Consider the following 288,358-nt stretch of genomic DNA (forward strand, 5'->3'; position numbering starts at 1 on the left):
ACGCCCTCTGTCCGTTCTACGGTTGTACAAATCAGGACACAATGAAAGTCATCTGGGCTTTTGCCAGGTTCTAAAATCTTTTAAATCTAACCTCATGTGAGCAAAAACCCACAACAGAGTTAATGATGCGTCATGATTCAGTGGCTCAGAATGAACATAAAGTAGTAATTTTCAGTACAACTTGATCAGACTCCATATCAATTTAGAGCAAATTGGGCCAGATTTTATTTACATTGCTCCAGGTCATTGGCGTTTTAACCTTTTTCTTAATTATTCTTTTTAAATACACATTACAAGATCTCAGTCTGCTTAAGTCATATATGTAAAACCCTTGAATTAAAAGGATTTATTTATTTTAACTACAGTAAAGTATATGTGTGTGTTTGTGTGTGTGAGCTGAAAAACTTTGCTTCATCATACATGTTTGGAGAATTTTCCTCAATGATAATCGCCTGTTTCTCTTGTTTTGATGGAGCTGAGTTTTGAAAAAGCAGATGAAGACCTCCCAGTGCATTTCCATTTCTTCAGCTTCCTTACCCTTCTTGTAAGATTGTTTCCTCCAGTCATCTTCCAGACTTCCTCCACTCCATTTCCATTTTCCGTTTCTCATCAGGATGAGTGCTAATCCTGCAGATACATCTTTGTTTTTGCAGAATGTTTTTCTTTTGACCCTTTTTAGCTTGAAGCCTTTAAATAACAGCAAGACTCAAACAGTTGGTTGGGATATGAGATAGTGGATCTGATCTACTGATCTACTTATGTTTGTGTTTTGAGCTTATGAGCAAATGAGTTAAAACACGCATTTAACAGAACTTTATATTCAGGGTTTTTTTCTCGGTAACATTTCACTGAGTCATATGTTGTATAGAAATTACATCCTGTTGTGTTTGCCTTCAGCCAATCAAAGCTTTTCTGCCATACTGGCTCTAATCTTATTTATCTTAGACAAGGGAAGCAGCTTTCAGTTCACTCATACAACAAAACAAACTGAGGAATGGAAACAAGTTGGTTCTGCTGAGAAATCACAAAATATTCACTGTAGATGATGCACTATTCACTGGTAGCAAAACTGAATACAAATGTAAAATCCAGACGGGCTAAAAACCAAAACAACAAAATTTATTGGTGTAATGATTTTGTGTTTAACACATTTTAGTGGCGTTTAGTGGAGCTAAACTTTAAAGAGAACTGCCTTGAGCTTTGAAGCTCAATTAATACATTATGAAAGAGAACATTTTAGTCCTCAGGGTAACTTCATGTCAGTGTCAGAATGAATATCTTCAAACACTCTTTTGATCAGAGTGATACATTGAGTTGGATTTATTGTGTTCATAGCAGTTTGAAGTCCAAAACAAAAAAAACCTTTTCTTTAGCACAAATCCCATCCGTGCTAATGGGATCAGCAGCGGTTCTCAGAATAACGGAAAATGAAATGTATTATCTCAGATTTTTGACATGTGTGCGCCGACCTCCTCGACTGCATATTCATTAAAAAAAAGAGACATTTTTTCAAGGTACAACCTACAGATGAGTTAGTTTCTCATCGAATCCGCAATGAGTGACCCCAACATGTCACTTTTCTGCTAGAGGTAAGTAACAGGAGACTTTTATGCACTCCCTTAACATCCTCTTCTCTCTTGATGTTGGCAACACATATTTGAGGTTTTCCTCTCACAGTTCACGTTATTTAAGGTTTTGAATTAGTAATTTAACTGTAGATGAATGGCATGTTTTTTTCCCCCCGTTTTGTAAGCTAAAAAGAAAAAAGAAAGTCAAGTTTTACCAGTGAAAAAATATGAGTATAAAAATATGTGAGAATTTATTCAAATGTGTATTCTTTTCAGGAAAAATAATAAAGCAGTTCCTGTCAGAAAAAAAAAACTGTCAGGATCAAATTGCAACTAATTGGCCCACATCTTCAGTGAGTCATTAATTTAAATGAACCTGTAATCGAAAAGATGCCATCATGCTTTCATGTCATGCTGATCGCTCAAATTGTTATTCATGCTCATTCTTGTAATCTTTCCAGTGAATATCAGATGATTTTCTGTCAGCAACTGAGCTAAATAATCCTAAATAATCTCTATGACTCAGTGTGACTCACACTTTCATCACTTTGCACAGACACATATTCACAAAGCCTCTGAGGTGTCCCCAGGGCAAAAGTGACAGCTGCTCTCATATTCACGTATTGCATTTTGGCAAAGAAATATCAAATTTATTCAAAGCTACATGCACACACGTGCTCTTCTGAGCAAACTACGCTATTATGAAGCAGCTAAAAAAAGCAGCCAAATTAAAAGAAAACGAGCAAGCTCCAGTTTATTCCCTCATAGAAACACAAATGTTCACAGATCTCATCACGTTCAGAAAACAACTCTCCATCTTCCTGTTTCTCACTCTGACCTTTCGCTACATCACCTTTCTTTCTGTGTTCTTATGCAACCGTAGCTCACAAATACAAAATGGATGTGTCACTCAGTTATTGTATTCATAGATGGAATAGACAACAGGCTTGAGAGCGTCCTTCCATTAACCTGCATGACTCATCCAGTCCATCTGCACAGGTGCTTAATGCCACAGCATTTCTGTTCTTTTAATAGTTTGTTTAGTAGCTTAAAAATCAATAGACGCAATCTCTGTTCTCCCTCTGAAAACTGAAACCATTCCACAGTCAGGCTTGAGCAAATATGCCCAAAGTTTAGGACACAAAAGGTGAGAGCGGAAGGACGGAGAGCTGGGAACGGATGCCAAAGGAGGCTGGCATCCGTTCATTTTCCAAAAAGGAAAGCGACGGTTTGACTCAATGTTTTCCTAACATATTTGCTTGAGCATGCAAAAAAAAAAAATGGAGGGAGAAGCGGAGACTCTTCAGACAGCTCCATCCACATGTTTGGTGTGTTTTTGTTGTTTTAGCTGCTGCTGGAGCCACATCAGTCCCAATCCATTATCTCTTCCTGCTTGGTTCAGTTGGCCTGATCCTTAGCCAGGTGGTTCCTGTCTTCTACCTACCAGACTCAGGCTGTGGAGCTCCCACAGAGTCAGCAAGCCTTTCTATAGCACATTAATTGTTTGCGGTTAGATTTTTATTAACAACTATAACTTTTTTTTTTTTGCTGAGGACTTTCTGCTTAGCTGCTTTTCTGGCTGCTTTTTGCATTTTTTGGCTGGTTTTACCAAGCACTGTGCTCTGTCCCAGGCTTTTAATTAATCCCAGCAGTTTTATTGACACAGTTTACAGAAATGTAAATCCCCACTGAGCTCAGTTATCAAAACCAGAAATGTGAAAGTGAAAACCAAGCAAACAACACATGTTAAGCAATGTAAAATCACATTTTTTACCACTGTGATTTAGAAGTATTTTCAACAAACTGATGATACTTGCAGGAATGTTTTAATTATGCAGTTTGGTTTCCATAAGTGTTACGGCCAGTGGCCTTTTCTGTGTTTGTTTGTTGTTGTCAGTGCCTAATCAGATTGACTCCACCTGGAAGTGGGTGCTGCCCTGCTTGTCCTGTGCCACATCCTGAGGCCTACCGTGATTGGGTCATCAATTGCCGGCTCCACCAATCACTGTTGAGGCCTCCCTTTAAGAACCAAGGACATCCTGGGAGAAGGTGTGGCTGTTTCTTTGTTCGTGTACAGCTTGCAACTTTGTTAGGTGTTTGTTTGACTGTCAAAACCTTAACATCTAGGTTCATTTAATGTTACTTCCCTTTCCCCTGCCTGAGCCGGGCTGTAACAATAAGCAACAACACTGTGACCTTTAATCAGCATTTTTTTACAGTGCATTTGTCACGAGCAGCTTCACACAAATATGGGTCAATAAATTAGCCTGGTGTGTTGATAGTCGCCAGTTCTCCAACAGTGAACATTTTGACACGTACTCACTTCCCTTATCAACCACCTCACTGGTGTGTGGTCACATGATAAACTTCTCCCAGCTGTTTTATCCTTGCAAATTATTGATTTGACTGTAGATTGATGCTAGTTTTTATCTTTTTTATTCAGTCCTGGCATTTTTTTGTTGGTCAATGCAAATCTGGTTTATTTAAATTGCATGTTCTCTTGTCTTTCCCATTTTGAAGAGTGACTGATAAAAATAGACCTTTTGTCATGTTTAAACAACAGGAAACTAGAATTTAGAAGCTCGATACTCTGATCAATAAAAGAACATGAGTACAAAGTACTGTACTCATAATGTACATTGTTAATGTGTTATCCTTTTTTTTTTCCAAGGTATTTTTGTGATTTTATAGTGCTATGTTGTAGCTTATTGATTTATTTGACATGTCAACTTTACCCAATGGGTGGGACATGAAGTGATAACATGATTGGTCTGCAGTTGAATTGTTGTGGGTGTTAACCAAACAGAAGTTGGGATGCATTTGATGAATCTTTGAAGGATTATTTTCTAGTGGAATGAACCACAGAAAATGGCAAATAATTTAATAATTATATAATCTTAAGATTTAAACACACAATAAATGCAACTTTTTAAAGTGGAATTCATGGTCTTTATTAATTTGTATCTGTAAACATGAATGTTTTTTGATTTTTTTTAAATGTATGTATTACATTTATTATAATCTTATAATATTCGTACATATAAACTTTTATTTTCTTCTTAACAGTCAATAACAAGCCAGCAGTTTGTAAAAAAAAAAGTTATTTCTTTGGATTGGATGTTTGTCCCCAAATTAAAAGTTGGATTTTTCAGGAACAAAACAAAAACATTCAACAGAAGGTTATGCTACTACAATGACATTTTAAATGGTTTTACACACACACAACCTTGGGTGCCAATGATTGTGTGAGGAGCTGTAAAATAGAGGATTTCAACTATGTGCTCTTAGGATTTTTCCAGGCCAGGGAACAGCACTGTAATCCTTTCAGCGTGGGATTCAGGCTCATTAAAGCACACCGACCCTCTCACCCTGAGAGGATCCATCACCAGCTGAACTGTGACCTATTTTTTGGGTGTGACTCTTTCTTTTTCAGAGACTTGGTTCCACAGTCTATTATTCAACATCCTGGGAACAAAACCTAAAATTCTGCACTTATCCCAAGTGCCAGCCAGGTCAGTTTGAAAGCGCTCCAACTCACAGATTCCCATTCTTCTAAACATCTTATGAGTAAAACCACTTATCCTTTTTTTTCCAGGGTCAGTGGGGGAGCTGGAGCATGTCCCAGTTTACATTAGAGGTGAGACAGTGTATCCTGGATTATCCCAGCGCTTTGTGTGAGTTTTTCCTCACCAAGAAGGAAACTAAGTGTCTGATGTGTTTTGTTTATTTTTGGCTGTCTCCTAGCAATACAATCCAGCAGGTTGAACTACGTAAACATTGGTGGAAAGGTGGAAAGAACCAATATAATGTGCCGTGAAGCCCCCAAGACTTTCATTATAGTTGAGAAGTAAAACATCTGCCAACAGCAGTTTACTTTAATACTGACTAAAAAAGAAACAGAAAACACCCTGGAGCGGTCCTGAATTATACTTTTAGTTAACAAGAAAAAAAGTGACGTATAGTTGTAGAGAATATAATATGGTGTCTTGCAAAACTTTTCATATGGCTTGAAGTTTTTAAAGGGGCAGTATTATGTTTTCCAGGCAGCCACATAGTATCAGTTTGTACCTCAATCAAGAAATCACCTTCAATTGTTATAAAAATGCAGTATATATCAAAATGACTTAAAAGGAATCTGACTTTATAATTTAACACCTTGAAATTGGGCCGGTCTCTTTAAGAAAGTTCTGCTCTTTCTGGCACGCCGCCTTCAGGATGTCCTTTATTAAACCTTTAGCAATGTTTTTACCAGCTTTTCACTGATAAGTAGCTTGTATAATGAGCTCAGCAGATGCTCACTTCCACAAGGTGTTTACTAATTGCTGCTGGCTAGTCTAAAGGAGCTGAGTGAGGGAGCTGCATCTTGAAGGCTGCTGTTGGTTCCTCCAAGCGTTTTGCACAGCTGAATGGTTGCCAGGTGAGATTAAAGGGTTTTTCAAACATGCATGAAAGAATCAAAGGAGCACTCCAGGTCTGTTTTTGATGGAGAAATTATACCATAATGTAAAGCTCAAAATAGTTGATTTTACACATTTTGCCAGTGTATTTAATTGGGATTTTGTGTGACAGACTATTACAAAGGAATGCATAATTACATATTGGAAGTAAAATTGCACTTGCTTTTTTGAATTTCTTGCAATTAAAATTAGAAAAAAAATGTATTTTTTCTTTATACATGTTCTCTGCATTCATGTAGTATGTAAGCACCTTTGTTTTTCTTGGTTTGATCCAATTCACCTCATAGCAGCTCTGGCTGTCTGTTTGGAGACGTTGTCTGCCCATCTTTCCATCTTTGACTCCAATCTGCTGAAGAAACGCATCCCTCAGCTAGACACTGCCACAAACAGAGACCCTGTTTGACTCAAGCTTCACTGCTACATGTGGCAAACCTACAACAGGATTTCTTATGGTTTTATTTCAGCAGGACATGTATAAAGTCCATTTTTGTTGCATCTCTACATCTCGCCCAGCAACCCCATGGAAATGCAAGGACAAGTGAGTATATAGGGGTGAATGGTCTCAGAAAAATAAACAGTTAATTTAATATATTCATGCCACACATTTTCTTGGAAATGCTTCTTCTTGTACTTTCCAATCATGCACTTTTAGTTGATGTAAATTTCTTTTTGCTGCTAAATACTTTTTTGTTGTCCACCATTTCTGTATGTAACAGTAACTTTCACCGATTTTTGTTTTCCCACATGAGACATAAGAAAAGTTAGAATAATTACAGAGTCTCATCTGTGTGGTATCGAGTTTCAGTCTTCCTAAAACCGGAAGCTCCACACAATCTGCCATTCTTTCTAGAGAGCACTGGTTGATCCTCCTCCCCCATAGACGAGCCCTACTCTCCAGCTCTCACTCTCTTTATGCTGCGACACCTCCCCCTTGTGTTCCTGTTAGGTACTGCGCCCAGACTGAGCGGCCTTCTGGATTTGATGGGAGGGTCTGAGGGTGGAGCTTCTCTTTTGGCTGTTCTGCAAACAGCTCAGACACAGGTACATGCTTTGAAATGCTGTAATCCAGACTGTGCAAAGTAAGTACAAGCTGCGTGGAAGTTACCATTGAGAGGAATGCTATGCAGAGCCGGCACTGTGCAGTTAATGGAGCGTGCATTCAAGCAGCCAGATGTTGCTCTCATCTGAATTGATAATAATAACCTGACCAACAATGGGAAGTTTTTTGGCTGATCTGCTAATACTTCTGATTTCCATAGGACACGTTTATGCAGGTAAGGTGCTGCAGAAAAAATGTACTCCTACAAAACACGCAACTGGTAGCAGAAATGTGGAAAAAACTAGGTTGGTACTTACTAAATTCATCACATAACTATATAATTGAATAAACCATAAATATTTTCTCAAAGATAATTCATGTTTACACTGTATCTGTTAGTGTTTTGTCGTTTAATCTAGTCTGTTATTGTGAATTGGTAATCCAGTAAACTGGATTATATTTGACGGGATGTGAGGACTTACTTGTTTGACAGTAAAATGTTTGACTTAACTTATAAAATGCTCCCTTGGACCATATCATGCACAAAACAGTATATCAGGAGGATGCAGCACAGAGCATAAATTGATTTAATTTGCTTTTAAATAGGAACATTACGTGTGGCCTTGAATTTTGCCTCAAATAGTTGCTCACAGCCCTTGAAAGGCACACATCCTCATTCAAGGTGTCTGCGTCTGTAGGAAGATTACTAATAATCCAGAGTGTGCTGTATCATAGAAGCAGATTAGGCTGCACATTGGTTATGGGTTATACTGACAGTGGGTTTATAGGCTTTATGCAGAGCTGCATGCTGGGCCAGCCTGCTGACAGGGTGCTTCTCACTGAGACCAGTCTTATTGCCCATAATAAGTGCTTTGCTAACAAATTTCAGTAGTTGCAGATCCAACTTATTTTCCAAGAACAAATTAGGGGATTTTTTCTCGGTTTTCAAGATTTATTTGTGTAAATAAGGTGCTTTGGAAACCATACTGAACATTGCCTTCAATGGCTGGGGATTTCCTGTACAGAATAGTCTGCTTTTTCCAATACAAAACCAAAAATTAAATAAGAACTTTCTTTCATAGATTACATTGGTGTTTATTTTTGGGGCTTTCAAGGGTTATTGTTGTCTCCGATAAACACCAGCATACGTCTCTGACCTCCATTCAATGTACGCTGTGGGATGTTTTCACAAATTGATTATCGTTTTGAGAGCTCCATTACTGCCATTTTTTATAGGTCAAATCATTGAAAGCAAAGATAGCTTTACTTTTTTTAATATTCACACATTTCATGGAAGGCGAAATCCCCCTCATCTTCTGTGAAGATGTTAAGAGACTTTTTAAAATAAAATCAATAAATAAGCAGCGACACAAAAATCAAGGAACACAGCAGAAAAGATGAAGTTACAAACTAATTTAAAGTTCAATTACATCATAAAACAACATCTTTGAACATGTCACAGAGCAATGCTCAGTTCACCATCTAAAAATAGAGCATGGCACAACTGAATCAAATAGATGTTTTAATTTTTTAATATGGATTTCCTATCAAAATATCACTACGTGTGTTACAAAAAGAAAAACAAACCCCAGATGATGTTTTAAGGTGCCAATTACAACAAAATGTTCAGCAGAGTTTTTACAATGAGTGGAAAAGATTATAATCTTTGAATAAGCACCACAACAGATTTGTTTGACTGATTTTGATTCAAATTGACCTCATTTCACTAAGATGTTGTCAGTCATACCCAGTGAACATTAGCTTGTAAGCATGTTAACATATCTTAAAATCTTAAAAAGAGTGCAAGCCAAATGTGCTGTGCAAAAGAAGAGTATAATGTCAAAACCACAATTAAACTGCAGGTTGGGATCAATTAAACATCTTTGTTTATATTTTGAAGCTGTGAGATTCCTATATAAGTTTCACAAAATGTAAATTGCAAAAAAAAACCAAAATCATCCATCTAATGTTGTCGTTGCATTCTGGGTGGCTAAAGGGTCAATTTGTGTCATCTAGGTCAATAGAGAAGTTCAATTAGCATCAGACCATTTCATTAGCAGCTGTTTCTAAATGCATTAACTATCATTAACTAAGTCAGATCGAAGCTACAAAGTGCAGAATAGACGCCAAATTGACTAACAAGTCCGCTAGCGTCAATGAAAGAGTTAAGTCTAAACTTTTAGGCTATTAGGACCACCCAAATCAACACTTAACAAAACATTTACATTCCAGTGAACTATTTTTATTTCCATAAGATCAAAATCACTTTTCTTTCTTTAGCTTATGGCTAAACAAAGCAAAACTGTATGAGTAAGAAATGAACAGAAAGAGTTTTATTGCTCCTGTTTCTCATCTATTTCCATCTTCCTTGTTGCAGTTTCCTTTTATGGCAATGGCTACATTCACCTGCAAGCAATAGAAAAGTCCATTCAGACGTTAATCCATGTACGATTTTATACCTCAAGTCAGTCTGGGCTACTGATTTTGGCAGCAGGACAGAGAGACTTTTTACTTCTTGAGCTGATTTCTGGACGCCTGCAGGTAAGCCCTAGGTGAAATACAATAGAAGAAGCGACCAGCTACAGCTGAAAATTGTTGTCTTTGTTTCAGACGCCAAGAATATTGTGAAAAGACAAGCAATAGTTTGTAGTTCACCATCATCTAAAGTTGATCTAAAGTGAAGAGCAACTAGACCTCCCAGGATACATAGAACTGGAGAGATTCACACTTTTAAAGAAAGGGAAACTACCTTAGCATATTGCAGTAAAACATTTTAGCAGATATATGCTGGGTTTTACTATACAAAGAAGAGTCAGCAAGAAAACATCTAATTTAATGTCAGAATGTTGAAGCTGAGACAAAAATAAACCCTCTGGCTCTGGTTTTATGTCAGAACATGTTCCTTCATGAATGAGGCTGGAGAAGAAAACCATAACTGTGCTTAGTTGCTGCCCTTATCAAGTCTCAAAACCTTGGTTGATTTTAGAGCATGTAACTACAGCAGGACAGTAAGATAGTAATGTTTCATCGCTCTCTCTTTGCTTCTCATCTCCTACCTCTCCCTTCAGGTACGTCTGAACCTGGGCTCAGGTGAGCGGTTGCTACGTTCAGAAAGGGGTATCCATCTTAACGATCTGGCCTGGCACACAGTGGATCTCAACCATACACACCACAACATCAACATGATTGTGGATCGAAGTTCTCACACTACTCTCCGAATGCCAGGACCAGATTTGGAGCTCAGCATTGAGGATGGGCTCTTTGTTGGTGGGACAGCTGGACTAAACCATCCTTACCTTCTGAACAACTCAACTGGATTTAGGGGTTGCTTGGATGAGGCTGTCTTCAATGAATACAACCTACTGTCCAGCCTTCAGCCATATTCTGGGTACAAAAGCATCCACGAGGTATCCCTGGGTTGTAGTCCACAGTTTTTAGCAACAGAAGAAGATCCTGTGAGGTTTTCCAGCTCTAAAGCCTTTATCTCTTTCCCACAATGGGAGATCCTGCAAGAGGGGACATTTGAGTGTGAACTTCACCCTTCCTGGACAGATGAAAATGGACTTGTGTTGTACAGCTCTGGGAGTGACGGAGGGTTTGTCTCTATTGAGATCAGAGACGGTCACCTTGTGGCCTCAATAGGAAATGGAAAGGGTAGTAAAACTGAGCTGCATTCACTGACACATGTCTACAGCAAGCACACCTGGTACCCCATCCAGCTGCTCCTGCAACCTGATAGCATCCAACTGAAGGTAGGCAAGGAGTTAGTGAAGGCCAGCCTGAGTCAGGAACTTCAGGCCATCCAGCCCAAAGGACCTCTTGTCCTTGGAGGACTGGATGATGTCGCTGTAGGAAAAGCAAGAAGTGCTGGATTAGCTTCTGTTCCTTTTGGAGAAGAAGGAGGGGGAAGATCATTTAAAGGCTGCCTCCAAAAAATTAGAGTGAACGCTCAAAAAACTGGCTTGCCTCATGCCATGGTCACCAAAGACATTACTGTGGGCTGCAATATAGGTCAGGCTCCAAAGGTAGTGATAATTTCCAATCCAACAGATCTCCCTGACTTTGATGTTACCACAACACAAATGATCAGCAACAAGAGGACAACAAACCTATTGGTGCTTCGAACCCTGGAGGTAGCTGAAGGAGGCCAGGCACTACTTGAACCCAAACATGTGAGGGTAGGACATTTTCTGTCCTGGTAGTATCTCACGAATATTTTCTGTACTGTTTGACAAATTTACATGCGTTTCCATTTGCACATTCTGCCAGGTGAATATTGATTTTCGCAAACTGGGGATCCATCCATCAGAGCTGATGTGTCGCATTGTTGACCCTCCTGTTCATGGTCAGCTACATTTGAACCCCAATCCAGATCCAGATGGGTTGCCTGAGGAAACTCAGGAGAGAATTATAGGGATAGGAGCAAAGGAGAAGGACCGATCTTTCAGCATGCTGGACCTGTGGCGAGGTCGGGTTATGTACGTTCACAGTGGCTCAGAGGACCAGAATGACTTCTTCATGATTTCAGTGTTCTCTAACAATAAGAAGCCACTGCCTGTACTTCTGGAAGACAACCATGTGCACCGATTTAATATCAGCATCACTCCAGTTAATGATCCTCCTGTTCTCAGCTTACCACAAGGAAACCTTTTCACTCTGCCGGAGAAGTCCAAACGACAGGTGGGCACATCAGAATGCCTTGATATATAACACCTTGAATTATTCCAAGTTAAGACAATCAAATGAATGTGTTCTTCATGACAGCTGACAACAGATATGCTGAGAGTCTCAGATCCTGACAACAGTCCTGAGGATCTTGTTTTTAACTCAATGGGGAACCTCAATTCTGAAGCTGGTTACCTCGAGAACCTAGATTACCCTGGCAGGTTAGTCTCACGGGATGTTCCCACAATGCCTTACAAACCTTTTTAGACCATTTAACCCCTTAACTGTCACCCTAAAATGTTTACATGTCATCAAATGTGTTCACGAGGACACCAAATTCCTCATAACACTCAGGGGTTTAGCATCTATATATGGGTTGTAGATGTAATTTCCAAGAACTCTTTAAAATTAAGCCTGCAAGCACTCATTTGATAAATGAGTGAATAACATGACAATGATGCTCTTCCAGGGCCATCAACTTGTTCTCTCTGAGTGATCTGGAGGAGGGTAAGATCAGCTTCGTGCATACAGGAGTTTCTGCCTCCAGGTTGGTCCTCAGAGCCAGTGATGGGCATAGAGTAAGTAAACATATGGTTACTTTGCTAAATTCTAACTAGCTAAGAAAAACTATTTGTCAGTGCTTTGGTTAATTATCCTTTTACAGTGCATCCTGCAGTTTAGAGGTACATCCTTCTCTTGTGGCAGAGAACATCTTAGCAAAAATGAATAAAGATATTGTAGATATGACGTGATTCTTCCATGAATTTTTCAAATTTTTTTTCCTTTCATATTTACAGGTCAGCAACGCTGTAGTTTTACGGATCATGGCAGTGACTCTTGAGTACAAACTAGTGAATAAAACTGGACTGGAGGTGAATCAGGGAGAATCGGCCATCATCAGCACCAGACACCTTGCGGTGCGGGTCAATGTGGCTGATAGTTCAGTGGACGTGTGGTATGATGTGACAGACTTACCACAGTTTGGTGAGCTCCAGAGGTTACACTCAAGTGGTGAATGGAAATCCACTACCTTTTTCTCACAGAGAATTCTGGAAAAAGAAAGGATTCGATATATTAGCACCTATCGTGGAATTCAGACTCAGAGCAACATTACAGACCAATTCAAATGCAAGATAGTAATCAATTCAGTCGCCAAAGAGGAGGTTGTTTTCCCCATAGAGATCCGCTGGATTCAGTTCAAGGTAACAAGGAGCAAGATGGAAGTGACCGGCCTTGAGAGTGCTGTTCTCACACCTGAAGATCTTCATGTGATTTCTAAAGGTGTTAAAATCAGTGAGAGTGACCTTTTCTATAGAGTTTTGACAGTTCCAAAGAAAGGGCGATTGTTCCTCAACCAAATGGTTCTGCAAAAGAATTCAACCTTTAGCCAAGAGAATATCACACAGGGTTTGGTTAAGTATGAGCTTTTTAACAGGCTGCATGATGACACAAGAGATGTCTTCAGTTTTCAGGTGTTCTCTGCTCATGCTGCTTCAACACCTTATGACTTCAGAATCAACATTAAAGCCGAGTCAAGTGCCGTAGCCGTCATAAATAAAGGCCTTTTAATCCTTGAAGGAGCAAGTAAAGTAATTACGAAAGATATTTTGTTCACTCACACAGCAAGCAACCGGGAGGTTCATTATAACGTAACGGTGAGCCCCAGGCATGGCCAGTTAAGGAAGATCAATCTCTCCAACTCAACTTCCATTAATGACAACATACTGACGTTCAGCAATCAGGACATCACAGAGGAGCGAATCATGTACGTTCATGATGACAGCGAGACCAAACAGGATTACTTCACGTTTCAAATAGCTGTTTACAAACCGCACAAAAACACAAACAAGAAGGAAGACAGAAACACGGAGGAGCACACCTTTAACATCTCTGTGCAACTCGTCAATGATCAGAGACCCGTCAGGGTTGTCGATGAGGTCTTTCACGTTGCCCGGGATGGACAGAGGTTAGTGACACTGAAAGACTTGCGGTACCGAGACGATGACTCGGATTTTGAGGACAGCTGGCTGGTATACACTCGGAGGGGGATTCCAATGGGGGAGCTGGTGCTGGCCAGTGATCCCAGTCACAGGCTGTATGAGTTCACACAACGGGACCTTGAGCAGGTTAGCATCTATTTCTAAATGGATTTGATGTAGGGGTGTAACAGCATCATTATGTAAAAGCTTTTATACTGAGAGAAGCTTAAACATTTTTGGAAAAGTCTGCACTTCCTGGTTTGTTTGCTCAAGCAGAAAGTTGGAAATTTTAGAATAATATTTATAGTAAATCTAGTAGTGCTTTAAGAAGTCTAAAAAAATCTAAAATCATAAGAATTCAATGGTAAAAAATGGAAAATGCTCTGCGTCTTCTAACTGCTTCTTTGATTAGGACATGAAATGAGTTATTTGTTTAAATATTGTATCCTTTCTAAGCCATATTCAATGCCATACATTTTGTAACTAACTGATTATTGTGTTTCTTTCCTCAGAATAAAGTGTTGTTTATCCACAGTGGGGTCAGTTTTGGCCGCTTTGTGCTTTTTGTAACAGATGGAAAACATTATGTTTCAGCTCTGCTGGAGGTGAATATATATTTTTGCTTGGCATCTTATTCTTTTACTGTAAAGATAGTTGTATACTTAACAGTGAACAATACATTATGTTCTCTAATTTGTTTTTTTTCCTGTAAAGTGTCAAATTATTGGCTTATATGTCAAAGATTTCAACTGTGTGCACAGCCACCTAATTAGGTACAGCTGATTTGGTGTAAAAGAGAGAACCAAAGAGAGAATAGCGATTTTAACAATCTGTTTAAGTCAAATTGGTCTTGAGACTTTTAAAGTGGCCACATGTTCTCATAAATTCCAAAAGTGGTTTTGATCATTTTTCCAGAAGAACTATACAAGTGTCCTGTTAACATTGACTCTTTTGATTTTGGTTGGGATTCATGTAGTTGGATTTATGTTGATATTTTAATCCTTAAAACAGTCATAATGTAATTATCTTATATATTTGAACAATTTCCTATGTGTTTATTTGGTGTAGGTGATGGCGCAGGATCCATACCTGCAGGTGGAGAACAACACAGGCCTCATGGTCCAGCAGGGTGGGATTGCAGCCCTGACTTCTGTCAACCTCAGCGTCATCAGCAACCTCGACATTCGGGATCCTCAGGAAGTGACTTTCGAGGTCTACGTTCCACCTAAACATGGCGTTCTCTGCTTCAACGATGGGCAGAAGGAGGTGATCATAGGAACTGATGCCATTTCAGTTTTCACCCAGAGAGATCTGGTGGCACGGCGTCTGGCATATCACCACAGCGGAGGTCACGAGTTGTTGGATGTTTTCAATGTGACGGCAAGAGCAAGGGAAAGAAGCACTGAGAGGCGGACTGAAAGAGGGAAGAGGGAGGTGCATCTAGACATTGGAGTGCCGGTGAAGATATACTTAGAGAGTCATCACAGACCTCCGACTATCAAAACCAACCGTCCAGTTGTGGTGGCCGAGGGACAGAACACCTCCATTAGCAGAGAAGATGTAGAGGTGAGAGATTCATCATTCCCAGCCCACCACGTATATGTGTCAATGCTATTATTATTCTGTCAACAATTTCCTTTTCGTGTGTTTTTACACCAGGTTGTCCATGAGGACAGTTTACCCTCAGATATAGTCTTCACTGTCCAAGAACCTCCTACAGTGGGCATCATTTATAGAGTGTCAGGCAGCAACAATCTGGAAAATGTTCATGGAGAAAAACAGGACCTTGAAAAGGTGTGTTCACTGTTGGTCCAGCTGGACACTAATTGTTCCATATAATCAGCAATAAATTGTGTCCTATCATGACAACATACTATTTACTATTAGACATATTGATTGTCTAAACTTACAAGCTATGAGAATTAGAAAAATAAAACCTATGTAGTTGTGAAACCTCATTTTGTATTTGACTTCTTTACCTTCCATCGATGTGACTGACAGCCATGTGTAAATGTAACTTTTTTATCTTGCATAATAACAAAACACATATTAGCTGGGGTTTTTTTTTTATTTGTACTCAATTGCTGTTTGGTAAGTGGCCACATGGTGGTGCTTTACTGACAGTTATCTGACGCACACATCAACAGTCTTGGTTTAACAAGATTCAAAAGTGAGTACATTTACTCCTTAAATATTGATAATGTAATAAATGTTTTGTTTATTTGGGTTTTTTTTTTCATCTCATTATGAAGTTGGCCCAGGCAAGTTTATCTCAATTATTTACCTAGAAACTGTGTTTTAATATGGTTTGGCTCTGTGCTTCTGTCCAGGGTTTCAAGGAACAGATTGGGATTTCCTTTACCCAAGAGGATGTCAACCAGAGATCAATCATGTATCAGCAGCAGGCTGTAGGAAGCATCAATGACTCTATTGTCTTGGAAGCAACAAATGGGGTGACAAAGGTTGGACCTATCAGGGTGGTGATTGACATCATACCTATCCTGCTTCCACTGCAGGTAGCAAACTTGTCCGAAAAGTAGGATGAACAAATGTCTAAAACCTATTAATGGAGCTCTGTTTACAAATCTAACTGCAGTATTTTTGTCCTTCTTGAATCTTCAGGTGTTGAACTTGACCCTGGATGAAGGGTCGTCCCTGCCACTCACATCCCGCATAATCAAGGTTGCCAGTCATCACTTTGCAGGGCTGAATTTCCTGTACCAGGTTATTGCTCCACCAAGGTTTGGACACTTAGAGCACAGCCGTATCCCAGGGATGCCTATCAATGCTTTCACTCACACAGAGGTACGATTAAACACATTCATAAAGATAAATTAATCCCTGAAAACGGACTTCATTCCTTGTTTTCAGAGATAGCTGCAGCATACCCTTTTATTATAATACATAAATAGCCTAACCGTCGCTGTAAGTCTTTTATCTAGATTAATTAACACACAGATTTCATTTCAGTTTAAATCCTTTCTTTCATTTAACACAGAAAAAAAAAATTCTTCTATCTGAACTGGGCCTTGTTGGAATTTAAATATCTGCGTCTAGGTGGAGCTTGAGTACATCTCCTATGTCCATGATGGCAGTGAAACACTAAAGGACAACTTCACAATTGTAGCCAATCAAACTGAGATGAAAAAGCACAGCTTGCCATGCACCGTTTACATCACAGTCACACCTGTCAATGACGAGACCCCTACTGTGACCACCAACCGTGGCCTAAAGGTAGGAAATTCTATGAATTGTTGAAGAAAAGTTATGTGTGCCTCATGAAGCTAAAACAAGCTAAAATGTTGCATTGTCTGCTGCATCCCGGACAAGCCCCCTAAAGTTGTTTGGATGGAATTCAACACAGAGAAAGCTTGACTGATTTTAAGTATTTTAAAAGGGTATAACAGTATAGCTCTCTCTCTCTTATGTTGGTTTTTACAAATGGTTCACAAAACACAAACTGTGTTTAAATAAAATTAAAAATCAGTGTAGAATAATTCAGTCCATGTTTGACAAGTCCATATGATGCGGTTTTTATACTTATCACTATTCAGCGTAAAATTACTCAGTTCAAGTTTGCTTTAAGTTTTCAACCAATGATGTTCAAGCCAAAGGGATGCACTGAACCAGATGCTAAACTCATTTTCAGTGGGTAGCAATTAGCCTGTCATAATCCCACAGTGCTCACAAATGGTTTGCATTTCTTCTTTATTTCTCGCGGCCACATTGCAAGAGTCAAAAGTGCTACCACATCAAAGATCTTAAAGCGGTTGAGACTTTCACGATGCTTGTTTTACTGTCTTTGTTGCCCAGCGTCATCAGCACAACAAAGCACCCTAAGAAAAATGTACTTTCTTGCTTTAAAGTAAGTCTAAACCTAAATAATGCAGGGAATCAAACTTATGTCAAGTGTTGTCTTTCATACTCATGGCCTACAATAATAGCTTGCTCTTGCTTATCCAGAAGTTGCATGCCATGTAAATGAATACCTTGTGGGAGTAAAAGTAGTTCTTGTTTTTCTAATAACAGGTAATGCAGGCGTCAAATAGTTGGATTTGTCATAGAATATAGAATAGATATTATTGTGTTAGTTTATTAAGAAATGTCCTTTCTGTTTTGCCTTTGTGATGCTGCAGGTTTGGGTGGGTTCTGTAACAGAAATAAGTACAAATGAACTCAGTGCAGATGATGTGGATACTCCACCCGAGGGCCTGGAGTTTGTCGTCACCCCACCGAGCAACGGTCACTTGGCTCTGAAGAGCGCCCCCTCCAGACACATCCTGAACTTTACCCAAAATCACATCCAGAGCAGGATGCTGGTGTTTGTGCACAGTGGTAAACACACATTTGTAGCTATTTGTAGTGTCAGTGTCCAAACGGGGTTCAGGTGTAAAGATTGGTTTGTTTAAACTGTCTTGTCCCCCCTGCAGGTGCATTATCAGGGGGCTTCCACTTTCAGGTGAATGATGGAGTTAATTTTGCTCCTCGGCAGATCTTCAGCACAACAGCCCATGATCTGGTTCTTACCTTACAGAAGAACCACCCTATGGAGGTGTACCCAGGTATAGCTCACTCGTCAGTCCGTACAAATGACATTTCTTCTTAACTACTAGTATGATTTGAATATAACGGGGCTGAAATGTCTCACAAACACAAAAAATTATCACTAAGGTAACTGGAAAAGTGTGCATACTAAGGCTTGCTACCCTCCACTGTAATATCCAAAACTGACTCTAGGTGGCAATGCTACTTTTGGAATATATTTAAGCAAATGTAGCAGTGCATCTTTTAAAATTAAGCAAAAGTGGTTTCATTCGCACTCTTGTTTATCTTGGTAATGTGCCTAAATTAGTTATTGTAATATTGTCAAGAGTGGGGCGACACATTATGTTTGCCATATTTCATATTTATTTGCCATTTCTGGTGTGCAGATTTTTTTTCAATGATTAGGTGTTTGGAAAACGTACGCAGAATGATTAAGATGAAAGAATATACTTTATTTTCTTTTTAACTGATGTGGGCCTGGTTGCTTTTCTATAATTAAGTAAGCTGTCTCGAATGTGTTAAGAGCTCGTTGTTGCTTCTTTATTCAGAACACAACTGTCACTTGCAGAAACTGAAGACCAGAACTCACGTAAAATATACAGCATTGCTACTAAAATACTTAGTAGCCAGTCAAACATTGTTCTGTCTTCTTTTTTGTTCCTCTTGAAGGCTCTGTGACACCAATCTCAGAACAGGAGCTTCAGGTTGTTACCAACAACATCAGTGACATTGGAAGGAACCAGTCTGTGGTTTTTGCTGTGACTGCACCTCCCAAATTTGGACGTCTGGTCCTACGAATGCCTGATAATTCTTTCAGAAACATTTCTACATTTACACAGAGCATGGTAGGAATGCCTGATTTTTTTTTCTTCTGTTTCTGCACTTCAAAAGATTGAAATAGTCTGCGAACAGAAAAAAAAAGTTACATAACCACATAAGATTTGGAAATTTATTCATTTACTCATATTTACTAATGGAATATTGACAACTAATAATAATAGATTTCCTGATATTGTTGACAAATTGCAAAAAATGATTTTATGAGACAAATATTATTCAACCCCAAAAAAATTTCAATTATAACATTTTAAAAGATCCCTTTATTTCCTTGGGAATATTTTTATTCAAATATTGATAAAAGGAAGCCTCTCCCTCCTGACCGGATCATCTCTCTCCCTCTCAGGTGAATGACGGGTTGATTCTGTACGACCAGAACCAGCCGGAGTCGGTTGGGTGGTCAGCTGCAGACTCCTTTTCTTTCACCGTTTCCTCTCCTCCAGCTTTTCTTCCTCAGCACACCTTCACTATTTTAATCTCCTACCAAGCCAATGAACACCTGGGCAACCCCCAGCACAAGACTAGACTACTAAACAATGCAGGTACCGCCTCTCTTCCAGCTGGACACGATTCTCAGAAAAGAGTTTGAGAAGGAGGAATTTTCCATCTGTTTGTGTTTGCAAGGTGCCGTGGTGGCCGAAGGAGGTAGAGTGACCATTGACCGCTCTAAGCTCGATGCCTCTAACCTGCTGGGAAACCTCCCAGAGTCGCACAGAAAGGACCACCACATCATGTACCGAGTGATTTCTCTGCCCAGACACGGAGCGCTGATCATACAGGGACACAATCTCACCAGGTGAGATCCTGCAGAAGTTGTAGATTTTATCTTTAAATTTAGCATGTAACAACCGAGGTGGCCTAATTGCAAATGTTGAAGTAAATTTGGAGAAACATTTCATTTAATTTTAATTAAGTCTTCCTTGGGTTTTTGATGTGTTTTTCACAGCAGACAGTCAGATTTCTCTCAGGCCACCCTAAACAAGTTTGGCATCATGTATCTCCACGACGACTCAGAGACGACGAAGGACAGCTTCACTTTTCGAGCCTGGGTGGCACCTTTGCATCTTCCCTCTTCCTCCTCTTTGTTATCTCTGTCTGCCTTTTCCTCTGATTCCTCTTCCACCTCTTACTCTCCTCTCTACTCTCCTTCGTCATCCTCCTTTCCTGCACTGGGCACAGCCTCTCATCGCCGCCCTGCGGTGGATAGCGTGGCGGTGACAGAGATGTTCAACATCACTGTGACTCCAGTTAATGACCATCCGCCGCTAATCAGGAGCAGAGCTCCGAGCATGAAGGTTGTGGTTGGGGAGAGAGTCATTCTTGGACCTGACAACCTTCAGGTGAGCCAGTGTTTTATGATTGTTCTCATTTTTACAAGTTTAATTTTCCAGCTGTTGGACCCTGAGAAAAAAAGTAAGTGCAATCTGTGATATTTTCTAAGGAATCACTAATTAAAAATCTGTTATTTCTTGTATGATATATTATTTCAGACAAAGAAAGATCAGCTCTCAAATATATTTTTCTAAATTACAGCTAGACTTGAAGCTAAGGGCACTGGGCTTTCCAAGACCAGCACTTTTTGCAGCTTGCAAAGTTGAATGAAATATTTGTAGTTTCTGGAATTTGAATTGATGTAGATCCAGCTTTTGTTGAAGGAACATCATGTTATACAGATTTGCTATAAATTTGATCAAATCCAACAGACCTGGACATTTTAGGACCCTCGGGCCTCATCTGGTCCTTTAGTTGTCAACTGGCCCGCATGAAATCAAAAATAAATTAACCCGTTATTTTGTTTGCTAATTCAAATAAGCTGCTTCTATTTTGAAAAATCTGTTTTTATTGAATACATCTCTACATACATTTTGCAAAGTCCAGGAGTGTCCCATTGTTAGAGTCCTTTGCATGAATAAAGAGAGAATGACGCAGGTTACATCAAGAAATCTTTAGTCCATGCAAGTAAGAAAGAAAGACCGATACAGAATGCAGTTTTTAATCAAAAATAGAGGCTTTGCAGCAGCAGTGCACTAAAAACATCCACATGACTCATTTAATTAGAAATAACATTCTGGATGGATGTAGTCATCTGTTTTCCTTAAAGTCTTGTCTGGACCTGGCTTTGCAGAACCTCCCGTTTGTCCTGCTCTTGCCAAGAAAAGACAAGTAAAAAAAGAAGTGAGAATAATTTGGTTCTTATCCAGACAGTGCATGCAAAAAATGTGGAAAAACTAATTGAAAAAATTAATTGTAAATATATCGCAATTAGTCATTTAGATCCGCGCATGCCTCTCCAATTCTGAATTTTGTTTACTACATGTTTTACAAATAGCTAGGTTCTCTGTCATATTTTGAACGCAATCTCCTGAGCAAAATGAACCAATTCCACTCAATAATGTGTTCATACTACTTGTTAAAAAGGTTGTTGTGCTTTGATTTTGCACTTGGTGAATTTCTCTCTTGCTAAACATTTTTTTCTGAGTCTTTTCTGTTGACTGTCTTATTTTTTTTTTTTAAGGTTGAGGATCATGACACGCCACCAGAAGAGCTGCACTACCTTGTGATCAGTAAGCCCAACAATGGCTACCTGACTTTGGGAGAAAGACCTGAGATAGTGACCTCTTTCACCCAGTATGACGTCAACCACGGTCGACTACATTTTACACAGCAGGTGAAACGGACTAATCTCAATTCTTATTAAAACTGTGGAACAGTTTTAATTTCAATTTGGGTTTTCATTTACTATCATTGCTGTGATTTTTTTTCCACAGGGTGAGGTTTCAACTGGAGTTTTCTACTTCAATGTCACCGACGGCCACCACCGTCCGCTCTACAAGCTGTTTAGCATGGAGGTGGTTAAACCGTCGGTATCCCTGGTCAACAACACCGGCCTGTCGTTGGTTCAAGGTCGCACGGCGGTGGTGCTGACAACCAACCAGCTGGCGGCTCAAACCAATGGTCAGCGACAGGCCAATATCTCCTACACAGTCACCAAGCACCCACGCCACGGACGCATCGCCATCAACGACCAGGAGGTCACCACCTTCCGGCATGAGGACCTCCAGCTTGGGCGGGTGGTCTATCACATGACTGACCTCAGCGAATCAGAAGACAGCTTCCAGGTGTCAGTGTCAGCCTGGTCTGCTGGTGTTGACTATGGGAGAGTGACAGGTCAGACGGTGAACGTTACGGTGCGTCCTCTGATCTACCTCAGAGAGCCAGTCAGAGTACCGAGTGGCATCGCAGTGAAACTGGGTAAAGCCATGATTGATGCCTCCGAACTGGCCAGAATCAGCAGAGTCGATCCGGTCTTTGAGGTTCTTTCTCCACCGAAACATGGAAAATTGGTCAAGGTAAATCCATTTGATATGATCTTGTGGACTATCAGTTTGTAATTAAGCTGCTAAGAGCACTTTTTATTTAATGAATATTCATTCAGGTCTAAAGCTTTTCTGAAAGATGTTATCCATCCATTAATGCAAAATCTTCCATATCCTCTGCAATGATTGACATCCTAATAAAAGAACATAAATTGATAAATCCTGGAACACAGGACTTTAACAAGAGTATATTTTTTCCAAGTTGTAAATTGCTGTAAAATCATTATAAAGTGCTTTTACAGCATTGTAAAAGTTTTGATTGGGAATACATGACATTCTGTTTCTATGACACATATGATGTGACACAGAGGACAGCTTCTCCGAGCTTCTCTTCAAAATGGGAAATATAAGAAATTCAAGTAAAGCAGATATATGTTAAGCTTTCATAAGTCTGTAAATTGCTGCCAGAAAATTGTTGCTCCTTAAGTTTGATCACATCTACAGTCTGAGCAACAATTAAAAGGCTTAAGCATCTAGAACTGAAACAAGGCTGGATAAAGACCCAAGATCTCTCTTTATATGCTGCATATTTTTGAAATGTAATAAAATATCAGTAAGCATAGTCAAGTTAAGTTTATTTGAATTGCACATTTCAGCAATAAAGCAGTTCAAAATGCTTTACACTATAAAAATATATTACAGTAACCATGAAACAATAAAAAGCATTACATTTGATCAAACGGCATCATCAAAACCTTTCTCGAAGTTTGTTCTCACTAGCAAAGGGAAGGTGTAAAATATGTTTAAGTTGGTAACATTTTTATTTTAATAAATAAATCTGACATTGTACTACTCCCTACTGCCATAAAACATTAGTTTAGTTCAAGTTTTTAAAAATACGTCCAGAGGGATGCAAGTTAGTAATGGAAATTATTTCAAAATTGAAGCTCTTAACTTAATTGTTTTCTTCCCACATATGCAGATTACCTACGACCCAAACCACGCGTTAGAGGCACTGAAGTCATTTACATTCAGGGATGTCGTTCAGGGTCGAGTTGCCATAGAAGAGACTCTCAGTGACGCCGACAACCAGATTCACAATAACGAATCCTCACTCACAAAAGCGAGAGGCCACACTCCAGCCACACCCCTCAACGATTCCTTCACCTTCCTGCTGAAGGCCGGGAACGTCCAGCCAGCAAAGGGCGAGCTTCACTTCACCATCTTCCCCCACCACCAGATGCGCCACGGCACAAGAGGTGTCCACAAAGCGCACGGTGCGAGCCACGAGCACACGACCCCCCACTTGGGAGCCCACAACAGAACGACTCTGGGAGCCGGACACAGAGACTCTGTGGCACACAGTGCGACTGCCGAGAGCTCGCACCCTCACATTTTGTCAAACAAAAACCACAACAAGACTCAGCGGAAGGCGAAACCCCACAGCCGCTGGGGGAACCGAACGCGCAGTCATGGAGGACGATCAGGGAGCATCCCAGAGGTAGCAGTGGAAGAAGGCCACACTCATGCCCCTCAACCCCACACTCCTCCGGTACCAGAAATGCCAGTTCCAATAAGCCCTCCGATCCCTGACCTGGTCCAAGTCGAGATCCTCCCCCGTCCCGCCTCTGATCCCCTCCTAATTATCCTTCCTCTGCTGGCCTGTTTGCTTCTCATCATTATCCTCGTGGTTCTGATTCTGGTTTTCCGGCATCGCAAAGAGAAACAAGCTCGGCAGAGACTGATGCATGAACTGGCTGCGGTGCAGCTGCCCACCGAGGACAGCCCATACCTGGGCCAGCCAGAGAGAAGCGTAGCCATGCCCAACGTGCTGGTCACCCAACTCGGATCCGCAAGCTGCCCCACCTCCCCCAGGGTCCCCATGAGCCCAAGGAGGAGTCTGGCTCCAGGAATGACCTTCTGGGGGCCGTTTGAATCCAACTTAGCAGGCAGGGGTGGAAACATCAGAGGTCGTAACAACAGCGAAAGAGATTCTGGTGATATGCCCAAAGTTTCTCCTGCAGGATTTAAAACCTCGTGGAGATCCCAGTCCCCAACTCTTAAAGACAGCCAGTATTGGGTTTGAAGGCAAGTTCTTCATACATAAACTGTGCCTTATAAAGGTGTATTAGTAGGTATGTTTGCTTTCTATGCGTCATGTGTGGCATTTCAGGCTGATCTAACGTATATAGAATATACATCTTCCATCTAAGTGGTTTAGTTTCACATGAATTGTTTTGCTAAACTTTGCTCTGATGATGGAAAATGTCAATGTAAAGTGACTTCTGTTGTCTTAAGGGCAGGAGTTCCCTGGGTTACAGTTAAGCAAATATTTAATGAGGAAGGTTGCTAATATTTTTTTAAATTTGTTCCCAGACAGCTAAGTTAAACATTATAAACAAACACATTACTGTAAATGGCTAACGTACGTCTCAGTGAGGTAGTAAGTTATTAAAGAGCCTCTTTCCTTAAATTTGATGTTACTTCCTCTAACTTCCATATGTCAGCTGTTAGATTGTATTTTACTATGTGTGCCCCTTCAAGTACTGTGAGTTCTATGTATGCAACAAAGAAAGCATTGCAAAAGAATTCAGACCCCATGATTTTTTTTCTATACCTACAACTTTCAATGTGTTTTATTGGGATTTTATGTAATATACCAACACAAGGTTATTGTACATGTTTCATTGTGTGTTTAATGTATTTTTAATCTTGCTGTCCTTTTGGAATACAGACCTCCACACATCATGCTCCACAAGCTGTTCAACTTGATAAAATTATCAATACCGTTGGCATATATTACATTAAGCACAAATATAAAGATTGAAAAGTCAATAGTTTTTAATGTTTTGTCCTGGTTTGCTTTGAAATTCTTGGAAAAAAAGATAAAGTGCATACAAAAATAAATACGAGTATGTAGGAGCATAAATGCTTGTGCAACATTGTTTTGCTTTTTGAACTCTCATGTTCATTGGTCAAGGTTTGTAACCGTTTAAGGCGATGAACCGATGCAGCAGTTATTGTTTTATGAACAATCACCTGTGAAATGTACGTGAATGATGTAGACTGTTTCTTCTTAATATGCTACATTTTTTGTCATTTTGAACCTCTCCATTGTGTGCTTTATTAACCTGTGTTGTTTACTGTTCAAATGTAAAATTGTTTTTAATAAAATATGTTTCTTAAAAATTACTGTTGGTGTAAGATAATAAACTTGAAATAAAAAAATAAATTAATTAAAAAAAAACTCATTTTTTTATTTAGGTAAACCATCTGCCTGTCTTTTGACGGCAAAGTTGCAGATTTTAAATATATAAACTCTTAGTTTCCCTTTAAGATACATAGCTTGTAGATTTGATGCATTTTGATTTCTAAAAGTGAATAAATACTCTACTTTTAAAACTTCAAGTTTAAAATAAGTATTAAGTGATAAAAGGTGTAAAATGGAGAGTGAGTAAAGAAGGAAAGGTGGCAGTTCTAAATAATAAAGGGCCTGCGGCTAAGGTAAACTGATCTTAACTTTGTGATTGTGGTGTCGGGTATCAGGGATGTTACCGCCTGCACTGGAAAAACTTGTTTTAAAACTCCCTTCCAAGGCATGCATTTTATCTGAGGACTTCCAATATATGCAATTCATTATTTACTCAATATCTAGATGGATGAAGTGGCCTCTGACATCTTTAAAGTGAACTGAATGCATATTATCGTGCATTTAGAGTTGTGTTTTTTTTTTTTAAGGATTTCTAAGAAAAAAAAAGTGGACTAAATATAACTCGCAATGCTGAGGAAAGAGAGCAGAGTGCTTTAAGGCATACATGTAAATCACCTGCTAAAATGTGACATTGACGACAGGACGCAGGTCCAGAGTTATGCTCTGAAAAACATTAAAAATCTGAACACTGAAATCTTGTCAAAGTCAAGTTTCAGTTTTATTCAAATATTTGAAGGACACGGTTAAATAGAAGAGTGAGGATTGTGAAGTCCCAGGAAAACTAATGTGAAGTCTGACCTGCAAGAACCATGTTTAGCAAAACTGCAGTGTTTAATTGTAAAACTGACGACAGTAGCTGTTAAAAACCGTAGCAGTGATAGGAAACTCGTCTGATCATGACGTCAAACTAAGTCTGGACCCGTATGAGATTCTAGTACAACCTTCAGCAGAATTACCACAATTTTATGTTGTTATGATATATAAAAAAAGATTTAAGACAAATATAAAAAAAAACTATACAATCATATGCATGTTGTTTTTTATTCTGCAGATACAATATCAGATAAAAGTTATTTTTAAATCTATATTAATATTTGTGTGTTTCTCTGAGAAAACTGGAAGTAGGCGTCAGCTAAAACACCCAAGAAGCAGCCGTTTGATTTTTTTTAATTAACAGATGTGAAAAGCGGTAAAAGAAAACCTCAAAAAAATACAAAGTAAAAGTTAGAGATATAGTTCTGAGGTATCCGTGCCTATTGAACAGACTCATTATTTCTGCAATTTATAAGGAAAATAGTGGCTTGTTAGTTCAGTCAAAGGTTGTATATTACTGATTACTTACTACTAATGTTTATTGAAGAAAAAATCAACTTAAAAATCTCAGATTGTGTCCCTCCTCTGGTAGCTAACATTTTTGCAACAGGAAAAAAATCCACACAATTTATGTATTTTCAGATCAGGCCTTTTGACATCCTCAATGAAGTAACCTGTGGTGCCTCAAGGCTCCTTTCTTGGACCTCTCCTGTTTTCTTTGTAAATGTTACTCCTTTTACAAGCCGACTGTACATTTCCTTTAACCCAAATGGAATATTTTAAACTGAACACACATCATTACCGCATCCCAGATATCAAATGCAAATGGATAGTACGTAACTCCCTGCAGCTAAACATGTACAAAACTTGGGTCATCTTTTTTGACTCAGATGTATCTGACTCACTAGTACACGCCTGAACTCCACGCCTGTAAAAACCTTGTATTTTTAGCTGTTACTTCACCTTCAAGGCACATCAGTTATGCTGCTCAAACATTTTTCATGTAGCTTCAGAGACTCAGCAAGGTCACTTTGAAAGAGTTTCAGATATAATCATTCATGCTGCGTCTGTAGTACATTTCGATTTTGCAATACAAACTTGTCTGATCCTGCAAAAGTTGCGTAAATTACACATCACACAAAGTGCAGCAGCCAGATTAATTATTTAAGGCAAAAATGGAGAATATATCACTTCACAGTGTGTCTTTCTGATCTGCCAATAAGCAAAGTTCTGTTGGTCGTACCAGAACCTGGACTTAAAACTAAGGGTGAAGGAGCTTTTTGGGTTTATTCTGTGAAACGCCTATGTGGCTCAGACTAGCATTCTCATCCTTTACATTGCTTTATGCAAATCTACAGTATATTTATAGGCTGGTTGTTTCTTGTGTTACTAATTTTAGTTTTATTTGTGTTTGTCAGATATGCATTTATTTATTACAGTTTAAATGTGTTGTGTTATCTTGTATTTAATTGCTTACTTTATTCTCTGGTATTTATTTTTTAATCGCAATATTTTTGCCTTTTTCTTAAATGTGTTCTTTCATCTCATGTGCAGTCCTACTTGTGTTTTATTCATCAAATGTACTGCGTTTAAGATCATCATTATTATTATATCTTACTCTACATCATCTGGAATCACAATGAGATCAGACCTGGTTCCTGCTGCTGTGAAATTAATTTATATTAGACTGTTGGTTCCGCAAAATTAAACTGACCCATATCCAGTCCTGTGAAAGAGCATTTGCCCATTAACAGATTTCTTCTGTTTTTGGGGGTTTTGTTACATTTAACTGTCTCAGTTTGTAACTAATGTCAATATATGTAAAAGACAACCACAGTAAATACAAAATACAATAATGCAAACATTTTTTTTAAATGATTTACTTTATTAGAGTAAAAAAAAAAAAACCAACCAACCTGGTCTTAGGTCTATTGCAGCCTGGTGAAGAAAGACATTTAGCCTTTAATTAAGTTCAATATTTTTTAGCTACAGGGAGGTGAACATTTGTGCCTCAGTTTATCATCTGACCCAAGTGAACTTAATCTTTAGGTCACAAACTGAACATTCCTCTTTCTGCCAGAAAGCAGAATTTAAGGATGCATGAATTACAGCAAGTAGTCAAGATCCAGAAGAGGTAAAACAGCCCCAGATCCTCATGCTGCCACCATGTTCCAAGGTTAGTGTGATTTTCTCTTTTTGAAATGCTGTTAGTTTTATGTTAACTGCAAAAAGACACACAACTTCCAAAATGTACCATTTTTACACAGGCTGTCCACAGAACACTTTCCAAAAGGTCTGGAGGATTACAATTAGCTTTTTTTTTTTGCAAATGTGTTATGAGCTTTTGTGTTCTTATTGGCCAACAACGGTTTTTACTTTTGGGACTCTGACGCCATTTTGCAAACTCTTTTTGTAATTGTCAAATCCTTAAGCATGTTGGGCCTGCAGAGTTTTAGATGTTGTTCTTGGTTTTTTGCGACTTCCTGAATGAGTTGCACAAAACACTCCAGCTAAAGGCTAGCCTATCCAAAGCTAACAGCAGCCTATCCATGCTAATAGACAGCAAAACAGCAAAAGGAAATCGGCGATTCAGCGGGTGACCAGCCTCAGCATGCTAATCACTAGCGCAAGGGACTAGTCACTATCTCAGTTACCAGTACTGGCTCATTATTAATCAGATCAGAACCTGGCTTCGGGTTAGATAACCTCCTGCGGCATGGAAGTAAGAACCACAGGCTGCACAATAATCTTAATTTTGACTCTAGTACACCAAAGGTATTATCTAAACCTGTTTTTGGGTGAGGAGTGTGAAAGGGGATAACCTTAAACTCCAGGCAGAAACTGGAATTTTCTTCTTGCTGCAAGGCAACAATGCTATCAACTACACCAGCCTTTAGTCTGATTTCAGAGTTAGTTCAACGATTTGACACTTTTAAATGCAACAAAGGCAGAAAAAAAAGAGCAGAACTCTGTAAGGGGGCAAATACTTTTTCACAGCACAGTAAATAAGAAGGGAATGCAGAATAGATTGTAAAACTTTGAAACTATTGCAATATCTGAATTGTCCAAGAGATAATATTTTTTTATTTTTTTTATTTTTACAAAATGGTTTGAATTTCTCCAAACTGCACAGTCCAACAATACTGAGCGGGTTATTCAAGTAAAACCTACACATGGGATAATGATTACAAACGTTAACTTAGATTTCCACATAGGCTGTTTGGGAAGTCTTTTGTCCGTGTTTTATGTTGATTTAGACCCACATCCCTTCAGGAAGAAACAGGAGACAGTGAGATGACCCAGAAAGCATGATTCAAACAGCAGGCTCCGGCACACCGAGAGCCGCTTTAAATGTTGCATGGAGTGTTCACAAAATCCCTGGAACTGGTACACTCATCAGAGCTCTCCAGATTATCCCACAAGTTGTCCTGTGGCTATTTTTGCAGATGCACACCTTCCAGAATGCCAGATGGAAAATCCATCACATCTTCAAGGTTTTTTTTTGTTTCCTTTTTCTTTTAAATGCTAAGATGTTGATCATCAATCCTTTGATTTTGTGCTGAAGTTTCATTCGATCTCCATCAGGCTAGCGCTCTCAGCCTCTTTCCTTGCTCTCAACCTCTGTCCTATTGGTCGTTGTCGTATTTGTGCAAGGCATCCTCTAGCTTGGCGGTGATCTTCTGGAAGAAGCTGATCTGCTGGCGCAGGTGATGCTGCATCTGCATCCGGAAGTCCCGCACACGCGTGCGGTGGAAGTGCTGGATTTCTGCTAGTGTGGCACAGGAAATGATGTTGCAGCGATCGTGGAGCTCGCCCTCCTTCTTTGGACAATCTTTCACCTTGGTCAGCGCACCTGGTAAACAGCAGAAAGATTCAATGAAAGTTGTTTCCTCCTTGATATATAAACTTGGCAACGTACCAGGAGATTGACGAGATTGAAGTTGTGTCATTTTTGTTTTGATTGGTTCTAATTGGTGATCAAACGTAGAAAACTGAAATGTATTTTTCCTATTTATTAAGTGCAAAACAGAGTTTTATTAATTTACTCAGTAAAGCAAACGAGAGAGAGTTATGGAGTTGACATTTCAAACCAGCTCAGCACCTTATATTAGCAATTAGCACAATTAGATTTGTTAATCTCTTAGATGTACAAATAGATGCCAACATTTCCGAACCTAACTGGTACAATGACATGAACCAGGACTTAACCCCCTGGTTCCTGGGATTAAGTCCTGGGGAGCTTAACCCCAGGAAGTAGGGTTAAGTTCCTGGTTCCAGAAACCAGGAACTTAACCCTACTTCCTGGTTTCTGATCAAGAACAATTTCCTATTAAATAGCTTCTTACTCCTTTGTGCTTTCTCTGACTTGATCTGACTTCACTGATCTAATTTTATTTATCCACCACTGGAGACAAATCTCACGCCTAAGAATGTCTTAGTTAATGATATGAATTTGTGCGTAGGTACCTTACAGTCAGAGTTTCCTCGGTCAGACGCAAACTTGGTTTGTTAAGTTCAAAGTCAGATGATTCTGGTCACCAGCTGATGTTACTAAATTTAGAAGATGATTTAGTCTCGTAGGCAGCACTCTACATTCTACCAGTTTCCAGCAGAGATCTTCTCATTGCCATCACAGCTGCTGGACCTGCAAACCCTTTCGGACGGGGCAAAAGGTCACATTCGGAAGAAGCTGACAAAGATCACAGCTTCCATGAAAAGCAGAAATGAGATTCTGAGTTTCCCAAACCAGCCAACCTCTTGATCTCAAGCTAAGCATTAAAATTCTCAGAAACAACTTTTTTTTGTGCATGCTGCTTCTGCAGTCAGTCTTTTAAAAAGCTTTTTAGTTTTGTAGATAAAGTTCCTATTTGCAGCCATGTTTCATCACAATCCCAAATTTTAGACCTCAGAGACTTGAAACTTTAACAGAGATGAAGATCATTTTGAGTGTCAATTTCAGTTGACACTGTAGGATTTTTGTTTATATTTATTTTGCACAGATTTGTGAGCTGGTTTTGTCCATCGTTGTGTTTTATTGTTGCTGTATGTACAGAACCTTTGGAAGACGAGGCAAGTTTGTAAATGTTCTCCATAAATACATTTGGCATTACTGCTTGAAAAAGGTGCTAACCTCATGTCTGTTAGACACATTTCCTGCTCTATATTTATACCGTCTCCACTGAAATAGCTTTTCATGATTCACCCAAGCTCGCTTTTGGCACAAAATCTGAACTCTAGTAGTCTTTTTAGTCAGAGCATCAACCCGCATTCACAGTGACAACATCAGTTTGACTTTTTGGGTTTGAGTTTTCCTTATTTCTTTTAAAACGCACTAAAAATGATCCGACTGTTTTTTTCCGTGCTTCTTTGGCATTACCCAACTCCCGAGACACGTCTCAGTGTTTAATATGACTCAACTTTTAGTGCGGAAGCGGTCTCAGCAGACCTGACTAATAAAAACAGGGATGGAGAGGAACTAGGAGTGAAGCCCTGACATGGCAGCAGGAAAAGAATTTCTTTCCTTTTGTTTCTCAGAAACAAACAAACAAACAAAAAAAAAAAACAATCTGCCCTCGCACAATCATAAAAGCGAGAAGGACTTTGCTCTCGCCCACAGCCGAGGCGATTACAGCGCTGTAATTTGAACTTGTGTACCGCGGGCCTGGTGGGAAACATCTACCAGAAAGAAGAAAGGGGGGGGAAAAAAAGTGGGGACAGAAAAAGAGGAGGAGGGGAAGCTAATCTAATCCCAAAGCTGCTCTGTTGCTGCATTCCTGCAGTCCAGGGGCAACATGGAACAAGAAGCCATGGAATCTCCTCCGTTCATTTGAATCAGATGTAAACCTTTTGCTCTTTCCTCGCAGAGCTATGACTGACAAAACTGGAAAGAAGAAAGCTTGCCATTCAGTTGGATTGTTTTGTTGCACCTCAGTGCCACAAGTTTCAAAGCACAGCTGCAGGACAAATAAATGGTTTGACCAACTATAATGCCGTCAGATTAAACTTGTATATAAAACTGTACAATAATAATTCTCTTTCAGTCTATATGAATCTGTAGGTGAGTTTTGCCTGTATAAGGTATAGACGGAGGGACTAGGAATTAAATTTTTGGCTGAAAAGACTAATTCCACCATCCTGACAGCAGACTAAGCTATGCATTAGGGCAATGAGGTCACAGCAGTTCTTCTGCTGACACATGCAGAAAGCATGGCAGCAGCAGTCTGCACTAACTCAACACTCAATTGTTATCTTGGGGGAATTCCTGCTCTCCCCATTCATTAGGTGAATCAACGCTGTAAATTTTTTTGTGGCATGTAAACAAGCTAACGTGTAGATCATTCACCTCGAACAAGAAATCTGAAGCATTTTTTTTTATTCTTTTATGGACTTTTGCTTCATTCATTTGTTGAATTTAGTAAAGTTTGAATACATGAATGCATTTATAGAAAGACAATCAAAATGGGCAGGACAGACCTAAAAGAATATCAACTGGAAAAAGCCTGAACGGTAAATTTTTTCTTGCAACATCTTTTTTTTTCTGCTACTCAGTTTCTTTTCAGTGATGCTGAAACATCATTAAAAAGTCAGGACCAGGACATTTCCCCGTCAGGCAACCATAACAGCAATGTTGACCTTAACGTCTCATTACAACTTTAAATCTGCTTTAATCTTTCCGGTGAGTATAAAAAAAAAAAAGTGTTTTTCCAAGTCAAAAAGGTGATGTCATGTCAGTCACAGGGACATTTTCAATTGGGGCTGCTTCAATAGCTCAGGGCTGACATTGTATCAGGAGAACGGAGCTCAGTGGACTAAAAGAATCGGTGCCTCCAAGTTTGGCAAATGTCTGGCGTTTGCATGCCAGCAGCAACTCCCTCCTCCCAACCTGCAAGGAACTAACAAGCTAACTCCTCTGGAAATGCTTTGTGAAGGTCTATGTGTGTGTATGTGTGTGTGTGTGTTCTTACATTGAGGCTCTGTACTTGTGTTACAATGACCCACTGGTTTCAGTTTTCAACCCAGATTTACTCAGCAGTCGGGTAAATGAAAACAGATGTCCTCCTTGGTATGGAAACACTCTGAATCTCTGCATATTTTCTCCAGTCGTATTTGACGTTATTAATGGAGAAATTAAAACCCGGATGAACTTTAAACACCGCTATTTTTTTTCCCCCTTTAGACAGGAAAATACAGAGTCCTGTTTAAAACTGCAGTTCTGTAGTGTGGAAAGGGCGAGCCAGTGGCCTCTGGTTGCTTAACACGGACACAACCGTGTCTTTTTCCCCCCGTTCTCACATCTGCATGTAACTTCTGATGCATACTTCTGTCATTACTCACCACAATATTCTGAAAGCAGTGTGAAGTTACAATGTTAAAGACAATAAATTTGAAGAAACACAAAAAAGTTGCAGAAACATATGAAAAGGTTTTGTTTTTTTTCACTCTTGCTGATGAAAATGATTTCACACACACAGAGTGCAAAGACGATTCCCCACCTTTCTGCACGTGGATGATGTCAGGGAAATTGGACAGATGTCCTCTGTAGAGGTCCAGCAGATCAGAAATGGGTTCCAGGTCCTGCCGCGGCTGCTCTGCAAAATACTCCCCTATGGCCTCGTAGGCCTCTCCGGTGTAGGAGATGGCTTTGTTCAGGCCTGCCGAGTAGACCTGCTGATCCAGCTCAAACGCCTGCGCCAGGTGCTTGAAGGACTGCCCGACCTTCTGGTACTCCTTTTTGAAGCCCGTTATCTGCTTGCGGGCAAACTCGTTGATGGACGTGTTCACCACAACAATGTTCTCGTCCATCTTCTTGGTGAAGCTCTTAAAGCCCTCGATCTTGCTCTCGACTTCCTGGAGGTCCAGGGGGACGACTGGCGTGCTGAGACCAAAAAACAAGCAGGGCGGACAGCGGCGTTAGCCTGTGCGAGCTGGTTTTGAATCCCCGTCCATTAAAATCCGATCAGTCTCGTTGTTTACTTACTGAGTTAGCAAAACACTCTGGTGGTGTTGGTCATTGGCATATGGTTCTTGTTAGCGAGATATTTTTTAAAAACTAAGCTAGGGTGTGACAGTTTGATGGATTATGGAGAAGAAAACTGTGTGTACCAGAGAGGAGTTTAGAAATGATTGTTGTTGTTTTTTTTAAAACATAAATTTTTTTTATGTGTTGTTAGGCTTGGAAAGAGAGACTACTCAGTGCACTCTGTGTACTCTCTGTTTTTCTTGTCCTATTCATGGTATGAAGGGTTTAATTGTGTCTCTTTCCTGGATGAAGCCCTTGTCAGAATTATTTCTATCAATGACTCTGTTCCCCCTCTTTGCTTTTCTTTTCTAAGTAAGTACTCCTGGCTCAGGGATTGTTTGCTTAGCTATGCTTCTATGTTGTTTGAGTTACTGTAGGAGCTATTGCTATGTTTTCTTTCCCATGGAAAGTATTCCTGTTCTGATGCTTTCATATTTAATTGTTTTTTTTTCTTCCTGAACACTGTCAAACTCTCTTTGATTTTCTTATCAATAGAAAGTCTTCAGCGCTTCCTGTCCTCTCAACCCCCAGTCGATCACGCCGGTCTGCAACAAACCCTTCGTCCATTAACAGGGTTTCTACTGCAATGCATCTAACAATAGCAAATGTTACCAACTTAGAACATCTGGCTGCAGACTCACAGTGTCCTATTTCCCTTTCTGAAATCTATCAGACGACCCTGCACATTAAAAATTAAACCATAGCCACTCGAGATGTGCATTGCTTTCCAAGGATCAGAGGGCATTTAAACATGTAAATTACTCCCACGGCGCTTCTGTGACGCATTTTTATGGGACCCAGACTGGGTCAGAGCCAGCAACAAAATAAACAAATAACTGTGTGTACTACAGCAGTGGTATCTTTAAATATCTGACCAATTGTTTTTATGAACTGAGTTTTTTTTTTTTTAAGAAACAACACACCCAACTTTAGATTGACTGACTCATTGAGTAATTTAGTGCTGTACTTCAGTTTATAGTCCAAACATTAACTGGAGTTTTAAAGGAAAGGAAAACTGACAACTCTTGAAAACCAAGTATCCACGCAAAGTCCAATAAAACAATATAAAAGATCAAAAGGGCATTCACTACTTTCATAAAAACTGACTTCCTTTAAGTTGTTCTGGATTGTCATGAAATCCTTATTAGGGTGTAACCGGTTCTCCTCTTTGTACCATAACTGTGTATGTGCGATGACAATGATCAGGATTAGAAACCATCTTCAGAGAATAACCTAGAATTCCAGACAGTGTGAGCTACAAGGACAAGTGTAATATTTTTTTAATAACAAAGCAATGTAAATATGCTAAGAATCTGACATGTTTGATCGTTGCAGTCCTACTATAATTGTATATCCCTTAAAATTAACAAGGAATGACATTTAGAATCAATACATTTACAAACCTCAGTAATCTCAGACTCCAGCTCCCATCTTCTGTAGGGATGAACTTCTTACCTGATCGTTAGGAAGAAGTTTGCGCCGACCAAGTCGTCCCTCTCTGCCTTTCTCTTGCCCATTTTCCAGGCCTTCTCGTCGGCCCCGCAGGTCAGGAAGTGCTGGAAGACGTCACAGTGGGCCAGGACGGGGTGACTTGTCATGTGGTTCATCCACCAGATGAGACCCTTCCTCCTCTTAGAGATAAAGTCCTCCTCAAAGCGGCCCGTGGCCTGCTTCTCTGGCAGGTGGGGTACCGAGATCACAGGGAAGCGCTCGACGAGCCGAGCGTAGAGCCAGTCGAAATGTTTATACCTGCAGTGAGATAAGTTTGAGAATCAAATGGGAAAGCTTGGATGGATGGAAAAGGAGACTGCACAAACTGAATACCTGCGGTTAACTTGTACATTAGTGTGCGTTGGGGTGAGGCCATAAGACATGTAGCTCTTCATGCCTTTGAACTTGGTCTGCTTCGTGGGGTCGTCAATGGTGCATGTGAATGGGTAAGGGTCCTCCTGCCACTCTGGTCCATACTTCCCCATCACCACACAGATCCTGTCCCCGTCTTTGACAAAAGCAGACGCCTCCCCGAGCAAGAAGGCCTCTCCGCCAGACTTGACGAAGGTGGAGAACCTGTTGAGGTTCCTCCCAACTGTAGCAGAGCTCTTGGCCTGCTGTTGCTGCTGCTGCTGGCCGGCCCCCCGACCCGGCAGCGAGGTGGTGACCGGGTACAAGGGAGGGGTGGTGCCTAAACCCTGAGGCTCATACTGAGCAGGAGAGCCGTCATCCCAGTCGTCGTCCCAGTCATCGTCGCTGCCCTGGCTGGTGTTGAAGCTGCTCCCTCCACCGCTGCCGACCTTAAACCTCCTCTGGGAGCTGTGGCTGGGGGACGGGGTTATGGTTTTGGGCGAGGAATAGCCGTTGTTGCTTGCACTGGAGGTGATTTGGTCCCTGATGATGTCAACATAAGAGGCAGGAAAGAGGCCAACCTCCCCTTTGCTGTTCTCCCCCTCCAGCCAGCCCTCCAACTCCTCCTCACTGAACAGAGTCACCAACTCTTTCTCTGCTATGGAAATCTCTCCTGGGTTTTCAGCGTGAAAATCATACAATACTTTGGCTTTCAATGCCATTGTCTCACATTGACTAATGCTATCTTCAGATCTAAGCTTGTGTAAAGTTTCCTTAAGTACTCTCTGGTCAAAGTTAAAAGATCGTCCTTAAAATGTTCATGAGATTTTAAAAATGTTTATTAACGGCTTTATTAACTATAATCCAAACAAAACAACGCTGCATAAAACAAGAAGAACGGAAGACAAACAGCCTTGTATCCAACACCCACCTCCTCTCTCTCCGCTGCTTTTGGTGGGTTCAAATATCATCCGTTTCCACGCAGATATCAGACCTCATTAAAGATAAAACGTGTATCTTCTGCGAGCGGAAAACAATCGTTTGAGGTCGAAAGTTGACAAACCTGCGTCGGCTGAGAAAGCGGCTTGTTTCCTTCACATAAAAAGCCAGGACAAAGTTCCTCTGGGATGCTGGCTGGTTAAAGGCTCCAAGCTCAACACGTAGTTGACTGAGTAACGGAGGGTGGAGCCAGCTGCAAATTCAGTCAAGCCGCCTTCAGTTCGGTCATGGAAAAAACAGCGACTGTCCATGAGAGAGAAATCCACATATACACACAAAAAACGTTTGTGAAATAAGATGTGATGTCATCAGTGCGTCAACGAGCAAAACGCTTCTTGAACAGTCAGAGAAATTTTGGGATTTGGAAACCAGCTTCAGGTTTTATGGTTTGTAAGAGTTCAGTTTTGAAGAGCATAGTTTTATGTAAAACGATAAGATGGATGTAAGTATTAACTTAATTCAATAACCAAGTTTCTTGTTTAGTTGAAAATTATTTATGTAAGGAAAACGTAAGTATTACAATTATTAATTTATATATTTTATAATCGCATATAGTTTGAGTTTTTTTTGTAACTTGAAAATATTTTGTTTAAATCAGTTTCGGCGTTTTCGTAAAAAAAAATCGTGTGATTTTAAAAGCACTTTACATTTATTTAAGGTCGTAATATATTCAAGTACATTTCATAAGTTTACTTAGAAAAAGTATTCTTTGCTTCAAAAGATATCTTCAAAAATACAATTTAAGTTGCAAGAATAGCACATCTGTATTATTATTAAGATAGTTAATATTGCACACCTCTGATTTCTGTACAATTTTTTTATTTTTCATATATTGTGAAAAGTCTGATGTTTTTATTAGAAAATACCTATGCACATTATGCACTTTTTTTAAGTGCCCCTACACATTTGCACATCCCTTACCGGAGTACGCTACTTCTGATAACTGCATAGTATTTCAGTCTTGTCCTTAATGTACAAGTAGTTTTTTATCTGACCACTAGAAGGCACTGTTACAGCATGTACTGCAACGTTCCTTTCAGCTGACGTTAAAAGGGTGCTAAGAACTAGGTAATGTAAAATAAACTAAATAGTGAAATAATTGAATAATAATGCTTTTTATTAGTAGTAGTATATTATTATTATAGTGCATTTTCCTTATTGTCCACTAGAGGGTGGTGTTACTGCAGGCACTTTAATCTTCCATTTAGCTGACTATATAGCTTTAAAAGGATGTTAAGATGATGTAAAACAGGTATTGGGGACTATAAAGTTAAATAGATCAATCTAATTATATGCTCTTGTTTAAAATTCGCTGTTGTAATGGTGTTAAATACAAATATTTGCAGGTATCACCCCCCCCCCTCCCCCCAATGTTGCAGATAGTTTGGCTTAACTCCAACATGTGTTCCAGTTAGTTTATCCTAGTTGCACCATAAATCGTCCATCACATTATGAGTACGTCATCATACTGTTTTTTATATTTTTTTTTAATTATTATTGTTAAAAAGTTAAAGAAAACAAAATAAAAACGAACAAAAATGTTTGGTTGAAAGAATAATTATTTTATTGTCCAGAATTTTTCACAAAACACAAATTTAAAAACTCTGCAGAATGTGCCTCGAGTTGTGCCGTGACAGAAAAGCTGAACCATGTCTGCGTTGTGTGTCTGTTTGCCATCTCCGGGGAGCACAACAGGATGTCTGATTGTCATTTCCCAATGTGAAGAATGTACGACAGACTCTCCAGATAACATAATTGAGTCTAACTTCACCAGACTCAATTAAAAACAAAGGGAACAATAGTGTGTTCATGCTGTTTCAGAGGTGCTGCAGGAGGATGGTGGACCAGGACGTCAAATGTCACGACTGCGGCTCCAGACGAGGAAGGACAGGGAGGATGAGGTTCCCGAATGAGGAGTCCTGAGTGATGAAGAAGCCTGAAGAATGCGCGTGAGCATGCTGCGAAGAAAACAAACAAACAAAAAGAATAATAATAATAATAATTTAAAAAAAAAAAGCTTTAAGACTGAATCCATCAGGCTGCAGTTTTGGTTCGGTTTGGTTCCTCACCTGTAATGCAGCTCTCTGCTGAGCAGCGATGTGCTGCAGCTCTGCGCTGTCTCTGAACTCCTTCATGTTTGGTCTGGACAGTGGGATGCTACGGGATGAGAGGATGACCGCAGCAAAAACATTTACAACGTTCACATGGCAGCTCTCTCTCGTCAATCTTTGCTCCAAAAAGTCTCAAGTTGGAAACATTTAAGAAGTGTCAGTTTTAAGATTAGGCTTTAATTTTGTTAGTAACTGTTAGTAATGTGGAAAAGGTGTGAGTACTTTGTCACTGTTAAAACGTAGACGTTTTTTCAAAGGATTAGATCTCTACCTGGCTCCTGGAACGTTCATGGACTGATTCTCCCTGAGTCGCCTCTTCTCCTTCTCCAGCTCAGCCAGGATTGCTACCCGTGCTTTACTTGGGATGGCTGAATGACAGAAACCGGACCAGATAGACACAAACACAGAATGAAAACTTATGAAATATCAGGCAAGAATAAGTGAAAACAGAAGGGATGCATTGCAAAACAAGCTAAGCAAAGTTCTAATTTTGGGTAACCCGACATCAAAAATATAAAATCTCCTCTATAGGAAAGATTGTGATGCGATTTGTCAAGTCGACTACTTTACTGTAAGTTCTGTGCTCATATGAAAAAGGAAGTTTCACAGATCATCTAGATAAGGCTTAAAAGAGAAAATAAAATATGCCCACAGTACTTCCTTCAGAGAAATAACCCTTCACATTCACAAAGAGGTGATGGTTGTATAAAATATTCCACTTCTACAAAAAAAAGAAAACATAGTTTATAATTATTTTGCAATTAAAGTTATATATTATGGGTCATCAACATTTTATTATTAAATAGCTTCACCACCAAAATAATGAATAATAATTCAACAATACATGAATCCTCTTAATAATAACAACTTACACATTTATTTAATTAATTCATTCAAAAAGTTTGTACAATTCAGAATGGAAGTTGTAATATACTGAGTTTAAAAATTGAGTATTTTTAAACTCAATTTTAAAATACCTTTTTAAAAGACATTTAAAAAGGTCATTGGAGACCTTTTTAAATGTCCTAGTCTGAGGTTAAAGGGGGCCGGAAAGCAGGAAGATTTCACCACCAGGTCTCTAAAGGTTATAGCTCCGCCCCTGCAGTAAACAGAAACTTTAAATAGCTAAAAGCGGTTTTAAAGCATTACCTTGTCCCGGTGGATTAGCAGCCATGTACTTGAAAGGCAGGAACCAAAAGTTTGGAATGAGCAGCGACTAGAAATAATAGAAATGATTTTAAATTTGTTTGACGTTCGTTTCTTTTGCCCTCCAGCCTGCTAATGTTGCAACACGAAGGAACGTTAAATGTGGCCTGCTTTTTAACAGCAAAGATACACAAAAGTCGAACGAATGAAAAATTCCGCTATATTTGTTTAGTAACACCTGTAACAGTAAAGCTGGGTGTTTAAAATAACCACAAAGCTGTGGTTGTGAAATGTTTGGAGATGAGTCGAATTTTACTTCTGTGTTTTACCCGGTTTGTAGTTTAGATGGAGGCAAAAAAATAGGAGGTCTCACTTTGATTATATTTCGGGTATTTAGAAAGTTAGCATAACTGGTGTGGATTAGCTCGGAGGAAACATGTATGACATACGTAAATTTAATCCCTTTAAAATAAATAAATAAATAAATTTTAAAAAAAGTTAGAAAACAATAAATGTTCAAATTGTGATATATTGTTTAGAATTTATGGACTTTTGATTCCCGCTTGGTTATTAAAATACTTAATGCTTTCAAACGTGAACTACGCTGTTTTAATGAAATCAAAATGATCTTTTTATGTTGTAAAACACTTTGAACTGCCTGTTGCTGAAATGTGCTATACAAATAAACTAGATTGAATGATTTTACACTGACAGATTATATGAAATTCTCTGTGACTTCCAAGAGCCATCAGTGTGTGAAAATAATAAACCTAAAATTTAAATTTCTTCCTAGTGAAATGTGACATTGTATGTTTTGAAATGAATGTAAAATGCCAGGAACATATGAAATTGTGGAGGAAACATGGGCTCAACACCGCATGGCTTTCTGAGGTCAATATTTTTAACCATAATTTAGCTAAAAACTCCAACTATAAAGTTACAATTGCTTCAAATCTCGCTAATTCTGGCTAGCCATTAGCATTAGTTCAAGGCGGTTTATGGCTAATTTGCTAGTAAAATAGCATCTATTTCAACGATCAGTTTACTCCTCTTCTTAATAGACGATCTTTGGATTGTCAGCCGTTGACGTGTTTACAACCGGGGTCTTTTAGATGAACATCCGGAGCTGGGCAGTGTGGGTCAGCTGACTGTTGTAATCAACTAGCGGCTGTTGTTAACATCTCATCTGAAGAGGAGCCTGAGGTAGAAAAACCATCTCCTCTGTCTGCCCAAACGCACCGAGCCGCTCGCCAGCCGCTAAGCCCGACAACCGGCCACGTCTTCCCGCCCTCAGCAGGGATGAGTGTCGGCGCTCCGAGAGGCCTGGCCAGCTCGGGGCAGAAGCTCATCACGGAGATCCTCCACCCGCTGTCCGCCGCCGAGGAGCCCCTGTCCCCGGGGCCAGATGTCACCATCAGCGCAGAGAAAGATAAGGTGAGGGTGGGCTAGGAGCTAGCTGTGAGCTTATCGGAAAACACGGAAAGAAAAGAGAAGTGTACACCAAACTTAACTCTGTGGAGCGAACATATGGAAATTCTAACTTGTATGCTTCCAACATCGTAAGTAGGTTGGAGCTTGATTTTTAGAGATTAAACTCAAGATTTGCTTTTGAACTGAATCAAATCTCGTAAATCAAAACTAAAATAACTTTTTTTTAAGCTCATGCAGCTCACAGTGCAGCACTCAGTACACATTTTGTCAAGTTGAAACTAAAATCTGTAATGATTTTCTGTGACGGATCAACACAATGTCGTGCATTATTGAGACCACAAGGGTTTTTTTTCCAATAAAGACTGAAATCTGTGCCCACTTTTCTTTCTAAAATAGCTCAAGCTTAGACAGAGAGAATGTCTACACGTCAATATCAAGCCTTATCAAATTCTTAATTGGATTAAAGTCTGGGCTTTGTTTAAGATTGTTGTCCTGCTTGGAGGTTGAAACTCTGTTCCTGCTTTTGCAGCTCTGAACATTTTGCAGATTTCCCCAAAACATGATGCTGCCACTATGTTCCAAAGGGTGTGACTTTTACAGCTCTGTTGTGTTTATATTGACAATAAATTGCACACAGGGTGAACTCTACATGCTCACTCTGTTTTCATGACAGCTGTTGTCTTAATTTTCAGATTACTATCTGTTAGAAAATCCACAGATCAAGAACGCTAACAGAAAGATTTGTGTGTTCTTGTATTTTCACCTCTTACATATTTGTTGCTTGACACTGACTCAACTTCATCCGTTTTCAGCCTAGAAAGCACAAACTCGGCACACACAATGCATAAGTGGGGTAGAGGATAAATGGCCTCCTTGACAACCTCTGAGTGCTGTGTCAACATAGATGGAGCATGCAAGCAGGTCACAGAGCTTTTTTTTTTTTTTTTTTTTTTTTTACTCATCTTGGAGCTGCGACTGTAGCACCCGTCTCAAATCAGCGGTTAATCATTGCCAGTAAGGGCACCCGAAATTTGCTCGTCATGGTTACTTGCTCTGAGTGTTGTTGCTGCTCTCGTCCGTCTGCTCTCTCTTCCTGTTAAATGCAGGACAGTGAGGTCCCTGTAATCGACTTAACTGGAGAAATACAACAGAGGAGACGGTTAAAGCAGGGTTGGGTTATAAAACAATATTTAAAGCTTTAAACATCACATGGACCACAGTTCAGTCCACCATCTTAACAACGGAAAAAGCCTGACACAACTACATACCTGTCCATCAGCAGCTAAGGACCAGAATGACACTTGAAGTATAATATTTTTTATTTAAATATTTCTTGTCATTATATTGAAAATTATTTTCTTAAAATATCATTTCCCAATTTTCTTTTTGCATAAATTTTTATTTTTTAAACCTAAACATAGTTAAGTCGTAGTTCTACATTTGATACGTCTCCGACATTATACTTTTTTCTTTTTTTCAAAAAGTAATGTAACATTCGTGGCTCTGAACAGGTTTTATGTAGCTGAGCTGAGGATAAGAATGTTTGTTTGGGTTGTAAAACTTGCAGACTGCTGCCCCAAACAAAGATGGCGGTGGCAGCATCGTAGTTTGGGATGCTCCTCTTCAATACAAGGTGAAGAAACTGTCACGGTTCTCCAAAAGATGCGAGTCTCCTGAATAACCTTAAATATTGAGCCAATGAAATGTGCTACATCAAAGTATATTTGTATTCAGATCCAGACCTGAATCTCTTAACAATTTGATAAGCTGTAGTAAGATGAGAATATAGATTTTTATGGCTTTTAACCAATCTAAAACCTGGTAGAGACAAACCCCCAAAGACCTGTAATTGCACGAGGAAGTGGTTGTTGGAGGTGGCAAATTACAAGCTACAATAGCTTGTTATATTACAAGCTATTGTAATACAACACAGGAAATGATTTGTTCTTTCAGTAACTTCTTCTCTTTCTGGACCCAACAGAGAAGTGTCAGTTGCTTAATAGTAAAAAAAAAAAAAAAAAGCAAACAGAAAAAAGCAGTTTCACAGTTTTATTTCCAGCATTCGCTGTTTGCAGCTTTGCTTGCCTGGTTGTTCATTCACAGTAATGTCCTGATGCAGTGTAATTATCTGAGCTGTGATTACCAGAGCAGGTCAGCAGTCCAGAGGTAGATTTCCTGTGTCAGCAGCCTGTTGATGTGTGTTTTCTATCTGCCAGCGGTGGATGTAATGTGTTTGTGTGTGCATGTGAAGTGGACAGAGGAAAGGAAGACAGAAGGGCAGCTCTCCTCTCCTCTCCTCTCCTCTCCTCTCCTCTCCTCTCCTCTCCTCTCCTCTCCTCTCCTCTCCTCTCCTCTCCTCTCCTCTCCTCTCCTCTCCTCTCCTCTCCTCTCCTCTCCTCTCCTCTCCTCTCCTCTCCTCTCCTCTCCTCTCCTCTCCACGCTGCCTGAATTTGACACGTTGCACACGTATCCTCTTTAAAAGAAAAAAAAGAGATTTAGCTGAAGCACTGATTTTCCTCACTTCCTGTGGTGCACTTCACTCCATTTCTAGGTGAAAGTTCTGCATATGAGTCAGTATGCATTGTTACTGGGTCTGTTGGGAAAGTTTTGCAGCTTCCTCTGAGACTGCAAAAAAAACAAAAACAAAAAAAGAAGCCCTGAATTCTTCCTGTTCTGTTATGAATCAGAAAGCTGATCTGGGTTGCGCATCGTGTTCACGCTGTCCCGACAACGCGCCATTGACGATGAAAAACAGCTTTGTCAGCGTTACGGTCGTTCCATCAGGGAGCTCTTTGTCCTCCAGCCTCCCCTGTAAGAGCGCCACCGTGACGTCGCTGTCGTGTTCCTCGTTTTCCCGGCAGGAGCCGGGCCTGACCAACGGCACGCCGGTGGAGATTTCCAGCCCCGCCTCTGCGTCGGTGCTGCTCAGCAGGCTGCAGCTGGACGGCGACCCGGAGGCCGACGCTCACGACCCGTTTGGCTCCGGAGAACCCCGCGACCTCTTCGTCACCGTCGATGACCCCAAGAAGCACGTCTCCACCATGGAGACGTACATCACCTACAGAGTCTCCACTAAGGTTGGTTCTCAGCTCATGACGGCGCTCTGCCTGGTTTTAAACCGGGTCTAGCTGTATTTGACTAATCCTTTAACAAGCTTCAAAAAAAAAAGAGAAAAACTCCACCATGTTAAAGCTCCAGTATGCAACTTTTATTGAAAAAAATAGATTTTTTTACATATTTGTTTAAAACATGAGAGAGATCATTTGTGAAAAAAATCAAGCTCCTGCAACTCCTCCCTGCAGAAATGCAGTGCTCGTTCAGAAGCAACCTCTCTACGAGGCTATAGCTAGTTCACCATGCCAGAGCTAGTTGTGAATGCTAAAGCTAATTAGCATGAATAAATAGCTTTTATGTCACTGTAAGTTGTTTCTCTGCAATTGGCAGCAACGGGGCTTTCTGCACCAGCACGGAGAGCCTCTCCTCTCCACAGCTCTCCAGATACCACAGCCACTGTATTCACAATTTAGCAGCGCGTTCACGAGAATGATCGACAGTGCTAAGACATGCCTCCTGACTCTGCTTAGCTGTTTTTGGTCGGGAGCGGCGCGTTTCTTCAGATAGTAGCTCAGGAGGAGGACATGAATCTTTTTCACAAATTATCTGTCTCATACTGTCACATCATGGTGATAGATTTAACAAATATGTAAAACATGTTTTTAATAAAAGTTATATACTGCAGCTTTAAAGTGTTTTTTTTTCTCCTGGTCATGAATAGGTCTACTCAATTTAAAGGTTGGATTTTTCAAAAAAAAGAAAAAAAAACTCAGTCTAGAAATGACATAATGAGCTTAAAAGCAGAGTCCTTTAATCCTAAAGCTTCAGACATAAAGTTGAAATTACCTTCACTGAAGCCTGGAGGAAAACCTGAATCTCACTTTGGAAAGAAATGCGTCAGGAACAACAAAGCGCTTTTCAATCGCAGCGCTGCCATGAACTGAAAGTCGCTGCAGCCAGGTTTCCGTAATTGGAACCGGGAGAGAAAAAAAAAAAACTTGGCTTCAAAACTGACACCTCTGTGATAGTGACTTCCAAACATATGGCAAGAAGTGCTTACATTATTGAGTATGGAAAGGCTTCTCTGAGGTCCTGACCTCAATGCTGTTTAAATTAGAGGGAATGAGTCAGAAAAAAAGGAGAAAAAGTTTGTTTGACTTTACTAATTCTGTTATTTTAAGGCCTTCAACAATCCAAACTGAAAACACACAGAGGAGAGCCAGAAAACGACCCGCGGCTCCTTCAGAATGTCATTCCGACGGTTGTGATGAAGGGAAGTTTGTCAGAAGGTTTTGCTTCTATATTTAACAGCTATAAAAAGTCTGCGCTTACTTGTTATTATGGCAGTAATCCACTAAATCTCCGGACTACATGGCGACGGTTGCTACGAGCAACAAGGCGCTTGGCTTCTGTGCCTGCACACAGCAGTGCCTCAGCCAAATAAGAGCACAAAGTGTTAATGGGGACCGTGTGTGTGTGTGTGTGTGTGTGTGTGTGTGTGTGTGTGTGTGTGTGTAAAATGTGTTTATTTCTTTCTTTTCCCCTCAGACAACACGGATAGAGTTTGACCTCCCAGAGTACAGCGTGCGGCGGCGCTACCAGGACTTCGACTGGCTGAGGATAAAACTAGAAGACAGCCAGCCGACCCACCTCGTCCCCGTACGTCCCACAAGCTTCCCCCTCTTTGCGCTGCGTTCCCGTCGAGACGCGCTCCTTGTTCACATTCCCTCCCTCCTCTCTCCTCTGTCTCCAGCCGCTGCCAGAGAAGTTTGTGATGAAGGGCGTGGTGGACCGCTTCTCCGAGGAGTTTGTGGATACGAGGATGAAGGCTCTGGACAAGTTCCTGAAGCGAGTCGCAGACCACCCAGTTCTGTCTTTTAACCCACATCTTAATGCCTTCCTGACTGCCAAGGTAAGGCAGTGCCGGATTCAGACTCTAATAAATCATCTCAAGTGTGCCAGGGAAGGAAAACAGACCTGCAGAGATATGAGTGTAGAGCACAGTAGAGGATCTTTCACAGCGCTCTCTTTAAATAAATCCATCCACAATATCCTACTTTGAAAATATATTTTTTTATATACAAAATCACTGGAAATAATGCTCAGCCAAGTCCTAAAATAAAATAAAGTAACTTTAACCAACTTTTAAAAAAAAATAAATAAATAATGTACGTAAGGATGTAAATACCAGTTATTCCTTATTTTCCATTGTGATATGGCAGAGGTCTGCAGCCGGTGGCTCTTTGGATCCTTCTCAGCGTCTTTTAAACTGGCTAAAAATAGTAAAGAACCAAGGAATGTTGATAAAGACGGATAAAACAAATGCAGGTTTTCCAGATTTTTTTCTTAACTGCCAGTCATTTGTGAAATAATTGTAATAATTCCCACAACCAAAAGCTTAAAGTACCAGGAATGATCAGTTTTTGGGTCCTTTCTTTCCTTTTCTTTTTTTTTTAATCATACATCCATAGAATAAAATGCACCCATTCTCTTTTTTTCTGTACAGTAAAACCTAAAAATATGCTGGTTCTTTTAAAAATAACACATTTAGAAATGTATATATAAAAAAAAAAATTCTTTGCTTTTTTTTTTTTTTTTTCCAAGGCCATTTAACATTTTGCAGCTCTAAATTGATGAGACAAAACTTTTTAGCGGCTAAAGGTTCCTGACCCCTTGATCTGTGGTGTAAATATGATGACACCCAGTTACTCAGGATGTGACTATGCAAGTATAGTTACTCACCAAAACATGCTCATGTTTATGGTAGCATCAGTCAGTTAAAAGTTTAGAAGAACTTGAACTGCTATAAACAAGTCTGTAGGTAAACCGGATGTTGTTTACCACACTGTTAAGAGAGAAGAAGAAGTCCCCAAAGTTCACAGTCGTTATAAAAAGTGGCACCAGGTTTCCATAAAGACGCCGTCTGCTGCACATGTTAATAAATAGGGCCTCTTTTGTTTTTTTGTTTTTTTAACCTTACTGGTTACCCTGACGACGCACGTCTTTGCAGGACCTGAACAAGCGTCAGGGTCTGGCCCTGCTGACCAAAGTGGGCGAATCTGTGAAGAACGTGGCCGGAGGCTACAAGCTGCGGGCGCGGCCGGCGGAGTTCTGCGCCATGGGAGAGTATCTGGACACGTTCAGCCAAAAACTGGGAACCATCGATCGCATCGCTCAGAGGATCCTCCGAGAGCAGTCGGGTATAATCAGAGAGCCTGCTGGACAGCACACACACACACACACACACACACACACACACACACACACAGCAGTTCACTGCAAAAACACACCATTTCGGCAAATATGTCTGGTCTGGTTTCTAGCGCAAACATCTTTGTGCACTTGAAATAAGACAAAAGTAACTTTTCAGCAAGAATTTGGAATTTGTTTTGGTCAATAATTCCTTAATATTGATGGAAAAAGTACCAGGTCCTTTGGGAGATTTTTTTTTCTACCCATATCCAGGACTTCTTCATAAATATTAAGGAATTATTGATTAACACAAGCTCCTGTATCTTCTTGGAAAATTGCTTTTTTTTTTTTTTTTTTTTTTTAGTTTTGTCTTATTTTAAGTATACTAAGATATTTCCACTAGATTTTGTGTTTGCAGTGTTTTAACGTTGACTGCAATTTTTACATCCGTTCTAGCAATAAACATGCAGGTGACATTAATCTGAATGATAGTTTGAACCTTTTCCATCATAAATCCAGACAAACAGGTCGTCTAAAATAAGCTGTATGTGTGAAAGAGAAACTGTTCCTGCACTCAGCAGTGAGGAAAGAGAGGAAGAGCTGCTGCTGACCCCCTGCTCTCCTGACTCGCGCACGATGTGTGTTGCTGTAAATGCCTGCCGTGCGAAATGTTCCCCGTCACCATCTGTTGGGGCTGTTGACGTTCGGCGTCAGACACAACCATGTTCCCAGATAAGACGGGGACTATTTAAAAGTAATCGTTTTGCAGAGGGCGTGCCGGACTGTTTAGTCCCAGTTTCTTCTGCAGCGAAGCAACGAGAACGATTCGCTCTCTGGATGAGAACACCTCGCTCAACTTAACCCTGCTGTCTTTTTTTTTGCTACCAGAGTACCTGACGGAGCTGCGCGAGTACGGCACCGTCTACTCCACCTGGGCTGGGTCAGAGGAGCAGCTGCAGCGCCCCCTGGAGGGCGTGGCCGGCTGCGTGACGACGAGCTGCGGCGCTCTGGAGGATCTGAGCGACAACATGAGCCAGGACTTCCTTCCTGTTCTCAGAGAATACATTCTCTACATTGAGTCTATGAAGGTAAGATCAATGTTATCATAACTGTTATTGGGAATGCAACAATATGAACATTTGGACCGATATTATATACATTTCTCTACCGTTTTGATGGGTTTTTGGGGAATAAAACCGAACTCGTATCATCTTCAGAGTCATTGTCGTGCCCACAGTCGATGCTTTCCAGCAGCAGTCAGTCTTGCCACAAATCTGAAGAGGCCTCTGACTGAAGACTGTTGCAGTATGAATGTTTCATCAGTATCATGAAGAAACATAACTGACTTCATTATATTTTTTGTGAAATATAATGAAGAAAGAAGAAAGTTTCTTCCACTGCCTTTCAAACCCAGAGCTGCATCCCTTTTGGTCCCAAATTAGAAAAGGTTCCGCCTGTGTTTTTTTTTTTTTTTTTGCATGCATCATGTCCTGTCCAGCTCAAGACTCAGCAGAACTGTCTGCGTCTCGCATTCGTCACATGCTTGTTTCTCTGAGGCTGCGCTGTGTTCCTACTAACGTGGAACGCTTTCTGTCTGATAACAGAACGTTTTGAGGAAGCGAGACCAAGTCCAAGCTGAGTACGAGGGCCGCCTGGAAGCGGCCGTGTTGCGCAAACAAGAAGATCGGACGCCCGTAAGCAACAACCTTCCTCTAGTTTGATTGAATTTCACAATTGTCTATTAGGGTTGTTTGCTTCTCAGCCGGTTCTAGTGAACCGTCGCCGTGTCTGTTGCACGTCTAGACAGTAAAAGTGTGTCTCGATTCTTTCCCCACCCTCCACGCTGCAGTTCGTAGCGTTGAGCCCGGTCCCCGCTAGCTCTAGTTTTGTCTGCTCTGCTGCAGATTCCTGTGGAAGTGGAGAAGTGCCAGGACAAGGTGGAGTGTTTCAACGCTGACCTGAAAGCAGACTGGGAACGCTGGCAGCGGAACAAGAGGCAAGACTTCAAACAGCTCCTCACGGGCATGGCCGACAAAAACATCAGCTACTATGAGAAGGTACGGGGGCCGAGGTCAACCCGGAAGCAACCCGGCTCTCCGCCGTGTGATGTCACAGTTTTTGTTTAATGGCACGACCCCAAACTTTTGTGTTGCCTTGAGATTTTATGCGATTTTGCACAATCAGGATGTCCACGAAAAAGTCTTAGATTTCTGTATCTAAAAATAAAACATGTAAACTGGCCTTAAATAATCTTAAAGTCATTGACACTCGGGGCGAGTCCAGCACACACACGACGCGACGGCAACAAAAGTTGAACATTTTTCAATTTTCTCCTCAAATTTGCGTGTCATTATGCGAGTTCCATTGGACATGAATGCAGAGTGAGAGACGTCACTTTCTGTAAATCGAGTTATACAGAAGAATCTCCCAACCCTCACATAGATTTATTGCTCTTTGTGTCTTAAATTTCATTCAGTTGGCATTAATAAGGTCTTAAAAAGTCTTACTGAAACCTGTAGGTACCCAGAGAGTTCCTAAGTGGATAGATGGTAAAGGATAAATTGGTTTTACAAATTATTTCAAATGAAAAACATGAAATGTGGTATACATTTGTATGCACCCTCACCGCTCTTTATCCTAATACCCCTAAATAAAATCAATGCAACTAACAGCTATTTTTTAATAGCCATTATTTTCTGTCTCCCCTGTAAAAATGGCCGACCTGTTCTGCACCGTTCTTGGGCCCGTTTCAGTTGTAGGTCCAGTTAAGGCGGAGCAACACGGCTCAGAAAAACGCCACTGTTTAGCCCCGCCTGCCCAGTGAGAGTCCAACGCTCTCCTGAATGCAGCAGAGCATAAAAGCAGCATCAGCAGCATGTGGACTAATTTTTTCATCTCTGTAAACACCGTTTGATCCATGGTGACATTTACGAATTAAAATATGCTTCACTTTTACTGTTTTGTTTGTTTCTGAAGATAATCTGGAGAGGTAGGAATTGTAATTCCAAATGAATCTCCCCTCTATGCAGAGCCAGGCAGCGTGGGAGTCCCTCATAACGCTCCTCCAGGAAAAACAGACTGAGGACAAAACGAGCGAGACAAACTGAACAGAACTGAACTGAACTGAACGCGTACTTGAACGTCACACTCAGCCAAGCCAAGGAAAACCAGCGACGGGTCAGCAGGTTCTAACCGCCAGCGGTCTGCCTCCTGCTGCCCTGAGACGAACGATGACGGTGACACAGAGAGCGGCCGCCTTACACGCCGATTCGGCCTGGGAAGAAAGGTAATGAGTGGTGTGTTTGAGGTCAGCTGGGACAGTAGAGAATCTTCTGTACAGATCCGTCTTTTTTCCTTTCCTTTTTTTCTACTTTTATGGACTTTTTCTACCTAATATTTCAGATTAACGGTCTTTTTTTGTGTGTGTTATTTTTGTTGTTGTTGCCAATGCTGCTTGTGTTTATTTAACTACATTTGTGGAGAGAGGCGTTTTTCGTCCGCTCTCTCCATTTTCACACTGAGCCAAATGGGTATCGAGGACCGTAAATGCCGCAGTTCAATATATCAATAAGTTGGTAAATAAATATTTATATATGCGATAATTCAATTAAAGTTGTAAAGGAATTAACACATTTAGTGATTATTATTTATTAAAAACTTTATTATAAAGAATAACGAAATGAGAAAATAGATTTTTTTTGTTTTTGATCTAAAACCAGTCATGATGATTTTTTTTTTTTAAATTTACTTAACACTTTCATCTGCTTGTTTTGTTAGAATTGGTAATGGAAGTGTTTGGGCGGGGCTAGCTTTGCTACAGACAAGAGGATTGGTGTGCAGCTTAACCAATTAGATTCGATAATTTTAATAATTTCTTTCTCAAATGCAGCTCAGAACATATGACAAAATTTACTTAGTTGTAAGTAATGTGATAAATTGACAAATTTTTCATTAATAAATTGGTAATTATTTTTTAATTATTAGCTAAATTTATAGGTTTGTTTATTTGATGTGATACAATTTTATGTGGATTAAAATTTATATATATATATGTGTATATATAAATGTTTATTTACCAAATTTATTGGATTGTGGCTTTTTGTTTTACTCTTGATGAATGGGAATAACTTCAAAAAAGTTTGGTTTGATTATTATTATTATTTTTTGCTTCTATTAGAAGGTGAAACTCTGAAATTGTTACAATTTGACTAAATCATTTTTCGGCTGAAGCATAATTATGTTTTTTTTTCTTTTTTTTCAAAAATCATCACAGAATATCAACCTTGAAGCCCTCTAGTGGCTGTTTAACAAAATTTTTATAAATATTGTCCCACATTTTCTATTTTCTTCCAGCACCAGTTAAATCAACGATAATAAATGTCATGATAAAACTAAACCAGGAAATATCCTAGTTTTACATCCTGGGCTCTATTGATAAGTGCGTAACAGCACCACCTAGTGGCAAAGCTTTGTTCTACTTCTGCTGAATTCGGTTGTAACGATCTTTTAAAGTCACGGTATTTCAATAGTCCAGCCTTCCTCGACATGCTATAAACTTGGGGAATGTTGAGGAGTGTGGAATATGGCCTTGGAATAAGTTTGAGGAAAAAGTGAGTGCTTTAATGCAAAAAAAAAAAAAAATTAAGCTGGAAATGGTGAATCATTCAACCCTGATGCAACTTAAAACCGCCCAGTAAAAATATGATTTTGCTTCAGAATGACAACCTGTTGCAGGATCTACATCCAAGGTGATTCCATTGATTCCACTTTAATATATTCAGTTGCTTATCAAACAGAAACTGCATGAAGCTGGTTGACGGAGCAAATCCTTTCCAGTATACAGTGGTTCAGCTTGCTAACAGTATTGACTTTGTGCTCTCATCTGCAGAGCCTGTGACTCAATTGGAAAATATTAGAAAACACGGAGGCAGCCTGCCGAAAACATCCTTTTTTTTTTCTTATATTCTTTACTTGATATCACCTTTAAAGAGGAAAAGAATCACTTTGCTGCCCTTGGATCAAACGGTGCTCCTTTGATGGCTCTCAACCACAGGAGGAAGATGAAACCTGCTGAAAATGCCATCATTTATTCCCTCTCCTCAGCTGTGTGTGCTCGAGTCGGTGTGACTTGGCGTTAAGTAGCAAAATGTGACCAATGACTTCAGGGCGAGCTCAGCTACGTGACATTAACCCAACACCACGTTAACGTTTAGCTTTTGTTCATTTTTGCACAGATGTAGCCTCAGACAGTATTATCTGTCTGGTAAGAGAAGAGATTTTTGAAATAAAGGTACGTTTTTTTTTGTTTGTTTGTTTTTTGAAGCTGATGCCACATTACCGGACCTGCCCTCTCTACAACCAAACACGAAGGCTGATTTAGTGTCTGCAACTTGTAGATGTTGTCAGCTTCGTTGTTTTTTTTGTTCCTCATTCTTATTTGTCTATCTTGACCTTTAACCTTTTACAGCAGCTACTTCTTTATCTGTTCTATCAGATGTGAAAAAAGGATAAAAATGAAGGAAATAAAATGCTTTTTTTTTTTTTTTTTTTTTTTTGGGCCATGTGAGGTCCGGATTGAGATCACGGTTACAGGTAGCTATGACGACCGGAGGCAGCTGTAACGGAGGTTCAAACTAAAAATATCAAAATATGACGACACACTAAAGAGGGGAGCAGAAGAGATCCAAATACCTGTTGCTGTTTTTTTTGTAGCTATGATACTGCTGTACTAAAACAAACTATTGTTTTAATATTACATTGAATACTTGCTTAAAAACAGTGACTTTTACAATTATTGGCACGTCTGGTAAAGATGTTTGAAGAGTCTTAAACTAAGCCAATCCTTGTCAGCAGTCTAATCTCAACATAAATAAGCTGTGGCTAACGTAGCGAGCCACTAGTGACGCTGTGGGAGTGAAACAGGCCCACAGCATCACACGTCCTCCCCCATACTTACCAGTGTGAATTATACATCCTGTTTGTGTCCGAGTAAACTCACCTGGAGTGTTTTCTCATCGAGCTTTGACGATTGTATTATTTATTTATTTTTTTTCCTGTGTGTGTATGGAGGCGACATAAATTTGGGTACATTATGTGTTTAGTTGACTTGAGTGGCAAGTTTTCCTGTCTTTCCCATTTTGAAATGATTAGGAGAAATTGTCCTCCTTCTGTAAAGTCATATTTTTACCTCCATTGAAACAAACGCCATCAGTTGCTAATTTAAAGTTTCTTGATATTCTGATGAATCTAAAATAAAAAGTATAATCTGTTACATTTGTTTTATAGAAATTGTTACGGTGCCAATAATTAACTTTATTTAAAAACAAGTTTCCTATCCTTAGTTTTCTTGCTGACTAAAAAGACGTAGACTTTCAGTAGGAGATCATGCTTCTCCAGAAAGCTGAATTTATTTATTTTTTCTTTTACTTTGTTTTACCAGGAGTGCTGATAATTGTAGAGGGCGCCGTTATAAAATAATTAATTGGAAACCTCTACATTGGTACTCAGAGGTCCTGACCTCTAACAGTGGCAAGAATATAAATGTTGGTGACCAGTTTAAATGGATCCCGGTAATCGTAATTAAAAGTGAAACAAAGGGAAGAGCTTCAATGTCAAGCTTACAGGACTCAACTTAGCTTGAAATTTCCACGTCTACTTTTTGCTTAATTTGCTTTAAACGCACCCCGAGTGAGAAGTATCGTTTTGTTTTTAAAATTATAAACAGGTACGAGCGCATCAAAGGACCTCATTCTGGGGAAAAAAACAAAAAAAAAACCTTTTCTTTGGTTAGTAAAAGTGTTTCTCTTGCATTAAGGGAGATGTATTGTGTTTTTCTTTATTTTTTTTATCGTCCACTTGCATCCCAACGGCCGCCATTTGACTCGCTAGCGGACCGTCTGAACGGGTGTTTAAGTCGGGGACGTTATTTATTTTTTTTCTTTAAAGCTCTTAAGCCAAATGTCCACTTCTCTTTCCTGTGTAACTTCACACGTTTAATTAGATCTATTTTTGTTTTTCTCTGTTCCACCCCAGTGTGCTCTGTTTACGTCCCTGATTGTACATTCGAATGTTAATAACAATTTGTTGTAATTATAAATAAGCTTGTATACTGATGTTTTGATGCAATTTATCTTTAACACATTTTTTTGGATATACTGGACCAATAATAAAGAGGATAAATGACGACCCGTTTGATTTGACTTGAGCGCAACGAGAAAAGCTGATGATGTCAGAAGATGCAGCAAAACATAACGAGACTAATATGGTTTAGTTTTAAGTCTTCAAAACTTTATTTTCATTTAAATGGTTGCATGAACAGTAAAAACACCCCGTAGTGCATCAACACTACAATAAGAACATTTCAAGACAGAGAAATTACTTTAAGCTGCAGCAATAAGTCTAATGTAATTATAAAAAAAGCATTTTAAATTGTGTAGTTTTACTTTTACAGAGACTAAATAATGCCTTTTTCATGGTTTGAGTGCAAATGCAGACTTCAGTGATCAAGTATAAAAAGTGACGGCGAAAAATAAGAATCGTGTAAAAAAATGACATGTAAAAGAATATTTACACTGCTTAATAGGAATTAGTCTCCTAGACAGAATAATTTTTAACTTAATTTTGGGTAAACAGCTGAAACAGTAAAACGTGTTAATGTGACCAAATATACAATCGCGAGTCCCACAATAATTTACATTTTAAGTGTACAAAACCAAACACCACTGATTCCACCATGTCATTATTTACTACACAAATATAAAGTCAAAATGAAGTAAAAAGAAACAACAAAGTACTCTTAAATACTGTAGATAAAACAACAGTCACAAATTATTAATTCCCCCAGCTATGTAGGCTTAAAATAATACATTGGTTTTCCCAAAACATTTCTCCTGACGAAATAATACTAATCAAACATAGTTTATGTTATGGCACATTTCAGAAACAATGCAGTTCAAAGTGCTTTACATCATGAAAACGTAAAAACATTCAGTCACCAGTGACCCAGCCGAGCTTTGACCTGAACCCAACAGGAAATCCAAGGATGTTTTGAATTTAAAATAAAAAAAACAAGGATAAAGTAGACCTTTTTTAAATTTTAGATGACTTGGTCAACAAGTCTCACAATAGCATTTCTGAACTGGTACCAAGCTGACAAAAAAAAAATGGCTTCAAGTGAATAAATCTCCAGTGTGCAACCTGAGTGAGCCAAACATTACCCCGACTTACGCAACGTTCTCAGTTCAGATTCACCCCCTAAATCTCCAAAGTGTCGAAATTTTGCGTGCGTCATTTTCAAAATGACTTCTCCTTTTCTAGCAGAAGCCATAAACATAAACCTCTGATAAAGCAATCTGGACGATGACGTTTTCCTGTAACCTTTGACATGATTTCAAAAACTTAAAAACGTTTTTTTTTTTTTTTTTTTTGTCCAGTGGGTTTTGCATATTTGTCAGATAAAGTACCATCCATCACACCACAATGGAAAATTATGGTAGGCAAATATATTTCAAAAATTCTGCGCTGGCAGCTTTGAGGAAGTGGCATGTTTATGTTCTAAACACTTAAGTCTCATTTCCCAGTTTGCTTGTAATGAAAAGAGCTCACTGCTCATGTCGGTGGTGCTTCTTCAGTCTCCCTGAATCCTCACGTACTGTTGCCTCTGAGCCGACCTGCAACCGACGATGCTGGAGGAAAGACACACACACAGAGAACGAAAATGAGACGGAGTGCACCAGGAAGGGTTCTCTCAGCAGCTTTCTGTGTGTCGTACCTGATGGGTATCATGGAAATGACAGTGATGACGCTGGAAATCATAAAGACTAGCCCCGGGAACCAGGTCAGACTGTTCTGATAGATCTTTGTGAAAGCAGGAATGTAAACGATGCCGGCCACCTTCAGAGTCATCTGCAGACAGGTCAGAGCGATACCTGACAAAAAAAAAAAAACATCCAAAGAAAGTGTTAAGGATAAAATACAAGAAAAAAAAAATCATAAAATAAAAGCTGTGTTAAAGGACCACTTACAATTTTTATTTAGTTTGAAAGATTTCAACTGTGATCTACAAGGATTGGTGAACAAAGAGAGACTGGATGAACCAGCTGTACAGGACATGTCTGGTTTCTAGTAAATGACTCTGCAACTTCATTTCTGCACAGACTATTTAACGTAAAAAAAACCCGGGGCGATAGATATCTCTGAGGTCATTTTTTTAAAAAAAGGTCCACAATGACTTATCTGGTTTGTATCCAGTTAAGTGAAATATCTAAAAACAGTTCATTGTTTTTTTGTGTGTGTGTGTGCTTTGATCGAACTGTGCTAAAAAGGACAAACAGAGACTTTCATAAAGGATAAAATCATATGTCTTTTTCTATAGGCAAATATTGTGTTTTCAATACTGTGTTCTGCTACCGTCACACATAGACCCGGATCAGGAACTCACCACATCGCGACGCAGGAACCTGCTGAGAAACCAGGGCCCTGATTGTCGGCATTGGGATGAGCGCAAAGAGGTTTAATAAACGGGCTGTGGAGAAAAAGTTGAATTAATTATTACTTTTCTTCTTCCAGGAAATACCACCAAAAAGTGTTATGCAAGCATAGTCTATTATACTTGTATAAAAAAAAAGCAAGGGCCAAATAATTTCCAGTTGTTGTTCTTGTTTGCACACGTTAGTGTTATCAATGCAGCACAGCTAGCTAATATAGGAAATCAGAAAAGTAGAACTTCAAAACCAATAAGCTACCATAATAAAGCATAAAGTTATGTTTTGTTGCAATTCTGTATTTCACTTAATTATATCCCAGTCACTTTTCTTTTACCCTGGAGATTTGGTAGATACTACACAGTACTATAAAAGGCACTCTGCTATTGTGAGTACGAAATGTATGTTATTGTACAGCTGTAAGCATTCAGCACTGTCTGAAAACCTAAGAATAGGAAGACTTTATGGCTTCGGATCGTTCACACTTCCTCTTTCTTGTTCCTGTGTTTTCAATAACTTAAATTTTATACAAGGCAGACTGGATGGATGAAATTGCACAGCTTGACTTTAACAGCCCAGAAATAGAACAACATCAACACCGACTGGTGTCTACAGTGCCATTAGATGTTATATTAGACAACAGTTTGTGGAAATGATGCATCTTGATGCAGTTCTGAATCAACCAACGCGCTCCGACTCACCAACGTAGAAAAGGGAGGTCGTAGTGACGAAGGACATGACGTAGATCCCCACAGCGAACGACAGCATGCCGATCAGGATCATGGTTTCGTCACCGACGCATTTTCGGAACATGATGACGCCAAGGAAGCTGGTGACGAAAATCCCGCAGCCCGCCGCATTTCCGTATCCCACCTCGAGAGAGAACAAAGAAACTCGTTTAAAGCACAGTTGAAGGATACTGTGCTTTACATGTGTTTGAAAGCACAGTATCCAAAAGCACTTAGCTAACAATTACAAACGTGACGTTACTTGTGTGGCAGTCCAGCTGAGCGGCGATTTCAGCATAAAGGAGCCCAGGACTTCTATGGCTCCGCCCACAGCAAAGTCATAGAGAAAGGCCGCCGCAAACAGGAGAACCATGTTCACCATGTTTATCCCAGTAAAACACCCGGCGAGACGAGTGTAACGGGAGGCGTGGGAGAGGAGGTGGTAGCTTTCCTCTGGGTCCTCGCTGTTCGCTCGTTTCACCTGTTATTGTGAAGGAAATTTGCAAAATGTGCTTTCAGTGGGAGCGTCGCAGAAAATCAGAAACCTGATTTTGCCATATTACAGCCACAAACGGAAATGCTGTAGTAGTTTCATTTTTCTCCTTTATTTAACCAGATTAAACCCCACTTAGATCTATATCTCATTTTGCAAGAGGAACCAGGGCAGAAAATCTGCAACACACAACAACCTGGTAACGTTATTGATTTTATCTGACGCTAACACAAAGCGGCTCATATTTGCAAGGAAAATGATGCAGTTTTCTGTGCTGTTAAAGCCTAAGCGGTTTGAGACAACCTGTTGCCAGGACAGGTTCTACAAATCTGGTGTTCTGGTATTGTGGTAAGAGAAGCTACAGGAAGTCTTTGCAGTTTGCCATAAGACATGTAGAGGAAGCGGCAAACGTGTGGACGAACAGAACAAATTGTAGCAGAAAACTTACAATTAGCATCATCGTACGTTTCATTCTGCTACTTTGTTTTGATCTGTCACGCTAGAAAAAACATTTGAGTTTGTGGTGGAAACATGAGAAAATGTGAAAAAGCTTATAGGATCTAAACTTTTGCATTGTATTTTTTTTTTTACCTAAAGCCAACCATGAAGCTGGCAAATGTAACAGCAAGGTTTCCCCCAGAAAACTTGCTAAACCCGGTGGTTGGGTGCTGGGGCAGTCATTCATCCAGCGGCCGTCGTGTTTTTGAGTTAAATTTTTTTTTTTAAAGTCGACAGGAAATGTAAAAATATCACTTGATAATTATTATTATTATTATTGAAATATTGATAAATTTATACCTGAACACCATCTATAAAGTCTTAAAAAAAATGCAAACAGTTTAAAAAGACATAAATGAATAAGCAATGCCTAGCCTGGTGGTGGCACAAGTGAAACCTGGAGGCCCGCCAGGCTTATAATACACTGGAGGAAACTCTGAACCGTCACTGTGAGGTATGACGAAGGGAGTGCACTGACCTGCAGCAGGGCTACAGCGAATATGAGGCAGAGCAGGTTGAGGAGCGTGCTCACAGAGAGCAGGACGGTTCCGTTTCCCAGACTGGAGCTGTAAAGCAGGAACAGATGACCCGACACCAAGCTGCCCACCACTCCGGTCACCCCGTACACCAGCTCCACTCTCATCATCACCTGCGCGGCAAAAGAACAGGAAGTGATTCCTCTGAAAGAGCAAACGAACGATAACTGAAAAACGCAGCTTCCATGCCGGGGAGCCACTTGCCACACTCCAAAACCTGAAGCTGCACTACAATGTAACAAACAGCTACTACTGGAAAACAGTCACATGATTCAATCTGACTCATACAGGAAAATGAGAAATCCAAAAAAAAAAGTCTCAAATGTTGCAACAAAAGCAAATATCTGAGAACAGTGAAAGCTAATCTAAACCACTCCTTTCACATGCAACCATGTGACCATGTCTGTCTTTGCATTAAGACGGGAGAGGAAGCTGTAAAGTGGCTGAAGATAAAGGCTGATAGGTGAAATAAAAATAAAGGTAAATAGAATCACAGATTATTAAGGAGAAATCATGTTTTAGTCACACCTGGTTTATAACAGCCAAAGAATACAACTGCATCTCAATGACAGGATGCCACTGAAAAGTTAACTTACTTCACTCATTTAGCTATAAAAACAACATATCAACTCATCCTATACAGATTTAGGGTGAAATATGTCATATTTTTATTTACTTATTTTATTTTTGATGATTATGATAATAATAATTTTTAAAAAATCAGTTTTTCAATGTTAAAGAAGCCGATTGTTCACTGAATGATGTATCCAAACAGAAAGTTCAGCGTAAGGAAAAACTGGAAAAAGGCAGATAACATGGATAACTGCAGTCTGGAGAGGAAAATGTGTTCAAAGATTACATGCCACCAGGTCGAAAAACTTTACGAATCTTCTTACCACGATGCTACCGTATGCAGCAGTGCTGGAATACTGCAATATGTAAACTACAGCGGTAGTCTTTGTTTCCCCAGCACACAGGACCTGGGGAACAACGGCCCATGAGTTTAGTCACCTGAGGCAGTGATAACATCTGCAGCGGATTACAGTATAGTTTTGTGTGCCAACGTCCTCTTTTCAGGTTAAAACCGATTTTGGAATTCATATAAAAATTAAGATCCTGCTGCTTTTGTTACAGGGTTGTTCCTTTTTTTTAATGTTTTTTTAGTGCACTTCCCTCTGCACACAAGCTTTATGGAGATATTGATTCCACTTTCCAGCAGGACTTGGCAACTGACCATGCTGCCCAGTGGACCACTACACAGTTTAATGATTGTGGTAATGCAAACCCACCAGCTCTTAACCCTACAGAGAATCTAAGAGAGTTTTCAATAAGAAGAAGAGAAACAGGAGACCTGAATCTGGCTATTGATTCAGCTACAAGCTCATGTGTTCCTGCCACCCGACTCTGACGCAGCAATTTACTCTTCATAAAGTTCAGATATTTTGTTTTGTGCATTGGGTTTTACTTCGCAATTCTCTCGTGGTTGTGGATATTCCTGTCGCATGAAGCATGAACACATTTTGTCCTTCCACTAAACTTTCCAATGATGACTTAGCTCTGTGTGGACAGGCTGCTTCTTTATCAATGTCCATTTATGGCTTACCGACTTTGTGGAGGCCGATAATGACTGTAACTACAAGTGTGCAGTCTTTTAAATGGGTGTGTACCATAGTATTAACATTGGTCTTATACGACAATAAATAATTTATACATATGAATGAGATATGCTAATGTTGAACCGACTTATGTCCGAAAATATACTTTTAAATTTAGAGATGCGCCTTTAGTTATTTCTTCACGTTTTTAACGACATTTTACCCAATAATAGTAATTAAACTATTCAAGTTTTTGTTTTTATGACGGTGGGAATAAATAACCTTTCAAATCAAAACTCACTTTACGTGCTAAACCACCAACCTTGGAGCGATCAGCCGCCGTGGACCCGAGCGACGCCAGAGTCATGATGCCGGGCCAGTAGGCGCTGAAGCCCCCGGACAGCCCGAAAACCACCGCGGCTGCAAACATCAGCTTGAGCGGAAGACCGAAAATGACCACCAGGAGCAAGCCGAGCCTGGACAGCAGGTACCCGCTCAGGGGCACCACGATGGGCGCCTTCCTCCAGCCGCGGTCGCTGAGGCTGGCCAGGACCAGCGCGGGTATGATGGGCGTTAACTTGATGATGAGGTTATAGGTCATGTAGAAGTTGGTGATGGCTGTCTGCTGGCTCTCCTCGCTGGAGTGACCGGGGTCGGTGATGTTGGCGGTCCTGTCCCTCACCACCATCTGCAGAGCGGTGTCGAAGAGAGTGCTGCCCAGCTGCTCCAGCACGATGATCGGCTCAATCTGCCGAAACACCGCGAAGGCTGCTTGGCACAAACTCGGCGTCGCCATGACTTTGGGTGTTGGACCAGCTGGTCACTGCTGCTGTTGTTGCTTTTCTATGAAAATCACAAGAATGAGTCGCAGGAGTGAACTGCCTCCGACTGGGAGGGACTCTGCCGGTGTTCATTTCCTCATCTGTTCGGTGCGATCTGTGAGTGCTTCATCCGATGTTCCCTAAAATGCAGGAACCTAACTGATTAGTCATCAGTTGAAGTGTTGGTGATCAGTGCCAAAAAAACAAAAACCTTTTAGGATTTTTCCCAGCATTTTCTGAACCTTTTTATTCATGTATTGTTTCCTGAAGGTCCTCAGGGTGAAAGTTGCGACTGACAACAAAAGTAAAAAGCTTATTTCTCACGAATCACTAAATGTTCATTGCTACTTTCACAGGGTGACCCTCTGCAAAAATAGAATCTATAAACTTTCTCTAAAGTTTCACTGATATTTTCACCTTTTGACAAATGTTTTTACCTTGGGGGTAAAAAAAAAAAAAAAGACTGGTTTTATTGATTCTTCATTAAGGTTCCTGCCAGTTACCTACTGTCCAAAACCAACTAACAATATGTTTTAAAACAGGTTTTAATTGAATTTAGAGCCTTTATGAGAATACATCTACAAGAAACCACTTATCTAACTATTTCTATTATGAAAAAGATGAACGTTTTTACACTATAAAAGTCAGTGGCACGACTTTAAGACATGTGCCACTGGTTTTATTAACTGACATTAACACAGTATTTCGATCTTGTTGAAGTTCTGTCTGTTAGGATATAAACGATTCTGAAAGTGTGTTCATATCATCACTGCTCTAACCACAGGTTACATTCAAAGCTGGGTGTAAACCACTGACTGAACTGTTATGTTCAACAAACGGCACCGTTTACTCTCGGTTTCTGTTTCAGTTTTTAAATGGGAGGCAGTTTAATAAACTTTCATTTGGTTAAAACACATAAATGAACCACTCCGACACCACGCAGGTCCAGGTTTTACTTTTAATGAGAAAATATCCATAATATGTGTAGGAGGAGTATACTGTGAGCCTTACATGTGCTATAAAATAACCAAGCAGATTATGAGCATACAAGTGGTTAACATGGGAACAGAGGTTATGTCGTATATTTAGCAAAATATTACTGGTTTAATCTCACACACACACACACACAGACAGCGTGGGTCACACACTGACGCCTCTTGAGCTTCTAAAAGGAGAAAACTGAGCTACCAGCATTTAAAATGACAACTAAAACCATCTCTACACCTTGAGTTCAAACATATAAAGCGTCATAATAATAATAATAATATATAAATCACACAGTGCAACAACGCCTCTGTGTGTGCATGGGACTGATTGTGAGAATAATCACTGAAATTTGGGAGTTGATTGAAGATGATCGGAAAAAGTTCTTGCATGTCTGCAAATATTTGTCCTCGTTTACCTACATGTGAATTATTAAAGCTTAAAATGCTGCGCTGAAATGTTTATTTTATAATTATGTACTGCATATTGCTATAAAGGAAGTAAAGCAAAGGATTTACTTGTAAGTAGTTGCAGCAACTGATATCACGAGGGCTGGAGAACAGGTTTTACCTGTTGTTGTTTTTTTTCCCTCCTACTTGTCCTCCAGATTCTTTTCAACACCGCACTACAATTTATCTAACATCTCAGTTTGTGGGAAAAGGGACACAATTCCTTCCAAACAAAAAAAAAAAGTAAAAGTGAAACATTAATAACATTAACTGAAGATGAAATGAACCGTTCAGGTTGCTACTGGCACTTTGATTCCACAGCAACAGCAGCTTTTTTACCTCACCCACTACAAGAGTTAATACAATCAGATGGTGGTGTGTGTGCGTGCGTGCGTGCATGTGTGTGTCCTTCAGCTCATGTTCTCTAAAGCTCTCCTTGGAGAAGGTGACGGGTGTTTAAGTGTGTTTGGGGACACAGAGGTTTAGTCCCATGTTGAAAGACACTTGTGAGGGACAAAGTGTGACCTTTGGTTTAAAGAGGTCATTTATCCTCATGCCTGCAACGTGGCAGAGAAAAGAACCTCACAGGTTACCTGGAAATAGAAATCTGACATTTTTTTAAAAAAATGTAAAAATTAAAGATTATCTTGGCCTAATAATTAAGCATGTTCTCACAACACCACTGCAAAACTACCTACTATTTAAAGTCAATCACTGCAAAAACACAAAATCCTATCAAGTATTTTTGGTCTTTGCACAAGAACCTAGCTTAGCTTGCTACACTTGAAGTGAGAAAACTACTTTTCAGCATGATTACATAGTCCTTAATATTTATTTAAGAAGTACTAGTTCCACTGATTTTTACACTTAAAACAATACATTTTTCTCATGTATTAAGTGTACAAATCTGACACTAGAGCTTGTACTTTTTCATCTGTATTAAGAAACTGCTGACTTAAAACAAGCTATTATATCTTGCTTTAAAAGTTACGTGTAAGTTAGTTTCGTCACATTTCAAGTGTGAGAAAATATTTCCTACGATGCTGTGTTTTTGCAGTGAAGTTAAGCGATAAGTGCCTGGAGTTTTCTCCAGCTTTACGGACCGTAGAGTAACGGAGCACCTCCCTCCCCCACTAATTGCTGCACATTTCCAGTCAGCTGGCTAAAAGTGTGTTTTTAGCCACAGCTCGTTCTACTTACAAATTATAAAGACCGTAAGCGGAAAAACAAGACGAGCAGGGTGCAGGCTGAGGAGAAACGTAGTCGCTTAACATCAGTTCCTGCCGCTGCTCTGTGCTTGTTTCAGTTTGGGGGAAAAGAGTGCAAATCCATGCACACAATCAACACTTCTTAAATTGATTTAAGAGCTTCCCCCCCCCCCCCTCAAAATAAAAATTTGTTTTGGTATAACAACCTTTTTTTTTTTATACAAAACCTTTTCAGTATTCCAAGTCAAATTGTATCCTCAGCCACATGTTCACACATTAGAAACACTTCTCTGTAATACATGAAACAACCTCTTACATCTGAAAGCACAGGTCAACGAAGCCAACTAAATTGAAGTAAGTGATCTTCAGAATATAAAACAAACACTTAAGTCTACCTTAAATCTTAAAAAATCTGTTACAGACAAACTTTCAGTCTGATGTGGTTCCATCGTCTCTCTAGGTCCTACTGAAGGTGAAGTGATACATATAGAAGAGAATCAAATACGTCATACGCAGCAACTACTGACAGTCTAAGGCAGAGTTAGTTTTTTCTATTTTTTTTTTTGTGTGGCAGATTTACTTACCAGCATTTAACAATCCAGGGATGCTGTCGATCCGGCACTTTAAATTTAATAAAGATGCTTAAACAAGTGTAGAAGTTCCCACCAACATTTGACAAAATGTGTACACATCCTAAAACAACGTGGGTTTGAGAGTCAGTGGTGCCCTTTGGTTGAGTTCCTCAAAGACACTGTGGTCCTTCTGCAGCGTTGTAAAAGGTTCAAAAATGTCGGAAATGTCAAAAGTGTGTTCATGCTTTCTCTTGGCTTCGTCTTTCTTTCCACAAAAACACACGCACACACGCACACACACACACACACCTGGTTCTCTTCCTGTTGAGACTTCAGGGTTTTCTAAAACAACCGCAAGTCCATTCAGAAACTCTCTGGAAACAATCTTTACATCTTAGCTCTTAGTTCAATCATTAAACTGCAAATAGATTTAAAAAAAAAAAAAAGACTGAAGTCACTCAGCGTCTACCAGGTTGCGGAAACCTCATCATCAAACCTCCGTAAAAACCCTTCTAACATGTCAGCTATCAACTATCAACCTCACCGTTACACCTTCAGTTCTCAGGTCCCCAAACTGATGCGTCTCACCTGGCATCATGTGATCATCAGGATACAGTTAAGCATAATAAATACTGGTTAATTCTCCATTCTTTTGCCCCCGTCATCCTCATCATCCCACTCTGTCTCCTTCTTCACAGTCCCTGAAAAGAGTTGTTCACTCTTCTTCCTCCTCCTCTTCTTCCTCCTCCTCCTCCTCCTCCTCTCCTTCCTCGTTGGCATAGATACCGGCTTCCCACTTCAGCGCCATGTTGCTCTTCCTCCTGGTCATCCGTGTTGCCTCCAGAACCTGAAGTAGATACAATGTCCAATCAGAGTCGAGCTTGGTCTGAACCAAGCTGTGAACAAGCTTTTACTCCAGCAAGGAGCAGCAAAGTCTTAAAATCTCACCACAGGGATTAAATTCTGACATGCAAGTTTTAAGCTAAACTCTGGGTAACGACTCTTTCTGCATCAATAATCTCCCAAAAAGGAACTTTAAATCACATCCATTCAAATAAATTTCATCGAAGCGACTTGAAAAGTATTTAACAACAATAAGTTTCTTGGAGAGAATGTTTGCTTAATTTTAACAGCTGAAGTCAATTATGTGTTCCTGTTTAAACTGTGGCCATTATCTGATGACATGCGAAGCTGTCGTTTCCAAGTAAACAATGAAATAAAAGTCAATAAAAGTTTGCATGCTTCCTCTCTGTTTTGATATCACTTGTTGATAACTCAGGAACGCTGTTACTGTTGACTTTACAAGAAGACAGCTATCAAAACACTATTCTTCCGCTACATTAACGCAGAATCGTGCTTTTGGTGTCATAAAATTTAATAGCTATGGTTTCAGTGTACCCGCTAAACTGAAAGCTGTCCAGGGAGATCTGAGGGAAGCGGCTCACACTACACACAGAGAGTGACAGGAAGCAGCGGCAGGCTCCTGTACTCCATTGCACAAGGTAAAAAATACCCAAATTCTAAATATTTTTTTTTGATGCACAAAATAAGGCACATGGAGAAAATGACAGTTTTGAGAGATGTGCACACAATAAAATAGATATTTTTAAAACCTCGCTGCTCAAATTATAGCACGATGTACTAACAGTATAGTCTATTTACGGACTGAATAATTATTTAAAATGCCATCATGGGGGAAACTAGTTGGGCACTTGAGACTGTATCAGGTAACATAAAGTGCTTTGATGCATCCTTGTTATTGGAGACTGCACAAGTGGCTTACAAAAGGCAAAATGTGGATGAGGACACATGCAGAACCAACACAACAAAACCGAACAATGCAGTAAGGCAACAAGCAGACCTGGGATCAGATTTACACCCATGTATAAAATACATGTATAAAATACATTGTTTTCTTAGTTGGAGGGACATGCCTGCAGTTATAAGTATCAAGACATTCAGCGGTTGTCTAACTGTTAATAACCAAATACCTCTATAGTTCAAAGACGAACAGGAGTGTGTGAGTTTTTCTGACCCAGGTCTGTTTGTAAGGGCGGTTAAGGGAGCGGCGAGATGTCGGGGCGTATTGAATACCTCAGTGGTTACTTCATTAGCCCGCAACAAATGTGCATACTGAGCGACCAGCAGGAGAGAAGCAACAGGACAGAAAAGTCAACACATGATGTCATCATGAATAAAAGAATCGCAATTCATCATGTAGTCAAGACGAATTCAGGTTAAGGAATGTAAAGAGGTGTTGCAGTTTGCAAACTGTTACTTTTGTGTGTCTTTTGTGGCGTATCTGCATCATGTTGGGTAGTAAAATGAAAGGAATCCCCTTTATTTTGCCTCATGCGAGATCTCAAGCTGAATAATATGTGGCAACAGAAAGCCCCAACTTCAGTGACTTACTTTCACTTTGATTTTCACGCTTCAGACGGGGAATTTCCCCTTTTCTGTTAACCAGTCTAAGCTCATGCCAGCTGCTGACTTCATTAAGCACAACATGTGATGTCTGAGGCACTTTCTGTAAATATCTAGAGGTTTCACAGAAGAGCTAAAGGCTCATTTATTCAAGGAAAAAACAAAGGAGGATGGGTGAAAGAGATTTACACCCTCCATTCTGTAGTGTTGTGTTTGCTTATTTAAATCCTAAATGTTGAAATACTTACACTGTTGTCCTCCATCTTCTCTTTTCTCTTCACCTTGTGCGTTTCGTAATCTTCCAGAAGCGTCTGCATCAAGTTTTTGGGTCGTGATCCTCCCGAATCCTCGCTGCCGGCATCAGACAGAGCCCCTTCTGAGGGGGACGGGGAGACCGGCGGTGCGGGCCGAACTTTCTCAATTTTCCCTGAAAACCACAAATCAAAGTGACCTTACGTAATCAACGAGCTGCTTCCTTTTCAGAAAATTTGTTTACAGACCTAGTGTGCTGGAAAAATAGCCATGTCCCTTAAATTCTTTTGACACTATGTTAGGTAACAACAACAAGCATCAGCTGGAATTTCACATCACAGACATACAAAGTTGTGCATAATTGTGCAATGAAAGAAAAACAATTTATAGTTATAAAAATAATATGCTAATGTAGATCTGAAAAGTCTGTTATGCCTTTGTAGTCAGTTAAATAATGGCAGAAGAACATCTGCTGCAACTGCAACTGCAAGTGTTTTGGGGGATTTCTACCAAAGTTGTGTAACCACAGACATAAACTGTGTCAATTTCTATTCCAAAACAGTTCATTCTCACTCAGAGTGGATGGAAAGCACCTGGTAACATTAGTTTTTAAATATTGCAACAGATCCTCAATTAGATTTGGATTTGAACTTTGATTGGGCCAATTAAACGCAAACATGTTTTGACATCTCCATTGTGCTGTACTTATGGTTGCCATCTGGTAAAACATGCAGCTCCGTTTTTCTTTGTGTTGATCCATCATAAAATCATATGGAACAATCCGAATGTTGTGCTTTTAATGTGACAAGATGTCAACAACTTAAAGGAGTGTGATTTGCCAGGTTCAAATTCTGTAAAAAAAAAAAAAACAACAAACAAAAAATGTCCTACTAAGCACCTTACTTGTTTCATCAAAAAAAAAAAAAAAAAAATCAATAGACAATTCCTACACTGTATTACTTGTTGCTACAAATGATCATTCATACACAAAAGGACATTTTAGGCAAAAATATTTATGTTCTTATTTAAAAAACAGGAGTTGAATTATTATTATTATTCTAACACTGCATAAAAAATGCACAGTTAAATAAGAAATCTGCAGAATGCGCCAATTTCTTTATCCGATTAATTGTCACAATAATCGATACAATAGTTGATTCCCAAAACATCCAGCCCTAGTATGAACCAACCTGGCGCTGTCCGTGCTGTCAAGGTGAGTCTAGCTGGCAGGCTGTTGCTCTTCACCTTGTCTGCGGGTGTAATGGTGCCATGTCTCACTCCCGTCCTCACTGGTCCGTGACTGTTGCTGGGCGCGCCGCTGGGCCGGAAGACGACGGCAGGCTGCGTCTCCCGCTGCTTCTTCAGCTCTTCCTCCCTCTGCTGAGCGGCTCGGATCTCCTCCTCGATCATGGACAAAGTTTTCTGCTTTTTAGAGCGCAGGCGGAACGGGCCTTGAGCCGCCACTTCCACCTCGGGGCCTTTAGACGCCGCCGCTGTGCTGCGGAGCTCAGCCGCCTCAGAGTACTTACTGAAGTAGCTGAACTCTGGCTTCTCCGGGCTCGGAGGAGATGGGGGGCGGTAGACGGGGGTCGGCCTGGGGACGTGAGCCGGAACAGGAGCGGGAGCGGGGGTCGGAGCTGGAGCCGAGGAGGCAAGCGCCCGCGTGTAGGATGACTGGATTTTGATCCGTGGGCCTCCGTTTCTGGGCCTCTGCGGTGGGGAAACGGGCTGGGAAGGCGGAGGAGAAGGAGTCTGGAGCTGGGAAAGTCGGGATGAGGTGGAGGACTCCGACGCCACTCTTTCACCAGACTGTGTGTCCGGCTGCGGGGACGGGATGGACGGCGCGGGACTGGAAGACGCAGGCGACTGGAAGCTGGGAGCTCCAGTAGAAGACACAGGTGAGGATGAGACTGGCACTGGGCTGCTTGTGGAGGCAGAGGATGGAGACACCGGTCCGCTAAGTTGGGAGGAGTTCAGCTCACCTCCATTCTGAGCGGCGAGAGCGCTCTGGATGGCGTTTTGGACCAGGACCCCGGCGTGGAACTCCAACTCGTCTTCGTTTGGGCTGCCGCCGGCGCTCTGCCCGTTGACCGGAGTTGTGGGCTGAGGGGTTGGCGGCGATACTGGGGTGAGTGGTAATGGAGTCGGGGGTAGAGACGCCCCGCTGTCTGAAACATTATCCAAACTGAAGAGAGTCGTGTCCTGAGAGCGGACGGACAGCTCATCCAACCCAGAGTCAAACTCTTCTGGGTGGAACGGTTGGCTGAGATCTTTTCCTTCGTCCTGCTCCGGCAGGATCGTCATCACGGCTCGGGCGCAGGTAAATTCTTCTGCCAGCCCCTCGTCAGACCACGTCACGTGAGTCTCTCCGGTTTCTGCAACAAAGTCGCTGATGCCTGGGCTGCTCCTGGTTCCTGATTTACAGAAAGGTTTGGCAGAGTACAATTGAGGAGTTATGCTCTTCTTGGCAGCGTCTCCCTGCAGAAACTGCTTCCTGGCAGATGAGAAATCAATCTGCTCCTCCAGAATGTCCTCCTTCCTGGTTACATCAGGATCAAAGGTCACCATCGTTGGGGGACCGGACATGTGGGGCTGCGAGAAGACATTAGAAACATGGCAGCGAAAATGAGATGAAAACTAAAGCCATCACAAGCCATCAGCTTTTTTCATACTACAACACATTACAGCTGGAAACTATGGAGAGAAATTTGTTCTAATATTATTGCAAGCAAATTAATTTACAAACTGAAATTTGGAAAAGAAAGCATTTCAAAAATAAAACTTTGAAAATTTGCAATGTGTGTACAATAGTTGAACCTACATTAATGCAGTTTCCTGTTTTGTCAGATTTTTTTTATAATAATTTTATTTTTGAAAAAAATAGTTGAGCCTACATGAGTGGAGTTTGCTGTTTTTCTCAGATTTTATTTTTTCAAATTATTTTCTGCATGTTGTGTGTGTGTGTGTGTCTGTGTGTGTGTTACCTGAGCATATGGATAGGGATGATTTTGTTTCCGCTGCTTTCTCTCCTGATATTTCTTTAGAGATTCCAACTGGTCTCCGTCCAGCTGCTCTTCCAAAGGCACCTTAAATGATTAAACAGCCCGACAACTGATAAATCAACCTGTCAGGGGGTCAGAGGTCATAGAAAACCAAAGACAGAGGGCTGCAGTCTACCTCCTGAGGAGGATTCCACCAGCGCTGTGCAATCCCAGGGTTCTTCTTGACTGCCTGGTCTTTGATCAGCTCCTGGCGCTCGCGCTCCAGTTCCTGAACCTGGACAAGAAGTGCAGTTTTTGAAAAAAGTGTGTGAATATAAACACATTAAGTTGTAATGATTTTAATTCATGATTGGAAAAGGAAAAAGTGTTCTACTCAAAGAAAAATGTATCAGAGAAAAACCCAAACAGCACACCGGACTGTATTTTAGCTGTGGTAGTGGATCAACTACACACGACACACATTACCTCCTCTGACGGTCGCCTCCTCGTCACCCTGACCTGCTGCTCCTCTCCCGGTGTGAAGAGTTTTGCTGGTCGTCTCTCCTCCTGAAACGCTCGCAACTCAAACTTGACCGCGCCGTGCCCCGACTCATCTCCCTGGACGTGACCGTTGGTTCTTACGGCGGACTCCCCGTGGGGGGACGTGCTCGACCTTTGCTCCTCCACAGTGATTGATTGGCGATTGTCAGAGACACACACAGAAGAAGATGTTCCGTTGATACTGATTGGTTTTTTATGCTCTGACAGGGAGGGGTTTCCATTGGTGGGAGTCTCTGAAGCTGCGTCCAGCACCTGGTCCAGGTAGCAGATCTCCTGTGAACACATAAAGTGAAGAAAATTATATTTCACAGGCAGAAATGGGAAAGTAGACATTTTGATGCAGAATACAGCATATCTTAAATTGTACAAATATGTATCTTTTAGTCATATTATTTCAAATAATTTGGACACAAAAAAATGCATTTAAATTGAAAAAATAAATTGAACAAAACTAAGACATGAAATAAAAATGAAGAAATATTCCAGGAATATTTTCTTAAATCAATCAGCATTTTAACAAAATGAAAAGTAAAAATTCAAAACATTTGACTATAGAACTCTGGAATTTCGAAATACTTATTTTACACCAGCAATCATCCAGCAATCGTGGATGATGGTTTTTACAAAATAGATGAAATAAAAGCAGCATACTTGCACCACCTCGCTGTCTGGCGTCTCCGCTTCCACAACTACACTCTGGCCTTGGTTGCTGGGGCTTCTGAGGCAGCCATGTTGGATCTGCTGGCTCTCCAGCTCCATGTTTGCAGGCCTGTCAGTGATAACGCTGACTGATTCCTGGAAACTGACACTCTTCACGGCTCGCTCTCTTGGTGAAGCGTCAGTGGCATCCTCGGCTGCCCACCACGGGTTCTGTGTTGGCAAACAAACAGCATGTGCTTCAGAAGGTAGCTTAGTCACAACAATTCAGGCTCAAAGACAACAGTCAAATCCACTTAGCAAGAAGATTAACTTCTGACTTTTCCCTGGACCCTCTGAGAAAATACACACACACACACACTTCCTGTGTGTGTCAATCTGCATTGCAGCAGGAAAGTGTTTAATCCTCTGCTATCCTATAGTGCATTGACTGGCACCGACCACTAGAGGGCACCAATCACACGCTGATGCATCAACTGTCTCAATCAAAAAGGCATTTCTAAACTGGTATAAAACAACTTGGGAAAATGATGTGTAACATTTTCCTAAATCTAACAAAAGTCTTAGAAAACTTGGACAAATGCGAGAGACAATAATGATGCTTATCCCTAGAAGTGACTCATGTTTTCAGTGCCTCTTGGTATTATTGTGCTACAACAACAAACATTGATGTATTTTACTGGAATTTTATATAACACAGCAAAAAAAAAGTTAAAATAAAAGAAAAATATGACATACTTTTTAAGTTTTCTTTCACAGATAATCTGAAAAACATTTCAGGGTGGACATTTGTATTCAGAAAAAGCTTTACGCATGTACAACCTGAAATTTTGGACCATTTTTCTTTGCAAAACACCTGATTGTTGAGATTGACTGGACATAATCTGTTAATAGCAAATAAGTCCCACCACAGAATACTAATTCAACTTAGGGTGCATTCACACCCGCCCTGTTAAGTCTGCTTTAGTCCGACTCCAGTTTAGACTAAAACTGATTCATTTGGGGAATATGTGAATGCATAATCAAACTCTGATGTCGACCAAAAAGAGCTAAGTCTGATTCACCAAAACCAGAGGTACTGATTCCCTTAAGTGAACTGTGTCAACGTTCAAATGCACATATGAATGCAAGCGGACCAGAGACAGCTCCAAAAGCAGGAAGTGAACTGTAGCACAGGGCATTCTGGGTCAATATAGAAAAAAAACAAACACGAGAGTCTAGACCTAGAAGAAGAAATGGCTTGTGGTCTTTTGGCAAAAACTAAAGAGAAATCCTACAATCTGAAGCCACTACATTTTTGTTTACATTTTGCGAAGAAGGAAGTTGCGCTCATGTCTTCTTCTGAGGTTTTCGTCTCGTGTCCTTCAGTGTTTTTTGGTGCAGTGCGACCACAGGTGATGTGAAAGTGGACCACACCAACTGAAAATGTAACAAATGTTGCCCTTTTGGTCTCCAATCAAATCGACTCTACCAGACTATCAGGTGTGAAAACATCCTTAGTTCTCAACTTTGACTCCAAACCTCCCATTGAGTTTAAAGTTTTTGTGCATCCCCACATCATAATGCTGAAACCACCATGCTTCACCATGATGATGGTGTCTCCATGGTGATGTCCTGCGTAAGGTTCCCATCACATGTTTGCTCCTATGTCCACAGACCATCTTCTTGGCTTTCTTTCCACAATTGCAAAATATTAAGATGTGTGACTCATTTTTAAATCGCTGTATTATGTGTAGCTAATGTTTCACTTTCACTGAGATTTTCCAGGAAAGTAAGCCGCCCCGGAATCAGAGCTCCTGGTTCAGTGACCCATCCATACCAAACATTCCTGCCCTGCTGTTCAACAGCAGCTACATTTACACACTCCTGTGTTTATGACCCGTCTCTTTGTTCTTCTGAGGGTCTCTGACAAATAATCTATTGCCCTCTGCTTTTTAAAGGTCTTTGCACCAACTGCTTCTTCCATAAGCTTGTGTCTATCTCAAAGAGAAGCTGTTAACCTTTGTGTTTCCAACTTTTGAAAGTGTGTGTGGAGATTAATGAGGGTCACTTGAGTAAATTGGCTCACCCTTCAGTTAAAGCATGCAGCGGCATAGGAAAGTGGTGTTTGCAGCTATTTGAGCCTCTAATAGAACCAGTGACAGAGTGGACTGGGACTTATCATCAACCAGAGGGGTAAATCTAGGTCATTTTCATTATGTAGCCCTTCTCTGCCCGCCTGAATCCCCTCAATCCTCTTTTTGCATCTTTTCCTTCCTCTTGTGCTTCCTCTTGCCACAGAAACAGACACAGCAGCCAAGGAGTCACATGGTGGATTATGGCAGCCTGCTTGCTGAAAAGGACTTCTTGTCTATCTCATAATCAGGCAAAGATTTTTTTCTACACTTCGGTGTGGTCTTCTCCACCCTCCCCTGAGAAAAAATGTGGGTTTGAGAGTATTTTGCTCACTTATTTAGCTCAGTCCCATAAAAAAAAAAATACTTATTTGGTCCTTTTGAGATAAATACACCAGCACATTGTGTCTATTTTCCATTAGACTTAACAAACTTACAAAGATATCCAACAAATCATTGTCTCTTATCTTTTACAGGATGGCTTGAATTTCAGTCTAAAGTGAGCTTGGACGCTCCATGGCATTTGAAAAATTTGCCTCTATAATTGTAATAATTGATTCTCTGCAGATATCAGTGAATCTTCAAGTTATAGCACACTCTCATATCTCTGAATGAAGTGCTGCAGATTACTGAACAGTTTTTTTAAAAAAGCATATGAAATGCATATGCTATCTGGAGCTAGCAGAAACATCAATGAGTCCTATCAAAAGAGAGAGTAAGCACGCTAGCATTAGCCCAGCACTTCAGGAAATGTCACAGCATAAAAACATCCAAAGGAGCAATTTATTGAAGACTGTAGCTAGCTGTGTGTGTTGAGTAAGATTCCTTTATAAACACATTTTTTACGGTAACATTACGGTAGATTTGTCAAGTGAGTTAACCTCTTGTTGGAGAATTGTATGGCTCTTTTCAATGTTTTGAGTATTTTTAGAACCACAACACACTTGAACAATTACTACATTGCTTTTAGTAAAGGGTCAAAATATGACACAAATACAGAAACAGCCAAACACTCGACTAAAATCACCAAGTAGGGGAACACAGCTTTAAAAGTCAATACCATAGCATAATGACTCGCTGTGGACAAGGTAGCAAGGAGAGTTGCAGTAATTCACAATGCAAATCCTGGATGTATGCAGACACAAATGGGGAGCAAGGAGAATTTTGGGTGAACCAAGGAGTTTAAATACTTGATTACTGGATGCAACACAGGTGAGTAAACGAGTAGATGGGAAGCATCTGTACAGAAGGAGGAAGCTGAGCCACTAGTGATATAAAAAGCAACACCAGTGACTAACAACAGCGCAGCAAAATGAAACATATCTGGAACATCTCAACCAAAACAATCAAACTAAACTCAAAGTCCAATTGATATCTTCGAGTTTTAATAAGCTTTTAGCAACATTTTAGAGAAACAGCTGTCAGATTAAAGCTGAAAACTAGGAATACATGAAATTTTTTTACTATTCCCAGTTTCTTTGTCTTCAAGTCTCTCAGTTTTGCCTTTAAACAAGTCAAATAATTTTTCACTGTTAATTATGTCATTGATCATATGAGGACCAGATGTAGTCTCTAATTTCACACTCCCATCGAGCTCGCCGTATATGCGACACATGCATGTGTGTCCACGCAGGAATGTGTGTGTTTGTGCAAGTGTAGGAGTGTGTGTCCAGCAGACAGAACAGAGGGGGAGGATATCCTTTTACTGCCTCAGGAAAACAGAACTAAAGTACAGGAATGTCTCCTATGCAACACAATTCTGCTTCAAATGCAAGACTGAAAAAAGGGTGGATGTGACTGCACAGCGGTGCATCCACATCAGTGTGTGTACTTATACATGAGGTGTGTGTTGGTATGGTTTTTGCTTCACACTGAGGTGAACACACATTCCAAGCATAGCTTGCTGTCCTCAAGGCCCAGACTTTAATTCTTGTAATGAAGGACAATGTTAACCCTTCTTGTCCAAGGAAAGTTATCAAAGCGCATTTCTGAGTGTGAGGATGGGTACAAAAGAAAGTAAGTGCAAGTAAAAGTAAAACCGATCCTCTGCAGAGCTGTTATCAGGGAGGACTGTCATTGGTATAAAAAAGGGTGGAACTGGGTGAATTATGTGAAAACACATACCAAGCACTGTTAGTCAATCGTGGATGTTTCTGAGCCTGCTGAGCTCTACAAGTTGCCTCCATTCAGAACATCTGGAAATGCTTACACTCTGGCCGTCATGCACAAAAAACCCCGGCAAACACACAGACACATAAACACAATGTCAAAACATACGCGCTAAGCTGCATACTTAGAGAAGACATCCAAATCCACCCTGACTAGAAATAAAAGTCACATAATAACTTAAAGCAGAGATTGTGGGTTTCTCTATAAAACTTTCACTCCAATAAGATTTTTTTTTAGATACCACAAACAGTCTTCTATATTAGCTTAAATCTGACGATTTGGATTTTAAAACTCTGACTTCAGAATAATCACTCCTGTGTGTCAAGCAAGTACAGTTGGTTCCTGGCTCTGTTTCTTGGATAAATACGATCCTGTGGAGTAACTGGACCTGTCTGCAGGTTTGGCCTCCCCTTCTCAGATTCAAACAGCCTGGACTGTGAACTCTGAGCAAACACAACTATCCTGTGCGTATTCATGACATCAATGAGTATAACCTAGAATCAGTTTTTTCATACAATATTTAAGTTCAGTGACATTTTAGCATCAAGATCAAATATACTGTAGATTGCATGTATTGCACATTAGTCCTCTTCAATAAATATTGTCAAAATAGTGCCAAAAAATAAATAAATAAAAGATTAATCCTCACCTGTTGCTCTCAAAAACACCAACAGATTCATCTATTTCAACAAAGTCAGCTTTGGATCCATGCTACAGCAGAACAATAATTTCTACCATTAGTGTGTCTTCTTCTCGTAATCGTTATCCGTTTTCCTATTCGGTTCTGTCCACTTGGGTCCAGCCCTGATCCGTCCTGTTCCAGATTGCGGGAGCACTGGACTTTTCCGCGGCCAAGCCTTTTCCTCTCCTTCTTCCCCTCCTTTTCCTCCCCTCCCGTCTCTTTCCTCTCCTCCACAAAGCCTCTCCTTTCTGAGCGGCATTCCTGTCGGCTGCGTGGAGAGTCGTGATGTCATGGGCTAAATGTGTGCATACGCCCGTAAGCGTGCGTGTTTCTCCAGATGCCCACATGCACAAAGCTACCTACTGTGCAAGGCCTTACACACACACACACACACACACACGCACACATGCACGCACACACCCAGGCCTGAAAAAGCATCCACACTGCGCTTCCTCTTCACACACCCAGGTTCCCTTTAGCCCTCCAGCTTCTATCAGAATTGGGGGAAAAAGCAGAAAGAAGCAGGTGGGGCTGCTATGATGAAGAGACGATGACTGATTGGGGTGCTGGTATTTTCTTCTGTCATCATCTGCATAAAACTTGTGATTCAGTATCTTGTGAGGGTTAGACAGACTTAGTGGCTGCAGTCACAATTTAATGAAAACAATGAAACCTGCTGCCATATTCTAACGTGAAGCCTCCAAGCTTCAAAGTGTTTTATTAAAAGACAAATTACGGGCAAATAAATACTTATCTGAGAGTTTTGAGATTATATGAGCATAAAGTCCAAATCCTACTGTAAATTAGTTCAGCAGTATGGGAAAATATTCTAAATGAAAATGTCCACATTTTGTAACATTATTATGTATTTAACTGGAGTTTTAGTGCGTAGTTGTAAAGCAGAAGAAAAATAAAATGTTTTAATTTTTTTTATTATGAATAAATACGTGACATATTTACAGGGGCATCCCCAGCATTTTTCAAGGGGGTCATAGCCCCCCGAGAGAGTTATGTTTATGTCAGAGAAAGGCATACATAAGTGTTAAACACAATAAATAATTATATAATAAATATACAATCTAGTTCCTATCTGATCAGATGGACCGGCCAGATGGAAATCCAATGTCTATGTTGGTCTGTAACATAAAAACTCAATAAAATATAAAGCTTCTGGTTTCTAGATCAAATACTGGTGTAGTGGTTTAAAAGTACTTTACAAGGTACTTTAAATCCTGTGAACTTTCTGCCAGAAAGAACGTCAAAATCCTAAAGCTGTGTGTCTGCGGGTGTTTAGTGTGATCAGATACACGTTGGGACATAGGATCTGTGAAACCAGAGCTGACCTGAGTCATGGTTCACTTTCTCCGCTCACAAACACCACGGCAAGACGTAAAGGAGCTGGAAACACTTTCCTCAAATTTACAAGAGCCATTACAGGCTGCTGCAAACAAGCAACACAGGTCAGGATGTATGGCAAAACCTAGTGAGAAGGTGAAGATGTGGTTCTGGGCTGATTTACTACATTTATTCCAGTAAACAGTTTGAGGAAACTGAAGCAGACCATTTAGTTTTTTGCTGATTATTTTTCTTTCTAGCCACTCTGTTTAAACTAACCTCCAAACGTAACTATTTTGAAATGAAACGTACTTCAAAGCATGAGGTATTTTCTTGGTGGACTTGTCTTTCATCAGCCCAGACCTCTAAACAGTTGCAATTAGACTTTCAGTTTAATGGGTATACTAATTTTGATCCCAAACTGATGGAAATCAGAAGAGTGTGTGGAAAGCAGCAGGGTGGTCCATAAGTCAGGGGACCATTCTAATGTGAGTGAAACAGAGGCCTCAACAACAGCATTTATGGGCCCCGTTAACAATTTTACATGTCATCAGAATAAAACAAGTGGTGCCTAACCAATGGAACGAGTCTCAGCCTCATAAAAGAAACATAATGAAAGTAAACATGAGCAAAACACGTATTATTTTGAAATGACAATGCACAAGCTGTGGTCTCAAGCTAAAGGAAATATAATGAAACCTAATCAGTCACACAAAACTGGGGCACTAACCCAATTATGGCCCCTTGTGCACCGGGGAACTCACGTCCAGGCTGATTTTCTTGCAACGTGGTCATCACCGCATGTCAGTGCTAGTGATCTATAAAGAGATTAGCTAATTACAGGGAGTCCAGGCGACGAACAAACTGGAAGCTAATAGCAGAAAAACAGACTAGGTCAGGAGGAGGATAGTTTATTTACGTGCTTTTGTGTGTGTGTAATGACTCGCATCTGGGTCAGCTTTATGAAACCCATAAACTGTATCGCCCAGAGCAATCTTAAGCACAGGAAGTGGGCTGTGATTGATCCAAAAGGTAAATAATGAAATAATAAACTGTAAGAGCATATTGTAGTATTTAGGAAACAATGGTTTACACATTATTGAACTCCAGGCAGCCTTCTGTGCTACAGATAAAATATACATTTATATTGTGTTGAGGATTGCTATTCAATATAATGCAACAACCCTAATTTTTAACCAAATGTAAACTTTAGTACATAAAACATTAATTGGGCCTGAGGGTGTTTGGACTCTATATGGTGGCAGGACATTTTCCTTCAGGATTTTGTTGTTGAGAACCAAAGCAACACCACCACCCCCATATTTAACTGGCAGCATAATGCTTTAGTTCTGAAATGCTGAGTTTGTTTCACGCCAAAGTTCTACTTTTGTCCTGTCAGCCAGATGAATATTTTCCCAAAAGTTTTGGGGATAACAGAATGTTTTTGGGGGTTTTTCTGGGTCAACAATGGTTGTAACCTTGGACACCATGAATACCATTTGTGTCCAATCTCTTTCTTAAGGTCTAAGCATAAACACCAACCTTAACTGAGGCAAGACTTGAAGTCTGTGCTTTTTATGTTAGACTCCATTCTATATCACAAATTAATATTTGTGGTAGCAACACTTCAAAATATGCACATCATAAAAAAGAGTTTGGACTACAATCTTAAGCACGATATATATTTGGAGAGACTTGTTTAATGCAGCATAAAATGTTCAGACAGTAAAGAGGCTGTGCATGATAAGTCATGTTCAGTTAAATAGAAAAATAAATTGAAGAGTTTGGTGGACAGTTAAGGGGCCTTTTCAGAGCAGGAAGGAGTGTTTGAACGTATGTTTGAACTTCAGAACATAATTTATCTGTACTTTACAGGAACTGACAGTGTTTATCTCAAGAGTAAGTCCTTCCAGGTTATACCATCTTCCCAAAAGCATTCCCTTCCACTTATGGAGAAGCCTTGTTCAACATCCTGATACTATAGTAGAAATTTACATGATAAGATTTTTTAAGTAAAAGATGAGGAGTACATAGTTTTTAACCTAAAAGTGAGACTAGATGTAACATCCTGGATAAAAGCCTATCACAACTCACAGGTCATTTCAACAGAAAATCAGGACATTGTGCACAGTTGTATCTGTGGAAACAGCAATCAACACAGGAAATAAAACACAAATCCGAGCCTATAGCACAATAAACAAACAGACGTTCATTTCAGGCAGCAGAAGTGATAAAAAATGGAACAACTTGGCTCTGATGACTGATTGCTATTAGTGACTCTGAAACAACATCTGTTAGCCAAACAAAATGGCAGGAACAGCTAAAATACAAGCTGTTTCTAGGCAGAACTAGTACATTATAAAAGCTGCTGAATGTGTGTCTTCATGCGGTTACTCAGCCCTTCAACCTGGCAGAGTAACGTCAAATTGCAGGGCTAATGAATATTAATAAAGGCAGTTCTCACCTACCCGTTGCCACAGAGCATAAAACAAGAAGACTGAAATCATATGAAGGTCCCTTCAGGTTTGAGTGCTGAAAAAGAATGTGCAACATGTCTGGACCCATAGCAAGCTATTTGTGTCCCTGTCCAAACGTCTCACGCCACCACTCACACACATCTCCGACCCCCACAGACCCCTTCCCGGAGCAGCAACAAAGGGCCCCGCAGGAGCTTCGGTGCCATTCTCCAGACAGAATACTAATGCTGCACTCCACAGCAGCGCCTCCCCACACATACGGCCATGCACACCGACATGCTCACAGACGAGAGCCCTTCAGGAGGAAGGTCTGTAGCCAGAGAGTGCGGTGAGTTGTGTGCAAGGTCTTTAAACGCAAGACAGGCAGACCGATTAACGCTCCCAACAGATGTACTGGGCAAACTGGGATAAACATGATCCGAGGGTGACAGAGAAGTAGTGCTGTATTATTTTCTCCTTAGACTAAAGGTTATGGCATTGCTTTGGTGTGCAATTATGTTTTTATAATAATAGCCCCCGCTTTGTAATAAAAACACTATTTATTTGGGCTGGCTGTCCGCTGAGTGGTTCACTGTGCGTCTGTGTGTCAGATAATGTATACTCACAGAGTTCAGTAAACAGTGTTAGAGTACAGATTGACCTGATCTATCTGAACTAATAACACAGTCATTTGTTTCTGCTTCTATCATCCAGCTGTGTCAAATGTAAACATTGGCCAGTTTTATGTCACAAGGTATATCCGATTTAAAAAATAATAATAATGTAACCCGTTATCATATAGTTCTTATTGTTTAATGTCCTTTAATAAAATGTCAGAGAAAATTTCATCCGGCTGTATGGAGTAGTGCCACAGTCTTAACTGTTTCAGCTCATTAGTATCACACATGGTTGTTGTTTATAAGAAAGAAAACTGGCTGTTTGGAAAATCATGATGTAAAAACTAAAAGAGAGTCGGTCATTAAGAATGTCATGTTAAACAACAGAGTGCAGGCCAGTTAAAGATTTCAACTAAATTCAACTAATATTAACTCCATATCTTGCTTTACTTTTCCAACTCTGTGTACATCTGGTGTAAATATTTTCCAACTACTGCTTTGGCTGAAATAGACTTTAAATTTATCTCTCTACTTCTAATTTAAGTAGAATTTAGTCTTTTAATTTTCTAAATAGTTAAAGTAAACTTTTTAAATCATTGTTATAAGAACATTAAACCTCTGATTCTGATTTTAAACAACAGGGACTAAAGCTTGTATAATAAGAAATAGCTAATAAAAACTGAATATCTTAACTATTATGCCATTTTAGCCTAAATAATGCAATAAGATTTAAAACAACATATTTTTTTGTGATAATTACATGAAGCTGTGAAACTGTAGCATATTTACTCAAAGTTATTATATTATGAGAATCTCATGGCTGCTAACTGGATAATGTGATTACTAAAGAGGTAAAACATTTGAAACCATTTTCTTAGGTTAGGTTTTGGACCAATGAGAACTGCAGTATGGTTTCTTGTAAAAAAAAAAAAAGAAAGATCTAAAGCAATCAACTGTATTCAAGTTAAAATACAGCAGATTTGACAAAATAATCGCAAATGAAAAACTAAATGTTTGTTGCCACAATTTAAGGAGTTGTACAAATAGAGACGTCATAAAGACATCAAGTATTTAAAAAAATATTCTACACACATGAACCAAAACAAACCCAAACCGTGAAGGTTGTTTATGACAAACTATGTTTAACTGAGCCAATTCCATATTAATAATAAGAATATGTGTTACTACAGATACACTCAATACATTCAGAAACACTTCAGTGTGACCAGTGTGCTCCCTAAAGAGCAATAGTTTTGGTTGTTCATGATGGAAGGAAGTAAGCAATAAACTTAAAGAAACAAACGTTGCTGTCCGTCAGTGTGGGAGGTTTGAATCACTTTTCCAAGTCCATCACATTACAGGGACACAGATTATACACCAGAAAAGAACGTTACCACTACAGTCACCAAGCTTCCCGAGAGTGAACGCCCCGGCTAATTCAACACAGGATCAGTGTGTGTAACACAGCGAATGTGCAAAAACCCAAACACTCCACCTATTGCCAATAGAGCAAACATATGACTCATTTGAGGTTAAGGATGAGGCACCTCTTTCACAACAAAATGGAAGCATGACTCAGGTTTGCAAAAACTGTGTCTGAAAGAACCTCAAAACTTTTTGCACAATGTCTTACTTTTTATTATTGTTATAAACCCAATACTATGAGCAATGAGATGAATAAATGTTGATCCGTGCTGTTTGGAAGATTTTTTTTTTTTGTAAATAAACTTGTAAGTTTAAGGTTAAGGTTGTTGTTGTTTTTTCTCAGCTGAACCTTCCAGCAGCCACTCAATCAGTAAATGTCTGTCACTGAGGATATCAACATTTCAATTCACTATTCGACAGTTCAATTCACCCTGCAGTCCGCTGAGCAGATTGCTTTGTTTCATATCAAATTGTCACATCACAAACACACAACGGGACACCAACAATGCATTGCAGTGATTTGTTCTCCTTCATTCATTGCTGAACCGTTTTAAATGCTTAGCCATAAAAGGGAGGAAGAGGTAACAGAGCTGCCAAGAAGGCTTTTTTTTTTTTTTTTTTTTACTTTAAACTCATGACTGAATGAAAACCTGAAGGTTGGGAAGTTTGACCAAACACAAAGGGAGAAACTGGCAGTGAAGAATGGTTGAATTGTGATTTGGGGCCTTTATGTGGCTATATGTATGAATGAGGAGAAAAGGCCACAAAAATATAGCTCTAATCCTCTCCCAGTATGAATCAAAATACTGTGGTATTTTCTCCTCAGGACACAGAGTGCGTAGACCACACAGAGAGGCTAAATGCTAACAGACCATTTAGCAGCTTTCTTTTTTTCAATGAACATGACGTAATTTTTTGGGAGAGGCAAACAGATGAGTGCACTTGCGGATTTTAAGTAAAGCTTCAGTAAATTTTGTTAGTTTTAGATTTAGGCATACTTTAAAACTTGCATAAGCACTGTCATACAAAAAAAATCAAGTTCACATCAAAAATAAAGACTGAAGTTATTAGAGCTGTAAAATAAACAAATGTTTCAAAAAGACCAAAGTTTTCAAGGTGTTTGTGTCTACAATAAAAAAGTTCTGCATCTCCATGGTGCTGCAAGGTGTTAATTCCAAACCATGACACAAAGCATGTTAACATGTTTGTGTGTTGTCAGGACAGAGTGAATCTTCTCACTGTGAATGTTCGCACTAGCTTGTAGCATTAACCTGCCCTGCAGTGTGTGACCCTGAGAGGAGCACCGGGCTCATCAGTGGACTATTTCTGGAAACTAGCTCATTAGCCTCAAGTATTTAGACAAAGAAAAGAGGCTTCACACTGGACTAAAACAGCCCACGATAAACAAGTCTGGGCTTGAGATTAGCAGTGTTGGCCAATTATTTGAATGAGACTGTCTTAATTATTTTTATTTTTTCTAACAAAGGAAAGATTAATTTTTCTATAAAAAAAACTCAAAACAAAATATTTACATTGTTGAATGTGAATATATATGATTGGATATACAATTAGTTTCTCTGTACTTAAATGTTGTATATCTATAGAGAATAATTATAACCTTTCAAGTGTTTAGTGGCTAATATTAGCTAACTAGCACTCATCTATTTCTGGCTTTTTTTCCCCCTTTTGATGTCAACAACCTAAGAGAAAATAACATTCATGCTAAAACAGTCTAGTGTAGGTTGGGATCTCGCAATAAGCTGCAAAAAGTCTGCTGTTCAGTATTTGCCCTCCAGGCTTATTAAAAGTCACAACATCTACAGCAAAGACCATTTGCTACAGCTTCATGACTCCTCCATGACTTCTTCCAAAATCTAACTGCGCTGCACATTATAAAATACCAATCTGGACTGGTTCTGACTAAGAGTCCATATAAGGCAACTTGAGGAAGAATGAGCCAGACAGACTTTTATTAAACTGGCAATGGGAGAAAAGAGTCAATCTGACGCAACAATAAGGAAATTTGGGATGATATCGATAGTAGCAACAGCTGAAATGCAAAAACATCCTTGAGGTTTTATTACTCAATAAGGCTTTGAGGTTACAGTTTCATACAGAAAAGTAGGCCCCCCTTTCTCATGAGCAAGCTCTAAGATAGAAGGGTTTGGCATTAGTTCACCTTGAAAATGATATTCCAAATTAAAAACAACCAACCAACCATGAAATGTTAATCTGTATCTCACCTGGCGTAACTGTTTTAGCACTTATATTACATTGTGTGGAGTTCTTTAAACAGCTCAATTCTCTCCTTTTTTCTGTCATGGCGCAGTATCTTCCAAATAAAAGCGGTAATAGCTTATGAAAGATGTGTTTTTCATCTAACTGCATTTACCCAAAACTGACATCTAATACAACTATTCACATCATCACAAGTGACAAGTGAATTTTCACAGATACAAGAAAGTGGTTTGTGTTAAACTTCCCTTTAAATCATTTTTCACCACACAAGGAATTTTTCTCAAGGTTTCTAACCATATGAACATTCTTCTGTTGTTTAGGTCTAAAAATGAAACTAGATGACAACCGAAATTGGAGGAAGCAACTTTGACCCTGGAAGTCAACACTTTCCTGGATTCCCAGAGCAAAAGATAAAACTCTTTTTACTTTCATTTAAATGTAGCTGAGAGTGGCAGAAGTGCAATTTTTTTTCTCCAAATGCTGAACCAGTTTCCTTCGTTTTTTGCTCTTCATTCTTATCATCTGTGTGTCTCAGTGTGTTTGTGTAAACAGTGTTTGTGTTAGCAGGTATTTTGTGCACTGCTTTGTGTTCAATGAATGGTTTGTGCTGCATAGTACAACAATAATCGGTGGATGTTGTGGACAATAGTGGGCAATGGAGGTTGTGTAACTGAAGCCATTATATGGCCGAGTCGCATTGTTGTGTTTCCTGAATCTTTCAAATTCTCTTCCTGTCTGGGACACAAATATAATCATGGTGGGCATAACGCATTTCTAATATGGATGCTCTAAAAAAGTATATTATTTAGCTTAGAAAAGAAGCATTAAAGCAGAGCCTTTTAAAAATATTTAAATTGTGACAAAATCTGAATCGCTAAGTGGTGGGAGAAAAAAAAAATCTGCTTTTTGATGCTTAGAGCTGCATTTTATCCTTATAAGCTTTGATTATTCGATTGCACAAGCCGGAACTCTGAAGTGCAGTAAGTCTGTCACCTGGACAGTCTATGGGGAGACTGTCCAGGTGACAGTCAAAGAGAAAATCAAAGAGAAAATCACTTGGACAAAATATGCAGGATGTGTGAAACTGAAAGCAAATATTCTGAAACAAGAAGACATGACCCAAAAATGTAAGTAAAAAACAACACTGTTAACCCGGAACCTATGAAACTAGCAAAAATACCCCCTAACTCAGAAAAGATGTTAAAAAGTTCATTCCTATTATTACGGTGAAGGATGTCCGACCATTAAGAGCTGCTGAGAGTCAGGCCTTTTCTCTAACGAAGCGGTCTTTGGATAGAAAATTCTACCTTGAATATATTTCCCTGAAATGCTAAACTGCACCCACTGCAACCAGAGTAAAACAAAGTGATGTGATCGCAACAGCTCTATTCCCTATTCCCACGGTATCCTATGTCACCATAACTGTGCAGCTGCTAGCCTGTTGTGTTTGGAGTCATGAATGTCTAGCAGGGAAACCCCAAATTGCTAAGAAGGACTCAGTTTTTGTTACAGGTGAAGTGAAAAATGGGTATGGAGGCATGATGAATGGGGTCAGAGGTCAATGTTAGGTCATTAATTGATTTATAATCCCATCTTAAGACTTTTAAATTGTAATCAAATCTATTGGCAAAGTGCCTAAAGATTCCCACCCCTACAATATATTAACAAGGTATCTACACAGGTCACAAGTCAAATTTAAGACTTTAAAGACCTTTTTAATGCTAGTAAATAACTAAAGCAACATAGATATTTGGTCACACTTTGCTTGTACAAATAAGCCGGACAAATTTGAAATTTTATCTACCAAACACATGGGTTGTGTTTTTAAAAACTACAACTCTTAAATATATTTTCAAATTGCAGTAAAGAGCGACAACTCGGGGCATCAAGTCTTTATGAGAACTATTAGATTCTATTTACATGTCAACCGGTTCTTATCCCAAAAGTAAACGTTTGGAATTTGCTAAATGTTACTTGGATTGCAACTGGAATCCTTTGATCAGATGAGACTTTGGTTAGGTCAAAACACTCCAGGTGGGTCAAGTGACAAACTATGGATAGATTTATGAAAAGGTTCCCCATGTGCACTGTTACGTATGGTGGAGTACCTGTGATGCTGTGGGGCAGTTAGTCTTCTAGAGTCCATATGTTAATGTTTGGAATGCATCATGAACTTATTATTCTCATGGTCACAGTTGGGAGGCAAAATGTTTGGGAACCACTGATCAAGAGAAAATGTGCAATGTCCCTTGAAGCTCCAGCCTTGTAAAGTGTTGTTCTACAGGCACAAAATGTATTTTTATGTGTTTTAAAAGGGTTCTGCAAGTGGTATGAGCAAAGAGAACTGTGTCACTTTGTCATATATTCCCAGAGGGCTAACAAAAATAGCCACAAAGTGTCATTCACAGCCTAGAGACCTACATAAAGCTGCACAAGCATAAGAAAACGTTGTTTAAAAAGTGGGAAAATTATTTTTATTGCTCAGTCTGAGAGCTGGCCAGAGGGACGTTCACATGACTTCTTCTTCATGATGAACACCCAAGATACATATTTGACGTTCTTTTCCAAGTTATCCACTCACTATCAGCTGATGCATGTAACTCATGAACAAAGAGGTGACAGTAAATATGCCATGACACAAGCTAGTGTATAATTAGTCTGCTTCCTCTGCTATCTTCTCTTATCCGTTTTTTTTTCTATCTCCACAATGCCTTGTTCCTATTTCTATCTCGGCAAACTTCACCAGCATCACAGAGCTGTTATATAATCTGTGATTATGTGTTTCAGTGTGCGGGGTCGGCTTTCTGGGAAGAGGGTGAGGTCTGAAGGAAGAAGACATCAGTGATAACTTTATTGTTCCTGCATGTGTTCTCACAAACTCTGCTTTGCCAAAACGGGCGGAGGTGGAAAATGTGCTTCCCTCAGACACGCACTGCACAAAAAAATAATCTGGATGCTACTCTAACAGATACCGACCGTCCCAGTGGGAAAAGAAGCATGCCGAAGGTCCCTCTGGACAGACGCTAGAGTCGGCTGTGATCTTTTCTGTCACAGAACCAAGCAGAGGTATTGGCAGGCACACTGCCTGAATTGGCAGCTTGCCGATTGGCTTCATTATTTCCACAATCAGCAACCAATTTCAAATGATGACCACATAAAACAGCAAAGGCAGATTGAGAGCTACTTTAAATGGAGTCAGGACCAAAAAAAATATTTATCCACCACTAACACAACCTTTGTGGCTCATAAATTTTGAACATTATAGAACAAATCTGACAAGACGCCATTGATTAATTGGTGCGTTTCATTAAGGATAAAGTTCTACTGCATCTACATTGCCTCGCAAAAGTATTGACCTTTAGTGTATTTTATAAGAATTTTATGTCATAACCAAAACAGTAAAAAAAAAAAAAAAAAGCATTTATGCTTTCCACAATCTTTTACAAAACGCTCTAAAAATTATGTCATCCATTTATAAATGGAAACAGCATGGCAAAACCACAAACCTATGCAGACCTGGTCGTCCACTTGATAAGAGTACCAACCAAAGAAGCTGTACAGAGGTTCATGGCTATTCTGAAGTAGAAATCCACAACTCGGCTATTCATAGGACAACTTTAAGTGCACTCAACAAATCTGGCCTTTATGGAACAGTGGAAAGCCAAGTCTTATTTCCAATGCCACAAGCTGTCTAGGGGACACAGCCAACATGTGGAAATAGATAGTGTGGTCAGAGCTGTTGAATGTTACAAAAGACTTCGGTCTAAGACGGAGATTCAACTTCCAGAAGAAAAATGAATGTAAACATACACCCAAATCTTAAAACGAATGGTTTAGAATAAATCATAGCGTTTTGAAGTGTTAAAATGGAAATCTGACTTAATTTGAGCAAAGAAGTGGCAATACAATTGCTGGGTCAAAATTCAGGGGCTGAATCTTTTGAAAGTTGCATTTGAAATTCTATTAAGTAACAGCAATGCGACAAAGGCTCTTCCAAACCCAGCCCACAAATCTGTCATCCTTCCCGGATTCAAATGATGGGTCTGGTCCTTCCCAACCCATCCTGTCCCAACATTTATTAAGGACAAATGAGAGATTTGTGACTTTGAAGCGACAGATAAAGTGGGAGACGAGTACAGTTTTAAATGTAAGCATATCAAAAACTGGTAGTGCAAAAGTTAAAACCAGTGGTGTGGTTAGGCTTTTGTCATTTACATAGAATTTTTTTTTTCTAGATAATTTATTTATTAATCATCTCAACATATACATATTTAGAAGTAAGTTTAATTACTTATTAAATAAGTAATTAAACAAAAAAAACTCAGTAAGATTCAAAGATACATTTTTACCAGTGAAAGTTCATTATATAAAATACCATTAAAATACATGGAGGTTTGTGGCTCTAACTAAATCTGAAAAAGTTCAAGGGTGGATGAGACTTTCAAAAGTTTTTTTTTTACTGATTGCTTTTCCCTGCTTCTTTTCAGCAGATGGCTGTGTTTGCAAGGCTTTGCAATGTACACTTCAGCATGAAAAACAAACATAAGCTGTCAAAAATAAGAAAGCCTTTCAAATGCAAGTCAGACTGTGAGAATATTCACCAAGACAAACCACTGAAACGTCCGTCATTCCTGTGTCAATAAACGGGTCTGCTGCCCTCTGGTAAAATGTCATTAACTCCACTGTAAAATCAATCAATCAGTCAAGTAAAACTAATCAGCAAGACTAAAGGCAATGAGACAAGGTCAAACTCTTCAAGCTGGGAGCTGAAACAGCAAGACTGCATGTTCTTATTTAAAACAGCCAGAGGATGGGTTTCTCTGGACATTAAAACAAGCATACTTAAAATCATCAAACATGCATTGGAACTGATAACACTCACACCCATCATCAGCAAGATAACACAACCCTTCAGTGATCACTAGCAGTCTCAAAGTCTCTAATGAAAGACCTGCAAGTTGCTTGGCAACAGCAAAAAAAAAAAAAAAAAGAATATAAAAAGTTCAACATGAAACTAAAAAAATCAGTTGCAAACAAAGTCAGATTTTGTCCTTTTTTTCTGCATACTAACCACATTTTCACATCTTTGGTATCATCTTCAACCACTTATAGACATAATTCAGGGTCAGTTTTTGATACAGGCAATATGGCTCACTACTCAGAGTGGCATCTTGATGAAATAACACAAAGAGCAAGGACAACTGATATACAGAATCAAAAGTAGTTTATTTAAGCAACTTGCCAACAGTTAAGAGAAAAATTTGATTTGACCTGAGATATTTCAAAACAGCTCATCTTCCCTTTTCTGCATAAAAGAGTACCACACTTCTTTTAACCAGGTTAAAGTCGCTATGCTAGCGACTTTCTATATTTAGCTATTTTTCTGACAAGAAAAAATCAGAATCGGCAGGCCAGTTTTTTTTTTTTTTTTAAAGATCTCTGACCAGCCAGAATACTACAATCGGTGCAGTCCTTCTTTTTCTATCGAAGTGCTGTAGCAGAAATTTAAGCACTTTTCAAACCATCCATCCATCATATACTCACTTGTCCTTGCACAGCCACACTTTGTGTGTGTGTGTGTGTGTGTGTGTGCGTGTGCGTGTGTGTGTGTATGTGTTGGAGGCATGACATAATTCATGCCTGAACTGCCACTTACTTTTACCCTCATCTTTTCAAAATGGCTACATATGAGTGTTATGATATTTTTTGACAGTGGACAGAGCTAAAGCTGTCTGTACAGCAACCATAACCACAGAGATTTATAGTCTGACTGAGGAACACAGAAGTCTGCCAAGTGAATGGTTAGCGATTCAATCCTGTCTTCTCCACACCAAATGTCAAAGTATCCTTTGGCAAGACATATGCCCAAACTGGCCCAAATCTTAAAATTGCTGTGTTTCTACTTTAGAGCAAGAAAAAGCAATGGATAGCCTGTAGGGGCTGAACTGCTGTATAAATGAATGTACGTGGCTAACAGTGTAAAAGTGTAGTTTAATCCACAATATTAGATCAAAACCAACAGTGTAGAAAAATAAAGCATAGTATTTTTGTGAGAAATAGTACAAGAAGCAGCCCTAACAATGCTGTTGCTATCTTTCCACCGTGTTAGTCAGTCTGTGGGGGATGAAAAGCAGGTTAAGGTCATTCCAATATGTAGGTTATAGTGATGCAGAGGAGGACAGGGAGACTGCTGCAGCAAACAGTCTGGTCCACTGACCTCCTTTGGTCGTCTCTCTTTCTGCAGTATTATGTGTCCTCCGCACTTTAAAGCTAATCAAACTGATTGTTTCTGCTATCCACACACACAATGACCCCCGTCGGACACACACACGGGCCTACACCTTTCACTTAAGCTAATGTTACACTTTCGCTGTACGGCCGGGCACTTAAAATGTCTCAGAGTAATATTTCAAAGCTACTTCTGACTCATTTCAGTATAGTTTTGTTGTTAATTTATTTTACCTGTGTGATGACTGCTGATGATGAAACAGCGCTGATTTCTTTTGCTTCCCTGCTGCCGACTAATTAAGGGATAATAACCGGGATTAGTTTTTTTTCCTCTTAAAGAAAGAACAAATACTTAACTGACCGGCGTACGACAGAGCTACTCCTTTGCCTTAGCACCCGACGACCGGCCAAACGAAGCGGGGAGGCAGCGGAACCGATCCTCCTCGTGCGGTCCCAGCAGCAGTTGTAACGGTAACGGCTGCTGCCTCAACTGGGATGGCACTGAGCTCCTCTCATACGCCAGCTTTTCCAACCGGCCGTTCTCTCCTCCCCCTTCTCCTCCGCTATTTTTCCTCTCCAGGCTTTCTCTTCTTCTCCTCTTTTATTTTCTCCGAGGCACGCGTGATGAATAATGAAAGGCTCGCGAGGTCCCAGGAGTGTTTTCTGTCCCGTTTTTTTTTTCTTTCAGAGCGCGAGCCGAACACAATGAGGCCGACCCGCGTGGATCAAGTTACCACCGTCCTGCCTTTCATTCATTCATTTATTCAGCCGCTAAGCAATCTGACTGCAGCCCTGCCGGCTTCCCCCTCACCCTGTCCAGCTTCACCTCCCTCTCTTCTTCTTGCAAATGCGCTTAGGTTGCGTTTTCAAGAGACCCAAACCAAACAAATTATTCCTTATCTCTAGCTATGTCGCTTTCAAGTAGACTTCCTTAATTAGTTTCCTTAAGTTTTCTTTCAAGTTTTTCCTTAAGCTTTGGTCAACTTCGTTATTTATTTTTTTTAACTTTATTTTAGAATACAAATCAGCTAATAATTGTCTAATAGAAATAAATGAGACATGGTATAATTTTATTTACAAATGAAAATCTGGAAAGTGTGGCGTGCATTTGTGTCCAGCAACTGCAACCTCCAGTCTCCTTATGAATCTCTACCAGTTTACCAATTTATGAGAATTAAATGTTTTCCCTTTCTTCTTGGAAAAAAACAAAAACATTTCATGGTTCATTTAGAGTCATTTATTAACAGTCTCAATGAATGGAGAGCATCTGCACTTCACGATTATGTGTTACCCTGTGATGGTCTGTCTTATCCCAACAAAATTTTAATATAGAATATGCAAGTGGTACAGATTGAGTTTTTTTTTTTAATTTTTATATTATGGTTATTATTATGTCCGACTGCCCCAGCTCTTTTGTTTAGGAGAACAGTCTGGTCTGCAGGCCAGCTTGTTTTGCTTCTGGTCTCTTTTACTACAAAGTGAAACTGCAGTGCTATGTGGAGTATGTAGTTTGTCTTTGTCTTTCTAAAACAGACAAAGCTTTACCTGATAAAAGAAGCAGTTAGGATGGCTGCATATTTTTGTTCCAAAGGCTGCAGCTTCACCATGACCTTTCCACTAATACATCCTCTGTGTCCAAAGATGGAACACTCTGCTTTTCAAAGACCATTGAATGCAGTTTATTTATTAATTTTTGACATTTGATCTTTAAAAGAGAAGCAGCCGACTAGATTTTTTTTCTCTTTTGTCTTCCATGTGTGAAGTGTCTTGATCAACACAGTTTTTCCAACACAAAAGAAGCGCACAGAGTTCATTCACTCTACAAATAGATTTCATCTTACATGTGCAACTTTCGCTATACACTGAAATATATGAAAAGGTAAAAATAACTACTTTTCTTTCTCCAACATGTTCTGTATTCAGTCAGCTATCAGCAGGAGAAGCTGAAAACTCGTCGTGTCACACATTTTTCTAGCTGCAAAGAACTTGCAGTCTTGTCATTGTCACAGCACTGTGGTTGTCTTGTCTTTCATGTCTTTGCTAAACTTTAATCTGGAAAATATTTTGCTTTGAGCACCAGATTGTGACAGACAGTTGTTTTTTTTCTGTCTTTAGAGTTGGTGTGAAACCAAAGTTTGTGACAAAATTTTAAACATATAATGTAAAAAAAAAAAAAAATGTTTCAGGACTCACATAAACCATAAAAGAGTTGAATCTGAATTGGTAAACATTCATTACTCACCATGGCAGTTTGGTGGTCTATCCTTGGAAAAGGAGCTTCAAAGCCATTTGCTGTCTTTATGGTGGCCTCTTGGTTGTAGCCTGCAGAGTGAAATTTGAGTTATTGTTTGTGTTTTCGTAGTTTTACTTGTTATATATGACCACGTTTGAGAATTTTGATTGTGTTACAAGCAGTTCCTTCTGATTTAACCACAAAGGCATAAATGTCCTCACTACACAGAGAATATGTCAGATGTGTTAGCATGTAAACCCTGAAGTAGTGAATAGAGTCCAGAACACCAAATCACCTTCCACCAAGACAACAACCCTAAACAACCAGAAATATTTGCAATGAAAGGTTTAGATCAAAGCATTTATGTCTGGGTGGCCTATGTGAAAATCTCCTTGGAAATCTGTGGCAAAACTTGATGACTCCTACTCACAGATTCTTCTCCATCCAACCTGACTGAGATTTTTCTGTGTAGAAATGGGTAAGACTTTCAGTCTCCGGGTGTAAAAAACTGGTAGAGGACGGGAAGCTATAATGACTGTAACACTAAATAGGAAAATGCAACAAAAATAATTTTTTCTCATCATGCACATAGAAATGTTTAAAAGATGAACACTTTTGTGATTTTATGCAGATTTTAATTCTAATGGATCATTCTTGGTAATATTCATCTTTTCATTCTGAGAATCCAACTTCTTTCGCCACTTGCCGTACTAGTTTAACAGTTTCTGCTGGATGGACGTAAACTAATTTTGTGTAGCCTGCATATTATGTGTTCCCACAGGATATGTGCAGTGGTATTAAAGGAATCTTTCACTAATACTGAGAGTGATACTGAAAGAGAACATCTATTTTTATTCTGCATCCTGTGTCCTGTCACTTATACTTGCAACAACATAAACCTTCCACCCTGCTAAAGTTAAACCTGCCAGGATTGAGAAATTATAGTGCAGTCAGGGTATTTCTGCTTCATTTACATACTCTGTGATGTATGCCTTTTGAGACTACATGCAGTATGTCACATTGATTTGGGGCTTTCAAAGATTTCATCTGGAATAATTCTGACTGGATATTTGATCACTTTTCTTGGCAGAATTCAAAGCGTTAGTTTAAGTTGGAGAAGGTGAGGCCATTATAGAACTTAATGTTAGCCTACTTTATCCATTTAAAACTATGGGTAACACTTTATTTGAAGGGGTGTGCATAATACTGACATGACACTAGGGCTGTGTAATAATATCGATTTTGCGATATATATCAATATTTTCTTTCCTAGAAAAAAATTATATTCATCCGCAAGTATCGTAACATCCAACTGTCACCTTGCTCACTCACTGCTTGCTTTACCAGGAGTGATTAGGTCATCAGGCTTAGAGTGATTCCTTCAGATGTTAAGTGTCAAGGTTAAAAAGGTATCAAACTATTCAGAGCAGGGTACTTGGTGCACTTTATTTACTTTACAAATGCATGTAAGCTACAGTTTGTACTGTTTCAATTAAAAGAAACATGTTTTCTCACCACTTCTTTGATTCATTTTGTCCAGCTGTCGACTTTAAGTCTGTGTCCATGTCCAACCAGAGCCAGGTATTGTGTAGTTGGTGCTTTTAATCAGTTTTCAGTCAAATTAATTCAATCCAACTCTATAACAGTCACAAAATGTCACCAAAATCACTCTGTCCCTCTAAAACACATATGTCAGAGTCAAGGCCCGCGGGCCACATCCGGCCCGCGAGAAGGTTTTTTGCGGCCCCTGGGATGATCTTGATTTATTATTAGAACCGGCCCGCAGACCGCAGCAAGCCGGTGTTACGTCAATCCGCGTTTCCCCATCAGATACGGTTCCCCCTTCGTCTTCTTGCCGCTCCGCCCCGCCCACGCGGCAAAATAGGCGCGTGCTCGTGATGAGCACTGAGAAAGCACGCGCGTGGCAAGCACGCGCTTGTTCGGCGCGCTTGTCTGAGGAACTACGGACACCGTGAAAGCTCAAACAACATGTTTCGGCAAACTTGTCACACTTTCTTCACGTTTTTGCGGGAAACTAATAGTAATAATACTAATAATTATAATAAATATAATAAATATATATGTTATACATATTATGATTATAATAAATAATATATATTTTATACATATATTATAATTATAATACATAATATATATATATATATTATAATTATAATACATAATATATGTTATAGTTATAATTATAATATATATATGTTGTATATATTATAATTATAATATGTTGTATATATTATAATTATAATAGATAGATAGATAGCATAATGCTATATGAATTAAAAACAGGGCAATGCAATTTAATGCTCAATATTACCCATCAGATACCGTTTTCCCTGTTTTACAGTGGGGGAACGCTATCTGATGGCCATAAATCTCCCTTCAGATACCGTTTCCTCTGTCTTAAAGTGGGGGAACGCTATCTGATGGCCATATTTCACCCATCAGATACCGTTTCCCCTGTTTTAAAGTGGGGGAACGCTATCTGATGGCCATAAATCTCCCATCAGATACCGTTTCCCCTGTTTTACAGTGGGGGAACGGTATCTGATGGGCATAAATTTCACATCAGATAACGTTCCCCCTGTTTTACAGTGGGGGAACGGTATCTGATGGAGACATTTCACCCATCAGATAGCGTTCCCCCTGTTTTACAGTGGGGGAACGCTATCTGATGGAGACATTTCACCCATCAGATAGCGTTCCCCCTGTTTTACAGTGGGGGAACGCTATCTGATGGAGACATTTCACCCATCAGATACCGTTCCCCCTATGTTAAAATCACCCATCAGATAGTGTTCACCCTGTTTTACAGTGGGGGAACACTATCTGATGGAGACATTTCACCCATCAGATAGCGTTCCCCCTGTTTTACAGTGGGGGAACGCTATCTGATGGGTGAAATGTCTCCATCAGATACCGTTCCCCCACTGTAAAACAGGGGAAACGGTATCGGATGGGAGATTTATGGCCATCAGATAGCGTTCCCCCACTTTAAAACAGGGAAACGGTATGTGATGGGAGATTTATGGCCATCAGATAGCGTTCCCCCACTTTAAAACAGGGGAAACGGTATGTGATGGGAGATTTATGGCCATCAGATAGCGTTCCCCCACTGTAAAACAGGGGGAACGCTATCTGATGGGTGATTTTAACATAGGGGGAACGCTATCTGATGGGTGAAATGTCTCCATCAGATACCGTTCCCCCATTGTAAAACAGGGGGAACGCTATCTGATGGGTGATTTTAACATAGGGGGAACGCTATCTGATGGGTGAAATGTCTCCATCAGATACCGTTCCCCCATTGTAAAACAGGGGGAACGTTATCTGATGTGAAATTTATGGCCATCAGATACCGTTCCCCCACTTTAAAACAGGGGAAACGGTATCTGATGGGTAATATTGAGCATTAAATTGCATTGCCCTGTTTTTAATTCATATAGCATTATGCTATCTATCTATCTATTATAATTATAATATATACAACATATTATAATTATAATATATACAACATATATATATTATAATTATAACTATAACATATATTATGTATTATAATTATAATATATATATATATATATATATATATATATATATATATATATATATATATATATATATATAAAACATATATTATGTATTATAATTATAATATATGTATAAAATATATATTATTTATTATAATCATAATATGTATAACATATATATTTATTATATTTATTATAATTATTAGTATTATTACTATTAGTTTCCCGCAAAAACGTGAAGAAAGTGTGACAAGTTTGCCGAAACATGTTGTTTGAGCTTTCACGGTGTCCGTAGTTCCTCAGACAAGCGCGCCGAACAAGCGCGTGCTTGCCACGCGCGTGCTTTCTCAGTGCTCATCACGAGCACGCGCCTATTTTGCCGCGTGGGCGGGGCGGAGCGGCAAGAAGACGAAGGGGGAACCGTATCTGATGGGGAAACGCGGATTGACGTAACACCGGCACCCCGTCTGAAAAAAAATATCTTCCTTATTTGAACTGTAAGTAGTTCTTTAAATGTTCTGTGAGATGATGTACTTACCCATGTATCCATAACAACCGGAACTTTCAATATCCACCAAGTTATTGCCGAAATATGCCGTCTATTAAACGAGTGCCCCCCGGATTAATTACATTCTCTGCAGCTGCAGCTGCGAAGTTACCGTATTAACCCGATACTTGCTGGAAAGTGCAACGTCTCCCCTTTCAGAAACCGTTGGAATTTTTCCACTTAGCGCTACGTGTGGCGGAATTACGGTACTGCAAATTTAGATGTGTCGCCGGCGACACATCTAAATTTGCAGTACCGTAATTCGCCGGCGACACATCTAAATGCCTTGACTCTGACATATGTGGATTAATAGATTTTTGCACTTTATTTTATTGTATTTCAATCCAATTATATTTTAAAAATATTTCAGTTGTGTCTGTTGAAAATTAAAGATTACTGACAGAACCATAAGAAAATATTGCTTTATTTATCTGATCATATTGGAATATACTTGTTAGGTTTTCAGTAGGTTCAATTAGGTTCACTAGACTATATGCGTCATTTAAAAAAATTTCAATGAACATTCGATCAGTCCGGCCCTCGGCTTGTAGCTAAATTTTTTATTTGGCCCTCCGTCCATTTGACTTTGACACCCCTGCTCTAAAATCTTTCAGAAAATCGCAAAAGTGTATTGAATTGTATCGTTTGCTGAATATCGCAATATATATATATATATATATATATATATATATATATATATATATATATATATATATATATATATATATATATATATATATATATATCGTATCGTGAGCAGAATATTGTGTATTGTATCATATTGTGAGGTTATTGTATCACTACAGCCCCACATGACACTGTCATAAACATGACATAACACCTGTCATGAACATGAACAAGTCTTTATGAATGTCTATGACTGTTGTCATGAAGTGTCATTCAGTAAATAATTACACTTTAATGCAAAGTTGCTTTAAAAGTTGCATTGAAAGTCCATTAAAAATGCCAATTTTGCATTTAATTATCATAATTTACAAAATCATGCAAAGTTGGCACTTTTAACTCTTAAGAGGTGGGTGGATCGATCCAAAATATCACCAATATTGTTACTGGATCGATACTATACTTTAGATTCATATTTCCTCTTGAAATTTATTTAATTTTTGCACTTCAGTTTCTCAGCCCCACCTGAAAGAATCTTGTTTTGATTTGCTCCCAAACTAAACATTTCTGCACTTTGTTTATTTAGGAAAAATGCACACAAATTTGTTTTGTTTTTCTATTCTTTCTGTCTATCATGGTGTTTGGTAGGCACTTACCAACTTTGCACAAATTCTATTCTAGGTTTTAACAGAAATAATTAAAAGAAAAAATGATGATATGTCAAACTTAAATAATAAAACCTGTCCGTATCAGTATTGGTGATACTGGCCCAGTATTTACCTGGTATCTTATCAATAACAAAATACGCCCTGTTTACATATCACACACCTCTACTAAATACTATATAGGTGGGGGTAGATATTTAAGCCTGTCTGTTTGATTTTGACCGTGAGTTAACTTGAGTTAGACTTAAAACAAGGTCATAATAACAGGATTGAATGTTTTTGTGTAATTAATTCAGATATTTTGTTCCCTCTATCAATGTGACAAAAAAACAACAAAAAAACATGCTGTTCAAATGTTCTAAGCATAATGCCAAAAAAATTATGTTATGTAAAATCTGAACCCTAACAAAATATGCGTGCTTTGTTAGTGGCAGTGGACATTATGATAGCTGGGTGCAGTAAGGACAGCTTGTGATCTCTTGTCAGCAGCCAAAGAAAAAAAGTGAATGTTAGAGACAGATGGAAAGAACAACAAGCAGGAGACAGCAGGGGGTTCACTGGAGAAACTCAGCTTTATTGACAGAGGATAGAGAGAGAGGTTACAGATGTCAGAGCAGAGAGAGAGAGAGTGGAATAGAGGACGTGACAGAGTGATAGGGAAGTACAGAGAGAGGTGTGAACAATAGAAAATGGCTCCTTAATTTTTGTTTCAACAGTCCAAACAACCGTGAGGGTAGAGAGACAGGAAAAGGGAGACTCCTACAGATTCACAGGAGTACTGCAGGCTTGGCAGTGGGGCTGGTAAACTGAGTTTCCAATGCGTTTGTCCTCACTTTACATCCCAACAAGCAGAAACCAAATCGGGGAAGCTGCATTGGTCTTCCTACAGTCCCAAACTGTGAAAATGTTTTCTAATGAAGTTTTTTATTTATTTTTTTGTCCACTACCTTGTTCAATACTGGGAAAACAAGAAAATAATTTAAAAAAACAAACTCTTTCCAGCATGCACACTTCTGGATACTTTTCTCAGCGATAAAACCAAAGTAGGATGAGGCATGTTTTATCCAACCCAGGTGAGCAAAGAAGGATTGTTATTCTCATTGTCCTCAGCCTTGAGAGCCATTCGGTTTGCTTGGTGTAAATAAAATATCTCATATCGCAAGAGTTTTGAAACAACAGTTGCAAACAAACGGGGGAAGAGTTATGTGTGGTTAATGGTGAGATCACACACGGCAAAGCAGTGGGTTGAGTGGAAATATAAAGATCTTAATTGTGCGCTCAAATAGTGACTAAAAAGGCATTGCAGAATATTTCTAATACCATAATTTGAACTATTCTCTGTACCTACAAACATGTGGTAAATAAATGCATCAGTAAATAAAATATAGAGGGTATTTACATTCTTTTTCAACATAGGACGCCAGATTCTAGCATACCTGTTCAGTATCTAATCCAATAGCTTGCTGGATTTACTGACATTTGCTGTAGCCGGTCAAATTAAAGCATATTTTTCGTTTTGAAGAGTAAAATGCAATCCCATAGTGGGAGCTCAGTGTGTGATTTGTGGACAGAATCACCTACAAAAAACATATTCATGAGACCACTTAAGGCTGGAATTGTTGTGGTTTCCACCAGAGTTAGCAGCCAGAGCAGGTGGGGAAGTTAGGTTCTTTAGCAGAAGATCAGGGTCAGTAAACAAGTCGATAAATAACTGTGGAGAAGTATTAATGTTGTGTTTAATCTTGTGTCTAAAAATCAGAGTGCAGAGGCACATATCTGGTAAGATCTTGAAATTCTCGCACTATTTTAAATATATATATATATATATATATATATATATATATATATATATATATAGACAGATTAAATCTGGATATTTACTTTACACCTTTTTAAAGATTTTTTAAAAAAAACACTGCTTTTGGGTTTTGAAATTATTATTTTATATGTGAAAACACACAAAATATTGTGTTTTTGTTTTCCCAAAAAATATTTCTGAAATCTCATCTCTGTCCTGAACTTGATTTTTTTTTTTTTTTAATTTCATCTCATTTAGTTTAGATGGATGTTTCATCACATTGCTTATTCCTGATAGTGGTCAGCTGCACAGGAATCTAATACCACTAATAGTCTGATTTAAAACTGGAACACGCCCGACTGGTGAGTGAGTCATGTCAAGATCAGAGAACATGCATTAAGCAAGTTAGGTGAGTTTCCTGATTTATTTTTTCTTATGGCAAACTGGACTTACAAACTCCTTCACAAATCCTTGAGAATTTTTAGCATCCTTCTAGCCAAAGGCTGTGCTGACTGTAGAAAGAGCTGGCAGTGCTTTTAGTCTTTTTGTTTTTGTAAAAAGTGTAGTATTTGTTTAGTTTTCCACATCAATTAAGTGATGCTACAAAAAAATACATGTAACTTTTATTTTTCCAATAAAAGCTCATAAGAGCACATGTCCCAACGTAACTTCTATGATAGTAGTTGTAAATTATTTTATGTTTAACTGTTTAAATATGCATTCTCACGCTGCAGAGTGTATTTGTTTTCAGCTGCCTGTGCTTCTAATAATTAGACACACTGGAAAAGTTGGCTGTTTTGATCCTACTGGCTGCCAAATGGTGATCCGGACCTTCCTATTGGCTTGTGAGTTAGGAAGAACAAGAATGAGAGGAAATGACCTCAGCAGTGGAGCTGCTGGAGTTAGTGGTGGAAGCAGCAGAGGGAGAAGAGAGAGAAAACAAAAGGTTTCTCGCGGAAATGCGCATCGTTGGATTTTTGAGGTTCAAGACAAAACATCGTGTGGTTGCATAAGAGAAGCAAAGAAATAAAAGTCTAATAGAAACATCTATTTATCTCTATATTTTGTTAGAACTATCTTTGTTGGTAGAATGAACAGGCACGTAAAGAAACCAAGGCAACAAATGCCCACCTCTCCTGTCTCTGGAGAGAGACTCTGTACAAGGAAAAGTGTGGGCTGGTTCAGTTCGTACATTTCTCTGTGTGATTGTTTTTGTTGGCATGTGTCGAACAGGAGGCTGAGGGTTAACAGAGGAGGATGTGGCCTAACAGAAAGAGTTAATGAGAAACAAGTGGTGCTTTGTTTGAACGCTTAATCAGCTGTAACTCCAGGGGAGATGATTTGGTTGGTTGATGTGCGACTGATTGTCTGTAAAGCCCTGTTTACAGAAAGCTGATGCAGCCTATTGTTTTTCTTCACCTTTGCCCGGACTGACTTTTCTGTAATCATAGTTTTTTTTGGCACAGATATTCTCATCCCTTAAGCTATTCCAGTTTTTGTCACCTCAAAATCACAAACTTCTCTATTTTATTGGGATTTTACCTCATAGACCAAAGAAATTGGTGCATAATTGTAGAGCGGAAGGGACATGATATATGGTTTTCACCTTCTTTAATAAAAAGAAATCTTAAATGTGCGGCATGTGCATGTGTCTACCTCCCCTCACCGCTATTATAGCTGCAAGTCTTTTGACGAGTAACTCTCTATCATCTCATCTAGACACTGAAATCAATGCCCAGTCTGTTTTGACAGGACAGAGAGTTTTCTGAACGTGAACTTTTAGACTTGCCACAGTTTCTCAATTGGATACAAGTCTAACCTTTGACTAGGCATGAATAATACTAACATTAATAGATTTTGGAAGGTGAATCCAAGTCTTTTGTTGCCCCTAGCAAGTTTTCTTTCTGGGATTTCTCTTTCTTAAGCATAATCAAACTTGACATCGACTTTGACTGGCTTCCACGTCCCTCTTGGAGAAAAGCATCCCCACGTCATGACACTGCCACCAGTGTATTTCACGATGGAGATGGTGTTCTACGTCATGTTCAGTGTCAGGTCTCTGCTATACACATATGTTTGCTCTCACCCTATTAAAGTCCCTTCTTCCACACGTTTGCTATGTCCCCTCAAATGACTTCCTGGAAGAATTAAACAAATATTAACAACTTTCTTTCAAAGGTGTTTTTCCTTCCTGCCACTTTTCCGTAAAGGCTGGGTTTATCTCGTCTTTGTTCACTTGAGCTGTTTTCTATTTATGATTATTTTTTGAAAACCGTTGGTTATTTTTCTGTCATTTCACCATTATATGAAACTTTCTGTTGGTCTAGCAAATAAAATCCCAATAAAATCACACACAACATGCATAACAGCTCAATGGGGTAGGAATATTCTTATCAACAGCTTATTTCCTGCATCTTTTTTGATGATCTGAAGTCACAAATTACCGCATTGTCTGATAAGACAGCAGATGGAAGTGTTACAGTGGTAATGAGAGAGCAAAAATGACCAGGTGGCTGAGTAGAAAGTCAAAAGTGAGACAAGAAATGGAGCGTGTTTGTGCATGTTGTGCCAGTCATTCAGAGTCCAGAGGAGGAAGCCAGAGCTTCTGTTAGTAATCATCCAAACACAGCGCAGAGGAAGGTGATAATAAAAGGTTGGAAGAGGGAGAAGACTCAGTCACATGAGGATGCAGCACTGGCACCGTTTCCTCTTGTCCGTACCTGTGGCGGGGGTGAGGCCGGGCGGCGGGGCTATGTTTGCTTCTGGGTTTGCAGGGGGTGAGGACGCGCTGTCCGGTTCGCGCCCGTCAGACGACAGTTCCGTGCTGACGGCCTCGGACGTGGCCGGCCGTCCCGACACCAGGTCGGCGGCGGTGCCGTCGATGATGGAGATGTCGGTGACCGTCTTCTCCCTCAGGGATTTCTCGTCGTCTTCGTCGATGAGCACGACCTCGGCCTTGACCGCACCGTCAAAGCCGAGCAGCCTCCTGCTCTCACTTGTGTCCTCAACGTCCTGGTAGCCCAGGAACACCATGGTGATGGGGTGCTCCGTGCTGGCTTGGGGCATGGGGCTGAGCTCATTGCTCTGATTGGCTGATGAACCTGGTTGGGTTGTAATGGGAGCAGAGGAAGGGGGCATCATGCCCAGCCGGGTTTCCCTTTGGAGGGTGACCTGGGCTGGTGGACTGGAAGGAATGGATGGTGGGGCACAGGAGGGTGGCGACAGATCGTCAACATCAGCAGGAGAAACGTAAGCTTGACGCGGAACCGGGGTCACCGTCACCTGACCCCTCCCGCTGTCTCCTCCTCCTGCATGTGAAGGCCTGGCAGCTCGCTGGACTAACTCATCGACCTGTGCAGAGCTCCAGCCGTTCTCCACGGTGCTGGTGGAGACGCCCCCAGAGGACGTGACCTCGTAGACGACTTTCCTGCCATCGTCGTAGACCTTGACCCCCCGCGAAGCCGCCTCCAACGGGCTGACGCGATTGGCCGACAGGATGCGCTGCTCGCCGGTCTTCGGGTCGTGCTGAACGTTGATCTCCATGGCGAACATTGCTGTTAGAACAGGAGGTGTGGGGCGGGAGGGAGGCGAGAGTGGGTTCGAAGGAGGAGTTAAGGAGTGGGTTGAGGGAAGTGAAAAGGGGGGGTGGGGACAAAAAGGTGAGGGGATGAAGTGGGAGGATCCAAAAACAGTTTCTTAAAAAACGTGATAATTAAAATCATATCTGTTAAGCTGTTAGTAAATTATCAATTTATCCAGAATATTAGGGAATCTAATCAGTATAGGAAACCAAAATATTTTACTGTCAACATGTTGATACCAAGTCAGGATAAATAGGCAATGGAAAACTTGTCACCCCTTATAGTTTTGTATTCAACTATCCTTTTTAAATTAATCAGTGCCTAAAAATTTTAATTAATGACTTCTGACTTTCTATTTTTTTCAGTGTATTAACGTGGTATGAAATGAAAGCCCACTCCCAAAAAGCCACTCTTCAAAACTGGAAAGACAAAAGAACAGGCTTTTCCAGTGAAGTGATGGAAAAAAAAAAAATCAACTGGACCGAACTTTGTCAAGTCAAGAAAGAGCAAGAGTTAAAGAGGATAAAATAATGGTAATGGAGAATTGGGTCAAAGACTGGCATGTTGGGGTCACCGAATCTTCATACCATCCAGAAGATGCCATGTATGTGACGGCTGATTGTTTGGGTGGTGCAAATAAAATTGCTTTTTCTATCCCACCATCACGGGTCCCACTTATTGGAAAAAGAAGGTTGTACAAAAGTATTAACACTGACATTATAAAAAAAAAAAAAAAACACAGTTGTTTTGCTCCAATATCTCATGCTCTATTGGATAAATGTAATTTTTTTCAGTGTGGGCTCATGCTGCTGCAATAACTTTGCAGATCATTATAGAAGTGCCAATAAGCATGAAGGTCGCTGTACAAACTCGGCTCCCACTGTGACTGCCGCAACTGCACTGCTGCTAAAGTTGAGCTTTTGTTTTTCAGGGCTCACTGCACAGTCAGCAGCCCTTTATAGTATGTAATGAATTGAGCATGCAAGATAAAGAACCCATACTTTTATGAACTGTGTCATTATTTCTCGGATACAGTATGCATTTCTGTACTAAATGTAGTTCAGATCTGCTTTTTCCGGTGATAATACTAGTAAATACACGGGTTTAATGAAAAAGTAACTGAAAGCATTATCTTCCATCTTTGATATTCAATAGCTTTCATTTATGTGGATATTTAGTGGAATAACTTATCCTGGGTAACTTTCTGAGAACTTCAGAGTTGAAAATTGGCACAGATGTGCGTATATATAACTCGTCTGTTCTTCTAGTGAGGTCATACCGGTCATAATCCCTCTTGGCTCAGACCCAAAACATTTCTATCCTCTCTTCCCTCCCTCCCTCCCTCTTTTTCTCCTCTCTTGTTCTTACCGGGTCTTGACGTGGTGTGCTCTCCAGAGGCGGGTCGGCCGCTCCGGAGATAAGCGGCCAGGTCTAGGTAGTTGGGATCGGGATCCGAGTAGTCCGAGACGGGGGCGGACATTCTGCCAGCAGCATCTAGTGAGCGGGAGCGCAGGAGGAGAAATGGCACATGGTCAGTGAGATGAGAGAGAATCACACTCGACTCTAACTCTGGGCTGTTGGAGATCCGTAAACACGAGCACGCTGGGGACACTCACACACACATGCACACACACACACCTCAGTGATGTAAAGCCACACCCGTGCGAAAATAATACACACACGCACAGAGCCCTGCCTCTCTACAGGAAAACTAACCCCACCCCTGCGCGACCATGACCACCCCATCCACATAAACACCGTCCCACTCTCCCTCTCGGTTTCTGTGTTAGTGCCAACACTGGTACCCCTGACGTACAGTGCTTATGCAGCAGAAGTGTGTGCAAGTCCATGATTGTGTATTTGTCTGTCCGTATGCGTGTCTATACGTGTGTGTGTCTGCAGGAACAATGCATCAGGGGCTTACGAGGCTTGTTGGTGAACAGTGGGGGAGATAAAGGCAGCGACTAGAAGGTGCAGAGTCATGGCCTTGTGTGTATGTGTGAGCTTCAATAGTCTCGCTGAGCTTCATTGTGTGTGTGCGTGTGTGTGTGAGGTACTTTTGGTTCGGTGCATGTATATTTATGTCTATGTGGATGCGTGTGCGTGGGTCTGGCTGGCCGGCTGTGTGTTTGGGGGATTCAGGAGCGAGCTCTGGCTTCCATCTCTCCTGCCTCAGCGAGACTATTATTCACACACCCGCCACGCAGATACACACAAACACGGTTCAGGGTCAAGTTATTGCACTTTCAATGTATGCGTGCGTGCATGCGGGTGTGTGTGAGTGTACATTTGTTCCGTTTTCTCATTACTGCAGCCTTAAATTGTGCAGTTTCATTAATGCAGTACAATGTCCAAAATACACAAGCAAACAAGCCTTTATAATGAACCACCAAAGTCAGCAAAAGTAGATGATAAAAAAAATAAAAATCAAAAGCTTGGGGAGTTTCTGCACCTTCATCATCAGTTTCAGTCTACAGGTTCATCAGCTTAACCAGCAGCATAGGAGGCTGCAGTTTATTTGATTTCCTGTCCAGAGTGCTGCAGATTGCTAAGAGTGATGACCTGTGCTAAAATTTCAAACCAGGGAAGTGCACCGTGGATTTATCTTGGCGAGTGCTTATACACACATATATATATATATGTATGTATATTCTAAAAGAAAAAAAAATTAGGTACTAGTGATCTGGTTGCGTCCTTTCTGTGCCTCAGAAAACCTCCCCAACAGCTTGTAAAGATCATCAACGGTTATTTTTAATGCCAGGATGCAATTTTAGTTCAGTGTAAAAACAAAAGAGGCATCGTGTGAGTATTACAGGAGACCTGGCCTCATGTTATGTGAGCATTTTCGCGTGTGTATTTTTCATTTGTCTTACCTTTATCCTGGGTCATCAGACTCTGCAAAGAGACGAGACAAAACCTATTCAAGCTGTTGCAGCAGAGCAGGCCAACAGAATATGAATCTAGTCTGTTTTGATCTCTAACTGATCTCCAGCTGTTTATTAATGTGACTGATATCTTATAGCTATTCACACTATTTGTGCGTTCAGGTTAATGAGGTTGCTTCATTGTTTTGATGAGCATTAGTATTTCAAATTAGCCAATGGAGCACAACAGATTAAATATGAAAAAAAAACAAGAAGCGCTTAGGTTGAAACCTTTCTCAGAGAAACCACATTGTCAGCAAAAATACCAAAAAACAGATTTAGAAAAAACTAAAAACTATAATTTGTGGGCAGCTGACATTTATTTTAATGCCAGAGTACAGCACTAGTCAGGTAATTTCATTGTTTTCAGACCTTTCAATTAAATGTCACAAGTTACTACATTTTTAAGGCTTTACGGATTTATTTTTTATTTATTTATTTTACCTTTTGCAGGTCTTCTATGGAGCGCTCCGTCTCTTTCAGACGCTCGCGAAGAACTTGCTCTTTGGCAGAAATTTGAGACTCTTCACTCTCAAGTGCACCAATCTCCGACTCCAACCTGCAAGCAGACAAAAATCCCACGAAAAGGTTGATGTCTGTACAGGTGAAAATTAGATAACAGTGACATGTACATCAGAAAACATCTCTCAAACTGTAATGTAGCCGAGGACTGAGCTACAATATCACTGTTCTGACTTCAAGAAGAATCAGTTTCCTGGCCTTTTTTTTTTGTTTGTTTTTTTACCCCCTAAACCTTGACGATTTTTACACATCTTCACAATTCTCCAAACTGCATCATAAACAAGGCTGTGTTCATACCAAAGCATGCCCACTCCATGCTCTGAGATTTTTAAGAGATGGATGTAACAACAATACTAGGAAGTTCTCTGGGAGGAGGACCACGGCTTGTTCCCTTGCTTCAGATTATGTCCCTCGGGGGAAATGCGGTATTTGTGAGGTCAGAGTGTGTGAGAATGTGTGTATGCGAAAGGTAAAAAGGTTCAAGACAATTCCACAGTAAGAGGCAGTCCTTCTATAGAGTTCAAGTGGAGCTCACTCTTAATTTAGAGAATCTATGAGGATGAAGAAGAGAGTGTTTGGGGTTATGACAGCTCTGATTTATCAGAGAGACATTTTACCCAAAACACATCGCTAAAATTATTAAACTTACGGTAATAAGCTGACCTTGTTCAAGTCTGAACTTCGGTGGGAATTCAAAAAGTTATCTGGGGAGCGGTGAGGATGACGATGTTCTGTTAGATTTGTGGATGTTCCTATGAAATTACACAGGAACCAATTATCCTGTTACATTTGTGCTCATGGTCAATATACTTCAACTCGTGTACCAGGCATGCACATGAGAAAACTGCATACGTCATTGTGGCAGCAGCGACGCTTTCAAGATGTAATGTCAAATTTCCATTGGATGCAAATAAGTTTTTTTTTTCTCTCTACTTACACAGAATTGCTCTGAACCAAAAAATATCTCTTTGCCTCTTTAAAGTATTGTTTGAAGAAGAACAATTAGTTTATTGTAGGGTGGCTCAGGGTCATCTAAAATGAGAAATTTAAGGATCCGTCTAAACAAAAGGCACTTTAAATTGTCCTTGCTTACTGAAAGGACTTTAACAAACATATCATTGAACAAGACAGCAACCATAACTCTGAAGATTATTAGCTGTGTTCTGACCTGCGGGGGTCGGATGCTTTATCATTTATTCCCACATGTGGATTTTGTTCTGAATAGAAGAACTTATAGAAGTATTCATGTCTCTTCAAGCTTTCTTTTTGGTCACATTTCAGCCACAGATTTCACGCATTTCTAGAAACTTTGGGGGTCTAACTAAAAGATATTTCAGATATTTCTCTTTAAAAACTTTTGAAAAATGCTTTTCTACAAAAATACATTGAAGTCTTTTGTTCTGTTATGGCAAAAATATTTAAAAGTGGCTGAACGATTTGCGGGGTGTGTCCAAATTCCCCCTTGTGTGTTTAGATGCTCAGAGCTTGTGGATTTCACACAATATAAATTGCCTTAAATTGGATGCAGAGGTCCAATTGAAATCTCTGTAAATGCATTTACAATGAGTTATTCTTCTGCCAAATAATTAATGCACATCACTCCCTCTGCTATGTGCACAATTTCTTCCCAATTCTCCCATTTGTTTAAAAAAAAACAAAACAAAAAAACAGTAACTGCCTCATCAAACACACATTTTTGTTTATTTAATATGACTGCAAAACTCTTTTGCTGATGCACTCAGTCTCACTGCCTGTGGGACCTAATGTGTTTATAACATAAAAAAAAATGAATTAGAATTGAATTTTAACTGTCAGCTGGAAGGAACAGTTAAAATCTAAAGCCAAGAACATTTATCTCAATAATCCATCTGACTATTAGATTATATTAAATGTGTTTATGTTATTTAAGTCTCATCTTTCAGTAACATCTTTAAATTATTTTGTCTACAGTCAGAGACTCGTTGGAATTCCTGAGGCGCTGATTTGGCGCCATCTAGTGTTTAGAACCGTAAACGGAGACCCCATTTCCACGAGGCTTCCTAATAATCCAGAAAGAGACCACACTTGCCGCCGTACCCGCCCTGTTTCCGAACTACAGCCCACCCAGCTGCCATGTTTACGCCTGAGAAGCCAGCAGCCGCTTTCTATGTCGTACATCTGGTTTCATGTGTGTGTGTGTGTGTGTGTGTCCACAGGGTGAGACAGCGATACAACGAGATAAACAAGTAATACATGATACAGTTATTAATTATATTCTCTGTGGTGCGGGTCCTTTATTCTTTTTTTCAAATTTGTGCAATTCACCGTACGATGCCACCAGCATTTTGTTTGACAGTTCTTGGGTTTGAAAGTTCACCGTCTCAATGTGGCCACATACCTCAGTCTTTACCTCACCAGAGCGTTCAGCTTTTCTCCAGAAGACATTTGGCTTGCCCGTATGAGTGACTGCAAAATTTGTTTTTAAACAGCTGCATCCTTTTATCCGAGTTTAGATCTGACGTGACAGTAAGCCTAAACAGAAAGAAAAAACTGTTTTTTGAATGAATAAATCAGCCTAACAGTTTCTGGGAGACTGTTCTTTTTTAATTTTTTTTTTAAAGTTAGCATCATGGCCTTACATTCACACACAAAGCTTTCTCTCCCCGTCTACAGACTTTATCCATCCCATTGTTTAACGTTCAAAGGATCCAGAGGAGGAAGGACAGGACTTTAAAAATAATACACAATGCATTCTGAAATTGGGTCAATGAAAGTGCTTTCTCAAAATGTTTCCTTAAGAAGATGAGTACAGTTGATTTATTCCTTTCAACAACTCGGTGTCAGACTGTGTTTAATTAAAAATGTAAAAATGTAAATGTAATGCAACACAGCTGAAAAGACAATTTCAAACAAATATTATGCTAGTAGATGTTAAACAAATCCCTGCACAGCGCAAAATATGGGAATGCTGCAAACAAGAGCAATTTTCTCAAACGTCGTTTCATCCTCTGCATCTTTCATGGGAAAATGAATCTAGATTTAATTATTTCTCTATTTATAAACAGAAGAAAAAAAAAATCAAGTATACCATAAACAACAAGAGTTTAGTTTAATGATGAAAAGAATTTGAAACCAGGATGTTTATAATGGATTTTATACTGCTCTAAAAAGGGTCCCTTCATTTTGGTGGGAGACTTTTAAGTTGAAACGATGCAGCATTCAGAAATTGATCTTTGGCTTCAAAATATTCTCTCACAGAGTGTTTGGCATGAGTTGCTTTCAGGTGGTATCAGTAGGATGTAAAGCTAAAACTAAAAACCATCTTGAGAAAGTTTTATTTGTGTAAACAAAACAAATAATTTCAGTGTTTTCTTGTCATTGGGAGCGCCTTCTATAGACAAGCTTAAAAATGAAAACTTTAACATAAAGACTAGTCTCACCAGGACTGTTTTATTCTGCACCAATTAGAGATTTAAAAAAAAAAAAAGGTTTGACACATATTTGACACTTTTTCTTTGTTTGTGTAAACAAAAAATACTAAGGGTCCTCAAACGTAGGTCTAGAAATCTATGAGAAAAATCTGCTCATGTAAATTTACCCAAATCTTCAGACTGGGCAATAAATCAAAAGCTAAAAAAAAAAAAAAAAAAAAAGTAGAGATGCAGAAAAAAAATCAAGGCTGGATGAGGACAAAAGATCATCAGCGAGGTAGCAAAAATAAAAAAGTAAAAATATCCACAGTAAATTTTTCATAATAAGATTATGCTTTTGTGATAAAAGAGCAATTCATTTTAAGGCTTTTTTAAATTTTTGATTTATTTAGTTACCAAAGGTGCAATTGCCCATAGAGGGCGTTGTAGCTTTAGTAAAAAATTGATCTCATCTTCCATAGAGGCACGAATTCAGGTTAGGAAAGTAAACCAACAAAAGCAAATATTTACCAAGCGGCAGTGTGGAATAAAAGTGGACTGCCTGGATTGGGGGAACATTTTCTAAAAGCACACACACATACATTTATCAGTTCAATCAGTGACTTTGCAGACCTCTAGGTTTTTAAAGGTCTGCAAGGTCTTCGTCTCCTGTTCGCAAGAAGGTCACCTCCTTAGGCTTGATTAAAAAGCAGCAACAACAAAAAACACCCTAACGTGATTACAGTAGCTCGTTGGTACATGTTGAGGATAAACAGTATTGCGTAGTGAAATACTGGCAACAGCAGCAAAATGAGTAGGCACATTCCGTCTGCTCAGAGCTCAGAGCTGGACCTCTGTGCAGGCATCCAAAATGCATCACACTTTCCCACACCTGGAAAAACTACAGCTACCTTTCTGAAGCAAAAAAGAAAATTCTGCAAGGATTATGTAACAGGGCATCTCACTGAGCTTGCTGCAATGTGTGTGTGAAGCTTGCTTGCACAAAGATCTCCTGTGTTTAGTTCAGAACTAAAAGGTTTTCTGGTCTGGTAATTTATTGATAGCTGCAACAAGATAAGATGCAACAGCATTGATCTGCAATGAGAGGAGGCCAGGGGTTCACTGGGGAACGTCAGGATGACTATGATTACACATATAAACAATAATGTTTGGTTACGCAACTATATTAAACACGGATGAAAGCGTGTGAAAAGTGGGTCAGGGTGTATTAATTACATACCGCAGACCCACAGTTAATTTTGATACGTGCACCGTCGGTGTAAATAAGCACACAAAGGCCTCCCCTTGCCGCATTGCTCTTGCTTTAAATAGAGCGGTAAAATATAACCGGACCATCTGAGGCAGATGCGTGCACGGAACGGAAACCACACCGATCCCTCACAATGATGGCGACATCTGCACAAAGCCGTCTACTGCGACATAAAACGAGCCATAATCCAAAAGTGGCACGGTGTGGGCAGGCATGGGTCAGTGCCACCCTGTGAAAAGACCTTCCTCTGCTAAATATCCCTCTCTGTGTTTACTTATCCCAGTCTGTAAAACCACAACGGCTGCAGCTACACGCTTTTATTCAGACCCTTTGTGCGTCTCTGCAGAGTTGGAGTCGTCTTCTCCACACATTGAAATGTCTTCTGTTATCTCTCTGTCTGTGCTCGTCGTCTCCCTGTCAGTTTCAGTAGTTAAGTACAGTGCTTTGCCAAAGTATCCACCTCCTTCAACTGTATAGCTAGGATAAAGAGGACAGAGCACAGATACGTGCACATTTCAGATTTTTATTCATAAAACAAGTAAAAACGTTTTCCTTTTACCCTACATTTGTGCACTACTTTGTGTCAGTATGTCAAAAAAATAAAAATAAAAATCTCAAAAAGACACAAAGAACTTTGTGGCTACATACAAAAGGTTGAAAAGTTCAAGGAATTTAAATACCTTTGCAAGGGATTGTATGAAAAAAGGATAATATTTCTTAATGTGATTTGTAGTTTAAGGCTGACGGCGCATAAAGCCGTCGTTGTTCTCCAGATGTTTTGGAGGGATTTTTTTTGTTTAACAACATGTTTTTCATTAAGTTTTTACATTCCAGCGAATATTCTGAAGGGACGTTTGTTCACTTCTAGCTCAGTAGCTCAGTTGCTCTCTGAAGACACACACAGCTGTTCCACTTCGAAAACTAGAAAAAAAAAAAAAAAAAAACTACAAGGCATCCATAAAACCCAACTCCGCTGTCTTTGTCTCTTGCATTCTAACTGAAGTGTCCACCGGTGCATGTTGCAATAGAACAGAGCCAGCAAGGATGAACAGGGCGTCTGGACTGAGACCGTATTTCAGAAACTTTTCTTTGATGTAGGGGAATGGAAGTGTGTGTGCTTTTCATCACAGAAATCCAGGCTTTAAACTTGATCACACCATATTTATCTCTCTCTCTCTCTCGTGCTCCAGCGTGTTGAGATAATTCACTAGTGAGCCCCAACAGTTCACCTCTGTCCCTCTCAGCAGTGGAAAGACTCCAGATCCCCCTCTTGCAGGATATTCTGGGACGGTGTCCCACAGCGAGTAAATATAGACGACACACCCTCCGTTTAAAATGTGCATACACATACACACACTCACATGCTAACACGTGCTCGCCTCCCTCTATCCTCTCCTGTTCAAACATATACACAGAAATATGTCCCACCTTCACACAAAGTCATCAGACTAATGACAAAGTGTCGAATTTCTCAGCATTCTTTTCCCACCTGAGGTGAAGGCAGTAAATTACAGATACTCAAGAATCAAAAATCCTTCAGTTCTTCTTTGCACTTCATCTAATCGCCTTTTTTGTCCTGTTCTGAGTTTCCTTACCTTGTCCTTTGATACTTTTTTAAAATATATAATGTCGTCTCCGAATCTAAATCCTAAAGAAATGAACGAGGGGAAGCTTTCAAATTAACAGAACACCTTCTGCTCTTTTTGCTAAGTAATTCCACTAATTTTTTATCTAGGCACAAGAAATTGGGATATTATTTCAACTTCTTAACGGATTGTCATTATTGCAAAGGGGTCACACGTTCAAGTAGCAAATAAAAAACTCTTTAGACTTCCACACAAGTTTTCTGTGATCTTTAGTGGATGAATAATTTTAACCTCACACATCCGAATAAGGGATCCAGGTTATGGATTAATGACTTAAGCTAAAGTTAATTGATCTATTCAATTGGCTAATGCTAAGCAGCCATTTTCTTAAAAACCTGAGATCTCTTGAATGAAAAGTTCAGAATATGTTGAATTAAAAAAAAAAAAACAACATTCCTTTGTGTCCGCTGTATTAAGTATTGACTGAATAAACAGAATTGGGTGGTTTTCTCATATTATTAAACTTAGATATATTTATAAAACATAACAAAACAGGAACCTCTATTCTGCAACTTATTCTTAAGTTGCTGAATAGAAAGATAAAAGATGAACCTCAAGAAGCTTTTTGAGGGTTTCAAAAGAGATCTGCATTAAAGTGACGTTTCTCCTTCCCGTTCTGGTCAAGTAGTCCGCAAGCCAACTGGCTCCTCTTAAAGACGACCAGCGGCGCCCTCTTCTGGATGGCGGCCAAACTACAACTAAGTGGACGTTTTTACTTAATTGGTTGGAACTCCTTAGCTAAAAACAAACCAAGTAAATGTAAGTCGCTTCATTGTTTGCATCCCTAATCTGAACTCGTCTTTCTAACAAAATCGGTTATCCTGGTTCACGAAAAAACCAAGATGTCTGGAAATCTGACATTACAAGACCTGGACTGAATGCTGTATCTAGATTCGGTCAAAACTCACTGCTGTCTGGTGAAAGCAGTACAGTCAGGATTTATTCTGGCGCCTCATACTGGGGTTTGAAACTGACTCCAGTCCCTTTTTTGAAGCTTGTTCAGGCTGAAATCACAGTTGTTTTATTGCAGTGTCACTGTTATTTCTGTCCTCTTTCAGTGTGTCTCAGGCCTGCTGCAGAAACTAAAACTAAAAATAAAACAAGCTGTGCGATTAAAAGCTTAATTGGCTTTTGCAAAGTAATTACAACCAGCAAGAGCAATATGTTTAAAAGGGTGTCAGAAAGCGGTTCTGTCCGACAGCAGCTGAACGAAGTGATTCATATGAACAACTGCACTGGAGCGCCACAATGCTCGCTCTTTGACCATTCTCTGCTGTGCTGTTTACACCAGATCGACTATTGGCTCCGTGTCCCTGACAGCGTCTTATGTTGATGTTATTGCAGAGCAAGTGATAATCCACAGCAGTCAACAGAGTCTCTTTCATGCACTGAAGTGACAGATGAGGAGTTGGAGTTGGAGTGTGAGCCAATGATGGCAGACTGGTCCAGAACATCTGGGTCTGCTCTAATCTCACCATTCATTCTTCTTCTACTGTAAAAAGCCGCTGTGATTCCATCAGGAGTTGCTTTACTCCTGATGACATTGAGGCTATAGCTGGTTAGATCTATGTCATGTTAAAACTGTTAGGCATTTACACAAGTTTGGGTTTACCGATTTTATTTGCTTCACTCAGAAACATGGGATTTTTTTTTAAAGATTACTCAGTGAATTTCACAAAGATTTGAAAAAAAAAGTTTCTTATCAAAATCACTTCAAGGCAACATATGCACCTGAATTCAAAGAGGATTTTAATTCGATATTTATTTTTAAAGAATAAATATCCTTAAAATATAAGGATATAAATGGAGCTGTGAAAAAATACTGAAAAAGGGTATATGGTAATTTTTTAATAAGTTTAAGTATAAGATTTGGTGAAAAAAAATCCTCTATTTTTACTAAAACTTTATTTTCTGTTTATAAAAGCTGCAAGCTCCACAAAAAACCCCATCTGATTTCAGAGAATATAACTGCAGACTCTTTTCTTTTAAATCAGTCTGCCTCTGCTTCAGCACAATCTAAATCTCAAACCTAGTGTGGTGCTGGCACGTTATTCATAGCATGATCTCATGCCATAAACCTCCCCAGGGAATAAGTGACTGTCTTGCAGCAATGCTAAGTGGGAATCAGGAAGCTCCTCCCAAAGTCACAAACAAGGGAAATTCATGCAGGATCACATCACTCATTCCCTTTTTTTTTTCTATTTTATTTTTCAGTCCTCTCGGTATCTGTCATGCCTCCCTTTCAGAGCTACACCCTGCTTTTCAGCTGCTCTCCTTATAATTTTCCATCGACATTCCACATGTTCTCGCTCGCGTCAATAATGAGCATCAGGTAAGACGGATGCTGCAGTTGATGTTTTGTCTTTGACAGATAACCTATTTTGGTTAGAACATGAATAAAATGTAAAAAAATAAAATAAAATAAAATAAAACTAACAAACAATAAACTACAAAGTCACAAAGGGAATCCAAATAGATTATGTGATCTGCATGAATCTATAATAAATCGGTCAAAAGCTTTTGTTACAGAGCAACAGCATGTTTAGCAGATGTGGCAGCTTTAATTTACCGGTACAAACATCCGTTCAGAGTCAGATTGTCTTGAAGTGTGACAACGTTCTCGCTGCAAACCTGCAACAGTCTATTCTGTGATGAAGTGTAACTTTTGAACGAGCCAAGACGAGCATGAGGGAAAAAAAAACAACCCAAATCCAAACAGCAACAGCGCGTTACCTTTGTATCATGTCTTCGAGCTTCTTCCCTTGTTCTTCGTCGTGTTCCAGCTGTTTCCGCCGTGCCGCCTCTTCCTCTGCGCCCATCCCCTGGAGAAGCCATCGCTCCCGCATTGCTTTGGACTGCAGACGACGCAGAAATAAACAGTAAAATAAGGGAGATTTAGGTGTCAACACAAAACCAGTTGTATTAGCTCTCTGTTATGAATTTTAAACGAATGACATGAAGCTATGACTTTGTCACAGAGGTTACTTTCTGAAACATAATTGAAATCACAGTAGACTGCAAGGATACCATTTAACAGACAAAAGGTGAAATGTCACGCCCCAAAAGAGGAACCTGTGGTTTTTTTGGGGGGGGGCGGGGGGGTCAATTTCCATTGTTTTTATTTGCAAACCTGAACTAAAACACATAAAACATGACAGAATTACCTCTAACACCCCTTAGCATTTATAGGTAGCTCTGTGTAAATAACATTTCAAATCATTTTGGTGTGACCTTCCAAATAAATTACTATGAAACCACTAGAAAATTGCAATCTTCGGCATAAGAAAGTGAGCGTGAATGTTGGGTGTGAAAACCAAAACTTTAGCTGTTTAAATTGTAAAATGCCGCAGATGACGGCAGCAAAATGTTGGGAATGTTAAACCTGTGGAAATGCACATGCCATCCACAGAGCTCCACCCCGAAGCTTCAGGGAAGTCTCAAAATGCATATAGATTTTTTTGGGGATAAATAACTATTAGTATCCGTTTTGGCGCCGGTTCCTGCAATGGAAATAACAGAGTTAAAATAATGATGGCAGAAAATTCCCTTGAAGAAAAAAAAAAAAGTTTTCCATTAAGGTTTACCGTACTTAAATGTAAAATCTGTTTACAGCTTTATCTGTTCCCTGTTTCCGTCCACCTCTGCAGTGTTTAAATTAATAAGATTTACTATGTTAATTAGGCATTACAGTAAATCGTAGAACAAAGTTTGTTTGGTTCATGGAGCATTTAATATACAAAGACCACAGAGTTGAGTTGCCAGTCTTCTCACCCACAGAGGTTGGTGGGGGTCCTTTATAGGAGCCTCTGAAGCTGTGTTTATGTGACTAACGTCTCCATCTGCCTGTACGGCTTCGTTTGTTGCCACAACAGAGTCGAGCGTGAACACTCTGCTTCACCTTTGGCTGTTTACGCTCAGTCCGTTGCTTGACTGTAGATCTGGGAGCTTAACGTTAAAAGTGCGAGGAGCTGCACAAACACTTAGAAAGCATTTAACCATCTGCCACCAGAATGCGGCTGCTCACGTCGGCACGTTGCATGAGTCGCTCATCGGAAACCTGAAATCCATTCTAATTATTTGAGGTTTTGAGGATCTATGCGCATGGTTCTCACCAAAATGTATTTAGAATGTGTATAATGAGATATATCTTTCAGGAGAAATCCAGTAAGTAGTGAACTTTAAGGATCATGTCAAGCTGACTTGCAGGAAACTTTACACTCTGGATAATTGGGCTATCTTCAGATATTAAGAAGACATTAAGACGTTATCTTCGGTGAAAATACCGTGAGATCTAAATTCATGTGCGGACTTCACACACAAGACGTGTGTGAAATCTACAGTGTTTGATGGGAACCCAGTCTTAAAGTGCTGGTTGTGGTTAAACTTTGCTTTGGAATTAGTAATATGTTTACACAGTCCAAGACTCAGATCAACGCCTCCTTTCTGAAGGATTTGGAGCGTGCAGCCTTGAGGTCCTTATCAAACTCTCTGGGCTCCAGTTTCCATTTCCTCTCCCAGGCCCACTGCGTCTCTGGAGAACGCCCAACAAAGCCTTCTTCATGGTGCCTGGCCGTGTGGCACTCAGGGGTAATGGCCATAAAATGCGACTGTGTTACCAGATGTTGATTACATCGGGAGTTCACGCACATTGAGGCAGTAAGTAAGATTTCTAAAAAGAGCAGGACAGTGGCTTTGGTCATTAGAGGTCGGAGTGCTTTGGTAGAGCAAATCCAGTTTCCTTTTTCTAAATTTTAAACTTTCATCAAAAAGTATTTAAGCTTGAAATGTGTAAAATTCTGATTTAGGCTAAGCATTTCGTCATCATTTTGCAAACTGCAGTTTACAAAATGTCCTCACCGATCCTGACTTACTATGATGTTCCTGATCTATGAGATTGGAGTCAAAACCACATCTATTTGGAAATCCTACACTGCTTGTACTTCAGTTTACTCATCAGTTATTTTATCCAATAGCATTTTTACAGGCCTGTCTATTTAAGATCACCAGAAAATATAATCAAAACTTCCTTTTTCTGCACCTTCCAAGCCTGGCAGGGCAGTGCTTACGTCCAGTGGCTAATCAGGGATCAATAGACAAAAGACAGGGGGACACCCTGGGAAGGTCTCCAGTCACCGACTATTCCACACAGAGACTTTCAGACATACACAGATGCAATTTAGCATAGCCGATTACAAGATGATAAAAAATAAGGAATGAAACTCTTATGTTTGGATTACCTGTCACAACACATTTCAGTATGTTGCTTCTAATGTGAGCTTAAAATGCCAATTGACACACACGAGTTGATAAGTCACACCGTTGTGTTTCAATTTAAACTGCTACTCTTCTAGTTTCTTGTTTTGTCTTGCTGTGCTGCAATGCTAATACTAGCTTGCGCATAGACAAGAGATGGAGATACAGTTTAATCTGATATTTTTATTTACGTCAAGGTGTAACAACAAGTCCTAATGACATTGTCGTAGAGTAAAAAGCTGAAGTAATTTAGGAGATTGGACAAGTAATGCATCTTTCAGAAGCGCTTATTTCTAAACATACTGAAATATCCATCCATCCATTTTCTGTACACCCTTGTCCCGTTCCAGGCGAGAGGCGGGGTACATCCTGGACAGGTCGCCAGTCTGTCGCAGGGCAACACAGAGACAAACAACCATGCACACACACACACACACCTAGGGAGAATTTAGAGAGGCCAATTAACCTGACAGTCATGTTTTTGGAATGTGGGAGGAAGCCGGAGTACCCGGAGAGAACCCACCATGCACAGGGAGAACATGCAGTAGACTGACTGCTGCTTGACTAACTTTTATGAAGGGAGCAGGAAAACAACATCACTGTTTCAAGAAGACTTTGAAGTATCAGAGAAAACGTGTTTTCCAGCACTACTTGTTAGAGAAACATTGCTCTGTAGCAGCCTGTTTTCTCTTGATGAACTTCTTGACCTTTTCCGTCATCCACAAGCAGCAGAATAAAGCCTCTCATTTCAGCTGATTCTGCTCTGCCATCAGAGTTTCTCCACAGTTGTTTATCTTTCGAGTTTGCTCTTTGAACTGTTTTTCCTGCTTTGACCTTTGAGAGTTTTCCGTAAGGGTTCTCAAACTTCTGAAAGGTTTTTTTATTTTTTATTTTTTTTTATCAACCTAAAGAGACATTTCTCTTTTATCTGATAGGACAAAAGTTACCTGACACTGTTTTCTTCAAGAACAGCTCGACTGTTAGCAAAATTACTTGTTAGAATCTCAATTCGCACGGCTTTAATCAATGTGTCTCTCCTTCCCATAACCCTTAAATGGGTGTTAAATTCTTGAAAAATCCCAGTGTGTGGATTCAAACCTGTTCAACAAAGGATCCATTGATGCAAAATTTGTTTTATCACTCTAATTTGTGATTGGATTGTGTTTTTATTGCAAATATTAAAGCTGGCTACTATGGATGTTTTCAGAATAATGAGAAACCACACATATGCTCTTAACCACCCAGTGAGTCTACAGCTGCAAAGCCTCCAGGATTTTCCAAATAAGTCTTTTTGGAAAAACAAACAACTACATTGCAGCAGGGCAGCACAAGAAAATGAAACCCAGCAGATTTGTGAAACATATTTTATCATTACTTACATCTGCCTTTTGACTGTTAGTATTTATTCTCTTAGTGCCAAATGAGTTTAGTTTGATTCTCTCTGATAAGGCTTACGCTGCCTTTTTTTAGGTTTACGAGTAAAATCCAGCCATTTACCCTTTGTTTAAAGAAAGAGATTTAAAGAACACCACATAATTAAATCATTAAACGTATTTTTTCTACTTTTTTTTCCTCCACTGATGAACTCTTAAATGCCTTTTACTTGTTCACTGAATCAAAAGCAAAGGCTGGGTCACCAGTTGTGGTTGGCAGTAAGTGTTAGAAGTTTTATTTGTGGGTGTGCTCGGATTTAAAAGGTTTCTCTTCAAATAAGAAAACAACCTTCGCTGTTTTATGCCTGCACACAAGCCAAATTGAGTGTTGGGCATTTGGATGGAACTGGTACAAGTTACTGAAGAAGTTATTTGTCCAGCCAACATGTGGAGCTGGGCACCACATGGGTTTTGCTAGGACTCAGATGGGCAAACGCAGTTGAAAACCCCATTTAAGTCTTAGTTAGCATTGAGTTTATCCATTGAACTCCGTTAACACGTGTGTGACCCACACTGGTTGGTTTGCTGGATTAAATGTGAGCAAATACAGTCAATCCTATGCAGGTTTATGCTGCGAGTCCGAAGTGGACAAAGGTCTGGTAATGGGTATGAGCAATCAAAACTGGAAACACATGTGGGACCCATCTGGCCGAACCATATGGGTTACACGTGGTCAAACATAAGCCAAATATTTTAAACATGTGAAGCCCACGTGTAGTTTATTGGGTTAAAATGCTAAAGGTAAAGGGCAAAAACAGGCTGGTTTTGTATGTCTTAATACAGTCAGTTGCTATGAGGCCATTATGTGACGTATTGAGCAATTCAATAAGCTGTGCCATTCTATATTATGACTTAATTAGCTGGTGTGGACCGTATTTCATCAACCAAGGTGACTTAATTCTGCGCGGCATGAATGAAGTCAGCTTATCAACCACGTAGCACATTTTGTAGCTTCTGAGGTCCATGAACAGACCTACCAACCTTAACATGCTGAAGCTGTAGCACCAGTTCGTCAAGCTGACTTCTTTTGTCATCAATTTCAGTTTGTCGTTTCCGCTTCTCCTGAAAGGTAAGAAAGAAAAAAAAAACAATATGAAAGATTATTTATTTACATGGAATGTTAAATATTTGACAAGGTGAATGTACTTATATTCAATTGTAACATTTAAAAATGATTTCTGTTTCAGGCTGCTGGCATTACTAAACTGGTTCAGGATATTTGGCGCGTATTTATTTTAACCTTGAGAGAGAACTGTGAGAAACTGAGACGATAATGAGATGGGACTGTTCGCACAGAGGAAGCAATACGTCGAAATAGCTGGAGGTCAGAGTTTATCTAACTTTGAGAGGGGGTTAAGGCGCAGACCAATGCAGGGATGATGGATTAGACCCTGATGCCGAACCTAAACTTGAAGAGAGAAAACGATCCTCGACTTTGGAGAGAAATGAATGAGGCTGATGTACAAACTGCCTGCACAGGGAAAACATGGAAACATAAACACAAGTCATTCCAGGATAACCCTTCTTGGGGCATGAGTACATACGATACTAAGCATGTGAACAGAGCTCTCTCACTCTCTTTCTGTGGGAGTGAAACAAGGATTTCTAGGACATTTCCTGTCGGCTAAATATAACTTTCAGGGAAAGCCCCCAAATGTGAATAAACGTTAGAGCATGGCTAAAACAAAGCAGAGGCATAGTGAATTTAGAAGAAAGAGTAGAATGGACTTTGGAGATGGAAAATAGAGGAAAAAGTGGCATGGAAAACCCCATATTAAGTTGGAAAAAATAAAAACGGCAGCAAATTTGAGGAGTGACTACGACTACACCATGATAGACATCTTCTTTTCTGCTTTCTTAGCCATTAACAATTCTTGTAGATCTAGCTTGAGCCTTGTCTCAACTCAGTGTTACCCTGAATTTTCACCCTTTTTATCGTCTTATTATATTTATGTTTTATTCTTCTTGTTGCTATGCAGGAACCATTAGGTATCAGAATATATTAAAGGTGAAAACTTCAAAAAATGAGTTGATCTTATTATATCCACAAAAGATCAGTTCAAAAATACATCTTAAATGTGGAACAGAAAATGCTAAATGGTTTTTTAGGAAATATATATAAAGCATTTAAAATTGGTCCAGTTGTGTAAGGAGTGAAATCTTAGAGGCAGGTAAGCATTGCAACAGCTTGAGGCAGTCAGTGATGGTTGAGAGATTAGTGTGCTTGTTTTGTTCCACAGAATTAGCAAACAGGCCTCAGGAGGAGCAAATATGAGCTGCAGTGATCATTTTCTACACGTCTACAAACATGGAGAAAAACTCAGCAGCTACAGTTTGAGAGCTTTAGTGCAAGCTGGAAAAATATCTGCAGCAAGACTGAGGTAATTTTTGTCTTTCTGTCTCTCTTGCACACACGCACACACACACACACACACACACACACACACACACACACACACACACACACACACACACACACACACACATGCATGCACACACACCACAAGAGCCTACAAAGCACCAGTTCCCATGGTTGGTAAAGTACAGTCATAGCCTCAGCGGTATGGCTGACAGATGTCAGGGGACTGTTGAGAACATGTGGTTGGTTGAGGATTGAGCTAAACATACAAATGCAGACACACACGCATATTTCCTTTAGTTTTTTGCTATCCTTCTAATAGTCCAAAATCTTTAGATACCAAATTACTATCACATGCTAAAAATGAGCGCCAGCTGGATCTAAAGCTCACTACATCGGCAAAGTAACAATGAGCTATTATAAGACCAAGTTAAGAGCTAAAGGACGGTAGAAAATTAGAATTAACCATCTTGTAGTCAAACAGCTGACTAGCATACAACAATGCCGCTCTGCGTTGAACAAAAACATGTAAGAGGCAAGAAAACTAGTAAAGTCACTAGAAAAATTTAATGAATGAAAGTAAGAAGTGTTGCAGCTTCTTCTGGACAAACTGGACAAATGGGCTACTTCCACCCACACATTCTTGTAATGTGGAGTAAAACTGCATAATGAAGCTGGCTTTGTTGATATGAATGGGTGATAACAGCCTGTAGGCAGAACGGACTTCTTCTGAAGTGAAAAATGAGCAGCACAACTTAAATTTAAATGACACCTTGATTTAAAAAAGGATAAATGATTGACTATCAGAAAAAAAAAAAAAAAAAAAAAAAAAAATATATATATATATATATATATATATATATCTGCAGTACAGTTGTAGCTGGGAACTTTCACTGCTCTTTGTGTTCAAATAACTATCACTGTCTTGGATCATAAACAGATTAATTATCAGGCAGATTAAAAGGTGTCAAAAGTCAAATTGAGGAAGCAGGAAAAAGACCCTCAACACTGATCTGTTCACTGTTTGCTCCCGCCAAACAAAGACATCCTCCTCTTCCGAAAAATATGTTGACATTCTCGGTGACACGCTCACGACTTCCCACATTCTGACTCACAGTGTTTTGTCCCCACTTGGCCTGCTGCTGCTGCTGCTGCTGCATGGGCCCTTGAACAGAAGTCACCACTTTTCCCACAAGGGTTGACACAATGTGAAAGAATGATGGACACGCTCAAACAGAAGGTCATGATGAGTTATTTAAGTGTTTAATCTCTAATTCTAACTCCTGTTTTGTAACACTGTTTCTCTAAAACTTTACACCAGCTTTAGCACATTTTTTAGCATCATGTTCGGAAAGACAAAAAAATATTGAGACGAGATGAGGTCAAAGCCTTGCTTGTAGACTTTTCTGTAAATTTAAATATAGTTGAGTGAAGACATATTGGCCTGAGTTCGATTGGCTCCTGTAGTAGAACTGTGAAAGGTTTTGGTTCCTAAAAGTTCCCCAAAATATAGAACAGCAACAACAAAAATATGTAACCAAAGTTATATATGCACAAGAAATAGGCTTTTAGTGCACCTGGTGTCACAGGTATGTGTGTGTGTGTGTGTGTGTGTGTGTGTGTGTGTGTGTGTGTGTGTGTGTGTATGCGTGTATGCGTGGGGGTGTGTGTGTGTGTGTGTGTGTTTCAGCAATCTTCATGACACTGTTAAATTTTTCTATTGTGTTTTCAAACCGTTCTATAACAAGTCAAACCAACACACGAACATCCAACCAACCAACGCAGCAAAAAACAAGCCATACAAACCAAGCATTCGAAACAACTAGTTAGTCACAACAAACCAAACAGCCACTCATCTAAACAAACCAACCAAGCGAACAAAACCAACTAGGTTAAACAAATCAATTTAACCAAACAAACTAACTAAGCAAACTGCTCAATTAAACAATCCAAATGAAAAAGTACCAAACCAACCAACATTTCATGAAACCAACTAAACAAGTAACAAACAACTAAGTCAACAAAACAAATCAATTAAAACCAGTTAATTAAACCAGCCAACACCCCGGCAAACCAACCAAAGAAGAAAAGCAAACCAGCAATAACACCAACGAAAAGAAATCAAATTGGTTAAACAATTTAATTGACCAAAACAAAAAGAGTTCATCCAGACTAACCAACACACACCCCACCAAACCAACTAAACAAGAGAAACAAACCAACCTAAAAGAAGAAGCAAACTAAACAAATGAGTTAAACCAACCAACCAAGAAACAAAAATAATTAACCAAGGCGATTAAATCAAACAAACCGAACCAACGAAACAACCCAACTTAACAAACCCAACCAAACAACATTACAGATACATTTAGAAGGAATCATTTCTAACACACTTTAAAAACTTAAAAAAAATAAAAATAAAAAATCAACCCAAAAAATGAACCCAAAATACAAAGAGTAAAGGCTGTAACAAAGAGAGGTTTCTGGTGGTGAACCATCTTGGACCGATTAAAATGGTGTTCCAAACAAGAATGCTGCTAAACTTATAAGTTTAATTTCACACATGCCAAGTTTTAACTGAAAAAGACCCACATTTTATTCTTTTAATAGCACCTTTTGTTTTAAATTATCGAAGCTTTCTTTTTTCCATGTTGGAAATCTCTTGCTTAATAAGTGAAACAATGTGTGTGGTTTCATGCACTTGCCTTTCGATTTCAGAAAGACTATTTAAAAACCTTTTTTAGCCATGGTTGTTAAATAAGGAATGTTTTCATTTCTGGAGCCTGAAATCTCAGGTCAAAAAGTTATATTTGCACAAGGAACTGGCTTTTTGTGCACATAATGTCTCAGGTGGTATGTTTGTGTGTGTGTGTGTGTGTGTGTGTGTGTCTTTTTTTTTAATATAATTTTTATATTATAAAATTATATAATATGAAAATTATTATTATATAATTAAAACATAATTAAAATGAGTGTTTTAATAGAACACTAATTGAGTTAGTGTTCAATTAAAACACAATTTTGTTTGTTTTTTTAAAGAGTGCTTTATATATATATATATACCGTATTTTCCGCACTATAAGGCGCACCGGATTATAAGGCGCACCTTCAATGAATGGCCTATTTTAGGACTTTTTTCATACATTAGGCGCACCGCATTATAAGGCGCATAGAATAGACGCTTCATACTCTATTATTACACATCCACATTAATAAAGAAATGGTCCCCGAGTACTTTATATAGTAGGCTGGCCCAGTCGTTGTTTCACTCACGGTGTTGGTGTTGCGATATTATGCCCAACTGCTTTCTGGGTAACACAGACCAACCGACACGCTGCCGCTGCAGTCTCTGTCTCTCTTCCCCTGCCCCTCCCCCCCTTTAAATGTATTATCAAACTTTATTAACAAACCAGTGTTCTGACAACTATCCCAGCATGCACCGCGCACTACTTCTTCTACGGGGGAAAAAGAAGTTGGCGGCTGCTTACCGTAGTGGACCAACTACGTAAGCAGCCTACTGCATGTCGGTGTAAACATGAAGTCTTTCATTTCGATCTGAGTTAATTAGCGTAGCATTTCTGCCGGATTTTCACAACATATCAGCCACGACAATGGACAGGGGAACCAACAAGTTCATGTCATCTTTTTTGGACGACATCAAGGTGTTTGAGCCACTGGATGCCTCCAACATTGTGCGCGTCACAGCTAAAAGCTACCGATAGATGAGGAAAACAGCAGATCCTCACACCCTCAGCATAAATATAGCTGTGGACAAGATCACTGATGCCTATTGTTCTTGCAAGGCTGGGTAAGTCGGCATTCATGGTTTTGAATGTACATTAGCATATGTTTACTACTGTAGCTTGTGTTTGTGAGACGGTCACGCACGTGGTAGCTGCACTGTGACCTAAAATGGGCATTAGCCAATGAAACGCGGCCCCTGTGGTAAGGTCCGTTGCTGGACCTGTTGTGGCTCAATATTGGTCCATATATAAGGCGCACCGGATTATAAGGGGCACTGTCGGCTTTTGAGGAAATTGAAGGTTTTTATGTGCGTCTTATAGTGCGGAAAATACGGTATATATATATATATATATATATATATATATATATATATATATATATAAAAGAGCTGAGAACACATACTTTATTCTTGCTCCTACTCTTTTCTCTGTCCCTTGGTAATTAATCCAAGTTCCCTTTAAATTCTTGCACAGAGAAACGGAGCAGAAGCTGATAAATCATCAGTTTTTGCATGTGACTTTCACATAAACACTTTGTAACAATACTGTATATCCACATGCATTAGGCAAACATCAGCATTTTTTATGCTTCATCAGGAAGAAGGGGATTATAAGACCAAATGTAATCCATCAGAACAGGTCAACAGGACAAAACAGGATTTTTCTCTTGTATTTGTTTTTGTGACATTTTTAAGCTTAAAATAAGTTCATGTGAATCTCTAGATTTTCTTTCCCCACTGTAAACTCCAAGTGAACAGTTTTGTTCATTTTTCCTTGAAACTTGATCATGCACCAATTGTGTAATGTTAATGCATAACATTTTTATTTTTTAACATAATACTTACGTCATGTCAAAGCTAATAATGTGCCTCATTCTCACTGGAATCCACACATTGATTCTTACACACTCTCACACACTATTCAAATATCTAAATGTAAGATGCTATCAGGCTTTTGGCTTTTTAACAGAACCTCCCCTAAAAATCAGACTTCAAAGTCAAAGTATGGTTCCGAATCTGATTCTGAAAAACATAAAACTCCAGCCAACACATTGCCAATCTGAAACCATGCAGAAAAGTATTATTTTGAGTGGTTTTGCACTCTTTATTTGAAATAAGCAAAACAAAACAAACAAAAAAAAAAGTTAATGAAGGGAGATGAAAGTAAAACAAATGTTCTCAGATCACACATTAAAGCAAATACTGATTCACAGTGTTTATGGGGCGGGAAACGGAATGCTAAGCTGCAGAAACTCGTCTTTATGAGCTGGTGAAAATGTTTTTGTCCTTAAAACCAGCGGAGCTCAGAGAGAGCATGTTTTGATCTTGCACATCCAGGATTAGATCAGACCGATTGCTAATCAACGTTCTGCTGATGTTGGAGTTGTGAAGAGGGCAGGGCGGCAGATCAGATTGGTTACATTCTGTACATGCCAACACACCCAGCAGAGAAATCTAACTGGGAATATCGTCTTCCGTTCTGTGGACAGCCATACCTGAGAGCTTAGAGAACACCAACTGAAATGGATGGGAGCTTCACGTGTCGCTGGTGTGACCACACGCTTAGAAGATCTTTGCATTTTATAATTATATCACCACTACTATTTCTTAATTAATAAATCTGTTCAATTAAAAGAAGCAAAAAAAAAACAAAAAAAACTTTTAAATGTTTCCATGTTGCAAAAAAATGTGTTTTCATACTCTACTGTGAATGTTTCGCCACTCTTGATGGATGCAAATATTTGCCGCAAATGCAAACACCTCCTTCCTCACAAAATTTTTACTCATTACATGTGAACAACAGCATGCTAATTTGGTACCTCCTCAGCTAACAGTCGTATCAATAAATGCCAAGTCAGCACATCGCTGAAATGCACCGCGTGCTGATGTTACACGACGACAGCAGCAGGTGGTCGTTATGTGAAAATAATCTGTGTGCTCCTTGAAATGCACATACGAACGACATAAAAAAAAAAAACATTTTAAAATGTTACATGTGGCTGTAATGAATGATGTTTTGCTCAGAACTTGCTACTTTTCAAGCTTCTTAGTTGCAGTTCTGTCAATATTCTGCTTGCATTGTGCAGCACCTTAAACAAAAGTTACCACGCCCCTTTGACTTTCCCACATAATTTCATTTCATAACTACAAACCTCAACACACTCAATTGTGATTCTGAGGAAACAATGTTCTTACAGTCTTTTGTGGCATCCACTTTATTTACTTTGGTACACGTAATAAAACCCCACACAACTCCCTGCAGAAGTTGCCTAAATTGTAAATTTAGTCCAGCTTTAGATGAGACCAAACTTTATCCTATACATGCAAATTGCTATGTGGCAGAAAAAAACAAAACCTACACAGCACATGGAGAGGCATCATTGTGCTGCAGAAATACTTTTTTTTTTTTTACCATAAGGACAGAGAATCTGGTCAGAGCTGATAGGGAAAATGGAGGTAAATGCAAGAAAATCCCTGTTAGGTGTTGCAAAATATTTAAGATTGGGTAAGGGTTTACTTTCTACCATGACAGCAACACTGAAAAGATACAATTTAATGTCATTTCAGACCTAAAGTCGACTGAGAATTTGAAAATTGCAGCTTCTAGATTCTTTCCAACTTAACTTAAGGGGTCTGAATGCTAACCACATTTTTCAGATCTTTATTTGAAAACATTTCTGAAAATGAATCCATGGAACCCTTTCTCTTTGCAGTCATATGCATCTTTCTGTTGATCCATCATTTGAAATTCCAGTCAAATGCGTCGACATTTTTGGCCGTATCACTGAAACACGTGAAAAAGTTCGAGAAGTTTAAATACTTTTGCAAGGCGTTGCATATTATTCAAACAAGACGAGCGTGACAAGAAATAAAGAAATCCATTCTAGCCTCTCGTGCCTCACGTCTCTGCAAAACTCCCACTGATACACACACAGAAGTTATGCCACTAGTAACATACAAACACACACTCACAAACCCAAAAGACCAGTAGGTCCAGGACAGCTGCTGCTAATTTTAGAGGGCTTGTAACTCCTGCTGTGCCCGAGACCCCTTGCTCCCCAACACGACACACCCCTTCTTCCTTTTTCTAAATGACTTTACCCCAAGCACAATCCCCCTCCTCTATAAAATAAAGTCAATAAACTAGGTTTTCTTTAGCGCCCTGGAATCCTGTTTGCTCAGTCGGTAATAGTCTGCCTCTACTCTGCCAAATATTCACAACCTATGACACGATTTTGGGGAAGCTGTTTAAACAGATCTGATTTTGTAAGAAAAACCTCAGAAATACAAGAACCTGAATTTGCTCTTCAGTGTCTCTACTGGCTGTGAACAGCCAATAATTAATGATAAATGAATAAAGAAGGTAGAAATAATATTTTTTACGTATCAGACAGAAAAGTAGGAATGTCTTTTTTGATTGTTTCATCGTGGAGAGTATGTTCTGTACCTTTCCTTGGGAAAAAAATATTATTACTAAGTGACTTTTTACACATTTTCACCAGAGCAGCTCATAATTTAATCCAACATATGTTACATATTACAGTTTTGGAGCATTTAATTTGACTTTACAGTTGAGTTTGGGCCTTTATGGGAAACTGCTATGTTATGTCCTTTGTACAACAAGGAACTGTGGTTAATAATTGCATTTATTTATTTTTTACAGAAGCACAGTTAAACACAGCTTATTGAAAAATTATTCTACAAAGTTAAGAGACTCGATGTGAACTAAAAATGTGGTAATGTATGATTTTAACCAGTGGTGACTAAACCTTTTGCCAAGAGGCCAAAATTGTAAAGCTAAAAAAAACAAAAAGAAAACAAGTAAATATTCTGATCATTGATAATTACCTCACATCACTGCTTTTTGAAAAGACAATGATATTATTTTGTTTTTCTTTTTGGGTTGGATTGCTTTCCTTAATTGGCATTAAAAAAAGTAAAAATCTTTCCATAGCAACAAGAACAGGACATGGGTCAATGCTGGCGATACTTAGTTAAGTTAAATCATTCATGATTGATTTTTTTCTCTAAAAAAGTGCTGATAGTAAAAACATTATTATTAAAACAGAAATACTTTGTGTTGTACCTAATTATGTTTAACATTTGAAATTTCTGAAATTGTCTGACAAATTACTCAGAGGATGTTTTGGCAGCAGTTACTGTGATGTAAATGACATAAATGAAGCCTCATGTTGATCATTTCATTACAATTTCTTTAAAATTATTTTTCATAAATGAAATATAGCTCGAGGTGTTCTCAATAAAACTACGCTTGATGTAATGTGAACTCCAACAGAATATTCACCAATAACGTGGAGAAAAATTGGTAACAGCAGCAACAGCAGCAGCAACAGCAGCAGCAGCAACAGCAGCAGCAGCAACAGCAGCAGCAGCAACAGCAGCAGCAGCAGCAGCAGCAGCAGCAGCAGGAGCAGCAGCAGCAACAGCAGCAGCAGCAACAGCAGCAGCAGCAACAGCAACAGCAGCAGCAGCAGCAGCAGCAGCAGCAGCTCACTCTCACCCTGCCCTAATCACCACCACCTCACTAAATACACACTAGGATTTCTCCATTTTCTAAAAACCTGCAGAGATCTCTTCCTCACTTCCATTCAAATAAACCTAATATGTGGTTTGTAGCGGTTTGTGAGCAAAAGTCTATTAGTCTTGCATGTAAGAGTCCTGGGGCATCAACATAGATATAGCACACTTTGAAGTGCAGAGAGATTATGATTTTAAAGATGATGCAAAAAAAAAAAAAAGACATATTTGTGCTAAACATCAGTTTACGTGGGAGATATCATTTTTGCTTTGTTTTGTACTTGGAGTCAGACAATTTGGGGTCTTTTGTACACTGTGTGTGTGCGTGTGTGTGTGTGCGCGCGTGTGTGTGTGTGTGTGTGTGTGTGGGTGTGTGTATGTGTTTCAGGGGGCTAAGTTAGAGTCCAGAGTGCTGAGGTCATCTATATAAACATAACAACACAACAGAGGAGTCAGTGAATGAGTGCATGCAGAAACCCAGACTCTTGTATGTATGCTGTCATACTGCTTGTGGCTGAAAGGCTATATGGGTAATGGTTAATTAGAGCGAAGAGTCGCTCACCATTCACTGGCTGATGCTGAAACCACATGCAAGGTTTCTGGTGAACGAGCACCTATTTGCAGATGCGCTTAAAGTATTTTGGCCAACCCTGACCAGAAAGTACTCCAGATCGCTTCCAAAATTACATGGTAATAACAAACTAATTGTGGGTCTGAATTTAACAAGAAGACATCGATGCTGTTTTCTAATCTGGCCAATTAGTGTTCACAGAAAAGAGCTATGTTCATAAGCACAGTGAGAGTTTTGACTTTTTGGCTGACACGTAACATTAATTTTGATTTCTTCTCTCAAAAAGAAAAAAAAAAAAACTATTTTCCCTGAACGAAGAGGGAAAAGAAATTACAGCTCACTGCCTGGTTAAGTTGCTTCAGCGTTTAACCAGAACCAAACCACACTGAAAGAATGAATGGTCTACAGTTACAAATAAAAGCACAATAACTGTTTTCAGATGAATTATGATGATGATCATATCCAGTGAGTTTTGCCAGGACCGACTGTGAACATAATCGACCTCAACTTACCACGCCTCCCCAGAAAATCTATCTTTTTCCAGTCACAATATGAAAACAAAAAAACTTCTGAACAGGAAATGTTTTTAATTTTGATATTTTCAGGGAAATGTTTAATTGCAGCAAGCTTAGCAGTGAGCAAATGTCGGAGGGAGGTTACGGTCACAGTGGACCCTGACCTGTTCCTGGTTCAGAAATCAAACTTTTCTGTGGAATATGACTCCAAATTATCTTCAGAAAACCTGCCTACTCATGCATTTTTTTTTTTTTGGTTCCTAACCTCAAACCCACACAAATATCACACTGTCATTTAATACAGTGTTCATTTGGAGACACATTTATTTGGTCATTATTATGAAGCTGCAGCTAGCATGAGCAGACTGTTAAGGGCCATTAGCAGCCCATAATCCACCAACTGGAGCATTTTTCTCACAGTAAAACATGAGCGCAGACATTGTATGTGTGGGGATAAAAAAAAAAAAAAGTTCAAAATATTCTCATTGAGAGTAATGCAGATAGAACAGAAATCTCAATTTACTATAGTTTTAAAAATAAGTAACGTATATACAAATGTAATGATTCAATTTTTAAGACTTTAACTGTATAATTAGAGCCATGAGGACCATGATTTATGAATGATGCAGGCCGATCATTGCAGCAAGTGAACATTATAATGACTTCTGTCTTATAACTATTATTAATGTCAATACTTTAGCATCCAGCATGGTAGAAAGTTCAATCTTTGATTTATTGCACTACAGGCCAGTTTATGTTGTACTGCTGTCATGTTTGAAAAGGATTCACAAACATTTGAGTATTCTTTTAAAGCTTCCTACTTGGCTCAAGTTCTTCTGAAGTATTAATGAGGACAGAAATTGATGGTGATGACAAGGAGATCTCAGGGGAGTGATCAAATATTGATGAAATCCTTAGTCACAGACAGGAGCTGCTTGTGTACATTGTGCATCTATTCAAAGGGTTTCATCACAGCTGGTCATGAGGTAGTGATCAGGAACAAGATTTTAGGAGAATACGGACTCAAAACTGCTGGTTTTCCTTCATAGTGCTTCTATGTTTGGATTCAGTGAGATAAAGAGAAAGTGGCAGATTAGCCAGTGGTTTTTCCCACATTGAAAGGAGCACAGACTGACACTCTAGGAAAACATGGGTCTTCCAGAAACTAAGGCAGAGACACTTCTACTGATTATTCAATAATTCTATTAAATTGTCTGTAGTCAGAATCAGGGTTTTGCAAAGGGCACTAAATTCATTTTCTTTCCCTTAAACGACTGATTTGAGGATATGTTTATGGTTGCTTCACATCTGGAAGACCAATTTCCACCAAAGCGTTTGAAACGTTGCTCCAGTATTTCCACACAATATTCTCTCCTCATACATTTTGGGAAGTATGCCAGTCTCTCCTGCAGCAAAACAAGCCTACGACATGATGCTGCCACTTCACAGATGGGATGGTGTTCTCAGCCTCACAAGCTCCCTGCTTTTTTTTTCCTCCAAATGCACCATTGGCTTCTTCCTGTCCGAGTGGCCTTTCAGTCCTTGTGCACGACTCACTCTTTGCTTTTGTTTTGTGTTTAATGATGTAAAGCACTTTGAAATGCCTTGCTGCTGAAATGTGCTATACAGATAAAGTTTGATTGATTTGTTTTAGGGATAAAATGCCCATCTTCAATCAAAACAGAAGCGGTAAAAATATTTCTTATTTTGCAGTTTTAAATAAAAGCAATTTGTTCACGTTATAAAAGTTTGTTTTGCATGCGAGTCAGTGTCTAGATAGAGTGGTACTTTTTTGCAAGGCTACCACGAGAATCTCATACTATCCCCTGCCTAACGAACAGCATGAACCGTCTTCAAATTATATAATATAATTATTTTCCTTGCAGCTCAACTGACAAAGAACCAACAAACTCTCTGTAAGGACGAAACACGCGTGTTTTCTTTTCCTCAGACTGTGAGAACTTTCCACTCTGTTCCTCTTTAGATGTTATGTGGAGGCTGGTATGGCTGCCATCTTTCAACGTGGCCAAAATAGTTTCTCCATCTGCAGCTCCAACAACTCTGCCCCCCGCCCCATACATCCACAGAAACAAGCGCACACACGCATACACACTTCTCGGTTTGCGTGTGTGTGTGAGGTATGCTGTGGTTCCTATTCGGTGCCAAATTTAGTCGTGAGCAATGAACTCTGGTGCAACCGTTGCTTCTGAGTCGTATTAGCACAAAGGCAATCATTAGCACTTATTTCAACGTTACACGTGACGGTAAGTATCCAAATGTGTTACTGAGAGACCACCTCAACAGGGGGAGTCGATGTAACTGAAAATTTCAAGCATCTGGCCAAACCAAAAACTGAAAAGCTGATTTTTCCGCCAATCTCTCCATTACTTAACTCTCCTCCTATAAAATAAGACGTAGAAAAACCAAAACGGACACAAATATCAGGACAAATGGAGCAGGATTACGAGACAGAAGGCTGGCGAGGGAGTAAAGAACATTACAACTGGTGCAACAGGAACGGACTTTGTTCAACGTGAGGAAAACGTGTAGGAGACCCTGACGTCATCCTGAAAGGTTTCCAGCTTGCATCACTTTGAGTTTTCGGCTCAGGATCCGTCCCGAGTGCAAGGCAGCGGCACAGTTTTGCAGACAAATATGACTCCGTCTTTCACAACAGATTAAGATCTGGGTGAATATAGGTGGAACTTAGAAAGATACAAAGCAGACAAAAGTCGCAAGTTAGTTCTGTAGCCAGGATTTCAGTAAAGTATCAAATTAAACAGTCTCACACTCAGTGGCCAGTAGTACACATTCATACAGAAATCTCCTGAGTCTGCGTCATTCACTTTTTTTAGGTCAACATTTGAACTTTTGAACAAATAAACAAGCAAGAAACAAAAGGAAAAGATTTTTTTCGGTTATTTTGCAAGACAGATTATATAATAGAACAGAAGCACAGAAGCTGAAAGGACCGCGTGAACTCTGAGGTGAGACACCGAAAGAACCTGGATGCAATGTCCAGCAACCCCGGAGTCCCTTCGGTTTTCACAGATAGACGGTAAAACAAACAGACTGGAGGTCAACGAAAGACAGCAAAAAAAATAAAAATAAAAAATGAGCAGAATGACGTGAAAAGTGAGAGTTTCAAAGACTCACCGCCAGGGCCTGCAGCCTCTCTTTGTGGAGCTGAGCCTCCTCACACGACATCCTGAGGGGGAAGCAGGGGAGAGGGAGGTGAAAGAAGAACAAGAGGTGAGATTCTCAAAGAGTCCCTCAACTCGGAGATCAGAGACGCCGAAGGGAGGGAAGTGGAGGAGTGAGGAAGGAGAGGTAGAGCAGGAGAAGCAGGAGGAGGAGGAAGAGGAGTATCCAGATGATTTCTTTCCTCAGTTATAATCCAAGCAGAATGAAAGACCTCTCACTCGGTGGCCATGTGCCTCACACTCAGCCCACTGCTCACATTCTCTCTCTGTCTTTCTGTCTGTCACCCACTCTTTCTTCGGCTCTCTTCGTCTCTCCTCCCATTTGTCCCCCTTTCCCCTCTCCCTCCCCCCCTTCTTTAGGCATGAGCCATGTGTGATTAAACAGCTGGGAGGAGCAGCTGAGAAAGGGATGGAGCAAGAGAGGGAGAGAGAGAGAGAGAGAGAGAAAGAGAACGATGGGGTTAAAGAAACCCAGGGAATTGGGGAGAGGATGAAGGAAGTTGCAGATGTAAGGAAAACTGTGGGAGACAAGCGATTTTTCATATTAGAAAGGTGAAGGAAGGTGCTTGAGATGCTGAATAAAAGATGAAGAGGTAAGAAAAAGAGCTGCTGTAGAGACTCCTACAGCCCTCACTGTGTGCAAAGTTTTTTATTTTCATTTTATGGAGGGGAAGCTACTTCCATTTGGTTTTTAAAACCACCTATTTTTTATGTGACGAACAAAAAGAGGACAACGGTGTGTTAATAAACACCCATGACGAACACGGTGACCACAAAATACCTGCCATGCTGTTGTTGGACTGTTTAGATGATTTGTGGTTTTGTACATTGTGCATAATATTGGAGCTCTTTCTTAATCTTATATGTGAACTGTCTGCAATCTGTTTCTGACATAAGTATGAATAACACGCAAGCCATCGATCCCTGGTCCGGGTAAGTACGTTTTCAAAAAGTTATTACTTGCAGGAGACAAATCTGAAATTTAAAATATCCAAAAACTAAAATGTAAAATGAATTTAAAAGCTCAAATCATTTGGAGTCCAATCTAAAACAATAGCAAGTCCATTACCCATCCAATAAGACCAAGACTTGTTAAAGTCGCTTAATCGAACGAAATCGAAATATCAAAAATAGATAAATGACAACTGACAAAAGTTGTTAAAGTTCAACTAAAAGCCTTAATGAGGTCCACCTCAGCCGCGATAGCAGCAGTCTACTGTACATTTACCAACTGAAATAATAAAATGGGCCACAATAACCTGCCTTCCATTTTTTTATTCCTCTACATTTTAACTTGTTGACCTGAGTTTCACCCATCCCTCTTCTCTTTCCAAACCCTTACTTCATGACATCTTTATCTTATTTCACAATCCTGTTCTCATTCCCTCTCATGCACCTGTCTTCTTCCAATCAGTCGCCAGCTTTCTGTTCCTCTTCCCTCAGTTTTACCTCCACGTCTCCTTCCACAGACAGGCATCCTTATAAGGAGAAACAGCAGCTGTAGACATTGCTTACCCATTTGGGAATACAGAAGCATGTAACACACACACACACACGTTGGAACAGAAACACTTTAAAATATAGCAGCCATGGACTGACTCCGAGGGAGAGAAAACAGCACAAAAATAAAAAAAAAAGGATGAAGATGGAACAATACAATGCAGTTAAACAAAAAGACGAAACACATTCTTGCATAAACTACGATTTTCACATTTACACATGAAATAGAAAATATTAAATATTCCTTATAATTCAAGATAGGAAAAAAAGGTAACTAAGTCTGAGTTAAGAGCCAAAGTGGTCATTTAAACCAATGCCAGATATTCTGGTTGTCTAACAGATAGTTGATTTAATTAGAAAAGCATTTTTGGCATGATTTTTTGATTGTTTTAATGTTTGTAAAAGCACTGAGTTCCATTTGGATGAAAAGTGTTACATAAATAAATAAAGATGGATGGATGGATGGATGGATGGATGGATGGATGGATGGATGGATGGATGGATGGATGGATGGATGGATGGATGGATGAGAATAACCTAGAGAATAAGTTGTTGGCCAACTGGGTTGAACCAAGTTTTAGATGAAAGACATTTGCTGAACAGTGTCTAACAAAAGTATGAAAGTGTTATTCAGTTTTTTAGTTGTTTGGAACTACATCTTGAACAGATTCAGAAAACAAAAAAAGATTATGCATGGTGTAAAATATGTAAACTATAAGGTATATGCAAAAGAATTGGACAGGGTGGATCAACTTTACACTATAGTTGTCGTAAAAGCACAACTTTTTCTTGCAATTAAAAATTCTTCACATTGCATTATCAAAGTTTTCTTTTTTTTTTTTTTCTGAGGTGTTGTTCCCCTTAGCTTGCGCCAATCCCCTAAATCTTCATCCACTGAAATGTGGTCACCTTTCCTCCCGCTTCATTCTGGGGTGAGCTACGCCGGCGCGTCGTCACTGGAGACAACGGCATCATTGTTCCTGAGCGTCGCCACAACGAGGCGATGACCTCACTGCGCAGCCAGCCCAACGCACCCACTCTCTCCCCCTGCCCGCCTCAACCAATCCCAGCCCAGAGGTAATGACCTCCAGATGTGGAACTAGAAGCAGGAAAACGCACACATTAACTCTCACACACAAACAGAAAAGTGTAACAATATGCAAAGCGCGAGTAGGAGGCAGAGGCAAAGAGCCAATGCGGACAAAGAAAGCAAGTCAGAAAAATTGTGTATTTGCGTGTTGCGTTCTGTGTGATTCTCATCAGTTCAGTACTCCTACATTTCAGTTTACTACTCTTTACTAGAGATTTGATTTTTTTATTTCAACATAACCGTCTACTGTACGGTACAGTATGTGTATAAAAATAACTCCTTTCAAGCAGACCTAAATCTGTTCACACTACGCTGCAAGTGCCACTTAATATTCTTTATGAAAATGAAAATAAATCCCCCATGTGTCAGTTATTACACTTTGAAGGCCTGTCGTGAAGGTTCGGAGGAGGTTAGGTTCGTTTAGGGTAGGGAAAGTAGCAGTTGAGGGTTAGAGAGCAAAAAGAGAGAGAAAAGAGGAGAATTAAAACAACTCCAGCAGACATGTTTCTAAGGCAAAAGACTGCCAGACCTTGATCTCATTCATACTTTATACATTACTGATGGAAGTTGAGCTATGTCTGGATGTCTTTAAGTACTTCACAATAAAACCTTTTTTGTTTATTGTTTTCTCTTCTTCATTTGGAACATACTTATTCTTACATTTTTTCATTTTCTGGTGCACAGCTTCACATTAAGCTTTGAGAATCAACAAACAAGGGGAAAAAAATTAATGTTTTCCTTTTTCAAGTCAGTTATTTTTGCGTCCTGAGATCTCATGATATTCAAACTCTGCAAATCGGCTGAGGCAACACATTGAGCAAATAAACACACCTCTATCTTTACAAATGTATGAAGTCTAATCATATACCACTACTGCCACCAACTGTTTTGGAGGGGAACTACTTGTTCCGGCGGCATACTCTACTGGTGAGTTACCTCCTCTTGGCCCTGGTCAAACCTAAACTGAAATATACATCCCTAAAAGGGATACAGGAACAATCATTTTGGAAACAGAAATAAAAACACTTTCAAGTCTTTTTTTTTTTTTTTTTTTTGCATTTGAATCGCTTTAGAATTTGATACTCATTAATTCACAGCAAAGACTGGTTATACCGGAAAACTTAATTGCAGAGTCTTAGCCATGCAGATTTGTGTAACATTTACTTACACGGTTCTCAAACATGGTGATATTCTGAAGACCACCATGTCCATTAAACTACAGCATACATCTTTTTACAAGAGATTCTACATAAGTGCCTGAATTTCAGTGAACACATATGTGAAAAACATCCACACGTCCAGAAAACATTCTTGAAAGTAGATGAGTTGCATACAGATAAGAGGCCGGCGTCCCCAGCCATCACAGTTGTCACAACCTCAGCACTTTCTTTAGCATCAAAATGTCTTTTTGATATGCATATGTTTTCATGACCCTGCATATTTACTTTTAGGATTTGGGGATTGGCTTAGCCCTTGCCTTTTACTGCATCAGTGTTTCGGTTTGTAAATGTGTTGCTTTGTATGTGATTGTTCAATGAAAGGAAAACAATGAAATGTAAGATGCTGCTAATGTTTTCCTTTTCTTCTGCCTGTCTTCAGCAGGGATCCTGTGAGCTCCGATATGCATTATTTATCTCATTAGAACCCCTTCGATACTTGCTTGTTTAATAAATAGCATCAGCGAATGGGTCTTCTGTGGCCTCTGCAGTCCACTTTACCACAAACGTGATCTCATCTTTCTGCTGAATAAACCGTGAACCGTGTTTGTGGGACTTAAAAGAAGCATCTCAGAAGAAAAGAGACAAAGCGAAGGAACAATAGGATGGGTCCCACTTGAGTCCCTTTTTCACAATTAAGACATTAACTATTGATGCACCAGTAAAGTCTGTCGGTTTCACGCCTCAGTGCACTTTTCTTGCCTGCCTCATGGGTGTGGTTCTCAAAGAATGTGCAAAGAAAAGTCAATGATTTGTCAGTGAAAGAGCTCACCGACACCTGGTCGAAACTTGGTTGTGAGTGAGCAGAAAAATATTTCAGGGTTTGTCATTCAAGTTCAATAACTCCTCAGCATCTGCTGACCATAAAAAGCTTTGCAAACGGTTGAAGTTGAGACGCAGACTATGAAATCGGCATAAATCATTTGTCTTAAAAAAAAAATCTGGTATATCCTGGTCAGGGAATTTTTAGCTTGATCAACCCCGGCCAAAGACTGAAACTCAAAAAGCTTTTTCCCGTCACTAAATGATGATTCCAAGAGCAACTAATTGTCTTACAGCAACAATATTTTCATGCAGATGCGTCAGTGGAAGAAGATCGAAGTTGGTTAATTTCCATAGCAGTTAGGCATTTTAAAAATGACATCAGAGGAACCGTGGAGACATAAGAAATGGGAGTGATTTGGACCCCACAAGTTTTTCACTCTGTGCGCGATCTGGCAGATGTCGCACTGGTCCAGCAGGCATTTTTACCAGGATATTTGCTTTGCGTGGTTTCGGAAGCCAACAGCCTGATGTGACAACCACCTATTTCCCTACTGTCTGACTGTGACGTGTTGGGCTCCTCCTTAGCATTGTGCTAAGGCCTCAGGAGGGTTAAAAGGAAACAGTGAAAAAAAGAAAATCAGAAATAAAATTCTGACGGCTGCATTTCTAGTTTGTGGGCTTTATGCTGCATTACTTATGCTTAGCAAAGTTACCAGAGAGCAATATGCAGATTTGTGATGTGATTCTTAGCCACAAAATCCAAAGGTTTTATAAACCACTTACATGAGCTACACTATTCTTTTTTTGTTTTGTTTTCTCAGTGCTGTTTTAAAAAGGCAGACATCTTCTTAGGAACAGATTTCATTTTGACCAATCCTTAGATTGACCGGCTGTCAAAACGGAGCTAATCTCCGTTTCTGCAGCCTGAAGCCATGCAGTTCAGAGTGTTATCTACTGAAGTGAAGCTATTGATGACTCATAAGCTCTCTTCAGAATCCCACTTTAAAAAAGCTGAACTATTCACTCACTTCCAGGCATCTGGGGAGTCAACAGTATACATATGTCATGAATTTCCATACTGTATAAAAGGAAATATTAAAACGATATTTCGGACTGAGGCCAGACGTCCATGTCTATAAACAGCTCAACGCTGGCATAAGAACACAGAACATTACAGGCTTTAAGCTTTGAATGTTAAACTCCCACCGTCTTTGTCTTACTACTGCACTGCTGTCATTACTTAACTTCTATTCAATTCACAAGCCGGCTGTGGGCAGCTAAGGCAGTTTGAGTGGGAAACATATTGACAACTGGAGGAGTCTGCTTTTTTAATCTGAAGAATGAAAAGGCGATGGAGAGATTCCCTTAGCTTGTTGCTCTGGATTTACTTGTGAAAAATCATCAAAATTATACTAAGGCGATAAAATAAACATAACAATGCTTTTTAAAAGCATGTTTTTACTGCTTTTAAAAAAGTTTAAAAGCAGTAAAAACATGTTACATCACATGTTTGTAGTAACATACACAATAAAATAAGAAAAAAATGCCAAACAGGGGAGCAAATGCATCCCCCATAAAAAAATAAAATAAAATAAAATGTGATTTAAAAAAAAAGAAAAAAGATATACTTTAGTTATTCAGGTAAACTAACTGGCTAATGTCTCATTAAGATTAAAAGTTTTGTTTATCATACTTTATATATATATATTATAAATTTCATCTATTTATTAATGTCACATACTGTTTTTATTTCTTCTTTAATTATGTAAAGCAACTTGAAATGCCTTGATGCTGAAATGTGCTATACAAATAAAATTAGATTGATTCAGATATATATATATATATATATATATATATATATATATATATATATATATATATATATATATATATATATATATATATATATATATATATATATATCTCCCACATGGAGGGAGACTGGAATGGTGGACTGCAGCATAGCGGATTGTTCATGCCTGTAGCTTCCCTATTGAAAGTGCTAAAGCGTACCGCATATATATATATATATATATATATATATATATATATATATATATATATATATATATATATATATATATAGTTAGCAGCTTGTATAGATTTCCATTGGGAAGCAAAAGTGCATGAAGGGCTGATGTTGCAAAAGAATAATCAGGTCCCACTCTAGAGAGAGAAAGTGATGCAAAAGCAAACAATAGCTCCAGAGTGGCCTCAGAGTGTTGGTGAGCAGCGAGGTGAGATGTTTCCAGGGGGAGCTGTGAGGGCGACTGAGGGGGGGGAAAAAAAAGAAAGAGGGATGCAGTAAGAAGAGGGAGGAGTGTACAGGGTGTACCGCGTGTCCCCGCTCCAGTCATGACTGAGCTGCAGCCTCACCATGACGGAGCTCCCGTTCCCATGACAACTCAGCCTGTCAGATGGAGGGATGCGGGCAGGGAGAGGAGTGATGGCGGGGAGCAGACAGAGATGGAAAGATAAAGAAGAAGATCTACTCACGGGGCTTTGGCAGAGCCGTTCCTTTGCAAAGGTGCGTCTGACATGTCTGCAGCAACCTGCCTCCCTCTGCTGTCCTCCCTTTCTCCTTGTCCTCTTCTTGTACTTCTGTCCCCTGGTGTCCTTTTGACAGAGTTGTGTCCTCCTCTTCCTCCTCCCTTTCCACCTTCTTACCTCCTCCTTCTCCTCCTTTCCTCCTGCCTTTTCGGTGTATGGTGGTTATGGATGTGACAGAGCAGCAGCTGCTGCTGTGCCTGCATCACCCCGCTCCACTAGGAGGAAGAAATGGGTGGAAGCATGTTACTGTGTGTGCACATGTGTGTGTGTGAGAGAGAGCGAGAGAGAAAGAGTGAGTGAGTGAGAGAAAGGGAAGAGAAGAAAAAAAGAGAGAAGAAGAGGAAACAAAATATGAATATATAAAATGAGATGAGGTTTTGCAAAAAAAAAGGAAAAAGAGATAACAATGGAAATGCAGGAGAGCAGAGAAGGAGGGATCAAACAGATGACGAGAGAGAGTGGACAGAAAGAGAAAATGGCCAAAATGCAGCAGAGAATCAGAAGGAAAGAGAGGCTTCAGGGAGTTGCTCTGTAATGAAAGGAGTGGCCAACCTGCTTACTGGAGAACAACCTTTCCCCTCTGAGGTGGAGGGAGTTTCTTTTAAAGAGGAAGAGAAGAGAAATCACCTTTTAATAAAAATTGAAAAAGATTAACTTCACAATGAAATCTCCAGATCTAAAAGTGGTCAGAAAATAACTACACAGATAGAACTGAGCTTATGTAAGACCTACTATTTTTTCCTTATTGTTAAACATGAACTTTTGTCATAATTTAAGATTACCAAAATTATTTCTGTTGTCTAAATACCAGAATATTAAGAAGGATGTTTTTAGGGCTTATGAATGACTGCTTTCTTCAAAATAAGCTTACAAACCATAGTTACTATGCCTTTAAGCAATTTGGGAAACCCCAAACGGTGGCATGATTTTTTTTCACAAGCATCTGATTGGTTAATTCACAGCATCAGAATTCATTTCAAATGTGTATAAATGTGTTTTAAATGCATCAGCCTGTAAATACTCTTTAAATTAAAGTGCAAAATCATGGAAAAATCTAATCAGCTAAGGTACTGTGAAGAAAAGTGACAATCTCATCAAGTCTGGTTCATGCTTGGTCACAATTTCCAGAAACCTGATGGTATTTTACGTGCAATTTTGTTTCATATGTTTCAGGAAAGAGACGGGTGCTGTGTGAGTATTTTTTTTATGTGCGCGCGCGTGTGTGCGTGTGTGTGTGTTTGTGAAATCTCTCAAACACAGAAGCAAAGCAAAAGGCATTGTGAAGACGCCGGCTGAAGCAGGTAAAAGAGCGTCATTATCCTGCAAGTGTCTCCAGAAGGGAAAAATCTGCAAAAGCAACAAAAACCCGGATTATAGTTTGGAAATATCTGGGCCAGAGAAGATACACTTTAGATGATCAGTATATCAAAGTCATTAAGAAGCAAAAACAAGTCCCAACACTAGGGGATCCAGTTCCCATTTTTGAAGGTTAAGCTCTTTTGATAACTTGGTTATCAGAGAATATGAAGCAGGCTTGACCCCTTTGGCCTCTTACTAAGGTCAACCTCATCCCACCAGTACGACACTGGTCTAAGTAACCAAATTTATGGTAACCTCTGTCACCATGGCAGCTGTTTGCTTAGGGTCCCAGTCACTCATCTGGCTGCAATAAGGATATCAGCAAGAAGCTATAAAATATCTCTCTATTATGAATACTGGACAAATATGCAATGGTCCCTCTAGAACAGAGCTCTTAAATGGGGCAAATGTGCTCACATCTCCAAATTGCACATAGGGGTCATGGCTGGCTGTCCCTCCATCCAGAACTTGGGCCTGGAAAAGAGCAGCTACAATCTCAGCAGACCCCACATATCCTGGATACAAACAGTTTAGACTCTGGCCTTAAAGTTAGCTCTACAGATGCTATTTGAAGCCACCTCAGAGGAAGTATATTTTTAAAAATGTGTTTACTGAGTGCTTAACCAAAGTCAAATTGTTTTTGTACACAGACTTGGCAAATAAAGCTGATTTTGATTCAAATAACTTCCTCCACAGTTAAGGTGGAGGTGCAGAAACCTCCCAAATGAGGAGTGAAATGTCAAATATCATTCCCATTAGGGTAGTGTCACTGGGTGGACAGAAATGCAGCAGCGATAAGCTGGGTAAAGTACCAAGAACACAAAGTAGAGAGTAGAGAGTACTAGAGATTTTTTTTTCTTCTAAATTTGCAGCAAACTGATGTTATTTGGATAGTCTAAGAGATTCTGGAGACTGCATGCTCTCTAAATCTGATGTGCATGAGGCTAATCACTACTAGTTTCCACCATTCCTATTTAAGAAGGACCACAAAAAAACAAGAACTTTAAATAAAAATCTTGGATGTATCCAAATATAATTATGGTTTGAGCAGTTAGAAGTGACTTTCATGGAGGCTCAGAGAAAATGTGGATAAAATCATGGTTATATTATCTCTTGTCATTATTTCTAACCTCGGAATGTTGTACTATGAGGTTTTGATGGGAGTGCAAGCTTTCTGTAAACAAACAAGACTTGTTATAATGTCTTTTAAAATGAGGTTATAGTAAAAACAAAAGCCTGCAGCTCATGAAGCTAAAGGCTTCAGGCATGTTATCTATTTTCTTTAATAAATTCCAGCAAGACTCCAGTCGCTACTGAAAGTGAGACCTGCTGAAAGCTGTTTAGTCTTTGGGATCTGGCTCCAGATAGTTGTCCAAACAAGAAGCTCAGCAGTGTTTTTATGGGGACTGTAACCTGCTGCCGGAGTGCTTAGCTGCACTGATTGAAGGGTGGAGGGAAAGGCGAAGACCGTCTGTAAGTTTTTTCCTTTTTATTATGACTTCCAGAACCTACTTTTTTTTTTTTTTTTTAAACACGCACATCTATCAGTTTAGCTTCTTGTCTTTATCGATGCTTTCTGCAACAGTTGCTCTTTCCTGTTGTCTCATCTCAAGTCACATGGCAGAGGCCACTTCTCATAAAAGTCCCAAGATGTTCCACATTCCTCACTGTCTCACATTTATGTTTACACTTTTAACAAGCTCTCCTCAACATGTCTGTCCCCTGCGTGTGGCCTCTTGTCTATCTCCGTTTCCTTTCTTGACAGTCCGAGTTGAGCTGGTTATCATGTTGCCTGGTATGCCAGTTATTCAGAGGCTGCTCCACAAGTTTTGGTAGTGACCTTAAATGGGCATCACACAGGCACCCTTCACATATTCTGTCACACACACACGCACACACACACTCGTTCTGACTCTGCAGGTTGAGTGTTACAAGACCGCCAGAAGCCGATTAGTCATTTGAAGTGCATTACAAACCCTTTGTGAGCTGTAATTTAATATAACGTTATTGTAGGAATTTCCACACACAAACCCGCCAGCATGTGGGAGAGTTGGCCAATTTTTTCTTTGAGCTCAAAAAGGAAATGAATATTGTTACTGATTCACTGAATTATGTTTTTCTTATAATAATAATAATAAACTTCAGTTATGCTAAATATTGTTTTAATCCATGACTGACTTTGTGTAGTTGGTTCAACTTTATACAGCAATTTGAGTTTCCCCACACATGACTGTCTACCAATATTTTAAGACTTGTTCAGAGAGGGGGGAAAAAATCCCTCATTGAAATGTTTTTAACAGAATCAAGCAACCTTTAACGATACCCATAAAATAAATGAGAAACTATTCTCACATCTCTACAGTTCTTTTTAAGTTCAGTGTCAAGGAACGTTTAATTCACTACCTTCTGTTTCTTTGGGGTTTAAATATACCCTGAAGTGGAAACTCTGAGAAATCCAAAAGTTGCTGGAGCTTTAACTGGAGCCATGTCCTTTGCTTAGTACAAAATATTTACTCTGACCAGCTTGAAGAGCTTCGTCTGCAGGATCCACAAATTACCACTAAACACAATTCACATCTTTCTCATTGGTACCAGGTCTTAGTCCAGCAATGTATTACAATCTGTGAATTTTTAAGTTGGAGTATCCTGTAATAAATCTTCAAAGCAAAGTTTGTGAACTTTGGTATTTAAATCTTAAAATTGTGGGAAAAAAAGTCTGAATAAAATATTTCAATTAAATTTGATTTGGGGTATCAATAACTCACATTCTTCTATCTCCTGGGAGTTTTTTTTTCCGTTTTCTGTTTCTGTGTGGCTCCCAATTACAATCAATCATTAGCTACACAGAGCTTCAGAAATTGCTTGAGCAAAGAATAAAACTTTGGAAATGCAAGACTTGCCTAAGTTGGATCATTTATTTGAACTAGTAAGGAGATCTCTCTGGCTGCAAACAGCTTATTTGAGATGCCTCAGGAATCTGCACCAAAGGTAGAAACTTTAAAAAAAATTTGATTAGAAGCATATTTAGAAAATCTCAAGAATATTTGCGCTTTAAGCCAAGTTCACCGTCTTTGTTTGTTCAAGATATGAGATGGGTTCTGCTTTTTCTCTGCACTATCACTTCCCTGACAGTAGAGCAGCTTACTCAGAGCTCACATAAAGAGACATGACAACTATCTGGCAGAAAGACGGGTGACAAACCTGGCAGAGAAACCTCTCTGACGGAAATGATGAATGAGGTGTCAAATATACCAGCTGAATGAACTGATATCCCCTTTCTGGACACTTACTATTAGAAGCAGCGCAGTAAAGTTAGAATAATCCTGCTTTAGAAGGTGCTGACAGTGTAGCACAGAGTGGATGGTTGCAAATGGGACACGTAAATTCAACCGACTCCTGCCATCTTGTGGGCATAAAACGCCATCACTAAGAGATCCAACACTGCGGCGTCAACATGGAGATGCTGTTGCATCATGTAGTTATTAATAGAAGTGGTGAAATGATCAGCAGCACGTATGTAGCATCTCGGTGCTGAGCCATGACACCTTTGGGATGTAAATTACGTTGGACTGAAATGCTTACTGGAGCACTTTGACTGGAGAACCACAGGAGGCCGTGTACAAAGGTGTGGGGATATTTTAGCATTAAATGTACTGTCAATTTATTTTCAAAATCTATGCAAGGTTGAAAAATGCGCTACATTTTGCACAGTGCTTGTCAATTTGTCTAATTTGTTTGTTCTACACATGTTGTTGCTGTGTTAAATATGATAAAAAATTTTTTGTGTAAATTAATTACCTCCATCTTGTAGCAATATAGTCATAAATCCTTGTTTAATTGCAGACAAAATTACTTGAACTTGCAATGACAGCAGGAATCCAGTAGAGGTCGCTGCTTTTCAAAATTTAAAACTAAATCAATTAGCAAGTAAACGTTTATGCTTTCAAGAAAAAAAAATCTAAGAAAAATAAATATGTCCTTTAACAATATCAGGCATTCTCATGTTACTTTATACAGTAAATTATATTTGATGGCAGATAAAGGCAAACATAACAGTAAACTACAGTACAGAGGTTCATAAAAATGGATCACTTCAAAAACATTTTTATTTCATTAGTATTGCTGAATATTTAATTGTGTCCAAAGTAAATAATATGACAAAACTTCTATAACATATCTTGCTTATTAAATATACAGTACTGTTTATTTAGAGCAGGGAAGGTGGTATATAGATATATATATATAGATACATATCTATATATATCTATACATATGAAAATAGTGTTTCAGTTTAATACCAGTGTTTGCCGTCAACAGGAAGAAAACAGCACAACAATAAAATTTTCATGAGGCCAACAAAATAAAAAAAGAAATACAACTGTATGACCCACTTCAGCTGTGGAAATAAGTTTGTTTACCACAGTGATGATGAACAATTCATGAACATCCTGGTCGGGAACCGAGTAACAATGAAGGATGCTGACATCCTAACTGGGAATATAAGTGATTAAGAGAAATAAAATATTCAACAAAAGAACTTGGTTTCTCTTTCAGTGCAGGTGCACAAACAAGTCACGGTGATTTCCATTATAGCACTCACAGTGACATCAACATGAGATGAGGCTTAGAGATATCTCAGAGTTTAAAGTTTGTTATGATAATTTATAACATGCAAATATATCAGCTCAGTATGGAGTTGCTTAATATTTCTGGAAATAGTAAATACTATTTATATACATGAGAAATGTATATATCTATGAGAAATGTGCAGATTATTTACCGTTTACAAAAGGTCATCATTTTAATTTATTTAAATCAATGTTTTTCCCCAGAACAAAAGAATAGAAAAAATCTGTTAAAATTTCAAAGCAAGAATTTGATTATGAATTCTACATGAAAGTACAAATATTTGCATGTGCTCCGACCAATACATCAGTGAAGTAGAGCAGGCGTCTCAAACTCCAGTCCTTGAAGGTTGAGGAACAGCTTTAATATTTACTTCTGTTTAATAACAGCTATGTCAAATAATTAGGTTATTATAAACATAAAACCGATGAAGAAAGTTGCAGGATGCTGGCTGAAGAGAACTAGAGTTGGAGTTTACCTCTAAAGTCGAGGCTCCATTCAGCCCCACCAGAAGCGTAACTCCTTGCCAGTAAAAATGCACAGGCCTACAATAAAAAATGGCCGACATGTGGGCCAACAGCTGGACTTTGCATCTGCTGCGCTGTCCTCAGACACTCGGCAGTCATTCAGCGCTCACCTCGAAGGAAAGTGCTGTTAAATGACATGAGGCTGACTTGGGCTGACTATATTTTTCTCCTATAAGCAGAATAATTAATGTCAAAGTTCTCAAAAAATGTCAGCTTCACTTCATTGATGGACAGACAGGAAGACAGATGACAAAGAAACAGCAGTCACCTCATAATCAAGATGTTTTTTTAACCCCCTAAAAAAATCTGTTCAACAATGCTGGGAAACCCTTCAAGCTCTGGGAAATCCAGCAGCTTGGAGGAGGAGAAAGAAAATTGAGTGGAGACCTCTCTGCTCAGATGGTGAGGAGGAGGCATTACAGCGACATTGTGTGTATACAGTAAATCCACAAAACAAATGTTGGTTTTGTGGGTTTAATGTATTCATAACAGCATGCTTTTACAGGTTAGTGTAGTAGATATGTGTGTGTGTGTGTGTGTGTAAAACTATGGCACTCAAAATGAAGGCCAGGGCCCCCGAGACAAACGTGTCCGCTTACCGGCTTGGTTACCATGACGACAGGGGGATGGGAAAGGCTCTGTTGGAATTGCCATTAAAATGGAGAGTGGTGAGCCACTGCATGCCTGCACATGTACACAACACATTCTCATGAGGACAAGGCACTTGTACAACACCCATGGATCTGACCACAGTGAGCATGCAACTATTACATCTATCAACATGCTAATACTGCGGTAATGGCTGATAAAACAAGCGGGTTGTCGTAATGTGCAATCCTCCCCAGTCCTTTGCCACAACTACGTAACACAACCATAGTGCTGGGAAAAATGACTTCTCCCCTATAAAGCTTATTACAGATGATCAAACAAATTTTAATAACCTGACTAAATTAAAAACTCAGTTTTTAAATGATTTCATTCATTAAAGACGAAAAAGTTATTATGAACTAATTCGGCAAGATCTCAGGAACCCCGAGGAAACATGAACGTGAATGAAAACGGAAAAGTCGGAGATTCTAACAGATACTTGGTGTTACAACTTTAGTTATCAATAAACAGTGCAGACTTTAACCATCCTAACTGTTTTTTAACAAAATCATGATGAGTGGCTGCACTGAAAGTTCCAAGAGAACCTGAAGAAAATGCTGCATTTTTTTTTTTTAAAGGCCTCAAATGATTAAGCGGATGTGTTTTCCTGATGGTCTTAGTTTTCTAAGTTGATGTCCACTTTGTTCCCTCACAGACCCTGTTTCATGCTGGATTAATTACACAGCTGCTTTACTGAAAAATATTTGTAGCATAGAATCATACTTAATATTTTTTTCAGATTAAGATTCTTTAGCTTTTATCCTTTTTTTTTTTAAGTTTCTATCTTTCTAATTTAAGTTGCTCCTTCCACCTACCCTCACCACAATCTCCGCTAGTAAGCTTTCTTTTACTTCATATTTATTTTTAATAGGCTGCCAGATCAAATGCTGGATATCCAACCTTATGTTAAACCATGCCATTGTATTTAACCAAACAGAGATGCTTTTGCTCATTCCATCAGAATGATCAGGAAAAACACCCATCACATTTCTTGCACAGTCACACTAATCCGTGTTGTTCTCCCATTGCACATGTGTTTATAGTCATGTGACATCATGCTGAATCAAGTACCTCTTTGATGTGTTCGTCGCTGGAGAAAGCATTAGCATATCGTCGTTCTGTTGTGCAGTTCATCTTCAAAGGGAATACAAAGACAAACATATTTTGCATTAATAAAAAATTAAATATAGAAAACAAGAGCTGATGCTTAAAATAGATCAGCATCAGGGTATCTGAGCTGACACTATTAGATAACTGAAACGGAAGTGCAGAATCAGGGAAGAAGATCCACAAGATTTTAGACAAGAGCAGCATTAATTTAAGCATACAGGTAGTGTTTCACTAGATTGATTTACTTCAAAGTAAATCTAGCTGTAGGGATGGTCCAGTCAAAGTCCAGACCTAAATCTAACTGAGAATTTGTGGCCAGATTTGAAAACTAATGTGGCTATCCAATTGGACTGAATTTAATAGGCCTAAGAGACTCCCAGCAATTAAAGGTGATTTTAGACTATATTGAGACACATGATGAGGGAGTCGATCGGGTCTAAGAACAAAGTCGCAAATTTGCCTGATTTTTATTTGCAAAAAAGTTTTTGAAAACAAACCATTTTTCTTCTACTTCACAATGATGCATAAGTTTGTGTCCATCATATGAAATCCCATAAAATACATTGAAGTTTGTTGTTGTAACGTGACAATGAGAAACAGCTCAGTACTTTTCAAGAGCATCATTCCATTGTGCAACTCATGAGTGTGAATACTTTTGCAAGACACAGCAAAAGTGTTTGTGCATTTTCACAATAATATCAAATAAGTAAAATGAAATGGCAACTTCACGAAGCACATAGATTCAAGCACATAGAGTTATTAAGTACGGTCATATTAATAAAACACGGCTCGCATATGAACATAGTCCTGAGCAAAGAGCTGGTTGGAGGTAGAAAAATATGCTGCCATCCTAATCACAATTTGTTACGAGAAATAAACAAAAAACTGGTAGAATGGTATAGTCAGTTTTAAAAAAAAATCATTTCAAACAGCCATGTTTTGTAACAATATTTTAGCAGTTTCTTAAATCCAGCTTCAGAAGTGAAAAACAGCAAGAAGCCATCCTTTATATCAACGGGAATTATTTCCCACTAATGTGATTGTTTCTGAGTTCTTGCAGCAGATTGAGTCAGAACACTGGCAACAACAGAATCGTGATTTCACACCACCGTTGGGCTCTTTCAGCATGCAAATATTCAGGTCATGCAAATATCTCCCTGATGATATGTGTAAAGGCAGAAGCTTCTCTAAATAACATGGCACCAATAATTAACTGCTGCAGTCAAACTTTATGTTCATGTCAATTTTGTGGCTTTACGACAACTGGCTCTGGACCGTGACCTTTACTTTAAAGGCTCTGTGTCCTCCACACTGACACGTGAATCTTTGCAGCATTCGATGTGTGGCCGTTGGATGTGCGTCTCATTTGAGCTTGCACTGTGCTCACTGACCCGCACGTCTCCGAGAAGTAACAAAACGCGAGGAAAGCATTGGAAGGAAAGATTTTAAATAGTTAGGATAGAGCAATGATTGTGCATTCTATTATTTATTTGCTGCAGATATGAGTCTGCATTATTCATCCACGTAAGAAGGACATATACGACCCGCTCTGCAATAAGTTAGCTTTTTGGTGTGGATGTTTTTCTCTTTCAAAGTGTAGGTAAACTTCTTTAAAATATATGACATTCAGATGCTTGAATAAAATAACATTTTAATATTATGCTGAACCCCTCACTGCCTTGGGCAGACTCCATTACTAATGCTTTTTCTTTCCTTCTCCTAGTCTGTGCATGTTTGTTTGAGTTGAGTCATATCGTAGGCTTTCAGGACTCTGAATTGAATAGGACAGAATGCTGCATCTTTTATCTAACACATATGATTTAATCACATAAATAGGTAGCCCAGCTCACCTTTTTGGGTCTGAACTGAATGAACGTAGATACGAGTTTGTATTTTCCTCTGGCGTTAGACCAGAAGGTTCAGGGTATCTGAAAGTCCAGCCTAAGGCCTGGGTATGAAATCGCATTGGAGGATGTGATGGTTTGTGTGTTTTTTGTATTAATTTATTTTATTTCAACAGTTATGAAGAGCTAAAGAGAAACATAAATGTATTATTTCTGCTTTGACAGATATTTTCTGTTTTTGCCTTTTTGCCACAATTCATAACATGCAAAGACATTAAGAGTAAATACTAGAAACAGTTTAGAAATGGTTATTTCCTTTATTGAAGGAAGAAGAAAAAAGACGATCTAAACCGACCTGCCACAACTGAAAAAGGCAGTTTTATCAGTTGCTCCGAGGCTTGCCTGACTAAAACTCCTCAATGTGGCCTAAATAAAGCAATTCTGCAAAAAAAGAGTTCACCTCAAAGACTCAATAGCAGTTGTCCTGCAAACAATAGCACAATCATCTGGGAATACACTTTTGCTCTTCATGCCTTTTTCCCTCAATAATCAAACTCAACATTTTCAAATTGCTTTTTGCATTTACTCTGGCTATTTGTTAAAATTAGTTTGACAACCTGAAACAAATGTGACAAAAAAAAAAAAAAAAGCAACAACAGGAAAAATACTTAAAGCAGCAAATACTTTTTTGCAGCGCTTCATATCTTCTGCGTTTTGAATGAGACGTTTTCTGGGTCAGCCTCTCGGTTTTCAGCTGAGATTAAAATTACAGTTACTTAGCCCCAAGAAGCTTAAACTGTGTGCGATCTCACTTTATTAGGATACAATGCTGCTGCAGATTTAGGTTTCTTATATAAATGTGAATAAATTATTCATTTTCAGCCAGTTCTCAAAAGCTGTGCATATGTGTGTGTGTGTATTTTTATCTTTAAAAAGTGCACAGCTTAATTAGTGTTGCCACAGGGATCGTTTTTGGCCCACCCTCTGCTGACATCATAACCCTGTTTGTTCATCTCACGAACATCTGTTCCCAGTCAGTGCAAACAATTCACCTCGAGAAATGTAACCCTCTTCACAGTTCAGACATGCAGTTTGGAGCACCATCTTTGAAAAAAAATTAAAAAATAAAACAAAAACACTTATTGCAGTGAGCATAAATCATCTATAAGCAATTCACTGCACAAGGGACATTAAAAAAAATCTGATTATCACATCGCTATGCTACTAAAAAGCATAATCATGACAAGGCCTAACAGGTAAAAATCATATCTTTCTTTTGAACATGATAAGACATAGTGACTCAACACATATAGTTTTCCAGTCTCATACAAAACAAAGTTGAATGCATCGTGTACGCTAATAATTTTGTTTCACAAGCAGCACTGTTTCCTGTGATCACTTTTAATAGACTGATGAATTCAAACAAGAAACACCCTGAAAGAGCAGCTTTTTTTTTTTCTACTTTCAACTTGTTTAAATGTTTTCATCTAAATATGTTGCTGTCCTAACTTTGCTTCACTCAGTATCCCGGGTTTGTTTGTGGTAGCATTACGTTGCGGTTTACATTCATGCATTTTTTTCAAAAGCTAGTACTACCAAACTATTAGATAAATATAAATATTTCTTTTCTTACACGGTGCATTTTTTGGTAAATTATTTGTTCGTTTATACTCACTATTCTTTGACCCTTTAGGTCACACCGGCCCAGCATTTCCTGTGAGTTACGTCACTAATTGCATCAGCGGGCACAACCAAACGGAGGATTTTCTTATTTGTATTATCTGTTTTCTTTGAGTTGCCCTATATTAAATGTTTTATTTTGCACTTATATTTATACAGTATTTTTGCAGTTTAGTTATGTAGATGAGTTTGTAAATTAGATTAATAATTACATTTGATTCTGTTGTTTGGTTTGACCTTTTCTCATGTAAAGGTGTTGCCAGTTCTGTAAAAAAATCAGTAAGATTTTGACTACTCAAGAGGAATGTCAGAAAAACAAAGACGTTAATAAAATCAAGGGTCATTGACAGTGCTAAGATCATCTTCCTGATTTTTATTTACTATGTAGACATATTGATAATTTTAACAAATACGAAAAAATGGCATATTTTTAAAGAAAAGTTGCACACCCATCTTTAATTGACTGAATTCTGCATTTTTAAATGTTGAAAGTAGAAGAATTTATTTATTAAGAAAATTACTGTTCATTTTATGTTTGCAGGCAGGCTTTAGGTGAGCCTAGCTGAATTGTCGCCTCAGTTTCCTGTTCTTAGCTTACAGAAGTGGCATCTCACATAACTCCTCTGAGCTCTGACAGCAAGAAATTTTCATCCATGCAACAACTGCTCACTGGACATATTTCTTCCTCAGATCATCCTCTGTAAACTGAGGGATGATTGTGCATAAAAAAACTTGGTGACTCATCTGAATTACTCAGATCAGCCCATCTGTACTCAACAACGATGCCAGTGTTAAGCTTCCTTAACGCCCCTTCTTACACATTCAAATGGTCAGTTTGGACTTTAATGAGTTGTCTTCACTCATTCTAGATGCCTAAATGCATTGACTTGCTCCAATGGCGATAACATTGGTAAATATTACAATGACGATAACTCTTGTGATATGTGTCCGTTTTCATCTTTCTTCTCTTTCTCATCTGTACATCCACGCTCTGCTGTCATGGAACTCTATCCAACTACATAAGAGCCGTGTGCAATATGCACATTGCATGTAGAAACACAAGAGACTATTGTGTTTTTGTGTTTGACCAGCTCCTGTTTGGACATATCTTTGTACATAGAATTGATGTACAACTCACTTTTTTTTTTCCTTATCAAGAGAGATACAAGGTTAAAGTGCCTCTGGCAGCAAAATGCATTTTGTATTGAGGTCAAACGAGGGCAGAGCCCACTGAGAAAAACTCACATCCTTATGCTGTGCTGAGTACCCGAGTTAAAATCTTGAAGCAGAAATAGTCAAAAATACCGGAGCCCAACGATTGTTGGTTAACATTGAAAATACACACACACATGCACACACGCACGCATACATGGAGGGAGCTTGGCACAATCTGGGAAAACTCTGGATGTATTTTACACTGTATATATTGCTTTCGCTGCTCCTGCTGCTAACCTTTTAGCAGGTCTTAAAGCTACTAGCAAAAGTCTATGAAACTGCAGAGGTGAGGTTGTGAAAATGTTCTGCTTCGAATGAGAATGGCAAACAGAAATGAGCTAATCCTACGAGGGTAAATAAATAAACATAATGGGGAGTTTTTCAAGTTACGCTTTTTGAAGATCCAGCAAAACGAAGAAGGAAAAAGCTGAAAGGGTGTGATGATTCGTGACTGATGGAAACGAAAAGCTCCACCTCACTCTGTATCCCAGGCCTTTTGTCTTGCCTCACTAATCCTTCTCACACCCCGGCCTCTCTTCTCCCATAAGCCCACATCCCCGTCAACCCTCTCCCAATCCTTCCTGCGCACGTATCTCCTCATTTCACGTCAAACATAATTCAGCTGCCTCCTGGTTCTGCTGCTCACTCCTCTTTGACCTTCTCACTTATTTTATCACCTCCTTCTCCCCTGCCTCCCCTTCTCCTGCATCAATCCTGCCCTCTGGAAGCTCTGGCTTCCCAGCTGTGACCCATGCACGCTTCTCTTCCCTGTGATCCTGTTAAAGCTTCATGTCAGCATTAATGTCTCTCTGCACATATTAAAGCAGACAGGCATTGTGAGGGCCTGAAAGCTGGAGGCTTAGTCTAGGTCTGCAGAGGCTTGTCTCCTTTATTGTAGTTTGTGTGATACAGACTGTCTCTTTCTCCTGTCCTCCTTTGCCAGGGACACTTCATGATTATTTGCAGGCTTGTCCGGCGTCAGTACTGTCCTCGTCTACAGTCAAGCCTGTTACAATGCATGGATGGAAGAAAATGTTATTTTGAAGGTAATGTGTATTGATCAAAAAAACGAAAAAAAAAATCTGCTTTCTGAATTAATGCTGCTGTCAAGGAGGTTTAATTGATCTTTGCCCAGGGCGCAGATACTATCTTTTGAGAAGAGACGGGTCTTTTCATCTTCAGTGTCAGGATTAAGATTCAGGGTTATTTCCTGACAAAACACATTTCTATGATAAAATGACCCATTTTGTAATTTTAGGACACCTGAATGAGGTGAAACTTTCCTTTCCTAGAAAAGTCCCCCATGAAATTTGTTTATGTAGCATAATAATATAGCACTTAATACATTACTAAAATGTATTAGCCTTTCCCCACAAAGGGACACCGGATTCTCTCTACGATGAAGCAAAAATAAATACTTTTTTTTCACGCCTTTATTCCCTCAAACATTTCCTCAGTATTCTCTTAAATCATGTTATTTCGTCACTATTTGTCCACTCTACAGACTTCAAAGAGACTCTTATTATATTTCCTTTCAGATTTTAGGTTTTTCTTCAACTTTTCAAAGTTCCTTTGCAGCTTTTTGTTCTCACTGCTTATCCCCACAATGACTTTATTATTTTTTTTCCTAAGCAACTGAACGTTCCCATCCTGGTATCAGTTTGTTGGTTGCCAAGACAACCTACCGAGCTAAGTTATTTATAGCAGCAGATCAGCATGAATCCCACCCAGTACAGGCGTGTTATTTTTTCATGAATTTGTTCCTGTGCGAGGCCGTTTTATCAGAGAAAAAAACTAATTCTGCAGTTGGTAACCTGTCTGAGATTTCAGCGAATGAAGTTACAGTTCATATAATTCATTATAATTTGGAGCTGCACATGCATAATCTAATGTTGCAAATGTATGTAATTAAGCAGACAAGTTCACAGGCCCCAACATCAGTGCAGAAATTTCACACTCACACATTCATGGGTTCCACAACATCTGAACTCTGCAGCAGCTCTCGGAGCCACATTTCTGTATGTGGAGGCAACTTTCAGAAGGAATGCATTGCTCTTACATTGTTCATTAATGATATTGTGAGACTGAACCTCAACACAAACCTGCTAGACACAGACTGTGAGCTGTCTCAGACAGCCCAGAGTTGCTATATGAGGAGATTTGATATATCTAGTAGCCTCCCAGCTGAAAGCACAAGCTGGCTCTCAGGGGGCCATCCTTCAATGAGCTGTATGCTTTTGCTGACTCCACCACTGACAGGACCACCAGTGATGTAAAAACTTGGGATTTTCAATGGTTCTGCAGGTGGAAAGTTGCCTAACAAGAGGGTTTGTGTAAATGTACACCCTAAACATATATATTTTAGTTTTTGCAAACCAAGCTAAAGAGCCTATAGAAATATATTTGTTGAATTTCTAGGCTTTTGGTTATTATTGGCAGAGGTAGCTATGGATGTTTAACTCAATGAAAATCTAAACCTCATGCCATTATGAAAAGGATGCTTGAATTCAGTTTAATTTTTCACATATTTGAAATACTTATATGAAAAGGATGCAAATTGTTATCTGGTTTACAGATATTTAGAATTATTAACAGACTTTTATAGAACCTGGACAAACAAGGGTTAGTTTGAGCTTAGATGTCTAAATGTCTTCGCTATTTTTCAAATTATAAATGTGTTAAATTTTTTTCTTTCAAGTTTAACCCAGCTCGTAGTTCATAGCTCGTCAACTATCATGAAGTCTGTTTGATGGATCCAAGAGCTTACAAAAAGAATAGGGGTAAAATAAAAATGCAGGACAAGAGAGAAAGCCACAAACAACATATAGTGTGGATGTGAAAAGGAGAAAAAAATGACTTTGCTTGTTTTTGTTTGTTCAAATTAGATTAGGTAAAATCTGGTGCAAAAGCAGGAACAAAATTACCGGTTGGTGCTTGTTTGCCATATTAAGGTCACACACATTTACACCTTACTCTCACAGAGTGCTGCAGTGTGCAGAAGGCTGACATTGATTACAGACCAAATTAGGCGGAAACACAAAGCATAGGAGAACAAACTCAAGCTGTGGGAGAGCTTCTGTCCAGCAGCCAATTCAGCAAGTTTGTTGGTATCTTTGTACAAACTTTAAAAACAGGGAAATTAATCTCTATTCCTCATAAGCACAACTTGAATTCAGTATTGGAAATTATTGTCTGTTTTTGCTGGTTGTAAGGTGGAATTAACGGAATTGTTAATAGAAAACCAAACTGTAAGCTAAAAAAAGAACAGTTTAGCATGTTTAGTCTAGAAGTAGTTGAATTTTGTCCAATGTTTTTATTGCTGAGTGTCCAATAATTAGAAATCATTTAGGTTTATGACTTTTGCAATTATTTTTTTTTAATGTCTCCATCCTGCCAAAGACTACAGATGAAAATTCTGTGTTAGATTGAGGTATCAATGTTGAATAAGATGAGCTCTTAAAGTTAAATAGATAAAATAACAATTTTAATAAGTTGCTGAGTCTGATGCTCCCGACTGTAAAGTGGTACTTTATGACTATACATTACTGGGTTTCTGTGGAAACAAATGGCTATAGATTGAAAACCTTTTTATTGTTTGTCTTCCTCCAGTGTGTGTGTGTGTGTGTGTGTGTGTGTGTGTGTGTGTGTGTGTGTGCATTTAGCTGTCTCTCGTCTACATCGATTGCAACCAAGGCCGTAACTCCTGTTACGTTACCATGGAAACGAGCCTATCGCTTGGGAGCCACCGAGAAACTAAACACCCTCTGATCAATAAGAGTCTTTAATAATATGTCCGACAGAGACACACACACACACATGCAAAATGGAGACACACTAACCCAGACTCAGTAAGTACTGTTGCGTTGAAGGAGCCTTTTATTGAGATGGTACAGTGTAGGATGAGCAGAAAATAGCCGGACTCTTTTGAAGCCGACTGAGACATTTAACTGAGTGCTGCAGGGAGAAGTCATGGCAGTTGGCAAACTGCTGAAGACGGAAATCTGGAGTGTTACCACTATTAGTCTCACAAAATGTCTTGAAAAGAGGAGAGGCTCAAAATGACACTTCTCATTGTGAATTTTTATAACAGAACACTAATATATTATAGTAATATATAATAAATATTACTAAAATATATATAAAAAGTTGTGTAAACTAAAACTGAAATTTTAAACATTAAAAGAACAGTGGATGCATGTTACATAGAGAGGCTAATAGTGATTACATTGTGGCACACATAGTGAAGAAATTAGACAAAGATAACGTAAGTAAATACAAAAAGTGGTATGGTATGACTTGAATTTATGTATGAAATTCAAACCAATAGTTTTGTTAGTCTATCACCTAAAGGCCATGTAAAATATATTTAAGTTCATGAAAAAATTTGAAAAATTTCAAGCCAAATCGGTGTATTTTAGAAGCAATTATATAATATATGTGTAGCATAACAAATATTTAGACGGTCTATATAGTTTTGTCGTGCATCATTAGCACACTGTAGAAACTCTATAGTGTTGCTGAATCTGTGCAAAACTTTTTTGCCAAACAGGGAGAGTAACAGGAGGCATACAGTAAATGAGATGACAAGCATACTCTCAATAAAAGCTGTTATGTGTGTGTGTGTGTGTGTGTGTGTGTGTGTGTGTGTGTGTACTCCACTCCTGCACAGGGCTCTATAGCCCAGCCCAGTTAATCAAGTGACTGCAAAATAAGCTGGCAGGACATGTCATAAATAATGAATGTGAAAAAAATAAAAAATAAACAATTCAATAAATCAAGGTGCTTTACGGTATGCGATTCCATATTTTGGACTTTGTTCTGTTGTGTTTCTTCTGCTTCTTACATTCAAAGCTGTTAACAGTTTCTGAGTTTCTTGTTGGTGTTTTCCTGTTTTATTTTGGTAAGTCAGGTCAGTTCTCTTTACTTCCTGTTTCCAGCCTCATGTTTAGCAGTGTTGTGTTGGTGTTCTGTTTACAAGTTTCTGATCCATGTGATAAAGTTTTATTTTAGTTTATAAAAACCCAACAGCTTACAGTATTTCACTGTATTGTTTTTAGAATCTAAATTTCTTTCCCCAATAAAGTATGTTGTTCCAACTAATTTTGGATCACTTTAAGCGTCTATGGTATTTATTACTATGCTAGTTGCCAAAAAAAATATTTTTATCATTTTGCAATAAACTAAATAAAAATAATAGCAGTAAGCAAAAATAGTCCTTCTTTTAAGCCTCACTTAATGCCAAAAATAAGTAAAATATTTAATAGCTTCAATAAGTTATAATGCTTGGTTTTCAAGGCTAGAAATGCTAGCTGTGAAAGATAATCTTGAAGAGGATCTTCTTATACTAATTTTGAATGTGGAAAACCCCATTGAAATTACTGTCATAGCTGTTTTATATACTTTCCTCTTAGAATATAATCAAAACGACAACAGCCAGTTTAAACACAATACTAGAGTCAAATTCCAGCATTTAATTGTCCCTTCTTTATTTCAGTACATTTGACCTGTCAGTGTCCATTATGTTGCTATTATTTGCAGTGTTGCTTCTCAGTATTTATGGGACTATATTAAGCTGTGTGTGAAAGAATGATACATTAACATCCCTTATTCCACAGACTTTTCTTCCCTCCCTAAATAGGCCGATCATCACCACCTGGTGCTGACACACATGTGGAGGAAACAATGGAGACATAGAGCCACCGTCCCTCATAGCAACCAACTATGGTCTGCAAAATATAGTAAACATGAGGCTACTGGTCACTAGTGATGAAACAACGCAAATTCAAATCATTTCAGAACCACGGATAGGATCGGATCATTTTTGACACTTGATCAATTTCAACTCAGAGCCTGGAGCAGCTAGCTACTGATGAAGCTAGGTTTATTGTTGACGCGTTGAACCGAGCACGCAGCAGCGCGCGTTGAAACGGATACGCAGAAGCTCGGCACGGACCGCATGCGCAGCGCGTCACAGCACCTCGTGCACCTCTGGGTCTTTGTCTCGACGCGGATCGCGCGCGCCGCCGTTCACACAAACTGGACGATGCTCTCCCAGGAGGCTCTAATGTAAACCTTAATAACTATAAACGCCTATACGCCTATATGCCTTCAGTCCCTGACATCACCGCTGAACCACTGAGAAAAAAGGGGATGTAAGCTAGGCGGCTGGGCTGATACAACTTACAATCAGTCTACAGTTAACTCACACTTTGTGAATAATGTCAGAGTTGCTACCTGTAACTAGCCTGGCTCCGTCACTGGGCTGGCAGTTTTGGCGGGTTTGAATCGCTGCCAAAAAAAAGTCCGGTTCATCTCCAAGATAATATGCGTCCAGTTTGTGGCTTTTCTTTCCTCTCTTTTTTCCATCCTTTTCCACTTTGCCGCGCTCCACTCATGTTAACTTAGTCCGTAAAACAGCTCTAGCTAGTTTACCATCTGTTACCAAGTGACTGATGATGACGTTGGTGGACGGCTGATGACAAGTTTTACCCAGAATACACTTGGAGACAATATTGGCTATCCTCTTGTAATTTTACGTGTCATCAAGTTAAATTTAAGAGTAAAAGTAAAGCCAGTCATGTAGCACAATATTTTATTCAATATTTTACACCCACTATGTCCCTAAAATCAGTCGGTCTTGTAGTTTGTAGCAATCATGAGTCAACAATGACAGGGGCAACCTAATTCTACTGGGGGTAACATGTTATGTAATTCTACATACACAGTGATTCTTGAGAATAGGGACAAAATGGGTTTTAATTTTCCCATATTTTTTTTAATTATTTCTCAACCTTATGTATGCAAATATGACAAATAATGTTTAGAAAATATGAAGATGCTAAGGTACAGGCTCCCAGTTGCAAATTCTTTATAAAAAATTACATTTTTAATCGACCTGACCCAAAACTTTGTCATCACCATCTGACAAAAATAAATCTAAAATGATTTTTAAAATACCCCATTAGTGATATTTTTATTCAATTTACAGACAAATACTTCTCAAGAAATAAAATAAATATTATTTAAAACAAAAAACAAGAAAAAGTCCATCTGATGGAGTTGACACTGCATGACGGAGTTGACACAGAACTGAAGGTGGTGACAAACTAGTGAGTAAAATGAAAAACTTGGTACATGTGAAGTAATGCAATTCATGTAAAATACATTAAAATGAATTAGTTGCACAATTAAGTGAGATTTGACAACAATTTCACTGAAAGAGTCAGAAAAACTCTGACGGAGTTGACATCTGACGGAGTTGACGAAATGCCAAACTACCTCAATTTATATGATGTTATTCTGAAGGAGGCCATATTGTAGCTCATCAGGTCCATGAAATCTTTACATTATACCAAAATTAAGCTTTTATTTTGCAAAATTTTATCAAAGTTTTGTAAATTGTCAGTTATGGAGTTGACACATCATGGTTGTGACAAACAACTTAGGAATAAAACAGAAGAAAAAACTAAAGAATAACTTAAGTTAACTGGAGCTAACTAGCCCTCCTAGCAAAGGAAGAGAAAAGACAACTTCATGGGGTCCTCAGAAGTTCTGGTGCCCCCCAATAATGCCTGATTTTTTTTACATTCTTTTCATTTCTGACGGTGTTGACAAAAACTAAGGACAAATTTCAACGGAGTTGGAAAATATCTAAAAATTATTTTTAATTCAATTTATCGATACTTTTATAATTATTTATATGACTACTTATACTTAATTGTCATAATATATAATTTTAGTATTTCTTTAATTGTTTTAAACTATAAGAATGTATTGAGTTCTGCTCCTGGACAAGGGCTTTTACAGGCATCATCCACCGACTACAATGTTTAAAATAAAAAATATTCAGCAAAAAAAAGAAAAATATACATTGTTGTGCTCACATGACCCAGATTAGTTTACTTAGATATTTGAAAAAAATATATTTTGTGTATATTTTATTCAAATTTCATGCTTTATCCATAGGACCTGTTTTGTCCCTATTCTCAAGAATCACATACTCAACAAGAAAGAACTCACCTTTTCCAGCTCTCCTCAAATGTGATAAAGGCTTGGACTCCACAAGTTATATTCTGCTTCCCATCCGGGCCCCCTCCCTGAAGCCCCGCCCCTGATTACGACAATGCTTTTGAATATTACTAAAGTACACACACTACTAAAATTTCAGCTGGGTTTGTGATTAATACCAAAATGATATATACACCTGGCAAATTTACATTTTATTTAACCATGAAGTATGCGTCGCCAGGTAAAAACGTAATACCTGTAAAATATATTTTGTAAATTCTCTTTTGCTTTTATTTCACCTGCAAGGTTGTAGTCCTTATTTTTGTCAGCATGTGGCGCTGTTGAAACAGAGCGGTTTAAAAGTACCGGAAGTTGAAACAAACTCTTGTTTACGTATGCTGGCACTCTGACTAAGAAAACGGAAGTGGAGGACATTTTTGAACCGAGACTTGTTGGGATGATCACTTGTGGCCACATAACTAAAGAATCAAGATTTCTGGTAATTAATGTCCAAAATGTATTAGTTCCCATGTATGAAGCTGGAGTGATGTTACTAACGTCATGTCGTTTCATCTGTCCTTATTAGTTCAGTTTTCTGTTAAATGTTCTGCATCAATGCTGTTGATAGCGCTGTTAATTCGCCATTTTGCTAAAGCCGTTGCTGGTTAAGCATTTTAAACTAGTATCTAATAGACCATTTACATAACAAAAGACTATTTTTGCTGCATTTCTTGAACTTTATTTTTCAGTTTTGCAACTCGGAGAAAATTTTCTTTTTGAAAATAAAGAACCCCTTTTTTGTTTGATGTTCAGCGTGCTCTATTTATTCCAGTTTATTTCAGCTTTCACTTTCTTATTTGATGTTCTATGTGCCCTGTCAGTCCCGGCTTACAAGTCATACATTGTAAAAGTATATTTTTCTGATCACAGTTTGTTGTGACTGTGGACCAAGGATGAGAGATAACGAGGCGCAGAGATATTGAGCTCAAAAATCTCATGGATGGAAGAAGGTGAGTCAGAGCATGGAGTGTAATGTAGCATGCAGGCCAAATCTAGATCACTGAACACACCAGTATTTCTTTTGTAATTTTTCATATCGGAGATGGGCAGCATGATTTCACTTCAGTGTGTCTGTCCCAGTTTTGGCAGCAGCGCATTTACAGTGCTAATGCTGGAAGCAGTTCAGGCCTTTCTTTGACACAATTATGTACTTTAAAAGTGGTGGATACTGTAGTTTAGACGGGATTTTATTTATTTATTTTTTATTAGTTTATAGTATCAGATTATATGCTTTGGATAACCAGTGTTTCCAAAAAAACATTTCCCTTTCTTGCATGGAAATATGCCATCCTCTCTGCTCTATACACCCAAATAAAACTATTTTCATTGGTACTTTCTCTCGTATCTTATTCAATGGATCTTATTCTAAAGGTCTGATATGTTGAACAATTCTGAGGGTTTCAAGTCTGTAACATTTTAAAAGCTTGTCATATCTTCATGTAAGCAACTATCCCTATGTCTATTAGAACTCAAATCTATGACTTATATTCTCCATAAATTATGACCATTAGTTCCAGGAGCGCATATTAGCTATCCATTGATTCAAGTTAGGAAGTGGCAGTCCACCCTTCCTGTAGGATTTCTGTTTATGCATTTTAGATATTTGGGGTCATTTAGTAAAATTAAATCCAATATTTACCCCATAGACAATTCCAGCGGAGGTCCAGTTTTCAGACCACTCTACCCTATAAATTAACATGTTTTAGAAAGCAAGCAGTGCTGATAAAGCAATTTGGGTTTCCCATTATGTGGAACTAAAAATAATATCAATTTTAAATAAAGCCTTATACACTATGCTGCCCTGCTTAAATATGAAGAAAATGATTTAGTTCAGCAGTCCAGGTTGAGCAATAACTCAGCTGTTTTATTTATAGGTGGGTTTTCTCCAAAGAAATATGAGAATCTTACAGCCACTGAAATGCTTGGCATGCAGTTTCTTTTGAGGCTGCAGGTTGACTTGACTGAAGCGTTGTTTTTTATATATTTGGACTTCAGGAGGTAGACCGTCTTCGGTGTGAACACTTTCATATGCAGAGAAGGTCCACAGTAAAATATGGCAGTTTTTTTAAAGTAAGTTTTTCTTTAACAAACATATGTTTATGAATATATGTAGAAATTAATAAATTAAACAAATAAATTCAGCATTTTTTGTAACTCAGTAATTTATTAGAAAACAATTATAACAACTATGAATTGTTGAGCCTATAAAATGTAAAGTCACTATTTTATTTATTTACGTATTAAACAGTTGGTGTGCTCTAGTGAACAATGAGATAATTTAAACTGACATTAAATAAATTGACTGTCACATGTATTTTGATATAAAGGTGTATTGGAGAGTAGCTTAAGGGAGTGATAACTCCATGGGTTTGCTCCCGCTACTCAATTAATTTTAGGTTAACTGGTTGCCTGTCATGGACTGGCGACCTGTCCAGGGTGCACTCTGCCTTTTGCCCAATTAACTGCTGGAGATGGGAACCTCCTCCCCTCCCCCACCGCTGAAAGGATATGGATGGATGGAACCTCTATTCCATCGGTCGAATTTACCCGACCGTGGTTAAATAAAAAAGATTTATATATATAAAAAAAGAAATAAAGAACGAAAAGATACGATAATTTATGACCATGGCTCTTTGAAACCCAATCAGCAGCAGAGGCAGCCACTCCTCAGCCAACCATCCACCTGTGAAGCAATGACGCTTCATGCATAGTAAACAGGGCTCTTAAAGAGACATCCACTTTCCCCCTCTATGCTAAAGAAACGTGGAGGGCTTCCTTTAAGTACACAGGGGGCCTAGGGGGCAGGCTGCCAGGGAATATATGGGGCTAGACAGCCTGCTTACTTGTAACACAAGGTCCCTTTACAGAATTATCCACGCTCCGCTGGAGCCGCCTGGCCCCGCCCCCTTCCGTCCCTCCAACAACACACAGCATCCATCCTCATGGGCTCACACGCTGCGTGATCCACATCACAAACCGACAGAGCGGTGGCTTGGCCGAGCCTCATGGAGTAGTAGGACTACTAGTAGGAGGAGGTGGGCTGCTCTCGGCTACCTTTTGTTACTTTCCTCCCTTTCTTCTTTTATGGAGTCGCCTTTTTGTCCGGAATATCGCTGCATCCCATAGCGGTAAGTGTCTGTGCCGCAGATGCTGAAGGGGAAACGGGACTATGGTGCTATTGTCTGTTGCTGAGCCAAGTTCAGATTTCTAATTAAAAGACAACGCTGGGGTCAGATTTAATTAGATTGATCCAATAATTAACAAGAATAGCTCAGTTTTGATGGGAATCTGTTAAAACTGCTATTTAGACAGAATATCGGTATTTCACAGGCACCTGTCTGTTTTCACCAGCAACAGTGGCCACCTTATAGCGCTTATTTAAAGCATAACTGGGGATGTCCTCAACCTTTTTTTGCACAGCCAACAAGAGCAACGTGAGATTTTTTAATGTATTCTTGGTGTGTGTAAATATCGCCTCCGTTGCCGAGCAAAATGTGTTTTCAGCCCAACGGGGGAAAAAAAATGTGGCCCGTTTCCCCGCCCCCCCAACATCAGATCCTGGCCATGTCTCCTCCAGCAGCACCCGTAGCCGTGCAAAGACGCCGCTGATCCCTCAAAGACGGAATTCCCAAGCCTATTAGGGGTCTTTATGATCGTTTCAGGGCAACCTTGAAATTAAATCAGTGTTGCATGTGTCATCATCAGCGTGTTCCGATTGCCTCTTCTTTCATTATGTTTCCACTGCAGTGCCATGCATTTACTGTAATGGCTTATGCAGGGGGAATAAATGAATTTAATGCGTGCAGATCCATCACATTTTGCTTTTGTGGAGTAAAAATTAGGATTTAAGATGTTTGTAATGCACCGATAAGGTATTTAAATAATAGACTCCTCTTTATGTGGGCAAAAATACATTCATTCTCTGCCACAGTTATAAACTGTACATTGTGACCAGGAATTGAGAGTAAATAATATGTGAAGTCATTACTACAGGAGCCATTGCTACTTATGTTGAGTCACCTGCAGGATTAAATCTCGCCTGTCCGTTCATTGCATGCCCTTAACCAACTGTGAGCATGCACAGTTGCACTGAACCCTCCTCAGCTTGGCTGAGCATTGAAGACAAGAAAGCATTACCCACCCAGAGAGGCAGCATATTTTCACCTTCCATCCTAAACGGGGCATCTTACTGCATGTGCTCGTATATTTACGGGCGTGTCTAAGCTCGTGTCTGTTGTGTGAGCCAAAGCAGACGAGTAGTGTTATTCAGCGGCCAGATGGCCGGTAGTTGGACCATCAGGTGAGCCTTTTCCAAGGCTGTCAGTAGGATCTGGTGAACGCTCGGTGCCTCTTGGATCCCAGCCACAAACTACACAAGTGTGCACCTGAGTGTGTCTCTATGTGGTTCCTCTCATAGGCAGTGAGTGTACGCTCACTTTTCAAATCGCTGCATATGTTAGTTGGCATATAGGCTGTTTATTGGATGCTTGGACGTGTGCATTTTCCTGTTGATGCTTAGACAGCTAGCCAGGCTGAGGTCACAGTGACATAATTTGCCTAAAGCATAATCATCACCAAGAATGACTGTGCGGTAGAGGCCTATGAAGGGTTCCTACGCAATGTTGAAAAGTCTAGAAAAGTATGGGACTTCCTTTTATAATTGTTCAGGTCTGAATCAGAATGGAAAAAATATTTGATTTAACTTCTATCTGTGTCTAATCGTGTCTTATGCAAAGGTTGTAATTGGGTTATTTTAAATCAAAATGCTTTTTTTTTTTTTTTTGCCAGGTCAAACATTTTGGTTTTCCACTTAATGGATAAGTTCACTCACTTTCAAATATCAAAAAGAGACTTTATTACCATCTGATCTCAAAACAGCTATAAGTACTGCCATTATAGATTTTAAATTGGTTCTAAGAAAAACAGGTAAAATGGTGGTGGCGGCACCATGCTCTGGTTGTACTTTTTCTTCAGTAGGGGACAGGGAAGCTGAAGGGATGCAGAGAAATGTTCAATCTTGAGCTGCATTTAGGTTATGCTTAAAGGTCTGTGATCTATGCATGTTTATTATGCCTGCCTCACATAAAAATATGAGACACTATTCATTCTCAATTTGTTGATAGAAATGTGACGGGAAAGATTTCTGAGGTAAAATATGCGCTACTTATCATGACTAGTCTCCAGGTACAGAAATATTAGAGGGAATCCTGCAGGACAGTGGACCGTCCACCGAGGCCGATTAAATAATTCATGTCTTGTGTGAGGTCGCTTCCTCAGTGATGAATCATAGCGTCCACATGAAATTCAAGATGCATCCTGATCAGCTGTAACAAATTGCTTACAGAAACTGGATACTGTTGTTTTCATCTCTTTGTATTACTTGATCCATTCATCTAGCTTTGCATTTATGCTCATGAAGCATTAAGAAAGAAAAAAATTCTTGCAATAAAAGGTTGAGTTTTACAAATCAAGATAAGACAAATCGAATTCAGTCTGCTTTCTTCCCCTTTTTTTAAATAATCAGATTCCAGTGAAGCTGCAGAAAGGAGTGACATTTGAACCCATCTCTAAAATCCATCCTGAGAAGGGACTAAATATTGATTTTTCCATGCAGTCTCGCACCCGCAGACATACATGTACGGGCGGAATCACAGATAAACCTCCTCCATGGCTCAACGCTAGCAGGAATTTGATTACATCTAGACATGGGGGGCAGTGTTATTAGTGCAGTGGTGGTGTCTCGATTGGGTAATAGATCTGTCACAGCGATGCCCCCTGGGAATGATCGGCCCTATTGGGCGAGATAAGACCTGTCACTGGAGAATGAGTGACCCTGCCTTTATTTGAAAACGCTGATACATACAGGTGATAACTCTCCCGGTAGGTGAGCTAGAATGGCGTTGCCAGATTTTGCAGTGTGGCTTACTGTTTAGCATTTCAAATTTGAACATCACCACATATAGATATACATTTTAAAAACATTCACTCATAAGAAAAACCTTCACGCTGTAGTGGTTAGTTAAAATTTTTGATAGAAAAAGACCTGGCCAATCATAAAATTCAGAGAGTTCAAATCTGTAAAGCAGGTGTAGTCCACTGCATGTCCCTGCAGCACTGCAAAGCAGCATTTTTTTATTGAGGGAAGGGCTGCTTTGCAGTGTTGTCCCCTTGAACGTAAGTTTAAAAAGATTGTCACGATCATTTTTTGGCTTGGGATAGTTGTCGGAATACCCCATCAACCTGCTGCAGACTGATAGAAGCAGAAAAAAAGGGGACCGATCCTAAGAGTTGGGCTGACCACGTGTAAGACTAAAGCCGATTTTGTCTATGTTCAATTCAGATGTCATTGCGATACACTTCACAGTACAAATATACCAATTCGCATACAGAAATATGTAATCTAAGAGTGGGACATTAACACATTAAAAGTAATTTTAATGGAATTAAATCTTCTTTTTTTTAATGGAAAAGTCCTGAGCTGGAACCTTCCTTCTGTGTTTCTGGTACAGCCGTGAATCTGATACACAGGCTGTATCAAAGCGATGGATGACAAAACTGCTTTTTTTGGTCCACTATGAATTTTTACCTCAGAAAGCGATTTGATGGAACAGTGGAAAAGACCATTGTTGTGTGCAAGTTGTGCAAAAAAGCCTGCCTACTACTGAAGCTGTTCAAGCCGAACGTACCATCTCAATGCAAGGCATGTTGTAAACGTTGTCTAAGGGAGTTAAAATAGATTACTGAGGTGCAACCAGAGGTTTTGAAAGAGTTCGCAAGCATTTAATTCTATACCCTGGATGTCAGCCAACACGTTTTACTCGCAAAGAGCTCATTAAAGAACAAAATGATAAAATAACAACACGCTTTCTTACCTGAGAAGCTATACTTGTTATACATGTGTTTGATGGTCAGAGAGGTGACCCTGCTCAAGCTACCCAGCTGCTGTTACATATTGAAATGTCTTTCTGTTAAAAATACGCATCTGCTTGATTTGTTTCATAATTGTCTTCAAAAATGTCTTAAGCACAAGAGTGGGCACCTCACAGTCTGTTAGAAAACTCTTTTAGAGAAAAATGTAATTGGCCTCTGCTGTTTTATTTGATGCATCATCTATCCATGATGGTCTGCCTCTTATAAAACCCTGCCTTTCAACTATCTTGCACAACTAAAGTGTATTATGAAAGGATCTGTTTGCTTTAAATGCTGTTAGGGCTTAGGCTTGTTTGGAGATGGCTTTGGGCCTTCCCTTCCTCTTTTCTAACGAGTGCAGAAGAAGACAACCAAACTTAAAAAATGGCAAACCACTCTTTGACCCATTTCACAAACAGGAACATGTGTATTAGTGTAACTTGGCATCTTGTTGTGACTGTGATGCTGCTGTCGCTGTTCAAATGCCACTCAACTTGCTAAATAAACTGACATTTATCTTTGGCTGGTAAATCCCATGTGTCCATCTATCTGTCATCGGTCTGCTGCGTGGTTTGGCAGGTCATACCCTCTTAGTCCTGTTCATGGTTTCGTGGGAACTCGTGCTTTTCTCCAGCAGTTTGAGGTTGTACATCTTGGACGCTGCTAATTTCACCTGTAATGAATCAGATGTAGCTAAATATGGAATAACAGCTACAGATTCCTGTCACCATCTGATAAGAGTTCATATTTAAACTAAGACTGTATGTGCGCGGTGGGAAGCCGATCCAGACTTGCTTCTTGTGTGGCATAAAATGTTCAGAAGTTAAAAGAATTTTCACCCAATGTTTTGCTGGAACAAATCTAATTAAAACAAAAGTTGCAGCACAGAAATGTGAGATTTTCCTTTCTCTTCAGCCGGGGTAAGGAGAATGCGGATGTTATTGTGATGATTCTGAAATAGCTGAATGCTCAGATCAAAAAGCCCGTTTGATCTCACTATAGACTAAAATCCAGAGATGTTACAAGGCAGCAGGAGAAAAAAAAAACTTGTACTGGATCACTGAATGTTTAAAATGAAGTGAAAACACATGGGACACTCATGGGAAGTCAGGATTTATTTTCTTAACAACTTTTAATCATGCATATGCAGATACCTCTAGGCATTTTCTGCTTAGTGACATTTGTTGGGCTGCAAAGCAACACTCATTTTTTATACCTTAACAAATTGTGTGTTGCTTTACAGAAGCATATGCACGAAATAGTTGTGGAACTGCAGTTTATAGAATCTAATTTAACTTTAGCTTCCCAAATGTTAAAAATATACCACTAATGCGAAAAGCTAATTAGGAGCTACAAAGACTCATTTGCAAGTTGGCATGATTTGTTTCTTTTGTCACACCACATGCATGAGAAATAATTGAATTTGACAGATTAGTCACAAGTCTGGGATAAGACCACTGACAAAACAGACAGCTGGGCCATTGAGCTCAAACATTTTTGAGGCCATTTTTAACCCTGTCATTTAAATGTCCATTGTCTTTACAAGTCATATGTACTTTGTATTGCAAACCAGCTATGTAAAAACAGTTTTAAGATAAAACAAATTTGACAAAAACAGGGAAATCAGAGTTTTAAGACATTTGTTTTTGTTAGAACAATGCTTCTTGGCAATAAATGGTGCTGTTGGACAGCCTGCTTACTTTCCCTCGAGTTGTTCCACATTTGTAAGGAACATGTATTTATGGATTGAGCAGCAGGGTTGAGTATGTGGACTGCATCCATAACAAAACTTGCCAAATCCTATCTGCCAGTGCCAAGCAGCTTATTCCACTATTGATGCTTGTTTTGAGCATCTGGCACACCTGGTACCGACAGTCAGGTGCCTGATGTCTTCTTCAAGCACGCCACATCAGACTAGTCTGGGAAGAGCTCATTCCTTATTGCAGCTTTCAGCTGGTGGTGGGCAAAACCAAGTTGGAGCAGCAGAGTGGAGCAGCACAACACTGTGTTACCAAGGTGGTGGTTTAAGGAGAACAACAAGCTTGAGGTGTTGACTTGAGTTTTAAGTTCTCCAGTGGAGCATCTGTGGATGTGCCGGATAAACTACTCTGATCCATGGAGAGCCCATCTTTCAGCTTCCAGGACTTAAAAGATCTGCTGCTTACATGTCGGTGCCAGGCACCACAGCGCACCTTCAGGGGTCTGGTGGAGTCTTTGCTGCCATGGGTCAGGGCTGATTTGCTACCGAATGGGGGCCAGCAAGCTCTTGGGAAAATCTTAATAATGTTATGGTCAATCAGTTTAGTAAACCTTGTAAAACCATTGATAAAGACAAGCCTCTGCACATAGAATAGGATAAGTTTCTCACCAAATAAAACTATGCAAGTTTTCAGTTTTTTTTTTTATCTCTAATTCTCTGTGTCCTTTTTTTGTCCCACTCTTGTACTTTCTGTTTCTCGATTTGCTCATCCCTCTCCCCACACCTGATTGAATTCAGTGTTCTGTCTGATGTTTAACACCTTGGGGAGAATGGATTGGAAAGATGGAGGTTATCTTTCATGTTAACTTTCACTTGCGTATATGTGCATGTCTGTATTCTTTTAGGATGTTAGAGAAAGCTTGCAACAGCAGTTCTCTAAAATATAATATAATGGAAGATTGTGACTATTCTATCCCAGGGTGATATTTAGATTCTGGTTTTGTCAGAAGTTGGCTTTGTAAGAAAAGCAATGACTTTACAGTATGAAAAAAAAATTCCCATGGAGCACTTTAAAAAGTGCTACAAGGGAGGATTGGAAACTATTTTTAGCACCAAAGATTCTCTGTTGGCAAGAGTGTTAGCCATGGGACTTTACTGTTTCAGTCTCAGGAAGCTGTTGTGCAGACAGCAGAAGAGGAGGGAAGAAGCAAAAGAAAAATGAGATCTGCATATCCTGTTATCTGTGAATCTTTTTCTCAACAAGCTGCAAAGTGCATATTTGCTATCTGGTGACAGCTGGAGTGTTTGCGCATCCAAAAAACCTCCTTGAGTTTCATTGTAGCTGAATATCAACTGCTGAACACTTGGACTGTTTGCAGGCAATATTTTTCTGAGGCTTTGTAGTAAAAATCAAGAAACTGAAAATCAGCTTGAGGAGCTGAAGAACAAAAGACTGACGGTACAAAACACTGCATAAAGGTACCAAAAAACAAAAAAGCTAATTTCCTCCTCTCAGTAGTCAGCGGCTTCAAAAAATTACACCACAAACATCCGAGTATATTAGAAACATCAAAAACGAGGCAGCTTTGGCTCTGATGTTTGTTTAATGAGATGGGCATCTCTGAAAAGATAAAACCCCTAAAACAATATGAAAAAGAGCGTTTCCTTTTCGTACCCTTCTTATAATTACTGAGCGGTTTTTATGTTTGGGCGGACCTCTCCGAAACGTTAACGTTGCTTATCGTCAGGAGAAACATGTTGGTGAAATTAAAAGTTTAATCTGCCATGGGTGTCAATTTTGCACTGAACTGGAATTGCTGATTGTGGCACCCTTGGCAAAAATTGCAATAGTGGGCAACAAGTTGCTGCAGGGGCAGTTTGGTTCACTCTTGTCTGCAAATATGTTTTAATTAAGTCACATTTGATGTTTTTCAAACATGAACAGTCTACTTGAGGTGCTACAGCATCTCAGTTGGATTTTCATGCACTCCAAAACTAATCTTGTGGGTCATTTTTTCCCATTCAGAGGTGGATTTGCTGGTGTGCTTCAGAGCATTTTCCTGCTGCATAATTCGAGTGCACTTGAGCTTCACAAGCTGTTGGCTGAAAGTTTACCTTCAAGATTTTCTGGTAAAGAGCAGAGTTTATGCTTCCATCAATTCAGATTGCAAAGCAGGAATTCAGCCCCATGCCATGACTCTACCGCCGCCATATTTAACTGTATGATTTTCTTTTTTATGCCAGATGTAACAGGATGCACAACTTACAAAAAGCTCCACTTTAGTCTTTGCAGTACACAGGATATTTTCCCAAAAGTCTTGAGGTTGATGAAGATTTTTTTTAGGCACATGTGAGACAGGTCTTTACGTGAAGATGCAATTTTTTTCTTAGTTTATTTCTTATTGTTGAATCTTTAACACTGATCTTAACTAAGGCGCCTGCTTTGACTCTTGTTCTGGGATCTTTTGTCATCTTCCTGAGGCTTTGATTCACTCTTAGAGTAGTTTTGGTCCTGGCCAAAACGATTACTATAATTTTAGAAAAATCTAACAAGAGAAATGAACTGCTTAGCAGTAGTTGAGTAAATGTGTGAAACAGTTTGTTTATATGGATGAAATGGCAGTAAGTCTGGACGAAATCAGGGTAGGAAGGTACAACGTACTTCTTTCATTCACAAGTGGTAAAACTAGACTGTGTGTGGGAAAAAAAATACTCTAGGTGGGAACTAGCGTTTGTGGACCTGTGAAATAAGATGTAAGAAATAAGATTTTTCAGTCTGTTTTGTTTTGCAAATGTTGTACCTACTGTGGATGCAGCATTTTCTTCTTTTAACCTTAAATTGAAATGGAAAGGTTTTAAAGTAGTCGCACCAGCCCGTTTGTAAAAGCACAAGAAGTGCTGTAGTTTAAGCAAAATGCAATTCTAGCTCAATCCAGGAGCGCATAAAGATAAGAATGTGACAATGGAAGGAAATCATTTAAGGTTTCCACATCCAGCTTCTGATTTTCCACTCAATGCCAAACTTGCTGTGGCAGGTAAACAACTCTCAATCAGTCGTCATCTTTCTGCAGGAACAAAAATCAACTGGAGATCAGGAGATGGGTTTTCAGATGTGATATTTCTGTGCTCAATATTTCACTTCCAGCCCCTGCTGTCTCTGATTGGAGCACAGTCACAACTAGAAAAAGCCATCACAGCTGAGTGGTTGGGCTGCGGAGATACTGATGAGTGCTGACAAGTCCTGTGGGCTACTCGTTTGATGAGCTTGCCCCTGGGTAGATGATCTGATCTTGTCACTTCTGACTGTAATTAACTGGCTCTTAACTAGAATAAAAATTCTCCTTGGATATTGTTTTTGGAGCATATTTTTTTTAAAAATGTCTTGAGGTTCTGGGAGAAGATAAATTGTGTTAAGCTCTTACTGTGACTATAGGCTCAATTGTTCTGAGCTGTGAGGCCGGTCTGCTGAGTGCAAAATAAATGAGTGTGGTGTAAACTGTTTGACATGGAGTGTGGGCCCTTTATTTTTATTTTTTTTATTTGAATCATCTGTCACAGAGCCTCTGGTGAAATCATCATGTTCACAGTCAAACTGTCACATTCCCATATTTTTCCAAATGCATTGCCTCTGTACTTTGACCCTTGGTAGAGGGGGAAAAAAAAAAGAAAAGTCAGCCTGCAAGGTTTTATATTTGTTTTTTAACAAAGAGCTCAACAGATTTAACATTTCGATAGGAATTGATAAGTGAATTTTCAGCTTGTTTGGACGCTTAGGTAGCTGCAAACCTTCTATTCTTGTTGGAAGCCATATTTGATTGCTCTCTTGAGTCAGTATTGTAGACTTGTAGACCACAGCTGCAGTTCTTTTGAGGTATTGAGAAACTCGGATTGAGAAACTCTTTTACAACTAAAGTTCAGTCAGATTGGATTGAGAGAATCTGTGAACATCAATTTTAAAGTCTTGGCACAGATTCTGAGTTGGCTTCAGGTCTGGACTTTGACTGGGCCACACAAGCAGATAGATTTTCTTTGTGGCTCAGGCTGCAATTTGTGTGAAGTCACAGATTATTGACCTTAATAGAAAGAAGTCTGAGTGTTTTTGCTACTACAACGATAGAAGACTGGGTTTTACTCAAAATCCAATGAGTCAGTATATTTTTACTGGAGTGGTCCTCAAAAGTGTTCTTTTAATTCTGATTCATTCCTCATTCAGTTTCATGAATTCACACCTGTCATCAATTATGAATCTGGTGAATCTAAAACCAGCTTCTGCTACCCTTTAACTAAAGCTATAGTTCACAGAGAGCTTACAGCAAATGATCCTGGGTATCTCATTTTATAAAGATTTATATGTTCATATTGTATAGCACTATAAAAGTAGTCGACAAAATTTGGAGGAAACGCAGGCAAAAAGTGAAATTACAGAAACTGGACGTTTCTCCAAAACAAGCGAAAAAGACAATGCAGATTTGTGTTAAAGAGTTTGCCAAGAAGCCAACAGCAACCCTTAAGGAGCTGCAGGAATTTCTCCCAAGCATTGCTTCTACTCCACCTGTGACAACCTCATATATGCTGCAGGTCTGGACTGAAGATTAGGGCTTCAAGACCGAAACCTTTTTGCTTCAGTAAAATAGAGTTTGTGGTTGCATGTGTTGCTGTCTGATGAAACCTCCCCTTAATTTTGACTACAATTCCAAAATGTGAGTTTTACATAAGAACAACATCATAAAATAATATAATGACTTTAAACTTTTATTTTAATAGCCATTTTCTTCCACTCACATCCTGTAGTAGAACACTCTGCTTTAGTTTTGAATAGATCATAAAATGAATGAAGCAGAAAATCTGACTTTGCAGAGAGATCAGAGAAATTCAGAACATGCTGATTTAGGTGCTTAATTATTATTTTATTGTGATGGGAGTTTCATTGATATAAGCTGCAGGTAATACAAGTAAATCATTTCAGCAGTTTAAGCGAAACACTAAAAAACCCCTCATGTTGTATTAGATTTTTTTTAAGTACACTTCATTAGTATGGTCATTTAATTTAATTCTAGTGGATTTTTTTACAGCAATAAAAAAATAAATAAAACTATTTTTTCTCCCTTCTGCGGATATGAAATGTCACTGAGTTTGAGGAGATCATTGAAAGTGGATTGAGATGGATTGCATTGGTTTTTTGGTAGAACTATTTTTATGGATTTTGTTTTGTCTTGCTCTTTTTTTAATATATATATATATATATATATTTTTTTTAATTTCATGCCATGCAGGCTCCTTCAGGCGTTCAAAAAGCCTTTTCAGGTGAATGCTTGCGGTTTCAGAGAACCGTGCGAGCATCATCCATAAAACGGAGAACCTCAGTTTAAATTCACTCGACAGCTATCCGCCCGGTTGACGCGTCCTTGAAAAGGAGAGTGAGTTTCCTCCGGCTCTGCGACGACAGCGAGTTAATGTTTGCGCTGAGCTTCCTTCAAGCGAAGACAAAGATAGATTAGAAGACGGCACAGAGAGGAATGATCTGTACGGGACCGGAGTCTTCCGGTGCAGGTTGTGTTTCATTGACACTCTTACAGATTTGTTTTGCTGAAACTCCAGTGAATTGCTTTTAAGTACTGGGAAACGAACTGATTTTTGGCATCTAATGCAGCCCTGAGCAGGTCGGGTGGAGTGTTAAATGGGTTAGGGACAGCCACTTAGGGACTGATTAGACCTGCCAACATCAATACTGGCTGTCAGGGTGTAGTGACTGAAGGAGATTGAAGTGTTTAGTTTCAGATTGGCACGGGAGTTGGACGCAGCGAACGTGAGAGGTTTTCAGTTAGCAGACCGATGGTTTCAGTCTGGAATAATTTTACACAACAATAATAATAGTAGCTGCTATTTCAACAATAGTGAAATAATAGCTCTTGATGCCACTTCATAATGTGCTGCGGGCTTTTTGTTGCAAATAAAGAAGTGACAATATTTTAATATGTTTAGTTTCGGTTTAACATCACTACATACCAATATATTTAAACATATGATTGAATGGAATTATTGTGTTCTGTTCTCTTTTGTTTTTGTTTTTTAAAGCAATACTGTGTTTGTGGGACTACGCATTCTTAAAAGTCTTGTCATAAGGCATCTTCTGACTGAAGTTCAACCGTATATAGAACCAGTTAACAACTGGCTACAGCAGAACTGGTTGAGCACTGGAAATGCTTTGTTGCAAAAAAATAAAATAAAAAAACATAAAATAAAGTTTGAAAATCAACTTGCATACATTTGTTTTAGTATTTGTACCAAGAAACCAATTTCACTTTGCCATGTTCAATTTTGGTCAAGGTCTGGCAGTGCACAAAATAACATTTTTCTAAGTTCTGGCTGAATTGCAAATGTGTTTTGATAAATATCTGTCAACAACTGAAAAGGTTACGTGTCACAGAAGTTGTACAAATAGTGCCCTACATGTTGTTGTTTGGAAATATTTGCAAATAAGTATGTCTTAAAAGAATTACTCTCTTCTTTACAATTCTGATTTCCTTTTTTATTTTATTTTATTTTATTTACATTTTTAGACTTGTTTTGCATATTTCAAAAATATAAAGTGCACCATAATAAACAATCTCTTCTCTTAATTATAACCATGCACACCGAAAAGTATATCTTGATGGTCATAAGACCAAACAGAAAAGTGCATATTTGCCTCTTGATTGCAAATTATAAGTTTTATAAATTAAGCTGCACTTAAATCAAAGGCACTCAGAGTGGCTGCTGGGACTACAACCTGAACTTCACTGGGAAAAACCCTGTCCTTTTTTATTATTTTTCTGACTTTAGATTTAAGCACAATGCAGATGCTTCAAATGTCTAACCCTGTGTCCTCTCCACTCGGTGATTCACAACAAAGTGTTTCAAGTTCCACTTAGTCGCGGTGCGTTCAAAGACGCAAGAATAGGTTATTTTTAATTGTCAGGACAGTCACCACTCAACCCACTTCACCTGAAAATCTGCCTGGTGAATGGAGGTACATCATTAACTGCTCACATTTGAAAATACTACGTATCGTCTTTGCATTTTACAGATTATTTTTGCAATAAAAGGTTTGTTTAAGATAAAAGCTGACCAGTTTTCTCTTCTACCACTTGTGAAATCCAAAATGAGATTCATGCCTGTGCAAAGGGTGTGATCAGTGACGTAATATATTTTCACATCTGCTGGTTGTACTGGTGCCATTACGTTTGTTTTCTACAGCAGAGAGGTTCTGCAGAGGCTGATATATTCTGTGTTCACTCCATTCATTATTCAGGATTGTGCAGTAAAACGACAGAAGCTCAAATTAGGAACTTTATTCCCTAATAGGCAATTAAAGGCAATTATAACTTCATGAAACATTCATGACCACTTAATATCGACTGAGGGTCAGAGCTTTAAATCAGCAGTAATTACAATGTAATCAGATGTTTTTATCTTTATGAAATGAGCTTTTAAAAACCGCCCATTTCTTTTAAAATGAGCAGGGACCTCTTATTACATCACACAGCTAACGCAATACAAGCCAGAAAGAAGACATTCCTGCCCATTTTACAAAACGACATGAAAAGAATCAGTTCCATCAATTTAGAGTTGAGACTTAGTTTTGCTAAATGTAAACACAGCTGTTGTTTTTCAGTTAAAACTTGTTCTCTGGTGTTATTTTGATCTCAATTAAGGACATACATTTCTCAGTAATTTTTATAAGTTTTTTTTTTCTTCATTTCAATCAACTCCCAACAACATTTTGAATTTGATCAAGAATCAAACAGCATTTAATACAGCTGCTTTTTAAAAATAAATGGCAGCCGTTCTGTCTCTAACCAGCACAAATCCAGCTTTTTTCCCCACACATTCCCAATGCCCACAATTAATCTGACTTAAAAAAAAATAAAAAAAACTGTACTCAAGCTTCTCACTAAAACCAGGAAGACAGAGCACATCACTCTGGTTAAAAAGTCATTACACTGGCTCCCTGTAGCTCAGAGAATAGACTTTAAAATACTGTTAGTTTATAAATCACTGAACGGTTTGGCACCACAAGACATTAAAGATCTGCTGTTGTTGTATCAACCTTCCAGGCCGCTCAAGTCTTCTGGTTCTGGTCTGCTCTGCATCCCAAACACTGAGAATTTCCAGAAAATTGTGTAACAGCTGAAACACTGAGTTGACTAAAAACTTAGAGCTGCTTTTGTATCATAATTAAAGAAACACAAACCAACATTTGATGTGTAAATGATGGGACTTGGAAAAATGTAACGTTTTAGTTGTTTTTTTGTGTTTTTATGGTGTAAAGCACTTTGAACTGCCTTGTTGCTGAAATGTGCTGCACAAATAACATTTGATTTGATTTGAGAAGAATGTCTTTTGTCACACATGTAATTATTTCTGTGGAAATGCAAGTGTCACTTCAAAGCCTTTGGATAACGTTTCCACAAATATTTTTTCCTGACTTAAAATTCGCTTTGAGTCTCGAGGCCAACATTTTCAAAATAACAAAACAAAGAAAAAAAAACTATTATTTTCCCATTATATTATTATTGTCAGATAGCACAATTCTTTCTTGAACACTCAAAGCAAAGTTAATGAAAAATGGTCTGATATGTTTACCGGCCACATAAAGTGGTAGTTTTTGGATTTACTACATTTTACAGGAAAAAAAAAAAGTTCTGCTAGTCAGAGCCTACGAAGGAAAATCTGGTAGATTTCATTGACTAGGTGATTGATCAAATATTGAGAGCAATAGATCTTCTTGTTCCAAGTGGCACATCAATATCACAGTGGTAGTTCCGCTAAAACAGATTGCGACAGGGTAGGAAGTGTGTGATATGATCAGATGACAACTGACACTTGATGTTTTTTATGTTTTTCACAGAGTGAGCTCCTTTGAATCTTAAGAGCGCATAGTCTCCTTGGAGACAAGATGGCGTCCCACAACACTTTACGCAGCTACTCCATCATCCCCTGTTTCATCTTTGTGGAGGTAAGAAGCTGTGTGTGGGTGCAAGTGATGAGTCCAATGCATAAGATTCTTAGAAATGTGATCATGTAGTTGCATCGGGGATTCATGATGAACTGTAGGAGCCTTTCAGGAAGGGACATAAAGTTCACATTTCCTGTTGGGTTAGGTGGAAAACCTGCTGCAAAATTGGTTGTTTTTGTTGTGTTTAAAGGAGGGTTAGTCTGACTTTTTGCATTAGATAGTTGAGCACAATTACAGTGATACTGTTTTTTTTTTATATTAGCTTGTGTCATGGATAGATCACAAAATGCACTTTAAGCTACTTGGAAACGTGAGATTTGTTTCAAAATGTTATTTAAAGTTTAAAGCAGAGTTATGTCTATGTCTAAATTCTGTCTCAGTAGTCCTGCAGTATTTCCTATTTTGGTTTTTCAAAATAAAACAGGTCCATGCTAACACCGATCATCTTTATTTCACTGTTAGCCATTAAAAACTGTACTTGTTTTATTCCAACTCTCTAGTGATACAGAAATGATATATATGCATGAATGAGGATTTATGTAACTGCAAATGACCTTTTTTAGGAGAATTATACACAACTTACCAGAGCCTAACTCAGCAGAGGAAGTGGAGAGCTTAATGTTTATTTCTGTGTGTGTGTGTGTGTGTGTGCGCGTGTGTGTGTGAGAGGGAGAGCTCTGCAGCCTATCCATATTTAATTATAGTGTCAGCTGAAAGTCCTTAATCAGAGAGATGTCTCGGGACACTTGGCTTTCTTCTCCCCTTTCTTTTAATATTATGCTCTCAATTGCACTCATTTGGCCCCTCATAAATATATTCAGTTTTTGCTTTTCTGTTACACTTACACGTTTGGAATATCAAACAGACCTAAATATCAGACAGTCACAACCTCTTTAAATACAAATGTAATTTATTAATGCCGTTTTAAGAAACAAAAGGTCTTTGTGAATGCTTCACAGCGTTTTGATTTGATCTTGCTCCTGATTAAAGTGGTCCAGCGTTGAATTAGTGCTTGGCTGTTACCAGGGTTTAGAACCAGAGTTAGGACTCTGTTGAAAAGACAAAAAATTGGCGCAAAGTTGAATTTGCGTCAAGATGTTTTGAAGACGAGGTTAAAACTTGCTTGATCTGAAAAACTTCAACATCAAAATCATCAAACAGAAGACACTTGTAGGGAAGATAAATACTTTTTCTTTGGCTTTTTCAGTCATAATTTCACTTTTGAGCGATTCTTACTTGCATCCCATTATTATTATTATTATTATTATTATTATTATTATCCATTATGTTGTTTATTTTTTATGTTTTTTTTCCATCTGAAACTAAAAAGTAAAAAAAAAGAAATCTTACCACAAAATATGTTAGAATAGCAAGGGAAATATATTTAATTTCAATTAATAAGACAAATTTTATATATATATATATATATATATATATATATATATATATATATATATATATATATATATTTGCTTCATGACATTTCTTTTATTGCATCCTCCTCTTTTGCTGTGCCTTTTTGCTGTGCAATGTGAAAATTTTCCGGTGTCATGGCTGGAACCTGACATTAAATGTTTAATTGGGCTTTGCTAATTATGGCTTTGCAGTTTGTTTACTGATGTGTCACTGGGAAGGAGTTGAAGGAAAACCCTAATTACATTGTTGATGTATAAACACATTTCTGTTTAATGCTGCCAACTGCGTGTTCAGACGGATATGATGCTGAATCTCTCCAACAGATCGACTTTACTGCTTGATAAGAGGGGAACTAAATATTGATTGCAACCATAAAGGTCATTTTTGATGTTGTTCCGGGACTAGACTGCTCATATCCTTGCTTTTCAAACTATAATTGGGTTTCTTTTACTGTTGTTTTAATCTAGGTGTTGATTTTTTATTTTTTTTTTGTTAGAAATTCATGTCAATGTCTGGTGTCGCTTACCTACGTTACTCATAAGATTACTTTAGGAGCAGACCATCTCGTCTAATTTGTTTCATTAAAAACAAAATGGAGCTATGCAGTTCCATCTACCACAGTGATTTTTTGTTTCATGGGAATTCTAAGCTCTTTACTTCATGTTGTCAAATAAGTAAAAAGCTATTAAACGGCTTTTCACTGAAACTCCTCCAAGACTAATAATGAATACTTTATGGGAAGGTATTTTATGAGATTTTAAACCTTAGTTTGTAGAAAATGAAGGTATTTGAAGAATGTTTGGCTATAAAAAAAATAAATAAATCAAAACCAGGGATTTTGTGAGCAGGTTCTGTCAAGTTGCTCTCAATGGCCCCTTTTATTGGGTACAATTACTTGCTAATACAAATAGCAAAGCAGCTAGTCACACAGCAGCTTACTGGCTTTTAGACAACTTGCTGCATCTAAAAAAGGAGCAACAGAACGGCAGAAGGGCTTGGACATGTTGTGGATGCCTTGTGTTGTTGCACAACACCCCCCCCCCCCTTCTCTCTCTCTACTTCCTCTTCTGAGAGGAGGGAGATGTTGCTCCCAGCTCTCCGTCTAACGGGTGAATTGAGTTTCCTAAATCTGCCGAGATTTACCCTACCCAGAACTGAAGTAAACTCTGTTTAAGCTGGGTGCGAGAAAGACTAGCCTGGTTTCTAACGACCTCCATCCAGATGTCCCACCCTTTTTCACTCTGTGAATTAGCCAGATTAAGTAGCCCGGAATCAGCTAGTTTCACAGAGCACACCTGTTAACGGTCGCTCTTTCTCTTATTACAACTTGCACTTGTTATTGAACCAGGTTAGTTTTAGTGACTCGGGCGAGTCCCAAGGGTGTTGTTTTGGTTTTGGCTAAAAGCAACCTATAAAACATTTTCCACTTTCTCCTCCCAGAATCAAACTTCATAGCTATTTTACAACCATCAAAGAACTTTAAGGTGACTCATTAACTGAATGTCCACAACATCTTTTAGATTTTCTTAATGCTAATTATTTTATTAGTAAGGCAATTTTGCAAGGGTCAGTACAGCTTAAATCAGTAGCAGAAATAATCAAATAAGTAAAATCAATAATCTAGCCTGTCTTTCCCTAATGCTGACACTGTGAACTAAAAAAGATAAACTTTGAGAGAGACGGACGGTGTTTGGCATTTTGAACCCCAGAACTGGCCTGATGATGAAAAAGGTGTTGCAGCAGCAGGAGGCTCCCAGTACAGGAAGAGTACTGAGTCAGAGCGGCAGGTCTCGGGCCTCAGGGTGACTTCCTCATGCTCGTAGCGGCCCTCTCCTTCTTGTCTTGCAGCTCTGTAGCTCCTTTCTCCTCGTCTCACCATCTTTCTGGTCCTTCGAGATGTAGAAGGGCTGGTCTCATGGAAGGAACCCAGTTCTTCCTCTTTGCCTTTGTTCTTTATCTTTGTCTTTATCTTCATCTTTGCCTTGGTCTTTGTCTTTGGGGTCTCGAACCCAGCTGAGAAAAGTGCGATTTGAAGCCACATGTTGCGGGGCTAACGGGTTGGTCCCCATGTGCAGAACAGTCTTCGGTTCTGTGGCCCCGGCTCTTCTTCAGCTGCAGAGTTCTTTGTCCATCTCGATCTTGGCTCGAAGCTGCCTGAAGGATCCAACCAAAGATTCCTCTTTTGCACTCACCTTATATAGGGTTTATCCACCCTTTTGGTGCATTTGCATTGGCTAGCTTTGTTGCTGTGCCTGTTTCATTGGCTGACTGCTTGGACCGATAATCTCATATCCATCACCATCTTTGGACATGACCTGATGTCTGTTCTAATGTCCCCGAGTTGCTCAACAGCCCTCTTGTGTCTAACCTTCTCTTAGGTAAGTTGAAGTTTAGCAATAAGGCGTTGGACACCTCCGCTCTCCCATCAGTTCCTCTTTCCACCTGACCTTTCACCTACCATCTACCTCTAACACAACATCAGTGACCTTTAGTTACAGTTACACATTTTACACCATTTCCAGTTCAATGTCAAAATCACATTTATAACCTTTTAGTTTCTCTGATTTAGCATTCACTTACAATATTATAATAACCATTACTTATTAGTTACTCTTATAATCATAATGTGAGTTCTTACAGACATTTCTGAAAAGAAACCAATAATAATTCATTATTCTAATCATTTGACACCATGTTACAGTTACTTCTTTCACCTGTAAGTATTTCAATAAGTATAAGAGTAAGTGTAAATATTCTTATAATCAAACCAACATCAACCACCGGTTAAACCAATATTAATTATTAGCTTAATCATAAGTTATCATTATTAATTTAAGTATTTTACTCTGGGTTTTATCCAATTACTCAAAACGTCTAGTTTTTATTCCTTAAACCTTTAATGCTCAAAATGAGCAGTCTGAACTATTTTTAATCACTGCAGGCTGGAAACTTCCTCTTTTTCCAGGAAACCTGCTTTTCCTGTTTCATAACTTTCCTTCTGTCAGACTATGATTTTTTATGATTATATAGAAAAAAGTAGAATTAAAGCAAAGTTTGCAGGACACAATAACACACACACAACCAGATTAATTTTATTACCATCTGACTCTACTGTTGGGTCTTGATGTCACCTGTGTGATCAGTTTTAAAGATAACTTTATTTATTGTTATTATTAAACTAAAATCTCCAGCATGGGGAAGTGGGATGAGCTCGACTTTTCTCGACACTTGTTTATATCAGAAAAAATCAAATTGTATAGTAGAAGCATCAAGTTAATTAGATATTTTAACAATTTCAGAGAACTGATTTAGCTTCAGGTTAAAAATCTTCCATTGTTTCTGAAAAGCGTCTGCCGTGCTGCAGGCATCAAAGAGGCCTTGGACACAAACAGTTAACACGCTCTATATCATTAATACACACATCCACAAGATGGTGGATCAAAACTCTTCTGGCTTATCAAAAGGCACATCTGAACACAATAATGTAGAATTGGACTGAAAGTCGTTCTGCTGCTGTGAGAGTACTTTGTTGCTCAGCAGGAAGGCCAACCCTCTCAGGTAACATAACTGCATATATTTGTAGATTATAATGGAAGGAATCGCATACCGCGTAATTAGTCTTTTACATTAGTGTACTAATGTAACACTATTGTAAAAGTTGCATTATTATTTCAAACATTATATAGTTGCTTAACAAATAGAGATATTGTTGGTCATTTGCACTTGAGGACATTTTAGGGCTCTGCTTAATGTCATTGGATCTAAACACATGAAGATGTGTTTTTAATGACCCTCTGTTCTGCATGTTATTATTCTGCTGTTGTAGGTTTGTGTCTATATCTGCTTTCTATATTTTTTTTCAGGATTTCCCAGCTTTTCTTGGTTCATGTCTCTGTAATATCCATCATCTTTATTTAACTCCACAGCTAAAGCTCGTTCCTTTCCCAAGTTTAACTATATTTTAAATATATATTTCAATTTAATTGTCTCTCATTTTCCTTTTTCTGTTTGTGCTTCCCTGCTTACTTGTGTCTTTGTCCTTCTTATTCTCCCTCCTTGCTTCTCACCCTGCCTGTCACAAACAGAAGAAGGCAGAAGGATGCCTCTGTCACATGACCGAAAGAAAACACCCTGATTGGATACGGCAATGAACATGTAGCTCCGTGCCAGGGGCTGTGCGACATAAAAGATGGTTATTCTTGAACATGCCACTTGTGGGACTTTTTCGTCTGTTAGTTAAAATCCTGATTATAATTTGCTTCCATGACATTCTGCTGCAACGAAGAAACTCACACTGTCAGACAGAAAGCTACAGTGTAGTTAAAAAAGAGAAAAGTGTTTGCTAGGAAGCTGGAACACAGGGGATAAGAAGCAATGATGAGACAGTGGAAGGGGGAAAAATAAACAGGAAGGAAGTAAAACATCGCTTATTTGACATGAAGGAAGGCAAATCTGAAAAGGCAATCTGTAGACTGAGGCGAAAACGGATATACTCTGCATGAAGTTACGTAATGCGCAAAGCTGCAGGCATACATTTTGTTAAAAACGGGTCAAAGTAGACACGTCAGATTTCTGATAAAAATACAAAAGCCTTAAAGCAGCATCTTAAAACAGCATTATATTGTCTATAACATACAGCGCCTATGAAAATGTACTCATCACCTTGAATGTTTCTTTTTTTATCCCCTTTATAAATCAAACATGGACAAATTTTTTTTTTTTTTTTGACAAAATATTGCAAAAAAAACCCTCTTCCATGGAAAATTAAAAATCTTTCTGTAAAATAACAACAAGTAACTGAAAATACTTACCATAAAATAAGTGATTGCATAAATATTCAACCTCTTTGACGTGACTGACCTAGTTCAGTGCTGCAATGAGAAAGTCGCTCATAGCAGCTGTGGTAAAATTGATGGTGAATCTTAAGAAAGTTCTTTGGTGATGAGACCAACAAGGAGCTTTTCAGCTACCAGACAAGAAGCTCGTCAGAGGACACCAAACACAAACAATCACCACAAATACACCATCCCCAATGTGAAGCAAGGTGGTGTCAGCATCATGCTGAGGGAATGCTTCTCAGCTGCAAGCCATGGAAGGCAAATGTAGAGGGTAGAATCAATGCAGCAAAACTGTAGAGAAATCCTGAGTGAAAGAAAACCACGGCTTTGGACAACATGTATTCCCCAGGAAGACAAAGACCTGAAGCATCCAGATAAAGCTACCTAAATGGTTTTAGGACAACATGGTGAATGTTCTGAAGTGGTCCAGTCAAAGCCAAGACCTCAATCTGACAGAGAATGTGTGGCAGGACGTAAAAAAAGGTCTGATTTTATGACGCATAATGGAGCTTGAACAGTTTTGCCTGGAAGAATGGAGCTTAAATGCAGCGTCCAGAGGAGAAGGTCCGATTGAGAAGTGACGACCTGTCATTGCAACTAAATGCTGACTTGAAGTGGGTGAATATTTATGCAATCACTTATTTTATGTTAAATATTTTTATTTGTCACTATTTTGTAGAAATCTGTTATCACTTTGATATCAAACGGTTAGGTTTTGTAAATTCTCTTTGTCAAATTTATACTTTTATAATTAATCTATAAAAGCAATAAAAGGGGAAAGCAGCCAAGGAGGTGAGCACTTTTAATAGGCACTGTAGGCTTCTGAACTCTTTACAAAAAATTTAATATTCTTTTATCTTGCTCAGCATTTCATTTTCCAGCAAGTGAAATTACCATTTCCAAAGCAAGGAAACGGTCAACGATAATTCAAAAGATCTGATGTTTTTTTTGTTGTTTTCTTTTAATCATTTATTTTATGGTTGCACTGCTGAGCAATGGGATTTACCGTCAGGTAACTGCATTCTGGATGCGTACTGATCAGCAAATGGGCTAATTAAAGCTGATGGTTTGGACAGGAAACGCAGCAGTGACTACAGGTGGAGAGTTTCTGCTTCCTTTCAATAAAAATCTGCTGTCAGCACAAGCTGCTGTACTTCAAATTAGTTGTGAAACCATCTGAAGCCTAAAACATCCCATAATTGTCTTATGTCTTTTTTTTTTTTTTTTTATGTAAAGGAATATGGTACATGCCGTCCAAGAATAGACAATAATTCAATTCAATTAAAAAAAGAGAGAGAAAAAAACTTTATTCCACTACTTGTACTTTGCAAATAGACTTTGCTTTTGGTTAATGGTTTAAAATAACACCTTAATCATTGTTCATTTTAATGGTGCTGATTTATAACATGGTAGAGAGCATTAGAATAAAAGTAAATTTAGCAAAAGCTGGGGAAAATACAAAAGAATAGCGAGCTCTCATGTTGCTTCAGTTTGACATCAAAACTGTAACGTCAGGCTCTGTAGTTGACAGGTTAGAGTCGGATGCCTATTTCTGTCAGCATCTTCTCTGGTCTGCTAACATAACTTGACAGTGAACTGAAAAACCGTGACTTTGTGCAGGATTTATGAAAGATCTTTCTGTCTGATTTTATGATGTGAGGAAGTGACGACTCGGGTTAGATTTGTTTCATGCAAGTTATTAAAAGTAGGATAGAGCTGAGTGAGGACAATTTTGAAAAAAAGGGTTTGAAGATGAAAAGAAAGAAGGTAAGCTGGGAATTGTGCTCAATTTTCAACTTTACTGCCAGTTAGACTTCTAAATAATTCAGCATCAGAATCAATGCATAATTATTTAAGATATTTATTTATTTATTTTAAATAAAAGTAAAACTTGGGGTAGGGGGAGAGGGGGTATTGTAACTGAGGAATAAATCGGAGTGTTCTTTACTACCATCATCCAAATATTATATAACTGTAGAAAACCTCAATATTTCTCATACTCTGTTGGAAAAGAGTAAATAATTTCAAGCTTGTTTTGTGGTACGAAACCATAAATTTTCCTTGACACTTACCGACTAATTTATTAAAAGGATTATAGTCTCTGTTCAATTTGTTTCGATAACTCACTAGTTCAGCACCTTATTATCATGATGCTTTCTGATTATTAAACTGTTTTTGGAATTTAATGTTTTGTCCTTGTGCTATTCTGTATGTCGAGGTACATGTTTTACTCCAACATTTAAAGAATATCTGTGGAACCGTTTTTATGACTGCCAGTCTTTTTGGTCTGCCGTTCACTTTGCTAATGCAGCATGACGCGGGCTGAGGACCGAATTTAATAGACCTATAAGTTACACTTTAAGCTGCAGACAGACATTTTGTTCAGGTGTAGAACTGTCACATAAAACCAGCTCATGAAGACTGTACAGAAAAGCGAAAGCAGCCGCCAGGGATTAGACTGCACCTCTATTTTCAGTTCATTGGAGTTACCACACTTTGACATTTTTATCCAAAGGTAATTATAGCACTGGATCACGACCAAACGTGTTTTGTCACGGACTTGTTGACACGAGAGCCGAAGAGTCGGTTGAAGCTCGGAAAACAGAAATTGCTTTTCCCTCATGGCCCATGTTGGCAACTTGATGATGCTTCTCATGTCTAGTGGCTAACTAGTTCCTTTTAGACTTCTGGGATTTATAGTGTAGGGAAACGTAACTAAGGGGCATTTTAGCAATATAGTGCAGAATACATGGACAACAATAAAATGCAATGTGATCAGCATTAAAAAAAAAGACTTGAGTTTTGAGTCTGACTCTGACAGTCATTGTCTGGAATCAATCAAGGTTTGGCCATCTGATGATTTTTGATTCATCTTCTATATTCTGTGTCTTCCAACTTGAAATTTTCCTGTTTTTGAATTATTTTTTTTGTTCCCCAAAGGCAGATGTTGCAGTTTCGAGCAATTTTTTTTTTATTTAAAGCTCCATAATTTATAGTAAAACATTAGATCAGGTTTTTTTTTTTTTTTTAGGTGCTGCAACATTCTTTACTTTATGTTTGTAGATCTCTGGCGATCTTTTGTCTGAGCCTTTTTAATATGTATTTCTCCTTAGGCCTGACTCACTTCTGCGTTCCTGCAGTGCATTACATGACATTTTGGGGAGCAAAGGAATTTGCATTTTACACTATGAATAACAAGCATTTTTGTCCAGTTGGAGCTTATTTGCAAAGGTGTTCAAAATCATGAAAAACATCAAGATTATTGGTATTAATCTGACATTTAATTTGCTTGTTACTGTTAGCTGTGGGCACACTTGTGACATAGACTATGTGAATGCCTACTTTTTCAAATAAACATATTATTCATAGAGTGCAATTAAAATTTTTCAGATTTTCAGAGCAATGTGATCTTTGTAAGATATGGCTTAACACACTGCATCATTTGGAAGAAAATATGTTGTTACCAAGCAAAGATTTGCATAAACACACACAGATAAAGCATGCACAACACGCACTCACACCTGGACAACACAACATAGCCATCTGTTAAAAGACTGGATGTGCCAGTGCAAAACTGTTAACCATCAACACACGTTTTTTCAGAACCTCAACATTCCAGACGACTTCCTGCAGACTGTTCCTATAAAATTAACTTTAATTGAAATACTTTTATATAAAAAAAACAGCAAAGGCTTGACTCTAAAGATATGTTTGTTGCAGAAATGTGCATAGTTTGTTGCTTTAAATGTTACAGTTAATCATTTAAGATAAATTGGGTAAAAGGTTATGAATTTACCTGAGCCGCTGATGGCACTTTGTCGTTGACTTTACAGCAATTCATCATCATGAGCATGAATGTGGTAACGGGGTGGGGGGGCGGCGAACAGCTAATTTTTTTTCAACAGGAAGAAACTTCCAGTAAAGCCAGTAAAGCATCTGCCATGGCAGGAAAATGGGTTGAGATGACAGGAATGAAAAACTAATGTGGCTCAGTTCAGGAAACTGACACAGCAAAAAACAGAAGCCCTGAGCCAGGGGTACTTTCTATGGGAAAGAAAACCAAAGGGAGTTCACATGATTAATGGCAGCCATAGCTCTGCTAATGAATCATCTCTGAAAAGAGACAGAATTAAAGCACCTGGCCATGCATACTTCTATGAAAAGACAAAAGCAGAGGAAGAACAAAAAGTTAAAAGCTGGTCTGTGGTGGACCCGTCCGACAGCAGTTTGAGTTCCAGTTATTTCACTGCCACTTCCACATGTCCTTTATCAATATTTATAGTAGTTACATTAATTTTTGGGAAATCATCTGAATATTTTTGGTAAATTTCAACAAAATCAGATGTCTGTCTTATTGACCAAAACAGTTTCTGTAGTGACAGTGACACTTAGTGTTGGACACAGGTACTACACACTGCTTTCTTGCTCATGCTTCCAGAATCACACAGACCTCTGTTATTGCAATGTTTAAAATTGTAAATATGTATTTTTTTTCCCCAGCTGTCTGCATGCAACATCTTTTCTCTGCTTTTCTACAGTCCAGTGTACAGATTGTACTAAACTAGAATTAAATTTAACACCATCACCGTTTATCCTTCTCTTCTTGCTTAACTTATGGAGTGCTTTTGGCAGCTTTATGGCATGAAATCGTCTCATCTATCCTGTTTGACGTTAACCCAAACGGCTTCTTCGATTGGCTAGAGTTGCAGCACATCATCGGATGAAAAGCACGACTGCGGCTGATTTTTTAGAAACCTCGCTGAAAGCCCCGCTGTGCAGCTCGGTGCATCTTCTGTTCCACTGCCGGTCCATTATCGGTGACTAAAGAAGCTATATATAAACAAAATATATTTATATAAATGAAAGATGCCTGCAGCTGCGTTTAGAAAAACACATCAAAAGGAGGCCAGAGACAAAAAGATGATGATAGTGGGATAAAAGGATGAGGGGGTGAGGGAGGGAAGTGGAAAGGGATGATGATGGTTTCTGTATGCGTGCGTGTGTGTGTGCGTGCGCGTGTGTGTGTGGGGTGGAAGGGGTTGGGGGCGGGGGGTTTGCATCACAAGAGTTAGCATGTGATCGAAGAAAAAAAGGGGAGAGAGAGGAAGAAAGACGTACAATTTTAGAGGATTTATGTTGTTTTGATTCAAATCTGCTTTATTACCTCAGAGAGAAGGGAAGAGCGACGTTCAGGAAGCGGCCTTGAATAGCCCCGTTAAAGAAAACAGATTCTTAACCTAAAAACTGTGTCAGACCAGCCTTAACTTGCAGTAAAAGCTAACAACTCCCTCTTTCACTTTTTTTCTCCCGCTCCCTCCGTCCATCTGGCCCCGGCATGTTTTTTGTGCAGCTCGTCATCATGTCTGGCACCGTGCTCCTGGCCTACTACATGGAGTGCACGGACCTCTTCGGTGTGCACGTGCAGGGCTTCTTCTGTAACGACGCCGAGCTGATGAAGCCGTACCCCGGCACTGAGGAGTCCAGTTTCGTCCCTCCCCTCATCCTCTACTGCGTGGTCGCTGCTGCTCCCACTGTTATAGTGAGTAAAAAAAAAATAAAATTCTACTAAAGTTGTCCTGTGATAATTGTCATGTCTATGGCATTGCTATATTTTGGATTACAGATTATATGCATGTGCTGTCTTGATTTTTTTTTTTTGTTTGTTTTACCACAATTTCATGTTTTGGTTTTTAATAAAATGAAATATTTTAACTATATCTTGTATTTAAAAAAATACTTGCACATTTTATATTTTTATTAGAGCGTTGGTATTAATTGTGCCATTTTACAGCACAATCAGCTAACCATGTTACCTTCAGTTGTTATAAAAATGCTGTATATATTCAACATAACCTAAAAGAAATTTGACTTCACAATTTGACTGGCCTCTGTCTCTTTAAAAAGCTCCTACTGCTTGTCAATTATGCTGTTTATGACCACTGCACTGAGATGTAGTTGGTATGGTAAGCTCAGTAGACACAATGTTCTGTTTTCTAATTTCTGCTGCCACTAGTCTAGAGGAGCTGTGAGGAGAAGGAGAGGGGAAGGTGTGCTCTGTGAGGCGGAAGCTCTGCTGGAGGCTGCAGGTCCAAGAAGGAGCTTTGTGGACATAGGCAGTGCATTTAGGCACCCCTGGATGGTTGCCACGGGTGATTAAAGGATTTCTCGAACATACTTTAAAGAATCAAAGCAATACTCCGGTTCTGTTTTTGGTGCGGTAATGACATCATAACATGACAAAAAGCTATGAAAAGTTAATTATACATAATACTCCTCTTTAAGTTTTAATGGTGATTTTACTCTATTTGTGGTGTTTTTTTGAAAACAGTTTTCATGATATATATATATATATTTTGCTTTGATTACTTTCCCTCATTAATTTCTATAACATCCTCCATTATTGTTTGTATCCCGTGAGATAACTAGCTGTGCTATGCATTTTATAGTCCAATACACAATTTAATCAACAGCTAAGCTTGATTTTCTTGAACACGTATAAAAAAAATCCCGTCACATTAGCCCGACAGCTCTCAGATGCTATGTATCTTGAAAGCATTCACCACTACTGCAGAATTAATGAAACTGTGACAAATCGATTAAATAATTCAGTAACCTACCTGCTTTACCTAATAGTAATACTTTAAATATTAATAGCGCTACTTATTTCCAAGTTATGCTCTGCTAAAATGATGACTTACTCACTTCAGTATGCTGGGTGCTTGAAAATGAGAGAGAAATTGAGCATATGCTAATTATGTAAACATGTGTGGCCACTTATTAATGACAGAAGCTGGCTATCGATAGTGTCTGCTATTCTTAGATATAAATAAAATAAAATAAAAAAAATGGGGATGGTACCATCACAGCAAAACCCCATTCCAACACAATGGAGCATTGTCAATTTTGCATACTTGATCCCAGTTCCCATGCACTGTTCTGAACAACAGTGTATCCAAACTGACACACACATCTCAAAGACATGTCTGGACTTGGTATTTTCCCAATTCTCCTTTCCTTTCCCATATTTTGACCTACGTAACACATGACTTTCAATACACTAGAACATATTGGAAAATAGGAAGCAGTGTGACAAGTACAACGCTGTTTCTTTAAAGGTCAGCAGAGATTGAAAGTAATTTTAAAATATTCTTTAAGAAAAATTATAAAGCTAGCACTTTTAACCTATGCAAATCTGTCTCTACCCTGTTAAAGTTGTGAAACCATTCGTCATAAAATGAGAAGAAATGAAATTGCTCTAGCCTGGTCATATCCTGAAGTTTGGGCCTAATCTTTATTTTGAGCATAACATTTGCTGGTAATTGTGGTAGTGAAGTGTGAAGCATTACTCTAACTAACACTCCCACTGGTCCTTTTTGCTGAGTTTCTTTCAGCTATTGCACATTCCTCTTCTTTGGCAGCTTTCAGCTACTTTCTGTCATTTAGTAATTGCAAATCTTAGGAATCGCAGATCCCACGTAGAGTTTTTGATCTTCAGGCCACCTACATTTAATCTCCATCAGCTTCCCCTAGCTCGGATTATGGTAACTTGATGATGCATGACTTTTTACTTCCGCTTCACCTCATGACCGCAGTCCACTGCAGCCACCGCATCGATGTGTCAATATTATAAATTAGTAAATGGGTCAGAATTTTCTCCAGCTAATTACAGAAAAGAAAGTTTTGGTCCCAAAAATGCAAAGATTGAGATTAGCGTTGAACTAGATTCAGTGAGGCTACAGATAACAGAGCCAATAACAAACCAACACATCATTATAGACTGACTTTTGTCTTTAATTAAAGAATGTTTCTTGCATAACAGAATACAAAGAATTCTAGTACATGATTTTATTTTTAGATTGTTGTAAAAATGTCTTTGATCACTCAGATCATGAGAGATCTGTTTACTCAGGAATAAACCTAAGCAAGGGGATGAAGCATTTCTTTAAAATGCTCATTGGTTCTATAATCTAGAACCAACTCTGAAAACCTGAGGTATGTAGAAACCATTTGTTTTCTTTAAATCTGTGTTTTTAAATAAATGTTAAATGTTATTCATTTATTTTGAATTTGCATTTTCATATTTTACAGAGTTCCTACCTCATTAATAATTTTTTTTGAAAGCATTTCAAATGACTTTTTGCATGGATGGCGTTTACAAATACAAACGTTGAGCTGTAGCGACTCCAGTGCAGTCTCCCCCATGCCAGCCGTCTTTATCAATGTGCTCACTGTCTTTTGGTCATTAGCGATGATGCTGCTTCCTCAACCGATCGTTGCACAGATAAATTAATGTGGTATCTGGCAGCAAATGCTGATAATCTAAGTCTTTTTCAAGCAAGATAACCTCTTCTATTTGTTTTTCTTTTAATTTTCGTCTATTATTTTTGTTTCCATTTCATGCTGAATGATACCCCCTTTATATTTTTGTGTTCATTTTTTTGTTGATCTTGACACTTGTAATTATTAATGTTGATGATCTTTTCCCATGTAAAAAGACTACTGGTTAAAAATACCACTTGTGAAATTTGCAGCAGTTAGCCACCAGGTGGCAGTGTTGCTCCATTCTTACACTTTAATCCAGACATCATGACTGGATTTCTGTCCATTATTATAACAAACCATAATATGTTTTCTTTTTTTTTGCACGATTAATTTCTCCAATTTTAAAGTGATATGCATGTGAAGTAATGTTAGTCAAAACAGACCACATACATTTGCATTAGTGTGCTATGCAAGTGTATTAACCTGGTGTCAATATTAAGCTTGATATGGATTTAAAAAGTTTCTTCAATGAGGTTGTTTATCTAAAATATATTAATTACTATATAAGACAACATATTTTCACTTTTTATTTCAGTTCATCAATGTCGATTTTGGGATAAAAAAAAAGTCTAATTTTTGTGTATTTAATGAATGAATCATGAAAGAAAAAAAAAATAAAAACACCCACATGTTATGCTACGATAAGTAGAGATCAATTGTGAAACAGATTGCACTGTTTATTCTCGGTCCGTCGTTTTAGCTCTGACACAACCAAGCATATAACTTTTCAAAAATTGGTGCAGATCAACAAAGAGTGAAGACTGAATGAGGTAACTCCTTAGGTCGGCTTGGCAATTTAACGGAAATCGGAAGAATTATATATCCGGCTGGCAATAGTGTGCTGTATGTGGTGGTGGTATGTGAAGCGTAGCCACTTTATTTTCTGTGAAAAAAAATAATTGTTTGTGTGTCACTGATATGAGGAGCTTCTTCAGCACCCGTGGGCTTACTTCAGAGACTCTGTTTAGGATTTAGTTTTTTTTTTTTTTAAGAAAATACTCAATACATTTCTATTCAAGAGTAAAGAATTACATTTTTTCTTTATTTAAATATTTATAAGTGACCTTTCTGCTTGCAGTGCTTGCAGTTTAAAAGTCTTTAAAAAAAAGCCCTGAAAGATGTTAAAGTCTGTACTTATGACATTCAGACGGTGCAGAAAGCTTGAAAACACATCCTGTCATTTCTGCAAAATTGTATAAACAGCTTTTCAAAAAGAAGTGTTTTGTTTAAAATTTTCTATCAGTACTATTTTTTTCCATTAACCTTATGTTAGTTGTACAGTTTGTCACATTTCCTTATCTCAGGTTTCACCTCTTTCTCGGCAGACGGCCGCCTCACTCATTTCAAAGTATCAAGAAGCACTTGCTCATGGTTGCAATTGTTAAAGCTGTCTGATTCCTAGACACACACCACCTGTTCTTTTACAATAAGATATTACAGTCCATATGCTTCTTTGTGTGTCGACCGTTTATAATTGCTCATTGTCATTATGCGTTTGATGCTTTAAGGCCCAACAGTGCTGCTACGGATGTGCTATGGACAACGACAGGGTTGAGATGCCAGCCAATTAGTACAGACACAGTAATTTAAGCAGAATTTTCCACATGGCTGGACCGTCGAGGATCTGTGGAGGTTACGTAGGTCGAATTCAAGCAGTAGTCTATAAACTTGTTCAGTCGTGAAGAAGTGTCTGAAACTCAGTCCAGTCCCCTTCGGTGCCAAGACAATGATGGATAGATAGAATGGTGTTGTTCGTGGAAAAAATGCAGGTCCAGCAGAAACACAGTTGAAATTTTCGAGAAAGCAGTGATCCCATGACAGCCTGTTGGAGTTTTGTAAGAAAAAAAAAAAAACATATCCCAGCATGGGAATGGCAGTGACAGTTTATTATTTTTTAATCCTTGTCTATTTTTGGAAAATAAATTCTGTGTATTTTTCTGTATGCCCTTTCCATACCTGAATCAACTGGCTTACAGCATATCTTGACATGTTTCCCCCCTCATGCAATGTAACAAAATGTAAACAAGTCTTTAATATTCCCAAAAATATTCCTATGGTGGATTTCTGAAAAAGGTATAAATAATTTTTTGGCACGACAGGTTTTGATCAAATGTAAATAAAATTACTTAAGTACATGTTTTTTTTCAAAACTCGTCTATTTCATTTGATTTATTACTTTATTTGAATAAAAATAATTTTAAATCTAAATTTCCAAATGGTTTGAAACCTTTTGGGATTAACTAATCAAATTAGCTGCAAACCGCAGTAATTCGTCAGCAGAAATTCACCTCATAATGCGTGTAACATGTCTCCAAAAGATTAAGCAAAGTGAATTGCTTTTATTTTTACACATATATTACATTAAGAGTTTCTATGTTTAAAATTAATGAATTGCCAATTAGCAATTAGTTGGATTTATTGTGGATTTAACTAATTTTGACAAGTAGAGCTCCTTACTATATCTAATTAATATTGATTTGCTAATTAGGTCATTTGACATGTTGTTTTTCTATGATAAATGCAGCTTTACATGTTTTCTAGCATATTCTTAGCGTCAGTATGTCAAAAATACACACGCATTATTTTGGCCAATTCTCATTAACCTTAGAGATGTATCTAAGGAATGGATACACAACTTATCACAATCCTTGAAACTGAAGAATTAACCGCAGGCTCTTTGTAACGTTGGAGCTGAATTTGAAATGCCATAGTTGAAACAGGTGGTGAGTAAAAGCTTCTCGTCTTCGATGGGCTGAAGGACAAACTACATTTGTATCCCAAGACATTGTCGCAAACTGAATTCAGCATAGAAATTTTATCGAATTAAACATTTCACAGCCTTAAAATACTGCACACTATAATTCTGTATATTTATTTTTATTTTTTTTTACTACAAAGATGCTGTTTAACCTTTTCATTTTTTGCTCAAACATCATTGTGTCAGTTGAACTCCGAGTTGTTCCTTGGCTTCTGAAACAATTCGTGCCGATGGTCGTTTTCAGTCAGTTTCCATGACATTTCTGGAAAGGGAAGGGGAGTTAACATTGGATGTAACAATGCAGTCATGCAGTAGTACCTAACCTTTACAGTAGGGAAGCAGACTCCAGTGATACAGATACTTTAAGGCAAGATGTGGCTGTTTGGAAATGTTAACGTCACCAGCTGGAAATAACAAACTCGTGTGCCAACTATGAAGCACTAAAGTGCTTAGAGGACGATTCCGCTGAAGTTGTTGTTGGTGCTTTTTGTTAACTCTCAACCGATGCAGAATCATAAATGTAATCAGTTTTTTTTGTTGTTGTTTTTTTAGTCATAACATGACTGCTTCATGTTGGCTTGACAATGGTTTTATGTACAATTCGCAAGAAGTATTTCGTCTTTTAAACTTTTCCATAATTTACTATCTTGCAACCACAAATTTCACTGGATGGTATTAGCATTTGATGTGACAGGTCAATGCAGAATAGCGCATATTTGTGCAAAGGCAAATATGAAATTATACATAAACTTTTCCCTCTCTACTCCAAAACCCCTGAATAAAATCCAGTCCCCCATGTGTGCTTTTAAAGTCACAGTTTTATACTAAGGAGTTAGTATAAACCAGTGGTATGGTTGTGTGAAAACCTAAATCCAATTGAGAAACTTTGGCAAGATTTCCAGGAGGAGCAAAATGGTCAGTTTCTATGTTTCCAAACTTAAAAAAATAACTCATAAGAATCGAAACTATAATAAAAGCAAAATGTGGTTCTAAAAAGTATGGAATATGAGAGGGACTGAACAAAAATGCAGCTTCATACTTGCACAATTTTTATTTATTAAAGATCTTGAAAGCCATATTTAATTTTTCAGTTATCCATTACTTTGTGTTGACCTGTCTAATAAAACCCAATGAAATTTGCTTTTGCTTGGCATTGAAATGTAAAAAGTCCAAGGGATGTGAATACTTTTCCAAAACACTCTAAATTTTAAGGGGTGTTTTTACTTATTTATTTTTACCAGCATTCACACATCATTTCTTCCCTGCTGATGGATGAAAACCCTGCAGAGGCGAAAAAAAAAAATGCGAGTGTCCTGCGGCGCCAAACAAACTCTTTTGGAAAACAAACAAATAAAATAGCAAGGCTCCAAAGTTTGAGCTAATATGTAATAACTGCGTCCACAGCCTCCTTTTAAAACACACATCTATTCTGTAACGGCGTGCACCACCCAAGGCGGCATTCAGCAAGTTCCATTTTGTGTGTCCAGCAGCAGTTTCTCCATTAGACCTGATGTAATGTCCACTCCATAATGGACCTGAAGAAAGGCTGCGTTGGAACACACTCGTTTATGAACACAGGCCAAGCCGGGACAAAATGTCCCGATGATTTTTCATAGTATGCCAAGAGTTTTTGCTCTTTGTTTAGCCTTGTTTGTGTCCCTTTCTGTTTGCCTCTTGACCTCTGAGTCTCTGTTTCCTTCCTCTGGCTGTTTTCTAAACTCATGCAGATCTTCATCGGGGAAGTGTCCATGTACGTGATGAAATCAACAAGGGAAGCTCTCCTTGCCCAGGAGAAAACGATAGTGACAGGAGACTGTTGTTACCTCAACCCGCTCATTCGCCGCATCATACGCTTTATAGGTAAGAGCTTCGGCACGTCTCGCTGTCCGAGTCCATATGTGTCGAGGGCTAGCGGACGGCTTCTGCACTTGTTCTTGTTCAGCGAACATTACTCGTACAAATACATTCAGTTTGGAAGTAAAACATTGTAATTAAGATGCATCAGATTTGGAAAAAGGTACAATTATGAACAGTTTCTTGCAAAACCCTTAACCTTGTCTTAAAAGTGTTCAGCTTTTAAAGGGAATAATTCATTTACCTGAAACGAGTGCCAGGTTGGATGATGGAAGTAATTATGGATAAAAAACTGATTTACCTCAAGGCTACTGGCTTTATTCTCTTATTTCATTTTTACTCGAATACTTCTATTAAAAAATAGAATAAATTACACATAGCAAAACCTCACCTAACCAAGGTATAAGATCTGCCCATGTAACATATATGCTCAACATACTTTGCAGGTGATCAGTTGTTGAGTTTAGAGTCCACGCCTCGTTAATCTCCCCCAGCAATTATCTTAGCTAAAGTTATCCCTGTTACTTGTGCAACTTTTTCTACCGCAGTTTTTCCTCCCACATAACTTTCCATTGATATGTTTGGATGCCGCACTCTGTCTATTGGACAACTTGCAACATCAGCACTCTCTCTCCCATGATTTGGTAACAATATTTTTGTATGAAAAAAAAATATTTTTTTAGGGTATTGGGTTTGTGTAATATTCAATTTACAAAAAAAATTTAAAAGAATTTGGGATAATTTTTTCACAATAATACAAATAAAAACCTGAAGCATCTTTTTGGATGAGTTTCAATTCCAAATCAAATTACCTAATTAAAATGCTTTCCAGTTATATTTTCATTAATATACTTCTCCATATACGTATCTGCAGAAAAGTAAATACTAGTTCAAATATTGTCAGTATTTTAAAAAAAAAAAGCTAATTATGAGAAATACTCGTTATTATTATCTAAATAGTTGCGGCTAACGTGTACACAACTATCTAGCCTTGAACTGCTTTTTGCATCTTTAATGGTAATTAGTTTCAATAAATTAATCTCTCTCCACTGTTCCATTTTCTGTATTTCAGCTCCAAGATTTAGCAAAACTCTGCCAAGTGACTGGGGATCTTTTGGATTTTCCTTGTGCTTTTCAAACCATATTTCTCGCCCTTTAAATAACACCCCTTCAATTAGCTAACCAGTCCTGAAACACTCTCCAGACAGGTCACTTAAATTATACTTCCATCTTTTTTTATTGAGAAATTTCTCCGATTTAAAGGCTCGCTGAGGCTTTTCGGCTCCTATTCTCCACCCCTCCCATGTGTTCCCCTCTCGCGCTAATCCCCCCTTCTCTGTTTCCCCCGATGCCCTTCACACAGTCCCCCGTTCGCCTCGCAGACACCCCCTTCACACACTCATACACATGCGCTGAGCAACCACCCTACACCCAAAGCCTGGATGACAATACAAAGGACAGTAATTTCATGGCTAAGCAGGCTAGATAATCAGCAGCCATATTTCACAGCAAACGGAAAGCAGACACAGACACTGGTCAGGGTTGGTGGGCTGAAAGTGTCGGTGCAATCATTCATATTAAATCCTGATTTTTTTTTTTCCCCTTCTGTCTCTGTTTTCTTCTCTACTCCATTCTCACTTTTCCTTCCTGCTAATAGAACATATTTCTTCTTTCTCTTTTTTTTTATGATGCATTTGTAAATGCTGATGGCTAGATTAAAATAAATGCCCCGTCTCTGTTTGATCACCTCCATATTGCACCTGTTAACCAGCAGAATGAGTATTTGCATTCACTGGTCCGCTTCAGTGTTTCTTCATTCAGGAAACACTGCGGCGTATTCAGTGGAGCAATTTACCCACATAATCCAAGTTCTCAATGAAAAAGCTCCCCGCTGATACGTAGTCGCACCGATTTTTAAGAGAAGTAAGCCTGTGCATACAGTCTTAGTTGAGCTAATCTCTGTGCATTCTGAGGCGTCCTTGCCAAATAGATTAGTGTGAGTGGAGAGTGTGTGTTAGCAAAAAAAACCCGTCTCGCTGAGGTTATACAGGGTTCCCAAACAGTCTGCAAAATTACAGAATTGAATTAAACTTCTTCCACACAGAAAAGACATTAAAATTGTTAAAACTATATGAACATTTTAATATTTACAGTCTTCACTATTACCTAAAAGTTATGTTTGTTCCTATGGTTGTAGAAGCATCTGTGACTAAATTCAGTGCAAATTTTTGGCTAAAAAGGCTAAAAAATTGTCAAATTTAGGTGTAGAAAAGTGTGAAATGTAAATGTAAAAAATGCTAATAATAATGTTTTTCAGAACCTGATCTGCATTTGGAAGCTCATCTGGTGGCTCTGCGGTTTGGACGATTAGAGCCCAAATTAACTCGAAACAAAACTGATGCAAATTGTTTCATTTTGTTTTTAGTCCTGTGAGTTTTTACGCGCTCATATCTGCTCCCGTCTCCCAGGTGTGTTTGCATTCGGCCTGTTCGCCACAGACATCTTCGTCAATGCGGGCCAGGTAGTGACCGGCGGCCTCTCGCCCTACTTCCTGTCCGTCTGCAAGCCCAATTACACCGGCACAGAGTGTCGGTTCAATCACCAGTTTATCGTCAACGGAAACATTTGCACTGGGAATCCCGTTGTTGTGGAGAATGCACGCCGGTCGTTCCCATCCAAGGATGCTTCATTGAGTGTTTACTCTGCTGTGTACCTGACGGTAAGTAGGATGCGTCTGACCCTGTTGTTTTTACTCTGGGGGATCTTTTGAGTCAGCGGCAGCTGCGCCCAGCTCATGCTTATTTTACCTGTATTTAATCCAAACATTTTTAGTTTTTTTTGTTGTTGAAAACTATAGTGGACATCTTTTCTGCTACGAGTTTAATTTGTGTGCGTTGAACAAGCCTACAGAGATACAAGAAGTTTTTCCTCAGCATATATATATATATATATATATATATATATATATATATATATATATTAATAGAAAACATTGGATAGTGCTTGCTTAGTAGGTGGTTTGGCATAGCTAAGGACCAAGATCCAGACTAACAGAAAATACCTTGATTATAGAGAAAAAAAAAAGCCAAAAGGTTCACAGTGACAAAACACAGCAGCAAACTTTACTATAAGTATGTCATACTGCACCCTACAGAGTAACTTTACAATAAAGATGTAAAAATGTAAAAGACTATAAAAATATTTTAAATATAAAAAATGGCAACAGCTACTTTACCAGATTAAGTATAAACTGAAATCAACCTCAAAACTGTTATTCATAATAATAATTGAAACTTGTGTATAATTTTTTGAACTATAGAAGAGACGTTTTCTAACTTCATGGTCAAAGGTCCAAATCTAATTGTAGTTGAGGTCAAAAGTCCAGAACTACCAGCAACGAGCAAATCTCCGTCATTAAATTGGTTTAGTAGCATATAAATGGGTTGGATGCTCAACACGAATGGTTTGTGAATCTAAGTCAGTCTAATTTTCACCAACACAGCAAGATGAGCCCTCCAGTTTTAGTCATCATAATTGTTAATGACTGCAGTTAATATCAGCATGCTGGTTTCAGGTCTCTGCAACAGAACAAAATCAATCACAATTGTCTTTATTTTTGTATTTTGCAGCTGTAATGTAAACACACTTATTTCATAAACTGCCTTTTTTTTGGCATTTGTCTGGTCTTAAAGTTTTCAGTACATCGGTACTGGAAACTTTAACTTGGAAACAAATGCTCAGCTATTCTCTGTGAAGACAAACACACTGCCATCAACATGAAGTAAAATCACAGACTTGCTAAGGAGCATACGGTCGGCATTTCTCCATGTGGACGTATGCACGGATAAAAAGACTGATTCTCAGCATGCCACTGTACAAAGCAAACATTGGCTGAACCTCAGATTTGTACTAGTTTGAGGCACATTTCTGATGTTTTAAATCAAAGCTTCCTAATTAATATTTGAATGTAACAAACAGTAAATCATCACCAGCACAACTCATTAAAAAGCAATAAGTTCATGTAATTAGTTTGCATCTTATTGGATGTAATTTAAAAAAAACATCTGAGCCTGGTTTCATTAAGCTTAATGCACATTTTTGTATGAGCTGGTTGAAAGGAATTCTAAATCAAGAGCTGAACTTTAAGTCATCTTTGCATGATGTACATGTTTCATAGAGGAATTAACTTGCTGTCAGGCGGTTTTACCCCAAGAAAGAGTCATTCGGGTCTCCGGTTTCTAAACCAGATAAAAACTTATTGTGTTGCAGGGAATCACCACTCTGATTCAGAAAACTTCACACACACAATTTTTGCAAGAAACACGTAAAGTAATTGAGAATCTCAAGCGCTCCACACCAAAGCAATATGAACATGACTGGTGAAAAGGGCCAGCATGATGTGGAAAACAACGGTTTAGTTTTAGACACAGAATTAATGCTTTCAATGCGCAACAAGTGCATTCTAGCATAATGCGTCTCCTCATTTGGTATAAGGCCTATTAGTCATTGTTTGAATAAAAAACTTTTGAAATATTTTTGCTTTGAAATAAGTTTACTTCTAAATCATCGTCTTGCTTTTCTGAGACAAGATCATCGACTCCTTTGTGCCGTTGGTTCATTCACTGAAAACTACCTTTTTAGTCCAGTCTTGTAATCTTACTCTCAGTTTAACAAAAGCTCTATGTTTCGAAACAGTTTAATTCATCTGATGCAACATCTTCCCTTCACAGCTTTGTTTTGTCTGTCTTGAATTGGTAAAATGTTTGACGGCCCTGCTGTGGGAACGTCTTTCTAACTCTATACGTCCGCCTCAGCAGAGGAGCACTGGCTTTCAACGTTCATTTGGAACAGAGTCAAGTTCACAGTCTTTGAATCCTCTCCCTCGCTCCAAAATTTATTTCTCCCTCCTCTTCGTCTCCAGATGTACATCACCAGCACAATCAAGACCAAGTCCAGCCGTCTGGCCAAACCTGTGCTCTGTCTGGGCACGCTCTGTTCGGCTTTCCTCACCGGCCTCAACCGAGTGTCCGAGTATCGAAACCACTGCTCTGATGTCGTGGCCGGATTCATTCTGGGATCAGCCATCGCACTGTTTCTGGTAAGGGCTAAAAAGAAAACATCAGCTGTAGGTAATTCCAAATGTTTTTGCAACCCAAACGCATTTTTGCAGAAAAATGATAGACTAACTTACTTCAGCATGATTGTGAAGTAGGGAGGAAAACGTGCTTGTTTTTGAAATGTTTTAAAAATAAAAATTTGAAAGACATATCCTGCCATTGCCATTACAGCAAAACATATTTTTCAACTGTGACTTTCAGCTTGCAGATCTAGAAACGGAAATTTTGTCTGTTCTTCTGTGGAAAATATTCCAAATGCAGTCAGATTGGATCGTCTGCTAACCTTCCCCCTCAGGGTCAAATCTTTTTTATTTTGTATTATTTAAAAGGTTTTCCTCAATTACTGCTTTAAATTTGACTGCACTTAACTTCTTACCAACTCTGACCAGCTTCCCTGGTATCGTAGCCTCACAAAGTCACAAAAATAATTATTATTTGGTGACAAATGATGCAATGTACAACTTTTTAGTTTTAAATAGTTGTGAAAACCAGGTAACATTCCCCCCCCCCCACTTTATAAGTGTGTTTTGCTTGGCGTATCAAAAAAAGTTTCAGTAGTTGTATCACTGCCAAAATGAGGTAAAATCTTGTGGTATTTGTAGCTTAATCAGTTAAAGGAAAGTACGGGGAAAAAAACGATTATTTTCAGAGCTGGATTCTGGCCACATTTTTATTTTATTTTTTTAAAGCATATGTTATGATCAGAGTTTGGAACGCACACTGGCTGCAGTCGAAGTGCTGAATTCAGGCTTAATCTCACTTGATGATTAGTCATAGGCTGCTTCTTTTAGCACTACAAATCCATTAATTCTGGGAATTTGTCACCACTTTCTTTCCACTGCAGCTTGTTTAGCCATTTTTTATTGATTTTCAGGGACAAGAGAAATAAAAGATGATTTATCACGCGGGTAAGCTTCAACCTGTGCTCCGAGAGGGTTCAGACAGAGCTAAGGTTGGACAGAAGGTTCTTGCTAAGGATCCATTAGTTGATTGAAGGAGTAGAAGAAAGAAGAGAAAGTCCTGATGTTGCACCTGCGATTTCCACTGAGATCAGCAGTTGTTCTTATTTCTAAAGAGCATGCTGGGGAAGAAATTCAGGACAAGGGAAGGGAGGAAAGTTGAGGTAGATATCAGCTTTAATTCACGGCTGTGTTTAAAATGTAAAATCCAAACTAATCACCAGCGATGTGCTGTCAAGCAGCTTAGCTTCCACCTGAAATCATATTGACCTACTGCAGGTTTTCTGCTTAAAGTTTAAATTGCTTGGGAGTTATTACTTCTGAAACCTGCAAGATTTTTTTCTTTTTTTTTTTTTTGGGAGGTAGGGGGCAGTTGAGGTAGACAACTCCCTAAAGAGGAAGCAAGGTAAACGGATCCGGCAACAGCCTCAGAAGCCTCATTACGTGTAGGTTCCGCTTGGCCCTGAGGGGGTCAGAGCAGGAAGAGGTGTGAGAAGCAGGCAAGGACACGGAGGAAGACTCTGAAGAGGAAAGGCGGGATTAATTTAGGTGCTCTGCTTGGCCTGGTTGGTAATTTAGCTGAATTTACAGCCCCTGTGCCACGAGTTCAGAGAGAAACTATAGATGGTGTAATTGTACTGCTGCTCAGCACCTTTCAATCTGTTTTTGTCCTGGGAGTTTCAGTGCTGAAGGTACTAATTTACTCTGACTTTAAAGAACAACTCCGGTTCGCAGGGACGTCGAAGAGAGGAAAACCACAACAACGCATTCAAAGCAATCTCTCTCAGCATTACAGACTGCAGCTGTGGCAATGAATGTGTTGAAAGTGAAGTTCAGGCACCTCAGAAACGTTCCAGAGAAATTGTCTTTTGTTTTTCATGAATAATCATGTCATAGCTTTTGCTTTTTAGCTGCGAAAATCCTATTGGCTTGGAAAATTCTGACTCGAAATGAAAGAAAACAAAGTTGAAGCTACTTTCTGGCCAACTTGTTTTTTTGTTTGTTTGTTTTTTACAATAAAACACTGTTTAAGTAAGAACTGTTAAAGTTAATTGTGAAACTTTTAACAAATAACTGGATAATTTTGTCCTTCCCTTGTTATTAGTATTATTATCTTTTGTATTACAATGTGTTTTTGTTCCAATACTGTAACTTGTTTAGAATTACCAGAATGTTCACACGGGTTCAACTTTCCTGTTTTTATCATACATTCATAGTATTTATTTCTAATAAATATGTCTAGATTGTTGCAATCAGTTTGTGAAGAAAAAAATCCAGAATATATTGCACATTAATTGCACACTTCAACTGTTCTTCCACTCTTTTAAAAGCTATTTACCAACATGTTTAATATATTCATTAAAAATATATAATCTGCTTGTATTTTCCTGACTTTTAAAATATATTTTTTTCTTATGAACAATGTGAGTTAAAATAGTTTTATTTTATTTTTTCAGAAACGATAATGTTGATGCCTACTTTACCCAATATATACATAACACTCTTGAAAACTTACGCAAATTAAATTAAGAAAAGAGTCTAAATCATCTACCTTTTTAACAGTTCTTTCTTTTTTTAAGTATTAAAACGTGCAATGATTTGAAAATGTTTTTCTATATCCTAAAGGCCAATACGCTATCAGAGCTACAATGTTATAAGCCATTTCACTGCATTCAGACCCTATAATGCTCTTTGCTCCACTTTGAAATCCAAAAGCAGATATTGGCTCACTGCCATGTTCATGACATTTTGAGTGATTTGTATCCAAGTCTTTTCTAAACCTCAACTCCTGATGCTTGTTGTTGTTCTACCTTCTACCATCTGCGATTTTCATGTCAGCAGCGACCCCAGTGAGACATTTGGCCGAAATTTGGATGCCTTTTTTTTTTTTTTATTATTATTACTTCTGCTTCTTTTCATGCACACAGCTCGCTCACTGTGTTACAGAGATTGTGTCATTTTGTTGAGTTACTTGTGTGTCTGTGTCATGTGATCTGCTCTGTGCCGTGCTCAGTCCAAGAAGAACTGAGCAGAGAGCAGAGGATGTTTCCAGCCAGTGCATTTTATGATGTTTCAAGGTTTAGTGCTGAGATTATAAAGCTGACGGCAAATTTTCTTCTGAACAGAAAGGAAATAATGCTGGTGTTCGCTATTGAGTGAGTTAATACCGATGAAATGTAGTGAGTTTTAAATGTGCAGCAGGGGAAAATAAGTACCAGGTATCAAAAACAAATTACTCCATAAACAATGTAGTATGAAGTGTCATAAAAAAATGGCACATAAAGTAATGAACATACATATGCAAATTCAGTACTTAATAAAAAATAATATTTTTAGTCAGTGAAAGGTTCAAGACGAGCATTCACATGCTTTGCTTAGGTGGGATTTTAACGTCCTTCCACACGAACTATATTCAAATCTTGAATTTTTTTGGGTTCTCTTTTGGAAAATTTGTATAAATAGATTTGCATCAAAGATGTCTAAATATATCTCTATGTATTGTTTCTTCAGCATATTGAGTTCCATCACCTAACTTTGCTGTTGATTTGGTAATTTGGCTGTGATGTGCAGAACTGTCTTCCTCTAAACATGACGTATTCAAAAGAAAAAGGCTACATTTTGGTCCAAGATATCCTGGAAACTTAAAAATACTTCTTTTTTTTCATCTCTAGAGCTTTTTCTTACATGGTGAATGGAGGCTGCTGTGATTGACTGGATTAACTGGTTTTCATTGAAAAGCTGCACCTGCTCATTTTACTTTTCTGTAAAGTCGTGATAATGTTGTGGTGAAATAATCTTCTTTCCATTTCTGGATCATTGCTCCAACGTTGCTCACTGGAACATTTAAAAGTTTAGAAATATATCTGCTGGCAGTTTTATTTGTGTGTTTATTCAAATATAAGCCAGTGATGCTCTTAAGAGGGCGTTTTACTTTTCATGACGTATCAAATGCCTTTTCCTGAACAACTCAAATCGGTATCGGGAATAAATTTTCTGATCGAGACATTCCCAGTTTTTCTTCATTTGTGGAACATTCCCGATGTCTCTTGTCCTTGGGACAAAAGGACAAGGAGCGACCGTGGAACATGTATACCTTTAAGCAGCTGACCTATAAAAACTGACATACATTGATTCAGGGATCTCCAGGGAAAGATTAACGCAAGAAAGTCAGTCATTGCCTCAGCGGTTTTTAGATGGCTCATTTCCATTGTATTAACGGCACAACATGAAGTGGGGAGGGCTGTGTCTTTGCTACAACGAGGGAATAATAGCCTGAATGAAGCTTATGAAGATCCTGCCATGTGAACACTATGGCAGTTTGATGGATTTGCAATTCTTATGCGATTTAATCCATAAAGACAGAGTAGAAGCCTGGTGTGTATTTAATCACTTGGCTGTCATTTTTCCAAATAGAAGACGTCTGAATCGACTCTGCAGCTGGAAAATATCTTCAGTCTTATCCGTTTAAGTGGCAAATTTGACACGTGGACTTTTGTCTTTGTCTTACATCATGCTGATCTGATGGCTTGTAATAACGCCTCAAAGCAAACCGATTTTCTGGGACGAAATTGAATCTTTAGGCGAACCTTAAAATGCAAGTTCAGATTTCACCTTGTACCTGGAACAAAAAGTGACAGCTTGGCCGGGGCCGCCTTGCATCAGCGGCAGGGCACAAAATGAAGCGAAGCAGTCTCCTGTGGTCATGGGGGAGATGTGCATCAATTGGATGAAAATTAGAATGCTGGAGTCATGCAGAAATGTATTTAAAGCGGCTGCATCAGCTTACAGTTTAGAGTTACTCTGACAGGTATTGATGTCGGGAATTCATTGTGATGCCGGGGAGCTATTTGCAGATTCTGGCCCAGCTGCTCTCGCCTCTTGGTCTCGGGGAACACTAGAGACCCGTCGCCCATGAACCGAACCGCTGCAAACATAAGATCCTCGAGAAACCTCCAGCAGTGAGTCGGCCTGCTTCATTTTCTTCTTTGTCGCTGCCTGAGGGCACGGTTGGTGTCTGGTGGGGTGGAATCTCCTTCAGGCAGCCATGTTTGATTAACTAGGGGATGGAGGAGTTCAGAAGTCCTGCAACCTTGCTGGCATGTGGGCTGTTAAACGGACCTGACTGCTGGTAAAATAAAAGTGCAGCTTGAAAGAAACTGTACACAGCCGCGTAGCTGCTTTATATCCGGGTACCAAGAAAATAAAGAGAAAATCCTCCACACTTGAGCGTTAGGTTGTTAATACTTTAAATAAATTAAGGGGGAAAAAAACAACAGGATTATCCACAGTATACAAGAAAGAGTATTGTACTTATTATGGTGATAAATGTTAGTGGGGAACAACATGAGCGCCTTTTACTATTGGTATCAAAGTCTCAGCATTAACAGAGACTGATTAAAATTTTAAAAATGGAGATGATGTGTCAAGCTGACTTTTAAAGACTCCCTTAATGTTTGATTGATTTTTACGCCCATATCAACTTTATACCACAGCAGTAACTGTGCTGAAGCAGAACATATGGCCACATCTTTCCAGAGAATCTCTTGGATGCTGCTTTTCATTTTCCGCGGAGCCTCATGCTTCAAATATATTGCCCGGTTTTTATGTGAAGAATAAAATGTCAACTTTTTTATCATTACCAGATGGATGTGGAGGGTGATCCACAGCTCAAACCAAGCAGGGTTTATGGGCAGTGTTATGCTGGTTAAGTTCAACCTCATAATGTGAAAGTGCTGATGCTTATTCAAAACCCTCTTCTGACCTGTGTTGTCACTTTGACATTAGCAAAAGTACGGCAGCTCCAAGATGGAGATTTTCTCGTATGTTTGGCATTTAGAAAGTTTCCACTTTTAACTATGGAAGGAAAGCTTCTGTCAGATAAGTCTAGAGTGGAAAAAAAAACTCAACTGCTAAATTGATTCCCAGGAAATCTTTTGCAGACATCAACAAGTCGTCAGAAGGGTAAATTGATATCATTTTGGAGTGCACCCGACCTTTCCTTGAGTGCCGTTCCGAGTTTGACATTTATGTTGTTTAGCAGTTAGTCATTTAGCAGCTGTTGTGTGGATTCATGTGAAATGTTGTGCAAAATAACACATGCACATTGATATTTGTAAAGTACCTAATTGATAAATGAAAACTATAGTTGCGGTAAGAACTAGAGGAAACTTGAACTTCACATTGGATTCACAAGAACGAGATCAGACGAGATCTCAGTAATACTTAAAGAAAAAAAAAGTTCTGCTTGCTATAATTAATGGTTTATTTTGGTTACATGTCACAGAATTGCGATGAAATTCTTTAATCAGGACGTCAACGCGATACTTGGTAGAAAAGCTTTGATCTGATACCATCAATGGCCCTGTTGCTTCCTGTCGCAAACGACCTAACAAGATGTCTTCACTCTGCGGCTGAATAGCTACGACAAAATGTTTTTGCCTCGAGTTCAATGAAAGACTGGGTTTGATTTTGTTTTTTGTTTTTTTTGTTGTAGCAGATGTCACAAACCTGTCTCACTGATTAGCTCTTTCTGCATTTGTATTTTTGCAGGGCATCTGTGTTGTGAACAACTTTAAAGGAGTTCATAATCCAGCAACCAAACAGAAGACGGAGGAATACCGTGGATTGCCATTGATGACTTTTCCCCGTGTAGAGAGCCCACTGGAGACCCTCAGCGCGCAGGTAGCTCAAAACCCTTAGCCTGTGATCCCCACAACTCTAATCTAATCTTTTTAAAAAAATATTATTATTATTATTGCTGGACAAAGCTCTCAAAAGAATTGAACATCAAACTCAAATATTCTCTTTAAAACCTCATCATTTGGTGCTTGAAACTTGTTGTAATATGCTGTTGGTTCATTATCTACTTTTTACTGACGTCTTTGCCTGCAACTTTAATCTTAAGTCATAAATTCATTCTTTTTCTTGCCTACTTTCTTTTCCTTCTGTCGACACAAAGCTATGACATCATGTTAGGCATGATATTTGCACTGCACTCCTTTCCATCAAAGCACTCCACGCACCGGGTGACAATAACTGTCCTTTGTTTTCATCTTCACACCTTTTCCCCCGCTTCTGTTTTCCTCCCTCGTATTTCCTTTCTGTTCCTCCCTCCGTTTTCTACTCCTCCTCAAACGTGCATTTTTCCAGAACCACTCGGCATCGATGACGGAGGTCACATGACTAAGGGGGCAGCACCGGGTCACGTTTGCGTCTCCACAGCACTTCCAGGCACAATGACGAGGACGCATGCCACGTGGCGCCGAATGCATACAACAACAACAACAACAACAAAAAAGAAATCACTCCAGATTTATCTGTTTGAATCACCCGGAGGACAGGATACTCCATGTTTGTAGTGGTTTTCATTTTGCTTGGCTTCTCGCTACTCGGAGAAGACCCACAAATCTAACCGGTGCGAACTTGTCAGAAAGCCAACTCACTGTAAGCACGGGTTGTTTTTTTCTCCAGGTACCTGAAAGCCTTCGAAACATGGCGCGTTTCTTTTGTCCTCCAGGGTGGCTCTTTGTAGTTAGCGAATGGTGTTTTTGTACGTTTTTGTATGAGCGAGTGCCGTAGCCTATCCTGACAATGTCAAACCTGCACACTTCCTGTCAGCTGACTCACTGTGTTACATCACACCCTGTCAGATGAAATGCCTCATCGGTCACCACATCCATTCCACTCAGTCTTAAAACTCTGCTATGGGGGGAGGGGGGGGATATCGATGTTGTTGTTATGTGGTGTTTGTCATTTGTACAGAAAAAAAGAGAGACAGAAATGTTCTTTTTATTATCTCTGTGCATTAATTGACCATTATAAGGTCATATTTTTTAAGGATTTTTGTTAGTCTGTATGACTATTATGATCCATTTGGACCTGTTTGCCTGCTGTAAACCTGAATATGTTTTAGTATCAGTTTAGGTGTTTGGGGGAACAAGTCTTGTCATTTTTGGAGGAAACATGAGGAGGGGTCACTGGCGTCCTCTGGGACTCGCTACGGGGTCTGGCATCAGTTGAGATCAGATGCAATATTTGAAAATGCCATTACTCAGAAAGCTCGCCAGGAGTGTCATTCACCCCAATTTCCTGATTCACTCTGATGTTGAAAACAATGCCTTGAAAGCAGCCCGTTGGGTCTCGCATGTGTCAGATCCATGTACAGATTTCCCCTTCTGTGCTCGTTAGAAATACGTCTTTGCTGAAATTTTAATGGAGGACGTTTCTAACAGATAGATGGGGTAACGAAGCCGGACAGGTTTGAGTAAAATGAGGCGATTGGTGTTTTTCAAGCGAACCCGGCCGTTGACGCCCGCTCCACTTTTCCTCCTCGAGGCACCCCTTCCTCTCCCTCACCCACCAGTGGATTGTGATGCAATGTTGTGAATCCATTTCCTATTGGAAGATAAGCCCAGCATGAAGAGAGAAGTCGATAATGTTTTATAGATATTACTCATTATCATTGTGATTATATGTCTTTTTCTTTAAGAACAAAAAAAAAAAGCATTTCATCTGAAATGCTATATATATTTTTTTCTTTGTTTGTCCAAAAATTAAATAGTCAGTAGCAACTGTGCGCTCTCTTGTGATTATTTTTTTCATTTTTGTGCCCTTGTGTGCATACTAACTTTCTTTTATCATGTAAAGTATTGCTGGGAAGATTGCTGTCCCAGTTGACTGGGATTGCAACTTACCTTGATGGTGTTCAAGGTAAATTTCTTTCCTTTAGTTTATTTCAATACCAGCGGATTGTTTTGTTTACTTTTCCAGCATAGAAAACCTCCCGATGTTTGAAGCTCATTTCCTCGTTTGAACAAACAGAAAAAAAAAAATCCCATGTGCCCTATTTTAGTTAAAAATATGAAGTAAAGTATAAAGCTATAACTAAATGTTGATCTGTATGATCACCTTGATTTTAGAGATACTAATTACGCAGTTAGTATGAAGTAGCATAAAATACTAAAAGGGTTCCGTTTCACTAATTTCTCATTGTTTTTCAATTAGCACCATTGTTTGCATTTTGCCAAGTCCACTTCCTCACAAAAGTGCTCATACCATTTGAACCTTCCCACATTTTGTCACGTTACAAATAAAAATGTCATTTTATGACATCCCAAATTGAAAAATACGAATTATTAGTATTAGTAATATATTTGAAAATTCTGTTTTTGAAAAAGGCAGGTCTCCATTTGTATTTTAAAACTTCAGAATATTGCCATCACACCTACTAGAAATATTTTGCCTCTGACCAAAATACTAAAGGTGTTGAAACAATCACAATGCTCTGTGAAATTGTGAAAAAGTACCGTCTGAAACAAGAATATTGACATTTTTGTTTGTCAGGGAGAATAATGAACATCCAAGTTAGTTTCTTCCAGACACCTGCACCTATTTTAATACCCTGTCCAGCAACTGTTGGTCCACACCCTTGCAAAAGTGCACATGTTGCCCAGACAAGTGATTAGGATGCACACGGATATGCTCAAACTAGGTTTCTTATTGAGTTCTTCAGCAGATTCATCCTGTTATTACCGCATCGACTTCAGGGATGTTTATGTCACCGCCTAGCAAGAAATACACACACAAAGGCACAAAGAAAGCTGACGGCTCAGCGAGTGCACTTTCGCTTTTGCTCTGTCAGGTATTCATTTCAGCTGTGACAGCCTGCGCTTACCCTGCAGACACACTGGCTAAATAGATAGGAGCTCTTTCTGTTTGTGTGTGTGCTTGCGTGTACACACAGCAGTTTTTGACCATACGATGATCTGAGAAAATTTAATTGTCGGCGCTTGGGAATATGCCTACTTGTCCAAACTAACATCCCCTTGCAGTGTGAGTGGAGAAGAGTGTTCAAGCCAAACGCTGTTTTAGGGATGGAAGCAAAGTTTGGAGTGGTGATTTCAGACAATCTCCATAATTTGCGTATGAAGTGTGAATTGAAGTTAAATTATGTTCATAGCTCTGATTTTTCTTTTTCCGAATAAAATACCTAGATCTCTAGTTCTTTCCTTTAGCCTACAAAAAGACCTGGACTTTTTGATAGACAGGGAAAAAAAATCCACCCATGCATTGTCTTCAGCTTATCTAAGATCGGTTTTCAGGGGTGACAGACCAAGAAGAGAAACCCAGACATTTCTTTAGCCGGAGCTACTCTTCAGCATAATACGGGGGACCCCAAGGCGTTCCTAAGCCAGAAGGGATATACTTGCACAGTTCCTCACAAGTTGTGGGTCTGCTCCAGGCTCCTGTGAGCAGACCCACAGGAGCCTGGGAAAGCAGCAAAGCGAAGTGCTCAAAAGTAATCCTGATTTGATGTTCAAACTGCAGCTCATTTTGGAAAACCAGTGATTCCACTCAAATATTCCCTGGGATGGTATTATTCTTCACATCATCTTAGTCCCGTCATCCTATGGACCATAGTTAAGGATTGAAAGTTGCTTGCTTTATTGCAAATGAGGCCACTAGCTATTTCTCACTTAGTCTTGCTATCACACACTAACACTAAGATACTTAAAGTTCTATACTTGGGGCAAAGATTGACCCCTGACCTGAAGGCAGAAGTCCAGCCTGTTCTGGTTGAGAAACATGGACGAGGAGGTGATTTTCATCCAAGTCACTTCAAACTAAAACTATATATATAGTTTTTTTTTAAATAAAAACAATTTGTGCAAAGAAGAGAGATGCATTTTTAATAATGGATCATGTCCAACCCATAACAAAGAAAAGTGCATGAACTTAATCACTTGGCAACTGCTCTGCTGTGTTTGGTTGTAAATGTTCTTTGCATTAAGTAACATGTCAAAGCCAGAACAGTGGTTAACAATTAAAGAGAATATTTCATTTAGTGATTGGTTGGCACCAAGATTTGAGTAGTAATCTGTGTTTTTATGGCAGTGTTTCTCAATTCCAGTCCTCACGCTGCCCTGCATGTTTTAGGTGTTTCCCTTCTGCCACACACCTGGATTCAATATTTTGGTGATTAACAGGCCTCTGCAGTACTTGATGGTCATGCAATCATTTGAATCAGCTGTTCTGGAGTAGAGGCACATCTAAAACATGCAGAGCAGGGGGGGCCTGAGGAATGGAATTGAGAAGCACTGTTTTATGGCAACGGTAGTAGAAGAGCACCAGAATGCTCTAAGGCAAAGTAGTTCATCCCTGTCTCTTGGTAGCCCACAAATTTGGCTCTGACACGTTAAATAATGACTTCAATAAGCCAGGAGTGCATCGGTGAAGTACAGGACCAACATTATACAGTGATTCATAATTACTGTTGTGAATTGTCATAAAATCCCCTGCTTAGGTGCCAACCAGTTCTTCTTTATGATAGTGTCTTGTGAATGCTTTATGCAGTATCTTTCCATAGTGTCTTACACAGAAGGTCTGCTGATGTTCAGAAGACTTATTCAAGAGAACTACATTGCCACAGTATGCATTGCCAAAGATCTGAGACATTAAGCCATTGAAGGATGTCTACAAATCCCCAATGGGTTGTATGCCGGAAAGATGTAAAGTCTGTACAAGACACACAATCATAAAGACTCGTCTGGCTGGGTTCATCTATGGGTCATAATAAGACCCTGAACAAACTGGTGAAATAGTTCATTAAGCTTAAACCGCAAAGAGTCATCGTATCAATCATCAAAGCTTAACGTCACGGCAAGCAAATCATACCTCTGAAGAGATTGGGCTTATCTCAGAGGTGAGATATTTCAGGGACAAAAGGGATGTATTCTGCATGAAAGGACGTTGAGGAGAAAAGAAGCTGAAGGAATCTGAGAAGAATGAAATGGAGGTGGAGAGGACGGAGGAACGCGGCTCCTCGCTGACGAGCTTGTGGGGTTCAGCATCCCTCTTTCACTCTTGTCCACTACTGCTTCTTCTATTCAGTTCTCACCTATCTGAGGTCAGAAAAGGTCCCAGCAGGATTCAAATAGCAAAATCGGATCCACAGTGAAGATCTCAGGTCAACATTTAGATAAATTCCTGTGTGTAAATGAGGACCTTAGTAAGAGAAATCATTTTTTTTTTTTATCATTTCCAGAAGCTTGGCAGGGTTCCCTATCCAAAAGGTTTTGTGGAGTTGTGTTCCCAGGGTTTTTTTAAAGGTTTTTCTAGACAAAACAAGGAAAGGCAGGCTTCAGAAGTCTGGGAGTGTGTTTGTGTGTTGGTTAGTCTGCTGGTGGGGCTGGGTATACTGACAGAACTGGTTGGACTGGTGTGTTGAGGGCTGACTTGGTGAAGTCTGGTTTGTTTGCTGGTTTTCTGTTTGGTACCGTTCAAGCTCTCTCTTCCTCCTCATTGCTGACTGTAGCTGCAGCTTGATCGCAGTGATTTGACCCTCCAGTTCTGACAGTTCTTGCACCAGTGGGTTTTGACCAACTTGGCCAAGAGTACTATCACCCACTCTTAAGCTGCAGCACTGCGTTGTAGTCTGTCCAGATCCTTCTTGTCCTTGGCCCAAAACACGTCCTAACAGGTCAGAGCGGCCATTGGAGGTGGTCACTATGGGCATGTGTTTCTCCAGCAAGGGGAGAGTGTGAGGATGAGGGCGGGGAGAAGGTGGAGGTGGCGGTGGAAGGTCCTGGGAGGATGGATGTTCCAGGTCATTCTGAATATCTTGCGGAAGAAACCTTCGCCGGTTGCAGTGGGAGGATTCTGCAGGATTCCAAGATGCTGACTGGTTGTTTCCTTCGTTGCACCTGGGATGAGGCAGAGGAAAAAATGAAATGTCGGGAAAGAAATCTATATGCCAAGGTGGGTGAAGTGTGAATCATCATGCAACATGCTGGTAGGAATACTATGCAGGTCATCTTAGAAAAAAGCTGACTGGTACAGACACAGAGAGAACATGCTTTTTTTTTTTTTTTTTGCCTTAACTTAGGAGTTGTTGTGGCACATAAAATGTGCAAATGTGAATTACACTGAACAATGTTGGAAGAGATATCATCAGTGAGTCGTATCAGAAGAAGTACCATGCCAGCATGTCTGTCTAAATCATTCATTGTTTTTATTATTGGCTTTGCTTTACTGTTGATAACCTATTCATTTCATACAAATATGAATATGCTTAGATGTTAACAAAAAGGATTTTGTTAAACATCCATTTTAAAACACTTTAATACAGACTTTATATTAGATTTATATCTAGCATCCTTCTGTGCCAGCAGTGAGCCTAACAATCCTTTGCCAGCCAACCTGGAGCTTCAGTTTTTACCGTGAAGTTAAAACCACAATGCTTTAGTTTGACAGTGCTGCCAACTTTTAGTGGAAGCATGTGTCACTTTGCCGTTCCTTTTTTTTTTTTTTTTTACCTCTTTTTCTTGATCTCAGGAGTGATGTGAACATTCAAAATCCTTTAATCAGTGTCCACTTTACCATCTGTTTATTTCTCCTTTTCATCTTGTTTATTCCTCATAATCATGATTTATGAAGGGTAATTTGGAGCCACCATAAACAATATAAGACAAATTTGGATTATATTTCCCAGGAGTTTGAGGCCAACCGACTTCATGAAAAACAGTCGCTGGGCTGAAACACTTTTTTTTTAGATTAAAAAAGCCTTCTTGGACTTTTGCGCAAAAACAGTATTTTCTTTACGATGCACCTAAGGAGGAAAGAAGATTGACACGTAATCTAACGAATAGTGCCTCGCAAAAGTACTTGTACTCATTGACATTTTCCACATTTTGCCTATGTTTGTTTATAGGCACAAACTATTAACTATTATTAACTATTAAACTATTTTTGGGGGGTTTTAAAATGTCTGACTTTCATGTGCTTATGTTCAGCCTGTGAATCTACCAGCTTTGCACTTCTTGAGACTGAAACTTTGATCATCTGTCTTTGCCATTTAACGCTCAGTGAGATTTGATGCGGAGTGTATGCGAGCATCAGTTTTCAAGCACGGCTGCTGATTATCAGTTGAATTTAAATCTGGACTTTACCTGCATCTTTTTAATCCCAAGATGATTGGATCTCATGTTTTGATCTAAATGAAGCTATTCTATTGTAATTGGTTTGTTTTTTGCTTAAAGGCTGTTAGGGTAGTAAGGCTCTGTTTCAGTCTTTAATCTTTAGCAGCCTAAAATAAGACTCTTTTTAGCATTACTCTCATTCCAGATGAAAAGCGAAGCTCTTATTTTCTAACCTAACCCTGCTTTAGTCTTTTCCAGAAACTTTTACCTGAGCTGACGTGTTTCTTGCTTTTCATGATGCTCTTTGTGCAGTAATGTCCTCTGACAAACATTTGAGTCTCCTCACAAAACATCTGCATTTATACGTTCAATTACACTCATGTGTAATGAAGGGTCAGGGTTAAAATTTTACATAGCATTTCTATTTCACATTCTTTTAAAAGTCATCTGTAGAATCACGCTCTGCTTTCTGTCTATCACAAAAAATCCCAAACGAATACACAAAATATGTGGTGATAACATCAAATGATAAAGATTTAAAGGTGCAGTGGCACTAAATATGAATTAGTTTAACAACTTGACAAATGAATGAGAGTCTTAACTTTTTGGTGTTAATGTAACTTGTTTTATTTCAACCAGCTCTTGTGCAGTGACTATAACTATTTACTGATGTTTGATGGATTTTTGTCAAGTCAGAGGGGAAACTGCTAATTAGGCCAATATTCTGTTGTGAACCACAAACAATTATTACATTAAGTTATAATCACACAATCTATTCATATAATAGGAAATAGAAAGGGCACCAGTAGAGTGTTATAATCTATCTACTCAGACTGTTGTGATTTAAAGCGTATGTTGTGTTTCTTTGGAGGCGACTTATTTTAATTTCTCAGAGTTGTTCAAGTAATTCGGCCAAATCTGCCCGAGCTTGAGCTTTGCTGAGGAGCTCTCGAAATCAAAAGCTATTTTTACCAGAGGAAAAAAAGTGACAAGAAGAATCTAATGAGATACTCCTAACATCAAAGCTTATAGATGACATATCTGAATATAAGAACATAAGAAGAGTTTCATCTTAAAATGATATTTCCTCCCATCGACCTGTGCTCACGGCATGGCAGTGGTGAAAGAGAGAACGTTTTTGAGATGAGGAACACTTTATCAGATCTCGTAAGCCCCAGGTCATATAATAACCTCACCAGTTTCAGGAGGCTTTAGAGTACTGCAACTCATTCCTATCAGTGTTTTTTTTACTGAATAAATTTAATAATAATAATAATAATAACAAGTAATAGTTTCCTTGTAACATTCAAGTATGGGTTAAAACATATGTTATTATTTAGATTTTAAACTTATTTCTGCTTTTTTCCCCCCTGCTCCTTTCATGAATACATACAGCTCTGGAAAAAAATTAAGAGACCACTTATAGTTGTCAGTATCTCTGATAAATTGATATATGTTTGAGCAAAATGGACACTGTTCTTTTATTATATCAATTACTGACTCTGAAATTCCAAGCAAAATTGTTTTTTATTTATTTAAAGAAAATGAGGAATGGTCAAAATAACGAAAAAGATGCAGTGCTTTCAGACTTTAAATAATGCAAAGAAAACAAGTTCACATTCATTTAGGAACATCACCAATGTTTTAACTCAGGAAGAGTTCAAAGATCTAAATTTGGTGGAATAACCATGAGGTGTTAAATGCAGTGGTCTAGAGCTGTATACCATGTATATATTTTTTATCCATAAATAAAAATTTTTATTTTAAAAAAATAAACTTTTAGAGAACAGCTACAACAACTGAAATGAAATAGAGATGCAAGAAATTTAGCATATTTTGCAAACTCTAAATTAGCCGAGCTAACAATAATACTCTTTGGAGAGGAAGTTGTCATTGAGGGAAGTGAACTTTAAAGTTCTCTTTTCTTCAGCATCAGAGACCTCCAGGGAAGAAGCAAACTGCTTCTTCCATGTTTCTTTAGAAACATTTTTAGCAGTTAATTCAGGCTGCTAACAGAGAGTGAAACTTTATCAGATAACGTAAAGGCTGAAAGTACGTACTAAAGCAAAGTTCTGTTTTATCCGTCGGAGCTTTCAAGCTTTATCTACCTTGAGACATCTGGGAAATGCTGAAAGCCTTTAAGAAATCTCAGAGTTAAGGTAAGAATATTGAAGGATCCTCGACAGAATACACACAGAGTCAGAGCTTTATGGCTAACTGTGCCAGTTGTGCTAATTGTTAATGTAAGATTTTAAAAGTTAAGAAGTTTTTGTTGTCTTTATTTTAAAATAATAGTGAATCCCTGTTTTACTGCAGTTCAGACATGTGGACTCCTCCTTTCTTCTCACACACATACCTCTGCTACTGTTATTAATTATTGATTGATTATGTCCAAAAGGCTCCTGCATTGTTCCAAGAAATTAATGAATGATTTAACAGTTTAAAATTAAATCCCCCCCTTCTCTTAAATATCAAGATAGATGCATTCGTCTTTGATTTTCAAAACTCATCATAGAACATATTATCTCACAAAATGATGTTCTTCTGTTTTGTGGCATGCAAAAAAGAAAGAAAAGAAAGAAATATAGTTTGTCATGGAAACTAAAATTTGGCTACAATGGTTTTGGGAATCAAAGCTTTACCAAATCAGAAATCGGGAATTGTCCACAAAAAAAAAAATCTTAGGTCGATACATCACAATTTGCATCTACTTCACTTTCAAGAAAGGAGACCTGTAATCTTCTGCTCCCCCCTTCCTGACATCAACATGTTTAGCTATTTTTACCTTGACATGGATAGCACATTCCTATTTTATATTCTTCCATTTTATACAGAAATATGCTTAGGGGAGGGTTTCATTTGCATTTGTAGACATTTCTGGGGCATCCAGTTCAAGGGGTCAAGTATTGAGTTTTGTAAGTATTGATTTCATTTTTTTTCCGTGCTCCTTAACGCCATACCTTTTTTTTTAATTACAAATAATCCAAAGATATATCATAAAACACCATACCAGCTCTTCTAATGCAATTATATATATGCATATATGTCATCTCTATAATAGAATTTTATGAAACAAGGATGACCTCCCATTTATTCATATTTACATTATTCATATTTACCAGCATGCAGTAGTTTTCCATAACACATGCCAATAATTCACCAGTGAATAATATTTTCCCCCCATCTGTCAATTCAGATACAACTTAAGCCGACACTTGATGGATCATTTGAAATCAAATCTGCCGCATTATGAACCTACTGGTGTTTTCCACAAGACACCGAACAACCTGCTCACCACATCATAAAGTCTCAAATTATTAATAACGCCTTTTTTTTTTTTTTGTTATTGCTGGCGTGTAATTGGTGTATTCCGTTTCAAACAACACAGTCTGCTAAATCTGTGAAACTAGCCTGTGTGTGTGTGTGTGTGCATGCGTGTGTGTGTGTGCCCAGTGCAGACAACAACCAGCTAGCTAAGATCTAAAATCAGTTTAAATGATTATAAAGTAGCCTTTTACCGAAAGGGGATTTTGGTCTCGATTTAGTTAATTCTTGTTTTGGATCAGGGGAAACCTCGCCTCAGATGTCTCTCATATTGTGTTTCCCTTTGTGTGATCGATTGGGTAATACCACCTGTTCCTCATTATTCTCGGCCCCCGCAGAGAGTCGTCTGCTTAGACTGATCTCGCATCGCCCCCCAAATGACTTCTTGTTTCTTGCCTTTATTTGTTTTGCATCGCCAGGTTGATAAGTTCTGAAAATCCCAATTGTTCTCTTTACTCAGTTGAGTCTCTTGCTTTTAAGCTGCTTTTTTTATTGCATCTTATTCCACCTGCCCCTTTTTTGTTAGCATTTTCATCAATAATGTTTACCTTCTATCCATTTAAACTGTGGGCTCAGTTTCCTACTTTCGGCTCAGTCTTTCATGACGAGCACGAAATATGGATTTTAAAGATCAACTGGAAGCACCCATGATTTCATTTCATTATTTCATTTAGTCCTTGCGGTGTGTGTTTCCAGCTTGATTCTGAAAACAGTTTTAATTGGTCATCTGAGAATATTTTAACCTTCTGCAGACATTTCTCCAAACTCAGACCGACAGCTCTGATGATTTTTTTTTTTTCTTGACATTCTTGTTGGTATAGTTAGGAAATTTAATAGGTTGTAGTTTAATCAAGAGCACTGATCACAGCCAATTAAATTCTAACCTTTTTGCTCTTTGCTGGTCATATCGTACCTTCCACACAGACTAACCGCTCTGCACCTGAACAGGATTATAAACTGATACTTTCAGACTTATTGCTGTAAGGAAAAAAAATTGGATTATTTCACTGTTTGCATTCCTGCACAATAAATGCGAGACCCACCAAAGTGCAGTGCAGTGCTTGCAGCTCAGACATTCCACACGGCAGCAGGTTTCTGAGATGTGGCTAATGAGATAGTAATAATTTCTGACTTTTAGACAGCATGGAGGTATGACGCGAAGGAGTTTGATTGAATGAGGTAAGTCTGCAAGGGTAGGAGGTCTATTCTCATTACCATAGGCATCCTTCACGTCGACTTGTCTCCATAATTATTGTGTATATTTAATTCCCACTTTGTGCTCTCCACCTGAGTGCCCCCTGCTGTTCTAAGCAGAGAGGGATGTGAAATGTGCAGAGAAGTTGAACTTTTACTGCAGAGAGGAATCATAGGAAATTAAATCTGTTTACTAAGCAAACGCCCCGATAAGGATTTTCTGATCAACTGATCAAAGTTGCTTAAAATTACACAATTAGCCAATATAGGATCCAATATAGAAGATCAGCAGTTAAGTAATTTCCACTTTATTGTAACTTTGGCCATCTTAATACATACACCAGTGACCTTCTGGACATTACCACATTGTTTTTCTTTTCTTTTTTTTTTTTTTTTGACAGTGACAGACTTTTGGCCCAGCTTATGTTTTCAAAAGAGCCAAAAACTAGAGTACTAAAACATTTCAACAATGTGTCACGTAAAAGAGACATAACTTTATAATGTGTGTTTAAGCAGAAAACACACACGGCTACAATCTTCAATAAACTCACATCTTGATCCAGCTTACAATATTCCAAGAAGACCAGCTTGCAAATTTGATAAGCTCACAGTGGCATGTTTTCCTTCTGTTTTGATATGACTAGTTGATAATTTGGCTCGTATCATATTTTCAAAATTCAGTCAATTATATGCAGATAAAATTTTGAAGTTTTTAGAATTTAATGACTTATTTTCTTGCTGCACTTTGAACAGGACACCATCAGATAGGACGTTGTGGCAGCCAGTACAGTCTCACCTCTTCTGTGACACAATAAGGGATGAAAAACGTTGCTTGAAAAAACTATATTTGTTAGATCAACACCATAATGTGAACAATCTAAAAAACGCCATTTCTGAGCCCATACACAACAAACCATCCTGTAAGGTGCAACCTGGCTAACCCTGATATAAAATTACGTCGACGATTTGGAGTCGTCTTTAACCGAGGACTTTAAAAAAATCAAAGGAAAATTACAACAGAGGAAAAACTGGCAGTCATGAATTATACAAGTCCTTTAAAAAAGGATTAATATTAGTAGAGAGGAGAGTCTTTTGACTTGCCTCCTGTCTGTCTCAATACTTCCAACAATACTCTGACGTCAGCATCAGATTATTTTCTCAACTCCCTCAGATAATTGCCTTCCAAGAGATTGACCATTCTATTTAGTTCCTGATTAAAAATGGGTCCCTTAACTGCCACTTGGGTGTTAATTGATGTCACTCATTCGCAGGCTGATAATTTGACCAATGGGGCATTTAAGTTTGGAAAATTGGCTCTCGGCTGGAACTGCCGTCGTGTATTTTTAGTGTGAATGAATGTGAGATTATATGGTCCATATTTTATTCATAATGACACTCCAGAGTTCAGCATGATTTCTAGCATGAACGGATTCGGTAACATTTCCAGTACGTTTATGGTCTGGTGTTTAAAGTTCAAACGGTAGAAGTAGTGGGGAAGAGGAAGAGGATCCTTCCTTGCTCAGTGAAAAGCAGTTTTTGTCATTTTTAGTAAATGACAAAAAACAGTTTTTTGTTTGTTTAAAGGAAAGGAAAAAACACAACAAAACCTGCCTATTTAATGTAGCTTGATAAAAGTTTTAATGAGCCCAAATGTCAAGTCAAAACAACATACTGCAGTAAAAACAAATAATTATGGCACATCTGTGCAAAGTTCTTCTGATGTAGAGGGGGGTTATCTGAAATCAACTTGGTAAAATAAACTAAACTAGTAGGAATATAAAATTGTCATCTAAATTGTTCATTTCGCTGACAAAGTAAAGTTTGCAAGACAAGGACATTACCTTTTCTCAGGCTTGGTAACAGATGGTAGTTTGTCATCGATGAAGACAGAATTAAGGGCTCTGTGTAATCTCTGGAAAACAATCAACACATCATGTTATGAATTTTAACACTTAAATATTTTGTCTTACAAACAGCATGTTCAACAGATTAGAATATTTCAGTAACTCAATTCACTGAGTGAAAAACGCATATATGGAGAGCGAGATTACACACAAAGACTAATGTCTTCAAACTTCAAGAGATAAAGAAAAAATAATATATAAATATACTCTTGCAGGTTTCAACAAGAAGGATCTTAGCAATACAGTAAGTACCAAGATAGCTACATCAAGCAAATATGTAGCTTTAAAAAACAGTAAAACTTCTAAAAGTTCAACTTTTGTGTGCTTTTATGCTTTTAAAAGGGTAAAATAAGCAACAAACACTTCAAAAAACAAGTACAGTAACAGCTGTACTACTGCACGTTTGCAAACCTGACTTATTTAATTATTCTTAATTATAAGTTATTTAATTGGAAACTTAAAGAACTTACAAAGGTGTGATGTATGCTAAGCAAACGTACCACTAAATAATTAACAGTGAAATTAAGTGGCCTACTTTCGAAACAAACCTCTGAGGCACAACAGTATTATATCTTAATTTTTCTACTTTAAAATTTAATTTTCTTTTGCAGACAACAGCTTTGCTCTCAAAGACCTTTTCTAAGATACCCTGAGAAATCTTCTCCTGGTAATTGTGAAATAGTCTCACTAATGTTTCTGTTTATTTTTTGGTTCGGTTCAGTACCTGACTGGTGTGCAGCCAGTATTTGGAGCGTGGCTCCTTGACCCTCGGGATCACTAGCTTGTACACAATGTGTTCCGCTATCGTGGTCAGGAGAGATAAGGCCACGCCTACACACAGCATCACAAACAGACCAGAGAAATGCTTTATGCCCATCTGCAGTGTCTGGAGAAAGAGAGGGAGATGTAGAGAAAAGGAAGTTAGTGAAAGACAGAACCAAGAGGGAGACTTCAGAGCAGAATGAAGACGCATATCAATTGCAAGCTGATAGTTTACAGGAAGGGCATACAATGTGACAACTATCAGGAAAAAAAAAAAAAAAAAAGACGGTTTTCTCTTTGCCCAAAGCATCCGAGACTTTCTGCTTGATAGTCCAGGACAATAAGATGCTGATGTTGCTTGTTATGTTCGTCTCTCATCATTATTTTGGATTAAAAAAAAACTTAACTTTCAATTTGTTATGGAATCTGGTTTATTCAACAAAAGGATAACGGAAAACAAAAAATGCTCATTCACTTCTATAAAGAATATTACACAGAACCATCATCCACTAATGTTTCACCTTATTGGCTCTCACTTGCAAGACTGAATCTATTGAAATTTCAATTTCATCACAAACCTCAATGTTTGGCAGTCCGCATTTAAGGTGCTGGACATTTCCCAATAAACCACCTGTTGCAGTTCCTGCAGCTCTGCCCGCATTCTCGTAAAAAAAACTATTTACTGCTGAGCATGAAGTAGCTTGTGATATGGGGCCAGCTACAGTGATTACATTATAAAGTCCAAAATACATGATGGATTAGATTCATCACTGCAGTATGTTAACTTGGCCAGCTACCTCTGATGAAACGTCGCAGAGTGGAAGTCCACGGTTCTGCGAACGTTGGACAGGAAGGACATTACTGGTAGGTGATTGCTGGGGAAGAAAATCTCTCAAATGTTGTTCAAAAAGCAAATTATTTATTGAACCCTGGGTTTGTGTTGTGACAGAAGAAGAGCACTTTAAGCAAAAAAATTGTGACCAAGCTTGTTGGGTTAGAGAAGATACCAGGAGGAGTAACATCATTCATCATTTTAAATAATGATGACCTCATCAAACCTTTCTGAATCTGCTCCTTAGGATAAAATAATACTGCATAACGCATTGCTGTGCATTCCATATATACAATATATTTATATTTCTAATAGTGTGATCATGTTTCTCAATTAAGATTTGAGCCAAATGTCTTTGTATTTTAAAGTCCTACATTAAACTCATCTTTTATCATCAGCTTTCTCCAAATTTATTGAAGAGCAACGTGACGTTTGACCTTCCTAATTAAATAATATTTAAATGATCTCTTTTGGAGAGTCTGAGGGCTGGATAAGTAATTCATTAGATTTTTTTCCCCCCTTTTTTGTAGCGTTTTAGAATCTCCAGGCTTAATAAAAAAAAATGTACAATACATAAATAAATAGAAAATGCTGAGTAGGACTAAACCGCGCCAGGCTGCTCGGTAATTCACCCTGCTTATATCCCATTAATTTCTTGCGGATGTTGTCCGACTCTCGTTTCTAGTGTACAAAAGGTAACGCGGGTAACACAGAATCTACCTTTACTCTGTATTTTGCACAATTTTATCTGCCATTTTGAATCGATCAGTGTATCCTCATGTGATCTCTGCACAGTACCTGTGTGGAAAAAGTTGTGATATTAAGCGACAGACAGATAAAGGAGAGAAAAAAAAAATATTATCCGAGCAGCTGTCTCTGCTCCAACTTTGCAGAGGCTAGGTTGTGATGCTGAAAAATGAAATGCACCCAGGGCAATTTAAATGTCTGCTACAGAAGATAGAATCTACAGCACATCTCAGTGGCTACGCACTAGAAAATGCCTCACTTTGGCGTTACCCACTGTTTGGCATTGCAATATACCGTTTCTCTATACAGATATGACCTTCCTGAATTATTTACATTCAGGCTGCATATGTATTGAGGTTATGCTGTCTTTTGCAGACACATTTTTTTATTTTTTTTTTTATTTAATTAATTCGATGCAATCATTAACAGCAGTACTTAAGCTGACCGTCATTCACTTCAAAACATACAATCATGCAGACAAAATAATGACAGAGTTCCCCTGTGTGCACTTTTACCGAGTCAGGAGCAATTTTGGAAAACTACAACGATGTAACTGGTTGGAAAGATGGCCTGGTTGACAATGGATAACTGCTTGGAAATTGCAGAATAGCACAGACCATGGAGCATTGATTGCTTAGAGGGACATAGGTAGTTTGACAGCAGGAGAGTCAGAGGCCAGTGTCTCAATTAGAGAAGAGCAATTACTGTATAAGGAGGCTGCGGAGAGCAAGGAATGGGTTTTCAGAGTTGGACCCGAAAGCTGGTGAGACCACAAACCAAATCCCCTGTGTCGAACAACCCAGAATGGAAACATTTCTATTTATTCATGGGCCTCGCTATAGTATTCACAGTTCTTGAACCTTTGTGATATTAAAACCATAAAGATCAATGTGTCTAATTGAGTATTCATGTTCAAAATGAGGGGATGACTGTGAAGAGAAAGGAGAAGAATGTGTGATTTTCATGTTTTATAGATACGCCTCTACATGTGGGATGCAGTGAAGGATTTGACATAGATCCTTAATTATATATAGGTCTGGGATTTGACTGAGTCACTTTAACACCATTGGATTGTTTATGGTGAGCCTCTATAATGTTGCAATGGCCTTCTACTTAAAAAAAAGGAGATTTGTGCTTGACCAACTGTTGCTATGCCAGCAGATTCTCTCCCTCTCAGCTGTGGATCTCTGCAGCTCCTTCAGGGAAACCTCAGGCTGATTATTGTTCCCCTTGCTAAGCTGCCAGTTTACCAGGACAGCTATGTCTTTGTGCAAGTGTTGTTCCATAACATTTCCATTTTTACACGACAGAATGAACCATGCTCTGTAATATATTTAAAGCTTCAACATAACTTTATACCTGACTTGACTAGTGTGTATCTTGTTCCTTGATGCGGCTTCTTCACTAATGTTCTCCAAATAATGTGAGTTCTTTTCATAACAGTGACACTGATTAACTTGTTTTTTTTTTGTTTTTTTTATTAATGAGTTTTGGATTTTATAAATTATTTACAGCTATGATGCATAATTATATTTTATGAATCAACACCCAATAGTGCATGACTGCAAATTACAATACATTGAAGTTTGTGCTTGCAGCATAACAAAATGTGCAAAAGTTTGACAAATATGAAGGCCGTTAAAGTGACAATATTGTATTATATACACCCTGAAGGTTTATCTTAGTGTTAAATTGTTCTTTTGCCGTTTATGTGAGATAAACAGCAGCACATAAACTCCATTCACTCAACGCCTTCACACTCACCTCAGTCACAGCAAAGCTGCGCTTTCCGCAGGGCACAACCTTGTACCATTTGTCATGCAGCATGTCCATGAACCCATCGGATTTGTACTGACTAACAAGCTCCGAGAAGTTGGAGGTCAGCGGCGAGTTCTGAGGGAGGCCTATGCCGTATCCTGCCCGTGGCGACACAGAAACAAAGCAGTCTCATTAATAGTTATACTTTTGCAGGTGTAAAACATATAGCAAACATGCGTTTCACTTCTTTTGAGACGGCTCATAAATGACTTCAGTGTTCGTCCACGGGTCTCAGCAAGCCAGGGAAAGTGTGACAAATTCTGCAACAGCCAATTACAAAAGTACCCTGGTTGCACTGATTGATTTGAATTGTATCCTGAAGGCTTAAGGGTGCATTAAGTAATTAACAACAGCACTGGAATCTGGGGCTGTGGTGGCCTGTAATGGAAGGAGGCGCCATGGGAACATTTCCACAGCGGGAGGAAGAGGATGGCTAAATGGACCAGAGATTAACGGTGGACAGTGGAGATTGTAAGCTTTTGAAAGCCAAAAAGATTAACGACTGTGCATATGTTGAGTGATTGATATTGTTAAATTTAGGGGTGTTTGAAGTGAAAACTGTTGTTTGTTTAAAACCCATACCGGTATGAAATGAAATTAAATCAGCATATCGAGAGTTAAAATGAGTCTGTCGGTTAATAACAAACACATCATTTATTCAAATTAAATAAATAGTATGTCTCACTTTTTGAATAAGAGTGATTTTAATTATTCACCTAGGGAAAAGTCAGAAATGTAATGGGATTTCCTTTTGCTCTGCTCGACTGATTTGACAACAGAAAACAATCAAAATTGTGTCCCAAGCTGAGCAGTAAGATTTGTGTTTTTACTGATCCTGACAACTTGCATGGATGCAGACATGACTCAGTGGACAAGAGGTCATCTTTTAATTGGAAACAAAATGGGTTCTGTTGGTGGTAAAATTGTCTTTGGGAACCTGTATTTTCTTTCTTTCTAATATTTTAATATCCGCTCTTTCAGTAAATGCTCAAATACGAACGTCATACGAGAATAATTTGAAGCTACATTCAACATAAAAGTCTGCAAATATATGTATCCGCAAACACTGAGTAGGCGGGGCTCCACTGTAGATGTGTGCAATTCTGACAGCTTGTAACTAACCCTCATTTTCTGATGTCTTTTCTATATTTTTCGTTGTCGTTACTGTTGCTTACTAAACAAAAACAGACAATTGTAAAGCTCATAGCATTCTGATATTACCTTCTATGGCAAAAGGTTTCCCCACTGTGAGTGTTTTGCAGTCGGCATCTATGGAAACCTCGTAGTCCAGCAGTTATCCATAATGAACGCATCCAGTTTCTGTGGGTCAGCCCTGTAATAAGACAGACAGAGGACTAAAGAGGAGTCACCATCATCCTATTAATTAGCATAACAGGTACATTTTGCTCCGGGAGGCTAAAGGTTATGTGTTTCTTAGTTGTGTGGTGAAAGGTGAGGCAAGAGTTTATCTTGTTCTTCCAGTGAGAATTATTCAGAGGAGCATTTCAAATGTGAGGCAGCAAGCTGCAATGGGAAACATATACCAACAAGCACTTTCTATGTTATACCACAGCAGCCATTGTAATATTGTGTTGGATGTCATTGGGGACCTTTCTTAACCAGCACATGAAAAACAAATATATGCTGATGATCCAAGCTAAACAGTTCCTTATCTTATAAAAGCTTCACCAAAATCAAGCAAGGTTTGATTGTCTAAAATGAATTTGCACCTGTTGATAGTTTATCTGTTTCTTCCAGGGGTGTCCACTTTATGCCGCAACACTTCAAGCTCTAGTTCTCTCATCTGAGAAACGAGATCTGGCATAATCGTTTTATGTTCAGAGAAGATTTCTCTAGGAAAACTTAAGCACAGTTTTTCCACAGAAAAGACAACAAAAATGTATATAGGCATTCTATCCTGGTTATAGTTTTATACACAGTCAGTGGCTAGCTTTTTAAGTAAAGTAATGACAAGGATTAACAAAAAGAAATCTCCCCCCCCCCCCTCCAAACCCATCAGAGGGCGGAAAGCTGACAGCAAAAGAATCACAACAAAGGCCTCTTAACTACGCTGATAGGAAAGCATCTGGAGTGCACACAACGCGTCCCAGCGTTCATCTACCACAGCAAGCTGTACTAATTAAACCAGAGTGTTGACACAAATTGTGCAAGCACTCCTCAGGCTAAAGAGCAAACACTGTGTGGTATTGTTCTGCAAAGCATTATCAAAACCAAGTGTGGAATGTCATATTGCAGACGAGGTTTTCAGACGTCGCTGCAATATAGTAAATTACTGGTCTTCAAAATCATGTGATGTTTTTATCTTTGGGTTTTTTTGTCAAAGAAATTAACACATTTACTAAACAAACATCCATCAGCTTAGGCTATTTAACTTTTAATGCTAAATTTCATATTTAAAACATGATTTCTGGATAATATCCTTTATCGCGTGTTCTGAATTTAAGCAGCTTTTTTCCCCTCTGGGCTCATTTGTGTTTAAATCTTCCAAAATGTAATTTATCTCTATATGCAGTGCTGAAGGTTAGTGTTAAAATATCTTTGTTAGAAATGTTTGTATTGCCTAAAGGTCTCATGGAGTGGCCTTGCATTTTCTTTCCCCCAGAACTTTGTTGACCACCGGCCAATAAAATCAATGTCTGTCTCCAAGTTCGACCAGTTTATTTAGATTCTTCACAAATGCATTAAAATGAGTTGAGACGTTGAAGCTCCGTGTCAGGCCTTCAGAAATTCCAACTCTCAAATAATGAAATAGACTTTTCAACCTCTATTGCATGTTTTATTTTTTAATCAAGGGCAGCATTTGAAATCCTGCTCTATCCCCAACTCACTGTTGCCGACTCATTATACTGATTTGAAATATGTTGAGACTTTCAGCCTTCATCTTAAATCTAAATTATTTTTTTTTAATTAATGAAGCCACTAACTTTCAAACAAGATGGAAAAACACGTCTCCTTTTCTGAAACATCCTCTTTTCAGGATAAGGGAAGCTGGTGACAGAACATGTTTTTGTGTTGCTGCATGAAAAATATCAGGATTGTTGCTGCAAATTATGTTAGATGGTCATATTCATTAAATGTGTATAATTACATACGTATACATTTTAATAATATATGTGTTTCGACTAGACTCGCTTGTCAGATTAAAAGTGCCTGGTAGGAACTTTTTTTTTGTTGCTTATTTTGGGTTTTTCTGGCTTTTCAGTTTGGCTCATCTGTTATCGGCTGAATAATGTGCAAAACTGAGAATGAAACTGGACCAAAAATAAATCTATGAGGGACAGCAGACGTGAACGCCTCACTCAGTCAGGAGAGAAAGTTTTGAATATATGGCTGGGTGGTCATTTAAATTCATATGACATATTAAAACAGAAGTTAGCAAATGAATTCTGAAAGATTGAGTTTTTATTTTTATTTTATATTATGTTAAATTAAGATAATCTTCAACAAATTTCTATCCTATTAATATAGCCATACACACATCAGTCATTAAAACCAACTCAAGGTCATTTTCACTTGAATCAGTGATGAAAGAGCTCTCTGTTGAAAAAGAAACATGCAATTATACTATTACTCAACCTCGGAGAATCTTGGCGTGGTAGCCTTTCTGTAGTTAATGTTTCTCATGAGGAAATATGCTTTTGCTAAAACATTCTAGCATGAATCCTATTATATGCTTCTGTTGGAAGTTTGCATGTTTCCTGTTCGGCTGAGTTTTCTTTCCAAGCGTCTGCTTCCTTCGCCTTTATTCCAAGCATCTTTTAATTGTTCTGTGAAGGGTTTTGCTGATGTAAAGTTCTTTTTCCTCACAGTTCACTCCTGGTATCACACTAGATAGTGGTATTATGCTAGAACGCTAAAAAAAAAGCACAATGAAGTCGCCGATGTATTATGCCTCATCCCTGGCTGACTGCACCTTAACACAATGGTTAGTTCTGCGGCACACATGTGACATGATGACAAGCTGTAATTCTCAAAAGAGGACATTATTCCTGTGAAATTGTAATATATATATATATATATATATATATATATATATATATATATATATATATATATATATATATATATATATATATATATATATATATATATGTATATATGTATATATATATATATATATATATATATATATATATATATATATATATATATATATATATATATATATATATATATATATATATATATATATATATGTATATATATATATATATATATATATATATATATATATATATATATACATATTAATAAATAAGTGAAAATAAATCTCTTTTCATCCTCGTAAATTGTGTCCTTGCCATGGCCTGTGTTGCAGCTGCCTTTTCCCACTATATTCAGCCATGCTCCACAGGGATGCCAGCTGAATGTTGAAGCAGCTTAGGATGACAGCAGTGGCAGGGTAAAGAGTAGGGTGGGTTCTGAATACAAACAGACAACCTTGTGGTGGGGAATGACAGCAATAGGGTTGAAATATTTCCCCCCTTTTCTTTTCCCCCTCCTTCATAAATGTTGACATTCTTTAGGCGGGCATGCATCTTTTATCAAAGACGATATCGTATTCAGATTTGCAGAAATGACACAAAGAGATAGCTGGGTCAACATTATGAAAGACGACATCAGAATATGGATCGGGCTTTTATGTGTGCCTGCATGATGCACTGTATACACCCTCTATCCGATCTGTTGTCTTACTTTAGATGATGTATGCCATCTGGTGTTGCTGGAACATTGTATCTTCTCATATACTCATGCATCTCAGGGAAACTCTTCTTGACGTAGTCCTCTGCACTGCTTTCTCTCACTGTAGCAAAGCGGAATCCCTGAGAGGGATGGTGCAACTGCAGAGGCGAAGAAAGAAACCAAAATTTCACCTTTAGGATCATTTTTACTTAAATAAATTATCATTCTTCAGTTCGAATTTTGTTTTTTGTTTTTGTTTTTTTTCGTTTTAGCCATCTTCGTGTTCTGGTTTATACTCCAACATAATCTTTGGCAAAAATAAAGAAATATAATCCCTGTAAAACCAGACTTGTCTAACAAAACAACTATTTGTGGAAAATTAACTATTTAAGGTGTTCTCTTTTACCTTTGGATCATGTATCCCTGACAGCTGCTCGTAGGTTTTCTCCCCGACCATGACCGCAGCCAAGTTAGCAGTGTAGGTGGACAGACAGAAGAGGCAAAAGATGGCCCAAAGGTTCATCAGCAGGCGACCAGTCCAGCACTTGGGGGGTTTGATGGCTACTGTTCTCCCGAAGAGAATAGCGTAACACACGTTGAGGGCCGAGGAGAAGGAGAAGACGCGGTCACGGTTGCGTCCACGAGGGGTCATTCCAAAGGGGCTGTGCCACTCGTACAGGGTGAGGAAGACGGCAGTGACGTGGAGGGAGACGAAGATGCCGAGCCACATGGACCAATGGAGGGGCCACATGAAGGCGCCAATGGGTGCAGCTGTGTCACGGGTACGAACCTGCGCAGGACGGGTGCAGAAAACTTTAGAATTGAGATGGCTGAATCGTAAGAGTTGCTATCATTTTGGTGCTATATTCCCTAGTTCAATTGATGTTCTGTTTTTTCATCCCAACTTAAAATTGTGAAAGTTTTGACATTCCTTACGATGAAAGAAAAAACTGAAAACACATGAACTTTTAATAGAGAATCAAAATTGGTGACGATGTGATGCTGTATGGCAGGTGTATTTGTTGGAGGCAGCCTGTTGGAAACTTTATCACCCTGATAGCTCAAAACTGTGTGTAGCGTCTTAAAAATAATGAAATGCTAACATCCTGGTATTGAGTAAAACCGGATCAAAATTAATCATAGAAAGAACAGCCATTCTCACCATTCACATACAGTATCTAATAATGATTTCTGTCTTTTTTTTCCTTATATATCTTAGAAAATAAAATTAGGCTTTACTTAAAAGTTTGGAAATGCTTCAAATTAAATTTGATATTTCCCCAAAAGTTTCAAATCTGGGTAAGATCCCTTTTACAAGCAATACATTTTTTTCTACCTACATGGGAAATTGCTTTTAACAATGTACTTTATACAGACACAACTAAAAATAAAGCCATTGTACGCAATGGCTAAAAGGAAAACAAATCAGTGTACTCTGCCCTAGTACTCTGAAGAACTGTCAACCCAAACAAAGCTGAAGTTTTACCTCTCCAGTTACACCACAGGGGGCAGAAAGAAGAGTGATCACCACCATCACTGTGTCTGTCTGCTGGTGAGAATAGCTACAGTAATTGTAGTAATGGAGTTCCCCCACAAAGCTGTACGCTCGCCAGTCCAACCCTATACGGGGAATTGCATTAGGGTCCAATAACGTGAGACTTGCTGTAATAAAGCCCTGCTGTATTGACAGTGACCACCAGAATACCAAGCAGAGAGAATTTAAGGGAGGACAATGACACGCAGTGAAAAAGATAGGCTAAAGAGAGACTGAAATAAAGAGTAAGAACTGGGATTTAACAGGCGATCAAAAAGTAGTCAGAGTGAGAAGGACAGTACTGACCAGAATCCCCAGGCTGGTGGAGAAGAAGGGTGATGTAAAGTCAATGACTTGACTTCTGGCTGAGTTAATGCTGAATGACGTCACCGCCAGGTGGGCGGCACCACTTAGCAGATCGCCCACCAGTCCCGTCCAGCGCCCGTTCTTGTACCCTCCATACTTCCCGTCACCAACAATGTACAGGTCAAAAGTAAAGCCAATATCCTCCGCCAGCTTTTCCAGCAGGTCAATGCAGTAACCGTAGCAACATTTCTTCAGTTCTGTAGGAACAGATCCATTATGTCCTGCGAGTTTCTGGAAAAGCCCTTTCAAAACCGAGGTCTCGTTGGTAAGCGGGTCCAAGCACAGCTGACCCGCTGGACACATCCCGTCTCCATCCACCTCACGGGTAAACACAAAGGGATGCTCCACCAGCGTCACCACTCGCATGTGCAACCGCGCAGATCGGCGCCAGTCTCCTCCGCTACCAGACCCTTGATGGCTTGGCCAAGCCCCCTGGTCCATTAGAACTCTCCCTCTGCGCCAGCGTCCCAGACGGGTCCAGGTTGGCTGGCCAAGAGGGTCCAGCTGGAGAGACCAGATGTAGTGATGGGCCTCTGAGATGATATTCTGACTTTGGCTTTCTTTGGATATAAAACCACTTTGGCCCTCAAATGATGTGTTGGCCAGAAATCTAAAGAAAAAAAGAGACAAACAGAAAAAATGTGAAAAGAAAAAGGACACAATAGAATTTAAAAAAAATAATTATCTTACTTGACACAAAAATATAATTTTATAAACTTCATACTAAATATTCCCTAAATGTGGATTTTTAGAATCATTCTTAAACCCTCTATTTTATATCTCAAGAATCACCATAAAGGTAATAAACATACCAGCACAATGAACTGTAACATATCTTTGGAAATATTAAATGTGTAGAAGTATTTTTGCATATTCATTGAATCATCAGTTCAGCACTTTCTTTGTAATACATCATCATCATCATTATCATCATCAAAAAATACAAGGTAAAAATAAACATGACACATACTATTACTCACGGAGTCACAAATACACATCATCACAATACATCATCGTTTGATGATGCCAGTGATGCCACAATCTTGAGGAAATTCTCACTGTACTCAGTAAAATTGCAATTTTATTATTGCATGACATAAATAATATATACATGCATTTGTACATAAGATTCATGAGCACAGCTGCACATGTGGGTACATTATGTACAAACTTATGGCAAGCCATAGAACCAACCATGTTCTTATTGAATACATGAAACTTTTCATCTTTCATGTTATCAGACTAGTTAAGTAGTTTTTTTGTTTTTTTTCAGAATCCAGTGTGTTAAAGCAGGAAATAAACACTACGACATATAATGGTGAAGGCCAAAGAGACATTGCTTCATTTTTTTGTTTGCTTTTACAAACAAAAATCTGAAAAGTGTTGTGTGTATCACAATCGCTCCTACTCTGTTACCTCTAAATAAAACCGAGTGCCACCAACTCAAACCTCAGACATGGTTTTAAGAAAGCAGAGTAAGTAAAGCTGTTCCTTTAAAAGCTTGAGTGAGCAAACAGACAGGTCAGGGACAAAGCAGTCTGCCTGTGGGAACTCAGTGGCACGCCTTGGAATCCAGACAAACTCGTTCTGTGGGTGGAACAAGAATACTTTCTGTGCACTTTACCTTTTCATTATCCTGAACAGCTGAAACAAATCAGTGAACCCAAATATTTGCATGTTTGTCCATTACTGCAGTGATACATTATTAAGTGCCATGTTTTAAGACATGGTACAAAAAAATGGCACCACTGCAAATACACAGACATGGATGTAAACAGGACAGAAGAGATAATTAATCTGAAGGCTGTGGTACCTCTAGAAGAGCTACAGAGATCAACATCTCAGCTGTCAACAAAGATTATGCATTCCAGTAATCTGGTCATTATGGAAAAGAGGCAACAAAATAAGTATCATTATTATACATCATGGGGCAAAATGAAAAGGTTTAAATGAAGGCATATTCATGTGTCAAAAATGTCTGTTCATCAATGTTCTGCATATAATTTGACTGAACTGGAGCAATATTGGGCAAAGAATACAAAAAGGCTGGAAGAGGTACAAGTGCCTCAAATACTTTAGCAAAATATCAGCATGGTTTGCTTTTCAGATTTATAAATCTTGAAAGCTATGAATTGTTTCCTTCCTGCTTTACGATTATGTCCTACTTAGTGTCTCCTTTTGATTATCTATTGCTGTAGCATAACAAACTGTAAAAGAACTCAATGAATTTATTAGTTCTGTTGAAAGGAAAAACAACTTTTTGTGTCACATATGGTTAATGGAGCACACACTAAAAGAACACAGACAACAGCTTAAATCATAAAATAAAGTTAGACATTCAACACAATACTTCCTTCAAAGTGCTTTTTTAAACTCATTATCCAAACATCCAATGGTATCCGTGTGTGATATACAGACTTGAGTTAATAATTAGTTTCTACTTGGTTCTATACAAACAATGCTGGGTCTTGGTAGCCTCAGTAGCTTAGTGGAGTGCTTAAAGTGTTTTTTTTTTGTGTGTGTGTGTGTGTGTGTGTGAGTATGTGAGTGGGACTGCACACGACAGAGCATGGTTCAGTGGTCAAGCCATCTCTTGAACTGAGGCATGCCAGCTGTCTGAGAATGTCAGATACCAAAGCAGATGCAGACACTTGAACCCGAAGAGAGGAAAATACCCACACCTGCCCAGTGAGTTGTATAAGCTTGGATGTGTGGAAAAAAAAAAAAGTTGAATTTACTGTGAGCAGGTTGATGTGCCCCCCCTTTGGCATGCCCTCGGGAGGTACTGATGTAGCTGATGTGACCTTTTCCAAAATATATCTTTTCTGTCACCTGGCTCAATGGAAAAAAACACCCTTTCCCAACTACATGTTGAGTTTCATAGTTGTTTAACAGGCACTAAGCCAACCTGACAACTCCCCTACTCTGTTTTAAGGTCATTGTTTTTACTTCAGCCATCAGTGAAGAGCCGCGTTTCCGACTGCACACAACAGAAACAAGACACCTTTTACAAGTTCCTGAAGTGGAGTGCAATGTTTTTCTAACTGCTGAAGTTAATTTTTTATTTATTTATTTATTTTTTTTATAAAAGACACCTACAACCTACATTTAAATACTGAAACCTGAAGGTTAGTGCCAGGATGTTTGAGCAGACATACAGAAAAAAAAGGCAAGGATGCAGCGATACAAAGCTAACAGAATACCGCAGATCTCAGAGGCATACCGAACAGCTGGCCATGACGCTGACCGCCCTTGCTCGTTTGTGAATCATTCGAGTTTTTCTGATTGAAAACACATGCAGTGGTTAAAATGACATACAAATTTCCAGTGTGTCTAAGCCTCAATGGCTCTTTTGTGCCATGAGTAAAAAAAGCAAAGCATAGGCTGTCATTATATAGGCTGAGAGCAGAAGTGGAAATGGAAAAATTACTTGTTCTGTTCTGTCAACACCATATTCACATTTCTATCACTAGGATTTTTTATGTATTTATTTATTTTTTGACCAAAAAGACCTTATAGCATAATATATAATATAAACTTTATGAGAAAGCTCTGCGTTGTAGGATACTGTAAAGATTGAGCTGGAAATAATGACAACTATGTTTAGGAGAGGCAAAAAGATGCTCTTGAACCTAAACACACTTCTCCAGCTATCAGAAAATGAATGTATTGGCATCATGGTGAGGGTTTGGTTTCCTGCCAGTGGTTTTGGTGGAGACACCAAAGAAGAAGGAGAAGGACCAGCTCGCCTGAACCAACAGCTAGAAGATTACAAGTTTGAGAAAAAGAAGCATGATCACCAACACTTGTCTTAGCAGGTGCTTTAGATTGGAAAGGCTAAGGCAGCATTAAGTTTTTGAACGGCCCCAACCTTGAATCTTTAAAAAAAATCCTGATGATGTGGCAGAAAATAAACCCAATTTAAATGAGCTGGGAACAAATATTCCTCTAGAATTATAGCAGGACATTGTTGATGCTACAAAACTATCTGGTTTCTCTGCAACCAAAATCTGCAATAAACTCAAATGTTTCCATCATGCAGTTTATCAGAGGAATAGTTTGGATTTGTCACAGTAAGGTTCTGTTGTATTTACTATCTACATTTATTTTATTTTCTTTACAACACGATAGAAAAAAAATAAAGCCCAACAGGAATTCATATTGATGAATCTGTGTAATTATGTTAGTGCCAGTGTATCTTTAAATAGAAGTGCTCAATTAAACTCCAGTCGTTGGCCTGTTTACAGATCAAACTGTGGTCTGCAAGTTGGTGCCCTCTGACCTTAAAACTTATGCAACTCAGCTGGAGTGTTACTGACCTTTAAGCTAAGATCAAATAAAGCCTTTCATTACTTTTATAGAAGCTGGGATGCTTATGTTCATTAGTCAGTGGGAAGAATTTACCACGTCAAACTGACAAAACACTTACAAAGTTAAAAAATGACGAGAGGGTTAAACACAATGCTTGGTTTGCCACCTCCTCCCTCCCTTTCCTGGCTGAACAAAACCAGCCCAGATATGTTTGCGTAACACTTTGTTCCCTCCTATTCAGATCTACAAGCAGAATGATGGGTGTAACCACTGAGAATCACTGCAGCGACAAGTTTTTAGATCGAAGTCCAAACCAATTCTTGCTCATAGGAAGTCAAAACGTCGTCGTTGCTCGGGAAAATGGCACAGAAAGGACTTCAGCTAGACGAGGACAAATATTCTTGTTCCATCTGTTTGGATCTGCTGAAGGAGCCGGTGACCATACCCTGCGGACACAGCTACTGTATGAGCTGCATTAGAACCCACTGGGATGAAGAGGATCACAGGAAAATCTACAGCTGCCCCCAGTGCAGGGAGGCATTCAAAAAGAAGCCCGTTTTGAAGAAAAGCACAATCTTAGCGGATTTAGTGGAGGATCTCAAGAAAACTGGAGTCCGAGCTGATCCGGATGACCACTGCTATGCCAGACCAGGAGATGTGGCTTGTGATGTTTGCACTCAAAGGAAGTTGAAGGCTGTTAAGTTTTGTTTAACCTGTCCCGCAGCTTACTGCGAGTATCACCTCCAACCTCACTACGACGCTCCGCCTTTACAGAAGCACAAGTTGGTGGACCCTTCCAAGAAGCTGCAGGAAAACATCTGCCCTCATCATGGTGAGGTGATGGAGATGCAGGGTACCTGCTTTCTCTGCTTGACGGATGAAAATAAAGACCAGAAAAAAGGATCAGCTGCAGCAGAAACGTCTGGGAAGCAGAAGAAGCTTCTGGTGAGACGACAGCAAATCCAGAAGGGGATCTGGGATCGGGAGAAAGAAATGAAGCTGCTTCGGCAGGAGGTGGAGGCTATCAACGCTTCAGCCGATAAAGCAGCGGAGGACAGTGAGAAGGTCTTCACCGAGCTGATCCATCTCGCCTCGAAAAGAAGCTCTGACGTGCAGCAGCAGATCAGATCCCAACAGGACAGCGAAGTGAGTCGAGTCAGAGAGCTTCAGGAGAAGCTGGAGCGAGAGATCACTGAGCTGAAGAAGAAAGACGCTGAGCTGGAGAAGCTCTCAAACTCAGATCACAACCGGCTTCTCCTCAACTACCCCTCACTGTCAATACCCAGTGATGCGACACACTCATCCAGCATCAAGATCCGTCCTCTGAGGTACTTTGAGGATGTGACGACAGCTGTGTCAGAGCTCAGAGATAAACTATACAGTGTCCTGAGAGACACATGGACAGACATCTCAGACGCAGTCGCTGAAGTGGACGTTTTGCTGTCAGAACCAGAACCAAAGACTAGAGCTGGATTCTTAAAATATTCGCAGGAAATGGCTCTGGATCCAAACACGGCAAACAGGCATTTGTTATTATCTGACGGGAACAGAAAAGCAACGCTACTGAAAGAGAAGCAGCTTTATTCTGACCATCCAGACCGATTCACCAGATGGCTCCAGATCCTGAGCAGAGAGACTTTGACTGGACGCTGCTACTGGGAGGTGGAGTGGAAAGGGAGGCGAGTTGACATTGCGGCTTCATACAAGTCAATCAGCAGAGCAGGGAACTTAGATGAATGCGAGTTTCGATCTAACTGCAAATCTTGGACTTTGTATTGTGACAGAAATGGTTACACGTTTTGGCACAACAGGATAAAAAGTCCAGTTTCGGGTCCCGCTTCCTCCAGAGTCGGAGTGTACCTGGACCACAGAGCAGGAACTCTGTCGTTCTACAGCGTCTCTGGAACCATGACTCTCCTCCACAGAGTCCAGGCCGCATTCGCTGAGCCGCTCCTCGCCGGAGTTGGGTTTTATAAGGACGGGATTTCCGCTGAGTTGATGAAACTGAAATAGTCCAAAGGGATTTGAGCTCATTATTGTGCCATTTCTTTGTCACTCCTCTGAGATCAACTCTTTCGGGTGCAATGTGACTATGGTTTTTGTGGTTTTATGTTGTTGGAGTTTGTTTAGGTGTCGTTCCGTGTTGCTTCTGCTCACGTAGACCATCGCTGCTAAGAAGGATATTTATCCACCTATTCCCTCGCCACACATTCTTGCATGATTCAGTTCTAGCCAGTAAAATTGTAAAGTGATGACATTTAAAGCAGAGGAGTCCTGGTGGGATTCTAAGCTGGAGTATGACGCCTGGCTGAATCATCTCTTGCGCGGCAACCTTAAATCAATGTCATGCCCCACATGTTCTTGCCTCATGTGTCACCTAAACATATTCCAACTCATGTTAATATTCCTTAACAAGCAAGAAAGAAGTTGAACATTCAAAACATTACATGCTTCAGAAAAGCCTCAAAAGCGCTTTCTCCTGACACCAGAATTATGGGGGGAAAAGAAATCGCCGCTCCTTTTCTAGTCACACATAAGCATCTGCCAAGCGCGTTGTTTCTTCTTAAACCAATCCTGCCTGAAGCAAACTGTTTTACTTACACTGGCTCAGGAACAAACACCTCTGAGAAGACATCTATCCTGCAGCATTTTCTATCTTTACAGGCCATCAGGCTGGCAGATCAACGTAATGCCCCTTTCTTTGATGGGTGCGATTCCCTCGAACAGAACTTATGTAAGCGTAGATCATCTCTGCTGTAGTGAAGTTTGCAGTGAAATATTTTGTAGAGAATTTTAAGAAAATAATCCTCTTGTCCAACAGGAGGCGCCAAAGAGGCTGATGATAACACTGAAGGAACAGCAAGGATTTCTAAACAGGACTTGTTTCTACATGCGACATTAACCTCCTACACTCGCCACATGCCAAGATAAAAAAAATATGTAATGAAAACATCCTGACAAAAATCTTCTAAAACCTTAGTATTGGCGTGTATTATAGTGAGAAAAGTAAAAAATTTAGGCCACAATGAAATATGGTGGTGGCAGCATCATTCTCCTTTTCTTCAGCTGGAACTGTGTTTTTGTCAAAGTGAATTAAATTAACATGTCAACAGACCACCAGACAAGAAGACTAAAACATGAAAATGAATCAAAAGAGTCTTGTCTGTACATATCCAACGAGGATGTTGAACCTTTGGTTTCCAGTCTGTTTTTACATTTTTTTCTTTGTAAGTGGGAATAAATGTGATCTTTTTATTTATTCAATTGTTCTGGATAAACGTCATATTAAAGACAAATAATCTTTGAAAGTCTTGACTTTCGACAATCTGTTTTTGCGCCATAAACACCTGCCAGCGAATACAAAGATTTACACTTTCTAAAACCGGCAAATAAAAACATAAATTGAGACGTGATGAAGGTGTCGCTAAGTGGGAAAATATTCGTCTTCGAAGCAACATTTCTTAAATACTTTTATTGTTTCAGATAAATATATAAATGGTAAGAAAAATATTCAGACTCCTGAAACTGCAGAAAAAAAAAAATCAGATTTTGGGATCAGTTTTGAACCCCAATAAACTTTGGCTCAGAGCCTTCAGTGTTGAACATCTTAACCTATAAACATCACTCAATATGTCTGCAAACTGTAATTTGTAGGACACGCATCATATTTTAACATGAAGTCAGTATTTTAACATGTTTATTATGTTTTCTCCATGTGTCAAGTTGAGTGACTCTGCTGACATTTTGGCCAGGACATGCAGTTCTTAAACACAGGATCATTATAGTTGTCGGGCGTATAAGGAGCCTTTCGAGCAGATGTATTTCTGCTATGAGTCAGCTGCAGAAATATGCCAAGAACATTTGTCATTTTAGCTGACACATTCAGGGATTGCTAATCAGAAATGAGAGAGGCCTGTTTTCTATACCTCTGCTTGAAATAAATAAAGCCATGTTTCCAATAAGACTACATATTTGGAGGGTTAGATGTGCCTGGCTTATTATAGTATCATTGAATTTGCTACTCCAACATAAAAAAAAAAGATTTTGATGAAAGAACAAAAATGTGATCCTTTTCAGAGCCTGGCAGCTTATTACAAAACATAATTGTCACAGTAATGGGCCAGCCCTTTGTTTTGCAGCTATTGTTTCTGTCTATGTTCTCCCAGCTGGTTGTTTTGGTCCTTTGTTTGTGATCTTTGCAGCAGTTGGCGTGTAAGTGTGTGCACCAGTATGGATGTGGCAATTTGTCTCACTCTTTCCGGTCGAATTTGTGGGACTTGTCGACTGTTCCAAACACATTCTACGTTAACTCAAGTCTCTTCACCTTCCAGTGGATTTTTCTCACCAATGTAGTTAGAATTGCAGTAACTTTTTTGTTAATTACCTGATCTAGCAAGCCTTATGCAGCGGCACCTTACCAGCCAAGTCTCCCAGCTCATCTCGCTCTGCACCACGCCCCCAGCTTCTTCCTCCAACTTGCCATCAGTCTGGCCCTGGCAGTGTGGTTTCCCTGTTTCAGGCAGCCTGGCCATCCTCTGCCAACACAGCACCTTGCTGCCTACTTTACCTTCCCTGAGCTGCTACCTTGCTTTCCTGCCCATCAGGATTAAGCTTCTGACCAACAGCAAACCTGGTCAAATCTTCAAACTGCAAGCTTTTGAATTCACACAACTAAACCTTACCTGTCATATCTTCTGTGCAGGTAGATACATATACACTGCTTCTGTTTTTTTTGTTTTTTGTTGTTTTTTTTTTATTTTTTTGACAGAGCAACAGATATTAATGGCATATGTTTGTAAGCTAGGTTTTGGGATTTTTGGAAGAGTTTGAAGTGTTTGCCTCGTGAAAAACATTCCAATGAAGAACTATTACGAGATAGTTAGACACATTAAAGTTGGCTGTAAGCTGGACACAGCTTCTTGAATGATCAGAGAGCTCAACGGACTAAAAGTGAAAACACGTTTTGGCACAACCGTAGTAGAATGTTAATACGTAGGATTTTGGATTACAGAAAAATAGGCTTTTTTTGCCTGGAGAACTTCTGACTGGATAAGGTTGGTGATCGATATTAGATAAATAAAGTCCAAAATAACCTTGAAAATAAGATGGAGAAATATTCCAGCTGAGCTCGAAGGAGGTCAGTGTTAGATACTGTGTTGGGAAATGCACTAAATTTCTACTGTAGCTTCATAACTTTTATGACGAGACATAATTTCATGTATGAGCGCCGCATGTAATAACACTCACTCAGTGTTGAATTGAATAAACACATATATATAAATATAAAATATAAAACCTGAAATGGAAAACTGTACACGACTGAGAAGGAAATGAACTACTTAATATTTATAAATGCGTTTTTCAGCACATCAACAGTAATATTCACAAGCCAGAAATGTTTTCGGCTTGTGAAAAAGTTGCATCAAATGGCTTTTTGATGCCATTTGTGTATCTCGACTAATTCATCTTCCTAATCATTGACTGTGATGCTGCCGTTTTACAAGTTTTTTTTGGTACTTTCTTTAATGAAAGTAGCATAATTACTTGATTGTGCAACAAAAGGACACTCTGTGGCTGCAAAATACAGATTACCACCCTTTTAATATTCCCAAACAGTGGAGTTTAGTGATGACTGGGATTTTTCAGTTTTGTTCTGGTGACACCTTTTAAATTGGCTCCATTACAGAACGTTCTGCATGTGCTCAGGCGTTCATCGGTACAGCGACAGGGCTGAGCAGCCAATATTCTCCGTACAGTATGTGTACAGTCACAACCCTAGATAACTTTTTTTCTAATGAGCTCCTCCAATTCTGACAACAGCGGTGATCTAACAGCAAATGATAATAGAATTATACCAGAAACTTGTTGTTAAAGATTACATTTCATTGTATGGATTTTGTGCAATTTGCTAAGGGATATTTAATTAAATATTAGTGGGAAAATGATTTAAACAGAAACTGATTATATGCATCCTTCAGTTACCAAACATGAATAAAAACAGCATGCTAGTTTCTGACCAGACTCGCACAGATTACTGAACAACAACAACAAAAAAATGCCTCAGTAACTCTGAATTCCTGTAAATCATTTCATTGCAGTGAAATTTGTGTTGAGAATTGTCAACTGTCCCTTCTGATTTATTATCTTCACATAATGTTAAGTGATGTGGCTTGAAAGAATTTCCCCACAGGACCGAGCGAGTGAATGACAAAAGGCGCAGCTCTCAGAGTGCTCAGTGAAAGCACTGCAGTGATACAGGGGAGGGTGATGGTGGCGAGGAAACAGGACGGGTGGGTGTTCCCTAAGAAATGACTGAAATGATGAAGAGTTTATCTGCATAATGATAGTGCCTTGATCTTTCTCTAAAGCTCGAGGAAGCAAATGAAATGATGAATGGGAATTAGAGACACAAAGGGAGTTGGCTAAAGCAACCGTCCAGCATGTCAAATAAAATCTTTGTAGTTTGTCAGTTCCGCCATTGCGAGTTATTTCTCCAACGGTGTCTGCGTTTGTTTCATTTTGGTGCGCATTGATTATTCATGCTAAACAAATATGTCAAGCATTAAAGACAGTTATGAGAAAAACTAGAAATATTCCCGTTGCACAAATTACAGTCGTAATGTGGAACGAGCAGAGACGAACACGCTTTACTGCTCAATTCTGTTAACAAATTTAACTTGTAAATAAGACTCTACCCAATATGAGGACTGTCAAACTGTAAAGTACTCTTGTTCGTATGTGGTGAAAAAAATACAGATAAATTACGCTTCATTTTCTTTAATAAGAAATATCAATAAAGCTCTGTGATATTTTGCATCATTTATCATTCATTCTTGTGTCAGCACATTCTATTGGTTTATCTATTGAGACGCCTTAGGTTATCGACCGTAAAAGAGAGTCGGGTGACAACTGAATACAGCTACACATTTACAGCCTGTCTCAGTAAAAAGTTGTAGAGTGCAAAAAGCTGTAACGGAAGCATGTTAATATTTTTATCTAAAGCTAACGTGGAGAACGCATGCATATATTATTCTGCAACACTTCAACTAAACTGCCAATATCCAGCTTTTACGAAGCAACACGAAGCATAACTGTCAAGCAGTTGTGCTGCACACCATGTGTAGCCTAAAAAATATGAGCTGGAGTAAGACGTACTAAATATCGCACTACGGCAGGATTTTTTTTTACACAAAAAAACAATAAAAATAAAAACTTTTTTTTTTTTTTTTATGAGTACATGCCATACTTGATACTGTGCCTGCTAACAGTCATCTCTGGCTGTTTTTATATTCATTTAAAAAATGATTTTATATTACACATTTTATTTCATTAGCATTATTTTGATAACTTTCCATTTGAACAAAAACATAAAATACAAAAATAGTTAGCTGAGCAGAGTGTCCTGAACTCAACACTGTAACACGAACAACAGATTTTGTGAATTTTACCACTCGTGTAACTGCAATGGATTTGGCTGCAACAGCTGGTTTGCACTGAACATCAGCAATTACTCTCTCAGTATCATGTACTGCGGTTACCTTCCTTCAGGTGGAGCTGGGGGTTTTGTCAACGTGGGTGCAGCAGTTGTCACAGTTCCAATTTCTGGTCATGTCTGAAATAAAGCCTTCAGGTATCTGCTAGCTAAGCTACAGATGAAGAAAGATTTTACTTATTTTAGTCCAACCGTACATCCAGTTCAACAAAAAAATAACTTCACTGGAAAAAAATCTAAATGTTACAATGGCCAACCCAGAGTGGAGAACTGTGTCTGAAAAAAAGGGTGGTGTTGAGAAGGGATGTGGAGCTTAGATTGGGAGAACGTTTGGAAGGTCAAGCAAACTAACATCACAAAATAAGACATGCAGGTAGACTCGCAATGAAGAATAACGGATGCTGAGAATGACTTCAACAAGGTTTTCATTTAACATTGTGCCACTTTTTGTTTTTGTTGCTTTTTCTCTCTTCGTATTATCAGACCTACACTCATCAAAACATTTAGGAGTTACTATCTTTGGTTTCCGGATGTCCTCTTGTTTTCACTGCAAAGTATCTGCCCAGTGCTTAGTAAAAGGGTGTTCAAATGAGTAAATAACTGGAATTGGTTGCATGGTCACCCACAAGGATATTGAGAACTTCTTAAGACTTGGAAACAGAGAAATCAGGCCATAAATGTTTCCCCAATTGAATTAGATAACGATGTTGTCTTTCATTGCTGTAACTTGTCCTGACTCAATTTGTACTGCTTTCTACTTTCCCAGAAAACCACTAAGAGATTTAATCTCAATCGATGCTCTCTTGGTTAAAAAAGACAAAGACATATCCATTTTGATTGGTCTAATGTGATGTTCTAGTTTGTAAGACTCTATCCATATAACATACTGTGCAAGTCTTATAGTGCAATACATTTATCCTTTAGCTATATGATTGGGGCATGATGCATGTTAAAAACTTTCATCTATGTGGTTTCTATGGTGCTGCATTTGCTTTAGCTTGTTGGACTCTTGAAATATTGAAATATGCTCCATTTATCTCACTTATTGTTGCTAAAATAATTGTTTATTTTATTTGAAGTAGCAATTAGCACCTGATTTTGCAGGTTTTGCATTAGTTCTTTGCTTTTAAAATCAAAGTCACAAATTTTTGCTGCATTTTAACAATATTCAAACTCTTCATTGCTCACTCATGCATTTTAAAGCTAGATTAGAATTCAACTGGAACCCAAATCCCCTATGATATCACGCTTTTTTCTGATGAAAAACACCTGCCCACATTTGTCATCAGCTTTTGACCACTTGATGGCTTGGCCAGCAACCCTGCTGCAGCCATAAGTCCATAATAATCATGCAATAGATTCCCCCGAGGGTTTGAACGTCTAGGCTGGTGACAGACAGAGCCTCACTGCTGCTCATCTGTCACTTGGTTTTTGCTTTCAACGCCGTGCTGATGACAACTCATCCCTCCAGGTTAGGTCGTTCACAAAGCACCTGATGCAGTGAGCTCATCCAACAAAATCCCCAGCATCTGAACAGTCTCAAACTACTAAAGCCTGCAGGTTTAAATACATAACGGCTTATGCCAAGGATTTTCAAGATGGTGTCATTTGCAAAAACAATTTAAGAGTTGTCTGTGCCCATAATTAAGAGAGAAAAATCTAAATACAAAAAAAAAAGATTAAACACAATCTAAACTAAATATTGTAATTGGACTAAATGTTTTCATTTTCATGTCATCTCGACGACTCAAACTGTTTTATGCTTAAGCCATTTTCACCCAGTTGCACTTAAAAACACACAAATTTATAGATGTGTATGTAGATTAGTGGGCGACTTGGAGTTAAGTGATTTGCCTGGAGGCAGATTGACGTGACACAGGAGATCTGGGGGAAAACAAACAAACAAAAAAAAAACTTTTAACTTTATAATTGCAAGACAACTACTCTACCCTCTGATCCGCAGCCACCTCAAAACCACCCGAAAAAATTTAATATTGGAGAAAAATAACAAAAAGACGTTGTGAATGTATGCATAAAGACTTTCAGAACTGCTGGATTTTGCCTAACTGGGAGCCTGGAAAGCTGCAGTGCCTGTTAAACCTTAAACAGGAGACGGACAAGCAGTATTCTTATCAGATTAAATGAAAGAGCACATATCAGCTGTTCATATTTGCAATCTTGCTCTTGACATTATCCAAAGCTGATAGGAGTCCTGGGGCTAGACACCCAGATAAATTTAGCTGTTTGTCCTTTGACCCCTTCACAGACATGAGACTAGCTGGAAGCTAGTCATTTTATCCATATCAATAAATACCACAGGTATATATATAATGCATAAATATCTTATGGGTAGATTTGTTATAATTGTACATGTGCAAAAGTTAAGAATTATGATAAAAAATTATAATATTATTCAAGCTATAAGTATATTTTAGTATCTTAACAGATGTAGTGGCTTGTAAAAGTATGAATACATAAGATCAAACTTTACAGATAATACTTATTAAGGAGTTAGACTATACACAAGACAAAAGTCCTGCAAGTGTAAAACTAAATGCAACATTATGATCCCAAAACTGGGTCTTAATAATAGAAATCTGAGGCTCATATAAGCAGCTGTTATAATGAAAACAAAGTTAGCAGTTCCATTGTTTTATCCTCAGTTTAGAGAGTAATTAAGAAGAACAGTCAGAGTGGAGGTCAAGTTAAGGTTTAGAAGATTAAGAAAACAGTCTGAGGAAAACAATTTCTTGATTTCTTGCTAATGAGCTGTAAAGAACTGGGCCTATGGATGTGCAAAACAGGCCACTGGTATGAACATGAAACAACAAAGGCCGTAAAAAGCTGTGGATAAATAAGGGATGATGAGAAGAAGTGAGAAAATAGAGAAATAAACTTTGTGGTATGAATAAATATATTAGGAGGAATGATTACTGGATTGGTAGTGAGTGTACTGACTGACGGGAAAAAGATAAACTCAATATTCCAAAACACTGATTATTTAAAACTCTTAGATATTGTGACATAAATCTGTTTTGGACTTCATTGACTGCATTTTTGTGAACCTTATGTCACTCTGAAAGTCGGGCAGACTGTCAGATTTCCTCAGTGCAGGAACAAGCCCTGAGGGACGCCACTTATAAACAAAGAAAATCAGTAGATGTGCTTATTTAAACTCGCATGAAACCTGAATTCAGAGAAAAATGCACATCTACAGCAAACTTTGTCAATCTTATGTAATATTTAAGCATGTTTGAAGAATTTTATGCTCCAATGTCTCATGAGTGGTGCTCAGGCTCTGAATCAATAAGTTAATCATCAATAGTGTAGCGTAGTAATGGTTTTGTAATCCACAATTTTGTTCCTCTTAAGTGTTGAGTGATTAAGGTGTGAGTGAGTTGCTTGTTGACAAGACAGCCAGTTTAATAACACTATTTGTGTTTATGCTCCTATTAGAGAGTGCAAATGTAACAGAGCATAAAGGATTCCAAGCTGAAAGAAGAGGTTATGATAAAAATAACAAATATACAATTATATTAAGCTTTAATATAACTCTGCACTTCCCCTTGGTCTTAATATCCAATCGCCCTGAGGCGCACCAAGTCAAAATTACTTCCAAAATACAGTCTGACTTTTGCCACAAACTCTGCTTATTCATTAGATTCACTCTTCCTCGGGCCATTAGAAGCAACTGACCCGTCTAAATGTTTGGGAAATATAATTCCTAAATGGATGCTGAGCATTATGTCTTGCAGTACTTTGCCAAGAGAAGAAATGTTGACAATGAATGAATGGAGGAAAAGAAAAAAAAAAAAGAGACAAGTGAAAAGCTAATACTAACTGCAGTGAAAAGAGGGAAAAAAAGGTTTTTCTATTGCTGTTCACAAACATACAAAAAATGTTATTTGTAGTCAAGCAGCTGGTAAAAGTAAACTAGGTTGTCATTCATAATAAATCCGTTCTCACATTCTAATCATAAGATGGTGCACACATCTGTTGCATAAGGGGTTATTCTAGACCCAGAATCCCACACATGAATCTAAACCGCATCAGGTAAATCCTCTGCCTTCACAGGGTCATTGGCAGGTTTCCGAAAGGATAAAACATTTCTGCTGAGCACGAGGGATATGTAAAATCAAAGCCTTAATAATGATTAAACAAAGCAAAAAGTCTTCCAAACAATCTCCCCTGGCTCATTGGGTTATAGAGATCTAAGTAATTGTGTGCACAGAAGTTAACATAAACTCAATATGAGCATAAGACTCACCTTAATATTGAGTTCTGATGTAAAAATGGAAAAAAAAAATGACAAAGCAAGGAACTGTAAGGAATGTTCAAAAGATCTAGTTCCTCAATTTTTAATATACTCTGTAGGTTTTCTCTCCTCCACACAGGGTTGACATTATACAAACAAATACAAATGAAGCCGCACTCAAACACATGCTCCTCGTAGCCATCAGCAGGTTTGTGTCTTAATTCTGCTTAAATGTGTCTCATCATGGTAGAACCTGTTACTTTCCAGGCACACTTCACACTTTTAAACTTCTAATCTTGACTCCGAATGTTTTTCTGCGGTTGATGTCAGTGCTCTCCTCAAGCTTAATGTCAGCCCGTTTCACTCATTCTGCTACCTGCTTTGACATGTGTTTCAGATCCCCTGGAGGATCAAAACGATGTTGTGACTCTCTCGATGCCTGTGGTGGTAGTGTGTTACAAACACTGGGTGAAATAACAATAAAAAAAGGACTAAATTCAACTTAACTTCAGACAGACAACAAGGTGGTTGGAACTTGGGAATAGCAAGCAGTCAGTGGTAAATGCAACCCAAGTCCACTTTTTCCCCACATCTAACTTATATCTCTTTTTCATTGCAGTGTGAGTGGCCCAATTCTGATATTTTCACCACCCCATGTTTGTAGGCTCCTCGCACATGCATTTTCATCTTAAATTAATTAAGTTTGATTGAGATCAGGGCTTTGTGATCCAAAACATTGACTCTGTTATCCTTCAGCCACTTTTTAACCAGTTTGGCAGTACACTTCAGATCATTGTCCATTTAGAAGACCCGTTTGCACCCAAGCTTTAACTTCCTTGCCTCAAAAATACTAACAATTTTAGAACTTTGCTTAAAAGCCATGTTCTCACCAGGAAAGTAACCAAATTAAATTAAATGGTTAAATGTGCTGCCAGAAACATACTACAACCTTAAATACAGCTAATGAAAAAAGCATGAATTTATAACTTGCTTAGGATTGCTTGATCAAGTTTGGAGTACAAAAAAAAAAAAAAAAAAACAAACATGAAAAATTCAACCATGTTGTACGTTATTCTAAGCTTAACTAAAAATATCCTGTATGTCAGGTAATCATTCTACCCTGGGAGAAAAGGTTGGAATGCATTATTAAAGGCTGAGTATTGATGTGACATTCATGGCCTGAATGAATGTTGCTTTACATACATTTATGTAACAAATGTCATGTGATATATTAGTTAGAAACCAGGGCCAACCATAGAGTGTAGAAATTATATATATGATTACATGCACAAATATACAATTGAAGTAGTTGAGAAGAGGAAAAGCAGTAGAAATTATTCTTAGTAACAGAGGAAATTAGCATGACAAATCACTGCCTTCTGATGTTATTGTTTCTTCCATGCAGAACGACTGTGTCACGCTGTCGCAACAATAATGTTATGAAGCTGCAGGATAATTAGCAGATCAGTTACAGAAAAAAAAAGCACACAAATTTGCGGTTGTTGCATGCTGTAATTTCCTACCTTGCCAAGAATTCCCCTGAGCTGCCATTACTCTGTTGTGCATCCATACAGTTTGTAGTTCCAGGTATAAGCGCCACGGCGGGATTCTCCTGGGCTGCACTGCCCACGGCTCGTGCTACAAACTCCAGCGAGTCCTGAACATAATGATCCAAAGAAGGGGATCCCATCATGCCATGTGCAAGTAGCCCCAGCGGTAACCCGTCTGTTCTGAGCTCAGCCACGTTTTGGCTGTCGCCCAAAACCCAGTGAAACTCCGGGAGGGTCATTCGAGTCGCCAGCGTCCATAACCGGCGAACTTCCCGAATGTCGCACCCAAACGTCACCACTCCCCGCGTGGAGGAATGTTCCCTTAAGGCCTCCAGCTGCCTCATGAGACCCTGCTGCTGGTCTGACTTCGAAGAAGAATTTGATGAATAAGAGGATGCAGTTGGTGATGAGTATGATGGGTGTAGCACCTCCACTCCCACAGGGGTGGTGGTCGCCTCTACCGAGGACGATAGTGAAGACGGAAGGGGTGGCAATGTTGTTTTTGTCAGGTTGACCAGCGTGCCCAAGTGGAAGCGGCTGTTGTTCTTGATGAGGAAGAGGAAGTCATTTATTTTCCACTCCTGACAGAGGACAATGCTGAAGTCCCACCATCCGTTCATCATTAGCAGGTAGTAGAGGAGCTGGGACGGCGGGGCCGCGACGGTCCGCATTGCCATTTGAAAATGAAGGCGATTCTGTGGGAGGCAGTAAAACTTGCATTAGAAGATGAGGCAAGAAAGAGACAATAGTTGAGAGGCTTAAAATGCAGCATATAAAGAGGAGATAATAAGCAGTAATGTTTGTGTTTTATTTAGTAAATATATTGTGCTAATGACATGAGAATTAGACCATATACTTATGCAAATTATTCTGAGTGAAAGAAGGGGAATGACATAGGGATTTGGCATTGGATACATAAAAAATAAATTGTAAAAGTCATAGAAAGCCAAGAAACCAGTTAAACCTATCTGTATTTAAACAGCAATCCTGCATTCAATCAGCATCAATTAATTGCTTAATTTGATGATAAGGTGTTGGACAAGAAGCATGTCATATTGAGCAAAAGCAAAACGCTCTCCCAGGACATTTTGTAACCTTATTGTTTATGTGAATGTCACTGATTACTGCCATATCTCTGAACTTCTGAACGTTCTAGTCAGTACCTGTTGGCCAAAATCTGGAGGTGGGAACATAATTTCACCCTAAGTCAACCGCATCCAGTCGCTCTTTGCAAAATTTCAGACAATTGAGTCAAAAAACAACAATAAGAGTTTTTTAAAAGCAAATAAAATTCACAGAGAGCTCCATGAAACATGGAATTTGCAGGATTTTTTTTTTCTCCACCAAAACAATGACTAATGCACTCAGCTGTAATGTCCGATCACTACTTGCACATCGATTCCAAATTAACATTGAAGGTTGGAGGTAGGAGCATCATAGTGTGAGGCCTCTTTGAGCTAATGCCACTAGCTTAGCGACCAAAGGAAAAAAAAAAATGAAGATATGAAGCTACGTTGTTCATAAAAATATAAAGATGAAACAAGGATGAATTTTTTTTAGCACAGCCCTGATCCCACACCTAAAGCCATGGAAACTCTGAAGTGGATGCAAATACAAAAACTGAAACTTTTTGAATGTTCCAATCAATCCCCCAAAAATTAATCGAATCAAACATTTACTGGAAGAAATGAAGATCAGCGTTTACACAGGAGCCCCTTGACCTTCAAGATTTTAAGAAAGGGCCAAAATCACAGCTTCACAAAGCATGAAAAGAGTTTCTCAACACAGGAGATTTCTCAAAGCTGCCACTGCTAAGGAATTATATTCAAGGTTTTTTACCTGTGCAATTCCACTTTATTATGCATAAGTCAATGTATGCACTTTTTTTATTTACTTCTTTGTATGTCTACATCACTTGGTTTACCCAATCTGAATGTTATGTCTACATGCCGACAATAATAAATTTACATACAAAAATTCTAATACATAAAGAACAAAAGAAAGGGATGAACGATTAAACATTAAAAACATGTTTGATTTCATTAGAAACTGAATGAAATGTAATAGAATAACATGTACAAGTGGAGTGAGTTCGTACAAGAAAAACGAAGGAAGGTCAGAGAGAAAGGACGATGCAGCAGCTCAATGGTGAAATGTAGCAAAGCGCGAACAGAGGACTGAAATAAAGTTTTATGCATTTAAGAGGAAATTAACTTTTTATCTTAAATTCAACATGTTCCTAGTGTAAGAACACAGTCTGCTGGATATAGTAGATTGCAATCTCAACTTTCCAGCCCCAATGAATATCATTACTCACATCATAAGAGTTACATCTATGTCTACACTTTTTTTTCCACCTAACTTTGAAGAAAAAAACATCCAATATTTCTATAATTTTTACCCCATGGTAGAGGCAGTTATGCAAATGCATGTGTATATATCTTGTGATGTCATCACCAAAAACACAAACAGCACAGAATTGACAGTTTTCTTTTTCTCAGTTCCTTTTTCCTAAAACTCCTGCTGTGGAAATCCAAACATCTAGACTAAAATGTGTTTTTATTGTCAGTGTACATTTCTTGTAAAAAAAGAAAGAAAGAAAAAGAAACACACCACAGTTTTAAAAGAATGATTTTACTTCATGTAGTTTATTCAAGAAGATTCACTGTTTTTCTCCATTTTATTTACTTTCACTGTTTTCAATATAAGGTCCAGCTGAAAAAAATCCCTCTGTTGTCGAATGAATTGGTCAACGGATGCTTCAAAATTCACTAAGTCTTAGAGCGTGGAGGAATATGGTTGTTAGTTTCTGTGAGCAGCTAGAAAGGTCTTCCAGGGTGTGACCCACATTTACCCTAAAGACAGCTTGGATAAGCACTGTTTTTATATGCTGGTTTGCATCCTGTCTGTTTCAGGCGGTTATGCAGCCTGCAGATGCAGTCAGTTCTACACAACGTGCAAAGCGCTTTACAGCAAAAAAAAAAAAAATCAAAAAATCAACAGCTGTTTGAAACTTTAGACGTAGACGTGGAAGAAAAATAGCTGATCAAAAGATTAAACATGATTCAATAAGATTATAGTCTTAGCATGAACACTACAAGCATAAATAGGATCCACTGCCAATTACAGGAAGATAAAATACAGAGTTGGAATTTATATCAAAACGAAATATGAGTAGCTCAAATTGGAATTGGCAAAGTATTCAGATGAAATTTAATAGATTTGAATTAGCAATGAGGGCTTAGGAAACTCTGGCATGCCAAGCACATGCTGGTTATCCCGCCAATTAATCAGCTAGTTGTTTGTCAGTACATGCAGAGAGTTTAAAGGCCCCTTAGAAACTCTTTACAACTTTAACACAAGCTTTGCATTAAAAGTCCATTAGGTTAAGCGATTGGTGAATTTAATTTATCCCATTAATCACTCTGTCCAGCAGGCATGCGAAAAAGACATTACTAATCTTATCTTTGCATATTCATAGATGGGTTATTTGTATAAAGAAGTGGAATAAAAAGCAACCCTACATGTTTCATTTCAGACTCAGAAGTCCTACATCAGGAGAGGAAATTGTAATGCAGTCCACAGGGCATCAGACTCTCACCTCTCCTCAATGCCCATGAGGATTTATTCTCAACTGCAGCACTTCTGCAATGTAATCTCCATAAATCTTTAACTCTCCCCTTTTTTCTTTATGTAACTAAAAACTGAATAATTTGTGGAAAGCTTTGTGGCCCCGCCTTTAAACAAATGCAAAGATACTGTGAAGCCTAAGTTTCTTGGCCGTTTGACACAACGTCTGGAATTGTTCTTTCCCTTTTAAATGTGCTTTTTCCTATGACTATGTGATCTAAACGATAGCTGCTTTGACTTCTTGTGCAAACTGCACAGTAAAACAGCAGACGCTGAAAGAGTCACGAGGATCTGGACAAACCAAAGATGATGGAATTGGTTGGGTTATTGATCTTCTTGTGATTAGATGATGTGTTGTAGAGAAAGCTTTCTGTTCAATAAGAAATTCAGAATGAAACCTCAAACGCTGCAGATTATTCGTCTGCAGCAGCTGCATTGCTTATGGGCTGCACAGGGTAGCAGCTGGTAGCATCTTTTCCTTGCAGGAAGAAGGTTCTGGGTTTGAAATCCTGCTTCAAGTCTTTCTGCAGGGAGTTTACATGTCCTCCCCTAGTGTGGGTTTTCTCTGGGCAGCCCTACTTCCTCTCACAATCCAAAAAACATGACTGTGAGATTAATTGGTCTCTCTAAATTGCCCTCAGGTGTCTGTGTGTGTAACTCTGTTGCCTTGTGTGATCGACTGATGATCTGTCCAGGCTAAGCAAGTATAGATAATGGATGGATTTAATAATGAGAAAAGTTAGAATGTTAGTAGGATCTGGGTTCAGGCAAGTCTAGTAATGTCCCCGTTACCAGATCTCCCTCACTCAATGCATGTTTTCCTCTCTTTCACATTTTCATGAGTGAACTACACATTAAACCAGCAATTTGTCAATAAACATCTGTTTTAAATAAATCCTACTTCAGTATGATTTCTGTATCTCTTCAGTTGCAGCTATGGCCACTGTCCCTGTGGAATAAATGTACTAGAAGTAAATAGGTGTTTCTTCTAAGATCCTCACTGTAAGACCACTGCAATAAAATATTAAGTTGTTTCAAGGCTTTTTGCACAACTCAACTACTTGTGCCAATAAATGTGGAGGTGGCTGTAGTACTTAAAAAAAAAAACACACACACCACTTATCTGTCTCTTTCATCCGCACTCAGGAGGAGCTCATTATTCACTTTAACAAGCACATGCGCTGCACTTTAAAGTGCTGTAAAACACAACTGGATTGTGTTAAAGAACCGATGTCGCTCTTAAATGACAGCAATTGTGCAGCAATTACTGTCTCCCGTACATTAGAAAGGACAGAGACTCATCTCAAGTTACTCAAAGAGATTCAAATTAATTTTCTAGAGCATCAGAAATGCGACGGCATGTGTCAAAGTGAAAAGATTCGGTAGTTTTGGACTTATTACAAATATGTGAAGTAAAGCAGTTTGTTGGGAAGAAAATGCTTCCTTAAAACAGCTGGGAGTGAACAGTGTGTGCTGAAGGGTAGATTGATGGAACTGTGCAAAGGAAGCAGGAAAGGTAATTGAAAAGGTGATTGTAAATCTTTAAGAAAATGTCTCAACCGGGGATTTAATATTTTCCTCCATAATAAGTAAAACAGAATTCATCATTTTCTGGTAGCAAAAAATTCAAGAAATTAGAGGGAACTTTTCCCCAAAGTGTTATTTAACTTTAATAACAACTTTGTGTTTCTGGATTTGAGCAGTGAGAACTAAGCTGTTTTGCATCATTACCTGATTTGGATAAAGTAATCCAGTGTCTCAGGGTTAAGTGTGTCATTTCAGACTAGTTAGGGATCCGATTCCAGATGTCCACTCTGACTGATATAACTCTTCTTTACGATTTATTAAAATGTTCTACCTCTAATCCAATAACCTGCTGCACATTTTTGGAAGCGTTTTATTGCAGAGCATAAATATAATTATGTATATTATTATATAACGAGATACTGTTAGTTGCACAAACTTGAGTATGTCAGACCAACTCAGGATGGTCTTCAATTAAAGTTCACTTTTAGTGGTACAGTATATTACACAGTTTATTAATCCATACTCTTCAATATATTATCAACACTGCACTGCTATCAAATACCACACACCGCCAACTCCAAACTCGCTGTACTCTGGGGCATGACATCCTTCGCTCAACACCTTCTCCAGTTTTTCCACATGACAAAACTAAGGATGGATTTTCCCACAATTCATGAATTATGCATACTTTACCTTTGTCTAAACCTGAACTTCCTTTTGCAGAATTTAGTGAGACAAAGACCAAACCACATCAAAAACAAAACAAACAAACAAATAATAAGATCCTCTTAACGCGAAATCCTTAACATTTTGGTGAAACTGTTGTCAGACTTCAGATGGAAGTTATTGAAACAAGACGGAGCCCAAGGGGAGCTGAGTCAATTCTATAAAACTTTCAGGTAAACTCCTCGCACTCTATAAAACTGTCTTATTATTTTTTTTTCCTAGCAACTTTTTCTGCCTACTCCAAATTCCATCCAAACACCTGTCTATCCATCTACCCCTCCATCAGGCAATTTTTTTATTTGTCAGCTTTATCTGTACATGTTATTTCACTTCAGGGATCCAGTTTGGACTTTTAACACCTGCCGACTCTACAGAGGAATGGTTCCTTGTGCACAGAGCAGGAAATTAGATGTTAGAGTAGGAACACACAGACACACACATGCATGTTAAGCTTGTAGGTGGCGAGTATTTCAGATCCCTCTAGTCAAACTAATTGGCCTGGGTGTGGTGGATAGCATGTCTGTTTGCGTTTTTAAAAAGGGAAGAAATAAATAACACAAACAGGTTGTGTGACAAAGTAGACACAAATTGTGCATAAAACACACAATTAGCAAATAAACCATTGATGAAGTCCCAGAAATCATTTTAAAGTATTTAAACTTTGAACTTATTTATGGGTACTTTTAATTCAGATGCAGGCTTCAAATTAAATTTCCAATTAGTGTTTCGTGAAGAGCTGAATTTCTCTCTCATGAAGAAGACAATACTTGTTTTGGCCCCTGCAGTCAAATAATTATCATTTCATAACAGTAACTAAATAATTACATTAGCTGATTTTTAAAGAGGAAAAGTCAACAGGGCAGTAAATGAAAATTGGTTATTGTAATTTCCGACTCTACTTTCAGGCAAACAAATGTAGAACAGCTCATCTTCCCAGTTGAATTAGTTTAAAAACTAAGGTCCATTTGACATTAGATTAAATAGCTGTCAAACGTACTGGATGCTCTAGAGGAGAAGTTATCAAACAGAGCAAAAATTATTATTATTATTATTATTATTATTATTAATTATTACTCCATGTGATAAAAAGTCAGTTTTGTGGAGATAAAACTCCAGAACACTGCACCAGTAGGTGGAAAAACAAAAAAAGGAACTCACTTCCAGTTTTTTCAGATTTATCTAAAATCAAGATAGATGATTTGAAATTTAAATATAACTTGGTGTTTCAACATGACAATGAGCCAAAATTAATATTGTAAAACATTACAGTTTTCAACCCGTCAACAGCTGCTGTTTTGCAAAAGTGTCATTATAATAAAAGGCCAAAGCAGCGTGAGATCACAATGCAGTCCCACATTGATTATTGGTGTAGCTGACCTGATTTAGTTATGCAGATGTTCTCAGTCACCAAAACGCTGAACAGCTCCTGAATGGATCTTCATCGCTGTTATTAAACCGGGCCGAGCTCTCTTTCCTCAGTCATTTTTTTAAGCGGTTGTTCAAACAACGTGACACATCCCTATCTCTTTTCTGCAGCCTTGGAAGTTTTCCATTTCAGCACCGCGGACAGAGCACAATGATCGTCTCCCCATGCAACGATTAATTCGAGTGATCCGGTCAAAAATAACCGCGGCTATAATCAATGCCTCACTGCAGAAGAAAGACAGGAAATAAGGTCTAGCAGCAGATGGGATGCAAGTGAATACGATGATCAAGGCATCAGCGGTTGGAAGAAGTGTCCCCTCCTCCATTATTTATAGGTTTATTAAATGGTGAACTGAGGACAAATATTCCACAGAAACTGAAGTGAACTAAACCTAATAATGAAACAAATACAAGCGTAAATGAAGGCAGCTGTGGTAACAAGCCAGCCACTGTGAGTAGGTGAAGTGATCAACAGTTAACAGTTTAGAAGAAGCTCGGAAGAAACTTTTTTTTTTTTCTTTACCTCACTGTGGCGCGGGAACTCCCTCTGCACGACGCTGACAACTGGCACCTGGAGCGCCAGAGACACGAATTCCAACTTAACGAGCTCGTCCCGGTTCCGCGGGAAGGCAAGCATAGCGGAGACCCCCTGCACGACCACCGTGTGACACACGCTCTCCAAGAAAGACAGCGGGTCTTCGTCCTCGGGAATGCCCGTGGAGGAGTATGAGAAGGCTGGCAACTCGCCCAGCGCCGATCCGACTGCCATAACAATCTCCAGGGATAAATTGTAAGGTAGCAACATGGCCCGGTTCAGAGCCTCAGCCGCCAGCAGGACCGACTCCCGCGGTGAGAACACGCCATCCTCCTTCGAGGGATTCCCATCCCGCTGTCTCGCCTGGCTTTTACTCCTACTTGTGCCCCGCTGATTGTTTGTGGCGGCTCTAGTTCTGAGGTTTCCATATCCAAGAGCACCGGCACCTGTTTTAGCCGGCTTTTCTAACTCCAGTGGCTGATCCCTCGGTAAAGCTCCCTCCGCGTCTTCAGAACTGCTGCCAGGTGCTGTGGCTACCAAGCGGGGCTGGACGTGCAGAGCTCCCACCCGAACCGTGTGGCCGATCCGCTTCAGCACCTGGCATGGCTGCGGGTGCGAGTGAGCGCACGGCGAGAGGAAAAGGAGAGCGCACAGTAGGAGGCACAGAGACGGCGAGACCCCGGTGCCTGCTCGCGCTGACGGGCCATCCATCACCATCATAATCCCGGTCGACCTCGTCATCCCCGCTCCACAGCTGCGCCGGATCCCCCGTCCAACCGCGCAACAGCCCACCAGCGGGGCCGCACCGTCGGTGCCACTGCTGGCCCCCCGCCTTTGCTCCTAGTGTGCCACTGAGACCAGCTGCAGCCCTCTCTCCCGCTCCAGCTCCCGCGCCGGCTCCCGTTAAAGTTGTGCGTTTCTCCTCGGACACAGACAACAGGCTGTTGAGGCGCAATATCAGACAGGAGCCGCGCACAAGCAAAAGATGATCCCCAAAAGTGCTGCTTTTCATCTCAAAGGATTTTTCACATTTCAGGACAGCTGATTACTAACAAAAACCGGCCAGCCAAACAATAACATTTCCATATATTCCAGCAGGAGGGTAGTTATATAAAGAAGAGTGTGTCCAGAAAAGAAAAAATATATATATCGACCAGAGGTTAATGCGCATTCCAAAACAGTGAAATCCTCGACTGCAAAAACATGTTGGTCATTGGTTCTAATGAAAATCATCCCATTATAATCTCCGGTGTAGGGCCCAAGACGGTATGTTTCTTCGTGGTAATCAGAATTAAAAAAATAAATAAATAAAAAATCAGCCAAGTAAAACCTTTGAAGAGCGCACGCGCCGCTTGGCTCGAGCCAACCTCTGTACTGACACTTGCACTGGGAAAGACCTCCGAGAGTGCGGCGCTTTTACGCAAAGAGAATTAACCCCATACCTTCTAACTGGGCCGGTGAAGTGTAGATGCTGTTGTATTGGAGTGTAATTATATCAGGCTGAATGCAAATTGAGCAAAACAAATTGTTGCAAACAGTTTATTTAATGATTTAAACTCAATCTAAAAATGAAAATAAGAAACTAATGACATACTATTTAAAAGATTCTTCAGATTTTACATGTTGTGAAAAACGTACATTTAAGATTGCGTTATGCACCTCCTGCTATAGAGTTGAGGGGGAAGAAAGAGGGAAATTCAATTTACTTCTGTTCGGTGCTATTTGCATGCGTTGCGTCCAGAGCGCAGCACATGTCATCTTGGAGCCTTTTACATGGTGCAGAAAGGTCAAAACCCATTATTATAGAGAGCAGCTCCACAGTTTCCCATTAAGAAAGCACAAAAAAAGGAGTGGAAAGCGGGGGATAATGGTGAAGACTGTGTGTCAGAAAGGCTTTGGAGTTGTAGGGTAAACTAATTTCTCCTTTTGGTAAAAGACATTTTCAAGATTTATTCTACCAGATGCAGAGAAGAAAGAAAATGTAATTCATTTGGATAAGTGCTTGTTTTTGACGTCTGTGTTGTAGTAGCTTCATCACTGAGATAGAAATTATAGATTTTTTTAGAATTAAAATATGTATGAAAAACATGTACATCTTGTTTCCTTTATTTTTTTAACTTTTATTTTATTAGATGGAGCAATGCTACAGATGAGTACGTCAGCAATGCTTCTATTTTTCTTGTAACTTGCTAAAAAAATGTAGTCAAAACTTATAATTTTTTTAATATATCTTTTGTTATATTTCTCACCCATAGAGGTCACCATTTCTCATCTGCACCATGCATGCTGAGTTGATGGCGCAATTGGGTCCGTTTTGTGCTGGACTCTACAGAGTAAACACAGAAAAGCTAACTTTAGCTGAATTGCGTAACATTTTGCGTTTGACTGGTGACAAAGCCACACTGTGTCCCTGTTGGCTGTCATTAAAAAAATAATAATAATTGTGAAGTGAGTCTGGATAACTTCCCACAAGAAAAAGAAATAAACAAAAGAAATGACATAGCTGAACACAACTTCTTAAGGACCCACAACTGTGCTCTCAACATTTCTCTCCAGAGGACTTTGAGTCATTTGTACCAGCAAAACTGATGAAGGCTCTAAACAGGTGGTCGTTACCTTCCTTCGCAAGCTAAAACCAAATGCCAAGTCACTGGGAGAAACCTCAAACAGGCAGCCATGGAAGCTGAAGCTGAATGTGAAACCAGGGATCTGACAACGGACCGAAGACCTGACCCTAAGCAGCTTTTACCGGACAGGACACAGAGCTACCTGATCACACAGTCCAACCAGAGGTACGTGTCATTTAGCAGTACAAACACAAGCTTCTTCAGTCAACTCTTTCCTCTTCCTCTGTTTGGTCCTCCTCATCCTTATTACTCTTATTTTGGGTAAAAATGAAGTAGGTTTTCAGTTGCACTGTTCTTGCTATATTTAACTCTGGGGATTATTTCCCTAAAATCTTACCTCAATGCTCTTAGGCACTGTGTTCTCAACCCTGTCTTCATGTTCCTTCCATGCACACTTGAATCTCTTTCTTTAAATTTTAATATGACCTTTGTCTACACCCGTAAGCTACATGTCTACTTTTCTTGCTTTAAAAGTTTATTCGATTTCACAGGCCCCTCTACCTGACACGTTTGTTTGGTTTGTCCCATTTTTTGTAGACATCTGTCTGACCCCTTGTCTGGCTAAATATTCATCCATGTTTCCATGTCTGCTCTCCCAACCCTTTACTTTACCTATTACTTCTCCTGCTGATTCTCCCACCTGCCTGTCAACATGTCAACGTGACTGCATGACTGTGTGTCTCCTTGTCGTTCTAACTCCCTGCAAGCTTTCCTTCCTGTGAAGCTTGTGCGTTGTGTGGTGCCGCTCCCTGTTGCTTTCGACCTGCCAGACAAATTCTCCACATGGTTTAGTTTTCCCTTTCAGACAATGAACTGTTCAATTCAATTCAAATTTATTTCATCAAGGACGGCACAGTAAACAATCTTACATGATAAAAACAAATCAAACTTTTTTTTTTCCCCCAAAGGTTTTCAAACCACAGGCTAATTTGCAAACCCAGTCCTTGGTTGGAGCTTTTCTAAATGCAGTGTTTATACCTTGTGGGTCACAGGTCCAGGTTGTACAACCTCACAAGCAAACATCTGAACATATGAATTTAATTTCACAAAAATACAAAGAAATAAGCCAAAAAAAAGCACAGTTTCTACATTTTTATGTTGAAAAAATACTTTTAAGTTTGTGACCTATGTCAACGTCTCATATTTACCTATAAAGATGCTCAAAAGTATCTTTATATTTTCACATAATTCTAAACTGCACTAAAATAATAAAATCAACAGAACAGAAAAACATGCTTTCCTCTCTCATCTATTAATATAACTGATCCAATCTTCCTTGAAGGTGTGTAGCAAAAGTGTGTTTTCAGTATTATTGCTCAGTGATAATTCCAACTAAGGGCCCGAGGTGAACCGTTCCAGCTCATTGCTTTTGCAGAAATTCAGCTCATTTGCTGTGTTTCCAGAGCTCTCTCTTTGTAACAGATTAAGGTCTGGGTTTGGATTTTAAACTTTTAAAATTCTTCCTCCAGCGGTGTTTCTTACAGAAATGATGCCCTTGGCAAACCCCTCTCTCTTTCTCTCAAAGGAACAGAAAAGGTCCCATTGTTACCTGTATTTTAAGGAATCTCCACTCATTGTGTTTTGGATTTTGAATAAATGTCGTCAAAGTTGCTCAAAAACAGTGAAGTAGGACACTTACTCAGAGGGGCAACCACAACATAAAGTTTATTTTTCCCTCCCTACTTCAAAGTGATTGTTGTGCCCCCTGTGGCAAGGAACCTGAAACAAAAAATAAACAGGAACAGGTAGAGTAAAGAGCAGCCTGTGGGGCAAACAGAGGAGTTACGGTAGGCAACGTGCCTAAGTAGTTAATACAGGATCTGATAAAAAAAAAAAAAGATATCATAATAGAAACTTCATACTTTTCATAATGTCACACCTGATTTTCCCTTTTATTTTGTATGTCTGCCAGTGCAGGGTAGTATAGGTACATCTTCAGGATGCAGTTCCCCTTGCATCTATTTATAGCACCTAATTAATATTTTTTTAATGATGATTAATGATCAAATAACCAATTGAAAGACAATTTGATTAAAAGACTCCAGCAGTAGTAAGAAGTAACTCAACACCAGTGTGTATCAAATGTTTAGAGCCTTTATGTTAACCTTTCAGAAGAACCCGAATGCAGACATGATTGTGGCAGATTGAGAAGCAAACATGAAAAGCTTAATAAATAAAACAAACACACTGACTTTTTGACACAAACAGGTTGTAAAACAGACAAGGAAACAGGAGCACCTGACAAGTGAGCTGAGTAAATGTATACATTGGGGGAAAGTGACTGAACAGCGGTCAGGGGAGGCAGGTGAGGCAGAGCCACACCTGTCATCATGGAAAAATAATATAATAAAATCATTTATATTGCTATTTTCACCCTGTGGTTTGTAATATAAAGTACCTATTTTTTACTTAGCTTAACCAATTCTGATGATTTTTTTCTTCAAAATCGCTGGATTTTTGCATTTTCCCATTCAAATGCTCAGAAGCGAAGCCGGTGAGGCAGCAGCGAGCTGAGCCTCACCTGGGATTGCGCAACCTCTCGCTAACTGAACAGGCTGCAATTCTATGAGAGCAAGTTCGTCCTGTCTGTACGCCGGCAATAAAGTGGCTAAGAAACATTTAATATATGGACTGATTTTCCATAATTTAGCTGATGTATATAATGTACAGTGTTTTTTTGTCACCAACTGAGTGTGTATCGTGTTTTGTGTGAGGAGGAGCGATAAGAAACGGCAGAAAACAGACTCGAGGTGAGGCAGGCAGTTCTCTTGCCTCATCGCAGGGGGCGCTCATGATCCCAGATATTGTGACTGCACAACTGCAGAGTAAGACACACTGAGCTAGCCATGCGACGTCAACATGAAAGACTACATTTCTACACTTAAACAGTTTTCTAAAGTTGATTTTCAACTGAAGCAGGAGATAATAACTAAAGGAAGACCAACACCGGAGCTGAAAGTTTTGCTTCAAGACAGTTTGATGATTATTAAATGGAGTAGAAAAGACATGCCGAGGATAGACTTGGCTTTGGATGAACGGATATTTTTGTGTAGAATTAGCGGTGCATGGATTTCATTGATAAATAAAGGTAAGACAGCAATAAGATGTTTTTGTTTAGTTTTTTAATGAAATGTGCGTTTTGTGGGCTACAGTTCGGATGTCTAAGTAATTCAGTAAAGTAGAAGGGGCAGCTAATTTAATTGTTTTGGTGTTAAATCCAAAAACATGAAGTGGCATTGTTGTCAGTTGCTATGGCAACGAGTCTGCATGTAGCGTGGCGAATACAGAGCGAGAAAGCGCTTTCTCGCTCTTTCCCTTTGCTGTGGATCATTGCACGAAATTAATACCTACATTTCTAAAGTTCACTGAGTTAACGCGGCTATGGATGACATGTAAAAGGTTAATGTTTTTGCACCCCAGCGTTGTATGCAGGCGCGAAATTTCCATGCGTCCAATAACATGCATGGTGTCTATAATAGTAAATCAGTGCTTCACCAGCATTGAACCTCAGCGCACGTCACTGGGACGGAGGTGAGTTCATCTGCCACCGAGCAGCTGAGCTAGAACCATGAGGAAGAAGCACTAGATATTATGTCGGAAAAATGTAATGCTGTGGAATTTAACAAATATGTAACAGAAATCATAAGCCAAGATTTCCACATGACATAAGGCATGAAACAAAACTCCAACACACAGGGAATGTGAACTATGATGAATGCTATGTTGCATAAAACGAACTATATATATAGTTTTTTTAGATTAATTTTATTAAGTAGGTAGATCCCTTTCACACAAGAGGGCAGTGTGGTGCCGGAAGCAGGTGTGGTTACCTGACCTTCAGGTGGAGAGAAGATTGATTACTGTCAAGCATACAGCTGTTTGCTTTTGCTTCCCTCAGTTTGCTCCTCACTATTTGGTGTGTATGTGTAACCCAGTGATGCAGCCCTGCTTCCTCTATCTCTTGACCCTTATTTTGGATTTGAGCAGTTGTTCTTACTGCCATCCAGAGGACAATGCTCATGGTTTGTGCCTCTCTGGTCAACTGCCTTTGAAAGATTTCTTAGCACTTTCAGAACCTCTATCCATTTTTCTCCACTCATTGTGTCCTTGCAAGGCCTTATAGGTTAACTCCTGTCTCCTGCAGTCCAAAGACAACAGGCAGGGAACGACATCGAAAGCTCACCGATCCATCACATGGCTATAACCAATCAAGGGTTTGCTTGGACAATATGAGAAAGTACCTGGAGAGAAGCCATGAATGACAACTACAAAAGGGAAAAGGCATGTGGATGACTGTGCATCTCTCTTCTTTAAATTAAAACATATGTGAGGTGATTCTGCTATCTCATGCTTAGAAACATTCTGTTTGTAAAAATAATAAAACATTTGAAGAATTACATGACAATTTTACATACTGTGCATTCATTGGTGCCCCTGGGAGAGATGTGTACAAAAGCCTTAAAATATATGGTTGATGTATATGGTTGTCTTTAAAATATAAGTCATACCGTATTTTAAAGACATGATGACTTTTAAAATACCACTTTTTACCCAGTGCTATAAAAATAAAATCGATGTTGACATTTCTTTAATTCGCTCTTTCATTGCGGCTTCCTAAAAAGTCTTGGCGATGTGTCAAGTCTCTTCAATTTATTCCTTCTCTTAATATCCATACCACATAATCAAGTTAAAATATAAAAATGCTTTCCACTGTAATTTAGTGCAGAAGTTTTATCATGTTTTTCTCTCCCCAAAATTAAGCTTGTTCACTGTCCATACACATGCCAAAAGCTCTACAATCGTTGGTTACCTCCAACATCTCATCTTTGATTGTTGCAGGTTACATTAAGCTTTTGCCCATTTGAAAGATGAGTTCTTTAGTTTTAAAAACATTTATTTCTGTAAAAATGAGCACCACTGCTGTAAAAGTCTCATCTTCATAATTTAAGCTGTGTCTCTCACTTTACCTTCTCCTACAAACTGAGCAACCACTGCTATCATAAACTAAAATGATCTTGATGGTCCTTAAATTAAGTTGAATGAATACAGAAGAGTGCTGATAAGACTGTACCCTGTCATGCTCCCAAAAAACAGCATAATCTCATCTGATTAAGTACTCCCAACAGTGATCCTTTGAGGACAGTAAGAGAAAAAGTTTATGCAGTGAAATACTCTGCCAACTATTAAGCTTGCAGGTGTCTGCCACAGCATATATTCATAAATGCAGAATCTGTAAAAATTTCAGCCATTCATTGACTCGTATAACAAACATCTGCCTGATTTGAATTTGAGTTACAACTTTTATCTGTTCAAAAAAATATATATTCAAACATAATTAGCTTGGGTATGTCCAGTCATCACCTCATTCAGACAGGAAACGGTTTAAGTTTACCAGAGATGAACAGATTTTGGTGCGAAATGTTATCAATCCCATTGGAGAAGGATAAGACATTGAGAGATGCTCACTGAGATGTAAGAGAGTGACACAAGTCAGATGCTGACCTGGGCTACAAGGGCAATCAGAGAAGGAGCCATTATTTCAAAAGCAACAAAAAAAGGAAGACTGCAGTTTACAAATGCACTTAAGGACTGCTGAGTGATAAATCTAAAACCAAAGTATTTTATTTTAATGACCGTCTGAAAACCACAGTCCCAGCTGTAAAGTTTCTTGGCGGCAGCATCTTGTAGTGCGTTTGCTCCTACTGCTACTCGTTCCTCCCTAGCTTTTCCATACATGAAGTGTATATTTGATGGCATCGTTGTACCATAATGAATGAATAAAATGAAGTTTGGATTTGAATTAAAAAAAAGAAACAGAAGAAGTTTGAGTTCTTCCGACAGGAGAATATGAGACAAGTTTGTCTCCCAAGTATGTCTTCCAGTCATACATTTTTAATTTTGAGTTGGAATAACCTAATATTTGTGACTGCTGTCAACAAATAGATTGAAGGAAACCATGCTTGGAAAAATCTCTCCCACAAACTCCTGACAAACATTGCTATAGCACAATCCAAAAAAAAACAAAAAACAAAATCAGTCTCCTGCTCATTTATAATAGAAAACTTTGTTTATTATAACTTACCTGTGGCTATTTTTTTTTGTTACATATGATTTTAAGCCAAACAAATCAACAATAAGAGTGTGAATATGTTCTTCTTCTTCTTCTTCTTCTTGTTTTATGGCGGTTGGCAAACAACTTATTAGGTGCATTACCGCCACCTTCCAGACTGGAGTATAGTTTAGATGTCCTACCACTATAATCTTCCCATAATACCTGACTTCCTAAGAAAACTAAAGATGCTGTTAAACACTACATCCACAGCAAATTTTAAATATCTAATTTTTATTTCTATTTAACTCTTTTGTGAGTATGTCCTAAATGCCCACACATTCAAAAATAAGGTGATAGTTCAGTAGAACCAGATAACAATTGGTATTCAGGAGGTGGATGGATTTCCACCAGGGCATGTTGGGGCATGAAAAATCCACTTACTATTGATGTCTGACAAACTCATAACTGTGCTGTCTGGATAGGTGTGGAAACCTTGATTCACTGAGACAGCCAAAGAGATGCCTCATTTTATTTTATTTTTTTTCCGTGCCCTCATCAGTACACCACTTCTTTCTAATCAAATAGCCTTTTTGTTGGGAGGAATGTTAATATTTCTGTGTTGTCGAAGCTGACTGGCATTCACCACACACACAAATCAACACAGTCAAATGAGATGGTTTAGTGAAGCAAAGACTTCAGTAATTTATGCCATTGATAAAAGAAAACACAAACTCAAACTTGAACAACTTTGCAAAAAAAAGAAAAAAAAAAGAAAAGGAAATAAAAATCATTTGAATATATACTCATAAACAAGTTTTCTAGTTACGGACGTTCATTTGCAAGAAAGTGAATCAGCTTATCAAATGGCAGCAACTCAGTGCATTTAGACATCTATGAGGATGACTTCCATAAAACTATTGTGTGGGTGAAAATGTCATTGTTGATGTCAGAGGTTAGAGAGTGGCTTGATATGGCAGAAATATATATTAAAAGTGCATAAAATAACAGGCAACAAATAACAGCTTCTTACAACCAAGGTATGCAAAATACCATCTCTAAATGCAGATCACATTACTGCTTGTAGCAGATTGGCGATAGCAAGAAAACGCCACACCATGTACCACTTCTATCAGATAAGAACAAGAAACTGAGAGTACAGTTTGCATTGGTTCAAGTGCAATTGAACAGTAAATTGAAATAGTTCTTCCTGGAACATTCGAGCAGAAATTGAAACATCCATTCTGCCTTGAAACGGTTCAGGCCGCTGCTGGTGGTGAGCTTTGTGTTGCCAGTTAATATCTTTGTGAATAGAGGTCACATTTCTTGAGAACTTTACACTTAACTAAGTTGCTTAGATTTTATTTTAGACAAAATGTAACAAATGAAAAAGTTGGAGTTACGGAGCTTGTGAACGTTAGCGCAGTAAACTCGTCATTATAGGGCTATTTTCTTAACTTTTAAAACCCATTTGAGCATTGTATTTAATATCAGAGCCATCCTAAGGGACGTTGCTAATAATGTCTCTTTAAGTTGCCGGTGTAGCTTCTGATGGCTATCAGGACAATGTCATATAAGCTCAGGTGATTTAATGACAGTGAATTCATTACATACTCCATGGCCATCAAATCTCAATCCATAAGAGCTTGTTTTTGCATTTGGTGGAAGAGGACCTTCACATTACAAATATGCAGCTGAAAATATCAGGAGCAAATGAGAGATAAGATTTTGATATGAATCAAAATCTTAGAATAATGTTTCAGAAACCTTGTGGAAGAATTAGGACAGTTTTTAAAAGCAGAAAAAGTCCCAACTTGGAACTAGCAGGTTGAAAATAATAACGTGTATAGCACCTTGAAAAAAATAAATCAGTGAGTGGAGATGGTGTTGGACCAATTGAAGTCCTTTTCCCATTTTGAGTACAAAGCCAGTTTAACACTTAAAACTATTCAGTTAATCTTTTTCATCCCAGCAGCAGCAGATGGAACCTTTATTAAATATAACAACCCTAAACAGGAGTTTTGAAATAGATTGATGTCGCTTTAAATTGAGATGAGAATTATAACAACTAGGGAAAACATCAATTTGCTTTGGGTCCTTTTGGCTGCGCACTCCTGTATAGTGTTGCATTCATCCCGAAGCTTTCATAAGCAACGACTTAATCAATAAATGATAAGTGTGCCAGATGCACCAACTGGTTTGACTTATGAGGTGGTATTGGTTGGCTCTGCACATGCTAAATTTTAAGTCTTTCCCTCCAACGTTCTATTCGTTCACACAGACATGCAGTGCTTGTCTGCTGCTCTTCGGACCATTGTCCCAGATTTCAGAATCCAGATTCAATGGTAGAAAACAATGCTGTTGCCACCCCAAGGACACCATAGTGGCATGCAGACAACAAATTAGAGAAGACTGTCTTCTGTTGTTTCTTTTGCTGTGTTTGTTTTCAGTTTCCTCAGCTCGTTCCTTTTTACCGTCCTGTGCAGTTTGAACGTTTTTGACAGCTGGTTTGTTGGACTGAAAGAAATAAATAGCAAAAAATGAAAGGAAGTTTTAAGTCGGAACGATTGCCTCAGAAATGTACATTTCATTCTGAGTTCTGTTTCTTTCAATGTCACTGAGAACTTTAAAAGATCAAATGCATGTTTTCTTTACATTCTCTTATAAGTAAATGGGGAAAAAACCCCACCTCAGAACAAAGCTGTGGCGTTTTCATTTCTGTCTTATAAGAGAGTTGTAGTTAACATTTTTATTAAAACATTATATTATTCGTTTCTCCATTTTTCCAGTTTCTGCTGAAATATTAAACCTTGCATTGTTAATACCTCTGAAGTTCAGGCAGATCTCACAAAATGTTAATTTTTTGCAGTAACATATAATCATCATGCCATGGGATATTTTATATTATTCATTCATGTTAAAACTGCATAAAATATTTTACTTAATTTATGGAAACAGTGTAGTTCTGCAGACACGACAAAAATGAAATGTTGCAAAATTCATACTGTGTCTCATAATTGCTTCTGCAAACATCAGTAATGCTTAATCAATAGGTTTTCTCTCACTAAACTCAGATATTTATTTCAGTACCTCGTGAGCGTTTCCATTTGTCTAGTAAATGACATCAGCAGGAACAATAAAATGCTAATATTGACAAAGAGCAGAAGCCCTATCCTTTTGTCATACTTGTATTAGCCTCAAGCTAACTGCTGACAAGTCATAATCTAAAAAGTATATCTTCAGAGGGGTTGAATTGTATTGTTCACCCTGAAATTAAATGTATTTGGACAACCAGAACTGCAATGCACACACAGGTGAGAGAAAGGAATAGGTTTGTATGCATCATTATTTTCAAAAATTTTGATTTATTATTGAAAAGTTATTCAAGTATCTCAATAAGCAAAGCACATTGTACAGGTTAACTACATACAGATTGATATTTTCATTGTTCTCCTTTGTTATTATTTTCCACTTACAATTGGAGGAGATATTTGTTTTCATAAAAATCCAGTTATACAAAAGTATATCTAAAAGAATATCAGTCATGGGGTGTGAGTTTGTGGATCAACCAACATGCAGACAGGAGCTGGATGCATGGATAGAAAAACTTACAAAAAGCCACGAGAAGCACAGTAAGTCAGAGCAAAACAAAATACACAAATCTAGTGAAATGAAACCAGCAGGGAACATCTGGAGAAAATAACAGCATATAACAGGAACAACCAGCCAGGAGAAACCGAGAGTGAGTTTTATATATACTGGGGAGGTGATTACTAAACAAGGAACTGATGGTTGATTAGAAATGGGTTGCAGGTGTGAGGGGAGAGAGAAAGAGGCAAAAGGGGTGAGTACACAAGTAACTAGGAATTAAATCTAACACTAAAGAATGGCTAAATATAATTGAACTAGAGTATCAAAGAATAACTACACACAAGAAGTACACATGAACTAGAATCACTAGGGCCTAACTAAAGTAAAATAGAAACAATACTGATCTAATAAAAGTGAAACTAAGGAATAAACAAAACTCAAAACAACTCAGGATCCTAACAATATGCTGAATAAGTAGTTTATTGGGAAAAATTAGGTGTAGTGCTACCCTATCACCTCTGGCAAACCCCCAAAAGAAATTGTCAGCAATGACAACCAATGCATCATTTTTAAACAGCAGATTGTGCTGGGGATAAGGGATTTTAGACGGATTACAAACGATCCCAGAATAACATAGTAAAAGCAAGAAAAGTATACAATATTCAGTGTTTTTTTCTTCTTATAAAGAGTAATTTGGTTAACTGTTTTTTTTTTTTTTTGTTTGTTTATCAATTCCTTATTGTATCCTAAGTAGTTCTACAATAAAACAGTGTGAATGTCAAACAGATCTGGAAAAGTGAATACACATTAGTACATTTTGTATAAGGAAAGAATCAGGTAACTATTAACCTTAAACTAAATAGTATTTTACATTTTACAATGTTCCATATGAAATACACACTATTACCACATGGCTTTGTTAATATGCCAGTCAGAGAGGGTCTGTGCTAACAGATGCTAAGCCATATGCACAGGTGTTCGTGGCCCACAGTTCCATATTTTCTTCTATAAGTGCTTTAATGTGCACTGAATGCAAAACAGAGCTGATTCATCTGTTGATTGTTACCAGCCTGCAATATCTCTGTGTTAATGAGAGAATGTTTATCCAGGCTGATTGTCATTGACAATAAGAATGATCCCATTAGCTTAGACCAACACAAATGCCTCAGATTGTGGGCCTGCTACCAAAACAATTTTACTGATGGGTAAACCTTTAAATCCATTGCCTCCAACCACTTTATCTAGGCAAGAATATCACTGAGCAGGACTTTATCCCCACTGAGAGTGAACAAGAGGTGGACCCTTGACAGGCTGTCAGTCCATTACAGTTCTAACAAGGCAGAGAGGCAACCAACGCATGCTCCTACTCTCGTGGACAACCAATTAACAATGTGTTTATAAAGCAGTTGTCTGACTGTAGGAATAAGCAGAGTCTATTAAGAAAGGGAGGGGGGAGGCGCTCACCAAGCCATCAGGGCTTTCCAGGGGTGAGATGACACTCTGAACCTCTAGAGCATGCTTCCCTGGTTAAATACAGACGATTCAAAAATCACATCTAGACTATTTATCCCACCTTCAACAAACAGTTTGAGAGATACATTATTTTAGCAAATATTATTGCCATTTTAGACAAACTTATGTCAATGCGATGTCAGAGGTTGGCATGCAGAACTGCTAAAGATGATATTTTTTATTATGAATGTATTATGAATTTTGATCATATATATATATATATATATATATATATATATATATATATATATATATATATATATATACACAACTGTTTATGGTATGGTTTTGTTTTCTTTTTGGAAAATCTTACCCTCTCAATGTTCTCAAGATTTGTTGTGCTTCCCATACACAAAAAGAAAGCTCCAGTGTATAACAAGCATCGACTGTGCCTACATTTTGAAAAAGGCAATGTTTCTATGCCTTTTTCCTCATCAATAGATGATAAAGCTTCTGTCAGTAAAAATCCAAGCAAACCTGGAAAGCACACAGATTTACACACACCCACAAACACCTGCACTGACAGATCTTGGCACATACTGTTAGACACAATCCCTAATTAATAGATTTGACTGACCTGACTGCCTTATCCTATTTCACTCCCACTGGGCTGCTGTGTTGTCTCAGTCATTAACCATCTAAAGTATGATGGACTACAGATTTCTGTCTGTCAGACAAATAGATTTTGTGACGCTTAGAGAGTCTGAGGGACAAAAAAAAAAAAATCTTATTCTGCAGCTTCATCAGATACACAACAGGATACAAGAAGCCAAATCAATTATTTGTGAGGGCGAATTCTGTAATCGTCATGAATTAAAACCAGGTGAAAACGAAGTATGTGGAGCAAAGCTGACAGAACTGGATGCATCGTGTCTTGCAAAAGGATTGGTTCCTCATAAGTGCAATCATGAACTTCAGTGAATTTTATTGTGATTGTGTGTAATAGAGCAACACAGAGTAGACTTCTATTATGAGCTGATAAGATTCAGAACACAGATTTTTAAAATAGTTTGTAAATAAAAATGTACAGCGTTTTTATTCACCCGTTTTACTCTCCTGCCTTTTAAATAAAACTCGGTGCAACTAACTGTCAATATTAGTCATATAAATTAGACTGTGGAAAATTAACCTCAGCTATTCTATGAAGCTCTCAAAGATATGTTGGAGAACATTATACAAAAACAAAACCAGCAGACAGCTCAGAAACATAGTTAAAATAGGACTAAGTTATAAAACATTATCCTAATCTTTGATAATTTCATGGACCACTGTTTGATCCATCAACACACAAAAACTATGCCATAGCTGCAAACCCAGCAATATGATGTGGTCACATCATATTGTGCAGATTCTTTTATGCAGATGGGACAGGGAACTTGATTGAGTTAAATAAGCTGGAAGGAGTTAAATACTGGGCAATTCTTGAAGGCAAACTGAGATTCCTTTAATATAATTTGAAAGTTAAGTATGTCAAATACTTTCGGGATGCACTGAAGTTTCAAATGGCATCCAGTAAGGCTGAACTTCTGACATATTGGTAAAACTTCTGGTAGGCTGCAGATATTTCTTGTTGTGTGTGTCTGTTACAGATAACACAATCATAATTGCAGTGAAAGGTGGTTGTACAGTGTTGATTCTGTGTGGGCTGAAGACAAATCGATTCATATTTTGAGAGTTTTACTTGTGAAAGCTTTTTTTTTTAAAGAAACAATCTGCAACCTTTTCTTTTTATCTAAACACTTTCCATTTTATAAACTTCTTTGAATTGATTTCTCACTAGCCTGGCCTTCCTGTGCAATTCTGTTCGAAAAAGTTCTCACTTCCAGCACAGTCTGGGCTTTCTCCCAATAGGACAATGGGCAGGTTTTTTACCAGGTTAGTTTCTCACTTGAATCCCAATGAAATGCATTGAAGAGTCTGGTTTTTACATCTGACAACATTCAAGGAGTAGAAATAGTTTTGCAATAGTGTGTGGCTCTATTTTTTTTATCCTTGCCTGAGAAAGGGAGTAACTGTATGCCGTTAAGATAATCCTGTGACTAACTGGTTAAATAGTTCACCATACTCTTCTCACTGATTCAGTTCTGGACCCAGAAAGTAAAGCTAAGTTGTTTTTGGGTTTTTTTCCTCAGTGGTTTGACGATAACTTTTCATTTGCACTGGAGAAAGGAAATACTGGAAGGCAGATAAAATGCTGAATCAGAGTGTAGCCAATCTTGTGAGTCCTGTAGTCATTTAAATTAGATTTTACACTGCTATGCTGTCTGAAACCAATTGGAAAGTAATGACCAACTGATTTTGTTACCCTTGGGCCTAAAGGTCATGTTGCACTGCTCCTCATCAGATACGTTTTGTTCCGAGTGTCTGTAATCAGAGTTTCTCTTGATGTTGACCTTCTCTGCCTCAACGAATCGCTGTATGTTTGCTCTTCTTTAATTATAAAGTCAAGGACTTCTTGAATACTAAGTGTTTCTGCCATAACTTGAGTCAATAAACGGAGGCTCAAGTAACATTTTTTTTTCTTGTAAAAACACTTGTTTATTGAGCTGATAACCTATTGGACAGTTTTTAAACAACCAACACAATAAGGTAGTGTGGGCATCACAATTGGTAAATAATTATTTGCTTTGTTCTCCAAGTAAGCTTAAAACATAGATAAAGTGATACATGCTTTAATAATTGACACTATTTATTTAGAAAGGTTGGAAAGAAAAGCAAGTTGAGCACACGTCATTAATCTTTATTCACTGCTGGCAGGAATGGGTTCATATTGTGCTCATTGTTACAACAGCAGACCAATACAACTTATTCAGAAAGCTCTGCTATTTGACCTGTAGCTCATCAAAAGCTTTAAATGCTTTAAACAACAATGCAGCAGGAATTTGTAATGGTATGACTCATACTGAAGGCATTCTACCAGTTTCAAGTTTTATAGTATTTTAAGCTGAAAAGAAAAGCAACTTATTACTTAAAGGCAACATAACATTTGAAATAGTTTCTACAGAATTCTAATTATTATTATTATTATTATTATTATTATTATTATTATTATTATTATTATTATTATTATTATTATTATTATTATTATTATTATTATTATTATTATTATTCTAAGCGTCATGCTTGGCACATGAGGAGTAATTATCACACAACTCAAATGAAATAAAACATGTTTATATTTGTTAATATTTCTACCCAGACTGATGATTTTCAAAATGAAAACACACTTCATGCAGAGGTGCAATGTCGTTTGTGGCAAACGGTGTATTTCATCTTGGAGCAGATTTAATTGTGAACTACAGAGTGTGATGTTGCCGTTTGGAGAATCAACAGGTGTACACAGCAGAGCAGACTTGCTGGCAATTTATTCTGCTCTGTCACAGCAAGAATCATTTAACAATTGTAAAATTGGATTTTGTCAACACAAAATCCTTGAGCGAGATGAAAGAGACACTCTGGCTTTAGTTTGGATGCAAATGTTTATCATCCGCAGCTGAAAAACAATATTAACAGATTCCTGGGCAGCTTAAGAATCTCTCATTTGGAAAGAGGATTATGTACAGAGATTGCTGTACAGACCACTTATTAAACTCAAATATGAAATGCAGGTGGTGGAAAAAGTCAAGTCTTGCCTCAGTGTTTACTTAGGTTGAGAAATGTCTTCAAGACTCATGTTGACTCCAATAATTTATTCGTTTTAGGCACCAGTCTTGTTAAAAGAAAAATCAGTTGTTTTTTTTAAAGCATTCTTATTTGTTATTTTTAGTCAGTTCTGTATGCATCAAAAATTTAAAAAGAAAATGAAACATTTTTAAGGTATTTATACCTGAAAAGATAAAACTAAATAAAGAAAGAGAGCAAAATATGAAACAAACATTACGATAGATTACCAATTTGCTCAGGTCAGTTTGAGCTGATTTTTATTTTCCACTGAGAGATTTTAATTTTTTTTTTTTAGTTTAGGGGTTTAAACCACACACTTCCAATAACTTATAGAACCCGGTGCTATTTTATGCATGCGAATGAGACATTGCCAGTAGAAATGTTTCGACGTTCTCTGCGCTGAGGACCGGACTGTCAAAGTTTGAGAAAACTAAAACGTGAAATAAATACTTAATACAAAATAATTCAGAACTATTAGACCAGGTGTTCAAAACTAGTTAAATACATATGCATATGTAGACCTCCAGGTCCCACCAACAGTTGCCGTGAAAAACCTCTTCCCTTTTTCTTTGATTCTGAATCATTGCTCCCTCCTCCTCCTCTTCCAGGAGTTTTTTTTAAGCATTACAGACATATCCAGATCACTTCATACGCTGTTTGTCAGTTGATCTCCATGCATTTACTAACTACGCCAGACAACTGCTCTTTCAAGTGCCAGCTCATTACATTGCTAAATAACCAATGCGATATATCAGACTGCTCTTTAAGTCAAGTTATTAGCTGAACTGACAGAGTTGCTTCACTGCAATTGCCCCTCATTCTCATATTTGAAAAGGTCAAGCACATTTAATGACGGCTCTCAAAGGATTAATCTGAATTTTTTTTTTTTTCGTCATTTATCTGTAATAGAAGCAACTCATTACAGCACTTGAAATGATGTGATGTAATGGAGGGCTTTCCTGTGAACTGTCTTTAATTTTGCTGCTTCTTAGGGAAGTCAAGTTGCTTTTGGATGAGTGGACTGAGTTAAGAAGTTCCATTACTGATTAAAACACATGTACCTTTAAAGCTATACATCAATACCACTTTGACAACAGAATAATTTTAAAAGTTTTAAAGGCTTAAAGTTCCCCAAATCTTAAGAGATTCAACACACGTTTTTGGAGTGAACCAAAAATATTGCATTTCTGTATTTCGTATTTGAGGTAAGCGAAGTAGAGACAATCCACCCCCCACACAATACAGTGGGAACTTACTAACTAGGGCATCATGACCACAGCGATTTCAACTCAGCTTCAACTTGGTTTATTTATCGGATAGGTTATGTGATTATATATTTATTAGATTTCTTTTATTCTGATTAATCTTTCAAATTCTAATTAACTACCAGCTTTTTACCATTAACTGCTATGTCATTTAACCTGAATACAGTTCTTTTTAATCACACTGAAATTTTCTGAACATGAATTATTTGCATATGACTTAATTCTGTTGAGGCTGATTTTACAGAAGAAGTGAAAGTACGGTGGCTGGAAGAAGGCCAAGTTTTTGTCTGTCCAAAACCCCGAGCTTTGGCCTGCATCTTGTGAAAATCAGCTTCATAATCCAATAACATTGTCGGCCCTCTTATTTCAGAGCAGCACTGCAGTCAGCGGTTCATTTCTTAACTTTTCCCTATTTTCTGTTTTGTACGGCCAGGGGATTACTGGCTCGGCAGGAGCCTTCCCAGGGGTATTGTGCTACTAGATGGCCTGAAATGATGCGCTGCTCTCTAACCACAGCCTTTTTTGAATGTCTGTACTTGACTCTTACACTGTCAACCCATTTCAATTTTATTTTTGTCTCAATAATTGCACACACCCTTTTGTCTTCTGTTTCCCGCCCCCCCCCATTTATCATTAAGACTTCCCTGCTTTTCCCCTGTTATGATCGCGAATGTATTTCGGACGTACCGTCTGTCCATTCATCCGTCCAAAATGCTCATGAATTTCAACAAGAATGTTAATTTTGCCTGGCCACTTTAATATTATTGTCATGTGTTTATTTTAGAAAGGGAGTCTTCACAAAGTTATGAAGAGTTAATGAGGTAGCAATTAAGAACCAACTAAATTTCCCTCGAGTCCATTGTGCGGGACAGAAGATATGCGAGTGTCATCAATATTAACTACCTAGGACATGGTCCCCATCCATCATCCTGGCATCCGAAGCACTTTGACAGTGCCATCTATTACACGTTCAATATGTTACTTTTGTGAAATGATACATGTTGATTTTGCACAAAATTAAGATTACATGCATAAATAGACGAGGCATACACTACTTGGTCTTTTCACGTTGTGAATTAATATATGTTGTGTTGGGAAAATATCTGAACGTAAACAATAAAACAACGTTACACAGCAAAATATAGAGATTATCTGGCATAGCTCATGGGCAAGTTTAAATCCGGATATTGCAGCAAGTTAAAACGTTTCTTCCTCTCTGCTGTCTGTGTTTCTCTCTTTTCCTCCCCCAGTTTGTCTGTCACACGCATCCTCTGCTATTTATTTGCTTTGAAAGACTGTTGATCTAATACATGAAAGACAACCCTCAGCGAGCTCAGGCGGTAATGAAAAAATGTTTATATGCTACAGGCTCTTCTTCACCGGAGTCGTTCTCTGCTCTCAGTTTAGAACCGCGCAAACCTTAGCCGGTCCTTCATGTAGCAACAGTGGGTCTTTGTAGTTCAGGTTTCTGAACTCGGTAGCGTAGGAATGCACTGGCACATCTTCCTTTTCAATCTTTTATCAGGTTTCTCTTCAAAGTCTTCACAGATGTACAAGGGCTCATATAAACACAAATAAAAGTAGTTTAATTATTGCAATTATCACTGTCACGAGTAACGGAGGACACATTCGGTGAAGGAAGGTGGGGAGCTGATGAATGTTTTAAAAAAAAAATCTTTTACTGTAGCCCATTATCTCAGATTTGCTTTGCAAATTACAGTTTATCTTAGCATTGTAGCATGATTAACATGGTTAATTTGTATGTGCAATTTTAGTTTTGATTTAAAATAAATGCATTGACAGGAATGACATGAAGCAGAATGCTGGTTTTAAAGACGGTGTACCACATTTATTTCTACATTTTACATAGCAGAACATACCTTTCCTTCTTGCACTTGCATTTAAGGTCGTGGTGGCCAAAAAAAGTAAAAAAAGAAAAAAAAGTCCTCTCTGAGAAGTTCAGCTATCACAGACTGGAGTGAGACATGCCTACTATTTGACATGAAAAAGCTTTTTTCACATTTATGTGCACAGAGGGGAAAATCCGACTGCAGTCACGTATAAATTGAGTTGAGGGTGTGAATCACTGAACAGGATTTTATTAATACCGAAACTAGTTCAAAGTCAACAGTGGTCCAAAAACAGTATTTGTGACCTATTGGTGATTTAAAACTTGCAGTCAATCACTGCACACGTTATGAAAATGGATTGTAAACACTTTAGGATTCAGACTGTATTATATGAAGAGAAAAATGTGTTGGCATAATGATGAAGTCTGTTTTATTTATAAGGGAAGAGAGCGAAGTTGACTTAGTCACCCTCTGCACACCACCATGCTGCATGACAATGCAAGGCTTTTTTTTTTTTTTACTTTTTAGTGGAGATTAAGATGACTTTCTTGTAGGAAAAATTATGGAGGAGAAACTACACAACCAACAGCATTTAGGAAGTTGTCAGTTGTTGAGAAAACTTGAGTGGTGATGTTTGGACTCTGGTGTGTTTGGAGGCTGGAAGTAAGTAAAACTCATAGTAAAGCAAAGACTTAGAGATCAACAGGATAAAATAACTACACCTCAACTTTTCTTGTCACTGAATTTTACTTGAATACTAGGATGGGTTATATATGTGTGCTTGTACAAACTAGACGTACAAGCAGTTGGGTTTTGGCATTGGGCCTTACTGCACCTGCTGATGCTGAAGCCCTGAGCAGTAATGTTGTGGATACTGTTGTACTACCACTGGCAAAGGCAGCAGCTCACCTTTGTGCATGCGGTGGGTAAAGGCTGATGGAGATATATTCTTGACCGAGGAACAGCACTGATTTCCCAGGCAAGCTCCCCTGCTGCTTGGCCATAAACAGATGTGATGGTTGCTTCTGAATTTCATGTTTGAACTTCTGTTTGATCTTCTAACATCTGAGGAAGATACATTTAAGCCTAAAAGTAATCATACCTCTGGCAGATTTAGGTTTAAAGATTTAAAGTTTAATTTTATCAACAAGTTTTTTTTTTTTGGTTTTTTTTTTTTCTGCTTGAAATTAGTATTAACATTTTTGAATACAGATACAAGAGGTTAAACACAGTTCCAACAGGAGAGGTAAGGATATGAATGAGAAAAGAGTTATTTGAAACACTCAGTCTGTAATGGGAGCTGAAAATTAGGCTGCCAGCTTTAAAGCCTAACTGTATAGATGTGGTGTATCATCAAAATATTACTGAAGATATGCAAAAACCTGGTCAGCTATTAGAAAAATTATTGAATTTCAGTACTTGTTCATCTCATTTTCCGTCAGAAACAAAACTCTTGGTTAGATAAATATAACTTTAAATCTTAATTTTCTAAATGCACAGACAATTTAACAGGAGACCTACAGTGTTTTGCCAGCACTATCAATAGGGTTACTCTGTCTCCTTAATGTGACTTTTTTATGTTTTTTTATTTATGCAAGTATGGCAATATAGATTGAATTTATTGTGAATAAAGCAAGTAGTGTCAGATAAAGTAATAAGACAAGCATGACATTCATCAAAAAGTATTTGCATGAAACATAGATGCATTCATGACAACGTATCAACATCCATGTCCTCCGTCATGTCATTTAGAAATTGGTATATCAAAACAATGCCAAAAAAAAACAAACATGAAATCAAAAATATCTGCACTCTGGATGCAGCTTCATTTTGGAAGCATTATTTATCCATATGCCTGAATTCCCTTAATACTTCTCAACCTGAGAAAATAAATCATTAAATCATAAATAAAACAACTTAATTGACAGGATACAGACAAGAACATGGGGAGGAAAAAACACTGAGTGGAATTTGTTTTGGGGGAGCACATCTCTTACCATCATGCTGTGTTGTAGGCATTTAATGGCAGCCTGTGAGGTTGTCCACCGAGTTACAGGCAGGAACCGGGCCACCTGCCAGACGGTTACGTATTCCTGCTGCAGATGAGCTGAGAGGAGTAATAAGGGCTTTGCTTGTGTGACCGGTTGGCTTCCATGCCTTCTGTCAAGTGGTTGGCAGCCCTGAAGGGAGTCCCTGAGGGATTATGCAACCAGCACAAAAACAAGGAAAACTATCTAAACAGGTAATTTACATGCCGCTTGTTTCATCAAACGGCTACATAAAATAAATCATGTATACCAGTGATTAAAGCAGAATTAATTCTGATCCTGTTCCGCTTTCTCTTGATATGATGGAGGTGCCAAACACAAAAAGAATGTTAATCAAAGGAGTAGATGATACAATTCAGTTATTTTTTTAGTCCCAAAGAGGAATTAGATGTTGTAGTAACTCATTATGAAGTTTTTATTTTTTTTAAGTTCTGTAACTGCAGGGAGGAAGCATCTCCTTTAGCTATCTGTTTTGAATCAAAACTGAAAAATCCTCTGACTGAAGACACTGAATTGTAGATTTATTGTTTTATGAAGATGATGCTCAGGGTGTTTTCCATTTTATGAGACTTCTTTCCAGTCTGTTGCTGAGGTGAAGGGCAAGGTGTATTAGGAAAACAAGCCAGCAACAAACTATTTTTCCTTGTTTCCATCCCTGAAAAAAAAAGAGCAAGAGCATGTCGCCAAGTGGATGTTTCACAGTGCTGTAAGTGCCACTAGTTTAATGAGGTACCACATTTCAAAGAGGAAATGGTTTACATCTGCAACTTTCCGGGATTGGGATTCTACTGGATACCAAGCTTGGCCCTGCTTGAGAAGTTTCAAGTTGTATTTTAGATGTTGGGGGATATTCTTATTGCTTTTCTGTCTCAGAACTTTAATAATCCAGTTTCAGAGTAAAGAGAACACACTACAACGCTCTTCTTACCATTCTACATCTTTGACAATGCTGTAAATACTATTTGACATATTTCTGCTTCTAAGATCCACTATCATTTCCCTTGTAACATTCATATTGAAGATGAGATTATTGTTCCCATTGTATGCCACAAAGTGTCCCACCAACTCTCGATATGACCAACGACTGCAGGGTCATCTAGTAATTTCTGCAGATGGCAGAAACCTGACTTGTATTTAAAAACTGATGTGAGCACGGTAAAAAGGAATGCTGAGAGTACAGTCCCCTGTGGCGCTCCTGTGGCACTGATCTGGTCAGGCAAATCCTTCAGTCTGTCTAACTGTGGTGCATTTGTCAGGTAGTCATTAATCTGGGAATTGTGGTGGTATCGAGCCGTATCTTCTGACATTTATATTCTGTTTTCAATGCTAACACCACAAGATAGAAATGAGCATCATCCATTTCTCTTCTCATACATTTCTTGGCTTCTCCCATCTTGTTTATGCTTAGGAGGCAATAAATGTTCACACAAATGCCAAACTATATTCCATCATTCTCCTCAACTTCCATGTGAATTACTGACACAAGCTACAGCAGTCGAGGCATCTCGGCGTTTGTGCGGATGTCAGGATTGTGTTGTGTCTGGGATACTTTTTTTGTGAACGTTAACTTGAATGTTGAATGCGAGGCTCATCTTATTCTTTGCTGCACACGGCCTACTCGGATACAAAGTTCTTCAGTCTCACAAAGTGTCACTTGTCAGGAAGTTAATAATCCAGAGTCGATCTGAGAATGTTCACGAATAAGCCTAAACTGATCCTCTAGATGTATGCTTCTTTGTCCAGTAGAGGGTGCTGAAGCACATGGAAGTTGGCTGGTGGTTACTTCCTTAATCCTAACCCAAAGGACATTAAGTAAACTGCATCAGGACATGACATTTGTTTACTTGGTCAGATAAAGAAGTGAAATGAATTCTTGGATATTATTTTATTTATAAAAGACAAGGAAATCCTCCAGTAAAGAGTACATTTTCCATAACAGATTAATCTCTTTAGTGCTCTTTAGAAAAAGAAAACTGTTTCCTTTATTGTTAATCTGATTAATTCAGTTTGATGGGTAAAAAGCTCATTATAACTGGAGAAATGTGGATTTCCTGCAGGAATGCAATGCGAATGCTGAGAGTTGTATATTTTTAGTGAAAATTGAAGAAACATTTGAAGCCAACTGCAGAAATGTAAACGTAGTTAAATGGTGAAAAGTGTATGGGCGGGAAAAAGTGGAGGAACTCAAGAGTTTGAATGCCTGTGGCATTCACACTAAGAGGTCACCAGAGGAAGATAAAAAAGCTACTTTGCATTATGTTGGGAATGAATTGTGCTTGAGACAGGTATAAGTAAGCTAACTGAGTCGATAGGTCTTCATGAGGAGTTATGCCCAGCCTGCAGAATTTGGCTGTACCCTCTCATTCAATGCAAATGGTGTATCCGCTATTCTCACATTTCTGTACGGCATTTTTTTTCTCACTGAGGCTGGGGCATCCTGATAATACACTTCTCCTCTCCACTTATTCTTTTTTCCTCACCTTTCATTGATCTGCCATTGAATGCCAGTCTTTTCTGATCTTCAGCGTTTTCCATCTCTGGAAGATTTATTCCCAGTTTGTGTGTCAAACTCTTACATCTCTCGCCTGCTCACCTTCACCTGCTGCCATCTGGGAAATGGATGAGATCCAACTGCTTTTCAAAGATGATTTATATAAATCTTTCACATGGCATATCATAAAGGTCCAGAGACTGGCTAATGTGGGTCAATTTTTAACACTAAATTGCCCAGTTTGAGTTAAACCCTAAACCACAGAATCCATTAACATATTAGGACTTGCACTTCTCACCGGTACCAAGTATCCCTTACCAGATCTCAGGTACTAAAAAAACCACAAGCAATTCTTTTGTGGATCCAAATGTAATTAAAATACCAAGTAATTACACATATTTGTAAGATTTGTAGCTTGTTTTGAGTTTAAAAATCCAAACATTTTTCACTTTCTTGGAATGTAGCAGCAAGGGCAAACATCCTTATACAGTTGACTAAACTATGCATCATTTCAGCAAAGGCAGTTAAGGCATGACATGCACATGTAAAGG

At 38.8% G+C, this 288,358-nt stretch overlaps 9 protein-coding genes and 1 long non-coding RNA gene across 14 annotated transcripts; 4 read left to right on the forward strand and 6 right to left on the reverse strand.

Annotated features, from left to right (window-relative positions):
* The first annotated feature begins 7,034 nt into the window (after window positions 1-7,034).
* On the forward strand, window positions 7,035-25,599 carry LOC106914024 (chondroitin sulfate proteoglycan 4-like). The gene is made up of 22 exons (XM_014980529.2): window positions 7,035-7,299; window positions 9,442-9,605; window positions 10,133-11,242; window positions 11,334-11,744; window positions 11,829-11,950; window positions 12,199-12,307; window positions 12,527-13,855; window positions 14,221-14,313; window positions 14,777-15,274; window positions 15,368-15,502; window positions 16,039-16,224; window positions 16,331-16,513; window positions 16,766-16,942; window positions 17,845-18,043; window positions 18,139-18,270; window positions 18,923-19,098; window positions 19,437-19,632; window positions 19,715-19,886; window positions 20,037-20,430; window positions 21,606-21,758; window positions 21,859-22,440; window positions 23,390-25,599. Exons 1-22 carry the CDS (start codon window positions 7,239-7,241, stop codon window positions 24,491-24,493), a joined length of 7,686 nt encoding a protein of 2,561 aa, XP_014836015.2. The 5' UTR covers window positions 7,035-7,238; the 3' UTR covers window positions 24,494-25,599.
* A 1,036-nt stretch (window positions 25,600-26,635) lies between these two features.
* LOC106914046 (sorting nexin-18-like) lies at window positions 26,636-37,509 on the reverse strand. Its single transcript, XM_014980594.2, has 4 exons — window positions 36,276-37,509; window positions 35,907-36,200; window positions 33,925-34,307; window positions 26,636-30,284 (listed from the first exon to the last, which is right to left on the reverse strand). The coding sequence occupies exons 1-4, from the start codon at window positions 37,013-37,015 to the stop codon at window positions 30,058-30,060; spliced, it is 1,644 nt and encodes a 547-aa protein (XP_014836080.1). The 5' UTR covers window positions 37,016-37,509; the 3' UTR covers window positions 26,636-30,057.
* A 1,324-nt stretch (window positions 37,510-38,833) lies between these two features.
* Window positions 38,834-40,925, reverse strand: LOC106914097 (SOSS complex subunit C). 2 transcript variants are annotated; one of them, XM_014980685.2, is made up of 4 exons: window positions 40,553-40,925; window positions 39,675-39,771; window positions 39,362-39,434; window positions 38,834-39,250 (listed from the first exon to the last, which is right to left on the reverse strand). In XM_014980685.2, the coding sequence occupies exons 1-4, from the start codon at window positions 40,575-40,577 to the stop codon at window positions 39,152-39,154; spliced, it is 294 nt and encodes a 97-aa protein (XP_014836171.1). In that variant the 5' UTR covers window positions 40,578-40,925; the 3' UTR covers window positions 38,834-39,151. The 2 variants fall into 2 exon arrangements, with proteins under 2 accessions (XP_014836171.1, XP_014836162.1); XM_014980676.2 differs by having other exon boundaries at window positions 39,362-39,449; window positions 40,553-40,913.
* A 712-nt stretch (window positions 40,926-41,637) lies between these two features.
* Window positions 41,638-55,411, forward strand: snx30 (sorting nexin family member 30). Its single transcript, XM_014980619.2, has 9 exons — window positions 41,638-41,983; window positions 44,842-45,057; window positions 46,583-46,693; window positions 46,788-46,946; window positions 48,045-48,234; window positions 49,115-49,314; window positions 49,831-49,920; window positions 50,131-50,283; window positions 51,256-55,411. Exons 1-9 carry the CDS (start codon window positions 41,849-41,851, stop codon window positions 51,331-51,333), a joined length of 1,332 nt encoding a protein of 443 aa, XP_014836105.2. The 5' UTR covers window positions 41,638-41,848; the 3' UTR covers window positions 51,334-55,411.
* Window positions 55,412-55,491: 80 nt separating this feature from the next.
* On the reverse strand, window positions 55,492-62,477 carry slc46a2 (solute carrier family 46 member 2). Its single transcript, XM_014980607.2, has 7 exons — window positions 61,881-62,477; window positions 59,906-60,076; window positions 58,699-58,917; window positions 58,410-58,581; window positions 57,666-57,749; window positions 56,997-57,153; window positions 55,492-56,910 (listed from the first exon to the last, which is right to left on the reverse strand). Exons 1-7 carry the CDS (start codon window positions 62,352-62,354, stop codon window positions 56,853-56,855), a joined length of 1,335 nt encoding a protein of 444 aa, XP_014836093.2. The 5' UTR covers window positions 62,355-62,477; the 3' UTR covers window positions 55,492-56,852.
* An 846-nt stretch (window positions 62,478-63,323) lies between these two features.
* On the reverse strand, window positions 63,324-136,420 carry palm2akap2 (PALM2 and AKAP2 fusion). Of its 3 annotated transcripts, none has more exons than XM_088011031.1 (15): window positions 136,044-136,420; window positions 122,143-122,223; window positions 117,209-117,330; window positions 108,093-108,207; window positions 107,598-107,619; window positions 106,093-106,218; window positions 103,864-104,697; window positions 93,974-94,053; window positions 72,471-72,680; window positions 71,736-72,083; window positions 71,446-71,544; window positions 71,253-71,354; window positions 69,459-70,860; window positions 68,265-68,443; window positions 63,324-66,439 (listed from the first exon to the last, which is right to left on the reverse strand). In XM_088011031.1, the coding sequence occupies exons 1-15, from the start codon at window positions 136,092-136,094 to the stop codon at window positions 66,308-66,310; spliced, it is 3,903 nt and encodes a 1,300-aa protein (XP_087867157.1). In that variant the 5' UTR covers window positions 136,095-136,420; the 3' UTR covers window positions 63,324-66,307. The 3 variants fall into 3 exon arrangements, with proteins under 3 accessions (XP_087867157.1, XP_087867156.1, XP_087867158.1); XM_088011030.1 differs by having other exon boundaries at window positions 72,462-72,680; window positions 136,044-136,419; XM_088011032.1 differs by lacking the exons at window positions 117,209-117,330; window positions 122,143-122,223; window positions 136,044-136,420 and adding an exon at window positions 110,548-111,175 and having other exon boundaries at window positions 72,462-72,680.
* A 30,677-nt stretch (window positions 136,421-167,097) lies between these two features.
* On the forward strand, window positions 167,098-214,729 carry plppr1 (phospholipid phosphatase related 1). Of its 2 annotated transcripts, none has more exons than XM_014980665.2 (8): window positions 167,098-167,416; window positions 181,787-181,894; window positions 193,499-193,687; window positions 200,956-201,088; window positions 203,551-203,801; window positions 206,004-206,180; window positions 212,709-212,840; window positions 213,118-214,729. In XM_014980665.2, exons 2-8 carry the CDS (start codon window positions 181,835-181,837, stop codon window positions 213,121-213,123), a joined length of 948 nt encoding a protein of 315 aa, XP_014836151.1. In that variant the 5' UTR covers window positions 167,098-167,416; window positions 181,787-181,834; the 3' UTR covers window positions 213,124-214,729. The 2 variants fall into 2 exon arrangements, with proteins under 2 accessions (XP_014836151.1, XP_014836125.1); XM_014980639.2 differs by having other exon boundaries at window positions 167,099-167,416; window positions 213,309-214,729.
* Window positions 214,730-230,324: 15,595 nt separating this feature from the next.
* On the reverse strand, window positions 230,325-236,155 carry LOC106914001 (uncharacterized). Its single transcript, XR_015764891.1, has 3 exons — window positions 235,373-236,155; window positions 231,878-231,989; window positions 230,325-230,754 (listed from the first exon to the last, which is right to left on the reverse strand). It is a non-coding gene; the product is annotated as an uncharacterized LOC106914001 (long non-coding RNA).
* Window positions 236,156-236,889: 734 nt separating this feature from the next.
* Window positions 236,890-238,171, reverse strand: grin3a (glutamate receptor, ionotropic, N-methyl-D-aspartate 3A). Its single transcript, XM_088011033.1, has one exon. It carries the CDS (start codon window positions 237,699-237,701, stop codon window positions 237,165-237,167), a length of 537 nt encoding a protein of 178 aa, XP_087867159.1. The 5' UTR covers window positions 237,702-238,171; the 3' UTR covers window positions 236,890-237,164.
* A 3,642-nt stretch (window positions 238,172-241,813) lies between these two features.
* On the forward strand, window positions 241,814-244,879 carry LOC106914012 (tripartite motif-containing protein 16-like). The gene has a single exon (XM_014980508.2). It carries the CDS (start codon window positions 241,932-241,934, stop codon window positions 243,582-243,584), a length of 1,653 nt encoding a protein of 550 aa, XP_014835994.2. The 5' UTR covers window positions 241,814-241,931; the 3' UTR covers window positions 243,585-244,879.
* Window positions 244,880-288,358: the final 43,479 nt, after the last annotated feature.

Source organism: Poecilia mexicana, unplaced genomic scaffold, assembly GCF_051168715.1.
Source record: "Poecilia mexicana isolate PSO_F unplaced genomic scaffold, ASM5116871v1 scaffold_12, whole genome shotgun sequence".
Taxonomy (NCBI): Eukaryota; Metazoa; Chordata; class Actinopteri; order Cyprinodontiformes; family Poeciliidae; genus Poecilia; species Poecilia mexicana.

What these genes read in the sequence shown, in the direction of transcription:
- LOC106914024 (XM_014980529.2), top strand. Translation starts at nt 7,239, where the DNA reads ATGGGAAGTTTTTTGGCTGATCTGCTAATACTTCTGATTTCCATAGGA. An exon ending in TGATTTCTGGACGCCTGCAG is followed by an intron (nt 9,606 to 10,132) that starts GTAAGCCCTAGG and finishes CTCTCCCTTCAG; the next exon opens with GTACGTCTGAACCTGGGCTC. An exon ending in AACCTAGATTACCCTGGCAG is followed by an intron (nt 11,951 to 12,198) that starts GTTAGTCTCACG and finishes ATGCTCTTCCAG; the next exon opens with GGCCATCAACTTGTTCTCTC.
- palm2akap2 (XM_088011030.1), bottom strand. Translation starts at nt 136,094, where the DNA reads ATGTCGTGTGAGGAGGCTCAGCTCCACAAAGAGAGGCTGCAGGCCCTG. An exon ending in TACAGCTTCAGCATGTTAAG is followed by an intron (nt 117,331 to 122,142) that starts GTTGGTAGGTCT and finishes CGTCGTCTGCAG; the next exon opens with TCCAAAGCAATGCGGGAGCG. An exon ending in TAGACCACCAAACTGCCATG is followed by an intron (nt 72,681 to 93,973) that starts GTGAGTAATGAA and finishes TTGCCAACACAG; the next exon opens with AACCCGTGGTGGGCAGCCGA.
- slc46a2 (XM_014980607.2), bottom strand. Translation starts at nt 62,354, where the DNA reads ATGGCGACGCCGAGTTTGTGCCAAGCAGCCTTCGCGGTGTTTCGGCAG. An exon ending in TCGCTGTAGCCCTGCTGCAG is followed by an intron (nt 58,918 to 59,905) that starts GTCAGTGCACTC and finishes TCACAATAACAG; the next exon opens with GTGAAACGAGCGAACAGCGA. An exon ending in TCAGCTGGACTGCCACACAA is followed by an intron (nt 58,582 to 58,698) that starts GTAACGTCACGT and finishes TTCTCTCTCGAG; the next exon opens with GTGGGATACGGAAATGCGGC.
- plppr1 (XM_014980639.2), top strand. Translation starts at nt 181,835, where the DNA reads ATGGCGTCCCACAACACTTTACGCAGCTACTCCATCATCCCCTGTTTC. An exon ending in CTGCTGCTCCCACTGTTATA is followed by an intron (nt 193,688 to 200,955) that starts GTGAGTAAAAAA and finishes AAACTCATGCAG; the next exon opens with ATCTTCATCGGGGAAGTGTC. An exon ending in CCGCATCATACGCTTTATAG is followed by an intron (nt 201,089 to 203,550) that starts GTAAGAGCTTCG and finishes CCCGTCTCCCAG; the next exon opens with GTGTGTTTGCATTCGGCCTG.
- LOC106914046 (XM_014980594.2), bottom strand. Translation starts at nt 37,015, where the DNA reads ATGGCATTGAAAGCCAAAGTATTGTATGATTTTCACGCTGAAAACCCA. An exon ending in AACTTCTTCCTAACGATCAG is followed by an intron (nt 34,308 to 35,906) that starts GTAAGAAGTTCA and finishes TTTTGGTCTCAG; the next exon opens with CACGCCAGTCGTCCCCCTGG. An exon ending in CATCATCCACGTGCAGAAAG is followed by an intron (nt 30,285 to 33,924) that starts GTGGGGAATCGT and finishes GCTGTTTACCAG; the next exon opens with GTGCGCTGACCAAGGTGAAA.
- LOC106914097 (XM_014980676.2), bottom strand. Translation starts at nt 40,577, where the DNA reads ATGGCTGCTAATCCACCGGGACAAG. An exon ending in TGCTAATCCACCGGGACAAG is followed by an intron (nt 39,772 to 40,552) that starts GTAATGCTTTAA and finishes TCTGTCATTCAG; the next exon opens with CCATCCCAAGTAAAGCACGG. An exon ending in AGCAGAGAGCTGCATTACAG is followed by an intron (nt 39,251 to 39,361) that starts GTGAGGAACCAA and finishes TTTTCTTCGCAG; the next exon opens with CATGCTCACGCGCATTCTTC.
- snx30 (XM_014980619.2), top strand. Translation starts at nt 41,849, where the DNA reads ATGAGTGTCGGCGCTCCGAGAGGCCTGGCCAGCTCGGGGCAGAAGCTC. An exon ending in CCTACAGAGTCTCCACTAAG is followed by an intron (nt 45,058 to 46,582) that starts GTTGGTTCTCAG and finishes TTTTCCCCTCAG; the next exon opens with ACAACACGGATAGAGTTTGA. An exon ending in AGCCGACCCACCTCGTCCCC is followed by an intron (nt 46,694 to 46,787) that starts GTACGTCCCACA and finishes CTCTGTCTCCAG; the next exon opens with CCGCTGCCAGAGAAGTTTGT.
- LOC106914012 (XM_014980508.2), top strand. Translation starts at nt 241,932, where the DNA reads ATGGCACAGAAAGGACTTCAGCTAGACGAGGACAAATATTCTTGTTCC.
- grin3a (XM_088011033.1), bottom strand. Translation starts at nt 237,701, where the DNA reads ATGGACCAGGGGGCTTGGCCAAGCCATCAAGGGTCTGGTAGCGGAGGA.